General features: G+C 42.4%; 9 protein-coding genes and 1 long non-coding RNA gene across 21 annotated transcripts; 6 read left to right on the forward strand and 4 right to left on the reverse strand.

Annotated features, from left to right (window-relative positions):
• Positions 1-73,287: 73,287 nt before the first annotated feature.
• Positions 73,288-76,234, reverse strand: LOC131108099 (uncharacterized). Its single transcript, XR_009120405.1, has 3 exons — positions 76,142-76,234; positions 75,625-76,056; positions 73,288-73,968 (listed from the first exon to the last, which is right to left on the reverse strand). It is a non-coding gene; the product is annotated as an uncharacterized LOC131108099 (long non-coding RNA).
• A 994-nt stretch (positions 76,235-77,228) lies between these two features.
• LOC131108098 (zinc finger CCCH domain-containing protein 6) lies at positions 77,229-84,884 on the reverse strand. Of its 3 annotated transcripts, none has more exons than XM_058058868.1 (12): positions 84,584-84,884; positions 82,647-82,872; positions 82,476-82,571; positions 82,149-82,398; positions 81,935-82,083; positions 81,736-81,861; positions 81,176-81,292; positions 80,989-81,096; positions 80,683-80,912; positions 80,258-80,619; positions 79,566-79,748; positions 77,229-79,499 (listed from the first exon to the last, which is right to left on the reverse strand). In XM_058058868.1, the coding sequence occupies exons 1-12, from the start codon at positions 84,631-84,633 to the stop codon at positions 78,073-78,075; spliced, it is 3,324 nt and encodes a 1,107-aa protein (XP_057914851.1). In that variant the 5' UTR covers positions 84,634-84,884; the 3' UTR covers positions 77,229-78,072. The 3 variants fall into 3 exon arrangements, with proteins under 3 accessions (XP_057914851.1, XP_057914850.1, XP_057914849.1); XM_058058867.1 differs by having other exon boundaries at positions 79,566-79,745; positions 84,376-84,884; XM_058058866.1 differs by having other exon boundaries at positions 84,376-84,884.
• A 1,223-nt stretch (positions 84,885-86,107) lies between these two features.
• LOC131108052 (fibulin-7) lies at positions 86,108-98,720 on the forward strand. The gene is made up of 8 exons (XM_058058793.1): positions 86,108-86,392; positions 86,936-87,098; positions 88,705-88,881; positions 90,986-91,111; positions 91,191-91,328; positions 92,643-92,780; positions 93,488-93,626; positions 96,710-98,720. The coding sequence occupies exons 1-8, from the start codon at positions 86,216-86,218 to the stop codon at positions 97,080-97,082; spliced, it is 1,431 nt and encodes a 476-aa protein (XP_057914776.1). The 5' UTR covers positions 86,108-86,215; the 3' UTR covers positions 97,083-98,720.
• Positions 98,721-103,015: 4,295 nt separating this feature from the next.
• tmem87b (transmembrane protein 87B) lies at positions 103,016-114,088 on the reverse strand. The gene is made up of 19 exons (XM_058058792.1): positions 113,891-114,088; positions 110,114-110,174; positions 109,930-110,021; positions 109,717-109,851; positions 109,578-109,631; positions 109,336-109,504; positions 108,836-108,897; positions 108,141-108,324; positions 107,966-108,065; positions 107,800-107,893; positions 107,564-107,631; positions 105,216-105,328; positions 105,081-105,139; positions 104,897-105,000; positions 104,758-104,831; positions 103,979-104,049; positions 103,813-103,865; positions 103,687-103,717; positions 103,016-103,570 (listed from the first exon to the last, which is right to left on the reverse strand). Exons 1-19 carry the CDS (start codon positions 114,035-114,037, stop codon positions 103,529-103,531), a joined length of 1,713 nt encoding a protein of 570 aa, XP_057914775.1. The 5' UTR covers positions 114,038-114,088; the 3' UTR covers positions 103,016-103,528.
• Positions 114,089-114,486: 398 nt separating this feature from the next.
• mertka (c-mer proto-oncogene tyrosine kinase a) lies at positions 114,487-131,336 on the reverse strand. 3 transcript variants are annotated; one of them, XM_058058459.1, is made up of 20 exons: positions 130,832-131,336; positions 130,676-130,763; positions 128,985-129,297; positions 128,643-128,743; positions 128,401-128,571; positions 123,516-123,602; positions 122,883-122,998; positions 122,619-122,808; positions 121,862-122,007; positions 119,925-120,060; positions 118,542-118,698; positions 117,960-118,048; positions 117,522-117,617; positions 117,340-117,420; positions 117,175-117,267; positions 116,983-117,101; positions 116,800-116,909; positions 116,559-116,718; positions 115,528-115,664; positions 114,487-115,434 (listed from the first exon to the last, which is right to left on the reverse strand). In XM_058058459.1, the coding sequence occupies exons 2-20, from the start codon at positions 130,755-130,757 to the stop codon at positions 114,990-114,992; spliced, it is 2,829 nt and encodes a 942-aa protein (XP_057914442.1). In that variant the 5' UTR covers positions 130,758-130,763; positions 130,832-131,336; the 3' UTR covers positions 114,487-114,989. The 3 variants fall into 3 exon arrangements, with proteins under 3 accessions (XP_057914442.1, XP_057914441.1, XP_057914443.1); XM_058058458.1 differs by having other exon boundaries at positions 130,676-130,776; XM_058058460.1 differs by having other exon boundaries at positions 130,828-131,336.
• sft2d1 (SFT2 domain containing 1) lies at positions 130,998-146,757 on the forward strand. Its single transcript, XM_058058461.1, has 8 exons — positions 130,998-131,653; positions 132,408-132,494; positions 137,431-137,513; positions 139,156-139,237; positions 139,902-139,937; positions 140,019-140,077; positions 143,248-143,277; positions 145,094-146,757. The coding sequence occupies exons 1-8, from the start codon at positions 131,588-131,590 to the stop codon at positions 145,131-145,133; spliced, it is 483 nt and encodes a 160-aa protein (XP_057914444.1). The 5' UTR covers positions 130,998-131,587; the 3' UTR covers positions 145,134-146,757.
• Positions 146,758-147,335: 578 nt separating this feature from the next.
• On the forward strand, positions 147,336-152,528 carry prr18 (proline rich 18). The gene is made up of 2 exons (XM_058058527.1): positions 147,336-152,137; positions 152,285-152,528. Exon 1 carries the CDS (start codon positions 147,803-147,805, stop codon positions 148,541-148,543), a length of 741 nt encoding a protein of 246 aa, XP_057914510.1. The 5' UTR covers positions 147,336-147,802; the 3' UTR covers positions 148,544-152,137; positions 152,285-152,528.
• A 9,027-nt stretch (positions 152,529-161,555) lies between these two features.
• Positions 161,556-166,279, forward strand: tbxtb (T-box transcription factor Tb). 3 transcript variants are annotated; one of them, XM_058058378.1, is made up of 8 exons: positions 161,556-162,347; positions 162,412-162,676; positions 162,735-162,869; positions 163,200-163,261; positions 163,993-164,054; positions 164,137-164,328; positions 164,572-164,704; positions 165,526-166,279. In XM_058058378.1, the coding sequence occupies exons 1-8, from the start codon at positions 162,139-162,141 to the stop codon at positions 165,800-165,802; spliced, it is 1,335 nt and encodes a 444-aa protein (XP_057914361.1). In that variant the 5' UTR covers positions 161,556-162,138; the 3' UTR covers positions 165,803-166,279. The 3 variants fall into 3 exon arrangements, with proteins under 3 accessions (XP_057914361.1, XP_057914362.1, XP_057914363.1); XM_058058379.1 differs by having other exon boundaries at positions 164,575-164,704; XM_058058380.1 differs by having other exon boundaries at positions 165,530-165,704.
• A 5,531-nt stretch (positions 166,280-171,810) lies between these two features.
• On the forward strand, positions 171,811-232,438 carry pde10a (phosphodiesterase 10A). 5 transcript variants are annotated; one of them, XM_058058377.1, is made up of 23 exons: positions 171,811-171,976; positions 172,544-172,706; positions 206,121-206,252; positions 213,338-213,366; positions 214,219-214,342; positions 215,444-215,493; positions 215,600-215,740; positions 215,964-216,119; positions 217,201-217,251; positions 217,805-217,863; positions 218,017-218,068; positions 219,891-220,033; positions 220,188-220,280; positions 220,353-220,539; positions 221,481-221,623; positions 223,519-223,602; positions 223,671-223,821; positions 223,918-224,073; positions 226,011-226,183; positions 227,007-227,118; positions 227,192-227,272; positions 227,708-227,796; positions 231,686-232,438. In XM_058058377.1, the coding sequence occupies exons 2-23, from the start codon at positions 172,634-172,636 to the stop codon at positions 231,765-231,767; spliced, it is 2,361 nt and encodes a 786-aa protein (XP_057914360.1). In that variant the 5' UTR covers positions 171,811-171,976; positions 172,544-172,633; the 3' UTR covers positions 231,768-232,438. The 5 variants fall into 5 exon arrangements, with proteins under 5 accessions (XP_057914360.1, XP_057914356.1, XP_057914357.1 ...); XM_058058373.1 differs by having other exon boundaries at positions 171,812-171,976; positions 230,624-232,438; XM_058058374.1 differs by having other exon boundaries at positions 171,812-171,976; positions 214,222-214,342; positions 230,624-232,438.
• Positions 232,439-238,547: 6,109 nt separating this feature from the next.
• Positions 238,548-240,709, forward strand: pla2g12b (phospholipase A2, group XIIB). Of its 2 annotated transcripts, none has more exons than XM_058058173.1 (4): positions 238,548-239,074; positions 239,618-239,694; positions 239,792-239,957; positions 240,040-240,709. In XM_058058173.1, exons 1-4 carry the CDS (start codon positions 238,603-238,605, stop codon positions 240,156-240,158), a joined length of 834 nt encoding a protein of 277 aa, XP_057914156.1. In that variant the 5' UTR covers positions 238,548-238,602; the 3' UTR covers positions 240,159-240,709. The 2 variants fall into 2 exon arrangements, with proteins under 2 accessions (XP_057914156.1, XP_057914157.1); XM_058058174.1 differs by having other exon boundaries at positions 239,618-239,682.
• Positions 240,710-243,918: the final 3,209 nt, after the last annotated feature.

The raw sequence follows: 243,918 nt of genomic DNA on the forward strand, positions 1-243,918 counted from the left end.
GGACGTGGCACACATGTGCCATATATGGAGAAAATTTTTACCACAAAGCCTAAGGTTGCTTGAAATACATTATCACAGCGAGAGAAACACATTTTCTCAATTTAGCTGTAACTCCACAGCAGTGCTTCTCAGCCACCTGAAACTTGCAGATAGAACGGGATGCGAAGTTGCGTCAGGCACGCTTAGAATGAGCCTCCTGGCACCTTCCGCTGGTTCACAATGACGCGCCGTATCATCCTTTCCTCACAATGTATTTGAGTGCGAATAAAGTGCTTTTTTGAACAATGGTTGTGTGAGCCAAGCAATAAAGCACATCACACGAAATGTGTTCCATAAGTGCCAAAACGCTCTTCTCTGAACGAGTGGAGTGCTTTTTTGGACGTGGCACTAATGTGCCATATATGGAGAAAATTTTTCCCACAAAGCCTATAGGTTGCTTGAAATACATTATCACAGCGAGAGAAACACATTTTCTCATTTTAGCTGTAACTCCACAGCAGTGCTTCTCAGCCACCTGAAACGGTTGCAGATAGAACGGGATGCGAAGCTGCGTCATGCACGCTTGAAATGAGCCTCCTGGCACCTTCCGCTGGTTCACAATGACGCGCCGTGTCATCCTTTTCTCACAATGTATTTGAGAGCGAATAAAGTGCTTTTTTGAACAATGGTTGTATGAGCCAAGCAATAACGCACATCACACCAAATGTGTTCCATAAGTTCCAAAACGCTCTTCGAAGGCCTTCTTTGAGCGAGTGGAGTGCTTTTTTGGACGTGGCACACATGTGCCATATATGGAGAATATTTTTACCACAAAGCCTACAGGTTACTTGAAATACATTATCACAGCGAGAGAAACACATTTTCTCATTTTAGCTGTAACTCCACAGCAGTGCTTCTCAGCCACCTGAAACTGTTGCAGATAGAACGGGATGCGAAGCTGCGTCATGCACGCTTGAAATGAGCCTCCTGGCACCTTCCGCTGGTTCACAATGACGCGCCGTATCATCCTTTGCGCACAATGTATTTGAGAGCGAATAAAGTGCTTTTTTGAACAATGGTTGTGTGAGCCAAGCAATAAAGCACATCACACTAAATGTGTTCCATAAGTGCCAAAACGCTCTTCTCTGAACGAGTGGAGTGCTTTTTTGGACGTGGCACACATGTGCCATATATGCAGAAAATTTTTCCCACAAAGCCTATAGGTTGCTTGAAATACATTTTCACAGCGAGAGAAACACATTTTCTCATTTTAGCTGTAACTCAACAGCAGTGCTTCTCAGCCACCTGAAACGGTTGCAGATAGAACGGGATGCGAAGCTGCGTCAGGCACGCTTGAAATGAGCCTCCTGGCACCTTCCGCTGGTTCACAATGACGCGCCGTATCATCCTTTGCTCACAATGTATTTGAGAGCGAATAAAGTGCTTTTTTGAACAATGGTTGTATGAGCCAAGCAATAACGCACATCACACTAAATGTGTTCCATAAGTTCCAAAACGCTCTTCGGAGGCCTTCTTTGAGCGAGTGGAGTGCTTTTTTGGACGTGGCACACATGTGCCATATATGGAGAAAATTTTTACCACAAAGCCTATAGGTTACTTGAAATACATTATCACAGCGAGAGAAACACATTTTCTCATTTTAGCTGTAACTCCACAGCAGTGCTTCTCAGCCACCTGAAACGGTTGCAGATAGAACGGGATGCGAAGCTGCGTCAAGCACACTTGGAATGAGCCTCCTGGCACCTTCCGCTGGTTCACAATGACGCGCCGTATCATCCTTTGCTCACAATGTATTTGAGAGCGAATAAAGTGCTTTTTTGAACAATGGTTGTATGAGCCAAGCAATAACGCACATCATACTAAATGTGTTCCATAAGTTCCAAAACGCTCTTCTCTGAGCGAGTGGAGTGCTTTTTTGGACGTGGCACACATGTGCCATATATGGAGAAAATTTTTACCACAAAGCCTAAGGTTGCTTGAAATACATTATCACAGCGAGAGAAACACATTTTCTCATTTTAGCTGTAACTCCACAGCAGTGCTTCTCAGCCACCTGAAACGGTTGCAGATTGAACGGGATGCGAAGCTGCGTCAAGCACACTTGGAATGAGCCTCCTGGCACCTTCCGCTGGTTCACAATGACGCGCCGTATCATCCTTTGCTCACAATGTATTTGAGAGCGAATAAAGTGCTTTTTTGAACAATGGTTGTGTGAGCCAAGCAATAAAGCACATCACACTAAATGTGTTCCATAAATGCCAAAACGCTCTTCTCTGAGCGAGTGGAGTGCTTTTTTGGACGTGGCACACATGTGCCATATATGGAGAAAATTTTTACCACAAAGCCTATAGGTTGCTTGAAATACATTATCACAGCGAGAGAAACACATTTTCTCATTTTAGCTGTAACTCCACAGCAGTGCTTCTCAGCCACCTGAAACTGTTGCAGATAGAACGGGATGCAAAGTTGCGTCAGGCACGCTTAGAATGAGCCTCCTGACACCTTCCGCTGGTTCACAATGACGCGCCGTATCATCCTTTCCTCACAATGTATTTGAGAGCGAATAAAGTGCTTTTTTGAACAATGGTTGTGTGAGCCAAGCAATAAAGCACATCACACTAAATGTGTTCCATAAGTGCCAAAACGCTCTTCTCTGAACGAGTGGAGTGCTTTTTTGGACGTGGCACACATGTGCCATATATGCAGAAAATTTTTCCCACAAAGCCTATAGGTTGCTTGAAATACATTTTCACAGCGAGAGAAACACATTTTCTCATTTTAGCTGTAACTCAACAGCAGTGCTTCTCAGCCACCTGAAACGGTTGCAGATAGAACGGGATGCGAAGCTGCGTCAGGCACGCTTGAATTGAGCCTCCTGGCACCTTCCGCTGGTTCACAATGACGCGCCGTATCATCCTTTGCTCACAATTTATTTGAGTGCGAATAAAGTGCTTTTTTGAAAAATGGTTGTGTGAGCCAAGCAATAAAGCACATCACACGAAATGTGTTCCATAAGTGCCAAAACGCTCTTCTCTGAACGAGTGGAGTGCTTTTTTGGACGTGGCACTAATGTGCTATATATGGAGAAAATTTTTCCCACAAAGCCTATAGGTTGCTTGAAATACATTTTCACAGCGAGAGTAACACATTTTCTCATTTTATCTGTAACTCCACAGCAGTGCTTCTCAGCCACCTGAAACGGTTGCAGATAGAACGGGATGCGAAGCTGCGTCATGCACGCTTGAAATGAGCCTCCTGGCACCTTCCGCTGGTTCACAATGACGCGCCGTATCATCCTTTGCTCACAATGTATTTGAGAGCGAATAAAGTGCTTTTTTGAACAATGGTTGTATGAGCCAAGCAATAACGCACATCACACTAAATGTGTTCCATAAGTTCCAAAACGCTCTTCGGAGGCCTTCTTTGAGCGAGTGGAGTGCTTTTTTGGACGTGGCACACATGTGCCATATATGGAGAAAATTTTTACCACAAAGCCTATAGGTTACTTGAAATACATTATCACAGCGAGAGAAACACATTTTCTCATTTTAGCTGTAACTCCACAGCAGTGCTTCTCAGCCACCTGAAACGGTTGCAGATAGAACGGGATGCGAAGCTGCGTCAAGCACACTTGGAATGAGCCTCCTGGCACCTTCCGCTGGTTCACAATGACGCGCCGTATCATCCTTTGCTCACAATGTATTTGAGAGCGAATAAAGTGCTTTTTTGAACAATGGTTGTATGAGCCAAGCAATAACGCACATCATACTAAATGTGTTCCATAAGTTCCAAAACGCTCTTCTCTGAGCGAGTGGAGTGCTTTTTTGGACGTGGCACACATGTGCCATATATGGAGAAAATTTTTACCACAAAGCCTAAGGTTGCTTGAAATACATTATCACAGCGAGAGAAACACATTTTCTCATTTTAGCTGTAACTCCACAGCAGTGCTTCTCAGCCACCTGAAACGGTTGCAGATTGAACGGGATGCGAAGCTGCGTCAAGCACACTTGGAATGAGCCTCCTGGCACCTTCCGCTGGTTCACAATGACGCGCCGTATCATCCTTTGCTCACAATGTATTTGAGAGCGAATAAAGTGCTTTTTTGAACAATGGTTGTGTGAGCCAAGCAATAAAGCACATCACACTAAATGTGTTCCATAAATGCCAAAACGCTCTTCTCTGAGCGAGTGGAGTGCTTTTTTGGACGTGGCACACATGTGCCATATATGGAGAAAATTTTTACCACAAAGCCTATAGGTTGCTTGAAATACATTATCACAGCGAGAGAAACACATTTTCTCATTTTAGCTGTAACTCCACAGCAGTGCTTCTCAGCCACCTGAAACTGTTGCAGATAGAACGGGATGCAAAGTTGCGTCAGGCACGCTTAGAATGAGCCTCCTGACACCTTCCGCTGGTTCACAATGACGCGCCGTATCATCCTTTCCTCACAATGTATTTGAGAGCGAATAAAGTGCTTTTTTGAACAATGGTTGTGTGAGCCAAGCAATAAAGCACATCACACTAAATGTGTTCCATAAGTGCCAAAACGCTCTTCTCTGAACGAGTGGAGTGCTTTTTTGGACGTGGCACACATGTGCCATATATGCAGAAAATTTTTCCCACAAAGCCTATAGGTTGCTTGAAATACATTTTCACAGCGAGAGAAACACATTTTCTCATTTTAGCTGTAACTCAACAGCAGTGCTTCTCAGCCACCTGAAACGGTTGCAGATAGAACGGGATGCGAAGCTGCGTCAGGCACGCTTGAATTGAGCCTCCTGGCACCTTCCGCTGGTTCACAATGACGCGCCGTATCATCCTTTGCTCACAATTTATTTGAGTGCGAATAAAGTGCTTTTTTGAACAATGGTTGTGTGAGCCAAGCAATAAAGCACATCACACGAAATGTGTTCCATAAGTGCCAAAACGCTCTTCTCTGAACGAGTGGAGTGCTTTTTTGGACGTGGCACTAATGTGCCATATATGGAGAAAATTTTTACCACAAAGCCTAAGGTTGCTTGAAATACATTATCACAGCGAGAGAAACACATTTTCTCATTTTAGCTGTAACTCCACAGCAGTGCTTCTCAGCCACCTGAAACGGTTGCAGATAGAACGGGATGCGAAGCTGCGTCAGGCACGCTTGAAATGAGCCTCCTGGCACCTTCCGCTGGTTCACAATGACGCGCCGTATCATCCTTTGCTCACAATGTATTTGAGAGCGAATAAAGTGCTTTTTTGAACAATGGTTGTATGAGCCAAGCAATAACGCACATCACACTAAATGTGTTCCATAAGTTCCAAAACGCTCTTCGGAGGCCTTCTTTGAGCGAGTGGAGTGCTTTTTTGGACGTGGCACACATGTGCCATATATGGAGAAAATTTTTCCCACAAAGCCTATAGGTTGCTTGAAATACATTTTCACAGCGAGAGAAACACAATTTCTCATTTTAGCTGTAACTCCACAGCAGTGCTTCTCAGCCACCTGAAACTGTTGCAGATAGAACGGGGTGCGAAGCTGCGTCAGGCACGCTTAGAATGAGCCTCCTGGCACCTTCCGCTGGTTCACAATGACGCGCCGTATCATCCTTTGCTCACAATGTATTTGAGTGCGCATAAAGTGCTTTTTTGAACAATGGTTGTGTGAGCCAAGCAATAAAGCACATCACACTAAATGTGTTCCATAAGTGCCAAAACGCTCTTCTCTGAACGAGTGGAGTGCTTTTTTGGACGTGGCACACATGTGCCATATATGGAGAAAATTTTTCCCACAAAGCCTATAGTTTGCTTGAAATACATTTTCACAGCGAGAGAAACACATTCTCTCATTTTAGCTGTAACTCAACAGCAGTGCTTCTCAGCCACCTGAAACGGTTGCAGATAGAACGGGATGCGAAGCTGCGTCATGCACGCTTGAAATGAGCCTCCTGGCACCTTCCGCTGGTTCACAATGACGCGCCGTATCATCCTTTGCTCACAATGTATTTGAGAGCGAATAAAGTGCTTTTTTGAACAATGGTTGTATGAGCCAAGCAATAACGCACATCACACTAAATGTGTTCCATAAGTTCCAAAACGCTCTTCGGAGGCCTTCTTTGAGCGAGTGGAGTGCTTTTTTGGACGTGGCACACATGTGCCATATATGGAGAAAATTTTTCCCACAAAGCCTATAGGTTGCTTGAAATACATTTTCACAGCGAGAGAAACACAATTTCTCATTTTAGCTGTAACTCCACAGCAGTGCTTCTCAGCCACCTGAAACTGTTGCAGATAGAACGGGGTGCGAAGCTGCGTCAGGCACGCTTAGAATGAGCCTCCTGGCACCTTCCGCTGGTTCACAATGACGCGCCGTATCATCCTTTCCTCACAATGTATTTGAGTGCGAATAAAGTGCTTTTTTGAACAATGGTTGTGTGAGCCAAGCAATAAAGCACATCACACTAAATGTGTTCCATAAGTGCCAAAACGCTCTTCTCTGAACGAGTGGAGTGCTTTTTTGGACGTGGCACACATGTGCCATATATGCAGAAAATTTTTCCCACAAAGCCTATAGGTTGCTTGAAATACATTTTCACAGCGAGAGAAACACATTCTCTCATTTTAGCTGTAACTCAACAGCAGTGCTTCTCAGCCACCTGAAACGGTTGCAGATAGAACGGGATGCGAAGCTGCGTCAGGCACGCTTGAATTGAGCCTCCTGGCACCTTCCGCTGGTTCACAATGACGCGCCGTATCATCCTTTGCTCACAATTTATTTGAGAGCGAATAAAGTGCTTTTTTGAACAATGGTTGTATGAGCCAAGCAATAACGCACATCACATCTAAATGTGTTCCATAAGTTCCAAAACGCTCTTCGGAGGCCTTCTTTGAGCGTGTGGAGTGCTTTTTTGGACGTGGCACACATGTGCCATATATGGAGAAAATTTTTACCACAAAGCCTAAGGTTGCTTGAAATACATTATCACAGCGAGAGAAACACATTTTCTCAATTTAGCTGTAACTCCACAGCAGTGCTTCTCAGCCACCTGAAACTTGCAGATAGAACGGGATGCGAAGTTGCGTCAGGCACGCTTAGAATGAGCCTCCTGGCACCTTCCGCTGGTTCACAATGACGCGCCGTATCATCCTTTCCTCACAATGTATTTGAGTGCGAATAAAGTGCTTTTTTGAACAATGGTTGTGTGAGCCAAGCAATAAAGCACATCACACGAAATGTGTTCCATAAGTGCCAAAACGCTCTTCTCTGAACGAGTGGAGTGCTTTTTTGGACGTGGCACTAATGTGCCATATATGGAGAAAAATTTTCCCACAAAGCCTATAGGTTGCTTGAAATACATTATCACAGCGAGAGAAACACATTTTCTCATTTTAGCTGTAATTCCACAGCAGTGCTTCTCAGCCACCTGAAACGGTTGCAGATAGAACGGGATGCGAAGCTGCGTCATGCACGCTTGAAATGAGCCTCCTGGCACCTTCCGCTGGTTCACAATGACGCGCCGTGTCATCCTTTTCTCACAATGTATTTGAGAGCGAATAAAGTGCTTTTTTGAACAATGGTTGTATGAGCCAAGCAATAACGCACATCACACCAAATGTGTTCCATAAGTTCCAAAACGCTCTTCGAAGGCCTTCTTTGAGCGAGTGGAGTGCTTTTTTGGACGTGGCACACATGTGCCATATATGGAGAATATTTTTACCACAAAGCCTACAGGTTACTTGAAATACATTATCACAGCGAGAGAAACACATTTTCTCATTTTAGCTGTAACTCCACAGCAGTGCTTCTCAGCCACCTGAAACTGTTGCAGATAGAACGGGATGCGAAGCTGCGTCAAGCACGCTTGAAATGAGCCTCCTGGCACCTTCCGCTGGTTCACAATGACGCGCCGTATCATCCTTTGCGCACAATGTATTTGAGAGCGAATAAAGTGCTTTTTTGAACAATGGTTGTGTGAGCCAAGCAATAAAGCACATCACACTAAATGTGTTCCATAAGTGCCAAAACGCTCTTCTCTGAACGAGTGGAGTGCTTTTTTGGACGTGGCACACATGTGCCATATATGCAGAAAATTTTTCCCACAAAGCCTATAGGTTGCTTGAAATACATTTTCACAGCGAGAGAAACACATTTTCTCATTTTAGCTGTAACTCAACAGCAGTGCTTCTCAGCCACCTGAAACGGTTGCAGATAGAACGGGATGCGAAGCTGCGTCAGGCACGCTTGAATTGAGCCTCCTGGCACCTTCCGCTGGTTCACAATGACGCGCCGTATCATCCTTTGCTCACAATTTATTTGAGTGCGAATAAAGTGCTTTTTTGAACAATGGTTGTGTGAGCCAAGCAATAAAGCACATCACACGAAATGTGTTCCATAAGTGCCAAAACGCTCTTCTCTGAACGAGTGGAGTGCTTTTTTGGACGTGGCACTAATGTGCTATATATGGAGAAAATTTTTCCCACAAAGCCTATAGGTTGCTTGAAATACATTTTCACAGCGAGAGTAACACATTTTCTCATTTTATCTGTAACTCCACAGCAGTGCTTCTCAGCCACCTGAAACGGTTGCAGATAGAACGGGATGCGAAGCTGCGTCATGCACGCTTGAAATGAGCCTCCTGGCACCTTCCGCTGGTTCACAATGACGCGCCGTATCATCCTTTGCTCACAATGTATTTGAGAGCGAATAAAGTGCTTTTTTGAACAATGGTTGTATGAGCCAAGCAATAACGCACATCACACTAAATGTGTTCCATAAGTTCCAAAACGCTCTTCGGAGGCCTTCTTTGAGCGAGTGGAGTGCTTTTTTGGACGTGGCACACATGTGCCATATATGGAGAAAATTTTTACCACAAAGCCTATAGGTTACTTGAAATACATTATCACAGCGAGAGAAACACATTTTCTCATTTTAGCTGTAACTCCACAGCAGTGCTTCTCAGCCACCTGAAACGGTTGCAGATAGAACGGGATGCGAAGCTGCGTCAAGCACACTTGGAATGAGCCTCCTGGCACCTTCCGCTGGTTCACAATGACGCGCCGTATCATCCTTTGCTCACAATGTATTTGAGAGCGAATAAAGTGCTTTTTTGAACAATGGTTGTATGAGCCAAGCAATAACGCACATCATACTAAATGTGTTCCATAAGTTCCAAAACGCTCTTCTCTGAGCGAGTGGAGTGCTTTTTTGGACGTGGCACACATGTGCCATATATGGAGAAAATTTTTACCACAAAGCCTAAGGTTGCTTGAAATACATTATCACAGCGAGAGAAACACATTTTCTCATTTTAGCTGTAACTCCACAGCAGTGCTTCTCAGCCACCTGAAACGGTTGCAGATTGAACGGGATGCGAAGCTGCGTCAAGCACACTTGGAATGAGCCTCCTGGCACCTTCCGCTGGTTCACAATGACGCGCCGTATCATCCTTTGCTCACAATGTATTTGAGAGCGAATAAAGTGCTTTTTTGAACAATGGTTGTGTGAGCCAAGCAATAAAGCACATCACACTAAATGTGTTCCATAAATGCCAAAACGCTCTTCTCTGAGCGAGTGGAGTGCTTTTTTGGACGTGGCACACATGTGCCATATATGGAGAAAATTTTTACCACAAAGCCTATAGGTTGCTTGAAATACATTATCACAGCGAGAGAAACACATTTTCTCATTTTAGCTGTAACTCCACAGCAGTGCTTCTCAGCCACCTGAAACTGTTGCAGATAGAACGGGATGCAAAGTTGCGTCAGGCACGCTTAGAATGAGCCTCCTGACACCTTCCGCTGGTTCACAATGACGCGCCGTATCATCCTTTCCTCACAATGTATTTGAGAGCGAATAAAGTGCTTTTTTGAACAATGGTTGTGTGAGCCAAGCAATAAAGCACATCACACTAAATGTGTTCCATAAGTGCCAAAACGCTCTTCTCTGAACGAGTGGAGTGCTTTTTTGGACGTGGCACACATGTGCTATATATGGAGAAAATTTTTCCCACAAAGCCTATAGGTTGCTTGAAATACATTTTCACAGCGAGAGTAACACATTTTCTCATTTTATCTGTAACTCCACAGCAGTGCTTCTCAGCCACCTGAAACGGTTGCAGATAGAACGGGATGCGAAGCTGCGTCATGCACGCTTGAAATGAGCCTCCTGGCACCTTCCGCTGGTTCACAATGACGCGCCGTATCATCCTTTGCTCACAATGTATTTGAGAGCGAATAAAGTGCTTTTTTGAACAATGGTTGTATGAGCCAAGCAATAACGCACATCACACTAAATGTGTTCCATAAGTTCCAAAACGCTCTTCGGAGGCCTTCTTTGAGCGAGTGGAGTGCTTTTTTGGACGTGGCACACATGTGCCATATATGGAGAAAATTTTTACCACAAAGCCTATAGGTTACTTGAAATACATTATCACAGCGAGAGAAACACATTTTCTCATTTTAGCTGTAACTCCACAGCAGTGCTTCTCAGCCACCTGAAACTGTTGCAGATAGAACGGGATGCGAAGCTGCGTCAAGCACACTTGGAATGAGCCTCCTGGCACCTTCCGCTGGTTCACAATGACGCGCCGTATCATCCTTTGCTCACAATGTATTTGAGAGCGAATAAAGTGCTTTTTTGAACAATGGTTGTGTGAGCCAAGCAATAACGCACATCACACTAAATGTGTTCCATAAGTTCCAAAACGCTCTTCTCTGAGCGAGTGGAGTGGTTTTTTGGACGTGGCACACATGTGCCATATATGGAGAAAATTTTTACCACAAAGCCTAAGGTTGCTTGAAATACATTATCACAGCGAGAGAAACACATTTTCTCATTTTAGCTGTAAGTCCACAGCAGTGCTCCTCAGCCACCTGAAACTTGCAGATAGAACGGGATGCGAAGTTGCGTCAGGCACGCTTGAAATGAGCCTCCTGGCACCTTCCGCTGGTTCACAATGACGCGCCGTATCATCCTTTCCTCACAATGTATTTGAGTGCGAATAAAGTGCTTTTTTGAACAATGGTTGTGTGAGCCAAGCAATAAAGCACATCACACGAAATGTGTTCCATAAGTGCCAAAACGCTCTTCTCTGAACGAGTGGAGTGCTTTTTTGGACGTGGCACTAATATGCCATATATGGAGAAAATTTTTCCCACAAAGCCTATAGGTTGCTTGAAATACATTTTCACAGCGAGAGAAACACATTTTCTCATTTTAGCTGTAACTCCACAGCAGTGCTTCTCAGCCACCTGAAACGGTTGCAGATAGAACGGGATGCGAAGCTGCGTCAGGCACGCTTGAAATGAGCCTCCTGGCACCTTCCGCTGGTTCACAATGACGCGCCGTATCATCCTTTGCTCACAATGTATTTGAGAGCGAATAAAGTGCTTTTTGAACAATGGTTGTATGAGCCAAGCAATAACGCACATCACACTAAATGTGTTCCATAAGTTCCAAAACGCTCTTCGGAGGCCTTCTTTGAGCGAGTGGAGTGCTTTTTTGGACGTGGCACACATGTGCCATATATGGAGAAAATTTTTCCCACAAAGCCTATAGGTTGCTTGAAATACATTTTCACAGCGAGAGAAACACAATTTCTCATTTTAGCTGTAACTCCACAGCAGTGCTTCTCAGCCACCTGAAACTGTTGCAGATAGAACGGGGTGCGAAGCTGCGTCAGGCACGCTTAGAATGAGCCTCCTGGCACCTTCCGCTGGTTCACAATGACGCGCCGTATCATCCTTTCCTCACAATGTATTTGAGTGCGAATAAAGTGCTTTTTTGAACAATGGTTGTGTGAGCCAAGCAATAAAGCACATCACACTAAATGTGTTCCATAAGTGCCAAAATGCTCTTCTCTGAACGAGTGGAGTGCTTTTTTGGACGTGGCACACATGTGCCATATATGCAGAAAATTTTTCCCACAAAGCCTATAGGTTGCTTGAAATACATTTTCACAGCGAGAGAAACACATTCTCTCATTTTAGCTGTAACTCAACAGCAGTGCTTCTCAGCCACCTGAAACGGTTGCAGATAGAACGGGATGCGAAGCTGCGTCAGGCACGCTTGAATTGAGCCTCCTGGCACCTTCCGCTGGTTCACAATGACGCGCCGTATCATCCTTTGCTCACAATTTATTTGAGAGCGAATAAAGTGCTTTTTTGAACAATGGTTGTATGAGCCAAGCAATAACGCACATCACATCTAAATGTGTTCCATAAGTTCCAAAACGCTCTTCGGAGGCCTTCTTTGAGCGTGTGGAGTGCTTTTTTGGACGTGGCACACATGTGCCATATATGGAGAAAATTTTTACCACAAAGCCTAAGGTTGCTTGAAATACATTATCACAGCGAGAGAAACACATTTTCTCAATTTAGCTGTAACTCCACAGCAGTGCTTCTCAGCCAACTGAAACTTGCAGATAGAACGGGATGCGAAGTTGCGTCAGGCACGCTTAGAATGAGCCTCCTGGCACCTTCCGCTGGTTCACAATGACGCGCCGTATCATCCTTTCCTCACAATGTATTTGAGAGCGAATAAAGTGCTTTTTTGAACAATGGTTGTGTGAGCCAAGCAATAAAGCACATCACACTAAATGTGTTCCATAAGTGCCAAAACGCTCTTCTCTGAACGAGTGGAGTGCTTTTTTGGACGTGGCACACATGTGCCATATATGCAGAAAATTTTTCCCACAAAGCCTATAGGTTGCTTGAAATACATTTTCACAGCGAGAGAAACACATTTTCTCATTTTAGCTGTAACTCAACAGCAGTGCTTCTCAGCCACCTGAAACGGTTGCAGATAGAACGGGATGCGAAGCTGCGTCAGGCACGCTTGAATTGAGCCTCCTGGCACCTTCCGCTGGTTCACAATGACGCGCCGTATCATCCTTTGCTCACAATTTATTTGAGTGCGAATAAAGTGCTTTTTTGAACAATGGTTGTGTGAGCCAAGCAATAAAGCACATCACACGAAATGTGTTCCATAAGTGCCAAAACGCTCTTCTCTGAACGAGTGGAGTGCTTTTTTGGACGTGGCACTAATGTGCCATATATGGAGAAAATTTTTCCCACAAAGCCTATAGGTTGCTTGAAATACATTATCACAGCGAGAGAAACACATTTTCTCATTTTAGCTGTAACTCCACAGCAGTGCTTCTCAGCCACCTGAAACTGTTGCAGATAGAACGGGATGCGAAGTTGCGTCAGGCACGCTTAGAATGAGCCTCCTGGCACCTTCCGCTGGTTCACAATGACGCGCCGTATCATCCTTTCCTCACAATGTATTTGAGAGCGAATAAAGTGCTTTTTTGAACAATGGTTGTGTGAGCCAAGCAATAAAGCACATCACACTAAATGTGTTCCATAAGTGCCAAAACGCTCTTCTCTGAACGAGTGGAGTGCTTTTTTGGACGTGGCACACATGTGCTATATATGGAGAAAATTTTTCCCACAAAGCCTATAGGTTGCTTGAAATACATTTTCACAGCGAGAGTAACACATTTTCTCATTTTATCTGTAACTCCACAGCAGTGCTTCTCAGCCACCTGAAACGGTTGCAGATAGAACGGGATGCGAAGCTGCGTCATGCACGCTTGAAATGAGCCTCCTGGCACCTTCCGCTGGTTCACAATGACGCGCCGTATCATCCTTTGCTCACAATGTATTTGAGAGCGAATAAAGTGCTTTTTCGAACAATGGTTGTATGAGCCAAGCAATAACGCACATCACACTAAATGTGTTCCATAAGTTCCAAAACGCTCTTCGGAGGCCTTCTTTGAGCGAGTGGAGTGCTTTTTTGGACGTGGCACACATGTGCCATATATGGAGAAAATTTTTACCACAAAGCCTATAGGTTACTTGAAATACATTATCACAGCGAGAGAAACACATTTTCTCATTTTAGCTGTAACTCCACAGCAGTGCTTCTCAGCCACCTGAAACTGTTGCAGATAGAACGGGATGCGAAGCTGCGTCAAGCACACTTGGAATGAGCCTCCTGGCACCTTCCGCTGGTTCACAATGACGCGCCGTATCATCCTTTGCTCACAATGTATTTGAGAGCGAATAAAGTGCTTTTTTGAACAATGGTTGTGTGAGCCAAGCAATAACGCACATCACACTAAATGTGTTCCATAAGTTCCAAAACGCTCTTCTCTGAGCGAGTGGAGTGGTTTTTTGGACGTGGCACACATGTGCCATATATGGAGAAAATTTTTACCACAAAGCCTAAGGTTGCTTGAAATACATTATCACAGCGAGAGAAACACATTTTCTCATTTTAGCTGTAAGTCCACAGCAGTGCTCCTCAGCCACCTGAAACTTGCAGATAGAACGGGATGCGAAGTTGCGTCAGGCACGCTTGAAATGAGCCTCCTGGCACCTTCCGCTGGTTCACAATGACGCGCCGTATCATCCTTTCCTCACAATGTATTTGAGTGCGAATAAAGTGCTTTTTTGAACAATGGTTGTGTGAGCCAAGCAATAAAGCACATCACACGAAATGTGTTCCATAAGTGCCAAAACGCTCTTCTCTGAACGAGTGGAGTGCTTTTTTGGACGTGGCACTAATATGCCATATATGGAGAAAATTTTTCCCACAAAGCCTATAGGTTGCTTGAAATACATTTTCACAGCGAGAGAAACACATTTTCTCATTTTAGCTGTAACTCAACAGCAGTGCTTCTCAGCCACCTGAAACGGTTGCAGATAGAACGGGATGCGAAGCTGCGTCAGGCACGCTTGAATTGAGCCTCCTGGCACCTTCCGCTGGTTCACAATGACGCGCCGTATCATCCTTTGCTCACAATTTATTTGAGAGCGAATAAAGTGCTTTTTTGAACAATGGTTGTATGAGCCAAGCAATAACGCACATCACATCTAAATGTGTTCCATAAGTTCCAAAACGCTCTTCGGAGGCCTTCTTTGAGCGTGTGGAGTGCTTTTTTGGACGTGGCACACATGTGCCATATATGGAGAAAATTTTTACCACAAAGCCTAAGGTTGCTTGAAATACATTATCACAGCGAGAGAAACACATTTTCTCAATTTAGCTGTAACTCCACAGCAGTGCTTCTCAGCCAACTGAAACTTGCAGATAGAACGGGATGCGAAGTTGCGTCAGGCACGCTTAGAATGAGCCTCCTGGCACCTTCCGCTGGTTCACAATGACGCGCCGTATCATCCTTTCCTCACAATGTATTTGAGTGCGAATAAAGTGCTTTTTTGAACAATGGTTGTGTGAGCCAAGCAATAAAGCACATCACACGAAATGTGTTCCATAAGTGCCAAAACGCTCTTCTCTGAACGAGTGGAGTGCTTTTTTGGACGTGGCACTAATGTGCCATATATGGAGAAAATTTTTCCCACAAAGCCTATAGGTTGCTTGAAATACATTATCACAGCGAGAGAAACACATTTTCTCATTTTAGCTGTAACTCCACAGCAGTGCTTCTCAGCCACCTGAAACGGTTGCAGATAGAACGGGATGCGAAGCTGCGTCATGCACGCTTGAAATGAGCCTCCTGGCACCTTCCGCTGGTTCACAATGACGCGCCGTATCATCCTTTTCTCACAATGTATTTGAGAGCGAATAAAGTGCTTTTTTGAACAATGGTTGTATGAGCCAAGCAATAACGCACATCACACCAAATGTGTTCCATAAGTTCCAAAACGCTCTTCGGAGGCCTTCTTTGAGCGAGTGGAGTGCTTTTTTGGACGTGGCACACATGTGCCATATATGGAGAAAATTTTTACCACAAAGCCTAAGGTTGCTTGAAATACATTATCACAGCGAGAGAAACACATTTTCTCATTTTAGCTGTAAGTCCACAGCAGTGCTCCTCAGCCACCTGAAACGGTTGCAGATAGAACGGGGTGCGAAGCTGCGTCAGGCACGCTTAGAATGAGCCTCCTGGCACCTTCCGCTGGTTCACAATGACGCGCCGTATCATCCTTTCCTCACAATGTATTTGAGTGCGAATAAAGTGCTTTTTTGAACAATGGTTGTGTGAGCCAAGCAATAAAGCACATCACACTAAATGTGTTCCATAAGTGCCAAAACGCTCTTCTCTGAACGAGTGGAGTGCTTTTTTGGACGTGGCACACATGTGCCATATATGCAGAAAATTTTTCCCACAAAGCCTATAGGTTGCTTGAAATACATTTTCACAGCGAGAGAAACACATTCTCTCATTTTAGCTGTAACTAAACAGCAGTGCTTCTCAGCCACCTGAAACGGTTGCAGATAGAACGGGATGCGAAGCTGCGTCAGGCACGCTTGAATTGAGCCTCCTGGCACCTTCCGCTGGTTCACAATGACGCGCCGTATCATCCTTTGCTCACAATTTATTTGAGAGCGAATAAAGTGCTTTTTTGAACAATGGTTGTATGAGCCAAGCAATAACGCACATCACATCTAAATGTGTTCCATAAGTTCCAAAACGCTCTTCGGAGGCCTTCTTTGAGCGTGTGGAGTGCTTTTTTGGACGTGGCACACATGTGCCATATATGGAGAAAATTTTTACCACAAAGCCTAAGGTTGCTTGAAATACATTATCACAGCGAGAGAAACACATTTTCTCAATTTAGCTGTAACTCCACAGCAGTGCTTCTCAGCCAACTGAAACTTGCAGATAGAACGGGATGCGAAGTTGCGTCAGGCACGCTTAGAATGAGCCTCCTGGCACCTTCCGCTGGTTCACAATGACGCGCCGTATCATCCTTTCCTCACAATGTATTTGAGTGCGAATAAAGTGCTTTTTTGAACAATGGTTGTGTGAGCCAAGCAATAAAGCACATCACACGAAATGTGTTCCATAAGTGCCAAAACGCTCTTCTCTGAACGAGTGGAGTGCTTTTTTGGACGTGGCACTAATGTGCCATATATGGAGAAAATTTTTCCCACAAAGCCTATAGGTTGCTTGAAATACATTATCACAGCGAGAGAAACACATTTTCTCATTTTAGCTGTAACTCCACAGCAGTGCTTCTCAGCCACCTGAAACGGTTGCAGATAGAACGGGATGCGAAGCTGCGTCATGCACGCTTGAAATGAGCCTCCTGGCACCTTCCGCTGGTTCACAATGACGCGCCGTATCATCCTTTTCTCACAATGTATTTGAGAGCGAATAAAGTGCTTTTTTGAACAATGGTTGTATGAGCCAAGCAATAACGCACATCACACGAAATGTGTTCCATAAGTGCCAAAACGCTCTTCTCTGAACGAGTGGAGTGCTTTTTTGGACGTGGCACTAATATGCCATATATGGAGAAAATTTTTCCCACAAAGCCTATAGGTTGCTTGAAATACATTTTCACAGCGAGAGAAACACATTTTCTCATTTTAGCTGTAACTCCACAGCAGTGCTTCTCAGCCACCTGAAACGGTTGCAGATAGAACGGGATGCGAAGCTGCGTCAGGCACGCTTGAAATGAGCCTCCTGGCACCTTCCGCTGGTTCACAATGACGCGCCGTATCATCCTTTGCTCACAATGTATTTGAGAGCGAATAAAGTGCTTTTTTGAACAATGGTTGTATGAGCCAAGCAATAACGCACATCACACTAAATGTGTTCCATAAGTTCCAAAACGCTCTTCGGAGGCCTTCTTTGAGCGAGTGGAGTGCTTTTTTGGACGTGGCACACATGTGCCATATATGGAGAAAATTTTTCCCACAAAGCCTATAGGTTGCTTGAAATACATTTTCACAGCGAGAGAAACACAATTTCTCATTTTAGCTGTAACTCCACAGCAGTGCTTCTCAGCCACCTGAAACTGTTGCAGATAGAACGGGGTGCGAAGCTGCGTCAGGCACGCTTAGAATGAGCCTCCTGGCACCTTCCGCTGGTTCACAATGACGCGCCGTATCATCCTTTCCTCACAATGTATTTGAGTGCGAATAAAGTGCTTTTTTGAACAATGGTTGTGTGAGCCAAGCAATAAAGCACATCACACTAAATGTGTTCCATAAGTGCCAAAACGCTCTTCTCTGAACGAGTGGAGTGCTTTTTTGGACGTGGCACACATGTGCCATATATGCAGAAAATTTTTCCCACAAAGCCTATAGGTTGCTTGAAATACATTTTCACAGCGAGAGAAACACATTCTCTCATTTTAGCTGTAACTCAACAGCAGTGCTTCTCAGCCACCTGAAACGGTTGCAGATAGAACGGGATGCGAAGCTGCGTCAGGCACGCTTGAATTGAGCCTCCTGGCACCTTCCGCTGGTTCACAATGACGCGCCGTATCATCCTTTGCTCACAATTTATTTGAGAGCGAATAAAGTGCTTTTTTGAACAATGGTTGTATGAGCCAAGCAATAACGCACATCACATCTAAATGTGTTCCATAAGTTCCAAAACGCTCTTCGGAGGCCTTCTTTGAGCGTGTGGAGTGCTTTTTTGGACGTGGCACACATGTGCCATATATGGAGAAAATTTTTACCACAAAGCCTAAGGTTGCTTGAAATACATTATCACAGCGAGAGAAACACATTTTCTCAATTTAGCTGTAACTCCACAGCAGTGCTTCTCAGCCAACTGAAACTTGCAGATAGAACGGGATGCGAAGTTGCGTCAGGCACGCTTAGAATGAGCCTCCTGGCACCTTCCGCTGGTTCACAATGACGCGCCGTATCATCCTTTCCTCACAATGTATTTGAGTGCGAATAAAGTGCTTTTTTGAACAATGGTTGTGTGAGCCAAGCAATAAAGCACATCACACGAAATGTGTTCCATAAGTGCCAAAACGCTCTTCTCTGAACGAGTGGAGTGCTTTTTTGGACGTGGCACTAATATGCCATATATGGAGAAAATTTTTCCCACAAAGCCTATAGGTTGCTTGAAATACATTTTCACAGCGAGAGAAACACATTTTCTCATTTTAGCTGTAACTCCACAGCAGTGCTTCTCAGCCACCTGAAACGGTTGCAGATAGAACGGGATGCGAAGCTGCGTCATGCACGCTTGAAATGAGCCTCCTGGCACCTTCCGCTGGTTCACAATGACGCGCCGTATCATCCTTTTCTCACAATGTATTTGAGAGCGAATAAAGTGCTTTTTTGAACAATGGTTGTATGAGCCAAGCAATAACGCACATCACACGAAATGTGTTCCATAAGTGCCAAAACGCTCTTCTCTGAACGAGTGGAGTGCTTTTTTGGACGTGGCACTAATATGCCATATATGGAGAAAATTTTTCCCACAAAGCCTATAGGTTGCTTGAAATACATTTTCACAGCGAGAGAAACACATTTTCTCATTTTAGCTGTAACTCCACAGCAGTGCTTCTCAGCCACCTGAAACGGTTGCAGATAGAACGGGATGCGAAGCTGCGTCAGGCACGCTTGAAATGAGCCTCCTGGCACCTTCCGCTGGTTCACAATGACGCGCCGTATCATCCTTTGCTCACAATGTATTTGAGAGCGAATAAAGTGCTTTTTTGAACAATGGTTGTATGAGCCAAGCAATAACGCACATCACACTAAATGTGTTCCATAAGTTCCAAAACGCTCTTCGGAGGCCTTCTTTGAGCGAGTGGAGTGCTTTTTTGGACGTGGCACACATGTGCCATATATGGAGAAAATTTTTCCCACAAAGCCTATAGGTTGCTTGAAATACATTTTCACAGCGAGAGAAACACAATTTCTCATTTTAGCTGTAACTCCACAGCAGTGCTTCTCAGCCACCTGAAACTGTTGCAGATAGAACGGGGTGCGAAGCTGCGTCAGGCACGCTTAGAATGAGCCTCCTGGCACCTTCCGCTGGTTCACAATGACGCGCCGTATCATCCTTTCCTCACAATGTATTTGAGTGCGAATAAAGTGCTTTTTTGAACAATGGTTGTGTGAGCCAAGCAATAAAGCACATCACACTAAATGTGTTCCATAAGTGCCAAAACGCTCTTCTCTGAACGAGTGGAGTGCTTTTTTGGACGTGGCACACATGTGCCATATATGCAGAAAATTTTTCCCACAAAGCCTATAGGTTGCTTGAAATACATTTTCACAGCGAGAGAAACACATTCTCTCATTTTAGCTGTAACTCAACAGCAGTGCTTCTCAGCCACCTGAAACGGTTGCAGATAGAACGGGATGCGAAGCTGCGTCAGGCACGCTTGAATTGAGCCTCCTGGCACCTTCCGCTGGTTCACAATGACGCGCCGTATCATCCTTTGCTCACAATTTATTTGAGAGCGAATAAAGTGCTTTTTTGAACAATGGTTGTATGAGCCAAGCAATAACGCACATCACATCTAAATGTGTTCCATAAGTTCCAAAACGCTCTTCGGAGGCCTTCTTTGAGCGTGTGGAGTGCTTTTTTGGACGTGGCACACATGTGCCATATATGGAGAAAATTTTTACCACAAAGCCTAAGGTTGCTTGAAATACATTATCACAGCGAGAGAAACACATTTTCTCAATTTAGCTGTAACTCCACAGCAGTGCTTCTCAGCCAACTGAAACTTGCAGATAGAACGGGATGCGAAGTTGCGTCAGGCACGCTTAGAATGAGCCTCCTGGCACCTTCCGCTGGTTCACAATGACGCGCCGTATCATCCTTTCCTCACAATGTATTTGAGTGCGAATAAAGTGCTTTTTTGAACAATGGTTGTGTGAGCCAAGCAATAAAGCACATCACACGAAATGTGTTCCATAAGTGCCAAAAACGCTCTTCTCTGAACGAGTGGAGTGCTTTTTTGGACGTGGCACTAATGTGCCATATATGGAGAAAATTTTTCCCACAAAGCCTATAGGTTGCTTGAAATACATTATCACAGCGAGAGAAACACATTTTCTCATTTTAGCTGTAACTCCACAGCAGTGCTTCTCAGCCACCTGAAACGGTTGCAGATAGAACGGGATGCGAAGCTGCGTCATGCACGCTTGAAATGAGCCTCCTGGCACCTTCCGCTGGTTCACAATGACGCGCCGTATCATCCTTTTCTCACAATGTATTTGAGAGCGAATAAAGTGCTTTTTTGAACAATGGTTGTATGAGCCAAGCAATAACGCACATCACATCTAAATGTGTTCCATAAGTTCCAAAACGCTCTTCGGAGGCCTTCTTTGAGCGTGTGGAGTGCTTTTTTGGACGTGGCACACATGTGCCATATATGGAGAAAATTTTTACCACAAAGCCTAAGGTTGCTTGAAATACATTATCACAGCGAGAGAAACACATTTTCTCAATTTAGCTGTAACTCCACAGCAGTGCTTCTCAGCCACCTGAAACTGTTGCAGATAGAACGGGGTGCGAAGCTGCGTCAGGCACGCTTAGAATGAGCCTCCTGGCACCTTCCGCTGGTTCACAATGACGCGCCGTATCATCCTTTCCTCACAATGTATTTGAGTGCGAATAAAGTGCTTTTTTGAACAATGGTTGTGTGAGCCAAGCAATAAAGCACATCACACTAAATGTGTTCCATAAGTGCCAAAACGCTCTTCTCTGAACGAGTGGAGTGCTTTTTTGGACGTGGCACACATGTGCCATATATGCAGAAAATTTTTCCCACAAAGCCTATAGGTTGCTTGAAATACATTTTCACAGCGAGAGAAACACATTCTCTCATTTTAGCTGTAACTCAACAGCAGTGCTTCTCAGCCACCTGAAACGGTTGCAGATAGAACGGGATGCGAAGCTGCGTCAGGCACGCTTGAATTGAGCCTCCTGGCACCTTCCGCTGGTTCACAATGACGCGCCGTATCATCCTTTGCTCACAATTTATTTGAGAGCGAATAAAGTGCTTTTTTGAACAATGGTTGTATGAGCCAAGCAATAACGCACATCACATCTAAATGTGTTCCATAAGTTCCAAAACGCTCTTCGGAGGCCTTCTTTGAGCGTGTGGAGTGCTTTTTTGGACGTGGCACACATGTGCCATATATGGAGAAAATTTTTACCACAAAGCCTAAGGTTGCTTGAAATACATTATCACAGCGAGAGAAACACATTTTCTCAATTTAGCTGTAACTCCACAGCAGTGCTTCTCAGCCACCTGAAACTTGCAGATAGAACGGGATGCGAAGTTGCGTCAGGCACGCTTAGAATGAGCCTCCTGGCACCTTCCGCTGGTTCACAATGACGCGCCGTATCATCCTTTCCTCACAATGTATTTGAGTGCGAATAAAGTGCTTTTTTGAACAATGGTTGTGTGAGCCAAGCAATAAAGCACATCACACGAAATGTGTTCCATAAGTGCCAAAACGCTCTTCTCTGAACGAGTGGAGTGCTTTTTTGGACGTGGCACTAATGTGCCATATATGGAGAAAATTTTTCCCACAAAGCCTATAGGTTGCTTGAAATACATTATCACAGCGAGAGAAACACATTTTCTCATTTTAGCTGTAACTCCACAGCAGTGCTTCTCAGCCACCTGAAACTGTTGCAGATAGAACGGGATGCGAAGCTGCGTCATGCACGCTTGAAATGAGCCTCCTGGCACCTTCCGCTGGTTCACAATGACGCGCCGTATCATCCTTTGCTCACAATGTATTTGAGAGCGAATAAAGTGCTTTTTTGAACAATGGTTGTATGAGCCGAGCAATAACGCACATCACACTAAATGTGTTCCATAAGTTCCAAAACGCTCTCCGGAGGCCTTCTTTGAGCGAGTGGAGTGCTTTTTTGGACGTGGCACACATGTGCCATATATGGAGAAACTTTTTACCACAAAGCCTATAGGTTACTTGAAATACATTATCACAGCGAGAGAAACACATTTTCTCATTTTAGCTGTAACTCCACAGCAGTGCTTCTCAGCCACCTGAAACGGTTGCAGATAGAACGGGATGCGAAGCTGCGTCATGCACGCTTGAAATGAGCCTCCTGACACCTTCCGCTGGTTCACAATGACGCGCCGTATCATCCTTTGCTCACAATGTATTTGAGATCGAATAAAGTGCTTTTTTGAACAATGGTTGTATGAGCCAAGCAATAACGCACATCATACTAAATGTGTTCCATAAGTTCCAAAACGCTCTTCTCTGAGCGAGTGGAGTGCTTTTTTGGACGTGGCACACATGTGCCATATATGGAGAAAATTTTTACCACAAAGCCTAAGGTTGCTTGAAATACATTTTCACAGCGAGAGAAACACATTCTCTCATTTTAGCTGTAACTCAACAGCAGTGCTTCTCAGCCACCTGAAACGGTTGCAGATAGAACGGGATGCGAAGCTGCGTCAGGCACGCTTGAATTGAGCCTCCTGGCACCTTCCGCTGGTTCACAATGACGCGCCGTATCATCCTTTGCTCACAATTTATTTGAGAGCGAATAAAGTGCTTTTTTGAACAATGGTTGTATGAGCCAAGCAATAACGCACATCACATCTAAATGTGTTCCATAAGTTCCAAAACGCTCTTCGGAGGCCTTCTTTGAGCGTGTGGAGTGCTTTTTTGGACGTGGCACACATGTGCCATATATGGAGAAAATTTTTACCACAAAGCCTAAGGTTGCTTGAAATACATTATCACAGCGAGAGAAACACATTTTCTCAATTTAGCTGTAACTCCACAGCAGTGCTTCTCAGCCAACTGAAACTTGCAGATAGAACGGGATGCGAAGTTGCGTCAGGCACGCTTAGAATGAGCCTCCTGGCACCTTCCGCTGGTTCACAATGACGCGCCGTATCATCCTTTCCTCACAATGTATTTGAGTGCGAATAAAGTGCTTTTTTGAACAATGGTTGTGTGAGCCAAGCAATAAAGCACATCACACGAAATGTGTTCCATAAGTGCCAAAACGCTCTTCTCTGAACGAGTGGAGTGCTTTTTTGGACGTGGCACTAATGTGCCATATATGGAGAAAATTTTTCCCACAAAGCCTATAGGTTGCTTGAAATACATTATCACAGCGAGAGAAACACATTTTCTCATTTTAGCTGTAACTCCACAGCAGTGCTTCTCAGCCACCTGAAACGGTTGCAGATAGAACGGGATGCGAAGCTGCGTCATGCACGCTTGAAATGAGCCTCCTGGCACCTTCCGCTGGTTCACAATGACGCGCCGTATCATCCTTTTCTCACAATGTATTTGAGAGCGAATAAAGTGCTTTTTTGAACAATGGTTGTATGAGCCAAGCAATAACGCACATCACATCTAAATGTGTTCCATAAGTTCCAAAACGCTCTTCGGAGGCCTTCTTTGAGCGTGTGGAGTGCTTTTTTGGACGTGGCACACATGTGCCATATATGGAGAAAATTTTTACCACAAAGCCTAAGGTTGCTTGAAATACATTATCACAGCGAGAGAAACACATTTTCTCAATTTAGCTGTAACTCCACAGCAGTGCTTCTCAGCCACCTGAAACTGTTGCAGATAGAACGGGGTGCGAAGCTGCGTCAGGCACGCTTAGAATGAGCCTCCTGGCACCTTCCGCTGGTTCACAATGACGCGCCGTATCATCCTTTCCTCACAATGTATTTGAGTGCGAATAAAGTGCTTTTTTGAACAATGGTTGTGTGAGCCAAGCAATAAAGCACATCACACTAAATGTGTTCCATAAGTGCCAAAACGCTCTTCTCTGAACGAGTGGAGTGCTTTTTTGGACGTGGCACACATGTGCCATATATGCAGAAAATTTTTCCCACAAAGCCTATAGGTTGCTTGAAATACATTTTCACAGCGAGAGAAACACATTCTCTCATTTTAGCTGTAACTCAACAGCAGTGCTTCTCAGCCACCTGAAACGGTTGCAGATAGAACGGGATGCGAAGCTGCGTCAGGCACGCTTGAATTGAGCCTCCTGGCACCTTCCGCTGGTTCACAATGACGCGCCGTATCATCCTTTGCTCACAATTTATTTGAGAGCGAATAAAGTGCTTTTTTGAACAATGGTTGTATGAGCCAAGCAATAACGCACATCACATCTAAATGTGTTCCATAAGTTCCAAAACGCTCTTCGGAGGCCTTCTTTGAGCGTGTGGAGTGCTTTTTTGGACGTGGCACACATGTGCCATATATGGAGAAAATTTTTACCACAAAGCCTAAGGTTGCTTGAAATACATTATCACAGCGAGAGAAACACATTTTCTCAATTTAGCTGTAACTCCACAGCAGTGCTTCTCAGCCACCTGAAACTTGCAGATAGAACGGGATGCGAAGTTGCGTCAGGCACGCTTAGAATGAGCCTCCTGGCACCTTCCGCTGGTTCACAATGACGCGCCGTATCATCCTTTCCTCACAATGTATTTGAGTGCGAATAAAGTGCTTTTTTGAACAATGGTTGTGTGAGCCAAGCAATAAAGCACATCACACGAAATGTGTTCCATAAGTGCCAAAACGCTCTTCTCTGAACGAGTGGAGTGCTTTTTTGGACGTGGCACTAATGTGCCATATATGGAGAAAATTTTTCCCACAAAGCCTATAGGTTGCTTGAAATACATTATCACAGCGAGAGAAACACATTTTCTCATTTTAGCTGTAACTCCACAGCAGTGCTTCTCAGCCACCTGAAACTGTTGCAGATAGAACGGGATGCGAAGCTGCGTCATGCACGCTTGAAATGAGCCTCCTGGCACCTTCCGCTGGTTCACAATGACGCGCCGTATCATCCTTTGCTCACAATGTATTTGAGAGCGAATAAAGTGCTTTTTTGAACAATGGTTGTATGAGCCGAGCAATAACGCACATCACACTAAATGTGTTCCATAAGTTCCAAAACGCTCTCCGGAGGCCTTCTTTGAGCGAGTGGAGTGCTTTTTTGGACGTGGCACACATGTGCCATATATGGAGAAACTTTTTACCACAAAGCCTATAGGTTACTTGAAATACATTATCACAGCGAGAGAAACACATTTTCTCATTTTAGCTGTAACTCCACAGCAGTGCTTCTCAGCCACCTGAAACGGTTGCAGATAGAACGGGATGCGAAGCTGCGTCATGCACGCTTGAAATGAGCCTCCTGACACCTTCCGCTGGTTCACAATGACGCGCCGTATCATCCTTTGCTCACAATGTATTTGAGATCGAATAAAGTGCTTTTTTGAACAATGGTTGTATGAGCCAAGCAATAACGCACATCATACTAAATGTGTTCCATAAGTTCCAAAACGCTCTTCTCTGAGCGAGTGGAGTGCTTTTTTGGACGTGGCACACATGTGCCATATATGGAGAAAATTTTTACCACAAAGCCTAAGGTTGCTTGAAATACATTTTCACAGCGAGAGAAACACATTCTCTCATTTTAGCTGTAACTCAACAGCAGTGCTTCTCAGCCACCTGAAACGGTTGCAGATAGAACGGGATGCGAAGCTGCGTCAGGCACGCTTGAATTGAGCCTCCTGGCACCTTCCGCTGGTTCACAATGACGCGCCGTATCATCCTTTGCTCACAATTTATTTGAGAGCGAATAAAGTGCTTTTTTGAACAATGGTTGTATGAGCCAAGCAATAACGCACATCACATCTAAATGTGTTCCATAAGTTCCAAAACGCTCTTCGGAGGCCTTCTTTGAGCGTGTGGAGTGCTTTTTTGGACGTGGCACACATGTGCCATATATGGAGAAAATTTTTACCACAAAGCCTAAGGTTGCTTGAAATACATTATCACAGCGAGAGAAACACATTTTCTCAATTTAGCTGTAACTCCACAGCAGTGCTTCTCAGCCAACTGAAACTTGCAGATAGAACGGGATGCGAAGTTGCGTCAGGCACGCTTAGAATGAGCCTCCTGGCACCTTCCGCTGGTTCACAATGACGCGCCGTATCATCCTTTCCTCACAATGTATTTGAGTGCGAATAAAGTGCTTTTTTGAACAATGGTTGTGTGAGCCAAGCAATAAAGCACATCACACGAAATGTGTTCCATAAGTGCCAAAACGCTCTTCTCTGAACGAGTGGAGTGCTTTTTTGGACGTGGCACTAATGTGCCATATATGGAGAAAATTTTTCCCACAAAGCCTATAGGTTGCTTGAAATACATTATCACAGCGAGAGAAACACATTTTCTCATTTTAGCTGTAACTCCACAGCAGTGCTTCTCAGCCACCTGAAACGGTTGCAGATAGAACGGGATGCGAAGCTGCGTCATGCACGCTTGAAATGAGCCTCCTGGCACCTTCCGCTGGTTCACAATGACGCGCCGTATCATCCTTTTCTCACAATGTATTTGAGAGCGAATAAAGTGCTTTTTTGAACAATGGTTGTATGAGCCAAGCAATAACGCACATCACATCTAAATGTGTTCCATAAGTTCCAAAACGCTCTTCGGAGGCCTTCTTTGAGCGTGTGGAGTGCTTTTTTGGACGTGGCACACATGTGCCATATATGGAGAAAATTTTTACCACAAAGCCTAAGGTTGCTTGAAATACATTATCACAGCGAGAGAAACACATTTTCTCAATTTAGCTGTAACTCCACAGCAGTGCTTCTCAGCCACCTGAAACTGTTGCAGATAGAACGGGGTGCGAAGCTGCGTCAGGCACGCTTAGAATGAGCCTCCTGGCACCTTCCGCTGGTTCACAATGACGCGCCGTATCATCCTTTCCTCACAATGTATTTGAGTGCGAATAAAGTGCTTTTTTGAACAATGGTTGTGTGAGCCAAGCAATAAAGCACATCACACTAAATGTGTTCCATAAGTGCCAAAACGCTCTTCTCTGAACGAGTGGAGTGCTTTTTTGGACGTGGCACACATGTGCCATATATGCAGAAAATTTTTCCCACAAAGCCTATAGGTTGCTTGAAATACATTTTCACAGCGAGAGAAACACATTCTCTCATTTTAGCTGTAACTCAACAGCAGTGCTTCTCAGCCACCTGAAACGGTTGCAGATAGAACGGGATGCGAAGCTGCGTCAGGCACGCTTGAATTGAGCCTCCTGGCACCTTCCGCTGGTTCACAATGACGCGCCGTATCATCCTTTGCTCACAATTTATTTGAGAGCGAATAAAGTGCTTTTTTGAACAATGGTTGTATGAGCCAAGCAATAACGCACATCACATCTAAATGTGTTCCATAAGTTCCAAAACGCTCTTCGGAGGCCTTCTTTGAGCGTGTGGAGTGCTTTTTTGGACGTGGCACACATGTGCCATATATGGAGAAAATTTTTACCACAAAGCCTAAGGTTGCTTGAAATACATTATCACAGCGAGAGAAACACATTTTCTCAATTTAGCTGTAACTCCACAGCAGTGCTTCTCAGCCACCTGAAACTTGCAGATAGAACGGGATGCGAAGTTGCGTCAGGCACGCTTAGAATGAGCCTCCTGGCACCTTCCGCTGGTTCACAATGACGCGCCGTATCATCCTTTCCTCACAATGTATTTGAGTGCGAATAAAGTGCTTTTTTGAACAATGGTTGTGTGAGCCAAGCAATAAAGCACATCACACGAAATGTGTTCCATAAGTGCCAAAACGCTCTTCTCTGAACGAGTGGAGTGCTTTTTTGGACGTGGCACTAATGTGCCATATATGGAGAAAATTTTTCCCACAAAGCCTATAGGTTGCTTGAAATACATTATCACAGCGAGAGAAACACATTTTCTCATTTTAGCTGTAACTCCACAGCAGTGCTTCTCAGCCACCTGAAACGGTTGCAGATAGAACGGGATGCGAAGCTGCGTCATGCACGCTTGAAATGAGCCTCCTGGCACCTTCCGCTGGTTCACAATGACGCGCCGTATCATCCTTTTCTCACAATGTATTTGAGAGCGAATAAAGTGCTTTTTTGAACAATGGTTGTATGAGCCAAGCAATAACGCACATCACACCAAATGTGTTCCATAAGTTCCAAAACGCTCTTCGGAGGCCTTCTTTGAGCGAGTGGAGTGCTTTTTTGGACGTGGCACACATGTGCCATATATGGAGAATATTTTTACCACAAAGCCTACAGGTTACTTGAAATACATTATCACAGCGAGAGAAACACATTTTCTCATTTTAGCTGTAACTCCACAGCAGTGCTTCTCAGCCACCTGAAACTGTTGCAGATAGAACGGGATGCGAAGCTGCGTCATGCACGCTTGAAATGAGCCTCCTGGCACCTTCCGCTGGTTCACAATGACGCGCCGTATCATCCTTTGCTCACAATGTATTTGAGAGCGAATAAAGTGCTTTTTTGAACAATGGTTGTATGAGCCGAGCAATAACGCACATCACACTAAATGTGTTCCATAAGTTCCAAAACGCTCTCCGGAGGCCTTCTTTGAGCGAGTGGAGTGCTTTTTTGGACGTGGCACACATGTGCCATATATGGAGAAACTTTTTACCACAAAGCCTATAGGTTACTTGAAATACATTATCACAGCGAGAGAAACACATTTTCTCATTTTAGCTGTAACTCCACAGCAGTGCTTCTCAGCCACCTGAAACGGTTGCAGATAGAACGGGATGCGAAGCTGCGTCATGCACGCTTGAAATGAGCCTCCTGACACCTTCCGCTGGTTCACAATGACGCGCCGTATCATCCTTTGCTCACAATGTATTTGAGATCGAATAAAGTGCTTTTTTGAACAATGGTTGTATGAGCCAAGCAATAACGCACATCATACTAAATGTGTTCCATAAGTTCCAAAACGCTCTTCTCTGAGCGAGTGGAGTGCTTTTTTGGACGTGGCACACATGTGCCATATATGGAGAAAATTTTTACCACAAAGCCTAAGGTTGCTTGAAATACATTATCACAGCGAGAGAAACACATTTTCTCATTTTAGCTGTAACTCCACAGCAGTGCTTCTCAGCCACCTGAAACGGTTGCAGATTGAACGGGATGCGAAGCTGCGTCAAGCACACTTGGAATGAGCCTCCTGGCACCTTCCGCTGGTTCACAATGACGCGCCGTATCATCCTTTGCTCACAATGTATTTGAGAGCGAATAAAGTGCTTTTTTGAACAATGGTTGTGTGAGCCAAGCAATAAAGCACATCACACTAAATGTGTTCCATAAATGCCAAAACGCTCTTCTCTGAGCGAGTGGAGTGCTTTTTTGGACGTGGCACACATGTGCCATATATGGAGAAAATTTTTACCACAAAGCCTATAGGTTGCTTGAAATACATTATCACAGCGAGAGAAACACATTTTCTCATTTTAGCTGTAACTCCACAGCAGTGCTTCTCAGCCACCTGAAACTGTTGCAGATAGAACGGGATGCAAAGTTGCGTCAGGCACGCTTAGAATGAGCCTCCTGACACCTTCCGCTGGTTCACAATGACGCGCCGTATCATCCTTTCCTCACAATGTATTTGAGAGCGAATAAAGTGCTTTTTTGAACAATGGTTGTGTGAGCCAAGCAATAAAGCACATCACACTAAATGTGTTCCATAAGTGCCAAAACGCTCTTCTCTGAACGAGTGGAGTGCTTTTTTGGACGTGGCACACATGTGCCATATATGCAGAAAATTTTTCCCACAAAGCCTATAGGTTGCTTGAAATACATTTTCACAGCGAGAGAAACACATTTTCTCATTTTAGCTGTAACTCAACAGCAGTGCTTCTCAGCCACCTGAAACGGTTGCAGATAGAACGGGATGCGAAGCTGCGTCAGGCACGCTTGAATTGAGCCTCCTGGCACCTTCCGCTGGTTCACAATGACGCGCCGTATCATCCTTTGCTCACAATTTATTTGAGTGCGAATAAAGTGCTTTTTTGAACAATGGTTGTGTGAGCCAAGCAATAAAGCACATCACACGAAATGTGTTCCATAAGTGCCAAAACGCTCTTCTCTGAACGAGTGGAGTGCTTTTTTGGACGTGGCACTAATGTGCCATATATGGAGAAAATTTTTCCCACAAAGCCTATAGGTTGCTTGAAATACATTATCACAGCGAGAGAAACACATTTTCTCATTTTAGCTGTAACTCCACAGCAGTGCTTCTCAGCCACCTGAAACTGTTGCAGATAGAACGGGATGCGAAGTTGCGTCAGGCACGCTTAGAATGAGCCTCCTGGCACCTTCCGCTGGTTCACAATGACGCGCCGTATCATCCTTTCCTCACAATGTATTTGAGAGCGAATAAAGTGCTTTTTTGAACAATGGTTGTGTGAGCCAAGCAATAAAGCACATCACACTAAATGTGTTCCATAAGTGCCAAAACGCTCTTCTCTGAACGAGTGGAGTGCTTTTTTGGACGTGGCACACATGTGCTATATATGGAGAAAATTTTTCCCACAAAGCCTATAGGTTGCTTGAAATACATTTTCACAGCGAGAGTAACACATTTTCTCATTTTATCTGTAACTCCACAGCAGTGCTTCTCAGCCACCTGAAACGGTTGCAGATAGAACGGGATGCGAAGCTGCGTCATGCACGCTTGAAATGAGCCTCCTGGCACCTTCCGCTGGTTCACAATGACGCGCCGTATCATCCTTTGCTCACAATGTATTTGAGAGCGAATAAAGTGCTTTTTTGAACAATGGTTGTATGAGCCAAGCAATAACGCACATCACACTAAATGTGTTCCATAAGTTCCAAAACGCTCTTCGGAGGCCTTCTTTGAGCGAGTGGAGTGCTTTTTTGGACGTGGCACACATGTGCCATATATGGAGAAAATTTTTACCACAAAGCCTATAGGTTACTTGAAATACATTATCACAGCGAGAGAAACACATTTTCTCATTTTAGCTGTAACTCCACAGCAGTGCTTCTCAGCCACCTGAAACTGTTGCAGATAGAACGGGATGCGAAGCTGCGTCAAGCACACTTGGAATGAGCCTCCTGGCACCTTCCGCTGGTTCACAATGACGCGCCGTATCATCCTTTGCTCACAATGTATTTGAGAGCGAATAAAGTGCTTTTTTGAACAATGGTTGTGTGAGCCAAGCAATAACGCACATCACACTAAATGTGTTCCATAAGTTCCAAAACGCTCTTCTCTGAGCGAGTGGAGTGGTTTTTTGGACGTGGCACACATGTGCCATATATGGAGAAAATTTTTACCACAAAGCCTAAGGTTGCTTGAAATACATTATCACAGCGAGAGAAACACATTTTCTCATTTTAGCTGTAAGTCCACAGCAGTGCTCCTCAGCCACCTGAAACTTGCAGATAGAACGGGATGCGAAGTTGCGTCAGGCACGCTTGAAATGAGCCTCCTGGCACCTTCCGCTGGTTCACAATGACGCGCCGTATCATCCTTTCCTCACAATGTATTTGAGTGCGAATAAAGTGCTTTTTTGAACAATGGTTGTGTGAGCCAAGCAATAAAGCACATCACACGAAATGTGTTCCATAAGTGCCAAAACGCTCTTCTCTGAACGAGTGGAGTGCTTTTTTGGACGTGGCACTAATATGCCATATATGGAGAAAATTTTTCCCACAAAGCCTATAGGTTGCTTGAAATACATTTTCACAGCGAGAGAAACACATTTTCTCATTTTAGCTGTAACTCCACAGCAGTGCTTCTCAGCCACCTGAAACTGTTGCAGATAGAACGGGATGCGAAGCTGCGTCATGCACGCTTGAAATGAGCCTCCTGGCACCTTCCGCTGGTTCACAATGACGCGCCGTATCATCCTTTGCTCACAATGTATTTGAGAGCGAATAAAGTGCTTTTTTGAACAATGGTTGTATGAGCCGAGCAATAACGCACATCACACTAAATGTGTTCCATAAGTTCCAAAACGCTCTCCGGAGGCCTTCTTTGAGCGAGTGGAGTGCTTTTTTGGACGTGGCACACATGTGCCATATATGGAGAAACTTTTTACCACAAAGCCTATAGGTTACTTGAAATACATTATCACAGCGAGAGAAACACATTTTCTCATTTTAGCTGTAACTCCACAGCAGTGCTTCTCAGCCACCTGAAACGGTTGCAGATAGAACGGGATGCGAAGCTGCGTCATGCACGCTTGAAATGAGCCTCCTGACACCTTCCGCTGGTTCACAATGACGCGCCGTATCATCCTTTGCTCACAATGTATTTGAGATCGAATAAAGTGCTTTTTTGAACAATGGTTGTATGAGCCAAGCAATAACGCACATCATACTAAATGTGTTCCATAAGTTCCAAAACGCTCTTCTCTGAGCGAGTGGAGTGCTTTTTTGGACGTGGCACACATGTGCCATATATGGAGAAAATTTTTACCACAAAGCCTAAGGTTGCTTGAAATACATTATCACAGCGAGAGAAACACATTTTCTCATTTTAGCTGTAACTCCACAGCAGTGCTTCTCAGCCACCTGAAACGGTTGCAGATTGAACGGGATGCGAAGCTGCGTCAAGCACACTTGGAATGAGCCTCCTGGCACCTTCCGCTGGTTCACAATGACGCGCCGTATCATCCTTTGCTCACAATGTATTTGAGAGCGAATAAAGTGCTTTTTTGAACAATGGTTGTGTGAGCCAAGCAATAAAGCACATCACACTAAATGTGTTCCATAAATGCCAAAACGCTCTTCTCTGAGCGAGTGGAGTGCTTTTTTGGACGTGGCACACATGTGCCATATATGGAGAAAATTTTTACCACAAAGCCTATAGGTTGCTTGAAATACATTATCACAGCGAGAGAAACACATTTTCTCATTTTAGCTGTAACTCCACAGCAGTGCTTCTCAGCCACCTGAAACTGTTGCAGATAGAACGGGATGCAAAGTTGCGTTTGGCACGCTTAGAATGAGCCTCCTGACACCTTCCGCTGGTTCACAATGACGCGCCGTATCATCCTTTCCTCACAATGTATTTGAGAGCGAATAAAGTGCTTTTTTGAACAATGGTTGTGTGAGCCAAGCAATAAAGCACATCACACTAAATGTGTTCCATAAGTGCCAAAACGCTCTTCTCTGAACGAGTGGAGTGCTTTTTTGGACGTGGCACACATGTGCCATATATGCAGAAAATTTTTCCCACAAAGCCTATAGGTTGCTTGAAATACATTTTCACAGCGAGAGAAACACATTTTCTCATTTTAGCTGTAACTCAACAGCAGTGCTTCTCAGCCACCTGAAACGGTTGCAGATAGAACGGGATGCGAAGCTGCGTCAGGCACGCTTGAATTGAGCCTCCTGGCACCTTCCGCTGGTTCACAATGACGCGCCGTATCATCCTTTGCTCACAATTTATTTGAGTGCGAATAAAGTGCTTTTTTGAACAATGGTTGTGTGAGCCAAGCAATAAAGCACATCACACGAAATGTGTTCCATAAGTGCCAAAACGCTCTTCTCTGAACGAGTGGAGTGCTTTTTTGGACGTGGCACTAATGTGCCATATATGGAGAAAATTTTTCCCACAAAGCCTATAGGTTGCTTGAAATACATTATCACAGCGAGAGAAACACATTTTCTCATTTTAGCTGTAACTCCACAGCAGTGCTTCTCAGCCACCTGAAACTGTTGCAGATAGAACGGGATGCGAAGTTGCGTCAGGCACGCTTAGAATGAGCCTCCTGGCACCTTCCGCTGGTTCACAATGACGCGCCGTATCATCCTTTCCTCACAATGTATTTGAGAGCGAATAAAGTGCTTTTTTGAACAATGGTTGTGTGAGCCAAGCAATAAAGCACATCACACTAAATGTGTTCCATAAGTGCCAAAACGCTCTTCTCTGAACGAGTGGAGTGCTTTTTTGGACGTGGCACACATGTGCTATATATGGAGAAAATTTTTCCCACAAAGCCTATAGGTTGCTTGAAATACATTTTCACAGCGAGAGTAACACATTTTCTCATTTTATCTGTAACTCCACAGCAGTGCTTCTCAGCCACCTGAAACGGTTGCAGATAGAACGGGATGCGAAGCTGCGTCATGCACGCTTGAAATGAGCCTCCTGGCACCTTCCGCTGGTTCACAATGACGCGCCGTATCATCCTTTGCTCACAATGTATTTGAGAGCGAATAAAGTGCTTTTTTGAACAATGGTTGTATGAGCCAAGCAATAACGCACATCACACTAAATGTGTTCCATAAGTTCCAAAACGCTCTTCGGAGGCCTTCTTTGAGCGAGTGGAGTGCTTTTTTGGACGTGGCACACATGTGCCATATATGGAGAAAATTTTTACCACAAAGCCTATAGGTTACTTGAAATACATTATCACAGCGAGAGAAACACATTTTCTCATTTTAGCTGTAACTCCACAGCAGTGCTTCTCAGCCACCTGAAACGGTTGCAGATAGAACGGGATGCGAAGCTGCGTCAAGCACACTTGGAATGAGCCTCCTGGCACCTTCCGCTGGTTCACAATGACGCGCCGTATCATCCTTTGCTCACAATGTATTTGAGAGCGAATAAAGTGCTTTTTTGAACAATGGTTGTATGAGCCAAGCAATAACGCACATCATACTAAATGTGTTCCATAAGTTCCAAAACGCTCTTCTCTGAGCGAGTGGAGTGCTTTTTTGGACGTGGCACACATGTGCCATATATGGAGAAAATTTTTACCACAAAGCCTAAGGTTGCTTGAAATACATTATCACAGCGAGAGAAACACATTTTCTCATTTTAGCTGTAACTCCACAGCAGTGCTTCTCAGCCACCTGAAACGGTTGCAGATTGAACGGGATGCGAAGCTGCGTCAAGCACACTTGGAATGAGCCTCCTGGCACCTTCCGCTGGTTCACAATGACGCGCCGTATCATCCTTTGCTCACAATGTATTTGAGAGCGAATAAAGTGCTTTTTTGAACAATGGTTGTGTGAGCCAAGCAATAAAGCACATCACACTAAATGTGTTCCATAAATGCCAAAACGCTCTTCTCTGAGCGAGTGGAGTGCTTTTTTGGACGTGGCACACATGTGCCATATATGGAGAAAATTTTTACCACAAAGCCTATAGGTTGCTTGAAATACATTATCACAGCGAGAGAAACACATTTTCTCATTTTAGCTGTAACTCCACAGCAGTGCTTCTCAGCCACCTGAAACTGTTGCAGATAGAACGGGATGCAAAGTTGCGTCAGGCACGCTTAGAATGAGCCTCCTGACACCTTCCGCTGGTTCACAATGACGCGCCGTATCATCCTTTCCTCACAATGTATTTGAGAGCGAATAAAGTGCTTTTTTGAACAATGGTTGTGTGAGCCAAGCAATAAAGCACATCACACTAAATGTGTTCCATAAGTGCCAAAACGCTCTTCTCTGAACGAGTGGAGTGCTTTTTTGGACGTGGCACACATGTGCCATATATGCAGAAAATTTTTCCCACAAAGCCTATAGGTTGCTTGAAATACATTTTCACAGCGAGAGAAACACATTTTCTCATTTTAGCTGTAACTCAACAGCAGTGCTTCTCAGCCACCTGAAACGGTTGCAGATAGAACGGGATGCGAAGCTGCGTCAGGCACGCTTGAATTGAGCCTCCTGGCACCTTCCGCTGGTTCACAATGACGCGCCGTATCATCCTTTGCTCACAATTTATTTGAGTGCGAATAAAGTGCTTTTTTGAACAATGGTTGTGTGAGCCAAGCAATAAAGCACATCACACGAAATGTGTTCCATAAGTGCCAAAACGCTCTTCTCTGAACGAGTGGAGTGCTTTTTTGGACGTGGCACTAATGTGCCATATATGGAGAAAATTTTTCCCACAAAGCCTATAGGTTGCTTGAAATACATTATCACAGCGAGAGAAACACATTTTCTCATTTTAGCTGTAACTCCACAGCAGTGCTTCTCAGCCACCTGAAACTGTTGCAGATAGAACGGGATGCGAAGTTGCGTCAGGCACGCTTAGAATGAGCCTCCTGGCACCTTCCGCTGGTTCACAATGACGCGCCGTATCATCCTTTCCTCACAATGTATTTGAGAGCGAATAAAGTGCTTTTTTGAACAATGGTTGTGTGAGCCAAGCAATAAAGCACATCACACTAAATGTGTTCCATAAGTGCCAAAACGCTCTTCTCTGAACGAGTGGAGTGCTTTTTTGGACGTGGCACACATGTGCTATATATGGAGAAAATTTTTCCCACAAAGCCTATAGGTTGCTTGAAATACATTTTCACAGCGAGAGTAACACATTTTCTCATTTTATCTGTAACTCCACAGCAGTGCTTCTCAGCCACCTGAAACGGTTGCAGATAGAACGGGATGCGAAGCTGCGTCATGCACGCTTGAAATGAGCCTCCTGGCACCTTCCGCTGGTTCACAATGACGCGCCGTATCATCCTTTGCTCACAATGTATTTGAGAGCGAATAAAGTGCTTTTTTGAAAAATGGTTGTATGAGCCAAGCAATAACGCACATCACACTAAATGTGTTCCATAAGTTCCAAAACGCTCTTCGGAGGCCTTCTTTGAGCGAGTGGAGTGCTTTTTTGGACGTGGCACACATGTGCCATATATGGAGAAAATTTTTACCACAAAGCCTATAGGTTACTTGAAATACATTATCACAGCGAGAGAAACACATTTTCTCATTTTAGCTGTAACTCCACAGCAGTGCTTCTCAGCCACCTGAAACGGTTGCAGATAGAACGGGATGCGAAGCTGCGTCAAGCACACTTGGAATGAGCCTCCTGGCACCTTCCGCTGGTTCACAATGACGCGCCGTATCATCCTTTGCTCACAATGTATTTGAGAGCGAATAAAGTGCTTTTTTGAACAATGGTTGTATGAGCCAAGCAATAACGCACATCATACTAAATGTGTTCCATAAGTTCCAAAACGCTCTTCTCTGAGCGAGTGGAGTGCTTTTTTGGACGTGGCACACATGTGCCATATATGGAGAAAATTTTTACCACAAAGCCTAAGGTTGCTTGAAATACATTATCACAGCGAGAGAAACACATTTTCTCATTTTAGCTGTAACTCCACAGCAGTGCTTCTCAGCCACCTGAAACGGTTGCAGATTGAACGGGATGCGAAGCTGCGTCAAGCACACTTGGAATGAGCCTCCTGGCACCTTCCGCTGGTTCACAATGACGCGCCGTATCATCCTTTGCTCACAATGTATTTGAGAGCGAATAAAGTGCTTTTTTGAACAATGGTTGTGTGAGCCAAGCAATAAAGCACATCACACTAAATGTGTTCCATAAATGCCAAAACGCTCTTCTCTGAGCGAGTGGAGTGCTTTTTTGGACGTGGCACACATGTGCCATATATGGAGAAAATTTTTACCACAAAGCCTATAGGTTGCTTGAAATACATTATCACAGCGAGAGAAACACATTTTCTCATTTTAGCTGTAACTCCACAGCAGTGCTTCTCAGCCACCTGAAACTGTTGCAGATAGAACGGGATGCAAAGTTGCGTCAGGCACGCTTAGAATGAGCCTCCTGACACCTTCCGCTGGTTCACAATGACGCGCCGTATCATCCTTTCCTCACAATGTATTTGAGAGCGAATAAAGTGCTTTTTTGAACAATGGTTGTGTGAGCCAAGCAATAAAGCACATCACACTAAATGTGTTCCATAAGTGCCAAAACGCTCTTCTCTGAACGAGTGGAGTGCTTTTTTGGACGTGGCACACATGTGCCATATATGCAGAAAATTTTTCCCACAAAGCCTATAGGTTGCTTGAAATACATTTTCACAGCGAGAGAAACACATTTTCTCATTTTAGCTGTAACTCAACAGCAGTGCTTCTCAGCCACCTGAAACGGTTGCAGATAGAACGGGATGCGAAGCTGCGTCAGGCACGCTTGAATTGAGCCTCCTGGCACCTTCCGCTGGTTCACAATGACGCGCCGTATCATCCTTTGCTCACAATTTATTTGAGTGCGAATAAAGTGCTTTTTTGAACAATGGTTGTGTGAGCCAAGCAATAAAGCACATCACACGAAATGTGTTCCATAAGTGCCAAAACGCTCTTCTCTGAACGAGTGGAGTGCTTTTTTGGACGTGGCACTAATGTGCCATATATGGAGAAAATTTTTCCCACAAAGCCTATAGGTTGCTTGAAATACATTATCACAGCGAGAGAAACACATTTTCTCATTTTAGCTGTAACTCCACAGCAGTGCTTCTCAGCCACCTGAAACTGTTGCAGATAGAACGGGATGCGAAGTTGCGTCAGGCACGCTTAGAATGAGCCTCCTGGCACCTTCCGCTGGTTCACAATGACGCGCCGTATCATCCTTTCCTCACAATGTATTTGAGAGCGAATAAAGTGCTTTTTTGAACAATGGTTGTGTGAGCCAAGCAATAAAGCACATCACACTAAATGTGTTCCATAAGTTCCAAAACGCTCTTCGGAGGCCTTCTTTGAGCGAGTGGAGTGCTTTTTTGGACGTGGCACACATGTGCCATATATGGAGAAAATTTTTACCACAAAGCCTATAGGTTACTTGAAATACATTATCACAGCGAGAGAAACACATTTTCTCATTTTAGCTGTAACTCCACAGCAGTGCTTCTCAGCCACCTGAAACTGTTGCAGATAGAACGGGATGCGAAGCTGCGTCAAGCACACTTGGAATGAGCCTCCTGGCACCTTCCGCTGGTTCACAATGACGCGCCGTATCATCCTTTGCTCACAATGTATTTGAGAGCGAATAAAGTGCTTTTTTGAACAATGGTTGTGTGAGCCAAGCAATAACGCACATCACACTAAATGTGTTCCATAAGTTCCAAAACGCTCTTCTCTGAGCGAGTGGAGTGGTTTTTTGGACGTGGCACACATGTGCCATATATGGAGAAAATTTTTACCACAAAGCCTAAGGTTGCTTGAAATACATTATCACAGCGAGAGAAACACATTTTCTCATTTTAGCTGTAAGTCCACAGCAGTGCTCCTCAGCCACCTGAAACTTGCAGATAGAACGGGATGCGAAGTTGCGTCAGGCACGCTTGAAATGAGCCTCCTGGCACCTTCCGCTGGTTCACAATGACGCGCCGTATCATCCTTTCCTCACAATGTATTTGAGTGCGAATAAAGTGCTTTTTTGAACAATGGTTGTGTGAGCCAAGCAATAAAGCACATCACACGAAATGTGTTCCATAAGTGCCAAAACGCTCTTCTCTGAACGAGTGGAGTGCTTTTTTGGACGTGGCACTAATATGCCATATATGGAGAAAATTTTTCCCACAAAGCCTATAGGTTGCTTGAAATACATTTTCACAGCGAGAGAAACACATTTTCTCATTTTAGCTGTAACTCCACAGCAGTGCTTCTCAGCCACCTGAAACGGTTGCAGATAGAACGGGATGCGAAGCTGCGTCAGGCACGCTTGAAATGAGCCTCCTGGCACCTTCCGCTGGTTCACAATGACGCGCCGTATCATCCTTTGCTCACAATGTATTTGAGAGCGAATAAAGTGCTTTTTTGAACAATGGTTGTATGAGCCAAGCAATAACGCACATCACACTAAATGTGTTCCATAAGTTCCAAAACGCTCTTCGGAGGCCTTCTTTGAGCGAGTGGAGTGCTTTTTTGGACGTGGCACACATGTGCCATATATGGAGAAAATTTTTCCCACAAAGCCTATAGGTTGCTTGAAATACATTTTCACAGCGAGAGAAACACAATTTCTCATTTTAGCTGTAACTCCACAGCAGTGCTTCTCAGCCACCTGAAACGGTTGCAGATAGAACGGGATGCGAAGCTGCGTCAGGCACATTTAGAATGAGCCTCCTGGCACCTTCCGCTGGTTCACAATGACGCGCCGTATCATCCTTTGCTCACAATGTGTTTGAGAGCGAATAAAGTGCATTTTCGAACACTTGTTATGTGTGCCAAGCAATAAAGCACATCACACTAAATGTGTTCCATAAGTGCCAAATCGCTCTTCTCTGAGCAGGTGGAGTGCTTTTTGGACGTGGCACACATGTGCCATATATGGAGAAAAATTTTACCACAAAGCCTATAGGTTGCTTGAAATACATTATCACAGCGAGAGAAATACATTTTTCTCATTTTAGCTGTAACGCCACAGCAGTGCTTCTCAGCCACCCGAAACTGTTGCAGATAGAACGGGATGCGAAGTTGCGTCAGGCACGCTTAGAATGAGCCTCCTGGCACCTTCCGCTGGTTCACAATGACGCGCCGTATCATCCTTTCCTCACAATGTATTTGAGAGCGAATACAGTGCTTTTTTGAACAATGGTTGTGTGAGCCAAGCAATAAAGCACATCACACTAAATGTGTTCCATAAATGCCAAAACGCTCTTCTCTGAGCGAGTGGAGTGCTTTTTTGGACGTGGCACACATGTGCCATATATGGAGAAAATTTTTCCCACAAAGCCTATAGGTTGCTTGAAATACATTTTCACAGCGAGAGAAACACATTTTCTCATTTTAGCTGTAACTCCACAGCAGTGCTTCTCAGCCACCTGAAAAGGTTGCAGATAGAACGGGATGCGAAGCTGCGTCAGTCACACTTGGAATGAGCCTCCTGGCACCTTCCTGGCTATATGTTCCATAAGTGCCAAAACGCTCTTCTCTGAGTGAGTCGAGTGCTTTTTTGGACGTGGCACACATGTGCCATATATGGAGAATTTTTTTACCACAAAGCCTATAGGTTGCTTGGAATACATTACCACAGCGAGAGAAACAAATTTTCTCATTTTAGCTGTAACTCCACAGCAGTGCTTCTCAGCCACATGAAACTGTTGCAGATAGAACGGAATGCGAAGCTGCGTTAGTCACACTTGGAATGAGCCTCCTGGCACCTTCCTGGCAATATGTTCCATAAGTGCCAAAACGCTCTTCTCTGAGTGAGTGGAGTGCTTTTTTGGACGTGGTACACATGTGCCATATATGGAGAAAATTTTCATCACAAAGCCTATAGGTTGCTTGAAATAAATTATCACAGCGAGAGAAACACATTTTCTCATTTTAGCTGTAACTCCACAGCAGTGCATCTCAGCCACATGAAACTGCTGCAGATAGAACGGGATGCGAAGCTGCGTCAGGCACATTTGGAATGAGCCTCATAGCACCTTCCGCTGGTTCACAATGACGCGCCGTATCATCCTTTGCTCACAATGTGTTTGAGTGCGAATAAAGTGCATTTTCGAACAATGGTTGTGCGTGCCAAGCAATAAGCATATCACACTAATTATATTCCATAAGTGCCAAAACGCTCTTCTCTGAGTGAGTGGAGTGCTTTTTTGGACGTGGCACCCATGTGCCATATATGGAGAAAATTTTTACCACAAAGCCTATAGGTTGCTTGAAATACATTATCACAGCGAGAGAAACACATTTTCTCATTTTAGCTGTAACTCCACAGCAGTGTTAGCCACATGAAACTGCTGCAGATAGAACGGGATGCGAAGCTTCGTCAGGCACATTTGGAATGAGCCTCCTGGCACCTTCCGCTGGTTCACAATGATGCGCCGTATCATCCTTTGCTCACAATATGTTTGAGAGCGAATAAAGTGCATTTTCGAACAATTGTTGTGTGTTTCACTCCACTCGCTCAAAGAACAGTTAGGGTTAGGGTTAGGGTTAGGGTTAGGGTTAGGGTTAGGGTTAGGGTTAGGGTTAGGGTTAGGGTTAGGGTTAGGGTTAGGGCTAGGGTTAGGGTTAGGGTTAGGGTTAGGGCTAGGGTTAGGGTTAGGGTTAGCGGTTTGGCACTTATGGAACACATTTAGTGTGATGTGCTTTATTGCTTGGCACACACAACCATTGTTCAAAAATGTACTTCATACACTCTCAAAGAAATGGTGAGCAAAGGATGATACGGCAGGTCATTGTGAGCCAGCGGAAGGTGCCAGGCGGCTCATTCCAAGTGTGCCTGGCACAGCTTCGCATCTCGTTCTATCTGCAACAGTTCCATGGGGCTGAGCAGCACTGCTGTGGAGTTAGAGCGAAAACGAGAAAAAGTGTTTCACCCGCTGTTATAATGTATTTCAAGCAACCTATAGGCTTTGTGGTAAAAATCTTCTCCATATATGGCACATGTGTGCCATGTCCAAAAAAGCACTCCACTCGCTCAGAGAAGAAGGGTTAGGGTTAGGGTTAGGGTTAGGGTTAGGGTTAGGGTTAGGGTTAGGGTTAGGGTTAGGATTAGTGTTAGGGTTAAGGGTTAGGGTTAGGGTCAGGGTTAGGGGTTTGGCACTTATGGAACACATTTAGTGTGATGTGCTTTATTGCTTTGCACACACAACGATTGTTCAAAAATGCACTTTATTCACTCTCAAACACATGGTGAGCAAAGGATGATACGGCAGGTCATTGTGAGCCAGCGGAAGGTGCCAGGAGGCTCATTCCAAGTGTGCCTGGCGCAGCTTCGCTTCCCATTCTATCTGCAACAGTTTCATGGGGCTGAGAAGCACTGCTGTGGCGTTCGAGCGAAAATGAGAAAAAGTGTTTCACTCCCTGTGATAATGTATTTCAAGCAACCTATAGTGCCATAAGCCTTATTCCATGTGTGCCTGGCGCAGCTTCGCATCTCGTTCTATCTGCAACAGTTCCATGGGGCTGAGAAGCACTGCTGTGGAGTTAGAGCGAAAACGAGAAAAAGTTTTTCACTCGCTGTGATAATGTATTTCAAGCAACCTATAGGCTTTGTGGTAAAAATCTTCTCCATATATGGCACATCTGTGCCACGTCCAAAAAAGCACTCCACTCGCTCAGAGAAGAAAGGTTAGGGTTAGGGTTAGGGTTAGGGGTTTGGCACTTCTGGAACACATTTAGTGTGATGTGCTTTATTGCTTGGCACACACAACGATTGTTCAAAAATGCACTTTATTCACTCTCAAACACATGGTGAGCAATGGATGATACGGCAGGTCATTGTGAGCCAGCGGAAGCTGCCAGGAGGCTCATTCCAAGTGTGCCTGGCGCAGCTTCGCTTCCCATTCTATCTGCGTTAGAGCGAAAATGAGAAAAAGTGTTTCACTCACTGTGATAATGTATTTCAAGCAACCTATAGTGCCAGAAGCCTTATTCCAAGTGTGTCTGGCGCAGCTTCGCATCCCGTTCTATCTGCAACAGTTTCATGGGGCTGAGAAGCACTGCTGTGGCGTTAGAGCGAAAATGAGAAAGAGTGTTTCACTCACTGTGATAATGTATTTCAAGCAACCTATAGTGCCAGAAGCCTTATTCCAAGTGTGTCTGGCGCAGCTTCGCATCCCGTTCTATCTGCAACAGTTTCATGGGGCTGAGAAGCACTGCTTTAGAGTTAGAGCGAAAATGAGAAAAAGTGTTTCACTCACTGTGATAATGTATTTCAAGCAACCTATAGTGCCAGAAGCCTTATTCCAAGTGTGCCTGGCGCAACTTCGCATCCCGTTCTATCTGCAACAGTTTCATGGAGCTGTGGAGTTAGAGCACTGCTGTGGAGTTAGAGCGAAAATGAGAAAAAGTGTTTCACTCGCTGTGATTAATGTATTTCAAGCAACCTATAGGCTTTGTGGTAAAAATCTTCTCCATATATGGCACATGTGTGCCACGTCCAAAAAAGCACTCCACTCGCTCAGAGACGAAGGGTTAGGGTTAGGGTTAGGGTTAGGGTTAGGGTTAGGGTTAATGGTTAGGGTTAAGGGTTAGGGTTAGGGGTTTGGCACTTATGGAACACATTTAGTGTGATGTGCTTTATTGCTTGGCACACACTCGATTGTTCAAAAATGCACTTTATTCACTCTCAAACACATGGTGAGCAAAGGATGATACGGTAGGTCATTGTGAGCCAGCGGAAGGTGCCAGGAGGCTCATTCCAAGTGTGCCTGGCGCAGCTTCGCTTCCCATTCTATCTGCAACAGTTTCATGGGGCTGAGAAGCACTGCTGTGGCGTTAGAGCGAAAATGAGAAAAAGTGTTTCACTCGCTGTGATAATGTATTTCAAGCAACCAATAGGCTTTGTGGTTAAAGTCTTCTCCATATATGGCACATGTGTGCCACGTCCAAAAAAGCACTCCATTCGCTCAGAGAAGAAGGGTTTAGGGTTAGGGTTAGGGGTTTGGCACTTATGGAACACATCTAGTGTGATGTGCTTATTGCTTGGCACACACAACCATTGTTCAAGAATGCACTTTATTCACTCTCAAACACATGGTGAGCAAAGGATGATACGGCGGGTCATTGTGAGCCAGCGGAAGGTGCCAGGAGGCTCAGTGTGCCTGGCGCAGCTTCGCATCCTCTTCTATCTGCTTCGCATCCCGTTCTATCTGCAACAGTTTCATGGGGCTGAGAAGCACTGCTGTGGAGTTAGAGCGACAATGAGAAAAAGTGTTTTGCTCCCTGTGATAATGTATTTCAAGCAACCTATAGGCTTTGTGGTAAAAATCTTCTCCATATATGGCACATGTGTGCCACGTCCAAAAAAGCACTCCACTCGCTCAGAGAGAAGAGCGTTTTGGCACTTATGGAACACATTTAGTGTGATTTGCTTGGCACACACAACCATTGTTCGAAAATGCACTTTATTAACTCTGAAACACATTTCGAGCAAAGGCTGTTCAGGTGGCTCATTGTGAGCCAGCGAAAGGTGCCAGGAGGCTCAGTCCAAGTGTGCCTAGAACAGCTTCGCAGAAGCACTGAGAAGCACTGCTGTGGAGTTAGAGCGAAAATGAGACAAAGTGTTTCACTCGCTGTGATAATGTATATTTCAAGCAAGCTATAGACTTTGTGGTAAAAATTTTCTCCATATATGGCACGTGTGCCACGTCCAAAAAAGCACTCCACTCACTCAGAGAAGGCCTCCGAAGAGCGTTTTGGCACTTATGGAACACATTTAGTGTGATGTGCTTTTTTGCTTGCACACACAACCATTGTTCGAAAATGCACTTTATTCAATCTCAAACACATTGTGAGCAAAGGATGATACACACAAAAGAACATACTCAAGCCCTTCTTAGAGGTAACACATTATTATATTGTTAGTCCAGTGAAAATGTATTACCGCAAATAAAACTCAATAAAAATTAAGAAGTGTGACTGAAGAGAATCTCATTTGGACCTGTAACACCATAATATTGTGTCGGGGCAAGACCACGCCCCTAAACACCTTGGCCATTCTCTCCCTACTTGTGAGAGCACCCGCGTCCGCCATTTTGGGACTCAGCAATTTTACAAAGTCAGCATCGTTGGATCATGGAAAACAACATTGTGTTTTGGGTAAGTATATTTTAGTATTGTGAAATGTTATCCTCAATTTGACATAAATATAGAGGTTAGTTGTTGAGCAGGACAGTAAGTTAGAGTTGCCACCGCCATTGTTCTGACTATACTGTATGCGTGCTTGCTTCTTTTGGTTCGCTTTGCGTATTCAACCATTATTTAATTTCGAAGCGAAGTTCGTTGTCCAATAATTTTAATAAAAGGCAGTTATCCCTTCATTTTAACACTAGCATTGCTACTTTGCTGCAAGTACGCCTCTCGCTTTCACGCCACGGCGACAAGCTACGGCAGGGCCTGTGGGCGCGCTTATAAGCTGACGTATTGTGTATATTCAAACAACACGGCGTTGCAGTTTCGTTTACGGTGGACATGTTTTTATTATTAGCGGATCTAGTCCGCTAAGAAGACTATGTGCATTCTTGCATGTCGTGTGCATGTCATTGTTTACAGGCTTGCTGTGAACTTGCCCAGGCATATTTAGCCTGAGCTGACAAGTGTGTAGCGATGCTAAAATCTGACAATGCAAGCACGCGAGTCCGTCCAGGGGACATCGGTAAAAATGCATTTCTTTCACAGGAAAAGATATATAGATGTTCGTTTGGTAGAGCTTCAATTTAAAATATACTGTGTGTTGGACCACATAATCTGAAAAGAATACTTTGAATATTAAGTCCATTACATTAAGCCTTTCAAACTAATGAATCAGAGCTTCAGGACAAGATAAAAAAGTGATAAAAATACACATTTTCTCAAATATGGGGTGCATGGTGGATTGTATACATTCCTGTTATAGATGCTAGCTATAGGTATTTCTTGTGGTTATTGTGGGGTAAAAGTGAAAATGCAGTGTGCTGCTGCACTGCAGTGTGAGGCAGGAAAAATATGGCTTATGTTTCTTTGTACACTTTAAATGTTCATTTAGTATTTTTTAATTTGAAAGCTGTAAAGCTCATTGTGGTATGTTGTTTTTTCAGTGGTTCCTGCGCTGCTAAACACCACTAACAAGAACATTGTGGTTTGCACATAGATCATCAGGTAAACAGTTTTTCAAATGGATCATTCATTGGAAAACATAGCTTCTCAACCTACGCCACTAATGTATCCATTTAATTTTTTGCAGTTGTGGCAGTGGTAGGGAGCGGAAGAATACTGGCTTACACCAGAGATTTTCGAGGACCAGACAACGCCACCCTGGGAATTTCACTACTGGCCCGATTGTGTACACTGAACCCCCTTGGCCTGGTGCCCTCAACACTTGATACTTTACCGAACTCCACCTATCACGGGTTTTATGAGGCCCCCTAGCGCTAAAGTCCCGCAAAAACACCAACTGACCCTCACCTAACGGTAGATGTCTCACATGCTGGTCATGGGCTCGTCGTCTGCGATCAGCGGCCTGTTGCAAGCGCTCCTTTGCACCTTCAAATGCCACCTGCAGTCGAGCTTGGTGCTCCTGAACCCACTCGTGAACCGAGCCACCAACAGGACTCTCAACTCGACCCAACAGGAAATCTATCGGCAGTCGAGGGTCTTGGCCGAACATCAGGAAAAAGGGCGACTCACCCGTGGCCTGATGGGGAGTAGTGTTGTAACAGTAGAGACCTGGGGCAAACAGGCATTCCAATCCCTCTTCCTGGAGACTGGCAGGGTGCGCAACAGATTGTGGAGTGTACGGTTGAACCGCTCACACTGACCATTTCCTTGCGGATGGTAGGGAGTGGTACGAGATTTCACAATGCCGTACAAGTTACACAACTGCTGGATGAGGGAGCTTTCAAAATTACGACCCTGGTCAGAATGCAACCGAGAAGGAAAACCAAATTTGTAGAACCACTCGGACACCAGAACCTTGGCCACCGTGGCAGCACGCTGATCATGGGTCGGGATAGCTACGGTGTACTTACTAAACACATCTGTCATCACCAAGATGTTCTCTACACCATTCTGGGCAGGCTCCAGAATGGCAATCAATGGCAAGGATTTCATTGGGGCGTGACGCCAACAAATGCCCCATAAAGCCGCTAGCTTTGGGGTGTACATCCTTGGCAACCTGACATCTCTCACATGTCTGACACCATCGGGTCACGTCTGCAGACATGCTGGGCCAGTAGCATCGGGACCGTAGGAGCGCCAACGTTCACTCCACTCCCTGGTGCCCGGGCTCCTGATGGACTTTGGTCAGGACTTCTTTACACAGCGCACTCGGCAGCAACAACTGAAGCATAGCTTCAGCACCATCGGGGCGGAACACCTGGTGATACAGCACCCCATCCTTTTCAACCAGTCTGTCCCACTGACGAAGTAAGGCCAGTGCAGACTGAGACAGCTGTGCCCGCTCCTCCCGAGTGGGACGCTGCTTTCTTTGCCAGAATTCTAGCAGTTCCTGGATGACAGGATCAGCCTGTTGAAGGGCATGAAGTTCAGGGGCAGAGCGCTGTGGCATGACAGCGACAGAAGCTTGAGTTACCTCCACCTTTCTCAACCTCAGGGCTTGTTCCAAGGGCTGAGGCATGGCGGTGCCGGGAAGCATCGTTTCCACATCTTGAGGGCCAGGCGGGTGCTGACGGGAGAGTGCGTCTGCATTCCTGTTGCTTCTGCCAGAACGATACTTGAGCTCAAAGGTCTTACCTGCCTGCTCCTGAGAGAGCACCGCGCCCAAGCCGCCATGGCTTGCATCCACCTCGAGGACAAAAGGAAGGGAGAAATCAGCATAAGCCAAGTGGTGAGCCTAGCTTTCAATGCCTCAAAGCTCTGTTGGCACTGGTCAGTCCAGCACCTGATAACACCACGGTCAGACCTCCTACCAGCCCTAGTATTGCTACACTCAGCTACAACTTTGTGCAGAGGGGCAGCTTGGCAAAACCCTCCACAAACCGCCTGTAATAACGGCGAACCCGAGAAAAGAGCGTAACTCCGAGACAGTAGTGGGAATTGGCCAGCTGGCGACCACACCATTTTACTCGGATCGGTGGAGACACCCTCACCAGAAATCACATGGCCTAAGTAACTCACTTCTCTCTGGAAGAAGGAGCACTTACTGAGCTTTGCCTTGAGGCCCTCCTGCTGTAATCGGCCTAGGACCAACTTCAGCCTCTCCAGGTGTTGTTCTATAGTGGAGGAGAACACAACGATATCATCCAGATACAACAATAATGACTGACACTGCTGATCACCAAAGATACGCTGCATTAACCTCTGAAAGGTACTGGGGGCGTTACAGAGCCCAAAGGGCATTCTGTTCCACTCAAACAGGCCGAAGGGTGTGCAAAAGGCAGTCTTGGCCCGATCTGCCTCAGTAACTGGGACTTGGTTGTAACCACTGGCCAAGTCCAGGGTCGAGAACCAGCGAGTACCACACAGAGCATCCAGGGACTCCTCTATGCGTGGTAGAGGGAAGGCATCCTTATGGGTTTTACTGTTGAGCTGCCTGTAGTCAACACACATGCGAATTGAACCATCTTTCTTCCTCACTAACACGATAGGAGATGCATAGGGGCTACTGCTCTCCCGAATGACAACAGCTGGTTAATGTGCTCCTTTACGACCTCGTACTCAGAAGGTGGAATACGCCTGTAGCGCTGTCGGACCGGGACATTATCAACCAGAGGAATGTCGTGGGAGATGAGGTTGGTACACCCAAGGTCTCCCTCGTGGGCTGAAAATACAGGGGTGTACTGCTGAAGCACAGACCTCACCCTGCCTTGCTCCTCAGCAGACAATGAGGACAGGTCCATGTCTCCCAGCTGCTGTTGCACACTGGGAACAGCTGTCTGGGAGGACAGAGTGGCCACACCTGATGGCACCTCGGTGACCCCTGCAGGCAGACTGACCACATTCACAAAGTCCAGCGTGCCAACAGCTGTACGGGGATGCAACAACGCCTCGGTGGTGCCCACATTAACAACAGGTATGTAGGCTGTACCTCTGACTACTCGGACCAGGGCAGGGGACGCAAGCAACCCAGCAGGCAAACCAGAATCAGAGGGCTCAAAGAGGACAGTGGAACCAGCATACTGCGCTGAACATGTGGCAGTCACAACTTTCATGGCTCCGCCAGGGATCCGCCAGGTTCTCTTACCTCTGATCTTTACTTGTCCTGGAACGTCACGAGGGGTCCGAGTGCTGTCAACGCGGCACTGCTGTAGGGCCTGCATAACAGGCCTGGGGGCCTCCAAAACACAAGGCTGCGAAAACAAAGTAGCGCCATGTTGCACAAAAAGCTCGTGGTAACACTTGCGCATCACATTCATCCCTAAAACACCAGGCACCCGGGCAGGTGCACCATCACCACCAACACTCCACAGTAGGGCATCAACTTACCACAAAGCTCCACCTCAAGCTCTAGGTAGCCAAGATAGGGGATAGCCAAACCATTAGCAGCCTTGAGCTCCAACCAGTGACACGACCGCAGGCGCTCCTGACCCCAAGGCTCAAAATACTGCCGGAAAAAGCCCTCAGAAATCGTGGTGACCATGGAACCCGTGTCTACCAAACAGGGAACCTTAACTCCACCCATGTCCACATCTAGATGGGGACAAGATGAAATCAGCTTAGAAGACTCAAAGCTACCTGAAACCTCCTGTGAGCCAGTGGCGGCCCCACCCAAACTGTGGCTCTGCAGTTCGGTGGGCACTAGTTTTCCGACACCGGAGCGTTGTGGGACTGCCTACCAGGGGTAGGAGGGGGTCGGGAGGGGACCTGTGAGCGGGAAGAAACACGCGCTCCATCACAATGTCGGGCAATATGACCAGGCTGATTACAGCGCAAGCACACTATGGGGCCAGTACGAGGTGGGCGGTTATACTGCTGGGGATTCTGCAGCCGAGCAAGGCTCTCAGTGAGCTGATTGAGCTGCTCTTGCTGACGTTTTAGCATTTCTTTCATCTCACTCATCTCTGATACAGAAGACGAGGGGACAGACACCTGAGGACCACCATGAACCCCATACTGAACACCAAACATTAGGGGGACGGAGTGACTCCGGCCTCTTGCGCCACCAGGTAACCCTTCGCGCTCCCACTGGATCGCCTCTGCCCTAACATCAAGCAAAGTGGAATTAGGCTGTCTACGCACCAACTGCTTCAGCTCACGACGCAGGGAACTGTCGAACACCTGCTCAACAAACTGGTCCCTCAGGAGGACTTCAGAGTTCAACATACACGCACGCTGCTTCACCCTCTCCATGAGACCCATCAAAGCGAGGGAAAACTCTTGAGGAGTCTCCCCCTCTGTCTGCTTCCTAGAGAAGAAAGCCTCCTGCAGTGCAACATAAGAATCTGAACACCCGTACAGCTCCTGTAAAATGGCAAGTATGCGATCAGGATCCTCTCTCTCTGCGCTAGAGCGATACTTGATCTCATCTGTAGCCTCACCCTCTAAGTGATCAAACAGGAAGAATGCCTGGTCAGACCGGGATAGATGCCGGGCTCTCATACACCTCCTCTTTCCACTCACTCAAACCTATACCTACCTTTCCCCTAAAGACTGGACACTTCCTATCTCTAGCCACAAAAATGAGTCTCTCTGGTACAGAGACACTAGACGTGGAGGGGACAGTAGGTGGCGCAGAAGTAGAAGGAGGAGCACTAGGCCCAGCCTGTTCCTGTCGCAACCGCTCATTGTCAGCTTTTAACTGTGCAATTACATTTCTGAGTTCCTGAATCTCTTCCTCCATAACAGGACTGTCACAAGGATCCGCTGTGAATTACCGCTGCTTTGTCTCCAAGCTCTCCAATCTGTCAGGACCAAAAACAAACAAAATCAATACACAAGACAATCAGAAAGAAAAAAAAAAAACAAAAACAAAAATAAAAGGAACACACGTCTCAGCCTTTCAATTGAGTAAATCCTGCCGACAACGCCAAGTTTGTGGCAGTGGTAGGGAGCGGAAGAAAATCTTGGCTTACACCAGAGATTTTCGAGGACCAGACAACGCCACCCTGGGAATTTCACCCAGAGAGTCAATTTCTTTTTCTTTCCCTCTTAAAGCATACACAGGTTCATTATACTCATGAGGCTGGAGACATGGTTCACATTATAAAAAAAAATAATAGATTTTATTAACAAATTTTAACATCTTTTTAAAATACCACACACACAAGAAGGGGAAGAGGGGAAACCTAATCAGGTGCTGAGGCTTACCAGGTGGACAATGGGCTAGTGAAGGGGGGAGGGATCCACCCAAAACAACCCAAAAAGCACCCAGTCACACGTGACACACACAGGGTTGTGCAAAGAAAACCAAATCCCAGAGGAGCACCGCACACAGAAGGAGGGGATACCGCCACCCAGACCACCAGCACCACCACCGATCCTCAGCAACTGAAAAGGGAATAAAACAATTAGTGGGGTCAAAAACAAAATAATAAAGCAATTAAACAAAAATAACAAAATTATACTAACTAAATTGAAGGTTGAGCCACTAAACACACAAATTAAACAAGCAAAACAACATATGATAAACAAAAGAAGGAACTACTCAAGGAAAGCCCACCCGATTCCCAAAATCAAATAAAGCAACTAGGCTAGAAAATATAACTGAGTCAAAATAATCCTAAAACAAAAAGGTAAACCTATAGAAATAATCTAAACAAAAGCAAAAGGAAAACCAAAGGCAAAGGTATCCAAGAGCGGCAGGCAGAAGGAGAGGTCGAAAGGCAGGCGAGGGTCGAGAACCAGGCGAGGCGATGACAAGGAATGCTAGAACGAGACATGGGAGTACAACGAACTTGCACCAGACAGGAGGGATCAGAGGCAATATATAGCCAGCAGGAAATGAGGTGATGAGGAACACCTGAGCACAATCAGGCAGGAGGCGTGGTCTCCAAGGCGAAGGCGGGGTAGGCAATGGCAGGCATGACAGAACCCCTCCCTCAATGGCCGGCTCCTGACGGCCCAGGAACCTCAGGGTGAGCTACATGAAAGTCTTTGATGAGGGAGGGATCCAAAATGAACCGCGAGGGTACCCATTGGCGTTCCTCACGTCCATACCCCTCCCAGTCGACGAGATACTGCCAACCTCGACCCCGCCGCCGAGCAGCCAGCAGTTTCCTGACTGTGTAAACCGGACCTCCATCGATGATTCGGGCGGGCGGTGGGTGGCTGGCTGGCGGGACCAGGGGGCTGGTTTTCGCAGGCTTGATCTGGCTCACATGAAAGGATGGGTGGGTTCGCATGGACCTAGGTAGTTTCAGACGGACTGAGACAGGATTAATAACTTTGGAAATTGGAAATGGGCCGACGAACCTAGGCGCAAGCTTCTTAGACTCCACTCTCAGGGGAAGGGTCTTGGAGGACAGCCAAACTCTTTGGCCCACCGTATAGGCAGGAGCAGGAATTCTTTTACGGTCCGCCGCCACCTTGTAAATATCAGACTGCCTTTGAAGGTTCTTGCGGGCCCTCTGCCAAACTCTCTTGATGCGGCCCACCAAGGCCAAGGCGGAGGGAACAACGGAATCCTTGCTGAGAGAGGGGAACAAGGAGGGTTGGTGACCAAATACCACATGATGCGGAGACATACCGGTGGATGCACTAGGCAAGGTATTGTGGGCCAATTCCACCCACAAGAGTTGTTTAGCCCAAGAGGAGGGGTTTTGAGAGGCAAGGCACCTCAACTTTGTCTCAAGCACCTGGTTGATCCTTTCTGCCTGTCCATTCGACTGGGGGTGAAATCCGGATGAGAGACTGACTGTGGATCCCAGCAAGCCACAAAATTCCTTCCAAAACAAGGAGACAAATTGAGGACCACGATCGGACACTATGTCCTGAGGGAAACCAAAAATGCAAAATATATTGTTCATCAGTGCCTCGGCCGTTTCTTTGGCCGAGGGAATCTTAACAAAAGGAATGAATCTTGACATTTTGGAAAATCTGTCCACAACTGTGAGTACCACTGTCTTCTCCTCTGACGGGGGCAATCCACAAACAAAATCCAACGAGATATGGGTCCAGGGCCAGTGGGGAATAGACAAGGGCCGGAGTTCTCACACGGGTTTCTGTGATGAAGATTTGTTAGCAGCACAAACAGGACAGGCAGAAACATACTCTGAAACATCCTTTGCCATGTTGGGCCACCAAAAGCGTTGCTGGGTTACGAATATGGTCTTTTTAACCCCAGGGTGACAGGAGGTCTTATTGGTGTGAGCCCAATGAATGACCGGACCCCTCATGGCTTCCACAACAAATAATTTATCTGCAGGGCAGTTCGGGGGCCGAGGCACTTCGAGTCCTGCCTCCCTAACCTTGTCTTCTATTGCCCACTGCAAGGCCGAGACAAAACATGAGTTAGGCAGGATGGTTGCGACTTCCTCAGGTTCCTTTTCCGAAGGAAAAAAAATACGGGACAAAGCATCCGGCTTGGTGTTCTTGGAACCCGGACAGTATGGCAAGGTAAAATTGAAACGGCTGAAGAACAATGACCACCTAGCCTGTCGAGAATTTAATCTCTTGGCGGTCCCCTCGCGATCCCCAATGTCATAATTGCACTCTGCTGAAGACAATTTTTTAGACAGAAAGGCACATGGATGCAGTTTACCGTCTTTTGTACCGATCTGGGACAGGACGGCTCCGACTCCAATATCTAATGCATCTACTTCAACCACGAACTGCAGATGGGGATCAGGGATGGCAAGCACCAGGGCTGTGGTGAAACTATCCTTAAGCTTCACAAAAGCTTTCTCACACTCAGAAGTCCAGTCAAATGGTTTGTGCGGAGAGGTGAGGGCATGGAGAGGAGAGGCTACCGAGCTAAAATTTCTGATATATTTACGATAAAAATTAGCAAATCCCAGAAATCTTTGAACATCTTTACGAGACTTTGGCGTGGGCCACTCTGCAACCGCCAAGACTTTTCCCGGGTCCATCCTCACCTCCCCCTCAGATAGGATAAACCCTAAAAATGATACAGAGGACTGGTGAAAGTCACATTTTTCTGCCTTCACAAATAGGTGGTTGTCAAGGAGCCTTTGCAGCACCTTCCTGACATGCTGCACATGGGTAGATTCATCACGAGAAAAAATAAGAATGTCATCAAGATACACAAACACAAAAATATTCAACATGTCCCTCAAAACGTCGTTGACAAGGCCCTGAAACACTGCTGGGGCATTAGTCAGTCCAAAGGGCATCACCAAGTACTCATAATGTCCGGTTGGGGTGCTGAAGGCTGTTTTCCATTCGTCCCCCTCTCGTATCCTGACCAGATGATAGGCATTACGCAAATCCAGCTTGGTGAAAATCTTAGCTCCCTCCAGGAGCTCAGTGGCGGTGGCAATGAGGGGCAGGGGATACCGGTTCTTGATGGAGATGTCGTTAAGGCCTCTGTAGTCTATGCATGGCCGAAGGGATTTGTCTTTTTTCTCGACAAAGAAGAAACCCGCCCCAGCAGGAGATGAGGAAGGCCTGATAATTCCTGCTGCAAGTGACTCCTGAATGTATTCCTCCATTGAACGACGTTCGGGAGGGGACAAGGAGAAGAGTCTTCCCCGTGGGGGTGTGGTTCCTGGCAACAGGTCAATCACACAGTCGTGGACCCGGTGGGGGGGCAGTGACTTGGCCTTGACTTTACTGAACACCGCTGCTAAATCATGGTAACACTCTGGAACAGATGCTAGATTCACCTCCCCTTGAGGTTCCAGCACTGTTTTGGCACTCCCCAAACAGTTGCCTTGACAGCCAGACCCCCAAGAGACGATCTGACCAGAAGCCCAATCGAAGTGGGGGTTATGTTGCTTTAACCAAGGATGCCCTAAGATAACTTCATGATCAGAGCTAGAAAATGCATGGAGACTTAGTTTTTCTGTGTGACTGTCTGGAAATGAAATCTTGACGGGATGAGTCCTGTGACTAATTTTGCCCAGAGAGCTTCCGTCCACCGCCTTCACTGTTAGAGGGTGTCGTAGAGGGCACAGGCGAAGCTTTAGTTTCCTGGTGAGAGAAGTGCTAATGAGATTGGCATCAGACCCAGAGTCCACAAATACTGGTACCATGATGGATGTGTGCTGAGAGCAAAATTGGACCAAAGGTTTATAGAGAGCCGGATTGCTGATAATAACATTAAGACTCACCGAGCCATGTCCCAGGTTGCTTGTTTTGCCCATCTTGACCCCACAATTAGCCACTAGATGTCCCCCTTGACCACAATAAAAGCACCTGCCCTCACTTCGGCGGCGGGTTCTTTCCTCTGGAGACAGTCGGGTTAGTCCCAGTTGCATGGGTTCATCAGCAGAGGGCGCAGCAAGTGGCACAGCGACAGGGGTGGGCCAGACATTATTGACGTGCCCGAGGTTGCCACCCCAGTGTGTGATGGAATCTCGCCCACGCGCCCACGCGTTGGAACACTTGCTCCAGTGCCTTGGAGAATGCTGCGTAGGACTCGTACACCGCGGACCGACGGCTCCATTCCATGGTGGCCCACGCTCCTGCCCTGCCCGTGAGATGGGAGATCACAAAAGCCACCCGGGCACGCTCCGACATGAATGCGGGGGCTTGAAGTTCGAAATGGAGTTCACACTTGGTCAAAAAGGGACGTACATCGCCCGACTCGCCAGTGAACCACTCCGGCCGTGACAACTGTGGACACGTGGCGGCCGGCAAGGCGGAAGTCGGGACCGGTGGAGGAAGCGAAGTCGCTGCTGGATCCACTGGAGCCGCGGGTTGAGCAGCGGGCTGAAGAGCCAATAGCAGGGAGTTAAGCTGGGAGCCTAGATTCCCAGCCATGGCGTCTTGTCGCTCCGACAGGGATTGCAACGCCGAGCCTAGAGCGGCAAGCTGTTCCTCTTGCTGGCTCTGGCGCTGTACTTGCCTGTCGAACAGACTCCAACTCCGCTGGGTCCATGATGGCAAGTTCGTTCTGTCAGGGGCAGGACGTGGGAAGGAAGACCCAAAGGCAGAATTGGCCGGCACTGCACGAGGTAAGGTTCTACCCGCTGGTGAGGGTCGGTACACGGGAAGTCAGTCCAATAAGGCAAAGGTATCCAAGAGCGGCAGGCAGAAGGAGAGGTCGAAAGGCAGGCGAGGGTCGAGAACCAGGCGAGGCGATGACAAGGAATGCTAGAACGAGACATGGGAGTACAACAAACTTGCACCAGACAGGAGGGATCAGAGGCAATGTATAGCCAGCAGGAAATGAGGTGATGAGGAACACCTGAGCACAATCAGGCAGGAGGCGTGGTCTCCAAGGCGAAGGCGGGGTAGGCAATGGCAGGCATGACAACATTCAACACACATAAAAACAGGAAACACAAGAAGCATTCACTGACAGATTTTAAAGATCACATTCTCACCACTCCGGTGGAGTGAACGCTGGCGCGACTGGCTGCCGCTACTCCCCCGTAACTTTCAAGTGTTTTTTTTTTTGGATTTTGTTGCGTCAATGTGGACTAAATGGACTATTGTGCTAGCACTGAAGTGTTTTCCTGCGTAAGTTTACCGATCCAGCCACAGCGCCTGCGTTTTTATGTGCCTGCTTGCCAACTTCTGCCTACCTGCTGGAAGTTAGCACCTGGCCACAGACACGTTGTGGACCAACAAGCTTCTCTCCTGGTCTGCTCTTTTCTGGTCTTCCTCTCGTTCTGCCACCACCCAATGGCTGAACCGATCCGGTACACAGCTGCTGAGCTTCGCTGGATACGCTGGCATCTGCCCGTGCCCTCACCGCCACCGCCGGTACTCTACCAGCACCCGGACATCGCTATCCTCCCTCGTTGGAAATACATCCATCGTGGGTCTCGCAGGAATTTCAATCATGGCAACTCCGCCACAGCAATAAAATCCATCTGGTCTACCACTCGTCGTCATCTCAGAAACTCCGACAGGGTAGCGGATAGCAGCGTATTAGCTCGCCCGGTTAGGACGGCTAATGCTAACGCTACCGCTAAGCACGACAACGCCACTGTTCGCTTCGGTCTGCTCAACATCCGCTCTCTCACGAGCAAGGGTCATCTCCTACAGGATCTCCTCACTGACCGTAAGCTTGATTTTTTGTGTTTAACGGAAACATGGCAACAGCCAAATGACTTTTCCACCCTCAACGAATCCACACCGGCTGGCTTTGTTTACATCTGTCATCCCCGTGGCAACGGTCGCGGCGGAGGTCTCGCGGTAATTCATCGCGAGAAGTGGAAAGTCCTGCCGGTGACGGTCTCTGCATTCAGTTCATTTGAATGCACTGTTTTTATGCTCCCTGGACGCTCTCCCACTGTCGTCGCCACCATTTATCGTCCCCCTAAGCCCCACACTGACTTCTTAACTGACTTTGCCACCCTCCTTACACATCTCTCCACTCTGTCACATAACTTAATACTGCTGGGAGATTTCAACATACACATTGACAATAAAACTCTCCCACTCACCAGAGACTTTCTATTATGCCTTGACAGTTTTGGACTCCATCAATACATCGACTTCCCGACACATACCAAAGGACACACACTGGATCTACTCTGCTGCTCTGGCCTCACCCCCTCCAACTGCACCGCCGACGAACTTCCAATAACGGACCACCTCCTCCTCTCATTCAGCACTACACTCTGCCTCTCCTCAATCAAACCTCCACGTCTCATCTCCTTCAGGAACCTTAAGGACATTAATGTTGACACACTCTGCTCCGAAATATCCTGTATCCCAATCCCGGATTTTCCTTCCAACCCCGATGCTCTCACAGCTCTCTACAACACTGGTCTAAACAACATCCTCAACTCTATTGCCCCTCTGAAAACTCGGACTGTTTCTTTCTCATCATCTGCACCTTGGTTCACCCCTGAACTCCGGACAATGAAATCTAAAGGACGACAACTGGAACGGCTCTACAAAAAAACTGGACTCACAATACACAAAAACATATTCAATACCCACATTCTCCATTACAAAGACGCCATTGCACACCGTAAATCTGCTTTTTACTCTGGACTCATCACATCCAACAAAGGAAACACAAAAACACTTTTCTCATTACTCAACAAGATCCTCCAGCCTCCCCACTCTTTACCCCCCCACTTTTACTCAACTGACACCTGTAACTCACTGATGGTATTCTTCAATGACAAAATTAACTTCATTCACCAGCACCTCTGTTCACAACCGCCTCCTCTCCCCACACCTGAACCCTTTCTGTACAGTCAGCCTTTTTCCTCTTTTCAACTCCCCACTGCCTCTGAAATATCTGACATCATCCACAAATCAAAGCCCTCCACATGCCAGTTGGACCCCATCCCCACAATCCTGGTCAAATCCTGCCTCTCCTCTCTGCTTCCTCTCATCTCTGCCATTATCCACTCTTCACTGTCTACCGGTACTGTCCCCCCAGCCTTCAAAACCGCTGCCGTCACCCCAATCCTGAAAAAACCTGGTTCAGATCCCAACAACTTCAATAACCTCCGCCCTATCTCCAACCTGCCTTTCATTTCCAAAATTCTTGAAAAAATAGTCTCCTCTCAACTTCATGCACATCTCACCCTTAACAATCTTTATGAACCCTTCCAGTCCGGCTTCCGTCCCCGTCACAGCACCGAAACTGCACTCATTAAAATCACCAACGATCTCCTCACTGCAGCTGACACCGGTTCACTTTCCATTCTCATCCTCCTTGACCTGAGTGCGGCCTTTGACACCATCTCACACTCCATCCTCCTCAGTAGACTCTCAGAAATTGGCATCACCCACACCCCCCTCCACTGGTTCCATTCTTATCTCACAGACCGCACTCAGTTCATTCAGCTTAAATCTTTCTCCTCCGACCCCTCCCCAGTCACCACAGGTGTGCCCCAGGGCTCTGTCCTGGGGCCCCTTCTTTTCATAACCTACCTTCTCCCCCTCGGCCATATCTTCCGTAAATTTAACATTCATTTTCACTGCTTCGCGGATGACACCCAGCTCTACCTCTCTTCCAAACCCAACTCTACACTCCCACCCCCCTCCCTCACCTCCTGTCTCTCTGAAATAAAATCATGGTTCACCTCCAACTTTCTGAAACTTAATAGCAATAAAACTGAATTCCTACTCATTGGCACCAAATCCACCCTATCTAAAGTTGACTCCTTTTCTCTCTCCATTGACAGCTCCTTAGTCTCCCCCTCCCCTCAGGTCAAGAGTCTGGGTGTCATCCTCGACAGCACTCTATCTTTTCAATCTCACATCAATAACGTCACCAGGTCTGCTTACTTTCATCTGCGCTCCATTAATCGTCTACGCCCCTCCCTCACCCCCCACACCACCGCCATCCTCGTCCATAGCCTTGTCACTTCCCGCATTGACTATTGTAACGCTCTCCTCTTCGGCCTCCCTCACAAATCCCTCCATAAACTTCAACTGGTTCAGAACTCTGCTGCCCGGATCATCACCAGGACCCCCTCATTCCACCACATCACCCCCATCCTGCAGCAACTCCACTGGCTCCCCGTGACACAAAGAATCACCTACAAAATCCTCCTGTACACCTTCAAGTCCATCCACAACCTTGCCCCCCCTTACCTCTCTGACCTCATCCACACTCTTAAGCCATCCCGTTCCCTCAGATCTTCCTCCTCCATCCATCTCACTGTTCCCTCTGCACGCCTTAGCACTATGGGGAGCAGAGCTTTCAGCCGCTCTGCTCCCCAACTCTGGAACTCATTGCCACCTGACCTCCGTAACTCTGCCACCCTTCCCATTTTCAAATCTCAACTCAAAACCCATCTGTTCAAACTTGCCTATTCCCTCTAACAGTTTCACATGGTCCCCCCTATCCCGATTTCTTGTATGCTTTTATTTATTGTTTGTTGTCTTTTATCTTGTATTTTATATTGGTGTTCTTATCTTCTGTACAGCGACCTTGGGTGTCCTGAAAGGCGCTTTTAAATAAAATGTATTATTATTATTATTATTACATGCACTCATTTAGAAGAGTCAGTCCATTCAGTTGTATCATTAGTGTCCTCAGATATCGAGCATGAAAATCTGAGTTCCATTGGGGCTGCAGACGTATACCTGCCAGAAGATATTGACAAAAAAATTGCTTGCATTCTGTTGAAGTTGGAAAATATTATTCACGTTCCAAAGGCTGTTATAGATGAGATCCTTTCCGAGCTTAATTTCATATTAAGTTCAACAACTTTACCTGACACAAAAATTACGATTTCCAGTGTGTTTCAAAAGTATGACATAGACGTTGATGTCACTGATGAACTCGCCACTGTTCTATGTAAGTCTCATCCGTTGGCACTAGCAGTTGCAAAAGATGGTCCTCTGGCTACAGCATATAAACGTACCCAATACTACACAACTAATTTTGGTGTTACACAGCCAGTGGAGTACATATTAGATGTTGGAAAAAAGCGAACATTCCAATACATCCCTCTTTTAACATCTTTGCAGCATTTGTTGGCACGAGAGGATGTTCTCGCACATATTGAGAGCCCAAGAGTGGCCGACCACTACAGTGTCCACAAGTCTACAGAACCATAAGAGATGGTGTTTACTATAAGCAAAACCAGTTTCTGTCTTCTGAAAGGCTGAAAGTAGCAGTTCATCTTTATGTTGACGATTTTGAAGTTTGCAACCCACTTGGTACATCTCGGAAGAAGCACAAAGTTTGCGGTGTGTATTGGGTCTTGGGTAATTTGCCACCAGGTTCAACTTCAAAACTCACTTCAATCCATTTAGCTCTTCTTTGTAAATCTGTTGACTTGAAAGTCTATGGTTATGGAAAGGTTTTTGAGCCTCTCTTGCAAGACTTGAAGATATTGGAACAGCATGGCATCTTTATTTCTCAGCTTGGTCAGTTTGTCAAAGGTTCTGTTCAGTGTATAATAGCTGATAATCTTGCCGCTCATGGGATAGGCGGATTTGTTGAAAGTTTCTCATATGGGTCCGTATGCAGATTTTGTATGGGAGATAAGTCAGATTTTCAGACTAAAGATGTCATGTCCGGTTCATACCAGCTTAGAACAAGGGAGCTCCATAATGTTCATGTTCAGACAGCTGAGGAGAATGAAGCAGTCTTCTGTGGTGTCAAAAGACAATGTATTTTGACTAAGCACCTCTCATATTTTCATGTTTCCTCAGGGTATCCTCCAGATATTTTGCATGATCTGTTTGAAGGTGTTGTACCAGTTGAACTTGCATACGGTTTTGGTATGTTGATATCCAAAAAATACTTGACTTTCAGTCAACTCAACACACTGATCCAGTCATTTCCATACAAATGGGGGGACAAAACTAATCGGCCACATGTTGTACCTCAGTCTTTCACATCAAAGAAAACGAAAGGAGGCAATGCACATGAAAACTGGAATTTGATAAGACTGCTTCCCTTGATTATTGGTCAAATTGTGCCAGAACATGAACCAGCATGGCAAGTTATTCTAGATTTGAAAGAGATAGTTGAGCTGGTTGTGGCCCCTGTTCACACAGACGAGACTATTGCTTATCTGGAGGCTCAAATTTTTGATCACAGACAGCGCTATGTGGAACTCTTTCCAAATGTCAAGCTCATTCCCAAACATCATTACATTGAGCACTATCCACATCTTATTCGTTGCTTTGGACCACTAGTTTCAGTGTGGACAATGAGATTCGAAGCAAAACATCGTTTTTTTAAACAAGTGGCACAGTATTCAAACTGCTTTAAGAACATACTCCAGTCATTGGCTACTAAACACCAGTTTATGCTTTCTTATCACAATAATTCCTCCATTCTTCAAAGGAGCTCCTTAGAGGTCACTGATGTTTCAGTTGTGCCTGCTGAGGTCCTTAATGAGAGAGTAGTGACTGTATTGAGAGAGAGATACCCGGATGTAACAAATATTCATATGGCAAAGCATGTGACATGCAGGGGTATACGATATACTGAGGGAATGCACATTGTACATGGATCTGCAGATGGTCTGCCTAAATTTCACAAGATCTTTCAGCTATGTATTGTTAAGGAGCAGTTGTGTTTTCTTGTGAAAGATGAGTGTGCTTGGTATAGAGAACATTTTGGTGGCTTTGAGCTTTCTTCATCAAGCACTGGAGAGGCTGACCTAATTGAGCTTGGTAACTTGGAAGATCCATATCCCCTTGTTGAGTATATGGTTGGGGGTTTGCGGATGTTGATATTGAAAAGACTCATCATTGTCAGAGGTTAGTACCATTTTTTAGTAATCAGCCACTGATCAACTTATAATGCTGCTTTTTTCATCCTCATTTAGTATTATAGTCTAGGAGTAGCCCTAATGTTGACTGTAGGAGGCAACATGGCTCAGGAGGTAGAGTGGTTGTCTCTCAACCTGAAGGTTTTGGGTTTGATCCTCCAACCTCCCATGTCTAAATATCCTTTGGGCAAGATATTAAACCCCCGTTTGCTCCTGATGCATCAGTCGGTAAATGTGCTAACAGTATCAAAGAGCCTTGGAGGTGGAAAAGCACTATACAAGTGAAAGGAAGTAGTCGTAGCTTATTTGCAGTGATAGATGTGCTAAAATTACAACATATATTTTTTATCTAAAACACATTTGTTTTTTTTCACAGATTAAGAAGTGTTTGAAAATGACATGTCCTGCTGTTCTGCGAATCATCTACCCCTGGTGTCTGGACTTCCAGCAACTGTGGAAGAGCTCCAAACAACGATAAAGACATTTTTTCAGCTGGCAGAAGATTTCTGCCTCCAATATATGGATTCTGACTTTGCTGACAATGCTTTCATGAACAGATATGTCAGATGTTCAAGACAAAGGCACAGTGAAGGTAATATGCACGACAACCATGCTGCCTGAAGAACCTACCATTATGCTGTACCCAGTGGACCCAGGGCAGTTGAATCCACACCCAACCTCACCTCCTGAAACATCTCCCGACTCCCTCCTACCCCAAACCACTTCATCATTGGCTTCATCCAGCAGTGATGATACAGTCCACACATCAACACCACATTCATCACCTCAAGTACAGCTCTCCAAGTGCTCCTGCTGGCCTAAGATTTTTGTGGTCCCAAAGTTTTCATATGAGGCTGAGTTGGAGTTGCTGGTGAAAAATGATGAGTTTGAGAGAGATGGCGCATATTTCAACGCAGGACCAAAACTTAAAGGACAAATTATTGATGGACTGGCTCAAGAAATAATGAAATACACAAAGTATCCCAAACATTATCAGTGTGAAGAGGTGGCTGAAGCCTTAACTAGAGCCCATTCTTGCCTGGGGCAGTTGGGGAACAGGACAGGATTTTGGGGTTGGAAACAGTCACTGAAATACAAGCTGCAGAACTATCGGACAAAACTGGGGCGGCTAGGTGATCCTGAAATTCTTGTGAACTCCTTAAAACACAAGAGGAAGGGACAAGGAAAAGCAGCAGCCAGTATAAAGAAGCCAAGGAAGGCAGAAGTTCACTACATTCCTTTGCACCCAAAAGGCGAGACTGCAGAAAGTCTGGAGGAGGAGCAAATCAGTATACTATCAGAAATGAAGAAACGCTTCAATGAGGTGGTGATAAAGACAAAATTGGAAAAAACTTTTTCCCACAGACGACTGGAAATCGTGGATGAGAGACCAAGGATCGAAGACTTCAAAGACCGATGGCCAGCCTTGTTTCAGGAGAGTGGTGTAAGTATACACCACGGTGGACTATTGCATTTTGATATGGTTTAGAACTGGGTTGTTGACAGCTGTTCAGCTGTTGTTGTTATTTCTCCTAGCTTTAGGTCCGGTCGTCTGGTCCTGGTTCCACACACTTGCTGTATGTGATTGTATTTACATTTAATTTGCTTTTTTTTTTTTTTTTTTTTACAGGTGAATGATGAGTTCATGAGAATCACCACAAAACCACTACTGTCAAAGTTTTTTGCCCAGCTTGACCACTTTACTCCAAAGCTCAACTCCCTTTTCAAGTCCAAAGGAGGACGAAGGGACAGAAGATGAAGAATATCCTGGCAGTCTATGATGAGGTGAGTTTTAATTACATTGATGTTATCAAATTCATTCATTTTCTACATCCCTTACCCTCACAAGGGTCGCGGGCATGCTGGAGCCTATCCCAGCTGTTCCGGTATGAAATTTTATTTTTAATGGCAAGTGGCAAATTATCATACAGGAATTGATTTGAAGTGAATTCACTACTCTGTGCATTATTTTTTGTCAAAGTCAAAACATGTTTTTCAATTGTAAAATTTTTGGCTTTTTCATCATTTTGGTGTAATTATGGTTGATCGCCAGCACACGATAATTATTAACTTGAACTTTTTATCTCGGCATGCAGAAGTATTTCCATTTCTCGTAAATTGAAATGAGCTTTCAAAAGTGGAAGATGACTGATGTATTCATAGTTGAGATAGCTGTATCCCAATGACAGCATTGTAAGCTAGCTCATACTAACTTGTTTTCTCGTGTTATAATGCACAGAAAAGGGAAAAAAATATGTTAATTTTTCACATAAAGATTGGGAATGATGGGCAAAATTCCAAAAACTGCAGTTACCCTTTAAAAACTGCAATGTTCTATGTAATTGATAAAAACAAGAAAAAGTCATTATCTCCACAACTGGCTTTTTATGTTGTTTACCATGTCCCCCTTATTAAAACCAAATACATGTACGTACATGTGTTTCAGTGTGATGAAATAGATGCAAAGAGGGAGTGTGTGCTGAAGAGCCTGATTATCTACCTCAACGAGGATCCAGCTTCCCTCGTCAAGGAGTACCTGGTAAATTTCACTTTTAACAAAAGAGCATGTCTTAGCACTGGTATGTTCCAGTGTTTAATTTTTGTTTTCTTTAATTAATAGCAGGTTAATAATTGGTTATCATACAATGGTCATGGTTTAATTAATTTAAACGTGCATCACCTTACTTATTGTATCCTACCCTTCCATCTATTTGTTTTACAGTCTATTACATTTGTTCACTTCCTTGACATACAGTACATTGTTGTATTGTTAATGCATTGTTGCCCATCTTTGTTCTTAATGTATGTTTATCAGAAAACATCAATTTTATTAGCATCCTATTAGCTAACTAAACAAAATGGCTAGCAAACTGAACTACATTACATTGACCATCTATGGTTGACTCTCAAAAATGTTCACCCCATGTTAACATTATGTTACATGTGTAAAACAATTGTAAATGCGTAATATAAAGTACAATGAAAGGAATAAATTAATAATGTAAGGTTGTTTTTGCCTTAATTGAAGACGTGACTGTTGTCGAAGACTCAATGTGGGATCAAATATCACCACCTTCAGTTTTACAGTGAAGGTAAAAGTAACGTCAAATGTTCATTTATGCCTTCCATTCATCATTCATAAACATTTCCAATTGTTTTCCACATGTAAAACTATAAAAAAAAAAAACAGATTAATTGGATTTACATTATGAGAAATGTATTTAGGTTAGGAAGAAATTCATCCATCAACATGAAATATTCAAAACTAGCATTTTCCTGAGCTCATTCTTTCTGTATATCTGTTTCTGTTTTTCAGGCAACTGCTATTGAGGATGCAGAAAATGATCTTGCAACAACTGTTATGTGCATTTTCATTGTCAGAGGTGGTGAGTGTGACTTTCCTGATAACATATGGTTTGTCATTGAAGGAGTTATAAAGTCCTCTCCAATGTCAGAAGTGTCATTGTGGCTTTTGCCTTGCTCTTTGGGCTTATCTATGCCTTGGATCTCAGCTATCCAGACAACCTAAAATACACATTTGAGTTTGTCCATAAGATTCTAATGAATATGGATGGACACAAACTCAATGTGAAAATACAGCAGTTCAAAATGAAGATGTTCATCTAAATGGAGGTATGAACTTTGGCCTATTGTTTGTTCTGTTGCCTGTCTAACATGTTTAAACATTTGAAATTGCACTACTTTTCTAAACCTGTTTACCTCAAGAAACCAAGTGTGGAGGACCAAATGGGACAGAATGAAATAGATAAATGCATTTTTAAATAATTACATGTCAGTAGTTAAATTTTTACAAATCTTTAAATTACTTAAATTAGTCATTACATAATACACCATTAAGTAATCAAATGTGTCAATAATTGTCTTTAAGTCAAATATCAGCTCATTTACTGTTGAAATGTAAGTATTTCAAATTATTTCACTATTTAATTATTATTTGTTATTTTAATAATTTAGTTCATTTTTTCACTATAATTGTTTCGTGGAGTTGTGGTTGCATGTTTATGAATTGTGCGGAAATAACTCCCAACACAAAAAATTCCTCTGACTTATGTGATCTCTAGATCAGCAGATCCTGCTTCCACATACTCTGTAAGGTTTAAAATACTTTTCACCAACTCCCGAGAAAGTTAGGAGTTTGTATACCTCTGGACCAGATTGACGTTAGTCACTCCCACAGATTTTGATGGGTGTTTGTGATACATAATTCATGACGCTGCACCCCAATGAATAATTAAATTAGTAAATAATTAATCAAATAAATAAATTGTGTCATAATTATATATTGTTTTACATTAAATGAACTTGTATTTTAACTATTTGACACATTTAGTTCTTTAGAGATTGATTTATTTAATTTTGTCCCATTTGGTCCACCGCACATAAGTAGAAATGTAAGGTCTGCTAAAATGGCTATTGATGTCAATCCAAGCTAAGAAACCATATTAGTAGTGACGCCAATATCAACAATATACCTCAGCCCATCATGAGCAGACAATGTGGCATTTGACATATTAGCACTTTGTAACTCACAAATGATAAAGGTTGCACTTTCAGTGGTTGATCTGGTTAAATTATATTTTAGGATTGTTATTTCTAATAATGACAATTTTGGAAGGAAAGCCATATCAGTGCATCTCTAACATGTTTATTGTAAAAAGCTGAAGTTTTGGCGATGTTGTACAGAAATGTGGATTTATCCCTTGTTTTAAATAAATCCTTGTCAGGTGTAGTTCCTTGTACTGTATATTCTTTGGGAGTTTGGGATTAATTTGACTAATTGTATTAATCATACATTTTTAGTTAAAATTAAGTAAAAACAATTCATTAGTTGAATGAAATTACTGTGTTAACTGTACTTTGTAGAAATTGATAGAACTGTCTCAATTACATTTTGTTACCTCAATTGCTGTAATTTGAGTTGGATGAACAGGAAAAAAAGATCAACTAACACAAATATATTACAATGTGCAAACATAGTTTTTTTGAGTTGGGTCTAAACATATTTATTGGATGGAAATTATGCCTACTATTTAATTGAGTTAGTCCAACTAGTTATTTTTTGGAGGGTTTAATGAAATTAATTTGTGTTACCTGGAGAGTTGGATAGACCCATCTCAATTTTTTTTTTTTTACCTCATTTAGATTAATTTGAGTTGGATTAACAGGAAAAGAACAAGATCAACTAACACAAATATATTACAATGTATAAACATTGTGAATTGGATGGAAATTCTGCCAACAATTTAATTTTGTTAGTCCAATGAGTTATTTTTTTCAGTGTACTGACAGCAAAGTCACGCTGCCTCACGTCAGCAGGAATGTCAACAGTGTTCAACGGGGCAGAGTCACAAGTCACAGACGGACACGTCATACGGTCAACCGTTGAGGCTGAGCATGCTTGGGCGTCAGAGGTCACGCTCTTCAGGTCATCATCTGCCTCAGATGGACTAAGGGTTGATATTTGAGTTATCCACTCGATGGTTCTCCTCTCAGTGTCCACTGGCTCCGGGTCAGTCGTAGGATTCAGTTCCTCCTCTCCGGGTGCGGGGGCACCTCCATCATGTCCATCAGCAGGGAGTGAAGTGGTTGCACCAGGAACATCATCCTCTTCCTCAGCGGCCTCTCCATCCTTATCCATATCATTGGAGCTTGGGGTCACTGTAGCAGGAGTGGATGTGGTAACATCAGACGGTGCACACGCATCTTCCACAGGAAGGAAGTTTGCCAGCATCAGCAAGTTCCTATGGACCACTGTGTCTTGACCAGAGATTTTGTTCCGGATCTTGTACACGTGCGTAACTGGGTTCCTGTCCACCACAGTGTATACAACTGACTCCCACCGATCAGCAAGTTTCTTCTTGCCCCTTTCTTTCCTGTTGGCCAGGAGCACCCTGTCACCAAAATCAATGTGGACTCCCTTTACATTCCTGTTGTACAACACTGCATGTCTCCTCTGTTCTTTGACAGCATGGTCCTGAGCAATCAACATTGCTTCCTTAAGATCGGTGGCAAGTTGTGCCACATATCTGTCATAGCTGTTCACAGCACAGTCATGAAGGACGGAATGGAAGAGCACATCAACAGGTAAGCGAGGAACACGGCCAAACATGAGGTAAACTCTTGCTACTTGTTTAGCTGTCTGGTCTTTACATGGGAATGCTTGAGCCATCCTAGTAAAATGGTCCGTTATCACCAAGACATCAACAGACCTGTTCTTGGAGTCTTCAGCTGACCAGAAGTCAATGCAGACCAGCTCAAGCGGCCTTGTCAATGTTTTGGACTCCAGAGAGGCCCTTCCCTCAGGTTCAACGGTCTTGCTGACAATGCATCGCTGACAACGACGGACATAGTCTCTCACATCCCGGTCGAGGTTCAGCCAGAAAAATTTCTGTCTTGTCAAGCTGAGGCTCCTGAACTGAGCTTGATGTCCTGCTCCATCATGGACTCCTTGTAAGACCTCATCCTTGAGAGATTCAGGGACAACATATTGGAAGCGCTTCGCCTTGGTCTTCTGGTCCCTTGAAATCCTATATAGCACGCCATTGCTGACAGTCAGCTTGTCCCAATGCTTCACATACTTGATGACAGACGCAGGTTCCTTAAATCTCTCCTTTCTAGAAGGTGTCCTGTGCCTCTCAACATAATGCAGAACACGGGACAGAGTTCTGTCCTGCAGCTGCTTATCACGGAGATCTTTTTCTGTGTAGGTAGGTAAGGTGTCCTGACCAGGCGGAACTAGCTGTGGTAGGTACTGCAACACTTCAACAGCACGGGCTCTTGGACCTGCGTCCCATTCCATGATCGAGTGCAACACAGCAGATACCGCCTCCGATCTGCACATGCATATGCAGCGGACTGGGCACAGATTGGGCAGTGACACTCGCAGGGGAAGGTCTCTCATGACCACTTGACATCCGGAAGGCATTTTGGACAAAGGAATGTGATACGTCTTTGACTTCAGTAAGGAGGTTGGCATAAGGCTCAGATAGCAGCCTATGACCAACAGTCTCCCTGACAAAAGGCACACGGCTCAAGGCATCGGCCACGGTGTTAAGCTGGCCAGGGACATACTTGATGTCAAAATCATAACTTGCCAACTTCGCCACCCAGCGTTGTTCACAACAGTCAAGTTTCGGCTTCGTCAGGATATGCGTCAACGGATTGTTATCAGTCCAGACAGTGAATTTATGGCCTTTCAGCAAGTGGCTGAACTTATCACATACTGACCATTTCAGGGCCAGAAACTCCAAGCGGTGGGCTGGGTAGTTCTTTTGGGACTGAGACAACGACTTGCTGGCAAAAGCAATGGGCCTGGCATGTGCTTCGCCCTCCTGTACCTGAGACAACACAGCACCAATGCCATCAAGGGATGCATCGGTCGACAGCATGAAGGGGCGGTTGAAATCAGGATGAGCCAAAACAACACTGCCAATCAGCGAGGCCTTCAAGTCACAAAAGGCTTGCTTCTGCTCTGGACCCCAATCGGATCTACACAACTTTCTATTCGACCGGTTATTTTCGAGCTTGCCTTTCTTCCTGTCACCTTTAAGGAGAGCAAAGAGAGGCTTAGCAATGGCAGAGTACTTCGGCACAAAGTGTTGATAGTAATTCACCATTCCCAAAAAGGACCTTATCCGCTTCAGAAATGGGGTAACACCATCAGGCTCCATGAGGTCAAAAGTTGTCATGTTCGTGATATTCTCAATCTTAACAGGGTCTGTTGAAACACCATTCTCATCAATAATGTGGCCAAGAAATTTAACAGACTTCCTAAGGAAGAAGCACTTTTTGGGAGCCAGCTTCAAGTTTTGGCCACGAAGCCTCACAAAGACCATCTCTAGCCGCTGTAAAGCAGTCTCTTCGTCAGGCGCGAACACCAACATATCATCCGGGTAGCACAGAAGACTTAGATAGTTTTGGTCTCCGAAAATGCTGGTCATCATGCGCATGAAGCTTCCCGGACTGTTGCAGAGACCCTGTGGCAGGCGGTTGTATTCATACAAGCCCATGGGAGTCGTGAAGGCCGAATACTTCCTGTCATCCTCATGAAGTGGCATGTTGTAGAACCCGGAGGTTAAATCCATAGTGCTAAACAGGCAGTCCCCACCCAGTGCTGCCAAACAATCCGCTTGGTGAGGGAGGGGATGAGCATCCTTCAGAGTTCTTTTGTTCAGCCAGCGAAAGTCTGTACAGATGCGTAAATCGAAATTCTTCTTCCATACGAGCACCAAAGGCGATGCATATTCACTGGTTGATTTTCTAATGATCTTCTTCTCCTCCATCTCACTCAACACTTGCCGTAGTTTCTGGTACTGGCCAGGGGGAACCCGTCTGTATGGGAGTCTGAACGGTCTGTTGTCTGACAGGTGTATACAGTGCACAAACCCCTATGCTTCTCCACAGTCAAGATGGTGGCGTGAGAAGACATCCTCATACTGCAAAACAAGGTCGGACAATTTCCTCTTACAGTTCTCAGACACTTCACACGACTCTATGTCAAGACCACTAAGCCCAACTGAGCCAAGCTTGTCTAGGCTGCACCTATAGCAGACGGGGTGGCTAGCTGACTGCAGCTTTTCAGGGAGACCCCCGAGCGTTCAGCAACATCCATATCCTCCACTGCCACAACAGGGTAAACATCAGCCAACTTTGCATTGCATCACTTGAAACATGTCGACCATACGAGTGAGAAGGTCCTCTTCTGACTGTTGAAGGTTCTGTGCCACAGCTGGTACAGAGGCCTGACACTGAGCATGCTGTGGAATACTCAGAGTAGAGACAGATGTTGCAGGAGGGTAAAGAGGCTGGCACACAAGTTGGTTATGGGAAGGTAAAGGTGAGAGTGGCACAGCTCGTGAGGAGGGGCGGACAAGGGACCCTGAGTGTGAAATTGCTCAGACTTAGCACAGTTTAATGACGGCGGACCGCACTGCCCAGGGGTGATGATGGCGATATGGCTCTTCAGCTGTGAGGCATCGGCAGTCCTGCCACTTGCTCTCAACTCTCTCTGATAATCATCCACCCTCACCTGGACATCACGAGAGGTCCACACATGAATTGGCTTACACTTCAAGGTGCTGGACAACACTGGGTCCAGGCAGTGTTTGACGAACATGAGCGCCACCTCATCAGCCATGTTCTCCGTCCGCAAGCCTTCAAGCGCAAGGTCTGCTGCCTTGTTCAGCCTTATCCAGTAGTCGACTGGGTTCTCCTTTGGCTTAGGCAGAGTGGCATAAAAGTCAGCCAGGGGGAGACATGAGGGAGCATCACTGAAATAATGGAGAAGAACATCAAATATCAGAGCAGACTTTCGTGAATCGTCAAGTGTAGGATCACTACGCAAGGCAATCTTCACAACATCTCTGGCCTTGCCAACTAAATGGCCCATGATTTCTTCTGTATGTTCACACACAGGAATTTCTTCTTTTCTGAGGTGAGTCTTAGTCAAGTCAATCCAGTCCTGGACTGAGTATTTGTCACTGTTGTCACCCCTAAATGTCGGTAGCACTTTGTCAGACTTAACATGTACTGTCACATGTGGGGGTTCATGTCGGGTAGCATCACATTGAGTCGCCTGAGAAGGTGAGAATGTGTGGTGGTCACCATTCAAGTTTACAACACCAGCTGACATCAGCTTTGAAACAATGGACTCACCTATCTGGGCACCTAACTGACCCACCATGTCTGTGAGTTGATGTATGGTACCAACATCACTGCGGGGAGTGGAAGTTTGGGGACCCCCTGCAAACATCCCACCCACAGGAGTACAGCTTGACCCTTGATGTAACCCAGAGTCTGTACAACCGTCAGGCATGAACATCGAATGTCCCACAATCCCACCGTCAACATTATTGGGGAACCAAACACCCCTACCTTTAGGTAAAGTGGGAGTAGCAAACCTATCCATAGTCAGATTACTGGTGGCCACAAGCCCTCAAATGTACCTACGTTGTGGATTCACGTAATAGCAAAGTGATTAAAGAAGTAAGGTGGCTTGCAACATTTACAATATCAATATACCGAAGAGGAATCCCACTTCTTGAGCGCGTGTGTGGACGAGGTTCTCAGTCCTTCAAAAACCTGACCAGAAAACTTGTAATGAGGCTCAGGACGGCAACACAGCATCCACGGCGATGAGCATCAAGCTGATCTGGCAATCCAAAGGGTCACGGCACCAGTGTAACGGCCTTTGTTAGGTTTCTGATGGACAAAAGAATGAAAATAAAGTTCTTTTTCCTCCACTTCTGCACCCCTCATCAATGCCAACCACGTTGTGTGGCAAAGAGAGGAAGTACTTGTTTTATTGGTAAACAACACACAGATTTTATATTGACAAAGTTTCACAACACTGCCGACTAGTGGTCAACATAAGTAACGGAGTGGGGGAGAGAAGGGGAATGTAACACAAATCCCGCCAGAAATGTAAATGAAAAGAAGCCCTTTTAACTAAAACCAACAATCGAAATAACATAAAACCACTTGAAATGACAAGTACATCGACATAAAAACAATATACACAACACAGATGACCAAATCTTAAACTAAACAACACATTTTGTCTGCAGCTGTTTAACTGAACTTTCCCTCGTCAATGCAACCACGTTGTGTGGCAAAGAGAGGAAGTGCTACCAGAGCTGAGGCCAACTACGGAAGCCCGGGAGGAGCAGAAGTGAAAGGATAAAATAAAGCACACACAAAGAAAGCAATGGAAATAGAGTAAACAAGATAACAAAAATAAATAACACATTGAGATAAAATTCACACAATAACTAAATAATAATAAATTCACGCATTTAGAAAATAAATAATAAAGTGCATTTTTAACTCAGTTACACTTGCACACACAACCATTGTTCGAAAATGCACTTATTAACTCTGAAACACATTTCGAGCAAAGGATGTTCAGGCGGCTCATTCCAAGTGTGCCTGGCGCAGCTTCGCATCCAGTCCTATATGCAACAGTTTCACGTGGCTGAGAAGCACTGCTGTGGAGTTAGAACGAAAATGAGACAAAGTGTTTCACTCGCTGTGATAATGTATTTCAAGCAAGCTATAGGCTTTGTGTTAAAAATTTTCCCCAATATATTGCACATGTGTGCCACGTCCAAAAAAGCACTCCACTCGCTCAGAGAAGGCCTCCGAAGAGCGTTTTGGCACTTATGGAACACATTTAGTGTGATTTGCTTTATTGCTTGGCCCACACAATCATTGTTCGAAAATGCACTTTATTAACTCTGAAACACATTTCGAGCAAAGGATGTTCAGTGGCTCATTGTGAGCCAGCGAAAGGTGCCAGGAGGCTCATTCCAAGTGTGCCTGGCGCAGCTTCGCATCCAGACCTATATGCAACAATTTCACGTGGCTGAGAAGCACTGCTGTGGAGTTAGAGCGAAAATGAGAATAAGTGTTTCACTCGCTGTGATAATGTATTTCAAGCAAGCTATAGGCTTTGTGGTAAAGAGTTTCTCCATATATGGCACATGTGTGCCACGTCCAAAAAAGCACTCCACTCGCTCAGAGAAGGCCTCCGAAAAGCGTTTTGGCACTTATGGAACACATTTAGTGTGATGTGCTTTATTGCTTGCACACACAACCATTGTTTGCAAATGCACTTTATTCACTCTGATAAAAATTGTGAGCAAAGGATGTTACGGCGGCCCACTGCGAGCCAGTGGAAGGTGCCAGGAGGCTCATTCCAAGTGTGCCTGACGCAACTTTGCATCCCCTCATAGGTGCAGCAGTTTCACGTGGCTGAGAAGCACCGCTGTGCATTTAGAGCGAAAATGAGACAAAGTGTTTCCCTCGCTGTGATAATGTATTTCAAACAAGCTATAGGCATTGTGGTCAAAATTTTCTCCATATATATCCACATGTGTGCCATGTCCAAAAACGCACTCCACTCGCTCAGAGAAGGCATCCGAAGAGCATTTGGCACTTATGGAACACATTTAGTGTGATGTGCTTTAATGCTTGGCACATTGCTAGGCTTTGTGGACAAAATTTTCTCCATATATGGCTCATGTGTGCCGTCAGCAGTTTCACATGGCTGAGAAGCTGATCAGAGAGCTCACTGAGATTACAGGAGGCCGTGAAAATTGACGGGGGGAGGGGCATCATTTATTTGATGTAAAGTGCATTATAAAATTATTATTATTATTACGACCAGTCCAGGTGTACCCCGCCTCTCGCCCCAAGAACCTGGGATAGGCTCAGCACCCCCGCAACCCTCGGAGGATAAATGGTAGAAAATTAATTATTATTATTATTATTATCATTATTATTATTATTATTATTACGACCAGTCCAGGGTGTACCCCGCCTCTCGCCCCAAGACAGCTGGGATAGGCTCCAGCACCCCCACGACCCTCATGAGGGTAAGCGGTAGAAAATGAATGTATTATTATTATTATTATTATTATTATTATTACGAAATTGATGAAACAGCTACTTCAACCATCAAAAGGTTGGCTCAAGCCATGATGCCAGGTTGTATGTTGAGTTTAAATGAAATATTTTGGAAAGAACAGCGGGCCATATTCAAATACTTGGCGGGCCGGATGTGGCCCCCGCGCCGTAGTTTGCCCACCCCTGGTCTAACCTGTAAATGTGTTTTTTAAGTCCAAAGAGTTACTCTGACTGACCTTCAAGCTGCGGAGGACCTCTGTGTGATCCCAAGTGTCATGCAACTTGCTCAGCCAGAGCTCCTTCAGAGAAATGTTATCATTATGAAAAGAGCTCTCTGGGCGTCTGAGCAAAGAAAATAACAGTTATGACACCGTGCTCCACAACATGCTCAAAATGGCTTATGTGGCGGAAGAAGCACAGCAAAGATTCGAACAATCAGCTAGTTTGCTTTTTGAAAATGTAAAAGCCGCCACCAAAAAAGTGGAAGAGAGCTTCAGCTACATGCAGGACATCTGTACAAGTTCCAACCTGTGGTCCATCAATGACCATCTCTGTTTTCTGATGTCTGATATCATCAGTGAGATGCGCCTTGTTGTCCAGACTGGCTCTTTCTGCGACACATTTAACCTGGAGGTTAAGATTCAGTGCTGGTCAGCCAAAGCCTAACCCTATTCACCAAGAGGCAAAGGAGAAGATCAGAGCAGGTCTACAAGGCATGTTGCCTGTATGTCGTAAATATTTTTGTGTTCTCACACAATATTTGTCCATATTTCTTTGTAGGTTGCTTCTCATTCCAAAGATGCTTTTTCACTGACCTCCACCTCCTTTTTTTCTGAAGCAAGAAAGTTACAGCTGGGATCCCAAACATAACAGAATCGTCCAGCATACCAGAAAGATGGCGGAAACGTACCACATGACTCAGTTTCTGAGGAACAGAGGTCCATTACTGGTAATGACCAGTAAGAGTTGAGTCTTTCGGCTTTGTACCTTGTCTTTGTGCTTTAGTGTTTATTTTTTTCTTCAGAACAAAGAGGCATTTGTCTGTGCAGCTGTGATGTCAAACTGCCAATCAGTGACTGACTTCATTCAAGTCATAGCCAATCACTGCCTGGATGAACAGTGTGCACAGGAACTATCCCTTATCGTGGAGCAGATTCTCACCATCACAAACCAGCTCAGCATCCTCTCCAGGTTAGAAGCAAAACACAAGCCGGACCAACACAAACGGTAACTTCATATATTGTAGTGTCAATGCTGTAACACCTGGCTGCAAATCATCTGATGAGATCCTGGTGAAGAACACGCAGAACTTTCTCCAGACAGTCCTGCGAGGGGTTCACGCTGCAGAAACAGTCTGCATCACAGTAATTTAACAAACATACTCGGCTCTTTTTAGTATGACACTACTTTAAAGGTTGAGGTAATGTTTCTGTTTTAGGGTTTAAAGCAGCCCGACCCAAACTCAGCTGAAGCTGAGGCCATGGCCTTGTGTTTCCAATGGAAGAGAAACCTGGCGATCCATTGAGCCCAGGAGACGTCCAACCCACAAACTGACGAGCTGGGTTTGAGGAAGATCTCATCGCACTCTCTCGAACCGAGTCTGGTGTCTCCGGTGCAAGATGGCTTCAAGTTATTGCTTCAAGGGAAAGGTGTCTCTAAAAACTACTAATAAGTACACAATATACTCACAGCTAGTGTAGTTGCAGCAATTTGATTGACAATATCATAAGAGATAGGAATACTACTGTATATGGCTATTATTGTGGTTATAGTTTTCAATAGTGTAGTGGTTCACATAGCTAATTGTAATGCAGCTGGTGTAATATCAATACCAACACATTGCTTACTTAGGTAGGATTGTGGTATAACATTTATTAACTATTGTGATATGTACAGTATATTGTTTTAAAAAATGTTGAAATGCAGAGAAATATCATGATTATCCATGAACGCACTTAAAAACAATGTACTATATGTACTTTTAAAAAATGCATTTTGATTTAAAAGTCATGAAAACAAAACATCCACCCAAAAGTACGAATGGCTTAAATATCTATTACTCACACATTACTCTTGCAATCTCTCAGAATTATTTCCAGGGCTAAAATATGAAAGTGAAAACATGTAAAACATTTTTTTTTCATTGGATGCACGTGTCATTTATATTTATAGTGCTACTTACAAGCTATAAAATATCCCCCAGCTTCATGTCGACCCTATTCAATAGAAGAATCAATACTATACACATTTTAAAATGAGACACTACATGTAAAAGGATGTTCCCACATTGTAAACACAAGTTCAGAAAAAGCAACTATTTTGCACAATCAGATGAAATCATCTTTCTCTGTCATGTGGCAGAACAGGGGATTAAAATCACAAAAATAGAAGAAATCCATCCAAGTGAACAGAAGTATTAGCACTTTGTAGTAAAGAATTTGATAAAGCATGAAAGTAAAAAAAAAATAAATCTACTCTACCTGATAAAGGCTGAGTGAACCCTATTTAAAATGTGGCTTTTTCCAAGTAGTTTTCATGTTTAAGATAAACATGCTCACTCCCAAACCATCCGTTTAACATGACCACTTTGAAATTGCTTCTCAATCTACGTGAATGTACACAAATAGATTAGTTATAAAGCTTAATCATGACTGACCTCTCGTCGATTAAAAAATCAGCTGAGTTTACTGACAGAAAGGAGAAGCTGTGGGGTCAAAGGTCTTGAAGACATCTTTGAGAGTCCTGTCTTCAACCTCCTCATACTTGTGTTCCTCTGTAAGTACTTCTTTCTCTGCCTTCTCTGACGCCTCCTCTTGTGCCCCCGCAGAGCCCAGTCCCGCTAATTTGGCCTGCCTAGGGTCACTGTACTGGGGTCGGATCAACCCCGCCAGGGCCTGGACGGGCAAGTTATGCACTGCAGGGGGTGTAACAGCTGAGTCCAATGAAACTGGGGGTGGACTGACATGTGGGGACTGATCAGATGCTGAGTCTGTGTTTTTTGTCTCTTCCAAAGAGCCACGGCATTGACTTGAGGAGGTAGGTTGCAGCGGAGGAGTGTCATTCTTAACTGGATTTTTCAAAATACCCACTTTCTTAGGAGGCTCTACCTGATCCTTCCGGACAGGCTCAGTTTGACTACGGGGGTCGTACAGACTAATGCCACCCAGGATTGTTGTGGGGCTTTCCAGGACGCCCCCAGAGGAAGCCAGTCGAGGTGCATATGGTGGCAGCCTCTCAGGCAGGGAGGAGCCTGCACTGGCCTTCTGCAACCTGGGATCCACAACCCCTCCCCCTGTCGAGGCCTCTTTCTGACCCATCAGCTTGCTGTCCAGACTTCCTGTACGCTTGAGTCTGGGGTCTAGATTCTTTTGTTGTCGGGGATCTACTGGTCTCTCCGTGGAACCCCCAGATTGCAGTCGACCTAGACGCTCCTTCAAACGAGCGGCTGCCAGTCTGGGGTCAGTGGGCGGCGGGCTGGAGGCGGGAGGATGCTCTGGCAGACTTGTTCTGTTCATCTGAGCATCAGCGATCAGGGGCGGCAGGGGTAGATTGATGGAGTGCTCCTGTTTGGGTATCAAACATGGGATTAGGTCCTCAGGGGCCCACACTACAGTTTGAGCGTAGGCAGGGCGCTGAAGGAGAATGTCCACCCGAATGTGGCTGAACTGCTTCAGCTGGCACCGTGGATCACACAGCACCACACCCGGAGTGGCCTCCAATGGTATGAGGGCTACTCTGTCTCGGAGTTCCCTCTCCCCTTCCTCGTATTCATCTCCAGCGTGCTGCTTTTGGGCAACAGGGTGGTTCTGCTGGCGGTAGGAGCTTGACTCCATGGGTCTCACTTTCCTTGGGTCCCTGGAAAGTCGTGGATCCAAAGCAGCATCACACTGATTTTTCATATCGCTGGGTCGCTGCCGTGGGTCTGTTTTCACCCGAGGGTCACTTGGTTGAGTTTTCTCCTTAACAAGCCGAGGGTCCCCCAAGGGTGCCGCTGGGGCAGACGTTGTGGTCTTCGACTGCTGGCTCTCACTGTGCCTCTTCAGACATTTCAGGATGGAGGAAACACTGCTCCCATCCTCATCATCGCTCGAGTACCAGTTTGTTGTGTCATCTGGAGTTAAAAAATAAATAAGACCTCAATACTTCTTGGATATCTGGACCCAGAGAGGATGCTCACCTCTGTTCTTATCTTCTTGACTCTCAGCTCGCTGTGGATCATTCCCATGTGGCTTTGACTCTTGTTGCTGCTGTGTCAAGTGTAGAATGATGGCTTTCTGCACTGCTGGAGGCAAAGACTGCAGCTGAACGTCTGCACCTATTTGCTGTTGGATGTTCTGGATCATGGTCATGCCAGGATCTGCTACAACATACAAAAATAAGTTAGGCCCTTGAAATTTTGGGCTCACTGTGACATATGTCACTTTGCATTGAGTTTCTCTGCCAATGACTTGGAAGAACCCTGAGACATTATCTGCCATTATCCACTTTCATGCCATAACCAAAAGCAAAGAAGAGCTGCAGTGTTTGGCAGATTAGATCACAGATCACAGATCAGTGGATTAATTCTCATTTTCAAGGTGTGACCACACACTAAGCTGCTTTCACTCTCCCTACTGGTCCCTCCCTGACTCACTTGCTCGACCCTTAAAGGGCCAGCACAGGAGCTGGTGATCCGAGACTGGACAGGTTTAAAAACGTCTACTCTGAAAAGGGCTGTTTAGAGGGGATTTTGACTGTGCTCAAATTTTTGATCCATGGGGTATTTCGAATAAAACATGTCATAAATATTATCTAGACATCTATGGAAACAAAAGTTACACAAAATGCCTCCTTACAGTAACAGTGATCATCCAAATCCAGGACACAAACCTTGATGGCCTGAGGGCTGGTTTTGAAGCAAGTTACTGAGCAATTCTAGAGGGTTCTGACCCAACGATGGAAAAGCCAAAAGGCTTTGCAGGATTTGTAGATCTGGTCCTGTAGAGAAAGGAGGCCTTTGCATGTTCATCTGAGGGTTGATGTTTCCATGAAATACTGGTGGCTGCATTGGGTATCCATGGGGTGGCTGCTGTCCAGGAGGGCTCTGGGCACTCATGGGTGGTCCTGCTGGGTACCCCATGCAACCAGGTGACCCAGAAGGAGCATCGGATCCAGACGAAACCACCACACCACTTTGTGTTTCCTCTGATGCACCATTGCCTTCACTTGGATCCTGGGAGTAGTTGGACTCACTGAAAATACAAAATTATTTTGAGGTGGGCTTGCTAGACATATCTGCCACAGATATGACTTACTTCAAACCGATCTTCTGCACCAAGTCAACTGTAGGTTGAACCTTGATTTCGAAGAGGGAGGGGATCTTCTTCCCTGCCTGACAAGAGGATCCATCTGGACTATTTTGACCAGGCGTGGGGAGCAAGCCCACACCTGGGGGAGGCTTGGGAAGTGGGGAAATGCCTTGTTTCCTCAGGTCCTCCAGCTCCAACTCATCCTCACGGGCATTTTCATCTTCAGTATTAATGATCTGCTCAGAATATATATCCGGTATATTAGATGTGGTTTTGTTAGATTTAGTAGAGTACGTTTTGACTATGTCTCACCTTATCAAGCAACTCTTTGGTCACATCAGTCAGAGCATCATGGGAAAATTTACAGTTGTCGCCTTGATAGCATTTGGCTCCAGTGTGGAAGAACTTGCAAGGATATTCATGTTCAGTCAGAAATTAAGGAGCCTGATTGAACGGTTGTCTTTACAAAGTCATGCAAATGTGATCATCATTTACGGATATTGTGCATGTAAATGCAATGGTCTCCTTTACTGCAGTATCCCTGGAGGTAGAACTTACAAAGTTCCTTCTTCTTATCTGGTATGACGAGCTCGTGCTCAAACTTACACTGCTCCCCCTAGAGGAAGATGTTATCATTTATGTAAGAAAAGGCATGCAAATATCATATGACATTTGTAGCTAATGCACATTTTATTACCTGCACCAAGTCCAAATGTGATTATTTGGTTGTTCATTGTTTAGCATCGAAACTATATTAGACAAATTTACAGAAATCTGCAGCGCAAAACCCACTGTATTTTGGTGAGGATCCAAAAATGACCAACCAAATCCAGCAGATTGAGTGAAACAATAAATGAGACAATTTTGGCCTTGGTGACGTTGTAAACTCTCAGTAGTTGAAATAAAGAAGCACCTTGTAAAATGCTTGCACTAAAGTGAAATAACTATAATGGGGTTCCTCCTTGCTGCATGCACCTCCCCATCACAAAGGAAGATATGTTTCAAGCAGTGAAAACTCCTGGTTGGGTTGAATTAAAATATTATTTAAGGGTATTGTACCTTGATGCAGCGACCCTCCAGAAAATACTTGCAAATGTATCTTCCATTGTGTTCCACTGTGTGCTGACTGATAAACTCCTTGCTCATAATCAGACGCTTCTTCTGAAAACCAGAATTTTTGACATCCTGTCAAATAAAAGGAAACAAGTTAGTGTCTCACAATACTTACGTTTTTTAAAATCCTTTTGGACGAACATACTGTAGCCATGTCTTCCATGTCGTGGTCTCCTCCTCGGGCTCGTCCTCCACGACCCACCCAGGGTTTTCCTCCCTTCAGCTTCTTGTTCTTGTTGAGCATCCCTCGTCCTCTCCCAGGTGCGCTCCCTCTGCCTCTTCCTCTCTGCCCAACTGAAGACAAAAAGAATCTATTGCTAAATGTATTTTACATAATTATTTTAAAAGTGCATGCTCACATTGTGGTTGTTTCATGCCCCTCATGCCGCCTTTCTTCCCCATCTGCTCTTTTCCATGGCGTCCTCTTCCCAGGCTGGATGGTGAATCTTTAGACTGCGGGTACTCGGACATGTCATCGTCGTAATGATCGTCTTCATCTTCATAGTCATAGTTGTCGTCGCTGTAATCGCTGTATTTGTCAAAATCACTGCTCTTGTGAGGTGGAGATTTGTGTGAGTTGCCACGTGATCCTTTCGGATCCCGTGCATGCTAGAAAACCAACCAAAAGTGAGACTCACTTCCTGTCAGCATCAATTTAAGAAGTCAATTTGGAAATGTGAACTCACCAGATCAGGTCCATGACTTTGCCTGTTTTTGGGCCTCTCTGGTCGGTCATAGTCTGAATCATAGCTGTCACTGGAGCTGCTTGAAGATGAATGACGCTAAGGAGAGGGCAGAAGGAAATAAAGGTTCATTCAAAATCTAATCTTAATGTGTGCCCAATTTGCAAAGCTTACTTTCTGTCTGTCCCGTCTCCTCCTCTTGGACCTCCTCTTCTCTTTGGTCTTCTTATATCTTTTCCTTGAGTGTCTGTATGACTTTTCATCTTTTTCTTTTGCCTTGTCTCGTTCTTTCTCTTTTTCCTTCTCTTTGTCTTCATTCACCTTGGTCACCTCTTTGTTTTCCTCCTCAATCCCGATCCCCTCATCATCTATTTCTCCGTCTTCCAACTCTCCATCCTCCCTGAGGGGCCATTATAAAAAGAGTTTAACAATGTATGTTCATATAATGTTCATCTACAAATATATGGGAGAATCTCAATGTTTTGAACTCCTGTTTCAATACATATTTAGCAGAGAGATGCTGCCTGAAGGAGTGTCCAGAGATCTGTTCGCATGAATTATCTGTTTCCCTTTAGACAATCTAGTTGAGACTGTGCACCTCTGCTGGCTGTAGTCAATTACTGCACTCCATTTTGCCTCAATCACTTAAGACAAATAATCAAGGTCACATAATTGACCAAATACTGTACCTAACAATAAATCAATCATATAAAAGTTATTATTCCCACCCCTGACAGCAATTATTACATTTTACTAAATATATTGTTATGCTTTTATTTATTTTTATGTTTATCTAAATATATTTGGGCTCCTAGTCCAACCTACAGTAATTATGCAGACTTGAGTAATGGGCCATTTGTTAAGGGGCAGTGTAGTGGGGCCTTCCAGCTGCCTAGATGGCACCAATATCATAAATCATATCATATAAAATGTGGGTTTGTTGTCACCTAATAATAGCAATTTGGCAAAGTTTAGCTCTTCACTTTAGATATCATTGAATATCAGCCGCTTCTCTGAGACAGCTTTTGCATATGTGCTTGAATACCACCAGTGCTGATTGCCAGCTATGAATGGTAGTTATTTTATTTGGGCCAAACAAGCAATTTTACAAACTGTTTAGTTTGTAATTGTGGATTTTTTTTGTACATCTGTTCTTTCAAATCACTGATAGTAATTACAGTAGCCGGTAGTGGTGGTCTTATATTTTTCACTTTAAAAACAATGTAATTTAAAGTGAGTTGCATACAGTGCCTTTAAATGACACAAGTTAAAGTTGAACCGAATATACAGTACATACGTGGTTAATAAATGAACGTAATAAATCATTAATACTAATGACTGATGTCATTTTTTTCGGTCTAGATTTGCATTAAAATAGGATGAGTTTTTTTGATAACGGGAAATTCTAGGAAAACAAATCACAAACATTTTATGAATGGTTCAGGTCTGGACTCTATAATATAATATAAAACTATTAATGTAAAAAATTACAATGTAGCACGGCATTATTATCCTCATGCAGCTCAGCCCCGAGTGAACTCTACCTCTGCTGTACTGACTACTGACCAGCAGGGGGAGGGTGCTGCAATGACAACAATGGGCGTGGCAGTTACGTCATCATTTGCATCGTTCACTGCAGATGGCAACAATGCAACCATGGATTCATCCTACAACCACCACACAAATGACGATGACGTATCGTGAATTAGTCAATTTGACAGACGGGGAAAAGGAAAGCCAAAGGCTAGACTAATATGCACCAAAAAGCATGCAAGGATTATATAGAGTTGGGGTCATCATGGAAAATGTATAAAATGATGAAAAAACAAAACAAGCACGTCGATGCACAGCACTGAAAGGCACAGATTATGGTGTTAAAAAATGCATAAGATTGTTACTCGACCTTGCGTCCCCTGCCAGCTCAGAGTCTGTCATGTTTTTGTCAAGAACGGGGGCTGGGGGACTGGAAACAAGGCTCACAGAGGCCATTGGAAAGCGAATCTGCTTGACTTCTCAGTCCGGTACAAGAGTGCATTAACTCAACCAGTCAATGAGGCGCGGTGTTGTGACAGATGCTGGAAGATGTTCAGACTGGAGCAAAAAAAACTCACGGTGTTTCATGTCTCCACAGAGACAGTGTACAGACACCCTCCTCTTTCATATCAATGTCGTTTTAACTCTGAGCACAGCTCGGTACCCCGCTTTGCTAATGTCCCGTCGGTTGACAGCTGCCATGTTGCAAGAAGAGAGGAGACGGAGGGAGAAACAATCAGTGTTGTAACCATGTTCGTTGATTTCAGCATCTTCACGGGATTTCTCAACAGCGACATCACCACAAAATGGCCACTGAGCTCTGCCGTACACAGTCCCAGATTGTGTATTCCTCCGCGTATCTATCCTCCAGTGCGGCTCTATCTAACCGGATGCTACAAAATCAGTCTGTGATTGGTGGAATTTCAGCTGTGTCATACATAGGCGTTTCTTATTGGCTATAATTTAGGTCAGTTATTACACATCTGCAAGCGATTACGACGTTTAAATTTCACACTTTGTCAAAAGAAAATTAGTGAAAACATGTAGCTGTCCGTCCTTTATTTGATTTAAAATAAACAATTTATGTATTTAATTAACACTTGGGAGGATTGTGAAAGTGAGAGCCGTAAAGAAGCCGTGTTCTTTGTAGTGTTTTATTCAAGACTTGACCGCTAGGTGTCACTTTTACACTGCAAAAAGTGTAAACACAGTAAAGCAAAATTCAGATAAATTTAGTTACAATAAAACTTACTTATCTCAACTGGTATTTTATGTATTCTTTATAACCAAAAATAATTACAGAGCGTATCATACTGTTCACTAAGCGGTTAAGGTGACAACCAAGAAGAAATGAATCACCATTTCAAAAGAAAAGATGCAATTACAGATGATTACAAATGTCTGCATCTTTTTTTTACACTTAATTCGGCACTCGCCGCTATTTCCACGCCGTGAAAATGTCGAAAACTACAGACTGTACATTGGTGGGAGGGATCCTTGTACAGTCGGCTCTATCTAACCGGATGCTACAAAATCAGTCTGTGATTGGTGGAATTTCAGCTGTGTCACTACATCGGCGTTTCTTATTGGCTATAATTTAGGTCAGTTATTACACATCTGCAAGCGATTACGACGTTTAAATTTCACACTTTGTCAAAAGAAAATTAGTGAAAACATGTAGCTGTCCGTCCTTTATTTGATTTAAAATAAACAATTTATGTATTTAATTAACACTTGGGAGGATTGTGAAAGTGAGAGCCGTAAAGAAGCCGTGTTCTTTGTAGTGTTTTATTCAAGACTTGACCGCTAGGTGTCACTTTTACCCTGCAAAAAAGTGTAAACACAGTAAAGCAAAATTCAGATAAATGTAGTCACAATAAAACTTACTTATCTCAACTGGTATTTTATGTATTCTTTATAACCAAACATAATTACAGAGCGTATCATACTGTTTACTAAGCGGTTAAGGTGACAACCAGGAAGAAATGAATCACCATTTCAAAAGAAAAGATGCAATTACAGATGATTACAAATGTCTGCATCTTTTTTTTACACTTAATTCGGCACTCGCCGCTGTTTCCACGCCGTGAAAATGTCGAAAACTACAGACTGTACATTGGTGGGAGGGATCCTTGCATCGACAGGAGGCGGTGTGCACAGTTCCGAGAGCACACTTTCCAACAGCACCAATCCATCTTTACAGACACCTGATGAGCATCCCATTGAAACTTCCCAAGCCACACTATAATTCTTATTCACTTTGTGTGTTGGAAGTGCCACAAGAAAAACACTTGACTTGTGACTGGACTTGTGGAGAGATGTCTTTTTGGTGCAGGTGTTTGCTTTTGCTGTGTTTGTCTGCTGCCCCTAGCCATGCTTCAGTTCAGGTAAGATCATTTGTGTGACATATCTATTTTCTATTTGTGAAATCATATTTTTTGTGCAAAATGATGGGGGGGGGGGGTTGCTGTAGCATTGGATATGAGTTCTGCTGGAGACATTTCCCCACAGTCTTGGGCATGAAAGCATTTTAGCACAGGTCACAAGTATGTGAATGATGATTTTGAACGTCCCGAAGCGAGTTGTTGTTGTACCAAGCCCCCCCCCCCCCCCCCCAAATATGAGTACAGGAATTCAAGGTATGCCGCCTCTAAGAAAGTACTCCATTGACCATGTGATTAATAAACCTCACAGGAAGGATTATATGCAGCTTGACAACTACTCACATGAAGTGCTATAGTGGCACCCATGCAATTTTCATTTTTGTCAATTCGTGTCATCAGATGGACTTTGACTTGTCATGCTGCCTTTTGACTTGCCAAATACTTTGGACATATGTCTTCCAGACATCAGCCACAACATTTGCCTTGCTGGGCTTGCATTGCACGTAAAAAAAAAAGAAAAAGAAGTATTTGTTACCTGTTTCGTAGACCTGCATGGATAAGCACCAGGTGGTTGGGGTGCTGCGACAGATGGATAAGTTTCTGAAAGTCCAGGAGCTTCGGTTTACAGAAGGCCTCCGGATCATGAAGTCAAAACTGGCGACATTACAGAACTCTGTCTCCAAGCTGCCTCAAGCTGACCAGTCAGCTGGTAAGAGAGAAACTCACCTTTGTTTTCTGACTGTATGTCCGACAAATGTAACCAAATGCACAAATTAAAAAGACAATAATCCTGGTCAATGTCAAAAAGTTATTTAACAATATGTTTATTATGGTTGTAGTTTGCAGTGCTCTACACTGAATCAAAATGAAATGAAATAGAATATAACTCGTGAAAATATGTAGTATAACTCTTTTATTAATGGTTTAAATTCAATAATTAATCATTTATTAGTTAATTCTCCCACATAAACATAAACATGCTGGGTTAATTGGTGTCTCCAAATTGTCCATATGTCCACATTCATACCTATAGGTATGTATGTGAGTGTGAATAGTTGTTTGTCTATATGTGCCCTGTGATTGGCTGGACACCAGTCCAGGGTGTACCCCGCCTCTCGCCCAAAGACAGCTGGGATAGGCTCCACCACTCCCGCGATCCTCGTGAGGATAAGCGGTACAGGAAATTGATAGATGGATAGTTAATTATGTCCATAAAACCTATTAATAAGCAACATTGTTCATAGTGTAGGAATGCTCTGATTGATCGGCCAACGATCTGTATAGATTTCCATTTTTATTTCCATAAAAAAATCATGTGATGGGTACAGTATATGCCTATCACCGCTGATCACAAAATCCCTGTGGCTTGTACTATTGAAGCCTGTAGCCTTCCCTTTGTTCAGCGTAGTGTCTTGTATAAAAATATTGTTATTATTATCAATAATAATAGCACCCAAAGTGCTTCACAATGAAGTGACCCCATTATTCATTCACTCCTCAGTCACACACACACACTAACCGGTGGTGGTCATCTACATCTGTAGCCACAGCTGCCCAGGGGTAGTCTTAACGGTAATGTGGCTGCCACATTACTACTATTATTACTTATGGCGACCACCACCAAACATTCATTCATATTCATACACCTAGTGAGGACAAGTGGTGTAGAACAGAGATGGATGAATGAGCACAAAAAAAACAAATATATTGAATATATTTAATACCCTCCTTCAAATAGTAAGTCTTCTCTCAGCCTTGACAGCAGACGTTTTCTATTGAAGAAATCCAAGGTCATCTCTGACTGTGTTAGCCACTGGGAAGAGGAAGTGGAATCGTGTTATTTGGCTGCTTTGTCAGTGAAAGGCCATGTTTAATAATAAAAAAAAGGCAAATTGGTCAATTAAGATGTTGTTATGGTTCAGTCATTCATGATTTCATCATAAAAAAAAGTCTTTCTCTTGTTTCCATGCACGCATTTTTCTCATGTGGTGTAATTCTGACATGAAGCTTATCCTGTTCATCTGGAAAACATTGAACAGCAAAAATGGTCTCAAGGCACATAAGAACAAGACCCGATGAGTCATTATTAAATGCTTTTTCCCAATCTCCATAGGTATAGGAAGCATAAGTGCCATGAAAGACCAAATGGAAGTCACTTTAGAATGTTATGTAATATACAGAGTGTGTATTATGCATTTTCCAGATCAATGGATGCATTTTAGACGGCCCAGTGACACGTGCATATCCCCGGGCGGGGAATGCCAGAGGATGTTACTGTTCTCCACATGTGATCAGCCCTCTTCTCTACCCCACAGCCCCCACCACCTGCCCCCCACTGGAAGAACCGAATCACGGAATCAAGTTTGGCTCCAAGCATCTGGTCGGACATGAGGTGCATTTCACTTGCTCACAGGGCTACCACCTCGTGGGCTCAGCCACACGTGTCTGCCAGGACAACGGCACGTGGAATGGAGAGGGGGCCTTCTGTAAAGGTGAGGCCTATTGACCTGCACTTAACCTGTCATGAACAACTGATTTGGGAGAATGTTCACTTGATTTTCTACACTTCAATTCACTTAAATTGTATTCATTTCCAATTAAGTTCCATTTCTTTTATTTTTCCATTTGTAGTCTGAATTCTGATTCTAATTTAATTCAGTTTCGGTTCAAATTCAAAATATTGTCAATCGTCCAGATCCAATTGAAGCCCTCAGCAGGGATAAAACATACTTTGACATATTGATAGAAGATCTTGTTAAAAGTGGTATTAGGTATCTGAGCACACATAAAAAAAAACACCTGTATTGCATTTCATACCACAGTGGAATACGTTCCCTGCCAGGTTTTTGTCTTTTGCCCCCACATGCTCCCTCATCTTCCTTTCACTCTCTCGCTCAAGTTTCTTGCATAGCACTGTCCCACCAAACAAGATATAGACTTGAAATGATACTCAAACTATGGTCTGATAATGCTAAAGTATGCTAAGTATGCTATTGATAGCCCAATCAGCCTGCAGCCGGAGCACATTTCGTCCCAGAAAATGCAGAGGGGTGCACTTATTTAAACACGTATTTATTGACACTCATGCTTACAGCAACCTGAGAAGGTATGACTGCAACAGTATTGTCTCTGTTCCTGTTTTTTTTACCTGGCCTCAGCTGTCTAATTTTAGCCATGTTTAAAAGACAATAGTGTGATAGAGTGTGGAAAAGAAAACTGCAGTTTCAATGAGTTTAAAAATATCCGTCAGTTGAAGTTGGCTTTTTAATGTTTTGGACATATGGAGTCCCCCAGAGAGGCCAATCAAAATGTTGTCATCCATTATACTGCGGCTTCATTGCGTGGAGGTTTGAAGAGATTGGATTATTAATACATCTATTAAAATAATTTGTTCCAGACCCAGCAATGATAAGTGAATTTCTGTATAGTAGGACTCAATATTAATGAATTGTAAATACTTTCATAGAAAACCTATTTATGACTTTATGCATGCAATTTATTTACCATTATTTGAGCCCTCTAGACATGAAACAACACCAGAGTCACCTTTATACTTTTATACTACTACTACTGTTCGTTAAGCCTCACATGCTAGCGAGCTAACTAGTTAGTCTCCAATTTATTTACTTCACTCAGGTAAAGTGAGAAAGAAAGACTAAGAAGCCAAAAATATACCACTCCCATACAGACTGGGAGAACCTTTTTTCACTCTTAACATGTCGTATATGCCATGGGCGACTACATGCAGTGTAAAGGTAATCTAATGTAATAAGATAAGATAAGATAAGATATGCCATGCCATGGCTCATCAATGTCTTGTCTTATTACTGATGCCTACTGACCAGAATACTACATACACATTGTCTTTCAATATTTTGACTAATAATAGGACATAGTTAACCACGAAACAGCAATCATTTATTAATTTTTGAAAAAACGCAATGAAGCAAGGGATGACTGTACATATATCTTTATGGGCGTCTCAATTATTCACAATTTACGGCATTTGCTGGGGGTGCTGGAATGTAAGTCCCCCCACAATGCAGTGGTGATTTGTATTTTTAATGGCTGTCTGATCAGATTTGCACTATGTAAATACCTGTGTTTGATTACAATTTGACCCTTTTTGTAGCTTTATTAATGTAGCATTGTCATGTGCCAGAGCTCACTGCTACTGACTCTTGTGCAACAGTATCACTATTTTTCATTCCATTGCATACAAATGTTTTGTTTTGTATTTAATCCGGATACGACAGTTATTCCATAATTTCTACCAAAAAAACGCATTAGATCATTTGAGGACATGGCAGAGGGGCAGACACATGGGTGGAAAAAACATGAAAACTATTTTTATGAGACAAACTGTTCTTCAGTTTCACACAAATAATTCAGAATGATTTTGCCCTTCTTTGGCAGTAGAATCATAGACCCTGAGAAATAAAATTGTGCTGTAAAAATAATTAAGTATGTGTTTGCCTTTCATCATAAATAACTATGGATGTATTTTAAAATCACATATTACAAGATTTATTTTTTCATGTCAAAAAGGACAGAAAAGGCTTTTTTATTCTGAGTCGTCTTGTCTCCTGTGGTCAGACATTAGCGAGTGTGCAAGTAACCCCTGCCAAAATGGAGGAACATGCGTGGAAGGTGTCAATCAGTACAAATGCACCTGCTCCCAGAACTGGAGTGGCTCCCATTGCCAGCACCAAACTCAGACAGGTAACATCCACTCAATAAATCATGCAGGTTCATTTAGCTGCTGACATCAAACCTTGTACTTTAAAAAAAAAAAATGCAGCTCCTCCTGAGTGGAGTGTCATGAACGATCCAGCGTTTAGCCGAAAACCTCGCTGTGCCCAAGTGAACCGAGCCCAACACTGCAGTTGTGATGCAGGCTTCCATATGAGTGGCACTTCTGACAATAGTATCTGCCAAGGTGAGATACTCGTTACTACTGGATTACTTTCAACTCTATACTGACCTGTGGTGTGACACCGTAACTCCGCACAAGAAACAGGTGCTTTTCGGGTGTGAGCATTCACATTGCAATGGACAACAAACAATGCAATGACTTCTTCTTCTTTCTCTTTGGGCTTTTCCCTTCAGGGGTTGCCTCACCCTTAGATATAAGGTGAGAGACTTTTAAGTAGAAACCTCCCCAACCTGCATAAGATGATTTAAACATTGTGTTGTTAATATGTTTATATATATATATGTATGTATGTATGTATGTATATATATATATATATATATATATGTTGCCATGGGAGCGGGGACAGTCTGGGTTGACACACTGAAAGCCTCCCCCCGTGTTGATACATGTTGTTCCTCGGCTACAGTTGTGCTGTTGGTTTAAACACTCGTCCACATCTGGAAGACAAAACAGCAGCGGCATGTAAGAGGAGCGAGGGGCCGGGAGCCAGACCATCCGCAGTCTGAGCGGTGCTGAGCTCCAATTGTTTATTTGGTTTATTGTTTATATATATATATATATATATATATATATATATATATATATATATATATATATATATATATATATATATATATATATATAACATATTAACAACACAATGTTTAAATCATCTTATGCAGGTTGGGGAGGTTTCTACTTAAAAGTCTCTCACATTCTACAGGAAATGCCTGTATATAAAATTTCCATTTATAAGGCATATTATGTATTTCTTGTTTATAATATATAATATAATACCAGAGCAACATTCATTCATTCATTCATTTTCTACCGCTTTTTCCTCACGAGGGTCGCGGGGGGTGCTGGAGCCTATCCCAGCTGTCTTCCGGCAAGAGGCGGGGTACACCCTGGACTGGTCGCCAGCCAATCACAGGGCACATATAGACAAACAACCATTCACACTCACATTCACATTCATACCTATGGACAATTTGGAGTCGCCAATTAACCTAGCATGTTTTTGGAATGTGGGAGGAAACCGGAGTACCCGGAGAAAACCCACGCATGCACGGGGAGAACATGCAAACTCCACACAGAGATGTGCCGAGGGTGGGAATTGAACCCTGGTCTCCTAGCTGAGGTCTGCGCGCTAACCACTCGACCGCCGTGCCGCCCACCAGAGCAAAATGTTAGACAGAAACAGTCTCCACATATGTTTGTTCCAGTATGTGTTTTAATATGGTGAATTTCCTCCATCCCAAACATTCCTGCCATCCTGTGTATAGCAGCCCCTGCATGGTCGGTCCTGAGATGTCTGCCTTTTCCTGTTTTTAACAGATGTCAATGAGTGTGAAGTCTACCGTCTGGACCAGGGAGGGACGTTATGCGTTCATGAATGTGTCAACGTCCCCGGCTCATACCACTGCTCCTGCCCCAGTGGCTACAAGTTGCTCCCAGATGGGCGGAGCTGTGAGGGTGAGTGACAAGAGGGTACAGCGGGACAAAGGCTCATTCACTAGCGAGGAGCGTCACACCTGACTAGCTGGGTGGCAGCACCAAAAGGGGGGCTACTCTGTGACTTACAGGGACAAAAAGCTTCAACAATGTATCAACAATGTTAGGACTAACATAGTAAACGATTGTGTACTTAACAGGCAACGTCACGCGAGGTACCAGGATTTGAAGCCTTTTTTTGTTTGTTTACAACGCTGTCCTCTGTGAAGTGGTACACATGGTGGCTCATCAGCTGGGTCAAATTGGGGGTGGGATGTCCACGAGGAAGTTTTTTTTTCTTCATGATGTCATTGCAACCCGTAACTTTGCATGTCTCTTCTCTACACAACTAAGGGAGATTCTCATCTCATTCTCATTCTCGTTCTCATGTTTAGTGCTTGTAAACATGTTCCCGGGCCACATATTACTGTTGGAACATGATTACAAAGTCAATTTAGCAGAATAGGAGACCTTTGAGATTCTGAGACTTTTTTGAACACAATGTTTGGCCCTGGAATGAATGACCTCACCATTTCCCAGCAGAAAGGATCTTTAGGACACGAAGCGTTTCTGTGAGACTGAACCGAAAAACCAAATAAACAATTGGAGCTCAGCACCGCTCAGACTGCGGATGGTCTGGCTCCCGGCCCCTCGCTCCTCTTACATGCCGCTGCTGTTTTGTCTTCCAGATGTGGACGAGTGTTTAAACCAACAGCACAACTGTAGCCGAGGAACAACATGTATCAACACGGGGGGAGGCTTTCAGTGTGTCAACCCAGACTGTCCGCGCTCCCATGGCAACATCACCTACGTCAAAACATCTCCCTTGTATGTGCTTTTAACTTATTTGCATGTGTTTCATCGTCCAAAGATCCAGTAACTTTATGCTAAATGTAGAAGAAAGGCTCCTGGGGGACATTTTGACTAATAGCAGGAAAGAGGAGTACAAATGTATTGTAGAATTGATTTGTTTATAATCCTCAAACCATGTCCAAATCCCCTTTGTAAGTCAGGTCTACATTTGGGGATGACCTCTAGCGAAATATGAAAGAAAAATATTGATTTCATAGATGTTGGCTCATATTATCTTAGGTATGGTCAACACAAGTGTTGTGTGTTGTGCTGTGGGATGGACCTGAAGGTGTGCAGTGCATGCCTGGATGAGTAGGGTATGTCGTTATTAATAATAAGATGCTCACATGTACTGCATATGTTTGGATGTGTTTTCTACTTGATGACATGACAACTTACGGCAGGGGTGCTCATTAAGTCGATCGCGAGCTACCGGTCGATCGCGGAGGTGGTACTGGTCGATCGCGGCGTGACATTAAAAAAATATCATCCCAGCATCAATGCCGTCACTTGATTGATATACAGGGCAGCCATTCAGATGACAACTGAATGTTGCCCTTCGGGTGACCAATCAAATCAAACAACGTCCTAAGTGCAGCAGAACTTACGATGTCAGCCTATCATCCATTGCCGTTACTTGATTGACATACAGGACAACCAGTCAGATGACAACTGAATTTTGACCTTTAGGTCACCGCTCATGCGTAAACAACGATGCAAAGTGCTAAGCTAGTCGGCGAATTGCGAGATTTTAAGCCCTCGCTAAAGTTTATGGTCACTAAAATGAGTGAAGGAGCTGGACCAAGTAAAAAGGCAAAAACTGGACCAAGTAAAAAGGCAAAAAACATATCACTTCCATACGGATATGGAATATTATACGGATATTGTGATACGGATATTATCCATGACTGATAAACATTTGGAAGTGTGCTTGAGGCTGGCTATCAGCAGCTACTGTCTGGACTATGCATCCCTGGCTGGTTCAATTCAGTGCAAGTCATCAAAGTAAACTCAGGTAATTACAAAAAATTTTAATAGTTAATTATGTGTGTTTTGCAATATTGGCTCATTTGGTTATGTAAGGTACATCACCATACATTGTACGTACAAATAATCCTTAATACATTTGAAAATAAATAGATGTTTTGCATTTTTGTAGTGGGTAGATCATTTTGACTCGGTCATTTTAAAAGTAGCTTGCATGCTGAAAAAGTGTGAGCACCCCTGGCTTACGGCCTCTGCGAACTGAAAATTACTGTAAACCAAAATCAGCCATGAAAATGACTGGAACACATAGCATGTTGGCCCTCCTCTGGAGTCAGGGTTAAATGAGGTAAATCACCAGAAGTAGAAAGAGTATTAGAGTACTGAAGCAAAAGTAGACATTTCCCAATACTAAATAAAGGCATTCAAGGACATTGTGATGTATATAGTATTATCCACTGGTCAGTGATGTTACTGTAATGTCCGGCGAGATACACAAGCACCAAGTCTGATTGATGGAAGAACAGGTTGCCGGTTTGAATGACTGTTGCGGCAGTAACCTAAGCCAAGCTAAACCTCAACGCCCAATTATCACTTCTTGTGCGCCCCTCATTCTCTTCACTATAGCACCGGAACACAGTTACTGCAACACACACAAGCATGAGTCTTATTTATGTCTTCACTGGTTTTCTGTTATTATGTCTACTGTATTGGATAATACCGGTCTAAGGGTGACTGGGGTGCTACTTCATGTCTAGAGGGCTCTAATAATGTTGAAAGCCATGTTTAGAAGGTCGTAAACAGGTTTTCAACCCTCTAACTGCAAAAATATTCCATTTATAAAGGAATTCTAATTGCCGGAAATTCATTTATCACATAATCGAACCATGATAAACAAGGGATTGCTGTATTTTCTATTCAGTAACAGATTAGAGTACAATACTACAATACTTAAAGGACCTATTATGCTCATTTTTCGACCCTCTGTATTGAGTTGTGGTCAGAATCTGCAATTATTCCAGCTGTAATTTATTCCACCCATGGCCTGCTTCCGGGCACGCCCATATAAGGAAGTCCGCCCCTCTTTGACATCCCAAAGGGACAGTTTTACCACGCCTTTTGAAACAAAGCGTTTTGAGCCATCCCAAACTTCTTTTAGGGCTCACAGGGCCCAAATGCGCAAACAAATGCGGAAACCTCATTATCTGATACTTTGGTATGGTTTAACACGACAATACAACATTCTAACTACATTTATAGGTCAGAAAAGTGGAAGAAGTATAATAGGCCCCCTTTAAGTACACCATTTGTAAACATACGCACAGTAACGTAAGTGCATTTAATTTCTGGTAAACACAATTTCAGAAAAGCAATGACTGCAAACTACAACCCCAATAATGTTTTTAACAAAACTGAGCATCATTTTTATTAATGCACCCAGTGTTATGCCTGGTGGGGGTTTATCATCATTAACAACCATGGAGAGGGCAGCTCAAAGGAGGAGATGATTGCACACACGCACACAGAAGCCACATGAGAAGTCCTTTGTGGTAAAAACTGTGTAATAGTGACGCAAACCAGATGTGACAAGAGCATGCATGCTCAGCAGAACCTCACTGGCGAACATTCTTTTTTTTCTCTTTAATGTTGTCCCAATTGCTGAGAAACATTACAACCTCATTTGTCAAGCCAAGTTGCCTGCTCTAAAGCGCTGAAACATCGTACTGTGCTCTGACTTACTTACTTTTGCTAGCAGCAGTGTGCCAGCAAAAGGAGCAAGCAAAGGTTTGGAGTGAAGCAAAGCATTGCTTAGATCTGTCATTTGCAGTTTGCAGTGGTGTAGAACTGGATCTGCAGGGAAATCGTCAGTATGATGCTGATTTTAATGACAAAAACACATAATGAAACTAATCACAACTATGATGAAAGTCTAGATTGGTCTTGTAAGTGCTTCCTGTATATGTACAGTAGGTGTTACCTCTCCTGAAGGCTCTAAATGAGTTGTATACAGTACTACTGTCCTACAGGGTTTATACTGTATTACCTCTAACAGGATGTGTTTCTGTATTGTGTAGTCAGTGCGAGAGGAACCCCTGCCCCATGGACAGCCGCTCCTGCAACCTTGCCCCTAAGACCGTCTCCTTCCACTACCTCTCCCTCCCTTCCAACCTGCAGACACCTGCAACCCTTTTCCGAATGGCCACTGCGGGGGGCCCTGGGCGGGCGGGACCTGACAGCCTGCGCTTTGGCATCGTAGGAGGAAACACCCGAGGCATCTTTGTCATGCAGCGCTCGGACAGACAAACCGGCGAGCTGATACTGGTCCAGCAGCTACACGGGCCGCAGGAGATCAGCGTGGACGTGGACATGTCAGAATACACCGACCGCACCTTTCAAGCAAAGCATGTGGCCAGAGTCCACATTTTGGTGTCACCTTATAACTTCTGAGGAAGGTGAGGAACTGACTGTGCTGATCACCTCCATCACCTCACAGGCCAAGCCTTGCTTCATTTTAAAGTTTTCAAAACAATACTATTATACAATTAGCATTAACAGCAAAAACAGCAGCGCTATTTGGAAGAGCATCAAATACCACACCACATACCGTCATGGAAAAATTGGATTTGAGTTTATTTGTTGTTCTTTAATGCCTGGCACAGCTAAAGGTACTGGTGCTCATAAGAGTTTAATTGCAGAGCTTATATCTAGCCATTTCTGTTGTTTTCAAGATAATAACAAAAAACAAAAGTTCTTACATTAACAGCTATGGCATTGACAGTTGATGTTGTGTTCATTGTATTCCTCATGTAGCATACCTGTAGTCGTACCAGACATAATAATATTTTTCCATGACTGTATTGGATATGCCTGTTATTTATCATTAAGATGCATGCTTTATTGCTCTAAAAAAATAAGAATTAGGAATTTGAATGCAGTTGTTAGATAGATAAAAAGTTGATGACGAAAAGTTATGAGAATTGTCTGGAAACCTTCCATAGGAAGTTACAGTACAGTAGTACAGTACACTCGTCTTATGTCCGCAACCATTTCAATACAGTATATCCTCCCAAAAGAAAATACTTTAGAAATGTAACAATGTACTTTAGTAGCTTGTATAGCAATATAGATTTACTTTCCACTGACAATGACACAACACACAGCAATTAATTATCAAATTCGCCAACAACTCAAGCGAGTGTCAAGGTGATTGTGTCATGCATACATTTAAATGTAATGGCCAGGGGACGCACGAGTGCTACTGGTACTGGGATGCTCCGGTTCACCCTCTCCCTTGGGAAACTGGGCCACATGACACTTCCAACATAACAAGCCCTTCAAAGTGCTTGCTGAGGAAGCCAAAGGTGATGGAGTGGCCAAGTATGCCTCCAGTCTAACATCCGCCAGCGATGTCACCTGAGATGTCATCACGGAAAAGTTGATGAAAAATTCAGTAACAACCTTTGCAGCTCTGGTGGATTCCTTGCCCAAGAAATTAAAGCATTGCTAAATAAATATGGTGCTGACACTAAATAATGACACTTTGGACACAATTTTGTCATGTTCATTGTGTAAGCTGTATATTATATTATACTCCCACGACTACTACTACTTCTACTTTCAAGTTTCATTTCTACAGTACAACAGATAACGGTTTTTACAAGGGTTACACCCCAGACCACTTGCAAACACCAAAAACTGAGTAATGCAAGTAATTGATATGCCCATTAAAAAAATGCCTGTTTTGATGCGCTCGCCCCTCCCTCGCTCATTGTACAACCAAAAATAACAGCAAGTAAGAATGGTTTCAGAAAAAATGCATACACACTCATATAGTGCACATGCAAAACAATAATTAGACTAATTTTAACTTTCCAACCTGCTGTGCTGTGGGTTTCCAGCATGTCTTGCACAAGAAAAACCATTGTTTTGCAAATCCATGTGTTTCGCATAGTCTGTGAGGAACAGTTACATAGTGTATTCCACATGTTACATGTTTGTGTTATTTTTGGTTGAGTGAGGAAAGCATCTGGGTTGTTGCTCCTGTTGGTTTATGGTGTGTGAGTAAGACTGTACATTTCAAACTGATTCAGTGCATATAAAGAACACTTCATCAAGCAAGTTGAAGTTAGCCTCTGACTATTTACTGTGCAACTCAAGCTTTACCTATACATTCCATTTTGGGATGATTTTGTCCAAATTAATGGACTAATAATGAAAACGGTAAGCACAAAATGGTTGTTTTTTTTTCCAGCGGCAGGTTCAATTTTAGCATGTTTTTTCAGGTATGCGGCAGTCACAAAACTGGAAAACTATTCAAAAATTAAGCTTAAAAATATTAAACACAACGCAAATAGAAGTACAACATTTCCCAGCCCCCATTTTCCCCACCTCAACAAACTTCTACTACTGAAAGGAGCTTATTTCATAAGGTCAAGCTCCTCTTAAATTGTATTTGACTTAAATCCACATTTACACAATTAAAATGCACATTCAACAGAAAAGACATGAACAGCAGTTAGTCTATAGCCGCCAAGTAACGTTAGCTTATTTGATCATATACATCACATAATGTGGTGTACATTAGGTTATGCTATAGCTCCATACTTTTATATTTGGCCTATTCTTTTATTTGTAAATGGTGCACCTGATTGACTTTGTCTTTTCCATGTTTTGTTGACACAAACTAACAACACTTATCATCATCTCCTACCATCACCCAACTAGCAGTCAAGGCTAAACCAACTTATATTGCCTCAAAATTCCATCCTTTTTAGTTCACATTTTCAAAGTGAAATAGCATGTTTCAGGCTCTTGTTCTGCAATATAATGAATATGATATAACAGTTAAACGTGTCTTATTGTGGGGCAATTACTGTTATAAGTTCGATTTTTGTTTACCTTATAATTAAGCTTAAGGCTGAGATCCCCTAGCAAAATATCTTTGGTTTCATCCACATCACGTGGTAGACGTTTATCACGTTTGGAGGCGCGAGTATCCCGCCTCTAGAGGGCACCCGTTGCCATGAGGATTTGGTGAGCGCTGAGCATTTTTTAAGCTTAATCTTTTTAAGCGCGCGATTCCATCCATTCTATGCTGCTTATCCTCACTAGGGTCGAGGGGGTATGCTGGAGCCTTTCCAGCTGACTTCTGGCAAGCAGCGGGTTACACCATGGAGGAGTCGCCAGCCAATCACAGGGCAGATATAGACAATTCACACTCACATTCATACCTATGGACAATTTTGAATTACCAATTAACCCAACATGCATGTGGGAATAAGCCAGAGTACCCGGAGAAAAACGCAAAGAACGCAAGCGGAGATTCTAACCTTATAGGTCAGCCAGGTTTCCTGGCTGTGTGGCCAACATGCTAACCACCCAGTCACCGTGTGGCCTTTGTAATGAAGGAATATTGGGTGTTGCGTCTGTTCCAACGGGTGATGAACACTGGCGGAGTACAGGTGTGTAATGGGAGGCTCGCTGGCCTGATTCAAAGTTAATTGGTTCACACATCAGGGTGGAAATAAACGAGCACGAGCTATATGCAGGGGTGGGCACGAGTTGGCAGGTCGACTTGTCGGGAGGAGACACGACCGGTAAGCTAAAATTTATATCCATTTATGGTGCCGCTGCTGTCTGTGTACGCCATTTGTGTGCAGCCTTGTATATTTAATGATGTTGGGTAAATGGAATCCAGGTGGCGTTGAATTGTAGCGCTTTTGCTGAGACAAGGATACTTCCTGTTTGTGGTGCTGGTTGTAGCTTCTGATTGGTTGCGTTCCTGTTCGCATTGTATGCTGGGTAATGTGGTCGTTTATTTGTCACCGTTAGTGGGTTTATCTGTGCGGTGTTACTATATAAAACTACGGTTCACGACAATAGTTCACGCTAATATTTGATGAGCTTCTCTGGACTACCTAGACCAGGGGTGCTCACACTTTTTCAGCATGCGAGCTACTTTTAAAATGACCGAGTCAAAATGATCTACCCACTACAAAAATGCAAAACATCTATTTATTTTCAAATGTATTGAGGATTATTTGTACGTACAATGTATGTTGATGTACCTTACATAACCAAATGAGCCAATATTGCAAAACACACATAATTAACTATTAACATTTTTTGTAATTACTTGAGTTTACTTTGATGACTTGCACTGAATTGAATCAGCCAGGGATGCATAGTCCGGACAGTAGCTGCTGATAGCCAGCCTCAAGCACACTTCCAAATGTTTATCAGTCATGGATAATATCCGTATCACAATATCCGTATAATATTCCATATCCGTATGGAAGTGATATGTTTTTTTGCCTTTTTACTTGGTCCAGCTTCTTCACTCATTTTAGTGACCATAAACTTTAGCGAGGGCTTAAAATCTCGCAATTCGCCGACTAGCTTAGCACTTTGCATCGTTGTTTACGCATGAGCGGTGACCTAAAGGTCAAAATTCAGTTGTCTTCTGATTGGTTGTCCTGTATGTCAATCAAGTAACGGGGACGGATGATAGGCTGACATCGTAAGTTCTGCTGCACTTAGAGACGTTGTTTGATTTGATTGGTCACCCGAAGGGCAACATTCAGTTGTCATCTGAATGGCTGCCCTGTATATCAATCAAGTGACGGCATTGATGCTGGGATGATATTTTTGTAATGTCACGCCGCGATCGACCAGCGATCGACCAGTACCACCTCCGCGATCGACCGGTAGCTCGCGATCGACTTAATGAGCACCCCTGACCTAGACTAACTCTTAACGCGTATCTTACTTATAACTACTTATATAATTTATAATAAAGACATCCAGGCATGTGTGGTTTATGGATGTAGTGAAGGAGGACATGAGGGTAGTTTGTGTGAGAGACAGATGCGGAAGACGGGGTTGGATGGAGGCGCCATTTGCTGTGGCGACCCCTGAAGGGAAAAACCGAAAGAGAAAGGTTTATACCCTATTATCGTGGACAAATCTGTTTGAGAAAATAAATACTAAATACAAATCTACATTGCGTTATAACAACGCGTCCTCCTGGCGATTCCTTTCGGTAGGAAGAAAATAAAAAACCGAACATTGAGACTCTCTTAATTACAGCTGTTTTTTTCCTATCTATGAATGTTTTTATTTTCCAACTATTTCAATTCAATTTCAAACAATGTAAAAACTGTAAAATATAAATTAAAAAAAGTAAAATATACAAGATTATGGGATAATTCAACATCACACTCTTTATAAAATAATCTTTTATTACAGCCCAGGAAACAAACATACTCCTGCATATAATCTTAATTTAATTACTTCTAATCACGTGGGAAAGAATAATTAGCATGAAAAACAGCCCATTGTGTGTACCCCTACATAACAAAATTATGACATGAAACAAGTCAGGCAAACCCATCTATACAACAGCTGAAGGTGCGGGTGTCTGTCTGGCCACTTCACTTGTCATTTGCATCCTAGCACATATTGTATCCCATGTTTCCTTCAACCATTGGCATGGAAACAATCATTTAACAGTGACATTATTATAAACCTCTTAAGGTGATGTGCTTGTGCTAACCACAGAAATAATCACACACAGCAACAGCGCTCCAACTCCAAACTACAATAACGGCACCTTCCAAGACACTGTCAGACATAACAGGAAAACAAGGTGAACGCAAGCTTATAAAGAAAGAACAATTTGCCGTTTTCCTATATTGGTCCAGTTCTGAAGATGACATTGTAAAACACAACAAAAGTAAACATGACTTTTAAGTACACTTGAAAATAAATAGGGCGGCACGGCAGTCTAGTGGTTAGCGTTCAATTCAATTAGGGTTCAATTCCACCCTCGGCCATCTCTGTGTGGAGTTTGCATGTTCTCCCCGTGCATGTGTGGGTTTTCTCCAGGTACTCCGGTTTCCTCCCACATTCCAAAAACATGCTAGGTTAATTGGCCACTCCAAATTGTCCATAGGTATGAATGTGAGTGTGAATGGTTGTTTGTCTACATGTGCCCTGTGATTGGCTGGCGACCAGTCCAGGGTGTACCCCGCCTCTCGCCCGAAGACAGCTGGGATAGGCTCCAGCACCCTTGTGAGGAAAAAGCGGTAGAAAATGAATGAATGAATGAAAATAAATACAAATTCTTACTGACATACAGTATAACTGCTCCTTATTTCCAAGGACACACACATACACAAGTACTCATCCCCAACACTAAACTACTTAGCGCGTTAGTTTAAAATGTACAAGTGACAGCTGATCATGTACGCTCATCAGTGACACGTCAGTATTGAGACTATTGGAATATCACGTCAGGTCTCCCACAAGAAGGACATATAGGCACGGGTTTGATGCTAAGGTGCATAGAAACAAAATTGTGTTTTCCAAAGTTCATCTCAACATCTTCACACTTGTATAATATTTACTAAATCCCACTTTCAGTCTTGTAAATCAATGCCGTAATTACATGAATCATTTCTGGTGTTTACCCTGGTTTGTAAAATGTAAAAGCTTTTACATTTGTTAAATAAACAGGCATCTTATTTGAAAACCCCAAAGTCAGTGTAGAGTATGTTCATGCAAAAGGCTCTCTGTTATTACTTGTAAAAAAAAAAAAAAAAAAAAAACATTATCAATATAATGCAAATAAATACAGCATACAGCTCTAATAATATATAAATGAATTTATCTCTTTGGAAAGAAAGGCTCAAAGTGATTTTTCTTCAGTTTTGAAGGTGGAAGCTGAAGGAAATGGGCAAAAGGTGCCCTAAAGCAGAAGAGCTCCACCATAGCCCGCCATCGCCAATAAGACGTCATTCTGCACATCGGAATTCGACAGCAGGATCATGAGCAGCCGCTTTTTTTTGTTGTTGTTCTCCACAACCTTTGCTGAGAGCTCTAAAGGTTTGCCCTCACTCCAACTTGGACATCTCATACTTGGTCGTCATGATTTCCTGCACAGTAAAAGTGCATTTGTAAATAATAGCAGTGCAGTAGTAAACTTTATAAATATATATATATTTGCATTATGGCATTAATTTCTGCCTAAAGAAAGCACAAAAAGTGATACCTCATCAGAGTCAAGCAGGACTGGAAGAGCTCTGCAATGATAAATGAGACACAGTTCAAATATTTTATGTCTTGTATGAAAACACTTTGCTAAACTGAATAAATAGAAATGCTGGATGACACTCACACATCAGCGAGAGAAGTGGGTACGTTATCCTCAACCCACTTCAAGTCTTCTTCCTGCATGGTGACAAAGCAAGTAAATACTGCCCCCTGCTGGCTAACTTTTGCATATAAGTTGCATGTCAAGAGGCCAACCTAAGAGTTGAATTAATTGCATGAGTGTTACTCACTGCGTTTGTTTCTGGAGATTTCACAGCACCATTTGTGTCACTTTTGGCAGCTCTCTGTTTAATACCATCCCCTGAGGGAAAAAAAACAGAAGTAAACATAGAAGAATAACAGGTGTGCAATGTTGTGGCCAAAACTCTATTTTGTCAAATTCCTATTTCAGTGATGTTCTAACTGTAATGTGTCCCAAGAATCTCCTTCACTTTTAAGCTTCAAATATTATTGTATGTGATATATGGCATTTAATACCTTAGACAGGTGCATATTAACTGACGGTTATTGTTATTAACATTGTTACTACATCAAACTGTTACTGGCGCACTTATTGGCAAGCTTCACCACAAACTCGCCTGCAGCGCATTAGCGTCACACTCACAGTGCCTCAGACCACTACCAAAAGGGTAAGGCTATATACATTCACGAACTTGAGTTTGGAGTAGTTCTTGCTAGGTGTCGGCGTTCATGTTAAATCAATGCGCTTAGAAAGAATGTTTGAGTAATGCTTAAAAAGTCCAAAATACGTAAAAATACTGTAAGTATTATATATCATCAAATGTACCTGCTACTACATGGTCACAGAATGGATATAAAGCCATAAAACATTGTCTGAAGTTTTTGGTTTTATTACCAGCCTTTGAAGGCAACATAGGTGTGTCCCATTATGTCATGTCGCCGAACTTTAAATGTTCATGGCCAACACTTTGGAGACACTACTGTTGAACTATGAAGACTATGGCATTAAAATAGGTGAAAAGTAGTGTTTAGTGTGATGATATCTTACCAATGTGTGCAGAAGCGATAAATTCCTCAATTTCCTCATCATCTGAGTCGTCCATGAGAGGCGTGAAGGCGTACCTGAGGGTGTTGACATTCAGTGAGAAAAGGAGAAGACAAAAAAGCGGTGCTCAGGATAAACTTGCCTTTGGTTGTTTGCAGATGGTCTCCATAGGAACATTATGACAAGCAGAATAAGGGAAAACAAAAACCTCCAAAAAGCATCTTCCACCCATAGCTCAATCCAATCCTGTGCACAAATATTAGGCATAATTTAAGAACTTCCTAATATCATATATTTTTAAAACAAGGCAACAGAAAAGTACTCACCGACTGGCAATCTGATAGACGGAATTTCTTTGCAGTCCATCCCATGAAAATAATGGAAGCTTGTGGAAAGCAGAGCATGGGTGAGACTTGGCATATGTGAATGTGATTCCACATGTTTTATTGTAGTAGACTCACCAATGACAGCAAATATGAGTGTGTTTGTGAAGTGCCTGTAGAGGGACAACTTAACTGGGTTTCGTCTCAGTTTCAGAGTCTTGATGGTTTGAGCCAGGCTGACAAATATGTAGCTTGTAGTCAAGGGAAACACAAAACTCACCTTAAATGTACCAAGATGCACTGTATTAATTAATATGGCGATTTAGATTAATTAGTCAGCTAACTAGTGCTGTCCTGGAGGAGAGACATTGTTCTTGGAGTGATGTGGATGGTGTGATAATACTACAATAGCTCTGCCTAATGATGATAATTCACAGAATACTGATAGACTGCAATTAAATTAGAAACAGAGACACTGGTTAGCACAGCTACAGTCCTCAGAAAGCATGCAAATATTCCCTCTAGGAGTTGTGAGCACTAATAACAAAGCATGGCGATGTGATTGGAGGCATTGAGGCAGTGTCAATGTATGGTTGCATTTCTATCCATGGATTTAAAAAAAAAATAAAACAATAATCAGAAAATGCTATTGCCTCAGCATTCAAATTATGACAATCAGCCTTAGTTGCACAGTATGATGTAGCAGAGTTCTACCACTACTACAACCACAGAAATGAACATATTGTCACATGAACATTAGTTATATAGAACATACATTAAAACACAAAAAAACTGTAAAAAGAACGTGCGGTGGTAGGCAGACACATTTGTAGAAGGCAAAGGAGAAGGCATGCTAATCTTTGAGACCAAGAGTGGTAACATTATGACAGATTTAATCATAATCTATATTGTTTGTAGGGGTGCTCCGATCAGTATCGTCTGAGATCAGTGGAAAAAGCATGGTATCAATATCGGCCGAGATTAAAGTTTTGCACCCTGCAAAACATGCCTTCAAAAAATGTCTCACCGTTAACGCTTTGTAAAGCTTTAGATTGGTGCGGCATGTGGGGGCGCGCACTTGGCAGGGTGTGGTGAATTTGAGTGTGAGCATCGGTCAGGCAGCACCTAAGCCCCGGTCCCAACTTACTGTACTGCTGACAAATGTGGGCAAAATTTGTACAGATTTGCAGACACTATGTTGCACTTTTAGTGCAGTAGGAACTTTTGTTGTCTGTGGGGCTTCCCCATGCTATGGATGACGTGTGACGCGTGTGCCCTCTGCAACCACTTCTGACTCTGTGGTGGGCGCACGTCATTCTCAGCACATCCCCAGTTCGGCTGTCCAATTAGGACCGTGACGAGTGAGCGTTTGCGCCGCGCTTGAAACGCACGTTCTGCACACCGATATTAGCAGTGGTGCCAAGTTGATGGACCAGTGTCAGCATTTTGTTGTCACTCAGAAGAGGGAGTCAGCTGCATCTGCGGTTCAGAAGGCAGCGGATGCTGCTGGAGAGGCCCAGCAGAGGCAGGCATACCTGCCTTTCATTCAGGTTTTCAATTAATAATGTAAGAAGACTAGAAATAAACGCATTATGAAATACAAAAGTTGTGGATACCAGCATGTTGTTAATGTTCTGGTAAAATTAGCATAGCATAGGCTTTGTTTTGAAATAAGCCATGAAAATAAATTTTGCAAAAATTGGTAGCCATTTTCATTTCTCACAAGACAAAACCTTGGTGATCCATAATATAGCTAGTAGTGATCGGTATTGGTATCGTATCGGCCGAATTTACTTATGGATTATCAGTATGGGAAGCATAAAACCCCTCATTGTTTGTTTGTAATGTTATTTGAATGGTATCTTCATCAGCAATGGCTGCACGGTGGAGCGCGGTTAGAGCGCAGGCCCCACACTGAGGAGACCCAAGTTCAATTCTACCCTCGGCCATCTCTGTGTGGAGTTTGCATGTTCTCCATGTGCATGCGTGGGTTTTCTCCGGGTACTCCGGCTTCCTCCCACATTCCAAAAACATGCTAGGTTAATTGGTGACTCCAAATTGTACATAGGTATGAATGTGAGTGTGAATGGTTGTTTGTCTATATGTGCCCTGTGATTGGCTGGCGACCAGTCCAGGGTGTACCCCGCCTCTCGCCCGAAGACAGCTGGGATAGGCTCCAGCACAAATACGCCTCTCTTGGTCTCTGTGTTTGGAAGCAAGGGAAGCCACAGGGAAAGGTTGTGTGTACATGGAAGGATATCCACCAGCATAGAGAGGAATCAAGCAGTGCCAGTGGTATGTTGGCCAGTAGGGCCAAGTCAGAGTCTTTTGCCTGGAAATATATAGGGACACACACGGGACACAGGGAGGTGGAGAAAACAAGAACCCTTCACAGAAGTATATCGACCAAAACAGCTAACCTGATCAGAAACAATAAAACAGTGACAAATTAGCTGAGATTAGTTTACTTCTGAAAGGATATGAACCAGATGATGATGGAGTCAAACACAGCCAGAACAATTGCTGTAATGAGAGCTGGGCCATTGTCCCGACCCTTAAATACATCAGCAAAACAACAAGAGATTCTGATTCTAACCGCAAACCAGGTCCATGCTTGATATGTAGTATCAAGTCAGAAAACCTGATATTACCTTAGGTGATAGGATTCTTACTCATCTGTATAATATCAAAGAAAACATTTACTTTACAGGCAGAAACTCACCCCAGTTATCCTCAGCACGCCTTCAATGGCAGCAAAGATAAAGTAAAGGATTCCAAGACCAACCACTCGGTGCATTACTGTCCCCAGTCGAGGCCTTAAAGGATGGAGATGCAAAATAAGTATTGTTCATTGTAAATATGCCATGTGCAGATATGTGTTGACATACTTTACAATCCCATAGCCAAGGCTGACTATGATGACAAGCAATCGGGCTAAAGTTCTCTTGAAAGCGGAGACCAGCTCAGCAAAGATCAGCAGGCCTGGAGCTGAAAACAAGTCAAGCAGCAGTAGTATTGCCTATAAAGATGCAAAGTAGGTGGGAAATGTCAGTGGACACTCACAAGCAGAACCAACACTGTTGGTGTTTTCATATTCAGCGCAGAAGACCGCCTTCTCCACCATTCCCAGGAATATGACCCCAGCGATCCAGAACTGAATCCTCAGTAGATCTTTCCAGTAGCAAGCGGCCCACATAAACCATAGCAGGGCAAACAGGATGTAGACCACACACATAACCATGTAGAACTGTGAACCAAGAATGGTAGTAAGTATACCACAGAGGATTTTGAGGGATGGTCTTTACAAAAGGCAGATAGATTCTTCTTGAAATCCATCCATCATTTCCCATCATTTTCTATGACGCTTATCCTTATTGGAGTGGCAGGTGAACTGGAGCCTATGGAAGCTCACCTTGGGTGAGATGTGAGGTACATCCTGTACTGGTCGCCAGTCACTGGGCATGGGCATCGTTTGAATTAGAATGAGTTTGGTTCCTAATGATTCTTGATCCTGATGCTTTTAAAAGGGGAGCTGCACTTTTTGGGGGAATTTTTCATTCACAATCCTTATGTGAAACTCAACCTTTCACACTCACATTCACACCTGTGGACAACTTGCACGTACTGTTAATCTTCAGTTAACCTAAAAGTTCATGTTTTTGGACTGTGACAGGAAGCCATGAGTACCCAGAGAAAACACACGCAATCCAAACAGGGATATCTTGTTCAATTATATTAAAAAAATGTTGTCTACTCACAATCATCAGAGGGTATTCTGTGACAGATATGTAGCCATGGCTGCCTTTCATCACCACATTCACTGAAAAGACAAAAAGCCACTACAAAAATAAGTAACACCAATGATGTCATCTAAACCATTTGATCCCACTTAACTTTCATAACCAATATGAGAATAATAATCTGACAAGAACAATAAAACCTCCATATTGTAGAGAGCAGCCAGGACATAGCTGTGTGCAGCACTTTCAATTCTACGTTCCTGCAAGTAACGCACGGAGGTCATGTGTGTAACGTGCGTGCAGCTGCTTTTTGAGGTGTCGACTGGCCACAATTACAAAAAAGTACACACAGATTTGGGGAATGCCAAATATCACACTGACAAAAAAAAACTTTTGGCTAAACAGATTGCATAAAATAATTTAAGCCTTATTTCTCTACTGTTACTACTGGTTACATGTATGTTCATTATTACGACTGGAAGATTATCATCCAAAGCGGTGGGGAAGAAAAATCTCACCACTTAAATTCCAGTTAACATCTTGTTTACTGGGCACAATCTTCACCACCAGTAGGTAAGGCCCATCTTTCCAAGTGGAGGCGATGACATTGTCTTTAACCTTTGCACTTTTGTCCTTTGTTGTGTTGGTGTCATACTCCTCAGTCATCCATCTGATTTCACTCTCATCCTGCAATTACTCAAAAACCGCAGGAATCAACAAATGTGACACTTGCGTATCAAACATTTCACAGAATACTGACCAATTTTTGTCCCTCGACAGGAGTACTGACAGGAAGTGGTCCCGCCTTAGTTTTCTGCAGTAAGTGATGGAGGTGACATAATAAATGCCACAATCACAATTGCATGAGAAAGTGCAAGGGAACAGCAGCAAAAACCTACTTTAAGCACTGGAAAGGAGCGCAGCTCACTGTTGCATGCTATCGGCTTGTGTTTGTGCTCGATGTACTCTCCTTGCACAAGGGGATTTGGATCGAGGCTCTGCCCACGACTAAGCGGGGTTCGCTCATACATTTCCTGCAGATGAAGTCAGCAATTCATGTTGTCATCAAGCAAAGAAAAACTTGATGAGTGTTAAAATCCATTTATACTTACATCAATATTATTGAAGTCATTGTGACAGGGATAGTATTTCAAATACCAATGAATGATGAAGGTTACCTCATCATGACAGCCAAATGACACAACTGAAAGTTAACACACGCAAGGGTAAACACAAAAATAATGTGTTTTATTTGTCAATACGTCAAAGTGTCTCAATCAACCACATTAATCTTACCTTTCAACTCAATATCGGTGTCTTTGAACATGGACTTCCTTAACAGTAGTGGCCTTGAAGTCTATGGAGGAGAAAATTATTATTATTATTGCCTGAGACAACAGTCATGAATTGTTAGCATTGCCAAAAGAGCAGTTATGTGACATTAGCTTAGCAAGCTGACTAATCACTGTTAAGGCAAGCTGGTGATTTCAACTTTAACCTTATGTATAGTGCAGGGGGGGACCACAACGTCGATCAGGAGCAAGCGGTTGTTGGTAGTTCGGGTCGATTGTATTCAGGTCACTTTGTAGATGACATATGACATCAGTCAGCTGACATTAAGCTCCCCTCCTGATTCACTTTTGCGCCGCCACAGCATTGGTGAACAGATGTGTCAAACTACACATGAGAACTTTCATCTTTATTATTGTGATTATGGATAAACTAACTCTGTGGTAAGATGCCTATATTCTTCAACTCTCACCTCCAGCATAGCTTTGCATTGCATCCTGGGGGCGGATGGCGATATCGAGACTGAATCGGCTATATACCATGCCTCCTTTGCTGAGGCAGCCGATCGGAACTGCGGCCGCAAGGTGGTCTGTGCTTGTCATGGCGGCAAGCCCCTAACCTGATGGTGGACACCAGAGGTCAGGGCTGCCGTCAAGCTGAAGAAGGAGTCCTACTGAGCATGGATGGCTTGTGGGACTCCTGACAGGTACCGTCAGGCGAAAAGGCACTTCGGTGTCGTCGCGTTAAAAACTCGGCTGTGGGAGTAGTTCAACAAGGCCAAGGAACATGACTTTTGGTCAGCCTCTCAGAGGTTCTGGCAAACCAGACGCCTCAGAAAAGTGCCAGGTCCAGACTGTTTACAGTGGGTACGGGAGCCTGCTGACCTTGCTGAGGTTATAGTTGGACAATAGAAGGAATACTTTTGAGTTCCTTCTCAATCCCACTGACATACCTTCCATAGAGGAAGCAGAGTCATAGGATACGTACACAGACAGTTCCATCACAGTGGCTGAGGTATCTGGGGTCGTCCAAATGCTCCTCAGCGGTAAAGCTCTGGGGGTGACCAGTTTTGCCCTCAATTCCTCAAGGCTCTGGATATTGAGGGACTGTCTTGGCTGACACATCTCTTCACACTGAGAGGGGCCAGTTGAGGTAGCTCGGTCATCTAGTCCAGATGCCTCCTGGAGCCCTCCCTGATGAGTTGTTCCGGGCATGCCCAGCTGGGAGAAGGCCCGGGGCAGACCGAGGACACGCTGGAGGTATTACAGTGCATCCGGAAAGTATTCACAGCGCTTCACTTTTTCCACATTTTGTCATGTTACAGCCTCATTCCAAATTGTATTAATTTAATCTCTTACCTCAAAGTCCTACACAAAATACTCCATTATGACAATGTGAAAAAGTTTTTTTTTGACTTTTTTTGAATTTATTAAAAATAGAAAACTAAGAAATCACATTTACATAAGTATTCACAGCCTTTGCCATGAAGCTCAAAATTGAGCTCTGGTGCATCTTTTTTCCACTGATCATCCTTGAGATCTTTCTACAGCTTAATTGGAGTCCACCTACAGTAAATTCAGTTGATTGGACATGATTTGGAAAGGCACACACCTGTCTATATAAGGTCCCACAGTTGACTGTGCATGTCAGAGCACAAACACCAAGCATGAAGTCAAAAGAACTGTCTGTAGACCTGCAAGACAGCATTGTCTTGAGGCACAAATCTGGGGAAGGATACAGAAAAATTTCTGCTGCTTTGAAGGTCCCAATGAGCACAGTGGCCTCCATTATTCGTAAATGGAAGACGTTTGGAACCACCAGGACTCTTCCTAGAGCTGACCGGCCTTCTAAACTGAGCGATCGGGGAAGAAGGGCCTTAGTCAGGGAGGTGACCAAGGCCCCGATGGTCACTCTGTCAGAGCTCCAGCGTTCCTCTGTGGAGAGAGGAGAGCCTTCCAGAAGGACAACCATCTCTGCAGCAATCCACCAATCAGGCCTGTATGGTAGAGTGGCCAGACGAAAGCCTCTCCTTAGTAAAAGGAACATGGCAGCCCGTCTGGAATTTGCCAAAAAGCACCTGAATGACTCTCAGACCATAAGAAACAAAATTTTCTGGTCTGATGAGACAAAGATTGAACTCTTTGGTGTGAATGCTCATCACCAGGCCAATACCATCCCTACAGTGAAGCATGGTGGTGGCAGCATCATGCTGTGGGGATGTTTTTCAGCAGCAGGAACTGGCAGACGAGTCAGGACAGAAGGAAAAATGAATGCAGCAATATATAGAGATATCCTGGATGAAAACCTGCTCCAGAGCGCTCTTGTCCTGCTGAAAAATGAACCTTCGCCCCAGCCTGAGGTCAACGACCCGAAGCACACAGCCAAGATCTCAAAAGATTGGCTTCAGAACCACTCCGTGAATGTCCTGAAGTGGCCCAGCCAGAGTCCAGACTTGAATCCGATCGAACATCTCTGGAGAGATCTGAAAATGGCTGTGCACAGACGTCTCCCATCCAACCTGATGGAGCTTGAGACTTATTGCAAAGAAGAATGGGCAAAACTGCCTAAAGATAGGTGTGCTAAACTTGTGGGATCATATTCAAAAAGACTTGAGGCTGTAATTGCTGCCAAAGGTGGATCAACAAAGTAATAAGCAAGGGCTGTGAATACTTATGTAAATGTGATTTTTTTGTTTTCTATTTTTAATAAATTCAAAACATGTCAAAAAAACCTTTTTTCACATTGTCATAATGGAGTATTTTGTGTAGAATTTTGAGGTAAGAGATTAATTTAATACAGTTTGGAATGAGGCTGTAACATGACAAAATGTAGAAAAAGTGAAGCTCTGTGAATACTTTCCGGATGCACTGTATGTCTTACAGCTGGCCTAGGAACAGCTTGGTGTCCTCACGGTGGATCTGGGCGAGGTGGCTGGGGGCCGGAAAGTCTGGGCTTTCCTACTTAGACTGGTGCCCCCGCGACCCAGACCAGCAGAAGAAAATGGAACAGAATGTGAACGATATCAAGTACTTTACTTGTAACCTTTGAAACTGTGAATGTGAAATACTAACCATTAGCATTTAGTATAGTATTTTCAAAGTTTACCGGTTAGATTTTAGATATATGTTGTATGTTTATATATGAGATACATCATTTTGACTTGTAACTTGCATACTGAAAAAGTGTGTGCATTTATAGTAGTAGGTAGATCTTTGGGACTTGAAATAGCTCGCAGGCTGAAAAAGTGTGAGCAGCCCTGGTATGCTGTTTGTTGTTTTATCTTTTTTTTTTAATTTGTGATTGACAGATGACCTCTCCTGGGTAACAAATGCAGTCATCCTGTAACAAGAGACAACCAAAACGGCCGCGCATTTTCATTATTTATCACGTCAGCGTTCTTAGAAAAATATAATGTGTATAAATATAGTGTTGATGCTCCTAAAGAAGTAGATGGAGTAAATATGAAGACTGTCAAATTAGAACGAAAGGGGGTTTGTCACGTAAACCCAATATATTTATGATTACACTCAATTGAATTGCAGAGCAGATAGCTAGCCATATGCTAAAATAGCACTAATCTACAATGAAAGCGAATAAATGTTCACCGATATTCACTGGTACATTTCTATTCACCGGCACAATGTAAGGATATAAAGCTTAGAGTTTAAAAGAAGTTACTGTGACGTGTACATGGCGTGCAGATAAAACCATACTCTCCCGGATGACAGAAAGCTAGCATAACACAGCTAGCTAGTAGCCGGTAACTTCCGATTCTATACTTACGTTTAAAGAGATGTTTTTCCAAAAACCTGCCTCTGGCGCTGCCGTCGCCGATTCTGTATTAACGAATATAAGTAAACAAAGAAGTGTCCAGGTATAGAAACGATTCTTTGTCGAAGAGCCCCACGTACTAATTCTAACAGCTGCCATATTGTCTAAACGTGTGAACTCTTCTGCAATCTCTCCTTTACGAGGTGCCCTGAATGCACCAAAAGGCCGCTCTCCAGTAGGTCTTTCTTTACGAGTATCAAACTGCACTATAAATCATATATAATAAATGATCCACAATAGGGTAGAATCATACAATAAATACAGAATTGATGTTATCGTTTAGCTTTTCCTTTTCACGTGTCAATATAATAACTTGAATAAATTAATGCATGTATAAATTATATCAGTTCTCACATTGAGCATTCTCTATGTACCTTACAAAAACCATGTGGTTGTATTGTTAAACTGGCTCACATGAAAACATAGCTTGAGTTCAGTCCGTTGCATAGTTGTACTTTACATATTATGTTTTTATTTTTGTGCGCATGGGCATACAGATGTACTGGCATACTTGGCATACTTCCCTCTTGTTGGAAATCTTTTTGTATATTATTGGGGAGGAGGAGATTGTTTTAGCTACCAGATTGGCGAATTTCAAAAACTGTAATTGAATGCATAAAAAATTATTATATTTGCAGTTTTGAATCTGCTGTATACAAATTTCTCTCATAGTAAAACATTTTCGACCACTATTGTCAAGGCTTTACGATAATGGAAAAAAAAATGTCTATAAGCCTATAAATTGTTTATTCTTACAGTATACAATATACATTTATGTATGTTATTTACATTTCATATTTACATCAACAGCAACCAAATAATTCACTACAGGATATTTCACAGTCCAGTGAATCCTAAGCCTATGAGACATGTGCAAAAACATGTTTTAAAGTTGAAATACACTTTCATCACTGACCAATACTGTCATCATTTCCTTGAGGAACTGATTAACATCAAGACTGTTCCCAGTGCAACATGGCCAAAAATGTTTAGTACTCAACCACTGCATGCCGTTTTTTAAATACAGTTTTAAACATCTGGGTACCAAACTTTACAGCAGAAGAGAAGTATCACTTGAGATGTGATCTGTCCCTGTACCATCAGGAGCCATGTTTCTGTTTGAGTGACTTGAAGAGCCACTCGATAATAGAGGAGTGTCCAGTGTTGGCAATCGCAGTGAAGGATCTGGAGAGATAACCACAACATAACGATCATCATCGTCATCGTCATCCTCCATGCTGCCGTGAATATCTGCAGTAGTTGTTGGGTTTTCTGCTTGAGGGCAGCTGCAAGAAGGCGAGGAGCTAAGCACTGGATATTCTGTAGCATCTCGATCCCTGTCCTCATCCTGGAAGCTGGTGTTAATATAGATGATATCCTCTTTGCTCGAAGACTCTGGAAGCCTTTCTGTGAGTTTTTCCAACATTTCTCGCAATCGGGGAAAGAGGGGTCGGTCCAACGGATCAGCCCTCCAGCAACTATACATGATCTCGTACCTAGTCACAACGATAAAACACAGATAACACGCATATAAAACAGCACCTCTAAATTATAGAGTCAAATCCGTGAATCAGGTAGAAAACACTCACAGTTCGTCCAAACAGTCTGCTGGCTGCTTCAACCTGTGTCCTTCAAGGAGGTAGTCATAAATCTCATGGTTCTGGATGCCAGGATATGGCGTCATCCCCCGTGTAGCAATCTCCCACATGGTTATACCGAATGCCCACTGCAGAACGACACAATAATTTATTTCATCTATTAATGCACAATGCTGATAACAATGCTGAGTCACACAAGTACTGGGACAATTGGCAATGCCACGTTAAGGAAGCAGAACAGCTTCCTTTCTTCTGGGAAGACTTTCTACAACATTGTTATGATAATCATTGTTTAATTTCGTAGTTCATGCCAATAGCATTTAATGGAATTGGGGTCACACAAAAGTCACCTAAGCCAGCTGTTTGGGTGCTGGAGCAAAGCCATGCTGTAAAAGGACCCTCACACAAATTTGGCAGCATAAAATTATGCAAATGTCTTGCTGTATATGCTGGAAGAGAGTACAATGTCGGTGCTCATTCAAATTAGTACTGTACAAACAGTTATTCCAGTAAATTACTGGATTGACCCAGAAAAACAAGGCTACCTTTAATACAAAACAACCCCCCCCCTTTTCTCAATCCATTTTTGAAAAAAAAAGAATGTATGTTTATGTTTAAAATCAAGTAAAACAACTCGCAAATTACAATAAAAAAATCTCATCTAGTCAGTTGTTGATAACTCTGATTACCATTGTCGTAAAAGTACAGGCATCATAATGCCTCCTTTCTCGCTTTCAAAGCTGGTGTTTGTGAGTGACAGGAAGAAAAGCTCTGACTCGCTCTAATAAAAGTCATTTGGTGCCAGCTGCTGTGTAAATCTCTATAACCAGAAAAATACTGTCTTATATTCAGCTCAATACAGGTAATTGAATACTGTGTATGGTGTCCAAAGACTTTTGCTCACATAGCAAAGGTCAAAACACACATTGTATTTTTAAAGATGTATGCATCAATTATGAACAAAATGCTACACAAACAGAGAAGCAGTTAAAAGACAAGGAAATATTATGGAATGTGCTTACCACATCGCTTTTTACAGTAAAAACTCTGTCTGCCAGACTCTCTACTGCTATCCATTTGACAGGCATTTTGGCTATTCTGCCCTGCCTGTAATAATCTCCACTGTAGATCTTCTTGGATAATCCAAAGTCTGCCACACATACTGTCATATCATCACGTAGCCTACAGACAAAAACACAAAAGAACACTTGAAAGGTAGGAAAATACAACACAAACTGCGTCAGTGCAGCTACAAAAACTCACATGCAGTTGCGAGCAGCCAGGTCTCGATGTAGAAAGTTTCGACTGCTGAGATACTCCATGCCCGAAGCAATGTCCACCATGAACTTTAAGAGCGTCTGTGTTGGCAAGAACTGAGGAATAACAACAATGCATCGGTCAAATATTGAAAAGTGTTCAAAATGTATAATTCCACGGATTCTTTACAATTGGATTCTCTCCTAAGCGCGAACGCAGCAGGAAGGTGTGTACATCTCCATATTTCATGAAGGGCAGAATAACCATTGGCTTAGGGAAGTGTCCGGAGCCCATTTCCAGGCACACACCTATGAAAAATCACATTTTCTGCGTTATCAGAAAGCAAACTGCTGCAAATGCTGAGTAATGTGTTTGTCCTACCAAGCAGTCTGATGACATTTGGATGGTGGAAATCTTTCATGCAGGCCGCCTCATTTAGGAACTCCTCTATTTCTCTCTGGTAAAAGCTATCCACTGTAGGACAAATGAAATAATGACCACTTCTTTTAAATTATGATATGATTCTTATAGTAGTAAAATGCTTACATTTCATTGTCTTCACAGCTACTTTTTCTGAAGTCCCGTCTGGTTGTCTTAAATGTCCTTCCACCACTGAACCAAATTCACCTGACAGTGAAGGCCAAAAAAACCCACTCAATTTAAATTCACTCCATAACTAAATCATATTTGTTTTACTTTACTTTACCAAAATTCAGCTGCTCACTCACCTTCTCCGAGGACCTTTCCAATGGACAGCACGTTCCTCATGATCATTACATCCTGAAGTTTGGCTTGGAGCTCATCGCTAACTCCAAGGTTTCCAACTGCAGACAAAAGTAATTTTTTTTCCCACATGAATGTAATCTACATTTGTTGTAACCCTTATGGGCTGTGGTCAAAATGCTTTGGAAGACATGCTAACATACAGCATATATGTAATACAGATATGAATGACTTATGCGTGATTGCCAAGTTGTGGTGTAGTGGTTAGCGTTCTGAACTTCGGAGGAACGCCCCGGGTTCAAATCTCCACTAGTAAGCATCATTGGTATTTGTCAGGGAGGGCATCCGGAATATAAAATCAGTATGCGGATCAATAAATCTGCTGTGGCGACTAAGTGATCAGGAAAAAGCCGAAAGAAATAAATATATATATCTGTACATACATGTTATCCCAACAGCAGCACGATTGTAGGACCTCTGAGGTCTGTACTGGATGACCGGCTGGGGCTTCTGTCCACTTCCCAACACCTGCCTGCAGGGGGAGCCATGGAAAAAGAAAAGACAGTGATTAATAATCAATCTATCTTCATGTCTTATGTCTATAAACACAGGCTGGCATTGAGTACAGGAGCTAGGTCAAGTGGGGAATCTCTCTGAGCTTCCAAGGGTCTGTTGTTTTCTTTCACGTGTGATGACACATTTCTATCTGCATCCTGACAGGCAGGAATGAGTCATTGACTTTTTGAATCTACAATGACAACCTTTTCACACCAGCAGCTGCACGATTACACTTGCTTCAGCTGCAAAGAGTAGTGATTAAGAGGAAGCAAAGACAGAAGAGTCATGTTTTTTTCCAGGTCTACTGAGGTTCACAGTTGTAAAAAGATGACTCAGCTCACCTTGTGAACAACTAAGCAACATCACATTACAGACTGAAGGGAAAGCAATTTCACAGATAAGGTCATTACATTTACAGATAGAGTTGATGATTACATCAACTTCAGAGTCTAAGGGTTTAAGCATACCCAAGCCAGGAGTCAGATGTCCTGTTGTGTACACAGATAGCCCCCCAGACGACAAGCATCAAAAGACAGACTCCACACACCACACCCAGGACTATACTGACAGAGTCTGGTATCTTCGTACCAGGACTGGAGGATGGTGATGGGCCAGATCCTGAGACTGAGAAATTTTGGGGAAAAAAAAACATATTACTTTATTTACATTTGACTGGAACAGCTGATACAAAAGCACAATGAATGATAGCTATCCCAAACATACATAACGTCTGAGGTTTAACACAATCCATAAAGTGTATTTGTCTGTGTCCCTGTTAAATAACAATAGTCCTAAATCTAGGCAATATATAATAACATTTAGCTTAACTCTAGTTTCATAAAAACATATTATTGATCTCAACTGGTGAATCTTATAAGAGCATTTGGCTTAAATCTTGCCTTGTAACAGTAACATTTTACTTAAATCTAGCTTTTGTCCTGAGAGCTTGCTTTAAACGTGGACCTGATTTCTCATTTTAGGACTCATTACATTCACAAAACATATTCCAGTTATAAGAAATCTAGCCAAGCAAATTTTGCTTACCCTGCTGATAGAAGGTTTGCTTGAGGTAAGAAGGAAAGATAATTTGGCCTTGTGTCAAGTATGGCTGTTTTTGCAGTGCACTATAATATAATTTTTGCATAGGTTTTGTATAGAAAAATAATGTTAATATCATCAACACAGGGTCAAACTATCACCATAATAAAACCAACTTTCTCCAAATTACCTTTTTTAAAAACATAAAATGTAAGAACACCATAATATGTTACCTGTGTGTGCTATGTGTTATGTACGCAAAACAGGAAAAGGTGGGAAATAATGCTTGCAGTGCTTTTGAATGTTTGTGTCCTCAAGGCAGCTGGAGGAATCCACTGTATTCAGTCTCTAGAGCTGTACTGGCAACTTTGTCATACAAGCGTAAAAATAAGGTCCGCCCCTAAATTATCTGCTTGCGCTCCTAAAATTTTAAGTTAGTGGCCTCTGTGCTCCTAGGAAAAGAAGTGAAGGTTCTCTTCAGAGTAAACATAGCTGCCTTTTTTCCCTGCTGCCACAGAGAACTGTCAGGGGGCGTGCAAGAGGCTTTCATTTTAATATAGCCCTGCTATATTGTACAATTGTATTCAACATGTACTCAACATGCAATTTGACTCTTGAGTATGCTTGTATGCTCTTCAGGTTTTGCATGACTTTTGAGGTATATTGCTCCAGAAATATTTTGTAGAAATTTTGTACTGTGCAACTACAGCAGCATTCAAATTCAGGATGTCGCACTCTACGTATTTAACAAACAAAACCAGGTCCGCTTTATCAAGTAGCAGGAACTACGTAAAATCACAAGAGTAACTTACTGTCCTCTGGCACAAACAACAAGACTTGTGGGCTGATCATGCCGCTCCCTGCACGTGTGCATGCTGCCACCTCCACACTGTAACTGGTGTTGAAATCCTGCACTGCTACCAAGGCCATGTTGGTGGAGCTGTGGACCTGAGCGACACACAGAACATGAGTCACAGTGCAAAAATCACATTCATTTGTCCAGTGCTTATCTTTTCAAGGTTAATCATTACACATTTGGAGCTAACAATCGGGAAAAATAAGGTCACTGGCTTGGTTTTAATAGTTTAATAAATATGAAAGTGAAACTCAAATCTGCATGCTCAGGAAAATCTCACGAGACATCTCAAAGCTTGAACCGCTAAAGCACTTGCCATGACCTTGTTGTCAGAATGGCCGCATCCTATTTTTCTCCATATAGTACCTGTACATTATAATGCTCAAAGCTACAACTTAAAAAAGTTGAAGCAAACACTCGTTAACGGGAATAAACCTTTCCACTCCCAAAATTCTATGGAACCGTGTGCATTGGCGACCAATGATAATGCCCAGAAAAAAGGAAATGTTATTGACCTCCTGCAATGGGAGTGACCATGTGACAGACATAGCCTTGTATTTCACAACAGTCCACGGTAGCATCTGTGGTTCCTCTGTGTTCTCAATGTGCTGACAGTCTGACGGTCCATGCTGAACCCATGATTAACACAATACGTTGTGTCTGTGGCACCAAACTGAGCATGTGCTTACAATGCAAAATAGTTACACACTGTGATTCAGTAAGATCTTAAATTGTGCTATACAGTGGACCCTCGGTGTTCGAATGCCCCAGTATGATTTTGTATGATTCAGTATTCACTTTTCTTACCATTCGGTTTTAAGCATTGGAACGGATTAAAAATAAAGCCAGAGGTTCCACTGCACACTTATACAGCCTATACACACACTTCCAGTCAGTGCTGATATTTAGACTCTTTTGTGGACGCTGTTGTGATGTCAGCAACCGAGTGGACTACAAAGGGGATGTAAGCCTACGATACACATCCTGTTGTATTCATATACTGTACCAAAGACTCTGGTGACTCACGGCCACATGCCAAATGACGAAAAACACAGACAATTTTTTCACACATCAGCTTCCTTAACTTCCCCGCCGACAGGAAGACCGGGAAATATACCATTGTATTAGAAAGCACTAAAGCCACAAACAAAAAAAAGCCATAGTGTAAAAACATATAATTGATAAATATGCAAGTGAGTATACAGAATTGCTCTTGCTCTTTCCCATGTTTGTTGACACTTGGGCAGATATAAAGTACTGTAGCTGACATCCAACTGAGACACATTGTTCTTATATTATTAGTCATTCTTTTGTCATTGTTCTCTTGTTCTCTTTTAATTTTTGTAAAAAGTATGTTGACACATCCACCCTATTTTATGCAATGACTGTAATTACTAGAAATTTTTAATTCTGGCCAATCATTTCAGTAGTGAGCCCACATGTAAACATTTTGTGTTGATTTCATTCATGCAGGAACACATTAATAAAGTGAATGAATGGCTAATCAATTAACTAAATTTCCTTAATTAACCAATTGGGTTTATTTTTTGAAATATTATCGTTGATGGGATAGAATAATCGCACTGTGAATGTTCTGAAATCTGTTTCAATGCCAGTGTTGTATCAAGCATTTCATGAAAATCAATTGACTACTACGCCTATCCCTAATTATCAACAAGCAAATACATCTTGCGCGTTTATTGTGAGTACAACCGTATACATCTCTCATGATAAGTGTTTATCAAAACCTATGACTATATCCTTATATTACTTCTACTTAATTTATTGTTCCATATATTGTATAAGAGCTCATAGAAATGCTGTAGGAACAAACCCAGTCCTTAAACTAAGACAGAAAAGCAACATAATCACCAGATCCATGAAGTAGCTCACCTTGTTTACATGTGCCCCATGTCTCACGATAATGTCGTAACCTTGCAAGATTCCATTAATCTTATCATCCGGTGGGGGCCTCCACCTGACCACCAGCCATGACCCATTCAGCTGCACAGTCACATCTCGAGGATAAACTGATGGCACTGTGAATATGGCCAGAATTGCATTACAGAGTTATGCCACTATCATCACTATTATATTAAAACATGGCAGCATCAGCAGCAACTTTAATGGGAAACGACCGATTAAAGAAAGAATGTCCTGTTTAAACTCTGATAGAAGTTTGGTATGTGGTTCTTTCCTGGTTAAAATATCCCCTACAGTGGCTCCAGAAAGGAAACTCCACCCTGTTAGGTCTTTTTAGTGAGGCCACTCCTATTTCCTATACATACTCTTTGGGAAAATTGGAGGAACCTGCCAAAGACAGGGCAGGTAGTACAGTCCCATTACCACACGGGATCTTATATATTGTAACTACCGATGTATAATGTTGTAACATTTATGTTCTGCTATCTGTTTGTGAACGCATCTTGTTGTGACTGTTATTGATGGATAGTGTTGTTGTGGTTGTAATGAGTCGGTGTTAAGGTTGGCACATTCTGTGTGACTCTATAAGGATGCTACAGTATCTTAAAAGTGAAAGTATATATACATTATTGTATATGTTTCAGTACTTAAAGTGATGGCGGAATAAACATAAAATCTTGTTCTGAGCCAAAGTACTATTTGCATAGTTCCTGAAGGAGTAACACACCTCCCTCTGTTGTGATACTCTGGATCCAAGGAGAAATTGGAGAAGCCCCCACATCATTGCTGCAGGAAATGCTCATGTTGTAAGGAGTCATGGCTTGCAGGCCAGAGACTTCCCACTGGAACGGAGGCACTGTGACATTGATGAACCTGGTGATTGTTACCTCCCCTAACCTCCGGCTCACTTCTTTCACCTTCAATGGCAGAGGGAATGTGAAATGATCCATCTGTGGCCATTAATATGTTATCTACCAGATGGGACACTTACCCTGATGTGGCACTTGGTTAATGGCGAGAAGCCGTCATGTCCAGGCACCCATTTTAGCGTCAACTTACCGGACTCCCTCGCAATCACAGTGATGTTTGACACAGGACTGGGAAGCGCTACAAAACACAATAAACATTTATCATCAGCGTACTCGCAAAATATCTCAAAACTGTGTGTGAATGCAACAATGATCATTACATCATAACATAAAGCAATTCCCTGGGAGTCACATATTATAATTAGTGTAATGTATTGCTTTTAGCAGTATTTTTGACTTGCTGTATTTGTACTATCAATGGATTTAGGTTTTCGTGTGATTTTAGTCCCAATGTGTTCATCCTAGGGCTGTCAATCAATCGCAAATAGACTGTTCAGGTGATCTAAGAAGACGTTTCGGCTCTCATCCGAGCAGGCTTAGTTCATTGGTCCATGCTCAAAGACTAGGTGAGACACACAGCAGTTAGACGAGATAGGACAGCTAGATCTAATCTACATATCTTCTACAGAAATGGTTTGGCTCTTCAGTGGTGTCAAATGACCATCGGTAGGATACAATCTATGTATGTCATTGCATTGACAGTGCTGACATTCTGAGCTTCCATTTTCCCTCATACAGCATACACCATATTTTACCTTTAATGTTGATGTTTGCCTCTCTCGATGTACTGACCCCCTTGGAGTTGTAGGCTTCACAGCTGAACTGAGTGTGCCTGTTCACCCCTAGAATGGACACATTGATTAGGATACGTGAATACCAGTTCCAAGTTTAGCAGCATCTGAAAAATTTAGGAAACACCAATTTGACAAGCTGCAAATTCTCGTCTGTCTTTTTAGAGGTAACAGATTCATATTAGCTCTAAGTGAGAAATGTGAATATGTTTTAGCTGAAAAAAATGGCACACTAATGGTGAGTTCCTTCTTTATTTTACTAAGATGTTTTGGTCTTCAAATGTCTATTGTCCTGGCTGTTTGTCTTCCCAAAGCCACAAGTGCTGCCCAGTTACAAAAGGGCTGGAACAAATGTCCCTTTTGTGCTCCATTTCTTTCCACAATGCAAGCCACAACACAGCCAAAGAGAAAGTACTGAAAGAGACATGGGATGTTTTGTTTGTATTTTGTATCTTGACGCTTTTCTGGAACACCAGTGTATAAACACTTTACACAAATACTGACCACGCCACATTTTTCTGCTGTTAACTTTCAACTGTCAAAGTGTGACGTGCAATTAACTTTGACAGTTCAGTGAAGACTTTGAGAGTACCCTGCGAATACCTCAGCACATTTGTGGGCAAGCTGTACAAATGCCAGACTGCATGCCTCACCGTTAAAATGCACAGCAAACAGATGTTGGAAGCTTAGCAAAGTGGAAGTGAGCAGGTTTGACTCAAGTCACTACTGGAACCAGATCCAGTCATGGGACATGTGTAAAACAAAAAAGAAACTTCAATAATGACAGGTTTTCAGGGAAAGGAAGTGTGACACCAAAATCTGCGCCTTACATAAGTATATTTGTAAAATTGGCTACTTACAAAATATTTTCAGGGTTTAAAGTACCACATTTGTGACCAAATAGCACACAATGCTGCAGCGGTTATTTAATAAACTGATACTCCACCTGACATAAAGATGTATAATGCCCAAAAAGTTGTACAATTAAAACATTTTTTTGTATTACAGTGGTTATAGTTGTATGTGTGACAGTTGGTAATGTTAAACTGTCACTTTAAAAATTGCCAATATAGTTAAAGGGGACCTATTATGTATTTTCACTTTTCAATCATTCATTCATTCATTTTCTACCGCTTGAGGGTTGCGGGGCGTGCTGGAGCCTATCCCAGCTGTCTTCGGGCGACAGGCGGGGTACACCCTGGACTGGTCGCCAGCCAATCACAGGGCACATATAGACAAACAACCATTCACACTCACATTCACACCTATGGACAATTTGGAGTCGCCAATTAACCTAGCGTGTTTTTGGAATGTGGGAGGAAACCGGAGTACCTGAAGAAAACCCACACATGCACGGGGAGAACATGCAAACTCCACACAGAGATGGCCGAGGGTTGAATTGAACCCTGGTCGCCTAGCTGTGAGATTTTCACTTTTGTGACCTATAAATGTAGTTAGAATGTTGTATTGTCATATTAAACTTTGTGATGTCACAGAGGAACGGACTTCCTTATACGGTTCATAGTTAGGGCGTGTGACCAATCACAGTGGAGTGGCCATGCTCGGAGGCGGGCCATGTGTGGAATAAATTTGTTCCACTCAATCTGCAAATGCGCAATAGCATGGAATAGTCCATTGCATGAAATGGGGAAACAGTCTAAACAATCATAAAAGATTATGCATTTTGATGTAGTTTTAAGCACAGTGATTAAGATTAAAACAGCACTAAGTACTTTAAATTGAAGAAAAAAAATTGTTTTTTATTAATGTTCGGGGGGGGGGGGGGGCAGGCAATTTCCATTGTTTGCATAATGGTATGACTGGCACTGCTGCCAACTTCTGGTTATTGGGCTCAGAGAGCTAGCTCGGCTCCAGATACTCCCCTCAAGCCTTGTGAGCAGGCTAAAAGTCTTAACGTTTTATTTGACTGTGAGCCTGACTTTTAAGCACACATCAGGTCCATGACTATGGTTTTTACCATGTAAGGAATTTTGATAGAGTGAGACCTGTTCCTGTCCGGAGCCAATGCTCTTGTAATGAAAAGACCTTTCTGGTCTTCCAAAGACAAATATTAACCAGCTCCGATTACCTCAGCTGCTCACAGGAACCAGAATGAGAGAGCACACCGATTCTGAAATGTCTGCACTGGCACCCTGTGAGTTTTAGAGTTGATTTATAAAATACTTTCACTGTTTTTTTAAAGCTCTTAAATGATATTAGCACCCTTTTACATATCAGTTTTGCTTTCAACATATGAACATTCCCAAAACTAATCTTCTAATAATCCCAGTAGTCAGAACTAAAACTCACAACTCCATAGAGCCCCGTTTTTTAAAATATATGTAATTGTTTGTATCTTTTATGGGGCGGCACGGTGGTCTAGGGGTTAGCGCGCCTCACAGCTAGGAGACCAGGGTTCAATCCCACCCTCGGGCATCTCTGTGTGGAGTTTGCATGTTCTCCCCGTGCATGCGTGGGTTTTCTCCGGGTACTCCGGTTTCCTCCCACATTCCAAAAACATGCTAGGTTAATTGGCGACTCCAAATTGTCCATAGGTATGAATGTGAGTGTGAATGGTTGTTTGTCTACATGTGCCCTGTGATTGGCTGGCGACCAGTCCAGGGTGTACCCCGCCTTACGCCCGAAGACAGCTGGGATAGGCTCCAGCACCCCCCGCGACCCTCGTGAGGAAAAGCGGTAGAAAATGAATGAATGAATCTTTTATCTGTCGCATTTTAATAGTTTTCTCTTATTTGATTATATTTTTGTGGGTGGGAGGGGAAGAGGTCAAGGTCATTTCTGTTGTAGAACCGTGAATTGTATGAAAAGCACTTTGTGTTATAGGTTTCTTTGGATGTAGAGTGCCATGCAAATAACATCTGAGTGAATGGCTGTTAAGTTGATTGTAGAGATAGAAACATTAAAAAATGGAGCAAATCCAGAGTAGTGGTTGGCTGGGAGTACAGAAGGAGGAAGTTTAGCAGCATAGATTTAGCAGCCTATAATCATGAGGTTTTTGGAAAGCTGTTTGTAACACCAAGTTTCCATTTATACAGTCAAGTACTGGCAAATAAAGACACTACTTTTCTCTGCTGTATACCACTTTTCAGTGAACCCAACTGGATCTTGTTTTAGGAGAAGTACACTCAATTATCCTATTATGATGCAGACTTGTTTGTTCTGAAGCTGAAGCTGCCAGTTCAGTAAAGCAGTTCATGTTGAATGTTAAGACACTGGACAAAAATGGAATCGTGTTACCTTGAAAGGTCATACAATTGAACCAAAGTCTTTCAATAACCAAATAAGTAAATTACTAAGTAACAAATGTTGCATAGAAACATTGTAAACATGTACAATATATGCAATCAGCATCCCTCACTGGAGCTCAATTATTTCATAGAATATTGAACACTTGTCTGAACAGGTCATAAAGGTTTGATGATGGTGAAAGGCAAACGAAAATTGTTTTAGAATTTGAACCTTCAGGGAGATTAATCAACTCCGATATGAACATTTAAAGACACCTTCATTGGAAATGGGTGTACATGTTGCATGAGAGAAGTGTGCAGTACAGTGAGTTTTGTATTGCGCTCTGGTCGCCTGCAGCCTCCAGCCCCTCCTTGCTGAGGTAGTGGGCAGGCCGGTGAATGAGGTCTTTGTCCCTGGAGTCAACCCCCGAACAGAGTGCCTGTAAATGTCCCCCCCACACCCCATCCCCATCCCCATCCAGCGCAGGACCCTTGCACACACTGGACCAAAGCACAGCTCGGATCCTTTAACCCATTCCACGACTGGACGTGTCTGTGTAGCCTGCGGCCAGCTCAAAATGAAGGCTAGACAAGAGCCAAGCGATTCAACTTCCAATAACAAATGTTTGTTTTGCAGAGAGGCACCATTTCATCCCCAAAATTAGATTCCCCCACATTCAGTATAAACTGCATCATGTACTGAACAATTATTTTTAACTACAAAATATGAACAAATACATCCTTCATCATTTATATAAAAGTTTTGGAAAAAATTAAATATTTGAACTAATTCAGATTTTTAGATATATTTTTTGTTTTGTTTTGCATCTAACAATGAATATATCAAGAAAATAAGGTCCCATTTTAATAACTATGACTTTGTATGAATGGCAGGCAGCTGTTAAACACTCAACATTTACGATGGCCTCAGTGTCACCAAGCACGGCGATAAATCTCTTTGTATAAGCACAGCGGAGGTGCTGAGACAACGGAGATAAAGCAGAATAGAAACCTCCAGCAGACGATACCAAGCCTACTTTGCTTATATTATAAAAAGATATATTTTTTGACTGACGTGACAAGACAGTACAGTTTTGAGTTACGGTACTTCAGTTTTCATATTATATATGCAATTTACAGACTCAGTGTTTGACAGTGAAACCTCACAAATCATAAAGGAAGCTTTATAAGTGCCCGATTCAACTCACACCCATAAAACCAATTAAATGACCAATTAAATGACCAATATAAATATAGTTTGGCTGCACGATTCTGCTAAAAATATGGATCATCATTTTCTTGGATAGATTGGGCATTGCGATTCTCTTGGCCAATTTTTTTACACACACACATGATCAGGCCCATGTGCAGACATTTTAAAGAAATCACATTTTCAAAAATATTATTAGCATCATTAGACTCCACATTGGCTTGTCCTGCTTTTAAAGAATTTTTCAAACTCCACTGCCGTTATGGAATTCATAACTGTTGACGAGGGACTTTCTTGAAAGAAATTAATAGAAATACAAACAATCGATTGCAGACTAATAAGGCTAACCTTTACATTATATACAAAGCTGATTAAAGGAATATGGGCTCACCTTCCACAGAGTAAGTGCTGGGAGATGTATGGTAGTCACTATCGGGTATTCCATCACGCAGCCAGCGAATGTTAACAGGATCTGGAGGTCCGACCGCCTCACATGACAAAGTAAAAGGTGTGTCCTTTGTTATGTTTTTGTCCTCCGGTTGTTGGAGAAATGTTGGAAGACCTGCAAAGACAACCTATTACGGTATATCATGCGGACATCTAAAGAAGATCCAAAAGTTGTTTTAAACTTACCTTCTACCTTGATAGTGATTGGCTGAGAATCCATCATCATGTTGCCGATGCTGAGCCTGCAGCGATATTCTCCAGCATCCACCCTCTGTACTTGAGTAATACTGTATGACATTATACAGAGGTTATAAACTAGACTGCCACTGCCACTTCCAAGTGTCAGTATATATTAAAAATAATAAAACCATTATATTATTACACAATTGGAAATTCATTTGATTATTAAATTATCACAAGTGAAGTGAGAATGTCAAGGTCTCAAAAATAATAGCTCTCACTCCAACAAGCTCCCCTTTTTTACCTTTTTTATTTTTTAAAAAGAATAGAAGAATCATTTTCCCATACCTGACAGTGGAGAGGAGAGTCGTAACGCTGTCTGTGATGGTCTGCAGTTCATTGATCATCACCTGCATATTTCCAGCCAGGTCCTGGCCGTTCTTCATCCACAAGATGGTGGGCTCCAGTCTGGTATCGGGGATATCAATGGAGCAGCTGAACTTGGCCTCGTGTCCTTCCGATAGCTCCAGGGAATCTGTAGTGGTCCTGAAATTAAGGCGCTTGAGCTCATCAGGACTCAGGTACGCCTTTGAAGCATGGTCCTGCACGACCAGAGGCTCAGAGCTTCTGACGGGGTGAAGATGCTTCCTGGATTCCTGAGCTGTTCACATAGTGGAGTAATTTGTTAATAAATAGAAATAGTTTTAGACAAGCAGTCCAAGTTAAATGTTCCAAATGTTGTACAGTTTGGAGTTTAGCCAGTTTTCTGGAAATATGTGGTATGCTTCAAAGGGTTAAACCATCTTCAGATCAGTCAGCAGGTGTGTTTAGCTTTTTCTTTTGATTTATTTTGTGTTTTTGTGAGGCCACCACTGATGGGTACAAGTAATGGCAACAATGGAAACTGACTGCAACATAGGTTCTGGCTGCTCAGTCCAATATGAACAGTACAATTGATGCATGTTTTTGGAATGCCGGAGTACCCGGACAAAATGCACACATGAGGATATATGCAGGTGATGTATGCAGTCTCCACCAAAAATGCCCAAATGGAGATTCAAACCCTCAGTCTCCTCTATGTGAGGATACCACTCGTCCCAGTACAAAATATTAAATTGTGATTAAATACACAAATGTAATTTTGCTAAGCACAAACTTACAAGAATAGCATGCAGTTTTACTTTAGTCTTACTTTAGTTTTATTTAGTCTTATGAGACACTTTACAGGGACAGTACATATTAATAGAAATTTGTCAATTTCTGTCATTTCATTTACATTATTAGCAACATGTTTTCTTTTAAATTGGAATGAAGTTGAAGTTCAACTTTCTGAAGAAAGTTATTATGTAGTACCTTTGTCAAAACATATTCATATTACAACATATGCTAAATGTGTATTATAATACAATTTGCAAAAATACCCCTTTTTCCTCCAAATCCTTTGTCATCCAAATTGAGACTAAAAAAACACATGCCTCATTGCAAAACAAAAGTAATATTTCTTTATACTTATTGTCACTATACTTATAGTCACTAATAACGGTACACAGGTAAAATTTGACAGTTATCATCCAATAACATTCAATTTTATGTAGTTCCACGAATTTCTATACAGAGCAAAAGTTATGTTTGCAGGTTATTATTGCTGAAACTGATGTTGGAATTAGGACAATATATTTCAGCTAACAAAATAAACAACCTAATCTTTCACTTTGAGCATATACTTAATAAGTTAAAGTTTAACTCCATGGCTCAGCAAAAAAATAAATAAATAACACAGATCTAATGGATTGAATAAGTGGTCATTATTCACCTGATTTGATGATATGAAAATGAAGCACAGATAAGACTATCATTGAGGAATGTACTGTAGGTCTTTAAAGTGGTACTTATGTTGCCCCTTGGAAAGGAATTTCAATATGTTCTGGCTGCATTCTTGTCACGCACACTTTGCTGGATCCACTGTTGTTGGATCGTGTAAAACCTGCTTAGAGGCGTGAAATGAATCAAAGACACCCTGAATTTCACAAACACGTTACCGTTGCTGGAAATCCACACAGTCAGTGCCATGGTTGCAGTGGAGAGAAAAATTCCAAACCATCCAGAGACGATCTTTGCCATTTTTCTCTGCAGTGGGAAACTAAAAACTTGATAATTATTCCAATATAGCCTTGAATGCACGGTCACTGACCTACATCACACTAGAGGACCGTCGACGCAGCTTGCTTATCCAGAATCATGTTGGAATCACTGCTGGAAGAAAAAAAAGTTTACTTGTGGCGACGTCACAGCAGGGCTCCCATGGAGGTGGTGCGCAGGATAGGAACGATGTATCTATCAACCCTGCCACCATGTGGTCATCTTCAGCAATCAGGCCTATTAATTCAGTCAATTCACAAAAACCTTATTTGGCCCGGGGTCAATTGCGTGCACAATTTTGTCTTCCCGGTCAAAAATGACCGGAACTTTGACAAGCGTAAAACGGTTTGCACTGAAAATAGTTTCAGTTGGCTTTAAACTGTAGTAACGCTAGAGAGATAGCTACATAGTATTGTAAAATATAAGCAAGAAAATGTAACTGTAGTAGTCACATTCCGATCTTATTTGATATAAACCCATGGATGTGAAAGTGACTTGATCGTTTTTTTTAGAGAAGCCACCAGTACTTAACTATCAACAATTCAGTGTTTCACAGGAAGTGGAAGAGCGAAAGGCGGAAGACTGAGCTCCACTGTCCTGGAATCGGTTTACCATTTGTACCTCAGTCACTTTCAACACAAATGGCTGCGTCATGACTGACTTCCAGTCAGTTTGCACAGATCGAAATACGGTTAGACAGGAAGTTCCGAGTGGTCAAACTCCTGAGACGGAACTATAAATGTGAATAAGTAAATACTGTATATAAATTGGGGCACACCGACATTTAATCAACTTTACATATTTGGGAGACGATGGACAAGCTTCGTCGAGTGCTAAACGGACGAGAGGAAAATGAAGAGTTGGGTCTTACGTCCCAGGTAAAGAGTCACAAGTTACAATGCTAATGCTAACATGTCAATGGCCCATGTATCTTAACAGTGCTATGCTAACTTTTCAGTGCGAAATACGTAGTCGTCTGGCGGTAATTACAGTATTTGTTTCCAATGGTATAAAATTTAGTTGTCAGACTTTTTTTTAGGTAGAATGTTGACATCTAGCCTTTAGCGATTGTCAATGCAAGCATGGCGTCTTGTCTTGTTTTACATGTTTTTATATTGTGTATTGTCTTTTTAATGTCAATATTGCATTTGGATTTAATTGTGTATTGGTGCTTGTTACACGCTTTTCCAAGGAGGATGAATTAAGGTAAGGTTCTCACATTACGCTTTATTATTTTGTCTTGTTGGCACTTTTGATAAGAATCCATTACAGATTGATTGCTTCCTAATTCAGCAGTCAAATTGTTCAGTTGATGCTAAAACAAGTGCAACTGCAAACATTCTCATTTCTTTTCCTCTGATAAGCAGTTATTACATAGTCCAACGTGTCTTTGAATGACTCAGCTCCTGAACTGGGACACACACCATGTTGCCTTCACAGTCCTCCTAGTTTTGCAAGCGTTTGTAGGTTATTCATAATGTGTGTTCCTTGACTTCAAGTCAGACGAGCATTGTGGGTTTTTGTCTTACATGATTGTGGCAGCGTGTGTTAAAACATAATCTGGAAAGCTGTATGCCTCTTTGTAGGTCACTTGAGCTTGTCTTGTGACATCCTCTCATTTGTTCTTGCTAGGTCCTCGATGCCACCTCGCTCAGCTACAGCACCAGAGTGAAATGGTTCGTCATATGCTTCGCCGTAGGCATCCTGTGCTCAATACTTGTGAGTACTGCTTTCATATTTAATCAACTGTCTGGTGTGTATTTATGCACGTACCCCGGGGATGCAATGCTGACTGCAAATGGTATGGTGAGACAGATATGTTTGTCTTAGTCTTAGATTTGGTCATCAGCCATCATTTTCAAATAAAACTACAATGTGTGTCAACATAATGCACTCTCACAAAAACATGTCGATCTCCCTATGTACATTCACAAATGTGTGGTAATGTGTTTCTAGTTTCTATCAATAATGCAGTGCTTTTGGCCATAGAACTAATTGTTCCCTACTTGTTCTTCTACCGACATTTTTATGATAGACTCACTGGCCTGAATCGGGAGTAATTAACCTGTGATAGCTGTTTGAGGCACTATATACACTTGGCACTTTGATTAACTCATTCGCTGCCAAAGACATAGTATATGTTTTTTTCCCCAAGGATGCATTCATGTGTCTTTTTTGCATGAGAGGCACAAAGAGGTGATGATGCGAGTGAGCCCATTTGGTGCAGTTTTAAGTCGACAAAATGACCACAAGGTGGCAGAAGTTCATTTTATAAAAGCACGGCCTGCAACTTTTCCATTGAAATACTTGCTTCACAGCAACCAGGAAGTGAAAAGGCATCTTGCCATGGGAGGAGGTTATCCATTTAAGGGAAATTTTAATGCGTGCAAACGCAAGCACCCACACAGTTCATTTGCAAATGTGAGACTTGTAAATAGCTCATGGTGTAAATAATTTTTTTTTTCATGTAAACCAACCATTTTTTGTTGAAACCTACTTATGTTTTACTGCTCAATACTAAAGAACAAAAAAGGTACAAACGTGTATATGTGTGTGTGTATGTGTATATATATATATATATATATATATATATATATATATATATTAGGTCGGCCCTCTGTAAGGGGGTGAAATTTCAAACGAATAATAATGTATATATATATATATATATATATATATATATATATATATATATATATATATATATTAGGTCGGCCCTCTGTAAGGGGGTGAAATTTCAAACGAATAATGTCTATGCTCCAAACCCGGATTCTTGTTCCTTTTGACCCAGAAACGTGCTGTGCAAAGTTTCGTTGAAATCGGAATATATTTAACCGGTGCTCAACGACTCTGAAATTTTACTCAGCGAACGCTAGTCACAAGCACTCCGGGTCCCCCTCCCACGTTGCTCTCGTGGGAGTATTAGCCGCTTTCCTCTCCTGGCGGGGGTTATGTGGCTGCTAGCCACTCATTGTCGCCCGGTCCGTGCAAGCGTTCCCTTCCTGGTGTCCGGGAACTGGCGCCGATGGTCCGCGACGACCTGGACGAGGAACTGCAGTTGTTCTTCGTCCTTCGTCAGGAGCCGGTTATATTCCTGAATCAGGGCGACGCCTCGTTCCGCGTGGTCATTGGTGACCGACAGCTTCCCCAGCGCTTTGCACGCCTTGCCGTACGCCTCATCCTTCTTCCAGTCTGCCGGTTCCAACTCCAGGAATCCCTTGTCGATGGACATCTTGTCGAAGAACGAGGACGTATTGGAGGTCACAAAGTCCTCAAGGCTGCAGCCGCTGATCGCTGAAGCGGGAATGGTCACTCGCTTCTGGGCTGTGTCGTTGCCATCCTTCTCCTCAATCGCCGCTACCATGTTCTTCTTTGTTTCTGATGAAACCCGGTCGTCAAAGAACGCCAGGGCTACCAGCTCTTCCGAGAGGTACCAGAGGTGGCCGAGGAGCTTGTTTGTCGCGGCCTTGGAGACCTCCGCGTCTTCGTACCCGTCCAGTGCCTGAAGCAGCTGAAGATCCTTGAGCGGAGCCGCGACAGCAAGTGGGGCTTGCGTCCAGGCTTTGCTGTAGAGGCGGGCGGAGAACATGGCCACCCTCAACAGTCCGCGCTCCTCCTTCGGCGTCACTTTGAACTGTCCCCTGAACAGCCACACCTTGAGCGAGTACAGCACCTTGCTCATCCACCGAGCGTGGTGCATGGGGCCAGGGGCACGGAAGCGGATTCCGCGGGGAGGTACGCCGCCGAGAAAGATGACGGTTAGTTCCAGAAGTTCCCGGTAGTCGTCCCGAAGGTCTGTCCGCTCTTTCAGGGCCTGAAGGAACCACTCGATGTCGACCTCTCCTGCTCCATCCTCGATCGGCTGGAACTCGCCTTGGTTGATGAAGGGCCACCTCTCCTGGAAACGCTTGAACAGCAGGACAGCAGGCCCTGTAGTTGGCCCCATCACCGACGTGAAGACCGCCTCGATCACGAGCTCGAGAATGTGATGCCGGCAGGCGAGGTAGAGGAGGTCGCTCTTCAGTTGTCGCTCAATCATGGTACACGCCCCGGTGTGGCGACCCATGTTGGCGGCGGTGGTGTCAAAGGACATCCCCACGACCCGGTCAGCGACGCTCCACTTCTCCAACGCCTCCACGACGGCCTTCGCTGCATTCGCCCGCATGCGTATCACGAGTGTTTTCACGAGTTTATTGACTGAGTATGCGCACATAAAGTATGTGTGGTATTTACATGATTAATAAGGGCAATGGAGGGAAGAGTTTCAATAAATTAAAAGAGGAATTCCTTCTCAATCAGAACGCACTCCAGAAACATGCAAACACGTTGAAAAAGTACTGCCAAGCACTAGACAAATCCTAGACAGAGGAAAAGGAGCACTAGACGAGAGTTGCCACACACAGTCCTTGGTCCATAGTCCACCAACGAGAGCACCTGAGAACAGAGCCGCTGCATTTGTCACCGACAAAGCCCCTGTATCGTTGAATGTGAAAATGATCTTATATAGTAAAACTTTAAGGTCGTTGAGCACCGGGTAAATATTATTCGATTTAAAAAAAAAATTACTCGCGTGGTTTTCGCATGGAGTGGAACAAGAATCCGGGTTTGGAGACTGAATTTTCAAACTTTTGAAAATAAGGGCCACCCTAATATATATATATATATATATATATATATATATATATATATATATATATATATATATATATATATTGTAAGTGCTGTTACAGAAATGCACTAAGCATAATTATTAAATCAGTTCATGAATTTAGTTAATAATTTATTTCATTGAAGCTTAAAACGGGTTAAAATATTGTACATTATTGTAATTAAATGACAAATAAGTTAATGAATTTATTGTGTATGTTTTCGCTGTTCCCATGGCGGAACTAAATATTCTTGTTTGTGCTGCTAAGTGGCAGCATTAAGTGAAGGACAAAAGGGGAAGTTATAAACGCACAGCACGTCTTTTGCACGTACTGTCTAAGTGGGAAGCTAACAGTCATCCGGACTTCCAAGACTTTAAGGACCTCTTTCACGACCAGCAGCCAACGAGGTATATATTTTAAGTTGTTAAATAGTTTTATGATATTAAGTTTCATTTGAATATGTTTGATATGACGGGATCATTTTTGTGACATGTACCGTTTGTATCCGGTTGAATGCAGTTCTCACGGCGTGAAGGCATGGATGTATGAGAAACAAGCTCATATATTAAACGCCCGTTTCAAAGAACCGACCTGTGTCTGTTGTCGTGGAGAGAGCTACATATATATAATATAATATATATATAATATATAATATATATATATATATATATATATATATATATATATATACATATACACACACACACATATATATATATATATATATATATATACATATACACACACACACATACACACACATATATATATATATATATATACACACACACACACACACACACACACATATATATATATATAAATTGTATAAAAGACCACAATTTTCTGTGTGCCTTGAAAAATCAGTCAAAATCTTGAAAAATGGCCGGTACTGCGAGAGAGGGCTTTTGAAAAATGACTGTAATAGGCCCTATGAGTTCCACGTCCACCGAATTGTGTACAGAATTACGGAATTGGCCTATAAAAATGAAATGTATTGTTTGATGCGGAATCTCGCATACATTATGTGAATGAATGTTGTTGTGACGAGAAGGGAGAAGGAATGTTCATGTGGGGGAGTATTTCCCCGGTGGACACAAACAGTAAACAGCCCCCTCCCCGACCCAAACAGTTTGAAATGGTGATTAAAAACTGGCAAAAGATTGAAAAAAAGAGTGTGAATGGAAGCTAGCGGGGGTTAGTTTAGTTTAGCATGGTCGTGTGGTTGTGTGTGTGTAAGACTCCGACTCATGTGAACGAATGTCGTCGTCGTGAGGAGAAGGAAAGTTCATGTGGGGGTGTATTTCCCTGACAGATGGCTCGATCGTGGTGGATACAAACACTACACAGCCCACTCCCAAACTCGACATGGAGCCTGACTGGAAGGGTATTAGCTCAGTTTAGCATGCTCATGTGGTTCTGTGTATGTGACTCGGGGTTGATTAATATATTTTCACCACGTCATGCTTTACATCTTTCCATTCCAGATGATGACGTGCAGAAAAAAAATACGAAAGCACGTTTATTTTTGAAAGTTTATTTTTGAAAGTTTATTTTTGAACGCAGCTTGTCTTAGGCGTTAACAAAGAAAGAAAGCAGGGTATCAAACCAGACCAAACTGTGCTGCCGTGTGTTAACGTGGTTATAGTAACGGTAATTACAAAAGTCTAATGGCCCCACCAATTCATTTTTTTACAGAGTAGACAAATTACAAGTCTATTTGGGCGATGGTGCTTATTTGTTCAAGTAGACTGAATTTATGATTAATTGTGGCATGTACTCTATTAGAGTGGAGGCCACAATTTGAGGATATGTGGCTTGTATGCTGTTTTCAGCCCAGGAGCAAGTACCAAACAACTATCAAATTGTGAATATGGTAATGACAATACAGCTCCAATCTTTTACCTCTCCATCGGCTTTCATTTACCCCTTCTCGTAAATTGTGGACATTTCTATTATTTTCTGTAGCTGACAGAATTTCTGAATCAGATTTATTTTCCATCTAGGGTTCAGCATTATTGTTCCTCCCAAATGGCAGCAAACTCTTCGCTGTCTTCTACACACTGGGAAATGTTGCTGCTCTTTCCAGGTAAGCGATATCCACCCATCGTTTTGTCTATATGTTGTACAGACATTACACACAATAAGAAGCATTCACAATGTAAAAACATCCAACTTTGAAAACAAAATTACGTGGTGAATAAGTGGTGAAATATTTCTAGCTGCAAAATAATGCAGACTAGCTAGTAAATTTACACCAGTAATGCATGTTTTTAGGGATTGCCCTGAGCTGTTTTACTAAACATAAATACACACAAATTTGCATAGTGATGATAACAGCTACAAATGTGTGTTTCATTTGATTTGCATTACTAGGTAGTGTAATGCTACAGCACAGTAGTAGATTGCTGCCACAAAGTTTGGAATAACATTAACATTTCTATTCAGTTATTAAATTGTCATATTCCACTCACTCTTTTATTTCCCAGTCATTGTTTTTATACGCTTCCTCACTTTATTTAATGAGAAAGTGTCCAAACATTAGACAGGTAGTGGATGTTAATGTCATGTTTGAGTTCCATTCATTTCATACTAGGTAATCAAAACCTAACAATGGCTGCTAAAGACAGCATTTCATGCTGTCACGGTTTTCCGTATCGTATGTCCACAAGGTTCAGATATCTCAAGAAAAAAACAAGGTCTAACTCTGCTGTCACCGCCCAGCTGGTAATCCTTTAAAAAAAAAACAGGTCCTAATAAAGGAATTTGGAAATTTTTATTGTCACGTGGAATTTAACTACTTTCAGGAGACTCAAAATTGATGATTGTGTAATTTTGTCATGGTAGGCATTGTTCTTGTGCTGGAGCAAATGATGCATCATCTCCATAACCTCACAACTGAGGTTTACCAACAGATGTGAATTGAGTGGTGTCCTTATTGTATTGTATTGTAATACAATACAATGTATGTGTGTGTGTGTCTTATAAACATAGTGGTAAAAGCAGTCTGCGTCAACTCTGCTTCTGTTGGGTCTCATCTAACAGACGTGACGCTCCACAGGCTCCATCTTCCCACTTACAGCTCAGCTGAGCACAGAGCTGGTGCGTCGTCAGAGGGGAAAACTTCCGTCAGGTTACATTCCCTGATGTCATCTAAGCATCAGGAAGGAAGCGTTTAATGTGTTGTTGAGGTCCTGGGCATCAAATATTAACTAGAGTCCCGTGCTTTCCACAGGACTGCAATCTATTTGTGGCACGGCTATGTGTGGAGGTGTTGAAATGACTTAATCATCAAATTTGAATAATTTATACATGGCATCGCTGCCTGTGAGTGCTTTTAGTTAGGGGAGCGGAGCGACTCACAGCACCACTCACTGCTCGTTGAGAAGAGTAGTACATACTTTCATGCCAGGCGAAATATAGCCACAAAGTCCCCAAGTTGTCAAGTTGATCCCTCCTGCTTCATCTTAATCTCTAGTGGACCAGGTGCATTACAATTTGCTTCTCAGCGAGGACGTCATGGCGTCAAATCCATGACTGTATTGGGAAACAATACGGTCTGTAGTATACATATTCTCATAGTGACCACATTTAAAAGCATGACTACATAAACACATGAATGCCATATTCTTCAGTTGGCATTTTATACCTCATATAGTATGTCCTGCTTGGGTAAAAAAAAGTTTGATTTTTCAAGATATTTCATTACCAGCATGTTTTGTCTTCTAAAGCACCTGCTTCCTAATGGGACCGTTAAAGCAACTGAAGCGCATGTTTGAGCCAACAAGACTTATAGCTACCATCGTTATGTTGGTAAGAATATTATCACTGATTGAATTAACTTTTATTTTATGTTTTTTGTCTGTTTGTTGTTTTTAGTTTGTTTCTTACCACCGTATTTTCCGGACTGTAAGTCACACTTTTTTTCATAGGTTGGCTGTTCCTGCGACTTAGACTCCAGAGCGACTTATAAATGAAAAAACTGTTTATGTTACATAAACACTGGACACCTTTTCTTTTCATGTTTATTTTTTGTGTAGCTGAATAACCATTGTCTTAGCATATCTTATACCTATTCAACCTGTTCTCTATTCTTTTATTGTTAGAACTTGCCTTCCAAGAGGACTTAATGTCTGTTTTGGTCAAGTGGTTTGAAAAATAAATTACCCGCAAAAAATGTGACTTACGTATATGCCAGTGCGACTTATGTATTTTTTTGTCTACCCAATTATGCATTTTGGCCTTGTGCAACTTATACTCCGGAGTGACTTATAGTCCAGAAAATACAGTAAATGCTGTAGAGACATGCATCCTTACAGGGTTAGACTTTAGTTCAGATACGTTTTTACTTAACCAATAGACTGTTCTGTCGCTAAAACAAACATTTTCTAAGAACCACTATAGATGTTGTCATGTTAACACTATTGCTGCTTACTTTGCAAACATATGAAAAGATAACATCTTCCCTTCCTCACAGCTCTGCCTCATTTTAACACTGTGTGCAGTGTTTTGGGTAAGCTGATAAGATAAACATTCTGGATGTTTGTTTTTTTATTTTGAGTCTTAACAATGATTAAAATATTTTTTTTTACAGTGGAAACGAAATGGACTGGCCATCATTTTTTGTATTCTTCAGTTTCTGGCAATGACATGGTAAGTGTGGCTGCACTGAAAGTAAGTCGAATATCATGAAGCCATTTATCTGAGAAGGAACTCTGATCTTTGGCTCTTGTAAAGAGAAATGTGAGTTAATTTATTGCTATGTTGTGCTTTTTACACTGATGTTGTGGATAGATTTTTACATTGTCAGTATACTTAAAAATCTGCTCCAATTTGATCTTAACCCAAAATAGTGTGCAACACGGCAGTGACAATAAAACTTTTACTTGGATGTCAATGCTGGAGTTATTGTTTAACATCTTGCCTGGTCAGTTGCCAGGTAGGTCAGTGTGTCACACATTTCACATCAACAGTCAGTTGGGGTCTGTATAGCTTCAATTGCTTCATTTACTTTTTACACTCAAGAAATGTTTTTTTATGTTACCTTTCGTATACCTATAGCCAGGGCTCCAGACTACTTCTTTATGAGCTATATACGTATATGGAAACGCTTTCGGGTCAAAATGGTATTTTATCACTTCAACCTCTCATTCACATGGGAACTGCATTCTGGGTGCCCTGAAACGGTATTAAAAAAAGGCTTCCATAGTGGGGAAAATATGAAAAGGCATTTCCATGTAGACAAGCAATTCGCTGCTGTTTTAAAACGACAACAGCAACCCGTCATGTGAAGAGAAGTGAGCTTTGATGACAAGCCAATATAATATCCGAATATTTCGAGTGTCATGACTAACCACAGTCAGCATTCTTGTATTTTCTTGTCTTATACTCCCAAAATAATGAACATATAATTCCACTGGTCACATTTCCCCTCATTTTATGAATAGTGTGATAGAGTGATTTGAGCTGTGAAGCAGTAAAAGACATTACAAAACATTACATAAAGAAATAAATGCTTGAGGTTTTCTCATACCTACTCTTGTTCTCTGTAATATCACTTGATCAAGTGTTTTCTAACGTTCCTAACGTAATTTTTTAATGTAATTTTTCTATGTAATTTTTCTAACGTAATGTACGATTTGTGTTGCTGTCTAATCAATAACATTATTGGACAATATTCCAGGCTGCGATGTATTAGAAGTGAAAAGGTATAGGATTATACATCGGATTGGGACACCCTTACACAAAAGGGTAACGGTGGCTAGAAATCCCTTTTTGAAATTTTAACTCGGCATACAGAGTTATGTATAAGGGTCATCCTTTGACTACCAGGGGGTCACGGAGGTTAAGGTCCAGCATAGCAGTCCACAAAAAAGCCTGAGTGATGTGAATGTGAGCATATCTTTGCATACTCATTAATCAGCATATTTGCACAGTGTGTGACAAAGGATGTAAGACCCCAGGAAACTCGAGGGTATGAAAGAAAGGAGAGTTTCGTCAGCATGACTGTCAGCCTCGTTGCTACCCATGATTGCACCTACGTAAAGAACATTCACTTCCGCTCTTCCCTGCGTTACCCAGCCATCACCACAGCAACCACTAGTCACACATCCCCTGCTCGTTCCGAACAGATATGGGGGTGGCGCACACTCCCACAAGGGAGCCCAGCTGTCTGGTTGAAGGCGTTTTTGCAAAAACACGTCTGCACTGACCCACACATGAGAGTGGGCAAAGTTCAGGCTGAAACCCAAGACTGAACCACATGACACTAAACACAGTGTGCGTTTGAGTGTTTCTGCTGGCGAAAAAGCGAAACTGGAAAGAGTTCATACTTTCATACCCCATTTTCTTCCTTTGCTTTATTATGTTAATTTGGATGCTGCCTATAGCATAGGTTCTTTTGTGAGCTTTGTGAATTCTAATACACTCCTGATCAAGTTGAAAATTAGCAAAGTTTTTTTTAGCAAGTTTTCAACTCAACAATGGTGATCAGGAGTGTATCTTACATGACAGGTTTCCTGTTAACTGATGGTGCATGATAATGCGGCTCTATTGTCAATCATTCAACTGCTGCAGATGCCTCTCCTCATATTTCAACTCTATGAGCTCTTTAATCGGGGAGCTATTTAACATGGTCATCAATTACTTTCTTCACTCCCAGCTATCAGGGCTTAATGTGTTTAGTCTGTGTTTTGAAATCTGTTTTTAATCATCAGCACAAAGATTAGTGTGCAGTTAATTCACAATTATGTTGCTCTTATCCCTCGTTACATCACAGACTCTGATTCAGTTGGAACTACCTAATGCTTTTCTTTTTTTAATGTTTTGCTTTTGTATCTTGTTTAACATCTGAAACATTACAAGCCTGACATGTTGCTATGTAAAAAAAATAGTTAACACTAATTTGTGTCCTGTGATGTTCAAGACATATATACTTTTGTTACTGATTTTGCAGTATGAATTTATGAAAAACTTGATCAAGTAGTAGTAGTGTTTTAACCACAATGAAGTGGCAGATAATATAACGAGGCGTGAGGTGCTCAATGAAGCATTTACACCTGACATTACTCACCAGAAACGGGTTGGCTCTGTTATCTTTTCGCTAATGTCTTTTTGCTCTCCTGTGGTAGTTTCCGTGTGACACCACTTCATACACGCAATGAGGTTTGTCGTATTAAACTTCCCCATATCCACTCAGCTGCAATGTCAGTTGACATCACTCCTGCTTCTTGCTGCTTTGTTAGCACCCAAGCAAACACTGATTTTGTCATTACACGGGCTCTATCTCGTCGCTGAGGCTGAGTCAGGAGGCAACTGCTTGTATCAGAGTGCCAAAATCTGATATATGAGATGCAGGCTGATATAAACCGATATTGGGACATCCATAAAGTGTATGTAGGTTGTTGCGCTCCCTGTTATTTGCAGTGGGTGTTTTACCCGTTTTACTATGGGTGTGTTGTTTGTGTAGATGTGCATGCATTTGTCATTGATCGTTGTATTTTGGTGACATCAGGTCCACACTGACAGACTATAGTTCTATTCGCTTCTATTTTTAAGCACCTGGGAGGCATGATCCGGATCTGTGGACATACAATTCAATGTGTTTTTGTTTGTCTTTGCTCTGCCATAAGCCATTTCAGATTGTGCCAATTTGGAGCAAAATAATATCAGTCATGTCGTGAACGGTGCACCCTAAATGTATCCTAATGCAGTTACTTGTGGCATATTATATTGTATAATATATATATGATATACGTATACTATATTATAATATACTGTATAGTCAACATCATTACTTAAACGTGCTGTCCTTTGTCTTTCAGGTACAGCATCTCCTACATTCCTTTTGCCAGGTAAGACCCCACGTTTTTATCTTGAAGCTCTGAGCAAAAGAACTCTAAGTGATACTGGTGGAAAAAACATGTTTTTATTTATTTCTAAAATGTCCCTGCACCCTTTTCGTTCCCCATTTGACAGTAATCCTCCTCCCTCCTCTGGCACTTAAAGTCCAACAAATGGCCGCTTGTTGTTTCACACACTGTGATGACGTTTGCTTTATCCCTACTAGCAACATTATTTTTTCATTTAGTAAAGCTCTGTGGCCCAGATTTGCACCTTCCGCTGTGATACTGTCACATCACTGTAATTAGTTCATCTGTAGTAAGGGAGAGCCTCCAACGAACATTTTTGATTATATCTAGACACATGCTCAAAATGATTATTCATGGTAGTCTTAATGACATAAATCTGTCTAATTCACGGTAGTCACACAGTCGATCAACCTTGCTCTTGATAACATCCTGACATTACCACTGTGTGTTGTGTTGTGACTGTTATAAAAGCAAGATAATATTACTCGGTTCATTTGTCACATTTCTCCATATGACCAACCTCCAAGGCAAGCATGAGGTGCAATGTTGTTTTTCCAATCCAGATGAGGGCAGGATTATGTCTCGTTTTGGACAGAGACCTCCCCAACAAAGCCTAACTGTGTGTGTTTTGGTGACCCTATAATCCATCCTAACAGCTGAGAAACCTGCTATAACCTCCCTTGTTTCCCCATCCCCCATCCCAAATGCTGACAACAAAACAAAGACCATCTAGCGTATACAGCCCCTTCCAGAAACCAAATTCCTGAGGACAAATGTTTGATGGCTTATTATGGGCTTGCTGTTGATATATTCATTAATTTGACTACTTTACTACTGCAGATTCAAATGAGCTTGTTTCCTGCTTTCAACCATTAGTCATTATTTGGGAGGTTATTGTTAGATATATCTATCGCTGTATATTTTTGTTAATTAAATGTTCAAATTGTGTATTGAGGTCACACACACAAACACCACATGGCAAGTGGATTTGATCCTTTAATGTATTTTACCCTGCTGCCTGCTCATAAGCTCCCTCACCTAAAGACTGAGGTAGTGAAATGTGCACTTCGCAACGTGCTTTGAGGCTTTGAGGTTGTAGTTGCTCTACATTTTCATAAGCATTGGGGGAGGTCTCCTAGGTGCATTATTTATTCATGGAGCTATGAGGTGATGCAAAAAATAGCATCAAGAGAAAATAAAAACTAACCTGAGGCAGTTAGGATGCTGGTATGCACAACCAAAGGTACAGAAGGAGCTTGTCTCCTTTCTTGCATATTGACCTCCCCTCCCCCAGCCAGGCGATGATTCACCCCCCTTTTCTCCTTTTAACCTTGACGGGCTTCACACCTCCTCCACTGAAATGTAACTGTGGCTGCAGGCAAAGTCTGCATAGCAACACACAGTTCATGGCTAGAACGAGGGAAATGGAGATGGCAATGGTCTGTGGTTGCCATGGTGATGACTCTTCTTGCATCATCACTCAACACAGTCACCTGGCGAAGGGGAGCCGGACATCATTCCGAGCATGTGGAGCTTCCCCGCCACAACACACTCTCTTATTCATGAGGGGCCCCCCACACAAATGATGGCAGCAAAGGGTGAAAGTGCTTTTTTGTCATTTTTCATTTAATACGCATGACAGCATTTTGTCCTCTGGGGTGTACTGTATGCCCATTCATTCCTGTGTCATTCTGACTTGTGTTCAGTCATGGCCGCTGTTTGTGTCTCTGTATGATTGTAAAGTATAACTATTTATTTAGAGATAGATTTACCATTTTCTCTTGCCCTCTCCCAACAGGGATGCTGTGATGAAATGCTTCACAACCTGTCTGAGCTAGGATTCTGGAGTCCACAAAGTGACGTGAAGCCTGGTCCTAATATGCAAATGCCAGAACAGTAACTCTGTAAAATATTTCTTTGCATTTTTTGTTGCCCCTTAAACAATCTATAGTGATATTGCTTTATGACAGTCTACCTTAAATAGATTATACTGAATGGTTTTATATACAGGATGAGTGCCTTTAATGCTTAATATATTTAAATATTGATTTGATATCTCAGAGTGGTTGATAATTCTGAAGTGGTAAATATTACTTTGCAGTGCATTGGAAAATATAACAATAATGAATTTATGTCTTACACCACTATCTAACATCATACATTTTCTGTTCAATTTTATTCCGATCAGCACACACAAATGCTGACAAAGTTCATTTTCATTGTCTTTAAATGAGCAGTTTATGTATAACGATGCTGTCGGCTATTTTTTATATAATATAATTACAGGATTTCCCCTTGGGTATTTGAGGCTCTGCTTTAGTGATTCTACACTTGCATCTTTAATGTCCACAGCTCTTGAGCTTTTCCAGTTAAACGGAGTAGGGGAAAAAACGCACCATATGTGTAGTCTATGTGTATGTGAGCATATTGTACATTAGCCCCTTCCCCCAACGCAGCAAATTACATTAAAATAGAGTATTTTAAAATTTGATTTCCTGCCAGATGCCACAATGGCCTAGTTAATTACGCTTTCCTGAATAATGTGGTTTTGGCGTGACCCAATAACCCAACATAGCTTCCAACGGGATCCCTGCACTGCTTCAGCATGATAGCCTTTGAGGATAGAGTTGTCATGACAACCTCTTCTGGAGGATTCATTACTTCAGTCTACCCCCATCTGAGGTGCAGATGTTCATAGTGACGAGAATGCACATGCATTTTTATAAATCACATCCATGAATATATGTTTGTCTTATACCTACATGGTTTTAAAGATGTTATATACATTACAGAAAGCCACAGTGTCTCAATTTCCATCTTTCTTGGTACCAACCAAACCGCTTTACTGTGCTTCCTGTTTTGCAAGTCCTCATGTCGTTTCATCAGGCGCTTGCAAAGTAGGATTATAGACAAAGTATCCCTTTAGTACAACTCGTTCAAGTAACTTGTTAAATAACAAGCAAATCCCTCTGCACCATACCCTCTTCATGTAATCTGCAAGATCAAATAATGCTCTAGAATGAAGGAACGCCTGTTGTTTTTTGTGATCAGTTTTTTTGGGGATTAAAAGTTTGAGGATATATCCTGACCTCTGCAATCTGCCAGTGTCTCAACTGTTTCCTGCAGCATTGTTTAATCCAGAGGTCAGAGTGAAGCAATCCTACACACACACACTATACCAGCCTTTAAAATTAAACTTTAATAAAATAAATAAAGTGGGAAAACAATGAAATACAACCCAAACTTTTTTTGGACATCAAAATCATACAAAAGTATTTTTTGTAGTCATTTATGTTCACGTGTGCTTCTTGCTACTTATTCCTGTTCATGAAGTGGTCATCTGTACAATGAGGTATTGCAATTGTCATTTATAATAAATTACATGTTGCTTCAATATGAAATGCCTTGCAAATTGTGAAAGAAAATGCGTTTTTTAATAAATGTGTACATTCATATGCAATGTTCATTTCCTCAAGCTCTCTTTGACTCAGTCATGGGATTGTCTGGGTATTGAAAACACAAGTGAGTAACAGAATATTGCAGGCCGTTTATATATTACTGTTTGTTTTTCATTGGCTTGCAGGGTCGGTAGAATCACAACGGGCAATCGACACGCATCAGTAAATTGACATTTCAGCCAATCTTAAATGACTGAAATGATCAAATCACTTGTGCGTGTCATTTTGTGGCTGACATGGTTTGTTACATTAGGTGCACCTCATGCGAGCATCTAGCTTTAGCCACATTTTTTTTAAATTTACGAAAGACAATTGGTACAAATTGAGCTTTTTGTTTTAACATTTTGGATTTTGCAGTGGGAGCAGTACAGTGTAATGCCTAACATGTCTTCCTTGCAGTCAGGACATCTGGGTTCCAATATACTATACTTTGGCTTCACCCAAAAGCTAAAAAAAAAGTTAGGCTAATTGGAGATTTTAAATATATGTGTCCTGTGGTTGACATGCCAATGCATTGACATATTGTAATGACCCTAATTAGGACGAGGGAAAATGGAGGGGCGGATATTTTGGGTAGAACTGTACTGGGGGCTGTTTTTAATATTTTTCATGCATCCAGACTTGACGTGAAAAATATTTGAGGCCAAAACTACCTCGTCTTTAAAATTGCATAATTTTCTATGAAGCCCTTGTATCGGATCAGTACTTATATTTTGCAACGTGACAGCAGCAGAAAGCAAGCAGATCCCACTCATAGTGCTTTTGCGCATGTATGATTCATACTTTGTTGCGTGTGTGAGGTATCTCTCAACGGAAGTTAATAGTTTGTGACATCACCGCCTCCTCCCCGTGTCTTTGTCTGGCGTTTCTCCTGACCACGCCCCCTCACCAGCGCCAACATAAAGGCGTGGACTGTGCGTGTCCTCAGCATAATTCCCAGTTTATGCACTGTGGACAACAGGTGCACTCCTGTGGATGATGCTACTCGCGTCCACTCTGAAGCAGCACTTTTTGCACATTCTTTTGTTACATTTTACATACTGAAGAAAATGCCTTTCCCGCCGATCAGCCTCCATCAGAAGATCTCCTCTCCTGGAAGGGAGTTTTTCGGGAAAAAGAAAGCCAGTGGAGTGCCCCCCGTCAGTGGGGACAAGAGAGAAACTGTGAAGGAAAAGCAGACCTCATCTTGGACCTCAGCGAATTTAAGGAATTTGGGGCGCAGGGCACAGCAGGATAAGACTAAGTCCCCCTCACAGAGTGGTGGCCAGGAGGTGCAAGAAAAATGCTCCTGGCAGCCCACCACCAAAGCTCAAGTCTCAACAGCGGGAATAAGGCGCTCATCCTCCGTGGACTCCGGCAGACTCCTTGCAGGCAATGATGACGGGAAGAAGGAGATTCGGTTCACGCTCAGCCTCACTCCGGAAGCCATCCTGGTCATCCAGAAGCGAAACCTGGAGAAACAGATGCTGGCGAAGCAGCAGAAATGCTGCGCATCTGCAGACTTTCGGCACAGGCGCGTCTTTCCTTCAAAAAAAACGCACGGTAGTTCCAAGGGCGCGCAGGTGTCTAAAGTGGAAGAGGCGGAGCATCAGGACATCACAGCCATCGTTAAAATCTCTCTTTTGAACGACCAGTATAAGTATGACGATGTGGAGTACGAGGAGGAGGACGGAGACGTGGACGAGACTGTAGTGAGGAAGTGTAAAGAGTGGCTCAAGGGCGTCGAAAGTGCCGCAGCTTTGGGGAAAGTCGACAAACTTAGTTCACTACCGCACCTTAAAGGCTGCTGACAGCTGGACTCAAGCCATCAGTGACTCATCCTCATAAATGTGCACTGACCTGCTGCAGTGCAATGCTCAAGTCATTGATTTCCTGGAATGAAACCAGAGGAATGTTTGTAGCCTACTTGTGGTGGAATACTTTCCTGGATGATTTGAAAGACTTTAATCTCTGTGCCTTTTGAATCATTTATTGGAAGTTTCAATTCAGTGACTTTTGCACATGACATGTTTTTATTTTCAGTCAGGTGACTTTACGTAAAATAACCCCAACAATTGGGTTTTATGCTGCTGAAACAAAAATGTTTTCCTCCCTTCTATCCTGTACAGTATTTAATACTAAATATTTGTACTGGCCACTGTCATTTTGATGCCATTTGAAGTAAAACATTTTCTACTGTCCACACACAGCTTTTTACCAACTTGATTGTGCCTCTGGATGTCCCATGGTGCTGTATTTTACGGCTTTCCAGTGAAATGTCACATCAGCCTAAAGTGCACTACGACCTTTACAGGTGAACTGACTTTGACCTTCGCTAAACTTGAATGCACAGCCGACTGTTCACTGTTTCAGAACGTTTTGCATAGATTGCTACTCACTACCAAGGAGCTGAACAAAACAAAATTGGTATTTAAACAATCCTCAAATGGGATGTTCTCATGTGAAAATGGTCACTGAGCTAAGAGTTTTATCGGGAGGTTGCAACAGAGACTGGAAGAGCTCAGCAATCAGTTCAGAAAGTACAGAAACATTAAACACTTGAACATGTACATATGTTCACAGAAGGCCAGGTTAAGTTCACCAGGACTTCGTCCGTCCTGAAATTTGTGAGTGTGAGTAGTGTTTGTTACACTTTGGTAGCATATCAAAGGCACTTTGTTGCCAATGTAGCTGCTACCTTGGGCCATGTGGGCATTAGTTTACAAACTAAGCCTCTTAGATTTCCTGTTAAGCAGTGTTGACCAGTGTACTGTCTGGGCCAGGTGCCTGATCGCCATCAGAAAATTGCCTCCAGACTTTTTGTATTAAGGAAATGCTGCACCTCACTTCCAGAGAGCATCTGCAACATTTCAATTTTCTTTACAGTGTGTACAATAATCAATAGGTATGCAAAAGTACTCCTTGTTCAAACCTAAGATAAACAAATTCATGCAACTTTGACATATTTGAACTGACAACAAAGATTGTTATGTGCAGAAGCCTCTTTGGTAAGAAAATTATGTCTAATCTTAAGACATATTCACTTTGAAGTGTCAAAAACGTGTATTTTAACCTTCATGTATTTGTCCGCGTCACCAAGTAACCCGGGGTATATAACTTGAATGTACCACAATGAGTCACAATATGTGTGTGTTTGTGTGCAACCAATGGTAGGCGTCATTATTGTGGTTATATTTGTGACTGAAATGTTCAGCTTTCCAAAAAATGTTTGTTGTTGTTCTAGCAGTACATGAGTATTTAATGACTGAAATGTTGTCAGGACAAAACAGCATTATCTTTTCAGCCTCCCACTCACACAGAAACGGTGTTCTGGCTGCCCTGAAATTGTATTTTTTGAAAATGGCCTGCAGAGTGGGAACATCTGCAAATGATAGCTCTTTGTTTCCATATAGACCAGCAATCTGCTGTGGTTTTAAAACGATGACATCAGTGTCATGTGACCAGAAGGGAGCTTTGATGACAAACCAAAATAATATCTTAATATTGTGTATTATATTTAAGTCTAGACTTGGAAATCGGCTTCTGATTCTATAGTATGGTGTACTAGACACATAGGTGTGGCTTGGGTATTACAATGTTTTCATTCTAATGTTTTCACTAATCTGGGACAGTGTGGACACATACACTATTGTCAAAAGAACCTTCAGTTGAGTTGATTAATAGTAAACCGGAATGTTGGGTTTATTTATCTAATAGGTAGATGGTAACATGCATGTCAGTGACTCAGTGGATGAAACCTCACCAAAATGTAATGGGATCCAACTTGGTCAATACAAGTATAATGGAAATTGGTTATTTTTTGTAGGACTGCAACTGTCCTGGGCTGCATGGCGATCGAGTTGTTAGCGCGCAGGCCTCACAGCTAGGAGACCTGAGTTCAATTTCACCCTCGGTCATCTCTGTGTGGAGTTTGCATGTTCTCCCCGTGCATTCGTGGGTTTTCTCCGGGGACTCCGTCTTCCTCCCACATTCCAAAAACATGCTAGGTTAATTGCCGACTCCAAATTGTCCATAGGTATGAATGTGAGTGTGAATGATTGTTTGTCTATACGTATGTGCCCTGTGATTGGCTGGCGACCAGTCCAGGGTGGACCCCGCCTCTCGCCCGAAGACAGCTGGAATAGGCTCCAACACCCCCGTGACCCTCGTGAGGATAAGCGGTAGAGAATGAATGAAAATTTACTGTTTCATTATGTCAGAAACAGTAAGGACTGTGTGTAAGGTAGCTCTTCCAGTAGTGCTGAACAAACAGGCTGTTAGATTTAATGTCATGTGTTGAAATGACATCACAGACACACAAAGTGGATTTATTGTAGCATGCATGCAGACTGACATCATGGCATCACAGTTGTACCAAGAACTTGGGCCCCCTATGGGTCTACTGATATTATCATCTGACTGCAGAAGTTGTGTAACCCTTCTCTATTGTGCTGATGTTTATAGGCCTTTCCTCACAACACTGGTATTCATTGCTGTCCGCTGGGGGTTTGACGCTGTGCTATTCACTGTGCTATAGAGGGTTGACAAAGGCATCATAACACTCATATACATTGAATCAATACATTAGCATCTTAGTTCTTTGTTTTACCAAGGCATTGGGTTCATAAAGGCATGAGAGAACCATGACCTCAAGCCCATCAAACACATTTGGGATGAATTGGGAACACCCAGACATATTGTAGAAAGTCTTACTTTTATAGAAGTATGGATGCTGTTATAGCTCCAATTCTTTCATTTTCACTTCTAGTAGGTGCAATACCAATACTTACCATTGCTGAATTCCCTCACATTTCTTTTCCGGGTGCACTTTTTGGGTCAGGAATTGCATGCATTGTCAAGATCTATCAGTCTGCTGCAGTACTCCATAGGACAGCCGTATTGTTCCTCAACTGATGGATAGTGTCAGTGTAAGCGTAGATAGATATCGCCTCCGGCACCTCGCTGACACACAGCAGACAGTGCGCTACTATTACTGTGGCAACGGTACTGATAAATCCTGGGCCTGAAACAGCTCCTGTGGGTAGAACAAAACAGAACCCTCCTCAATGGGGACAAGCTGTAAAACTCGAACTAACCTGTTGAGGGACTCCACGAGTTCAAAAAGAAGAGATTAAAATACATTTTTAAAGTCTTGTGCATTCTTTATTTGAGAGACACTGAATGCTAAATGTGTTGGACATGGCAAGAACACAATGTCAGGTTGGCACGTGGGTGTGTGATTGGTAGATGAATATTACAAAGCTGGGAATCATGTCTTTAATTTTTGGACAGGCTGATTGTTTCCCCAGACATTGTCGACAGGCAGATTTCAGAAGAGCGGAATCCTGGAGGAGGAAGGCACATCAATCCATGATCAGGCATTGCATCAAGCTCAGCTGGAGAAGGTGATAGATACTAGTGTACACATAAAACTTATAATGTCACTATTTGCACAATATTTTGTGACTACTCCGTGACCAGGTGTCACAATGATGGACATATTCTAGACACCAGTGATGAAACAATTCATTGTATCTTTATTTCTCCTGCAGCACCATCTTGAGGCCTACCGGAGCATGCACCATCTCAGGGATGCTGATTTCCTCGCACAAGAGGTCCATTCACAGATATTGGCTCGGCAGCCATCAGAAAAGCACACAATGCCACAAGAAAGTTACAAAAGAAGTATCTTTATAATTTGTGACACATATAGCAGCTATAATAGTTGTCGACAAAATGTATGAAATGCTGCCTTTAATTTGAGTTTATATGATTTGAATGGGGCGGCACGGCGGTCTAGTGCGCAGACCTCACAGCTAGGAGACCAGGGTTCAATTCCACCCTCGGCCATCTCTGTGTGGAGTTTGCATGTTCTCCCTGTGCATGCGTGGGTTTTCTCCGGGTACCTCCCACATTCCAAAAACATGCTAGGTTAATTGGTGACTCCAAATTGTCCATAGGTATGAATTTGAGTGTGAATGGTTGTTTGTCTATATATGTACAGTGCATCCGGAAAGTATTCACAGCGCTTCACTTTTTCTACATTTTGTCATGTTACAGCCTCATTCCAAATTGTATTAATTTAATCTCTTACCTCAAAATTCTACACAAAATACTCCATTATGACAATGTGAAAAAAAATTTTTGACATGTTTTGAATTTATTAAAAATAGAAAACAAAAAAATCACATTTACATAAGTATTCACAGCCTTTGCTTAATACTTTGTTGATCCACCTTTGGCAGCAATTACAGCCTCAAGTCTTTTTGAATATGATCCCACAAGTTTAGCACACCTATCTTTAGGCAGTTTTGCCCATTCTTCTTTGCAATAAGTCTCAAGCTCCATCAGGTTGGATGGGGGACGTCTGTGCACAGTCATTTTCAGATCTCTCCAGAGATGTTCGATCGGATTCAAGTCTGGACTCTGGCTGGGCCACTCCAGGACATTCACGGAGTGGTTCTGAAGCCAATCTTATGAGATCTTGGCTGTGTGCTTCGGGTCGTTGACCTCAGGCTGGGGCGAAGGTTCATTTTTCAGCAGGACAAGAGCACTCTGGAGCAGGTTTTCATCCAGGATATCTCTATATATTGCTGCATTCATTTTTCCTTCTATCCTGACTAGTCTGCCAGTTCCTGCTGCTGAAAAACATCCCCACAGCATGATGCTGCCACCACCATGCTTCACTGTAGGGATGGTACTGGCCTGGTGATGAGCAGTGCCTGGTTTCCTCCAAACATGGCGCCTGGCATTCACACCAAAGTGTTCAATCTTTGTCTCATCAGACCAGAGAATTTTGTTTCTCATGGTCTGAGAGTCATTCAGGTGCTTTTTGGCAAATTCCAGACAGGCTGCCATGTTCCTTTTACTAAGGAGTGGCTTTCGTCTGGCCACTCTACCATACAGGCCTGATTGGTGGATTGCTGCAGAGATGGTTGTCCTTCTGGAAGGCTCTCCTCTCTCCACAGAGGAACGCTGGAGCTCTGACAGAGTGACCATCGGGGCCTTGGTCACCTCCCTGACTAAGGCCCTTCTTCCCCGATCGCTCAGTTTAGAAGGCCGGTCAGCTCTAGGAAGAGTCCTGGTGGTTCCAAACGTCTTCCATTTACGAATAATGGAGGCCACTGTGCTCATTGGGACCTTCAAAGCAGCAGAAATTTTTCTGTATCCTTCCCCAGATTTGTGCCTCAAGACAATCCTGTCTCGCAGGTCTACAGACAGTTCTTTTGACTTCATGCTTGGTGTTGGTGCTCTGACATGCACAGTGGGACCTTATATAGACAGGTGTGTGCCTTTCCAAATCATGTCCAATCAACTGAATTTACTGCAGGTGGACTCCAATTAAGCTGTAGAAAGATCTCAAGGATGATCAGTGGAAAAAAGATGCACCTGAGCTCAATTTTGAGCTTCATGGCAAAGGCTGTGAATACTTATGTAAATGTGATTTCTTAGTTTTCTATTTTTAATAAATTCAAAAAAAGTAAAAAAAAAAAAACTTTTTCACATTGTCATAATGGAGTATTTTGTGTAGAATTTTGAGGTAAGAGATTAAATTAATACAATTTGGAATGAGGCTGTAACATGACAAAATATGGAAAAAGTGAAGCGCTGTGAATACTTTCCGGATGCACTGTATATGTATGTGCCCTGTGATTGGCTGGCGACCAGTCCAGGGTGTACCCCGCTTCTCGCCCAAAGACAGCTGGGATAGGCTCCAGCACACCCGCGACCCTCGTGAGGAAAAAGCGGTAGAAAATGAATGAATGAATGAATGATTTGAATGCCACTGTTGTTTTTGTCAATAACCTTATATATAAGTGTAAGTATACAGTATCATTCAAAATTGCTATTTCATTTTACTTCTTACCATACTGTAATTTGTTGTGATCGTTCACATGCCCACACCCTTTTTTGTTTGTATATATGCAGGGGCGTATTTAGTCATTTGAGTGCCCAAAGCAGCCCAGTCATTGGGGCCCTCCACATCCTTACAAAATGCGTAATATGTAATTTACTTTTACTGTAATTTCCTTTTATTGAACTCTGTTACGGTTATGGGTCAGCTTAAATTGCTTGTCACATAGCCATGTCAACGGGAGCGGGGTGATTATTATGACCTAACAAGGTAATCATCTCAACACTTATTAAAAGACATTTAACATAGATTGTCACTTTCAGCTTCAGCTCTAAAACTCCATTCTCCTCGACTGTAGTGCTGACGGTAGCTGCCCTGCTGAATTTGTTTCTACGTGTTGTTGTGACTAAATCTATTTAACGTTTTTGCTCATTGGACAAATGGTCAATGACTTATGACCAGTTTGTTGCTAAGTCCGGTCCATGCCCCTGCAAAGACATTTGATGATGGTTTTGGGAAAAAGTGGAAAGGGGCAACTATTACAGTACATCAACTTGCTTTGGTCCGATGTTTACTTTATTTGGGTGACTGTGGGACAGGATGGATGAGGATGAGGACTTGATTGTGATTGACTTTGATTTTGACTCTCCTTTTTCAGTTCTAAAAGGGTGCAAACAGAGCAATAAAGCTTCAGAGAGCTTCGGGGGGGTTGAACATGAGAGAGATCCTGTCTTATCTAGACACCCCCTCCCCTTGTAAAAGCAGAGCTTCTATACAGGAGGATGTAATTGTCCTTTCTAATGACTTGCACTTGGGGGGAGGAGACAAAGGGAATGCCATAAACAACTTTAGAGGCCTTTCAGTACGAAACCTTTGCCTCAAACTGCTGAGCAACTGAAACTAGCCTCGGCTCAGATGGACAGGCTCCGTCACACAGACAGACACTGAAGTCAAGCAGGACCAAACAAGACGAAGACAAGGACACCTGCAGAGATCTAATTTGTCCTCCCTGCCATTAATGGCTTCCTGTGGCTGCTTGTTTACTTCTCATTTGTTCTATGTGTGGTGTTTCCCAGAGAATGATACAAGGGACACTTATTTGAAATCTCCATTTCCCACCAACTTCCATCTGTCTGTCTGTCTCGTACTTGTCTCTTGTCTTTTATTTTTGCTTAGACACAAAAAAAATTGCATACCTTGCTTTAAGGATTGTAATCTGTAATCAATCCCCAGACGTAGATATAATCGAATTTTTTCAGTATAGTTTTCAAATGCACAAAGGCTGGAACCTTTGCGGTGGACCACATTCTATCCCATTTCCCATAGGAAATTTTAAAAATTCCATTCCAGGGTCTAAACGTCAACATTGAAAACCCTTTTTTGACTGTACAAGGAATACTTTAAGCAACACAATAAAAGCCTATAGACTTTAATAATGAATAACAAAGGTGTGATGTGAGCCATACCTCTCACATTTGAATTAACTGTCACAAGCATGAAAATGAGTTAACCGCTGTGTGCATGACAAAGCTTCAAACTGAATGTGAAAGTTTTGTGCACAAATTTCCACCTAAATCTTGGAGGAATGACATAAACCTAGCTCTTTTTGACTTACTATAGCATTAAAATGACCTATAGTGTAATTGGCCGTCAGTGTTGTATTCATCACACTGTTGTGTCTTCTCATATTTGAGAGAGATCTTTGTGCTCCAGAACCAGTTAACCCAGCAAGAACATTTGAAAACCCATCATGATGTGCAGATGTAGTTGTGGGTGCAGGTATGGGCTGCAGACTTTCTGTCAGCTGGATGGCTTATGATTTGTGTTTGCATACTGTCAATAACGCAGAAGGGTATGCCCCTGCTTGTTGACTGTGTGTAAAAGGCATGCATGATATTAGGATGAGGTCTCTGCAGCGGACACCACATGGGCTCTGAGATGTTAGTATAGCTTGCGCAGAAGGCGAATACGCTCATGACGCTGACAAGTATCTATCAACTGTGTGAAATCCCACCACTCCACGGACAAACATGGCGAGACAGCATCTCCCTGGGCTCCACCTCAACTGTCCCATAAGTACATTCCACACATGCATGAGAACTACCCAAAATAAAAGCAAGTACAGCTGAAGCCAAAACATGGTGATGATTGACATCATGGGTAAGTTTTTCATTCAATTCCCGTGGCATTAGGGCTATTTATAGACATGTATTACATCAATTATTTACTTTATTTACGATGGCGTAATTTTCTGTGTTTGTGGCCATCTGGTCATCATCTCTTCAGCATGTTGAATTTCACAAGTATGCGTCAGTGTTTGCAAAATTACATTGAGCAGAACATACATACAGTAGATAACTATGCTTACCCATATGAGTGCATTAAGTATACTGTACATGTGGCTTTATGGGGATCTGACCAGATGCTTAGCAAAAGCTTAACATTTTGTATGTAAAATGTAACATTTATCATGTATTATTTCTGATTTATTGATATACTGCTATGAAGTGATGACACAGGCATAATGAGGCAGATTGATACAAGTCTTGTATTGGATTCAGGTCCAGTAGAGTAGGATTTGTATAAAACTGTGAGCTGCTGCGTGCTCCTGTGAGTAAACGGTATCTTGCTGCAGGACTCCTCTAAGGAGCCAGTTTGTACCCATCAGACAAGATGGGTATGTGCTGTCACCTGAGTGTGCAGTGTTATCGGGTGTGAGTTACACCGCACTAAAAGACTTCTCTTGAGAAGTCGCACACCATTAGAAATATATTAACAAGTTGACATTTTGTGTACAGGTCACACATCACAGCAACCAATAGTCAAGCAGACAAAAAGGATCTTTTTACATGTTTTTAAATGTTTTACAGCTTTCATATTCAATCTCTGACTTTTGGAGACGACTTCAGCACAGCATATCTTCAGTGACACCCAAGAAAAGGCTGAATTTGAGCAAATATTTTGTCAGGTTAGTGTCAAAACCACATTGGCAGTGACCCAAAACCGACAGCTTGGTCAGCACACCCCACATTTAGCAGCCTAAAAACTTAGAAACATTTAAAAATGTAAAAATATTGAATTAACACTGTGATTGGCTGGCGACCAGTCCAGGGTGTACCCTGCCTCTCGCCCGAAGGCAGCTGGGATGGGCTCCAGCGCCCCTAGCAACCCTTGTGAGGAAAAAGCGGTGGAAAATGAATGAATGAATGAATTAACAATAAATCAGACTCTTCTATAGAATTGCAGTCCCTGCAGCTCCGGGTGGCCAAATCTCTTTCCTTGTCCTCCAGCGCTCCTTATGAAGTGAAAGAGATCCATCCCTTCCTTCTGCTTAAGTAGTAGTTTTACCAGACTGATTGCCAGTGTCTCCAAAGATAACTCTTTTCATCAGTAAACATCAGTAAAGTATTTTTATATCCGACACTGACTACAAAAGGGCCAAGGGGTTATCGCACAGGCCACACAGCTAGGAGACCTGAGTTCGATTCCACCCTCAGCCATCTCTGTGTTGAGTTTGCATGTTCTCCCCATGCATGCAAGGTTAACTGGTGACTCCAAATTGTCCATAGGTATGAATGTGAATGTGAATGGTTGTTTGTCTATATGTGCCCTGCGATTGGCTGGCGACCAGTCCAGGGTGTACCCCATCTCTTGCCTGAAGACAGTTGGGGATAGGCCCCAGCACACCCACGACCCTAGTGAGGATAAGCAGTCGAAAATGAATGAATGAATGAATGACTACAAAAAGATTATCATGTTGTGATTAATGAGTTCTCAATGTAAGGACGTCAACAATGCTTCTCAGGCAAAATATACAGTGATTTGTACATATGCAGTTACCTCTAGAAGTATTGAAACAGTGATGTCTATTTCTTTAAGCTTGGTGCAGACTGAAAACATTTGGATTTGACATTAAAAGATGACACAGCAATGTTCCTATATTTTACAAGGCCATTGTTGTTAATTATACCCTAAAGCTTGGGATTGAGCCCAAAAAGTGAATCCAAACATCTTACTAGTTTGACATAAAAGGCAGCATGCCTTGAGAACATGGACTCAGGTGGATTTATTTGACATTTTCATATAATCCCAGGAGCATAGAGAGAGTGAGGAAATGTAAACAAACACTGGAGTTGACGTGGAACTCGGGTGCTGAGAGAAACACACACACACAGAGGCATGCAGGACTCATCTTCCTCTCACCTCGGTGGGAAAATGGGCCTCCAGAGGACAAGCCCGTCTACAGGAAAAGAGTGCAAACATTGGTCAGACGAGCAGTGACATAGCTCAGCTCTGTGGTGACATGTCAGATCCACCGTGGCCCAATAAATCTGTCACCCTCTTCAATCCTTTCTTGAAAAAGAAATCATATGTTTAGGATGCACCTTCACTTTTCTGCAGGAAGATGCTTTGATAAGATATGTAATGTGTAGCGGCACGTTTTGCATGTACAATTCTATACACTGTATGCCTGTAAATGTTTCTTAATACGTAAAACTGTGGGATGTATGTTACAGAGTTTAGACAAACAATTATGAAATATAATTCATTCATTCATTTTCTACTGCTTATCCTCACAAGGGTTGCAGGGGTGCTGGAGTCTATCCCAGCTGTCTTCGGGTGAGAGGCAGGGTACACCCTGGACTGGTCGCCAGCCAATCACAGGGCACATATAGACAAACAACCATTCACACTCACATTCATACCTATGGACAATTTGGAGTCTGCAATTAACCTAGCATGTTTTTGGAATGTGGGAGGAAACCGGAGTGCCCGGAGAAAACCCGGGGAGAACATGCAAACTCCACACAGAGATGCTTGAGGGTGGACTCGAACTCGGGTTGAAACCTGGAGTATTTGTACCCAAATTGCATACTACTTCATTAAGATGTAAACACAAAGAAGGCTGACCTATTGCAGACATAAAAGGTGATATTAAAAAAAAAGTTGCACTTGCATTGTCCTGCCTGTGTGAGGCCATAACACATATAGACCAATAACGTTAATTCACAGTGCTGGAGCCCCACACAGGAAGTGGCCTAGTGTGACACTTAGAACTGGCTGGGGTGTTGGAGGAGGAGAGCCAGGCGCCAAATGGAACACCGGGCCTGTGTGAAACAACACTTCTGACGTTTACACCACTTTTACCTCCTGTAAAAAAAAGGAAGATGTGGGGGGCGTGCTTTTGTTCTTTTGTTCCAAATCCCCCAATAATTTCTGGCACAACATTAAATTAAAATCCTGATTTGAAATACTAGAGAAACTGATAATATGAACTTGAGAGCATACAAGCATATTCCAGAGTCAAATTGTATAGTGAGCACTATAAATTTGAAATTTGAAATGAAAGCCTCTCACGCCCCCCATAACAGTTCCCCATGCTCCCCCCAGGGGATCCCGCCCTACTATTTGAGACGCACCGGGTTAAAAGGACACTCTAAATTGTCCATAGGTATGAATGTGAGTGTGAATGGTTGTTTGTCTATATGTGCCCTGTGATTGGCTGGTGACCAGTCCAGGGTGTACACCGCCTCTCGCCCGAAGACAGCTGGCATAGGCTCCAGCATACCCCCTGTGACTCTAGAGAAGATAAGCACATAGAAAATGGATGGATGGCTACAAAGACGCTAATGTTGGTTATGTCTATTATGCACTGTGTTATGTCGAAGTTGTCTCTCTGCATGCATGCAGGATACATTGAGAGGCTTTCTCCTAAACTTGATTGTTCCTGAAGCGCCAAAGAAAAGCAAGACAGAAATGTTTTACCTGAAACGCTTGACAGAAATATGTCTGAGCAACATGGCCTTCTCGCAAAGGTGAGAGTGACCGGCACCAAATCCACAGACATGACTCATTTGACCCATATCAACTGAATCTTGTGTAACAAATGAGGAGACTCCTTAAACTGATGCAGGTTTGTTTTTCTCTGTTTGCTGTGAATTCAGGTGCAGACTTTTGGACAGGGAGACGGGCTCACAGTGCTGGCTGCACCAACAACGAGGCGTCCAAGATTTGGCTAGTAACACAAACCAGCCACAACACAATATAGCACAGCATAGCTACGGAAGTTTGCATGTTGCTGTTACACACTATCGGCCCTTTAATGTTTGTTTTGTTAAGCAACTCTGGAAACAAGGTTACAAAAAACTAAATCTGTCCATGCTATATTTAAATTATATTTATACATGCTATTCAGTACTTCAGTATAGGCAAATAAAATATGCAACTTCAACCACAATAATAAACATAATGTTAGATCAATACCTTTTTAATCAAAACATTAGCATTTTTATCTTTGTAAAAGTTGAGTGGGTAGCATGTTGTACAGTCAGGAGATTGTGGGTTTGATTCTTTTCGATTCTTTGCATGTTTCCCCCTGTGTGTTCGTGGGTTTTCTCCGGGTACTCCGGTGTCCTCCCACATTCCAAAAACATGCTAGGTTAATTGGCGACTCCAAATTGGCCAACACAGGCCACCAGTCCAGGGGTGTACCTGATGTCTCTCGCCCGAAGACAGCTGGGATAGGCTCCAGCATACCCACAACCCAAGTGAGTATAAGCGGTATAGAAAATGGATGGATGGATCTTTGTAAAAGCAGCATGTTTGATACATCTTACATATTGGATTTTGTTGTTTTGTTATATTATGCTTTTGTTTTACTTTTTAACCGTGTTCCATGCAATTCAGAAAAATATTAGTTCACTGCTTTATTCTCCACCATTATTAAACAAAATAGCCATAATGTGGCTATTTTGTATAATCAAACATGCGGAGCATAAAATCTCTCATTAGATCAATTATTTTAGGTAATATAATTTCATATATATTTGTATAATATAAAAATATATTATTAATAATATATATTATAACAATAGTGATAATATATTAATAATATAATAATAATAAGTCATATTTTTAATGATTCTTCATCATTTTGCACAGCTTGTCCCCATTTGGGTCACTGGTGAGCTGGAGCCAATCCCAGCTGACTTTGGGGTGAGTGGTGGGGTGGATTGCCTACCAGTCAATCCCAGGGCAAATATAGTAATAATACATGTAACAAAACAGTCTTTTAATGTGTAATTGTGCACTCCAGTTATTGTTAGTAATAATTGAAGGTGTGAAGTTTGATCTGAGGTTTTCTTTTAGTATAACTTGTCATATTGGGAATTCCTCCACGGACAGAGAGGGAAGCACAGTGTAATAAAATGTAAATGCAATCTTTAAGCTTGTCTCCAGTGGTTTGGGCTTGTGCAGGTGAGGCTTTGAAGTAAGTGTCAATATTTACTGGTTGTTGTAATCAACTAAGCCAGGCTACTTCATTCATCTTCATTCATTCAGGACTTCCTGAACTTGGGTTCCTGTGGATTCAAATGACTTCCTCTCTGCCAATCACATCCAAGCCTGCAAATATCAAAGAGAGGATGAGCCAACCACCTTTGCTCCATGGACCCTCTCCTCTGTCTATATATTTGGGAATTTGAGTTCTCTCCCGAGAGAGCGAGAGCTGTGTAAATAAGTGGTGCTTGTTTAGCATTCATTCCATACAAGATGTCTATGGTAGGGCTTAGCGAGTGCCCCGGGAAGGCCGGCCAGTACCGGGTGGATCACCTCCTCAGCGCCGTGCAGAGCGAGCTCCAAGCCGGGAGTGAGAAGGGCGACCCCACGGAGAGAGAATTGAACCTCTCCTTGGACGAGAGCGATCTTTGGGGCAAATTTAAGGATCTAACTAACGAGATGATTGTTACGAAAAACGGCAGGTGAGCATTTGCACATTTACCATCAGCGAAGTCATGCGGAATCTTTCTGTTTCTCCCCACGAAGGCGCATGTTCCCCGTGTTGAAAGTCAACGTGTCCGGATTGGATCCGAACGCCATGTATTCTTTTTTGCTGGACTTGGCATCCGCAGACAAACACAGGTGGAAGTACGTGAGTGGGGAGTGGGTCCCAGGAGGGAAGCCCGAACCTCAAAGCCCAAGCTGCGTGTACATCCACCCGGACTCTCCAAACTTCGGCGCACATTGGATGAAAGCTCCTGTCTCTTTTAGTAAAGTCAAACTCACCAATAAATTTAACGGAGGAGGACAGGTAAGAACGCCATATCCGTTTTCCGTGCGTTCAATAATTTACTACGTTATTCTTTTAGATCATGTTAAACTCCCTGCACAAGTACGAGCCACGCATCCATATAGTGCGTGTCGGAGGCCCACGGAGGATGGTCACCAGCCATTCTTTCCCGGAGACACAGTTCATTGCTGTGACAGCTTACCAAAATGAAGAGGTTGGCACAAATCATTTCATTACATAAAATACAGTCAGTACGGTTGTTGTTATGATTAGAGGGACTTGTATGTAGTAGTGATTTTCAAAAACTGTGCCGTGACACGTACCTTGGTTCAAAACAAGATTTTTAATGTACTACAAATAAAGTATCTTTGTTCATCTAGCGACTGTAATAGTGGCAAAACAATGCAAGTCTCTTCCACTAGATGGCAGAATATACAAAAATAACCTATCACATTCTATTTTGCTGTGACGTGATATGTTTGTAGTGTCAAATATGTTGGGGAAACGTTGGACTCACTCTGAATTTTGTATTTCTGGATTGTAGATAACTGCTTTGAAAATAAAGTACAACCCTTTTGCCAAGGCCTTCCTGGATGCAAAGGAAAGGTAAGGACATATTTATTTGTTGTTCTTTTTAAATGGTAATGGTTTAATTTAATTTTAACATGCATCAAGTTATATATTCAATTCACAGTTTCACATGCCCCCCCCCCCAAAAAAAAATACATGAAAATATTTTTTTGTTGTTACATTAGGAGACTATTTCATACTGTCTCATGGTTGAATACAATAAAAAAAAAGCATAAAATTGGCTAAATGAAGTAAAATGCAAATATAAGACATTAAGAAGATGCATTCAAAGACACAATGATATGTGGTAGTCCATACCGGTCACCTGGTGTGAGTAATGTTACTGTAATGTTTGTTGAGACACACAAACACCAGACTCGACTCTGTCCACCCCTCAGTTGTCTCCCCAAGCATTGGAACACAGCAGGTCTTATTTGTATTAAATGGATTATTTTCTGTTGTTATGGCTACTGTATTAGGTCATGAACGTGTAAAGTAGGGTGTTAATTCATGTCTAGGGGGCTCTATTAATGTTAAAACATTATATTATCATTACAGTATGATAAATAGAATTACTTGCAGTCTTATAAGCAGTAAGTATTATTATTGTTATTCTTGCTATACCAACGTGATTGGGTGGGATGGTTAATGTTTTCTGCTGCCTTATGAGTGTGAGGCATGCGCCATTGTGATATAATTTTTTGCCTTACAAGAGTCCTCTTTTCAAACATGTTCTGTTTAAGTCAGTAGTTCTATTGTTCTTGCAGATGTGATGACAAAGATATCAAAAATGAAATCGAAGACAACCAGCAGTCACCCTACTCCCCATGCAAGTCTCTTACTACTTATAAGTAGATGTTTACAGTATGCACCATCATGTCTAATGTGTATGTATGTACATGTGGAACCAGTAGGTGGCTGGTTTCTACCAGGATCAGGCTCCATTTGTCCCCCTGCTGCTGCAGATTCAAGTCCTCACAGCCAGTTTGGAAGCCCCGTCCCCCTATCGCCCTCCCGAGGATGTGAGCGCTACTCCACGTTGAGGACCCACCGCTCCGCACCCTACAGCACCTCTTCTTACAGGCATGGGACTAGCTCCCCCAGTGAGTGTACGCCCTCACCTTCACACAAAACACCATTAAGAGACGCTCTGCATTCCTATTGCTTTTGTCCAAGCAAAGCCCCACAACTCTTAACCGTGGGCTTTCACACAACTTTATATATACTAAATATATATACTGTATATAGTCAAACATAAGCAAACAAACAGACTTCTCTCGTCATGTGCTTGTCTATTTATTATTATTTGTTGTGTATAAGCTCACTGCTTGTGTCTGTGTTTGCAGCAGGTTACACCAACCAAGCCTCAGCATGTGTGCCAGTGCTTTCGAGCCAAGACAACTGGTGTAGTCTGCAGATGCCAACACACTCCAGCATGATGTCCATGACGCATAACCCCACCTCCTCTGCCAACTCCAGGTATAGTCTTCTCCCCTTCTCTCATAATATTATTCAGCAGCGATGTAGTTTCATCGCCACATTTACAAAGACTTGATTTTTTACACCCACAGGGCATTTTATTAGGTACACTGGCACAATACATACAATGAGTTCCAACACAAAAGATTGACGTGATCAGACGTGTGTTAGTTGGTATGGTCTGGTCCATTTGTTTCATACATGACCAAGAAGGAGTTGGAAGAAGCAGATCTTATTTAATCCTATACCCTTATGTCTATGACTGAGAATTCATACATCTCACATGTTGACACTTACAATATTTTGTGTGCTTACAATTTGTTATAAAAGTTTGTTCCATTTTTTTCAGTTTTAAAGTTTCAGAATTTTGTAATTAATGAGAAATATAAATATACAAACATAACAAATATGAGTACAAATTAAAAAGTACATTAAAGTACTATTAACACTTGACATGTATCTGCTTATGACATAACAAAATGACCATTACAATGTTTGTACATGCTACATTTAATGTAAAATTACCTTATATTCCAGTTCATTCTTTTCCCACTTCCTCAGCTAAACAGGGTAACATATATATTTAGTTATACACCACTGCACATTAAAATCATGATATTAAACTTGTGAAAAATTGTGATTATTGCACATTAGAATTTGCATTGGATCTTTTTATTGTGCATGTGTACTGAATATCATGCAAAACACGTGTGTTATTTTAGTTGCTCTTTGCAAAAGACAATTATTTTGTACTAGTTATGTAAATCATTTTGCACACAGGAACCAAAGATAAAATAATGTGTGTCCATGTCTTTGTAAAGTCAGTTCACCAGCCTGTGGCCTATGAGCAATGTACCCCTGGCCCCAGCGACCCCAGTGCCCCACCATTCTACGGGAATAAACAACAATCTGAGCTCCCACTTCCTGCGAGGCTCCAGCAGTCCTTATCCGAGTTTATCTTACTCGGTCACAGCGCCCTCTTCTGGCTCACTCATGTATGACAGCAGCAGTACAGAGGGGGTCGATACAGCTCAGTATGAGACCTCTCTACAGCGACCTTCTCCAAACTGGACTCCCGTCACCCTCCCTTCTTTGTGATGACACAAAATTCTCAACAGAGGAAGAACGCACTCATGAAAAATTCAATTTCACAGGCAGTTGGCTCAATTTTGGGAAACATTATCACTTCAACATCTTCCCGTTCTAAAATATCCCTTGATTTCCTACAATTATTATATTTATGCTCATTTGATGCTTCATTCAGCATAGCAGAATATGTATATTCTACCTTTGATCTGCTTATATTAAGCTCAAGTTCATGAGTGTTGATTGTTAAAATTGTTGTTGTATTTCAAAAAATGTTTATTGTGTAAATGAGAAAGGAAGTCTACCGTACCTCATATACAGTTTATGATGTAAATAAATTAAATTTTTAATGCAGGGAAATTCTTCAAGCTTATTTTCACCTTTTGGTGAAAGTAAAATCCACTGTTATCAAACACATATGGAATATCACATCAATTTTTCAGCATGCTGAAGCATGCCCACAATCCTCGTGAGGATAAGCAGTATAGAAAATGGATGGATGGATGATTATTACAGTAAACCTCGGATATATCGGACTCGGATATATCGGAAATTCGCTCACAACGGACAGATAAAAAAGAACCAAGTCCCGTTCCAATGCATTTCCATTAAATTTCCCTCGCATATATCGGATGGCCGCATTGTGGCGCTCCGATTCGCCGAATCGTGACAGGCCAGGCTATACGACGTCATTTGCAGCGTTTGCAGCGTTGCCTGCGCGTCCAGGTACATTGGAAACATAGTCAAGGAAGTGCCTTTTTATAACGGATAAAATCCGATTTACGCATATACCGGATATAAATCCGATATATGCGTAAAACTGACATTTTCCGGTATACGCATATAACGGATTTTGCTTATATTGGACAAAACCAGTGGGAACAATTGAATCCGATATATCCGAGGTTTACTGTATATTGTTTAATTCAACTAAGTTTTGTTGCCCCAATTCACAACAGAAGTATAATTTCGAGGCACGTTTTCATTTATGTGAATAATGTAGACGCCCCTAATGAGGATAAGCGGTATGTATGAGCAAGTATACCACTATCTCTATTTGTATCAATATCTGTTCACCCATCAAAATTATCCGTATCTGTACTCAGAATGGGCGGGGCATAAACCAAAAGTGGGTGTAATTTTCTTAAAAATGGGAGTGAACCAGAACTGGGCGTGGGTTAATCACAAATAGGCGTGGTTTAAATGTTTACATTATTTGAAGTCTGAAATAAACATAGATGGATGAGAATATGCTATTTACTACTATTCAGCTATATGTGTACTGTGTATGTGTGTAAGTGATCTGTCAGACTCATTAGTTTTTAGTATCAACTCTTCTATGACTTTCTCTCACTTTTTCTACAATGTGCCATTCACAGGCCCATAAAAAATGCGATCTAATGCGATCTTTGACTATCCCTGGTTTACACGGTGCATGCACACCAGGTTGAGTTGCGCTTCGGCAGCAATTTTGTAATTAGTTTGATGATCTGAAACATTTACGTGTGACAAACAAATAGGAGCTCAGCATTGTTTATGTCTGCAGTGTATGCACATACACAAAATCAGTCTCAAAGAAGCGACTGATAAATTGGAGTCATTGTGTGGTAATATCTCGGTTAATTGGTTCCATGCCCAACCGAGATAAGTAAATTTCTGCAAAGTAAGATTCCTTTCATATAAATTGAATATTTTCATAGTTATGATTTTCTAAATAGTTTTAACATTATTAGAGCTCTCTTGACATGAAATAACCCCCCTGTAGTCACCTCTTTCATTCATATTCCCCAATATAGTAATATGAGCAAATATATAATTGAAATATCTAAATAAATAATATATATGTATATAAATATATACATTTATAAAAAATCATAACTTAATAAGAGAAAATAAGCCATTTAGGACATAACACTCACGTGTGTGTTGCAATAAATGTTCCTGTCATGTGGATAAGAAGTGATGTTGAGTTGGGTTCGCAGCTAGCAGCACAGCAAGTCCTTCAAAGCACTCGGGAGTGTGACCAATCACAGCGGAGTGAGTGTGCCTGGTGGCGGGTCGTAGGTGGAATACATTAAAACAGACCGTTTTCACAGGAAGCATGAAATCCAAAGAAATGCATCTGGAATAGGTGCAGATTCTGGAAGAACTAGAAAGGTTTCTGTGCTGGTTATTGTGTATAGTTGAAAGGGCTGAAAAATGAGCATGGGTATGTACCATCTGCTTCAATATGCATATTTTTGGACTAATAATAGACCGTATTCAACCACTAAACAGCATGATTTTTAATTAATATATGTTTGAAAAACCATCATAGAAGGAAGCTGCTAAATTCAAACTGCAATGTGGCAACAGGTGACAGTACATTCAGTGATAGTTAACGTCAGTAGCTAAACTTTGCCAGATTGTTGTCATTAGCTGACAACAAACATAACTAGCGTCCAATTGTCACAATGTGGGCGTCACCCTCTCGTGACAGCTCCTTTAGTTCCCTTCCTTGCCTCTGTTCCAGTTTTCATGCCCTTATTTTGGTAACTACTTCCTTTCTTGTTCCCGTTTTCTCTCTTACTCTTTTCACACACCTGTCTCTAATTTCCACACTCCCTATTTAGTTCAGGTGTGTGCTCTTGCGTTTGTCTTTGTGTTTGGTTTGCCTGTAGTTGCTGTCTATATTGCTTAAGCGCCATTAAATTTCTTTTACCTACATTTTTGGTCCTGCTCTCTGCATCCTGGGGTCGCATCGCTAAGCTCACAAGCCCGCTCGTGACAGAATGAAGCCACCACATGACGACCTCGCGGAGAGCGATTTCTGGACCTGGCAGATCCTCAAGGCCATGGAGAATGAATCAGCCAGGTTTACCCCGGAGGAGCTGGAGGATATGGTTTGGGGGCCGGACGGCACGCTCATCCCCATGGCGTGGGTGTATCCGGGACCCGCAACGGACAAGCCTACTCGACCACGACGCTGGAATTAACCCCCCACGCTGTCGCTGAGTGCCGGCCCATCACGCCGCGATTGATGGTTCCCCTGTCACGACAGCCCGCTGAGCCCCAGCCGCCCACCTTTTTGGAATCCCCGTTGTCCCTCACGCAACACGAAGAGGACCGTGGCACATGTTCCCCTCCTGTGCCCAAACCATGCAGCCCCAAGGGTTCCCAAACCCCGGCTCCCGTGCCAAGCTGCGTGACGCCACAGATTCCTCCAGTGCCCAAGCCACGCAGCTCCAAGGTTTTTCAAGACCCGGCTCTCGTGCCAAGCTGCGTGACACTACAGATTCCTCCAGTGCCCAAGCCACGCAGCCTCAAGGGTGCCCAAACCTCGGCTCCCATGCCAAGCTGCGTGACACCCCAGATTCCTCCTGTGCCCAAACCACGCAGCCCCAGGGGATCTCAAGACCCGGCTCCCGTGCCAAGCTGTGTGGGGCCCCGGATTCCTCCGGTGCCCAAGCCGCGCTCAGGGGTTCCAAAGACCAGGCTCCCGTGCCCAGCGGCTTAATGCTCCAGACCCCTCCTGAGCCCAAACCCCGCCTGATGCCCTCTGGAGCTCAGGTCGGGGAGGCAAAGAAACCGGAAATCAAGACCCTCCTCCACGTCCCCCCCCTCCCTTCCCTGGTTCCACGTCCAGCGGCTTACGGTGTCTGGAATCCGCCTTCGGAAGGGGGGGCTAGTATGACCAGTCGTGCGTCGGAGGACGCGCTTCTCATCCTGTCCGAGGAGTGTGGGGATGATGCCCTCTGCTGGTCGCCTGAGGAGGAACAGCCCGCCGGACCGCCAGTGCAACCGGTTCTTCCAGCTGACCGGGATGTGCTGTCTCGTCCAAGGCTCACTTTGCTGTTCCTCTGCTCCACAGTCCAGCCAAGACCGAGGGCCCGTTCCTCGTGTTCCGGCGCCACCTCTTCCACGGCGGGACGCCACGCCGCCTCCTCCGGCGCCACCTCTTCCACGGCGGGACGCCACGCCGCCTCCTCCGGCGCCACCTCTTCCACGGCGGGACGCCACGCCGCCTCCTCCGGCGCCACCTCTTCCACGGCGGGACGCCACGCCGCCTCCTCCGGCGCCACCTCTTCCACGGCGGGACGCCACGCCGCCGCCGCCTCCTCCGGCGCCACCTCTTCCACGCCGGGATGCCCCACCGCCGCCTCCTCCGGCGCCACCTCTTCCACGCCGGGATGCCACACCGCCGCCGCCTCCTCCGGCGCCACCTATGCCACGCGGCCTCCTCCGGCACAACCTCTTCCATGGCGGGCGGGCCTCCCCTGCCAGGCCCACCACCCTGGCCGCCCCCCAGAGGGGTCCACCCATGGCTTCTGCTGGGCCTGCCGTCATGGGCGTCCTCCAGAGGAGCCCGGTTCCCTTCAGGCTGCTCACCCTTCAGGCTGCCCTCCTGCGTGGCCCTGCCACCCTGGCCGACCTCCGGAGAGGTCCGGACAGCAACCCACCTCCGGTCCCCCCGCCTCCCATCCCTCGTGGTCTGTGGACTTTTTGGACGTCTGGGATCCGTCCTTGAGGGGGGGGGGTACTGTCACGATGTGGGCGTCACCCTCTCGTGACAGCTCCTTTTTAGTTCCCTTCCTTGCCTCTGTTCCAGTTTTCATGCCCTTATTTTGGTAACTACATCCTTTCTTGTTCCCTTCCGTTTTCTCTCTTTTCACACACCTGTCTCTAATTTCCACACTCCCTATTTAGTTCAGGTGTGTGCTCTTGCGTTTGTCTTTGTGTTTGGTTTGCCTGTAGTTGCTGTCTACATTGCTTAAGCGCCATTAAATTCCTTTTACCTACATTTTTGGTCCTGCTCTCTGCATCCTGGGGTCGCATCGCTAAGCTCACAAGCCCGCTCGTGACACCAATAATGTTACATTGGCATAGCCTATGTGCTTAAAGCAGGATATAATGCTAGTCATGCATTCAAATGTTGGTGCCCTCTTGGCATATGATTAATTTGAACATATAGACAGAAAAAGTGCATGGAAAGTTAAGATGAGAGGCTGTAGGAAAGATATGTGGAGTAAATCAAGGTTGACGTACAGGAAGTAGTCCATTCATTGCAGAAGGTCAGTGTATAAGGACATCATAACATCCTCCTGCCTCTCACACACACACTGACATGAGTAGACACACTCACACAGGAGATTCAGTTGTGAGCATCTCAACGCACAACCTACATTGTGTGAATTGCAATCACGAAAACCAAGATAAATGAAAGTATCATGCATATATTTGAATGCACAATGCTAAAGCAGACAATTTTGATAATAATCATATTTAGTGCAAAAAGGAAGAGAAAAATTATCTGTGGTGTAAAAAAATGAAAAAAAAAAAAACATGAAGGCAGGGTATTTCTCTAAACCTAATAATCCCATTATGATCACAATGAAAAAGCCTCCCTGCCAAAGCAGGCAGCATTGACGCAAGCATGTGTTGACGTCAGCAGCTGCAGTGGAAGGGGGGGAGGGAGTAAGAGAGATGGGGGGTGTTTGCCTTTAGAAAATACCACCAAATACCAGCGTCAGCGAATGCAGCCCTTCACAATTAAACACTATATGTGTGTGTGTGTGTGTGTGTGTGTGTGTGTAAAGAAGCATGGATAAATGCAATGAAATCAGTATGTTGCCATGAAATGTGCAGATATACTGTAGGCGTTGCACTGTAAATGTAAAGCAGATGTGCTGAAAGCAATATGATCCAGTGACCCTCATGGTGCGTTCATGAATAAATCAGCATGTGGGAGAAGTGCCAGAGAGAAATAAGAGAGAGAGAGAGTGCGTGTGTGTGCTCAACTGGTGGTACCCATCTGTGACTTTTTTTGGAAAGTGAGAGACAATGTGTGATATTTGGTGATCACTGCGTGTTTTTTCTTTTTAACCAATGGGAGCACAGATTCACATGCACGCAATTCCTTTGTTGTTTTTTAAACAGTTGGTCCTTCTTCCATTTTTAATTCATTATCCTTTCAAATTTGAGCGTTTTTGTCTTTTTTGTGTAATTTTCACGTTTAATTTATTTACTGTATTGGTTATTTATGCTGTTGCTGTGTGACCAGGAAGTGGGGTAAAAAGGAGCTGCTCCCATGGTCCTCATGACACAATGCGTGTTGGGTCCATTTATGTCATTCTCACGCGTGGATTAGGAGGTTCTGCACCCAGCACAAAGCTTCGTGGGATTTATTATGTAGCCGTGAAAAAGAAGGTATTGTCACACAGAGCGCACTCTACACCACTTCACAAATTATACGCACAAGTCGAATCCATCTCTTCCTTTTTAGACGAGTACACGTTTCTCAATGCTGCTTCTGCACGTTCGTCCACAGTAGAAAAAAATCCTTTATCGGGATGTCCAAGAGTTCCCCTTTAGTTGACCGCATGCGCTGTGCGTCATCCACGCCTGATTATGTCGTCTGACGTCGCATTGAAGCATTCACAATGCAGGTTGCATTGATCGTTTCAAAGCATGAGTGCGCGCCTGTGACGACAATTAACTTTTCACGCACACGAGACGTGGAGCAACAAGTTTGCAACGTCGTGCGTAAATTCCCATCCGATCAGATCCCTGCGCGTGAGTGCTTCATATTTTATCATTTGTGGAGAGGAACACCACCCAGGAGGTTGCTGGTCCTCGGGAAAGTGAGCACTTTGAAATATTACACACACTGGACTCCGGGAAGGACACTGTAACACACACACACACACACACACACAGGATATCTGAATGAGCTCCACTCATAGTTCTTGTCACCTCTATTGTCACCCCACGCAGACTGTTCCCCGGGTTGTGTATCCTGCCGGTTGAAGAAGGTGCCCCCCCCCCCCACGTTGTCAATCTGCTGGATTATTTCACATCCGGCAAATGTCGAAGAAACGGAAAAGTCTGGACAACTTGAGCTTGGAGGATTCTCTCTTGGAAGGTTGCAGCGATCAAGGTAGGAAATGTGCTCTCTCAGTTTTAAAGCAATGCAATGTAATCATCCTCCTTGCAACAATCTGTTATAATCTCTTATCTGTCCCGTCACATTGGAAGTGTCTTCATGTTTCATCTCCTGTCACTATTACTCCAGCTGCATAACAGCACTATTAAATGACTCAAAGTCTATAAGAAGTTGTGTCAAGTTCCATCCCACACATCCTCATTCCGGCTACAGGTGAACCTATCCCAGCTGACCAGTACCAGCCAATCACAGTACACATATAGACAAACAGCCATTCACACTCACATTCATAGTATGGATAATTTTGAATTGGCCTAACAAGCATGTTTTTGAATGTGGGAGTACATGTAAACACCACGCAGCGGCTCCCAGAGAAATTGAAAGATTTCTTGATTGTGAGACACGTGCTAACCAATACGCCACTGTACTGCCTGTGTTAAGATATTAAGGAAACCTATTTCACATGATCCTTTTCTTCATTTTAAGTCAAGAGAGAGTTAAAGAGAGAGGTCAGATTTTTTGACATGAAGTTGTATGACATTCTCATCAGCAGTGTAGTGCATCAACAGTGACTTATCCTACACTCGATCCTGTGATCCCAATTCTGGTTGAAACTTTGTTCCGGTTAGCTGCTGGGGCCACTTAAGTGTAGAGTTTGGCTTCGTAAAACATCCATCCATCCATTTTCTGTATTGCTTATCCTCACTAGGGTCACAGGGGTATGCTGGAGCCTATCCCAGCTGTCTTTGGGCGAGAGGCGATGTACACCCTGGACTGGTCGCCAGCCAATCACAGGGCACATATAGACAAACAACCATTCACACTCACATTCATATGGACAACTGGACAATTTGGAGTCACCAATTATCCTATATTCCTTTTTTGGGAATGTGGGAGGAAACCGGAGTACCCGGAGAAAACCCAAGCATGCACAGGGAGAACATGCAAACTCCACACAGAAATGCCCAAGCGGGGAATCGCAGGATGGAGGCTTCGCAAAACAATATGCATTCAAAAGTGTCACACGTTTGTGTGTGTCTGTGTCTGTGCTGTAAGAAAGTAAGAAAAGTATCATATATATCAGCATTCATTATATTCTATTCATAATATCTTATCAGGGGACAGTACTTGGATACATATTTGAGCTTGTAGAACAATATAGATTTGCTGTCCCCTCAAAATGACTCAGCACACAACAATTATTGTCTACATAGCTGGTGAGTACACTTCACAGTGAACATGTCCACAAAGTGTGAATGTTTAGTGTGAGCACCGTTATTATGTCGCACTGCCTTAATCCTCTTGGGCATGGAATTCACCGGAGCTGCACAGGTTATTAATGGAATCCTCTTTCACTCCTCCATGATGATATCACTGCTGGATCTTAAACTGGAGGCATACTTGGCCACTCCATCACCTTCATCTTTGGAATCGTCATTATGTTGGTGTAAAGCCCAACATGTCTCAGGACATTCATGTTTCCGTCAATGACCTGCAGCTCCCCAGTGCTCGTATTTGGTTGTTTGGCCACCACCACCATGACTGACTCTACTTGGTACTTGCCAGCATTTTCAGTGGGTAGTAAATCTACACTGCTTGTACACTGATTATAAAGTGTACCAAGCTTTCATTTATATGATACTGTCTCTCCTGAAAAGATGTATTGTAATAAAAATGGCTGCTGAAATGTGATGAATGTACTTTTTCATTCAATATTGTAATAGGAATGTAGTTTCTAAACAATATATATTCCATAACATACAAATATGAAGTACCGGTAATGCTAAAATAATCTGTACAAATACCACAAATAGTTTTTACTTCACATGTCTGACGTTAGGGTGCGAGCGGTTCCCTGATACACAATAACATCCATTCGTAGTGTGATTGTACGCTGGGGGCATGTCATTTACTCACAATACTAGTGTACTATACTGAATGGGGCAAGGGGGGTTGGTGACAAGTCATGTCCGTACAGGCCAGACAGAACGTTTACATCAGTAAGTATGAAACCACAAACCACATAGTGATGATCAACACTGGAGGATATTGACAGAATATTATTAGGAAACAATCATGACACTTCATTAGGTATCTGCATGATGTCCAACTGGATTGTAGAAAAAAACACTTTCACCAAGAAAAGTCCAATGTGACACTATACCAGGGTGTATATAATCTGTCCCCCCAGCCTGCCTCAGGTTGAGTTGTGATGTCTTGGATGTAGACATAGACATAGACTTTCTTTATTGTCATTGCACAATAACACAGCAGTGAAATTGCCAACGAAATGTCGTTGCCTGGCTTCCGTGTAATAATAAATAATAATGTGGAGAATAAATAGGTGACATCAAATACAGGAACAGTAATTTGTACAAATAATTTAAATAATTTAGACACAAAAATGTACATGCTAGTTCAGACGCTTACATTAAATAGAGCAGGGGTCGGCAACCTTTATTATGAAAAGAGCCATTTCACCCCCTTGCTCACTAAAGAAAAATAGCCTGGAGCCGCAAAACATAGTATGTTTAAAACAAAATTGGAGGGAATTTGGGGCTATCAAAGTAGTTCAGATAAGAAAAAAAACAAGTTGGAGTACTCTTGCTAGTATTATATTAAATATAAACTTACATAAATATATGTGTAAATTACTGTAAACTTACCTGATACCTGAAGTTCCAATGTCGCTGTTTTATATGATCTCTAATTTATTTTTTAGAATTGTCAAATAGCTTTGGGAAAGTATGAAAAGTATTTTCCTTAATGTTTACCTGTGAGAGAGAACTGAATAGCATCCTGTCTGCTCATCCTTGTACTCATCCAATCACCAGTCAGAACTCAGTCAGGATGCATTCATGGACTCACACAAAGTTGGATTTTTTTAAACTCATTACAAAGACATGCTTTTTCCCCACTGTGGTGTTAAAAAATATTCAAGCATTGCAAAGGGAGCCACAACAAAGAGGCTGAAGAGCCACATGCGGCTCTGGAGCCGCGGGTTGCTGACCCCTGAAATAGAGGTTGCTGACATTGTTTTTTCCACGGAAATGTGCGTGACACTCTTAAAAATCTGCCTGTGAGGTTTTGATGACGTGTCTGCAATTTACCACTATGCAAGCTGCGCTTCGCCTGCGCCAATAAAAGACCAGGTCGGAGCTGGCGAGCTTTCTCCGCACCTTTGGCACGCTGTTTTGTCACGAAATTGATTGAGTTCATTTTCATTCATGATGTGATTAATTAATTTCTTATTATCACAAGACAGTTTTTTTTATAAACGAGAAAAAAACTTTTTGATTCTACAGGTTTAGTAACTGTTAGGACATGCAGCTAACTTTAACTCTGTGATTCGCAATTTGTTCTGAGCAGCCAGGACGCTTATATGTGTATCGCTTTCCTGGTGTATTTATCTTCTTTGCCATCGTTGGTACTTGTTTGTGGAGGCATCATGTTACGTTAACACTGTTTGACCTGTGTTTCGTGACCTGCAGTCAAGGGGGCATTGAAACGATCAATGCTTTCTCCGCACCTTTGGCACGCTGTTTTGTCACGAAATTGTCCCCGCGCCAAGCTGAAAATGTGGACATCTGGTGCTCTGCCATGGCCATCTTGGCACAGTCCAGTCTACCAAATTACCAAATTGGTTGCGTACAATGATGCACTGGACCAAATTGCCACTGCGTGAGCTGCGCCACGCTCCGCCACAAAATTAGAGCCTAATATCTCATTTTCTTCTATGCGATTTCGACCAGCAAGTTGGCACTAGCTCTTTCAAGCCTTTGATATCCTCTTGGATGAATATGAATTTTGTATGGCTAACCTTCGAACAGGAAGTTACCAGGGTCGCCTTGCGGACTGACTTGGTTTAACCGTCGGGTGTTGGGACTGATGTACTCCACGCAGTCTTCTTGGCTTTGTATCCTTGCGTCAATGGGTCTTTTATTTGCAAGATTGGCTGCCATACAAAGGAATGTTTGGAATTCTCCCTGTGTTAAGACCCCATTTCCATCTTTTACTAATTTCACAACCACCTCTGTTGCTCCATTTCTGGGGGGCGGGTTTGCTGGGTGAATTTTGTCATTTTGTCCCATTCTTTGCAGCTTCATCTTCCAATGTTGGATGTTTGAGGATTGTCTGAAACTTATAGAGTTCCTCAAGAGCAGGTTTTGTCCCAACAAAATTTGATCGAGGGTCAGACTACAGTTTTTGTGAGAGTCTTCTCAGTGATGTGAATCTTTGTATGCTAGAAGAAAAACTTTGGAAGCTTGACCCTTGCGTCAACCCTTGAGTTCTGCCTCCACATACCATGATACTAGTACTTTGGTCCTTAAAAACTACTAGTCTATAAAGAGTATAGATTAGAATTTCTCCCATCCTTCTACTGATGATGTATCTTTTTAGAATTTCCCCTTTGTGTGAACAGCCTCTCTTTGAGCAACTTGCCATACTAATGCTATTACTTTCACCAACTTCGAAAGGCTGCTCAATCTTTCGAAAAGTCGAAAAGGGCTTTGACTGATTTGTCATGTTGAAAATGTCTTTTCAGTTCCTTGAGGCAATTGTGTGAGGTAAGGATGTCATCGACGTAACTGTCTTTTTCAAGAACTCTGTGTTCCTACTCCATGTGAAATGAAATGCTTAATTTTGTGGACACCTTCATAGCTACCTTCATAGGTGATGCAACCGTCTGGTGTATCTCCAATGATAACTCTTGTGATGGCATATTCACTAATGTCTTCATCTTGGTTTTCTCTCCAGAGGAACCAATGAAGATGCAAGTCTCGGTTTTCCAACCACACTGAGTTGTACATTTTCTTGATATGTACCACAGCTGCACATAATCCTGTTCTAAACCTCAATAGAACGCCTCTGATCTGGTTATCGGGTCCCTTCAGAAGGATATACTTATTCCTTCAAATTTTTGACTGCTGTTCCATAGCAGTTGTATAGTGTTTGTCACCATGGTGGAGACTGTATGGTGACTTTTTGTATGGCACCCCCCCCCCCCCCCACACACACACACACATGGATGTATCTACCTGGGGATGAGCAGATTGTGCTAATGTACCTAATGTTGAGGCCGCTGAGGAAGTATAAGGCACAGTTCTGGAGTGAACGTGTTCTAAACATGTGATGTGTTGACGTCACAGGCTATGAGTCTTTATGGACCTGGGCCCAAATGAGAGTTTCCCCTTGGCTAACACAGAAGGAGAAGACGGGCGCTTCCTTGCCATGACTGTGCCTGACATCTGTGACCACTCAGGGGGGGCACGCCCACTCAAGATGTTACCATCTTGCATCTTGTGACGATAAAATGTAGATAGACAAGTGAGTTATCTGCACATTGCCATGCATTCAATTCATCTTAGTGTACAGAAAGTGTTGCTTGTGAAAGATAATAATTAATAATTTTCCATAATGGCTTTTGAGTCACTAAGACTAGTAGTTGTAGTTGCTGACTTCAGGGTGTACCCCACCTCTCGCCCCTCTCTGGTGTAGGCTCCAGCTCACTTGTTATCCTGGGCTGTTTCGTTTGTGTTTGCTTTGCTGATCAAACGTTTCAGCGAGTGTCGACTCTTGGTGTGTCGTTTTTTTTCTCAGATGTGAAAACCCGGCCAGGTGGGCATGTCCATTTTGTTTGCATTGCCACCACTTTGGAATAATTATGGCATTTTGGCTCATTCGTATAGATGGGCTCACCTGGCTCATTATTAACATTTCTAAACAGGGGCTTTGGCATTCGGCTTTGCATGCACCTTTCTACTACACTACCTCACATTGCTCACGAGGCTCCACTGTTTTGCTGTTTATGCTAGTGGCCCCACCTCCCCCACAGAGACAAAGCCACTGTATGAACCAATGCACAGAGTGGACTCTGTTCCTGGCTATTTGGAGGCAAGAGAGGAGCACCACAGACACAGGGCAATATATGGAGGCCAGCAAAATGATTGAGTTCATTTTCATTCATGATGTGATTCATTATTTTTTTATTATCACAAGACATTTTTTTTATAAACGAGAAAAAAACGTTTTGATTCCACAGGCTTAGTAACTGTTTGGACATGCAGCAAACTTTAACTCTGTGATTCGCAATTTGTTCTGAGCAGCCAGGACGCTTATATGTGTATCGCTTTCCTGGTGTATTTATCTTCTTTGCCATCGTTGGTACTTGTTTGTGGAGGCATCATGTTACGTTAACACTGTTTGACCTGTGTTTCGTGACCTGCAGTCAAGGGGGGGGGGGGGCATTGTCACGTGTCATGACGAAAAATAAATGAATGATAAATGAATAATAAAATAAAATGGCGACTCCAAATTGTCTATAGGTGAATGGTTGTTTGTTCATATGTGCCCTGTGATTGGCTGGTGACCAGTCCAGGGTGTAGCCCGCTTCTCGCCCAAAGACAGCTGGGATAGGCTACAGCATGCCCACGACCCTCATGAGGATAAGCGGTATAGAAAATGGATGGATGGATGGAAATATTAATGTTTTTCGATTGAACTGCATTCTAAATGTTTTTTTTCTGCATGATTCCAATAGTTTAATAGTTTAACATTTTCCTGAGTAAAAATTGCTGAATACCTGATAAAATACGGGCGAAGAAACTGAAGGTGAGGCTGCCTCAAGCATCTCTTCTCAGCTTAGTACACAAGCCCAGCCTAGTGTATGAGTGCACACTGAGTGCACACATAAGTCATATGGTAGGCGTTGGAGGGTCTTCACTGCAGAAGTAACCCCTTTTGTTTTATATGAATCAGGATGTATGAATCATATGGCGAGAACAAATGTCATCATCTGTGGCTGTCACAGTGAGAGACCTCATGGAAACACACCCAAATGTCCACACATGCTTGTGTACACACCCATGTCTTATAGTGTGGTTGTTTAGCCCAACATTGGCCACTAGTGGTATTGGTGTGAATTGCAGACATACATCTTACGTCTTCCTTCTATCATATTTTTTTCCCACTTTTGTATTCATTGAAAACTGCTGACATTTCATGACCTCTCTGTAATGACGTAATGGTGGCTAGATGACTATCACAGCTCAAACTACATCAATAACAGACGCTAGGTGGCGCTGAGGTATAAAGTTGGTATTTAAGGAGCACCATGATGAAATATAAGCTAGTGCTGACGGAAAGAAGGAATTTTTTTTTAAAGTGAAATGGCTATAAATTATTTTAAAATATCAGAACCACTTCATTACTTTACAAGTCATATAAAAATATTGTCAGCATGTACCTCCAAATTGTTTCAATATTTTTATTTCAAAGAAATGTTGTTTTTCTTGTAGAAAAATTAAAATATATGTGCTTTTCACTGGCCAAATAATGCAGCACGAGTGAAGTGTGTTCGTGTGAGTAGTGTGTCAGCTAGACCTTATCCATGTGTTATCAGTAAACAAGCAGAGCTGACGCCTGGCTGCTCATCTTATTTGGCAGCCAGGCTGACAAGCCTGGACGTCAGCGCCCATATTTCTCACCTATGATTCATATTCACCTTATTTGGCTTGTGATCAGGGCTGCTATGCAGGCAGCCGGCTTCCGCTGCCACTTTTCTTGGCACTCGATATATATGCTCTATATGCTGCCCCCCCATTGAGCTACTCAAACATTTAGGAGGCTGCAATGTCGTATGGCCTTGAAATAAATACATTATGAAAATGAGGTGACATGCAGCCTAAAGTACTCTTGCAGTTTAACACTACTAATACTACTACTACTACCGCTAAAATGAATTATAATAATATTCACCATGATAACTGGGGCTGACTTGCCACCAATCCAGGATGTACCCCACCTCTCGCCTCAAGTCAGCTGGGATAGGCTCCTGCATACCCCTGACAACCTAGTGAGGGTAAGGGCAGAAACAATGGATGGATCATCAATATAATTTAAAAACACTATAATAATATTTAAAAATGCATGAATACTTGATGAATTTGCACTTTTATGAATATGTTATAGGTTTATATTACAGGTTGAGGTAATTTCCTGATGAAATTACAGTATAATTCATCATCAACAACACTGAGGTTGATTTGAGGATAATCATAAAGTCCAGGAAGAAAAGTAATTTTAAAAAGGACATTAATTCATGTTGTAATTTGTATTAATTAATTGTAATTCATTAATTAGTTTTGTATTATTAAGAGAATGTGGAGTTTAAACAGCGTATAAAAGTAATAGAAAAGTTCACAACAATAAATATTGGTAAGCAATTAATATGACAAGCAATAGTAAAAGTTGGAGGGAGTTAAATAAAATCTGTTTGGTTACTTATATGTTGTATTTATATTTCGTATGTTTGTGCAAGTGTGCACTACAGTTTATGATAAATATTTTATCATCTGGTAGCATCTATACAAACACAATAGTTTTGTTATTTACATATAGTAGTAATATATAGTAATATAGTACATATAGCACCAGTCAAAAGTATGGACACATGCTGAATGAGATATTTTGTCCGTTCAAAGGTGTGTGTGTGTGTGGTTAGTGTGGAGCTGCCACGTGTCTTGTGTTTGCGTCATCATCTATTAAAAAAAAAGAGAAAGTATTTCAACCCACAGGCCACTTGAAGTTATGACGTGCGCAAATCTAAATGTATGTAAATGTGCCCTTAAGCCCACTCATGTGTACTTTTGTTAAAGACACACACACACACACGTGCACACTTTGCACTGCATTTTTACTAGATTCGACAGTGATGCGTTTCCCGTGGTCAAGTGATGTCCGCAAAGCAAATTAGTGTTGCAAATCTTCTTCTTCAATTACACATACAATAATCAAGGTCATCGGTAATGGTCATCGTAATGGACAATGCATGATTTTGGAAATTGTTCGGCTATTTTGCAATGTAGTAATTTTGGGGTTATTTTAATGAAATGGGAAAATTGCTCTGAATGTTCTGCACTCCTGCTTCTATGTCTGTGTATCTAGAGACGAATACAGTAATGCTGCCTGGCTGGAAAAGTTGTAAGATAAGATAAGATATTATTAGTCCCACAAGGGGAAATTTACAGTAAGTACAGTAGCACACAAGGGCGGATAAAGAGCAAAAATGGGGTAATACAAATCAGAAATTTTACACATTATATGCAATTAGTGCTAAATGGTGATCAGGTCACATGTGTCTTGCACAGTTATTGCAACGTTTATTGCATGGTTATTGAACAGCGCAGTTTTTATTGTATAGTCCGACAGCGGCAGAAAGGAAAATCTTGCGATATTTCTTTGGATGTCATCCTGTCACTAATAGAATGAGACAAAAACGCAACCGTATTTGTGCTTTCATAGTAATTCCTACAGTGCAAATTTACTTCCAGTGGAATAAAAAAAAGTGAGGTAATTTAAAAGTCATTAAAAGGCAGCATGTGTTCGTAATACACTAAAATGACATTTCAACCTTGCGCGTGTCTATGTGAGAAAAACAAACATTGCGGCAGGCATAATTACTGCCAGCTCTGTGACGTAGACGACGTGAGGCCCAAACGGCTGTTGCGAGTGGCAGTAACAGCATCTCCTCCTCGAGCCCGCCTGCCCCCGTCTCTGACTTCATTTCCTCCAGCTCTGACGCAGATACACCATCCCCCACCATCACTAACACACACACACCTCCCTTAAATCCAGCAACCTTCTCTCATCAGGTTTTTTTCGCACTCATTTGTCGTTCTTTTTTCAGTCATTCATTCATTCATTCAGATGCTAAGCTTGCACTGCAGTGCTCCACATACGTAGTTGATGTCCTCTTTTTACTACATGGTCTCATGCTTTGAAATTGCAACCACATTCGCTTTCATTTATCACTAGGTAGGTAGAATACTGTAAGTTAAATAAGACACTAAATATTTCACCCACATGTCAGCGTTTCTGAACTGGAGTGGCACTGGAAAAAAAAAATCTGGAGTGACATTTACTTAAAAAAAATGCTCAATAAATTTCCCCCACACAGTTAATCTAAAATTTTAAAACACATCTTAACTTACATTTATTAGCATATTGATTTAGCTCATGAAACTTCACTCAAAAATGTGTGCTGGCAAATTTCTAATTTTTTCAAGTAATCCCTACTTCCTTATTGGCACTGGTCATAAGTATTTTGGTATACACTTTCAAATACAATCATTTAATTGAAAATACAAAACAGCTAATACTTTTGATACAACATATTTATTCTGTATCATTGCAAAATCAAATGCTAGGTGTATACATGACCGCACGGGATTTAAATGTGAAAACAAAGCATTACTACTGAGAGTAGTACCACCGTAGAACCTTGGTTAGCGTCATTAATCCATTCCAGATGATCCGACTGTAACCAAATCAGACTCTAAACCAAATTTTCCCATGAATAATAATGTAAATACAATTAAGTCTGTTCCATAAAGCCAAAGAAGTTAACACAAAAGGTTTTACAGTTTGACATGCCGGAAACAAGTGGAAATACATATAAAGATATGTTAATGAAAGTGATCAATGAACATTTAAGCTTATGTTTACCTTCGATGAAGCCACTTGATGTGGTTCAACACTCAATATAAATCTGATACGAAATTGAGGCTGAAGACGTAATCTACCAAACCAACATGCATACGAATGAAATCATTGTTCAAATGTACAGAGCAAAAACAATATACAAAATGTACTAAGTGAGCACATTGATTTCTCATATGGAACACATGTTTAACCATGACAACAAATATTGTTTTTACAGTGAGTCATGTTTGCACTTCCATCACATCGAGTTCAGTTTTGCATTTTTTGAATTGTAATAATTAGAATTATACCATATTTTCCGGACTATAAGTCACACTTTTTTCATAGGTTGGCTGTTCCTGCGACTTATCCTCCAGAGCGACTTATAAATGAAAAAAAAAATTATGTTCCATAAACACTGGACACCTTTTCTTTTCATGTTTATATTTTGTGTAGCTGAATAGCCATTGTGTTAGCATATCTTACACCTATTCAACCTGTTCCTATTCTTTTATTGTTAGAACTTGCCTTCCAAGAGGACTTTATGTCTGTTTTGGTCAAGTAGTTTGGAAAATAAATTACACGCAAAAAATGCAACTTATACTCCAGTGCGACTTATGTATGTTTTTTTCTACCTAATTATGCATTTTTGGCCTAGTGCGACTTATACTCCGGAGCGACTTATAGTCCAGAAAATACAGTAATTAAAGCTACTCTGTAGTGTACCATGATACAAAGAATAAAGAGGATGTTATGACCGTTATCCAGCTCAGGTTGCCATAAAAGGCAACCTTCACTTGATCGCCTTGTTTTCTGTTGATGAGCCAGCACTGCCAGCACCTCTTCAGCAGGACCATGCAGCCAGATGTAAGTCAAATTAGTAGACGTAACATGTCATCACTGTTGTGTAATGTACACTGCAGTCATTTCGACAGCTCCACCCTTATTGCCATCATTGCCAATGAGGCAAGGGCCCATTCTATAATGGGAACTTTAGTGGTTCTCAGCCCCCAATTACAATGTTAGAGAATTATTATTTTGTGTTGGAAGTGTTGGTTTGAACAATAATAAAAGAAATAGCGACTCCAAATTGTCCATAGGTATGAATGTGAGTGTGAATGGTTGTTTGTCGATATGTGCCCTGTGATTGGCTGGTGACCAATCCAGGGTGTACCCCGCCTCTCGCCCGAACACAGCTGGAATAGGCTCCAGCGTACCCGCGACCCTTGTGAGGATAAGCAGTATAAAAATTGATAAAAAGAAATAAAAGAATCTCATTTTTCATCTTATTTCATTTGTTAGCGTGTACGTACATGAACAACACAAGCAGCTATTGCAATGCATTCCGGGACTTGTAGTATTAGCAATGTATATATGCTCGATGTGTTATAAGCTCACTGGCCAGGTTGGACAAGTTAAAAGCCACATTGTTGTTGGAATTTTGCTGACTGTAATATTTGGTGAGGCACACAAGGTACACACAATACTGTCATGATCTCTTGATGGCAAAGGCAAAAAAGCTTTCTCTCTTTGAATGCGGTTGGATTGTTAAGCTGCATAAGCAAGGCCTATGACAGTGTGCTGAAAATACAATAATGATAAATAAACAAATAAATGTGGAATAGATCGCATCAAATTTTTAGTGCAATAGTACATAATAAATAATAACAATAATACATCATAACAATACATAATAAGGTAAAAAGTCCAGTCCTCTGTGTTTTTATCAGTCTGTTGTTTTGAAAAGAAGCATAGCGTGAATCTACAAGGCTTGCTTTATTTGGTTATAAAGCAAAAACCTTAGTAGCAAATGTGCCACAAAACAGTGATGGTTACATAATGTCCGAAATGGACGACGACAGCAGAGAGAAGTATATGATGAACGCCTCTAATGTCTTAATGGTGACTTCCAAGTTGAATCCAAACATTGAGATGTAGAGAACATTGAGTTATAAACAAAGATGTCATCTTTTTTCCGGGGCCTGCGTATCTCCTCGGGGCGTGTTTAATATACTTCAGTCTGACAGGCACCCTTACCAGTCAGGTACTTTAATGATGAGCTCTGATTTGTATTTCCATTAACCTAAATGATGTACTTATCTCACATTTGTCCTAATGGATCGCGGTGCATGGTGACGTCCATTGGCGTCACACATCGAGATGAGCCGCAATGCAGTCGCATGCTAATGTGACCATGTTGGGCTTTGTGTAAATGTAGCTTCTCTTTTCCCTTTAATGATTGCATTTTGAGACAAATAAAGAGCAAAGAGTACGAGTGATCTGCCGCTCGCTTGTCGAACTAGTTACGAGCCAAGCTGTGAAGATGTGCATAGCTCCCTCAGCCCCCCAGGGACCCTGTATTTTCATGGGCCTGCCTCTGACGTCAATGCGCCGGCTGTCCTGTGGATTGTCAGAACAGACTATTCAGTTGGGGGGGAGGGGACTGTAAGTCTCTGGTGTGTGTGTGTGTTTCATGTGATGGGTGAGAGCGTGCCTGTGTGCCTTTGTGAATGTGACCATGCACCTCTGCATGTGTGTGTGTGTTCGCCTGCATGTGATCTGTAAATGTTTTACTCACATCTGGGGTCTGTGTGTTCGTGCAGTGCACACACACACACAAGCATGCACATTTGCCTTGAATTGGAAATGCGCTTAAGAGGATAAGGTCAGTAATAACGGGATAGGGGGCAAATGTGAGTGTGTTAACAAGTGCAAATGTCTGGGGATGCTGGAAGACAGAGGTTGTAGTCATCAGGAGGATGTTTGTTCAAAAACAGCCAAGAGGGGAGAATGTTTTCATCATGGCTGCCAAACACTTTGAGTCAGATGGTGATCCCACTGTGAACACGAGTGGAAGAACTACATGTGACCGCACAAACTTCCTATAGAAGACCATGCGATAGATGGGTGCATAGATGGACATACTGTATGTGGTACACTGGTACACATGCAACCAGTAAGAAATGGAATCAATCCATCCATTTTCTATGCCGCTTATCCTCGCTGGGGTCGCGGGGGGTGCTGGAGCCTATCCCAGCTGGCTTTGGGTGAGAGGTGAGGTAATCGCAGGACACATATAGACAAACAATCTTTCAATGAACCTGACATGCATGTTTTTGGAATGTGGGAGGAAATCGGAGTACCTGGAGAAGAGCTCGCACTGAGAGAACATGCAAACTCCACACAGAGATGGAATCAAACCCAGGTTTCCTAGCTGTGTGGCCTGCCCGCTAACCAGGGTTAATTGAAATTCATCCTGAGACATTACAGTAAAAGAACTTTAATATGCCTTATTGTGTAATTGGCAAACCTGTTGCAAATTTTCTCAAAGCTTATGATTGGCTACTGTCAAACAAAGAGCTATACAATTGGTGGGTGCCGCTTAAGCACCATGTACTACAAATTGTGTATATGATTCTATTGATAAGTCAAAATATGTGAAGCTTATTAAAGCTAATAAATACAATTTGGGGTGGACTGCTCTACTGTCCTGCATAGATCACATTTTACATTTCATTTCTTGAGCTGCTGAGTGGTTAGCATGTTAGCCACACAGTCACGATATCGGGAAGACCTGGGTTCGATTTTTGATTGCGTGGGTTTTCTCCGGTTACTCCGGTTTCCTCCGGTTACTCCGCATTCCAAAAACACGCTAGGTTAATTGGGGACTCCAAATTGTCCATAGTTATGAATGTGAGTGTGAATGGTTGTTTGTCTATATGTGCCCTATGATTGGCTGGCGACAAGTGCAGGGTGTCGTCCGGCTTTGGCCTGAAGACAGCTGGGATAGGCTCTAGCATACCTGCGATAAGGGGTTAGGGTTACCATATGTCCCGATTTGTGTGGGACTGGCCCGCATTTTAATGATTTTTAATGCATCCTGCAAATTGACTCACTGTCCTGCATTTCTGATCGACATGCACCAATTTTCAAACCTAAACTCTTGTTTTTTTATCAAAGCCTGTACGAGGAGAGCAGACAACACACAGTGGAGGCGATCATGGGGGCGGGTCGCGGGCTGTGTGTGTGGGTGGGTGTGACTGTGTGCACGACTGTGACAGGCAGGGGTTGCTGTCAATTCAACACACGGCGACAGCCTTTTAAGGACACGTTACATTGAAAAGAAATTTGTGATGAAGTAATGAAAATGGAGGAATCTGACCATCATTGTCCCGCACAAGCATACTCCTTGTTCCGCATCTGGTGAGTTTGGATCTGGTCACCCTATAAGCAGTATAGAAAATGGATGTATGTATGTAGTTATACAAGACCACGTATGTCAGATTACAAATATTCCCCCTTATGTAACTAGCACTTTCATTGCCAATTATATATACAATCTGAAAGTGAAACCATGGACATACATCCTGTAGCTAGCAAGCTTGTTGCTGTGTGGAGTGCATCATCACTTATGCACTGTAGACCAGTTCTGATATCAACCGATATCTTGTTTTGTGTTTTATAATATTGGTTGGCCGATATTATCTTATAGTATCCGTAAGAGCATATGGCATTAGCATTTCATTTCCATTCGCCAAAAAATGCACTATTCACTAAATGAGAAAAAAAACGTAGTGCAAGTTATTTTTACCTGTTCATATTACTTTCCCTGGTGGGAAGAGCAAAGTGACAAAATGCGTCAGAGAATTCATTATGTTCTACAGTACGTGACCCCTGAATGGACCAGCTGCTGGAGAGTGTAGGAATGCCGGTGATTGATAGCGCACATGCTGACGTAACCCGCCGCCGCTCCCACACCTTCCTCTCTGGTTCTCGATATGATCAGAATGTAGCGCTGCGGCACAGAGGGTTTATGCTGGATCATGTTGCCTGACCACTCTGGTGAGCTACTGAGGTGCGCCCTGATAACTCAAGTGCACATCTCTGAATGCCGGGCAGATAGTGAGCTCTTTTCATTTTGGAACACGAGAAACTGTTCACTGATTGGAAACAGGAGCCATCTCCATTTGACAAGATATATATTATTGCCTTTACTGTAGGATTTATAAAAAATCATGAATTAAAAGACAACAGACAGTAGTTGATGTCATGTTCTACAGACGAGTATAGAATCAACAGCACCTCTGCTGGTTGCAGCCTAGTAGTGCACTCCATTTCCATGCCATTGATAGTGTAGTGGTAGCTGACATTTATGTGATCAATTCCCTGTCAATGACCCCTTAGAGCACGGGTGTCCAAACTTATTCAACCGAGGGCCACATACTGAAAAATGAAAGTTAAAAAATGAGCAAGCACCAGACTTGATTGCAGGAACAACAAGCCTTTATTGCAGGTTTGAAATTTCTCACAACAGGCACAACAATCCTAAATATTATATAAAATATAGCAATCCCTAGTAACAACATGGAATACTTCTGCTGCCTTTTTTCCCACACACAAGTTTTATTTATGTCTTAAATAGCTTATTTGCTCTTATTTTCTTGACTATATCGAGCAATATGAGCGTAAAGATGACAATAGGGGGCTGTTATTTAATGTCTAGAGAGCTCTGGTAATGTTAAAAACTGTATTTAGAAGGCCATGAACAGGTTTTCTATGCTTTAACAATGAAAAAAAATCCATGTATAAATAAGGCATCCTACTTCGTAGAAATTCACTTATCACAGTCAGGTCTGAAACCAATTTGAAACCTGAAACCAAAGTGTGTGTGATGATGATTGTACTTTCTGCTGAAGTTTGCAATAAACCAGTTTAGTGGTTTGTAATATTAGTGGGTTACTGTCATACTGTTAGTTTGCTGAAGATATGACATTACAATGCAGATGAAATTTGATTTTGAACAGTGAAGGGGGGAAAAAAGTAAGCATTTCAGACCAGTAGATAATGGTGAGGCTGCTTGGATCGATGGCTATACTGTTAAATACTTGGCCTGACTTGAGACATGCAGTCAAGCCTTTAGGATTTCACTGTGCTGATTCATTTGATGGCTCCAATACAATATTGTAATGTACTGTATGTGAATGTACAACTGAGTCTTGTGAGTTTAATGAGTCCTTTGGTAAATCTTTAGAAGCCCTGCAGGGCACATACAGTATTTCAAGCTTCAAAATCAGCATGTGATCCATGACAAGGCCCAAAGACTTCATATTCACTTCACACATAAGAACGTGACGTGGAATCGCCAACGAGATAAGAGACAAAATAGACCTTGGCTTGTGGTATATTTAGACTAACTCTAGTCTGCACACAAGCACACCATTGACAGAATGTCACCATCCATTTTCTATGCCATTTATCTTCACTGGGGTCGTGGGGGTATGCTGGAGCCTATCCCAGCTGAGGGGGGTGTTGTAAAACAGAAAAGGATGGCTGATGGAGTGTTAGTGCTTATAACGCTGTACATTTACTACACTGCTACTGTAGTAAAATGGTGGTTCACACAGCTGACTTACATATAACCCATATAAGATAAAACCCTACTCAATGTACTTTTTACAATAACCTATGATTGCCTGGCCACCATTCCATGATCCAGCCATAACCAATCAAACATGTTCAACGAGGGATGACTGCATGTCTCGTTTTTCCTCGTTTCTCGCCTCCAAACAGGCAGAAAGGGGGTGCTTTGGTTTCAGCACCTTGCAGTGTTTCTTCCAAAGAACAATGCCATGAACGGAGTGAGCCCTTATGTCAGTCATAGAATCTCTTTATGGGGTGGGTGGAGGCGGGGCCGGTAGCATACACACAGAGTGTAGAACAGTATAACGTAGTATAATTTTAAGTAATAGATTGCAATATATTCTCGTCTTGTCGCGTCTCCTTCTTGGAGAGCAAATCTTGTCTATGGTCTCATCTTGGGAACTGATCGTCTTGTGACACTCCTACTTAAAAATATAGCATATGTAGTGTAGAATGAAACAATAATTGAAACAATAATTGAGTGAAAACAATGTAATTCACAAAACACACCATGTGTGGCGCTGTGAACGGATACAATAGTAATAGTCACGTTTACATGAGGAGTTTTTCCTCTTTCCGAATGACCTTTCCGAAAGCAATGGTATACATGGAAAGGAATATTCCAATCGCGTGTCTACATGCACCGCTATAATCAACCAGAATAGTCAATGGGGCATGCGCAGTAAAGCGTAAACACCAACATCACGTGATACCGTTTTCTTCGAGTTTTTCTTTCACTTGTTGGAATAACTCAGTTAATAACTGTCAAACATCACCATCCACCACCCGGGAACAGGAAATGATAAAGTTCAATCTTGCTAATATTTTATAATGAAGCTCGGCACATGTTTTATATAGATATGTATTTTCTTTTTTAATAAAACTGGACTTGTGAATGGCGTATAGAAGGGTTTAGATTCTGTTCCACCGATGGCGGTAATGCACACGAAAGCTGCTTGCCAACCGCCGATAAAAAACAGAAGAAGAAAAACACCACGAAGACGAACGCAGTCTGACAACTTTCCGTTTGAGCGGGTACAAGATACCTCAATCAGATTGGGGAAAGGAATATTCCACCCCTGTGAATCTGATTTAATATTGATTCGGATTGGCTCTTTTCTTTTGGAATGAGGTGTATACAAAGGTTAGATTCTTTCCGTTTGAGCAAATAACCCGAATGGGATTGGAATATTTGGGTCCATGTAAACGTGGCTAATGTCTGTATATGACAAAAAAAGCTGGCAGAAACCCAGTCTTGATTTTAAGATATGTAGTGAAGCCTTTCAAAAACAAAAAACAAAGCTGACCTCCATGAAGGCCTCATCTAACTCGGGGAGGGTAAGAGTCACTAGCATGTCCATTTTTGTTTATGATGTCATTTAAACCCAGAAGTGGAGCAAACCTGTGTGTGTGTGTGTTGTGGGGGTTTGATGTTCACAAACAGACTGTGACATACATAGTTTTCCACGCTTGAACATCTCTCCACTGTTTCGAACCTCATCCACCTCATCGAGAAGGAAGAAAAGTGCAAATGTCCTTTTATTTTGAAACCCCCAAAAAAAATCGAAAAATTTTTGCGTGTGGCTAACTTGACAGTGCTCGCTTTCTCTCTTCCTCGTTAACGCCTCCGCTCATGAGCGTATATGCGTGTGCGCGTATCTGACTGCGCTCCCTGCGCGGTCGCTTGTGCTCGCCCAGCCAGTCTGCTGCTGCACATCCACCGCCGAGCTACACGCCGAGGAGGCGGACCGACTGGAGCTACACCTCGGCCAGCGGTGCTGGGTCATAGCGCTGGTGGAGGTGCGGCGGTGGCGGGGGCAGCACACTTCCCCCAGTCCCTTCCTAACTTGAAGACCCGGGAGTAGTTTGTTTTTTTGTATTACTATATTTTTATTGGGCTTTGCTCCTCAGAGGCGCACTTTTCTCCGCGGCTCCTCTCTCAGTTTTGCGCTCACGGTCCGACATGGAAGATGGTCCGTCTTCGACAAGCTGTTTCAGAAGGTTAACGGACTGCTTCCTGGGTGCAAGTAGGTACACTTTGGCACTCTTTCGTGTTTCAACATGGCACATTAGAATGATGATGCTGCAGTGTGTGTGTGCGCGCTGCAACAGTTCATTGCAACCGCATGGGCATTTTTGACGTCTTGTCTCCTCATGTGAGCCCAATTGGACCACTTAACTTTATGAATGACACGTTGATGCTTCCTCAATGGGTGGGGACCTGGCAGCAGGCGTATTTGCTCATTGTGTACTTTTATAAAACATGGGGCATGGTCCTCAATCCCTATAATATTTACATTACCTTCTATTTGGAAATGTATTATTTACCCCCTCCAGAATAAAACACTGAAAATTAAAATTAGTAGCAGTTGTTTTGCTTGTGTAACTGTTAAACATCACTGAAAAGTCACCAATTTTCCTCCCTCATATTTTCTACTCTTCTGGAGTGTTTCCCGGGATTAAATCCATTGGGTTTGATCTTGCATGTGCAGCCACAGTATAAAATATACTTTTCCACAGGGCTCCATATTAGAATATCCGTGAGGAGCGCGTACAGCACTACACACACTGTCACACCACTCCAGATATTCCATCACTGAGTCCAAGCGACCTTTCAGTGGTAATACGTCTCACAATGAAGCTGTTTGGGGATGTGCTCTTCTTGGAATATTAGTGACGGGCGAAGCATACATGCAGTATGAGTTTTATTTTTAAATGAGCAAATCATCTATTCTCATATTCCTATAAAGCTGTTTGTCATGTCTGTCATTTTATTATTTCCACAAGCATTTTTTAAAATTAGTATGTATTTTTGCAAAAGCAAAAAGTGCATTTTTGGTGTATCCATGAAGAATCCATAGCAAGAACCCATTCAATGTATTGCACATCAAAATCAAAATTAGAATATAGAAATGTTTTTCTCTGAATTGAACCATGTTTTTAGCAATCTCCCAATTTGCCCCCACCCCAAAGTTGGCACAGTCTCTTCTAGACCTTATGAAGCACTCAATGAAGCTCCGTCTTACTTTGTCCATAACCCCCCTTGAGACGTTTGTGTCTTAATCACCATAAATGCTCCAATTAACACCACCAAGTTTCCTCATCGTTGGACGGTGGTAGTTTGACGTGTTGTCTACAAAAGAGATTTCTAATTAGCACTTGGTTATAGCTGCAGCTGTAGGCGACTTCCTGATGTAGTTTTTGTGAACTCCACAAGATGGCAGTAGTTGTATTTGAAGTGTCATGAGTGTCTATGAGGGTCTCGCGACTATCTAACTCTACATGCGCTACTCAGGTGTTGGTGTTGTCGCACTTGCCATTAATGGTGCAATTACAACATTGGTTGTTTTGCTGTTGTGTTGTACAATGCTGCATACAGTATCATTAATATTTTATAGAGTATATTATACATTTGACACCTTTTGGAAATAACAGCCTCTCGCCAATTATTGCTACTTCCAGTTTCTATGACATTAAATTTCCTTTTAGGTATGCATAAAGAAGTCAGTCATTACACTAAATAACATAAAATATGAGGGGTGTCACCCTCTCGCCCAAAGACAACTGGGATAGGCTCCAGCACCCTCGCGACCCTCGTGAGGAAAAGCGGTAGAAAATGAATGAATGAATGAATGAGGGGTGTCACCCTCTCGCCCAAAGACAACTGGGATAGGCTCCAGCACCCTTGTGACCCTCGTGAGGAAAAGCGGTAGAAAATGAATGAATGAGAGGTATCACCCTCTCGCCCAAAGACAGCTGGGATAGGCTCCAGCACCCTCGCGACCCCCGTGAGGAAAAGCGGTAGAAAATGAATGAATGAATGAATGAGGGGTGTCACCCTCTCGCCCAAAGACAACTGGGATAGGCTCCAGCACCCTCGCGACCCTCGTGAGGAAAAGCGGTAGAAAATTAATGAATGAATGAGGGGTGTCACAAGATCTTGTCGATTAAAACGTGAGGAGATTTCTTGTTTGGATAAAAACTGTCACCCAAGAACTGGGTGGCTAGATCTGTGTCGACAATTTGGTTGCTACATTTAGCGAGTAGGTGTGCGTATTGCCTCTGATGGTGTAGCAGTCCATTGAAGGTCTGAAACCTCAAACATCCACAATGGAACGTGGCTCATTGCAGAAAGAAAATACAACCCAGCGAATGTGGACAAATAGAGGAAAATGGCATAGTGTAACTACATACGTACATACATTCTACTAAAGAGACAGAGACATTGCTATACAGTATGTGGTGATTATAGCATTGTCCTAAGGCATACGCAGCACTGTATATATAATATAGTATGCTATAGTACACAAAGCAATGGCATTGAGCAGTCCATGTGACGTACCAGTGAGCAGAAGTGGACTGTGCTTTCTGTGGTTTGTTTTGCAGCAACTGATGACATGTTTATCGTTGTTTGTCCTCTCTGAAACGGGCCTGGGTGCACACGCGTTCAGTTAATGCAAGTCAAGTGTTGTCGTCCCTGTTTGCGTATCTCATTGTAAACCTCACAAGGTTAACAAGGTTTCAGTTCCAGCTGTTTGTAGTCTCATGTTGTGTGCGTCCCTGGGTGCACTGTTGCGTTGTGTTGGTTATTTAAGGTCCGCACTAATGTGACAATTGATTGACAATTTGATGAAGAAAGCTGAATATTGTTGGGCAGGAAGTGTTCATGCTGGACATTTCCGTCCTGACCACATGCCTTCTCCTGGTTCTTGACATACTTACTGAATATATAAACATACAGTCTGCTCGGTATGCTTAAGGAATGAAAATTAAAGCTGTAGTGAAATATGAATGCCGAAAGATTCCTAGGCGGGATTCAGCACTCAATGATTTATCACTGTATTTTATCATTTAGTGTCAGTTTTATTTGAAATGAATATGCAGTAGTTGTATCTCATCAAAATATTTTGCATGGTATGGTATTTAGCATGACCATGGTGACCCCAGATCACCGTCTTTAGTGGTCTTAAATATTGATGGATTAGCGTCACTGATAAAATAAGTTGTAGTGTTTGTGTTTATTTTAAGACATGATGCTGTAACATCAGTTTTGTCATCCTTTACAGTACAGTAATCTCAGAATTTTGCGGCTTCATTGTCATGATTATTAAAAAAAATTATAAATCAAATGCAGTTTTGTGGTTGAATTTTTATATGAATTTGAATATAAGAAAATATATTTAATTATATTAATTAATTATATTATTTAATTATATTCAATCATAAAAATGGGTAAATGAACTAAAATACAAATATAAGGCATCCAGAAAACACATTCAAAACATTTGTAATAATCTACACTGATCACTAGGTGTCACTAATGTTACAAAGACAAAGACTTGATTGACTTTTATTGTAGTTTTGCCATATCTTACAACAGACACAATAATCCCTAGCACTAGCTACTGTAGCGACCATAACCCACGGCAAGCTAAAACTCAACTATGAACCCCCAATGTTCTGTCCGTCCCCCACTTAGTTCCCCTAATTCTGGAACACATTTATAGCAACACATACAAGCACAAGAGTCTTATTTATGCCTTGAATGGTTTAGTTTCTCTTATTATGTATTATCTATACTGAATGTGAGTGTGAATGGTTGTTTGTCTATATGTGCCCTGTGATTGACTGGCGACCAGTCCAGGCTGTAACCCGCCTCTCGCCAGAAGACAGCTTGGATATGCTCCAGCATACCCGCGACCCTCATTAGGATAAGTGGTACAGAAAATAGATGGATGGATGGGTAATACAAGAGTAAAGTTGACTATGGGGGTGTTATTTTCTGTGTTTACAACTTCTAAACCCTATTTAGAAGTTCTAAACAAGTTTTTGATGCTCTAACTATGAAAATATTCAATTTCTAAATAAAGAATCATACTCACGATACTCACGATAAGTAAAGGATTATTGTATATTGACCTGACTTTTTTTTTTAGCTTATGTGAACAAGTCTTTGTTGGTGAAACATTGCTGTTCCATGAAAAACATATACATGAACCCCAAAAGGGCTTCAGTAGTGAGTACTGAGTAATTTTACTTTATTTTAGTTTATTACATCTTCTCAGCATGCTTGTATGAAATTTTGCAATTTTAAAATCTTAATTGAAAATAACTTATTTCCTTAAGTCCTTCCTTATTCCTTCTGGACTTTGGAGCAGCCACCCCGGGTTCGACTCTTCACTAGTATACATCATCGGTATTTGTCAGGAAAGGTATCCGGAATTTAAAGGGCTCAAACAAATCAGAATGTGGATCAAAAAGATCCGCAGTGGTGACTCCATAACCTGGAAAAAGCCGAAAGAAATACAAGACAGCATTTTCCCTAAAAAAAAGTCTGGCGCTTTATACATGCACGTTCGTCCGACATCTTCTTCCAAAGCAAATCAGAGCTTTTTTTCGAGTCACTCACACACACCAGTGACCTAGGCCAGTGTTTTTCAACCTTTTTTGAGCCACTGCACGTTTTTTTCATTGGAAAAATCTTGCGGCACACCACTAACCACCTCACGGGCATCACTAAGTCTACTGGAGGAACGAGGCAATCAGCTACATGTTGCCACACGGACGAATATTACATTGCTCTGCCAGTTTTTACACCATGGACACTGGACATAAGATTTGGAGAAAATGATTAATAAATGTTAATTTAAAAAATGATATTAGATAATTCCCCACAGCACACCAGACGATTTCTCACGGCACACTAGTGTGCTGCGGCACAGTGGTTGAAAATCACAGGCCTAGACAATGCCGCCGTGACACAGAGATCCGCTAGAAAACGGTGCCTAAAGGTTGAACAAATTAGCAAACAACAAAGGAGGCGTTGTGATGCTAATTGGAAGATAATGGTGATGAATGAAGCAGAGTCACGATACACTTCTACAAATTGTTGATTCACTGATTTTGAGTTTAAAAAAAGATTAATTTTGTTTTTTTTGTTTAATCATTTTTATTCAGAACATAATGGAGACAACATTTGGAGGGCGATGCTTTTGATTGGACAGCGACAAAATTCTTGCTTTTGCCATATCACTGCAGTGGTTTAGATTTCAAAGGTTTAGGTGGATAACCCCGACTGTTGCTTTAAACTCATAAAGTTCAAGCCAAAGAAAATAAGCTTAATAAGTCCTTTCGTGTCAAAATCAGTTCAGGACTGAATCAGCGCCGGGACACAGTGAGTGATATTAGTGGCAAAACAGATGACATTCTCCTAAAGGCATCCTCTATCAATTGACCCCTGTCGGCTCAGCTTGTCGGGGGGGGGATCAGAGGGGATGGGAAAACGCCACAGACGCGTAGATTCTCTTCCAACTTGTCCTCATATTGGAGCTCACAGAAGAATCCGACACAAGATCTGACTGCTGTGGTTTTCATTAGCAGCTTCCCATCGTTTAAGCATCAGTCCAGATGTGCAGTGACAAACACGACCCCGATCGTTAATGAGGCTCTGGGGGATGGTGGAGTATCAACCACTGTCCCAAACCACTGGTTGGGACACGGGATGCTGACTCCGAGGCATTATGATCGGTGCCATTCTCTGAATTCTCCTCCAAATAAATCACAGCGTGTGACTGGTGACCAGTCCAGTCTGTAGCCTGCCTTTTGTCCAGAGTCCTCTGGGGGATAGACTCTCTATGACCTATAGGAAATGTATGAATGTCAGTGAAATGACAGCTAATAACTTTAGGAAGGGGATGTTGGACCTGATGTCTGTGAACCCACACCGAGGCATATGTCTTATCTCCATCTCAGTTTATCATTTATAGCTCCCTGCCGTGACGTCTAATGACCTCGGCCAAAGAAGTGGAAATAATGCAAATTGCATTTCCATGGAGATGATTCTCTTTTTTCTCAGGAGTGTAAGGTGCATTGGGCTGACATCGGTGTAGGATCGATAGTATGACTATATAGCAATAATCAATACACTCAACAAAACCACCATACACCATACATGGTGCTATCTTCACGATCCTTGAGTAGGATCGTGTGTATCATCAGTCCATTTACTTCATTCATTCATTCATTTTCCGCTTTTTCCTCAGGAGGGTCGCGGGGGTGCTGGAGCCTATCCCAGCTGTCTTCGGGCGTGAGGCGGGGTACACCCTGGACTGGTCGCCAGCCAATCACAGGGCACATATAGACAAACAACCATTCACACTCACATTCATACCTATGGACAATTTGGAGTCGCCAATTAACCTAGCATGTTTTTGGAATATGAGAGGAAACCGGAGTACCTGACGCACACACAGGAAGAACATGCAAACTCCATGCCAGAGCGGGGAATCGAACCTAACAAGTTATATTTAAAATAAATAGTTCATCTTAGTACATTTTTTGAGTTCCTAATCACGCCATAATTTGATTCCGTGTACCACAATAAATGATTTCAAAGTATATTAAATTTAATTAAATGGTATGGATACACACACACATGTGTAGCTCATTCCATCTCCAAGACCCATGCAGTAGAAACCAAAGATGCAGTGTCATTATTTTTGAGCATTTGCATATATAGCAATAATATTAATATTTGTCTGTAGTGTAACAATAATTTATCACCTACTCTAGCAACATAACATGTGCTGTACTGACACAGTCCCATCTTTAGTCTCTAGGGCGGGATCGGGAACCTTTTTGGCTAAGAGAGCCATGAAGGCCAGATATTTTAAAATGTGTATCTGTGAGAGCCATATACATTTTGAATGCAATAAAATGTGTGCATTTTTATGTAAAACCAACAGTTTTAGATATAATGGGCTCTAATTATGTAGACCAGGCACACTACCCATGCAAATGGGGTGTGGCCAACATTCTTTCGTGAGCAGCGCAGTGTCTAATAATAAATCAAATACTTGCTGCCATTAATGCAACTTCTGCTGCTGCATAGTTTTGAACCGTATTCAGTACACGTATTTCATTCTTTTGGCCATCTTCACCAGAAGGCTTGGTTCTGCAGCTTTAGCTATTTGACTAAAGGAGGAAAGTTTACATTTACATGTTTTTTTGACATCTCAATGACCGAGGTAGACTACAGCATTACCCAGTAATAATCAAGTTTTGGTGTTTGACCTGGAAAATATCATCAGGAAAGATAGATATGGTTGGCCGTATTGCAGCAGAATATAGATGGACGAATTAAAATGCATAAGAAAGTTGTTGATTTTGAATATTATTTTTAACAGTCATTTCTGTGGTGGTTTACTTTAAAATGTTAGCAAAAATGCATTTTTATTGTGGTAAGAAATGCTTGAGAGCCAGATACAGTCATCAAAAGAGCCCTACCTGGCTCCCGAGCCATAGGTTCCCTACCTCTGCTCTAGGGGATGTGTTGTTGTGCAATACTTGGGTCTTTTTAATGAGACACTTGAAATGACTTTAAGTGATTTAGCAACGCTGGTCAGCACATCTATCACACATAGTAAGCTGCAGAGGAGTACATGTATGTGTGTGTGTGTGCACTCACCTGTATTGACCCACACATACACACACTCCCCCCCTCTAGGTCCATGAAAGTGTAGACAAATCAAAGCCGGTTCATCGTCACTGTCACTGCCTACTAAATGTCAGTGTTGGCCACTGTGCTTTGGACCTCTCACAGATAAGCTAAGAATCACATGGTCTCCCACCTTTTGGCAAGGGAGTCCCAGGCGGAGCTGCTGACGCACGCACCTTACATCCCTCCACCGCCGCCACTCCTCACCCATCCTCTCACCATGCCTCTTGTCATGAAAAGTGAAAAGTAGTACGCTGGCATCTTGCCCTGGACTCTGTGCCAGGCTGTGTGAGCTTCAATGGAAGTGTGGGTTTTTTTTCCATTTTCTGTCATTTTTTGGAGTGCGTAGCAGAGGAAGAAAATGATGCCCACTGAACATCAGCTGGCCTTGTGACATTGCCTCTTGAATGCAGTCACTTGATCTGCTCCTGCACAGTTCACTCTGGCCATGTCCTCAACACTAGTATTTACAGTTTAAGTTTACCTTTTGTCCAGCCTAAACTATATTTCAGATCACCTAAAAATGATCGCCTAAAGTTTTAAATGTTTACCTTTTTAAATTTCCGAAACAACGTGCAAAAGCAATGTTTATATGTATTTTATTTTAAAAAAGGTCTCATGTAAACAGTCCCTGATCCACAATGGAACCGTTCCACCCACCATATGGAAATGGTAAAGCCCTGCCTATTTGTTACGTCTTACGTCACTGCATACTTTTTCCTCATTTGCCAATTCAGTCTGACTGTAACAGACTTAATATTTTAAAACATGTCATGATTGCATTGTCTTACATCATTTTGCATGAACCAGGAAGTGGTACTAACATACCCATAACACACCCTGTTTATATATAGTTTTCACTTGTTTAGACTTATGTACAGTATATGTTTAAAATGCTGTACTTGTGTTCTTAAGTTATCTCTGCTTTAATTTTCTTGCTATTACTAAATCTTGTGAATCATTTCCATGCTACTCCTAAATCTTATGAATGGTCCAGTGCGAGAACATGAGATGTCCACAACTTTAACTGGAAAACTGGTAAAATAAAAATCTTCAACAATAATAATAATTCCCTGATAACATGTACATGTTGACACTTACAGTACTCACTTACTTACATTTTGTTAACTTTCTGTGTGAAAGGACAGAAGATTCTTCAATATTTGTCCAGTTCCTAGATGTCTATGAAAGTATGTACTTTGGCATGTACATGCACCTGGAGAACACGAGGGGAACATGCAAAAAAAATGCCGAAGTGGAGATTCAAACCCAGGTCTTCCCGATTTCCTGACTGTGTGGCCATCATGCTCACCACTTGTCCACCATGCGGCCTCCATTTAACTTGATGATTTGATTTACGATGATGACAGGCATGTTGTTATTTCCGCCTGACTTCCGACAAGTTGGCCGCCTGTTGCTCTGCTGAAGCAACATCATTTTGATCTCGTCTGTTAACATGTAATGTGGAGCCCAGTCACGATCATATTTTTCCAAATCATACATTCAGAACAACATTTGCAATATAATGCCATCCAACCCATTAAATTGTTTACGAAGTGATGCATTTTGTGAAGTTCAGACAGTTTGTGACATTTAGCTTGTCCGGTTAGCGTTTATCGATTTGAGTTAGTTCATCATGCTACAAGGTTTTTAATCAGTGGTGCTGAAGAGATCTGTAATTCGGGTTGATATTTGTGGTGGGGAAAAGTACAAAAATAATCAAAAACTTAGATTGGTGCAGCCTGTCCTTACAGGAAGTGACATCACACACACAAAAACACTGTGCTCGCACTTGACCAAACAAACCGTATTTGCAGAGCTAATGGATTGTAGCCTGTTGAACCTGGACCAAAAATGAAATAGTGTGAATGTACCATAAGTACACAGAAAGTCAAATATATTGTGCAAGAGTAGAGAACATTCCTATACAGTCACAGTCTTTGTTCCCCACAAAGACTGCAGAGAGAGAAATGAGGCCTTGCTTCACAGCAGTTTCTTTTTTTTGTTCTCCAATTCTCCAAAGGAGCCTCCTATAAAAGAAATGTGGCGTCAAATAGACTCTTGGGCTTTTACCCTTGTGTGCCTTCGGCAAATGCTGACCTGGAAAGAATAACAGGTCAAATGTCATCAAGCAGTTCACCATTTTCCGGGCCTGATTGAGAAAATGGGTGAAAATAAAACAAGATGACGTTGGATGTATTGGTAGATTACAGCCAAGTAGGCTTGATGTCTCTTGTTGGTTTCAGTGCTTTTGAATGTAAATGTTGCATATTAGGTATACAAAGTTTTACAATGTGATGGAGGTCATTACTTGTACAGCTCTTCTCCAAGTCCTTCATAAAAACATCATAGATTTGAACTGCAGCCATAAAGAACAAACTCTTTTGATGCTTTTTCATGCCGGCTGTTCCATATTACACACAATATAGCAAATTGCCATGCTTAATTTTAATTTTGAAATGATCGTCGACAAGATCCAGACAGACTGACTGGTGTGGCCTTCCCTTCCCAGTGTCAGGGTGTAGCGAGTTGTCGTCCAGATAAGTATTACGTAACAATACCTCACTGCATGAACTCAAGCTTCAGCGTTTATACAGGAAGCCCAAGTCTGAGTCAGGCACCGTATCGCTGCCAAATGGGCCTGAGCCACCTCTGAGCATGCAGTGCAACAAGCTGCTGACCACCAATAGATTGGTCAAAGTGTACTGCTTATCACTTTGTAGCTCTAGTATGGTATAATAATGGTAATATTTTACAGTCTATAGTGGTAACAGCATGCATCCAGTCAGTCGTCGTTCTTGGGTTAATGGCCACAACACTTGAATGCTACAACGATAATGTGACAAGGGTGGCACCATCTGTTGTTCATAAAAACCACAAGCTTACTGCGTTCTTCCTTTATTTCTTTCCAGCCTTTAGTCCTTTCTTTCTGGAAGGTCTGAATGCTGTTGATTGTATCAATCAGGTCCAATTTTGGGAAAAAAACAGACGTGCCACTCAAAAAAGTTGATTTTGTGGCACTCTATCATTCTTAAAAACAACTGAAGAAAGATCAACGGATGATTTAGACTAATTCACTAATTAACCTAACATGCATGTTTTTGGAATGTGGGATGGAGCCCACACACACAGGGAGAACATGCAAACTCCACACAGAGATGCCCAAGAGGGGATTCAAACCCAGGTCTTTCCAACATGCTAACCACTCGACTACCATGTCCACCCCCACCATGTAAATCCAATGAATCCAATTCCAGTCGAGCAAAAACATGAACAAAACATTTTGTATAGAATAATAACATGTAGAAAACAATGCAAAATAATTATGAATGATGACTGAACACTTTTACCCCTTTTGCAACACATGCCTTCTTGGATTCTTCTTTATTTGTCAGGATGGAACTTATTGTTATGCAGACTTCCCTTACATCCTGATGAGCCACATGGACACCATTTCTTGATCAAATTGCTGGAACTTGCAACTTTTTTGTGCCCCACGACGTGTTATTTAAGCATTTATTTATTTATTAGTCAAACCCAATAAAAATTGCACGGACAGTGAGTCGGCAAAGTGTAGGCTACTTTGTTTGGGCACTCCATTCCGTGGAATGATACAATCAGGGCAAATGAATGTGCCTTATAAGATACTGTAGTATTGTTTAACCTAGTAGGTGTGCTTTCAGTCTGACTCTTTGTATTTATTCTGTTATGCAAGGTGGAGTGCAGTATGTAACTTTAACCTTTGACCTATTTTCGTCTGCTTTACTGATTGTTAGAGGAATATAATGTATTGTCATGCCACATTGTTTAAAAACATTGTTTCCTGTCATTAGAACCTAAGCCAAAAAGTAAATGCTTAATGAATATTTTAGATCAAATCAATTTCTTTAAATGCCAATGCCTTGACTAAATCAATATGTTTGCATCTTCATCATGTGGTCTTCCGGGGCAGGATTCCGGCATTTCATCAATCAGAAACAAGTGGACCTTTAAGGAGGCCTTAAAAGGGACAGGCAGGGAAATACACCTTCGTGCTGAAGTAAACACTTCCGTGGCTGAACGTCCTCCAACAGAAACATCCCGTTCTTATTCTGTTAACATTTGCTAAAAGCAGAAGAGCCTTGCTGTCCTCTACTTGTGGCCTTTTTTAACGATCCTCCACAGGGACCAATGTGCTCAAGTCAGACAAGAAAAATATATAGAATTTTGCTATGTTTTTCCACCAGAAACCTAGCATCTTAAAATAATAATATCAACTTAATGGCATGTTAGAGCAAAGTTTATGCAATGTTTTGGTCAAAGGTTTGTGATGAGAATGAAGAGGATCCATGCTTTATGTTTCCATTAAGGCGTGCTAGGGGAGGCCAGTGATTAACAATGGTGAAATTTAGCTATCAGTTTTAAATATATATTTATGGCATCTCCATGAATGTTCTAAAATCCTTTTTCGGTGCCAATGATGTATTGCTGTGTATAATTCTGCCCGAGGGAGTTGTGCAATATCGTATGATTGACCTCAACTTCCCATAGCTGATGTCACGTCTTCTTTAGACGTCAAACCATTTAGTTGAGGCCCAATCAACAGCTCCTCTCTGAGTTGCAGCCAATAAGTGGACTCCATTTTGTGCACTCCACAAGCAATTCCACATCATTTACAGCAGTCAGTTAAATCCATCCCTAATGCGCACACGTAAATGAATTTGCTAAATGATTTGTGTAGCTACAAGTGGGAAAAAGTCAGTGATTTGCAAGTCTCAAGTGTTTAATTCCAAGTCTAGAGTCAAGTCTCAATTAATGTCGTGCAAGTTTCTCAAGACAGTCAATTCAAAGTCATAGACTTGACATTTTTACCAAATAAAAATTCAATTTTTAATTTTGCAGTGTCACTCTCCTGCGGTTTTTCATAAATATATTCATTAATAAATCATGCTTATTCGTGGTGGAATATGGCCTATTATTAGCCAAAATATATGTGTATTAGGGGTGTCACTCGACACCCAACCCACAAGATGAGACGATGCAAGTGAGGGTCCATGAGACGAGATGATAACATTAACATTAATTTTAAAAGGGATTTATTATGATTTTTCGACCCTTTGTATTGAGTTGTGGTCTCCTATAGAGCAGCTACACACAATAACCCGCACAGAAAAACTTTTAGATATTGCAGAATCTGCACCTATTCTGCCAACCATGGCCCGCCTCCAGGCCATATAAGGAAGTCCCTCTGTGACATCACAAAGGGGCAGTTTTACCACGCCCAACCGACCATTTTGAGCCATCCCAAACTTCTTTCAGGGCTCACTTCCAAATGCGCAAACCTCATTATCTGAAAATTTTACCACGAGAATACAACATACGAAGTACATTTATAAGTCAGAAAAGTGGAAAAAAGCAGGTCCCCTTTAAGGAAAGTTCAATGAAAAAATAACTGGACATAACAAATTTTTTGCTATTTAACTGAGTCACAAAACAATGCAGATGCGTCTTCAAACACCCGCTTCCTCCTCCTCTTCCTCCTCTGCATGGGTGACGTACGCGTGTTGGTGATCGAATTTTTGTAATCGAGGTACTTGAATTATTCCAATAATCGCAGCCCAACTCCAGTCCACACCTCTGACCTACAAAACGTTGATTTATTCATACATTGTTTTCTGGTTGTATTTTAACAGCTACTGATGACAGTACTTCCTTTGTGTTCCAAATTGCGTAAAGTTACAAAAGCGATGTTGTGCTCTCATTTCTGTCGACAGCAGCTCTCTTCACCTACCCTTCCCCAACCCTTCCCCTTAAATTGCTTTGATTTATTAAGCCATATTCTGCCGATTTGCGTCAGAGCCGGCCTAGAGTCTCATGAGGCGTTGCGCTCCCAAAGAGCTGTGTCTCATGTCTGGACAGTGTCAGACTGCAGAGCAGCCTCCTCCAGCCTCTCAAGCCTCCTAGGCTACACCTTTCATTGCCTTATTTGCCTGCAAATGCACGTCACCACAAAAGTTGGGTGCTCTTTTACAACATTATGATGAAGAAACACATTGAATTTTTAATTCAGATTGAAATGACACTCACTAAGGCCTTGTTTTGCATAAATATATTTGATCATGATGTTAAATATAATACATAAAATTATATTTGATTGCAATATAGCATACTGGTTTCATTTCATTTGAACGTACATCAGATTACAATTGAGTGCATCACATAATCAGTTCACAGTTCCATAATAATTAAATCAATCAGCATAATCATTAAATTATAAATAGTTATTATAAATAATTACATTAGTTTAAAAAATAATGTTTTTATTTATTTAATAATAAGTAATAAATATAGTAGTACATCAAATATATGAGGGGAGGACAATTTTTGTATTAAAGTAGAGTTACTGTACCATACTTTAAAAATATTATTATATTATTATGCAGTGCTGTCAAACACACTTTTTGGTGTGAGTGTGACTAAATTTCACCAGCATTAACTTCAGTGAACATTGAGGACTTGAAAATGCCGGTGTCGATTGTACACGAAGGGGGGGGGGGGGGGGGGGGGGGGGGGGCAGCTGCCAGTGCCTGCATTAAAAACAAATTCCCCTCAACAATAATCTGGCAAAAGGCTTTTTCCCTGACAACAAAGACAGTAAACAGCAGCACTTAGCTACCTCTCAAGAACCTAATTGCCTATTAGGCGCAATCGAGTCTTCCTTCATCCTGTTGCCTCTGTTGAGGGCTCCTGTCCCTTGAGACACACATTGACTGTAAACATAAGACGAGCATTTCAGCAGCCATGCTTACTGTACCTAACTTTTGAAGAAGTGTTTTTGTTGAGCTCTTTAAGCTCTTTGTTGAGGTCTTTAACATGCATGTCATGTAGTGAGAATTCTTGTCATGATCTCACTCCCCCAAACTTCCGTAAAATCTTTGTCCGTGATTATGTTGCAAATTGCCTGGCGTTATTTATCCATGAACAAGTGGTGAGAGAGCTCAAAAACAGTGTTTTCCTTCTGTGCTTCTCAGGCTTGACAGATGAGAAAGTGAAGGCCTACCTCTCTCTGCACCCGCAGATGCTGGATGAGTTTGTGTTGGAGAGTGTTAGCGCTGAGACGTTGGACAGATGGCTGAAGAGGAAGACCAGCAGCAGGACTGCAGGTAGACCTACTCCCACACACACATACACACACACTGGTGCGAACACTCTGACATAATGGCTGAATTAGCGTAGTTCAATATACATTCATTCATTTATTTTCTATGCCGCATAATCCTTACTATGATGGCGTGGGTATGCTGTAGCCTATCCCAGCTGACTTTGGGCGAGAAGTGGGGTACAGCCTGGACTGGTCGCCAGCCAATCACAGGGCACATATAGACAAACAACCATTCACACTCACATTCATACCTACGGACAATTTGGAGTCGCCAATCAACCTAACGTGCATTGTGACATGTGGGAGGAAATGGCAGTACCTAGAGAAAATCCACGCATGCAAGGGGTGAACGTGCAAACTCCACAGAGATACCCCATGGAGATATGAACTTGGCAGCCCGATTTGAGCACATTGACACAAAATTGTACTTTTCGTCATATTTTTGTATTTTGTTGAATGTTTGTACATTTTAGCCCAGATAGTTCTAGACAAGTCAGCCACAACTACAAATATCACATCAATCTTTTGCTTTTATCCCAACAATAGTCACAATTTCGACTGAGGACAGATGCTGTCTGTTTTTTTTGATAGCATTTACACAGCAGTATTATATTGTGAAAATAATTTGGAGTAATTCCCTCATTGTGTGATTTCCTGTTCCTGTACTCCCTTTGTCCACTCAGACAACTAGCGGGTGTGGCTAGTCATTTTTTTCTTCATTGGGCAAGGGGCAGAAATGCCTGTGCTCAGTGAATTCTGCCTAGCAATAACTACTAAATGAACGTTGAATGTGACCAGGGAAAATATTCCATCCATCCTTTTTGTATGCCGCTCATCCTCACTGGGGTCGCGAGTATGCTGGTGCCTATCCCAGCTGTCTTCGGGCGAGAGGCGGGGTACACCTTAGACTGGTCGCCAGCCAATCATAGGGCACATATACACAAACAACCATTCACACACATTCATACCAATGGACAATTTAACCTAACTGGGAACCCAACTCTCATCCTTATGTCACAGCTGCACTAGACTAATGTAGCTGCACTACTAAACTAATGTAACCCCTTTAGCTTCCATAAGAGAAGCGTCTCAGTAAATTCCGTTTTTATTGGCCAATTCCGTGATTCTGTCCAGGATTCCTTTAACACGGGAATCACAGGTGTCCTAAATGGGCTAGGTTTAAATAAGCTCTGCTTTTGCCTGCTTTGTTTCAGAGGTGTTGAATTGTGCAAATGTGATGTTCATACATGTTACTTATGAGGAATATCTTAAATCCCATGAAACCTTCTATCCCTTTGCATAGCGGCGATGTAAGTGATTGTTGCCCCAACATATTTCTTCATATAAAAATAAAATTTATTTAGAGCTGAGACTGCCTTTGTTGCATTTATGTATAATTTTGGTCACCCTCACCTTTTTTTTATATTAATCACCAGTATGCGCTATAGACAAAGAAAAAAGGCAGAGCGAACAGGCGTTTATGGGTCGTTGGATGTGTTGGAGCGGGCTGAGTCGAGTGTGTACCGTGCGCTCCACACATAGTGAGCTGTTTCCCAGACCAACGGCATCCATCAAGGGCCCAGAGTGTTGGCGCACAGCCCAGTCGAGCTGCTGACGTCAGAGGCGTCCTCCGGAGACATGCAGCCAGGCTGAAGGGGGCCCAGGGGAGGGGAGGGAGGTGGTGGTGGGTTACATTTGTCGGCGACAGTGGCTAGGGCGCTGGCTGTGGGTGTGTTCTAGTTAAGTGGCAGTGGATAGATTTGTCATGTTTCGAAGCGGCCCTCTTCAGACGGACATGCGGACGTGTCTCAAGGCCCTGGTGGTAATCAAGTTGTCTGGCGCCAAGTAGGAATAACTAACTGGAGTCATTTAGTTTGGGTCAGTGCAGAGGAATCAGAGCAGAACTTTACACAGAGCAAACACACAGTGTGTGTGTGTGTGTGTGGGGGGGGTACAATCATTTTACGTTGTTTTTACTCAGTTTAGCCTGTTAAGGTGAACAGATATTTTAGCAGGCCTTGACCCAAAGACCTGAGGGCACGTAAGGTGAACGCAGATTACAAAGATATAAGAACTCAGACTGTTCAAAGCTTTAAAAAACAATGAAAGACATGAGAAGAATTGGATTTACATAGCATGGCTTCGCCTTATCTACGAGCACAGATCATCAGAACATAGGGATCAATCTGGATTAGGATCTTAAGAGACAGGCAGAGTTGACATGGGGTGAATGGAACCAAAGCAGCATGACATGTACATCTACCTGAATTCAATGCAGAACTTGTCTTGCTTCTCAAAATAAAGTTATGTTCGGTGGCCACACGGTGGACGAGTGGTTAGCATGTAGGACAGCAGATCTCCACAGGAGATCAGGAAGACCTGTGTTTGAATCTCTGTGTGGAGTTTGTATGTTCTCTCCGGTTTCCTCCCACATTCAAAAAACATCTTAGGTTAATTGGTGACTCCAAATTGTCCATAGGTATGAATGTGAGTGTGAATGGTTGTTTGTCTATATGTGCCCTGTGATTGGCTGGCGACCAGTCCAGGGTGTACCGCGCCTCTCGCCCGAGACAGCTGGGACTCCGGCTTCATCCCACATTCCAAATTGCCGACTCCAAATTGTCCATAGGTATGAATGTGAGTGTGAATGGTTGTTTGTCTATATGTGCCCTGTGATTGGCTTGCGACCAGTCCAAGGTGTACCCTGCCTCTCGCCCGTTGACAGCTGGGATAGGCTCCAGCACCCCCGCGACCCTCGTGAGAATAAGCGGTAGAAAATGATTGAATGAATAATATATACAAGGTCATCTAATATAATACTATACAGCAGGGGTGGGCAAACTACGGCCCGGGGGCCACATGCGGCCCACTAAGCGTTTGAATCCGGCCCGCCAGTTGCTTTCTAACTTTTAACATACATGCTGGCAACATGACTTGCAAGTTGGATGTCTTATTCAGTCAAAAAAATAAATAATAATAAAAATAATATATATATTTTTCTTTTATATAAAATTCTAGTTTGTTGTTTGATGTGGTCTGGTGTTTAAAGCGTTTGAATCCGGCCCGCCAGTTGCTTTCTAACTTTTAACATACGTACATGCTGGCAACATGACTTGCAAGTCGGATGTCTTATTCAGTAAAAAAAAAAAAATAATAAAAAAAAAATAAAAAAAAAATAATAAAAATGTAAAATTAAAGTTTGTAGTTTGATGTGGTCTGATGTTTAAAATGCTCTGGAAAAAAGGGATATATGGAACATATTTAAAACATATAGCTAATAATCTGACACGTTTACAGATAAAATTATACAAATAAGTAAATAAATAAAATAAATAATAAATATATAAAAATATAATATAATTGATATATAATGTAATTAATAATATAATTATATATATAATAAATTATATATATATATATATAATATGTAGATTAAATATAATAAAAATAAATAAATAAATAAAATAAATTAATAATAAATATATAAAATATAATATATTAAATATAATATATTTAATAATAAAATTAATATATATAATATAATTAATCATTATAATATATAATAAATAAATACAATTAGACAAATAATTAAAGGTGGACTGTTATAATTATAAGCGTAAAATAGTGTGTGTGTTATAAAAAATATATTCTGGCCCCCCGCACAGTTTTAACTCAATGCGGCCCACGAGTCCAAAAGTTTGCCCACCAATGCTATACAGTATATTTATTTTGTACAATGTTGTCACTGTCATTAGAATAGCAATCACATGAATTCAATGACACATCTTTGTTATGCACACAAATGCAGGTGAGTCTTCGTAGCTTACTTCTATTTTCAATTGTGTCCGTCATCATTCTGAATCCACTTGATGCAGTCTCATTACAGTCCCACACTACATTGCATGTGCGCATGTGCGCATGTGCGTTAGCATGGAGTTGTGTTGAAGCCTAGGCTACCTCTTGAGGGGCTACCTCACCTGGGCCCTATTAAGTGCACTCACCGTAGCCAAACTTAAGTTGTCCGAGGTGCGGTACAATTGGCCTCGTGAGAGTACGGCCTACTTTGATGTTTTTGATATTTAGCCGTTCTTACGTTGCTACCATTTTCGTGTAATATCAAATTAATTAGTTTGGTAAAGTTGGTATAGGTCAGTTTTAGTCCAAATGGCATTCTGTTGCACTTTTCTTAGTCGGAGGTCTGACAGTTTGCTCGAATGCAGCAGAAGACCTCTATCATAGCCAGCATGTCCTCCATAAAGGAGGTCAATGCAGGACCACAACTAGGCCAACGTGTATCGAGCGCTGAGTCACTGCACGCTCAGCATCCTGTGGGGGCTTGTGTAACTATGGCGGCAGATCAATAAAGCTCCTGTCAAGGATCCTGCAAGTTAGATGCAGCCTATAGATGGATTCTGCAAAGGTGAATGGTCTTAATCCAGAGTCGTGTCCAAACACCCTTTGGGTGCTTTATGTTTAAAACCCATCAAATGAAAAAGTTAACAGCCTCATTATTGATTTTATATAAGACTAGAATAGAAATAGAACGAATAACGGTCAATCGATTTTCCTTCTAGTTTTCATACATCGCTACTGAAGAGTTGGCGGACAGATAGTTTCTAAGAACACGCCTGCCCTCTCCTACTGTGTTTACTGAAAGCACAACAGGTCCCTGAAAATATGGGATGCCATTATAATACTAGTCTTTATCACTGGGACCTACGGACGCTAGCTCTTGGCTCTAGAGATAGCTGAAATGTCAACACTAGCATGGCGGAACATTACATTACTTTCGAGTATTGCATTTCTGTCTGTTTCTTCATTTATTGCATTACGGCCCATGTTTAGACAGTCTTGACGAGGACGTCAAGAATCTTGCATGGTTTCACATCCCATGTAACGCAACATGTCGAGTTGAATGCAATATTACATCATAGTGCACCCATACTCTATTAGGATGCCTGGTAGCACTTGGTAAAATCCCATTGTTTATTCAAATGCTTTCTACAGTCACATTTTAGTTGTGTTCTGTTGGGTGATGTTATGCACCATTTTAGTTGTATATTAGATTCTTCCTGTTTTGCAACAGGAAGTGTGTGTATAATTGGTTCAAGTTGGTCCCTGGCATCAATAAGTCATTATGAAAACAAACTGCCTGAAAAAAGAGGTGTATTTTTTTGCCTTTTTTTTCTCCAAGGGTTAACATTCTTTAAGTGCAGCTCCCCTGTCCTCGGTTTGACGTCACACCCGACCAGGGGTTCACTCCAAAATAGCTCTCACGGCTAAGTTAGGAAACTCAGGGAGGCATGTTTAAAACAGCAAACAATGTGTCCGCCTGTAATTCTTTCTTCACATGCACAGAGGGTTGTTTCAAAGCTCACACCAGCTTGAGTCAGCACTTCACTAGATCTTTTTTTTTCCTCCAATGCACCCGAGGCTTTTCATGGTTGGATCACATGAAATGTTATCAAAGAGATCGGAGCTGTTTCTGTTCTTGTGCTCTGTTGACTCGTGCGCTGAAGACTGCTCAAACTGTGTGAATGATTTTTTTCATCCCAAGTAGCACTCCCAGAATGTAAATCCAGTAACTGTTATCATTGGCTATCATCACATGTTGTCTACATCCAAAGTCAATATCCATATTGTTTGCTGTCTTCCCAACGGTCTCAAATCCCACCAGGAATTTGCTCCAGAGGTCTTGGAATTGTGCACTTGTCAAGTGAAATGATTTATTTCTGGATTTTGTTTTTAATACCATTGTAATTGAAACAAATGACTCCCTGAGTAAAAGTGGAGGAAGTATAAATCCACAATTTGAGTCCTATGCATCGTCATTCTTTTAATTTATTCATTTCCTCGTTCCCTTGAAGTCATGGGACACTGAAAAATGTAGTCCCAAATGTGGCCAAGTAGTGTTTTATACATATACTTCAATTGGTTTATTCTTTTACAAAGGAAGAGATTGACTTTTTGTAGGACTTCAAAATGTATGAAATCCAAGGTAATTTTTCATATAGGACATAATGTAAATCCAATTAATCAGTCCCAGACACCCAAAATATTTTTTACCCTTTTTTCAACATTTGCATCCTTGATTTCTTCTCTTTTCCTGGATTGATCTTACTGTTGAGGCAGACTTCCTGTGCATTCTGGCAAGCTCGGCTAACCCGACACCATCTTCATTCTTAATAATGAGTTCTGTCTCGAATCGCATCGAGTTTCTCACCTTTCTCGTACTGCAGCCAGTCATAGCTTTATTTGGCCCCATGGCAGGTTATTTAGCAGTCGCACTCAATGAAACAAATGCACGGACAATGAGTCAGCAGCACATGGCCTAAAACTCACAATTACGAGTGCGCCTGAATGCCTTACGGTGCAGAGAGCACAGAGCAAAAAGAATGGAGACAGAGCATAAATGCGCTACACAAACAATACTTGCATATAGAATAATTAAAGACAATATGTTGAGGAAATATGAAATATAGATAATTCATTGTCATACCATGGTCATTTTTGTTATATTCATTTTTGCGCGTGTCTGGATAAGAGCGAGGAGAGAGGCTTTTTTGATGTTTGTTTTGTATTTTGTACTTTGGATACTGCTATATAATGATTCTTAAACTTTCCTTTCGATTTGGTATCAAATTAATATGCTGACTTAAATCATAGCGATCACGAGTGGACAAATGTAAAGCTCAAGCGGAAGGATTCCAACATCAGGCTGAAATAGAAGATATGTAGGATGACCAGTTATCTTATTTATCAGTGCTTATATCAAAATAAATACAATTTATGGATGAATGAATTAGCAAATGAATCATGTTCAGTATTTCAAGTTAATGAAAACATAGTATAGTGTGTGGTATCAACGTATCAAAGGCTACGTGAGCGATGTTATAGAATAACCCAGGCTGCATACGAGAAGCCTCAGTAAGAATTAGCGGAATAGAAGATGGATGGATGGAGTATACGAGAACCAAGGCAAAGGTTTGGTGAAAATTTTAGTTTTAACTGATTTAAATGTGCAGTACATGTTTTTCTCTGTGTTGCTAGTCCTATCATATTGTGTAATTTGTTTTCTCTTCACAGATGACACAACGTCGAAAGAAGTCACCAGGGTATGTTTTGCCTCCGTGAACATACTGTATGTACCATGACAGATTTCACATGGGATTTCTTAATACATGCTTTCATTTATTTGTGTACACACAACTACTTATCACTTGTCTAGCACCGTGCCACATCTCCACCTTCTGTTTTGGGACGGTAATGGTATACATATCTTAATAATAGTCTAATAGTGAGATGTATGTGTGACTCGCGATTTTGTAGCTCACACCTTATTCTGACGCCTCAATGCCCAAAGGAAGCAGCATCTCGATCCACTCAGTTGGTTCTATGACCTCAATGAAAGGGACTTACAAACCCATATACACAGAAAAACGAGGGTCACTCAGCCCTTTAGTGCGTCATCCATACGTCTGTCGAAAGAGGATGTGGGAGGGCGGAATGGATCCTGAGGGAGAGGGTTTCTAGTGCGCTTCTCTCCATGACGCCTCCTCACCCTCCCTGTAGACACAGACATGACAGGTCTTTGGCCCCTCACAAGGCAGGGTATTCTGCCGCTTACATAAGCTCACTTTTAAGATGAATGTGGAGCATCAAAGCTCGCCAGTGCTTTAATCAGAGCTGTCAGACGTCTACAGCCCTCCTCTCAGGATGCAGTGGGGATGATCCCACAGCTAGAATGCAGCAATGAGCTGGGAGTGTAACATGGTGGGTGAATGTGATGAAAAGTTCTGTCTTTCTGAACCAGGAGCCGTAAACCAGAAAAGAACCCTAGTCCATTCATTAAACAAAGTTTACCGTTGTGTTGTTTATATTTCATTGCTGTTACAGGAGGGACAGTCTTGTAGAGACAACGCATTGTGGTGAGATTATGCAATGTAATTTCTGTGTGTTGTGTCCAGCAGTACCAGGATGCAAACATGCAGGGCGTGGTGTATGAACTCAACAGCTACATGGAGCAGCGCCTGGACACTGGAGGAGACAACAAGCTATTGCTCTATGAGCTCTGCAACATCATTAAAACGGGTAAAAAAAAACTGCATTATGGACATTTTTGGATTAAAAATCTTAAAAATCAAATTTCAACTCTAGGCTAATAAAATGACATTTTTTTCATGATATTCTGAGTTTATTGTCATAAAATTGCAACTTTTCTTTTCGTTACAATACGGCTTTTTTCTTTTAATATTTTTTACTTTATTTTCATAAAATTACAACTGGATTTTTGTCATTTTTTGTTCCCCCCCCCCACATATTTCATCTTTGTTCTTTTTCTTTGTTCTTTCTTTAATTTTTTTTACATTTTGACTTTATTCAAAATTTAGACTAAATTTTCCGCATTCCAATTTTTTTTATTCCAATTTTATTTTTGTTTTGTTTTCTCATAATATTGCAACTTTTTTATTATTTCAACTTCATACAACTAATATGAGATTAGTTTTCCTCATATTATTATGACCTTACACTTGATCCCCTACCGATCAGAAACCAATCTAACCCCAAGAGACCAGTTCAGACCAGTGTATGAAGCACCTAAATTAGGCTTTTCTCCTAATCTCAACTCGTGTGGATTAAGGACACCTGTCACAGAATCAACCTCTCCCCTTCAAACCTCTCCACGTCCATAGGCAAGACCAAAGAGCTTTCAAAAAACCTCTGGGACAATATTGCAGACCTGCACAAGGCTGGAATGAGATCAAATACCACCAGCAAGAAGCTTGCTGACAGGGTTCTTACGCAAGTATGGAAAGACAAGGTTTGGGAGAATGTGATGTGGTGAGATGAGATCAAATTTTTGTTTTTGGCATTTCTTTTGGAGACTGAGAAATGCTTAAATATGAGCCCAAGAACACAATCCCTTCTGTCAAACATGGAGGTGGAAACAATTTGCCTTGGAGCTTTTTCTCTGTTCACAATCCCTCCCTCAACACTAGTGACCAACTGCAAGAAACGTCTGTCCTCTGTGCTTGCCAACAAGCTAGTCCTGAGCCATGCTTTGCATTGGGATCAAATACTTATTTCCCTCAATCAAAAACAAATTAATGTGTGTTCTGTAAATTCTGTTCACCGTTGAAAGGGTGTAACATTTCCGCTTTCCTAACCTCATCTCTTGTCTTTTCCCTGCAGCAACAAAAGCTGATGGATTTGCACTTTACTTTTTGGGAGAATGCAACACTGTAAGTCTTTTAATTTGACACGTTTTCTGAACAACCCAAATTTAGTGTTTTCCCTTTTTCTGTCTCCTTTATCTTTTTTTTTCCCCTCATGCTTGCATGCACACAGAGTTTATGTTTGTTCACCCCAACGAGGGCCAAGGATGGTCCCCCAAGCCTCGTTCCCTCGGGCCCCATCACATTCGGAACAACCATTGCAGCGCATGTTGCCAAGACTCGCAAAACACTTTTAGTAGAAGACATCATGGGGGTAAGGTTTTTATCCGTCAATCCACATTGAACAAGTCATGGCAGGGACCAGTGTCAATTTAGTAATACTGGAATGGACATCATTTTTCTGAAACACTGTTTCACAAATTCAAGCATGAAATTGTGAAAAATTCATAAAAGCAAAAAAAAAAAGAAATCATTAGTTAATTTTTGTATTATAAATGTCACTGGGTAACTGTCTTATATTGGAATACATGTTCCAGGACGAGCGCTTCCCAGACGGCACAGGGCAGGACTCAGGGATCCGCGTTCATTCTGTCTTGTGCCTCCCCATCCTCACTGCCATCGGGGACCTCATTGCCATCCTGGAGCTACATCGACACTGGGGCAAAGAGCCCTTCAACCTCAGCCACCAGGAGGTCAGTTCCACCCATACGAAGTACACAAGATGAGAACTTTCATTTTAAACTGACCAAAGCAATTAGCACACATTACAACATAGTCAAAAATATCTACATTAATCTACGCATAATTTGAAGTATTTTACCATGTCAAGCGTACATTATATCTGCTATGAACGCTATGCTCCCGTAGGGAAATTTGCTTTGGAGAACTGCCCTTTTTGACTGCAATCACAATGTCACCCAGTCGTACAAACAGATACCATGACCGATTTTGACCGCAATGTGGATTACTGCATTAACAAAACATGTTATAAAACTTTGTTTAAATCAAAAGAATAATAGAAAATACCCATTGCATTCTCTACAGCAGGGGTCTCCAAACACCAGGCTACAGATGTTTCCTATGAGAAATGGATATCAATTTTGGAAATATGTAATTAATTATAAAAAACTTTTTTAAAATGTTGCAACTGATCTTAAAGGGGACCTATTGTGCTTTTTCCACTTTTCTGACCCATAAATGTAGTTAGAATGTTTTATACTTGTGTTAAACAATGCCAAAGTTTCAGATAATGAGGTTTGCGCATTTGGAAGTGAGCCCTGAAAGATGTTTGGGATGGCTCAAAATGCTCGGTTGGGTGGAATAAATTTAAACGTTTTTCCGTTTTGGAGGGGAGCTCAAATCAAAGGACATACAGCCGGAATAGGTGCAGATTCTGGAAAATCTAAAAAGCTTTCTGTGCAGGTTATTGTGTCTACCTGCTCTATGGGAGACCACAACTCTATACAAAGGGTCGAAAAATCAGCATAATAGGTTCCCTTTAAAATTTTCGTCTGGAGTGTATATTATATTTTATCTGCCATATTATAACTTCATGTACACAAACTAAGGGCAAAAGTTGTTAATTACATAATGAATGAAACCTTAATTTTTGAATACTAAAAACATGCAATTGCATGTTTGCAAACACATTATAATCAATCCAGTTACAATTGAAAAAAATCAGTCAAAATCATCAACCGAGAGGGACGGCTTTTGAAAAATGGCTGGGATTGAATTAGTTAATTGGAAGGTAAGCTTTGCTTTTCATTACAGGTTGCAACAGCTAACCTAGCATGGGCGTCAGTTGCCATTCATCAAGTACAGGTGAGCAAGCGTCCAAAAAGACCCATGCACACTGAATACCTGTTTGGGAGCAGGGTAAATCCTGAATGCCCCACTTATTATGATATCGGTGCCTTTGTTTGTTCTGGTTCTGCCCTGCTGTTTTTAATGGGGAAATCCACTGTGTACAAGAACGGGGTTGCGACCGGGCCCTGTCCAATCAACTAAGCCATAGATTCAACAAACAGGTCTCCGAGGACGTCATTATGGCCAAGCACTGTTTTATATGAACCCATAGCATAACACCTCAGAGAAGCAGTGTCCCACTGCAGGAGAGGCCACTGTGGACCTCTGCATAGCACTGCAGCACACTGCACTCCTGGGCTGGCTGGCTGGCTGGCTGGCTGGCTGGCTGCTGGCTGGCTGGCTGGCTGCTGGCTGGCTGGCTGGCTGCTGGCTGGCTGCTTGCTGCAAAACACTGTCACTGTAGACAGACCACTCGGTGTGTTTACAGTACAAGCAGGAGGCTGCATGTGCTCTGTGGGAAAAGTGTGATTTCACATGTGACCTGACCTACTTCTTCTTCTCATTCTAGGTGTGCAGAGGCCTCGCGAAGCAGACCGAGCTAAATGACTTCCTACTAGATGTGTCAAAGTAAGAGCCTTGTTGCTGTTGGAATGCTCAATCATGCTGCATTATCAAACTCGTGAGAGTCAGTATTGATATTGAATGTGCCTTTAATGTTTACATCGTCAGAGCTTCCCTTTTGACAAACATCTCAAGGCATCATTTCTTCTTTTCTCACAGAACGTACTTTGATAACATTGTGGCAATAGATTCTCTACTTGAACATATTATGGTAAGCGCACTTCTCAAAGGTTTCTGGTCATTCTGTCTAGTCCAGGAGTGGGCAAATACTTTGACTCGTGGGCCGCATTAGTTAACAAAATTGTCCGGGGGGCCAGAACATATATTTAAGACACACACACTATTTTATGCTTGGAATTTTCCTTGAATTATTTGTCTAATTTTATCTGTAAAAGTGTTATACTATCAGCTGTATGTTCTCATGTTCTCATGTACGTATGTTCTCCCTTATGTCAGGAGCACTTTAAGCATCAGACCACATCAAACTATGTCATTTCATTATACAGTTTTGTTTTGTTTTTTTAATGAATAAGACATCCGACTTGCCAGTCATGTTGCCAGTTTATATGTTTAAAAGTTGAAATACTTAGAAAGCAACTGGCGGGGCGGATGTGGTGCCCGGGCCGTAGTCACATAATCACAGTTATTACCTGCTCATGCAATGTTTTAAGTAACATTTATTAAAACAAATAGTGTGTAACAATTGATAGATGGCTTGGTCTATGTAAAAGAACAAATACAATGAAAAATACAAAAAGAATTACACAAATAAATAGAACAATTACATTTAGAGCCACAAAGGATTATAGATAGCTTAATAAATAATACAGGCATTAAAAAACTGACAAATATTGTATAATGTACAGTTAATGCAGTATATAGACTAAAGCAGGGGTGCTCATTAAGTCGATCGCGATCTACCGGTCGATCGCGGAGGTGGTACTATCATCCTCGCATCAATGCCGTCACTTGATTGATATACAGGGCAGCCATTCAGATGACAACTGAATGTTGCCCTTCGGGCGACCAATCAAATCAAACAACGTCTCTAAGTGCAGCAGAACTTACGATGTCAGCCTATCATCCATCCCCGTTACTTGATTGACATACAGGACAACCAGTCAGATGACAACTGAATTTTGACCTTTAGGTCACCGCTCATGCGTAAACAGCGATGCAAAGTGCTAAGCTAGTCGGCGAATTGCGTTAGATTTTAAGCCCTCGCTAAAGTTTATGGTCACTAAAATGAGTGAAGGAGCTGGACCAAGTAAAAAGGCAAAAACATATCACTTCCATACGGAATGGGAGGTGGACTTTTTTTTCACAATGTCTTTTTCGAAGTGCGTTTGCCTCATATGCCATTCTACCATCGCAGTACCAAAGAAGGGAAATGGGGAGTAATGTGGAGGTAATTACAAAAAATGTTAACTGTTAATTATGTGTGTTTTGCAATATTGGCTCATTTGGTTATGTAAGGTACATCAACATACATTGTACGTACAAATAATCCTCAATACATTTGAAAATAAATAGATGTTTTGCATTTTTGTAGTGGGTAGATCATTTTGACTCGGTTTTAAAAGTAGCTCGCATGCTGAAAAAGTGTGAGCACCCCTGGACTAAAGGATGAATTGGATGGTACGGTTCTTAGCCTTCTTCTTCCTTGTGAACACCACATGTGTGTACTGTTTCTCAAGTTCTGACCTATTGTCTCCAAAATGATCCTTATTCTCGTCTTATGTTCAATTCACTATGTTCTGTTATTCTATTTGTTCTATTGTGTTCACAACTGGTTCAAGTTGTTCTTTCATTTGGAATAAATATCACAAAAATCACAAACGTCCACGCTCATGCTTAAATATCTATACTATGTACAGTGCGTACTTAGTAGCGACGTAATCACTCAAAATACCAAATGGAATTGTGCAGTTTGGAGCACAGCCCTCAAAGTTCCAACTCCGAATTCTGAATTGTGATGTGATGTAATCACTTGCATGATTTCCTCATCATTTTTAACTATGCTGTCTTTGCAGATATATGCAAAAAACCTGGTGAATGCCGACAGGTGTGCGCTCTTCCAGGTAGATCAAAACAACAAAGAACTGTATTCCGACCTCTTCGATATTGGTGAGGAGAAAGAAGGCAAGCCGGTCTTTAGGAAAACCAAAGAAATTAGGTATGGTATAAATTAGGTATTAGGTATATCCCTTCGTCCCCTCAACTCCTAAAAGTTCTCAACTTCCTTTTCCAATGATTGATGATGTTGAAATATTAATATGAGAATGGATTGGCAAGTAAAGTGACCGTTCCCGTCTCATGTGGCCCTGCAGGTTTTCTATAGAGAAAGGAATAGCTGGCCAAGTGGCTCGGACAGGGGAAGTCTTAAACATCCCAGATGCCTATGCAGATCCACGGTTCAACCGGTAAACACAATTTTTAATAATGATATTACGGCATAAACTCAAGCACTTAACTGATTTGATCTGATTTGGCAGAGAGGTGGACCTCAAAACCGGCTACACCACGCGAAACATCCTGTGCATGCCCATTGTGAGCAGGGGGACTGTTATTGGTGTGGTGCAGATGGTCAACAAGTTAAGCGGAAGTGCCTTCACTAAAACAGATGAGAACAACTTTAAGATGTTTGCTGTCTTTTGTGCCCTGGCCTTACACTGTGCAAATGTGAGTCCATCAACAATTACGCTCAAATACTGGTTTCTAACTAAGACATGAGAATGTAAAAGTATTCATTGCTATTTTAACAAAGTGCAATGAATCTAGAACAGGGGTGTCTAAACCTTTTCGACCCAAAAATGAAAGGATCCAAGGTTCACTTTGATATTTTGGAAACCAGCATGTGTACAAGTGGTTATGCTAAGAATTTCAAAGAAAAAATGCAAAGGCATATCATTATCATTTTTGCTGTTGTATTTTTTAAATATGCCAAATATTTCAACATTCTTCTGAAATAATCTTTACAAAATAAATATTTACATGACTTTATTCCCATAGTATTAAAAAATTTCCCCAACCCAATTTTCGAAGAATGACACCTTAATTGTGTTTTGTTTGTTTATGACTTAATACATTTTTTTAATATTTAAACTCTATGCTACTGAAATGACATTATTTTTACTGATAAATATGTGTTTAGTCTTGTAAAATTCTGATTTGTTTTCATTAGAATGTGTTTTGAATACTTGTTCTGTTACTTTAATTTCTGCTGTTTTTTCTGCAACTATTTTTTTCTTCATGTTAGTTTTCTTCATGTTAATTGTGACTTTATTCCCATAATACTCTGGTAATATTGTTACTTTTTTCCGCAAGCTAATTTTCCCAAAATGTTGTTTTATTTGTTTTAATATTCCGACTTAAAAAATTTGAGAATGTGCTGTGGGCCAATAAAAAATCTCCCCAGGCCTCACTTTGGACACCCCTGCTCTACACTACAAGCTCTCACTTCAGAATTTAGGCAAAAGTATTGGGACACCTTTCCGCGCCACTTAAGCAGGTGGAAAATAGTTTTCACTGAAGTGCAAAGCCTTTCTTTGATTGTCATTGTCAGAAATTATGGTCATGCTTTCATGTTTACCCAAGCCTTTCCTGTGTGTGTCTATGTATAGATGTACCATCGAATTCGACACTCTGAATGCATTTACAGAGTGACAATGGAAAAACTGTCTTACCACAGCATCTGCACCTCAGAAGAATGGAAAACGCTCACTCAGCTCAACCTTCCCACTCCCATTTATAAAGAGATCGAAATGTGAGTGACCGTCCTCGAATGCTTAATGGGTTCCACCTAATGAGGCATGCGGGTTTGGCATAGCCCGGTGGTGAACAGTCCTCTCAGAAAATAGTCTGACCCTCTTTTCACATGTTGCTGCCCTAAATATACGGCTCTGGAAAACTCTTGAGGTCGCCTCAGCATGAAAGCTGTTTTTCACCAAATATTATTTCTGAACTATTAAGGTGAATTAACATTTCTATTAGGTTGTTTACAATTTGGGAGTAATGTTGTCAGTACTTTATGGAATAAGAAACATTTTTATTGTCTGACAAAATGATTACTTGGGCTGCACGGCGGTCGAGTGGTTAGTGCGCAGACCTCACAGCAAGCAGACCAGGGTTCAATTCCTTCTTCGGTCATCTCTGTGTGGAGTTTGCATGTTCTCCCCATGCATGCGTGGGTTTTCTCCGGGTACTCCGGTTTCCTCCCACATTCCAAAAACATGCTAGGTTAATTGGCCACTCCAAATTGCCCATAGGTATGAATGTGAGTGTGAATGGTTGTTTGTCTATATGTGCCCTGTGATTGGCTGGCCACCAGTCCAGGGTGTACCCCGCCTCTCGCTCAAAGACAGCTGGACAAAGACACCCCCCGCAACCCTCGTGAGGATAAGCGGTAGAAAATGAATGAATGAATGAAAATTATTACTTAGATATTTTTTCCACATCTACATTCTGTATTGTTCGATTATTGCTCCCTTTGTTTTATTGCAAAAAAATTAAAATTAACTTGCCTTAGTCAAAACTAGGGCTGTCAATCAATTAAAATATTTAATTCAGATTAATCCCATGTTGTCCATAGTTAACTTATAATTAATTGTACTTCACCGCTGATATAATTTTTTAATCTATAATAAGCAGGGCTGTAAATATCTTAGTGGTAAACTACATCACATTTTCTACATCAAATTTGGGCCTTTACTTTATTCAAAAAAATTATATACCTTTAGAAATTCCTCAGTTTTTGCATGTTTAATTAAAAAAATAAAACTGCACATTGTCCCAAGTATACTTTTCTGTGTTTGAAGTATATGAGTAAACCATGATTAAACCCCTGTGCTAAAATGATAAGGACTCACAACTGATGAAAAGTGGACAGAACCAAGTTACACTGCAAAGCAATAAGTTGTTACTACTAGAATTATGTGAGTACTCGTAATACGTTGAACAAAGTGAGCTAAACTTGTGCCTTTTCATTCGATTTAAAGAGACATGTTTGATTTAATGGTACTCAAAGAATACTCTCCGAATGATTTATTTAGCTTTAGTAATTCTAACTTTATTAAATTGAGTTTTTAGAGCTTATACAATAATGGTTGCTTTGACTTGACTGAAAAAAATGTTCTACTTATGTTTGAGATAATAAACTTAAATGATTTAAGGCAATCGGTTTCCTCAAACTGTTTGAGTTCAACTAACTTGTCAGGTTTTACAGTGTATCAGGTCAACGGATGCAACCTATGCAGGGTTTCTCGTGATCTTTGAGTGTCTTCTGTCTTATTCAGCATTATTTTATCTACAGTCTAAGTGACAGTCTATGATATATTTTAGGTTTTTATATTTTTGGGCCCTGAGCTGAAAAAGTTTGGAAAACTTAACGGAGCGTATCTTAATGTTCCCAGGAGAAAAGTGGCCTCTGTAATTCTTAAATATGAAACACTAGTGACAACCAGATTTGTGGAGCTGGCCACAAAGAACCACAGAAAACAGTCTTGGTCAGATGGGTGACCAAGACCTTTTTTAAGACTTAGAATTGATGCCAGAGTTAAATCTTGTTCATTATAGAATCTTTGTTTGCAATCCTCAGGGAATGTTTTGTAATTTTTTCTTTTTTATTCTCAGTAAAGCTGAGTACAGTTCTGTCTTCTACAGGTTTCACTTTGACATAAGTCCATTTGAGGAGATCTGGCCTGCAGTCTTCATCTACATGGTTCACAATTCCTGTGGAAAGACCAGGTAAGGTGCTGTACTCTATCTTTAAATGTCAGTTCATGTCATGTTTATCCTTTTCTCGCTCTGCGTAGCTTTGAGCTGGAGAAACTGTGTCGATTCACCATGTCTGTACGCAAGAACTACCGGCGTGTGCCCTACCACAACTGGAAGCACGCAGTGACCGTGGCCCACTGTATGTACGCCATTCTACAGAAGACTTCTGGGATCTTCACAGAGCTAGAGGTCTGCTGCTCATGGAGAATAAGATGGGGATGTTTTAGTTGAACTATTTTGGGTATCTATGGTGTGTGATCATAAGAATTCCCTCTTGTTTTACAGAAGAAGGGACTGTTAATAGCATGCCTGTGCCATGATCTTGATCATCGGGGGTACAGCAACACTTATCTGCAGAAGTTTGACCACCCACTGGCTGCTTTGTACTCCACCTCCACCATGGAGCAGCACCACTTCTCTCAGACTGTCTCCATCCTGCAGGTAGAGATCCACTATCTGGGTTTGGACATTGCCAGAAAAACGGAACTTGTCTGACTCCAATGTGCCAAGTGTAATTTTTTGGGTGGAAGGGGGATTGTGGTGTGAGGTTATTTTTTTCAGGAGCTGGGCTTGGCGCCTTAGGTCTTGTGCAAGGAACTCTGAAAGTTTTTGGTCAATGTCATGCTCCCAACTTTGTGGGAACAATAAAGGCAGGTGAGGCAATACTTTGTCCTCCTAACCGACTTGAGTGGGCAAATTCTCAAAATTCAAGTCCAGCATCCTGAGGCTGTACACACAGAGAGTGAACGTTACAGGCACTATCCAGGAGGAAACAACAAGGATACACCAAGTTGATGGCCCCTTCGGATGACCTGCTAAGTGAAAGCCTCAGGCACCAGAAACATGCACCACCACCAAATGGAAGAAGTGGGTGACATGGGGAAAACATACCAGTGGCTGGAAAAGGCTGGAGCGAAAGACAACACCTAGGCACTAATTATGGCAGTAGAGGAACAGGCCCTAAACACAAGATCAATGGAAGCCAGGTTCTATCACATCAGACAGGACTCCAGATGCAGGAAGTGCAAAGAAGCTCCAGAGAGTGTAAGATGCAGCATGAATAGCGTACCGGAACGTCTGTACCAAATATGGAGTGGAGATCTCAGAATCAAGATGGAAGACAACACTGAAAGTTGTTGAGAACAACCAGGCCAAGATCCTGTACGACTTCCAGATCCAGACGGACAACTGTTGATGGCCAACCAGCCTGACATATTCGTGGTGGATAAACAGCAGAAGACAGCAGTGGTGATAGATGTAGCAATCCCGTGTATTAGCAGAAGGAGCACAACAAGCTTCCTTCATCCCTTCACCAAGGGATGAAGGAAGCGCTAGAGAAATGGGAGGGGGGGGGGGTGAAGGCAACAGTTGTGACGTCTCAGAAGAGCACAATACTGGGAACAGCTAAGATCCTACCCAGAACTCTCACGCTCCCAGGCGCCTGGTAGAGGACCCCCGAGCTGCAGTTGTTTGGTGCTGAATGAGCTTAAAATATGTTGTCTAAATTTGGCACTGAAAAAAAATCGGAATTCGAGAAAGAATTCAGAATATCAAGTAAAATAATTGGAAAGTAAATTGCAACTGGAACACGCACACGACAAAACTGATGTCTACAGAAAAAGTCAGGATAAACAAAGATAAATATGATCTCAGGGAAGAACTAAATTTGAAACACTTATATGCTAGGACAATGTTAGAAAGCCATAGCATTTAAGTATGTGGAATCAAACTGTGGAATTGATTGAGTAAAGAACTCAAACAATGCACAACGATGAGCCAATTCAAGAAACAATACAAACAGTTGATGTTTGCTAAATACAAGGATGAAGAGTCTTGATGTGCTATACATATCACTATATTGACACTTACTATGGTACCCATTATGTCATTGGATGGTCATATCACCTCCTACTTCAGTACATGACAATCAATCAATAAATAAATAAATAAACTATATTAGGAAAGCAGGAAGTGAACAAATGTAACAGTTACTGATTGTAAAAGTACCAGATGGAGGGGTAGGATTTAATAAGCTTTGCTTCTTCCCACTCCTTTTGAACATGTGGAACTGTGAACTGATTATGTGATACACTCAATTGTAATCTGATGCATGTTCAAATGAAATAAAACCATTACCATTACCATTACAATTGCTGGCGGCCACACAGCTACACATATCAAACACGGAGCTGATGTAGCAGGTCAAGACTAGACTATTCTTAAGGTACCTTGACCTTCTCTGCCTTCAAGTAAATCACTGAGGATGGTCATTGGTCATTGGGATGGCTGCGGGCTTGTCAATCTCTTGTAGCAAAGCTGAGCTGAACGCCTCATAAGTGGAGCATTTGCTTTTTTATTGATCTCTTTGTTTCTCATAGCTGGAAGGGCACAATATTTTCTCCAACCTGACTTCCAGCGAGTACGAGCAGGTGCTGGAGATCATCCGGAAGGCCATCATTGCCACAGACCTGGCCCTTTACTTCAACAACCACCAGCAGCTGTCAGAGCTTCTGAACTCAGGTGTGCTGGACTTCAACAACCACTCACACAGGTAAGACCAGAGCACCATTATAAATATTGTTATATAAGTTGCTATGATGTTGTAGCACATTCATTTTTACTTGTAAAAATTTCTATCACTATATTTAATATTTTGATGTGATGTAAGTTCCCATATTCCCACATTGTACGCGTTTCAAGTAGGGACAGTCTGCCTTAAATCGGACAAACAGGCAAGGCATTCAGGGACAAAGTATAAATCAGAGCGTGCGGCCTTGCCCCATCCGTTGCACGGCGGTGACTGTAACCTGAAAGCAATTTGGAACCATTGAATCCCCACAGCGAGGTGCGGCGCACCTGTTTTTTTTAACACTTCATTTCCGTAAACAGCCAAAGATAATTGCATTAGCTGAAAGTAGCGTGTTGCCATTGTTCAGTTGAGATCAGAACGTTGCTTCAGTTAAGTAATTCCTCTAAAAATAATCACCTGTAATACAAACCTTTGTAGCTTATGGTACAATATGCTGTACGGACCACATGGAATTGTTTTAGCATCTTTACTGTAAAGTGGCCCCCATATCCTTACATTTTTCTGTCGGCTATATCAATATTTACATTCTGGGGGGAAGAATTTTATTTATTGGAGAATTACCTGCCAGTAGATCATGCAAGTAGGTCATTTAAAAAATATTTCCTAATAATAATAGAAAATTTTGCACACAAAAATGTACCAAAGCCGGACAGAATCCGTAGGACAAATACTGCTATACGGACATTGCACCCCAACAAACCAGGTTTCCTGACATTATACATCTGGATACAAGTAAACAGTACATAACCACTCACGGAGCTAACGTAGCTTTACTCGCCTCCAGGGACCGTGTGATTGGTCTAATGATGACAGCATGTGACCTGTGCTCTGTAACCAAGCAATGGCAGATCACGCGACTCACAGCCAACGACATCTATGCTGAGTTCTGGGCCGAGGTAAACTGTCACCTGAGGAAGAACATTTTGCAAGAATTTTAATCGATTTTCTGTGTTTTTTACTTTACCAAAGGGAGATGAGATGAAGAAGATTGGAATGCAGCCCATCTCGATGATGGACCGAGACAAGAAAGCGGAGGTTCCTCAAGGCCAGGTAAGACCACTACCACTTATTTTACATTTTTACATTTTTAGTCACTACCTAATACTAGATGTGCAGTAAATGTACCACATCAAATCTCTTAACTGCAATTTGTGTGTGAATGAACTTTTCCAACTTTCTACCACAAATGAGTAGATACAACTTATACAACTTGTCTACTGGAATGCATGAGAAATCATGATGTCCTGTGGGATACATTGCAGTCATCAATGACTGCATTTGTAGTTATAGTTGTGATCACTCGAATCACACAAAAATCACTTTATTATTAGAATACAACATTTATTTGTCGCTAAATACAGTGTATGCTGTTTGATGAACCTTGGCGTACAGGATGTCAGCACACAACACATGCATTTACTCTACATGTGTACAGTATAGACTCTGATTCTGTGTAATATGATATATATATTCGTCTTAAATTAGGTGGGATTCTACAATGCAGTAGCGATTCCATGTTATACGACGCTAGCAGAGCTGTTCCCCCCGTCCAGTCCACTTCTGAAGGCATGCAAGTATGTACCTATACTATATAGTCTTACCTTATATGAAAGCATTGGTTGTCTTATTTTGCTGTTAATACAGTACAAAACCTAACAGCATAATCGTGTTAAAAGAAATGTTTTCTGATCAAATGAAATGTGCTGCATGAGAATATGCCTTAAAAATAACAATAATGCTCAGTTTTGACTGACACTGTTTTACTGCGCATTGCTAAGATAACTAAATTCATCATTATTGTAGTTGTAAGGACACCATTTTTGGACAACATAATAAAATTGTTGTTGAACTGGAGAAAGTCAGTAAGCTGTTGGTACAAGACTTTACCCAAGAATGGGTTGCTGTAGTAAGATGTTAATTAGATGAGCGAGTTGTGGTGGCTAGTGGGTAACTTAGGCCCTGTCCACACAGGAACGTTCTTGGGATTTTTTTGGGGGCAGGTTGAAAAAAAGTCTCATCCAGACGGGAGCGGGTAACTGAGTGAAAACGATGTAATACCCAAGGCCTACCTATGTGTGGCGCTGTTAACTGACATGAGTCATATCCTTCGAAATATTCAGATGTTCGAAATGTTCAGTCTTCCCTGAACAATTGCAGACCCAAATGCTGGTTTGGCCTCTCTGTGAATCACCACCTTATCGTGGTGGAGGGGTTTGAGTGCCCGAGTGATCCGAGGAGCTATGTTGTCTGGGTGCCTCTGTGTTGGAGTCAGCCCCGGTGAACGAGAGGGTCATTTCCCTATGCCTTCGGACTGTCATTTGTGCTTAAGCGCCAAACGGCAGTTCGGAATACCCGGCCTTCTTGGAGTCCATCAGGGGGGTGCTGGAAGCACCCCAGCTGGTGACTCCGTCATTCTACTGGGAGACTTCAACGCCCAGTGTGACCCGGAGGGGCGTGATTGGGAGGAACGGCCTCCCTGATCTGAACCCGTGCGGTGTGTAATCTTTTAACACGATTATGCTGTTAGACTTCAGTGCGAACCACAGTTTGTCCATAACTAACACCATGTTCGAACATAGGGATGTCCATAAGTGCACTTGGCACCAGGACACCCTAGGCCGCAGGTCTATGATCGACTTTGTAGTCGTATCATCAGACCTGCGTCCGCATGTTCTGGACACACGGGTGAAGAGAGGGGCTGAGCTGTCAACTGATCACCACCTGGTGATGAGTTGGATTAGATGGTGGGGGAGGATGCTGGACAGACCTGGTAGACCCAAACGAGTAGTGAGGGTGTGCTGGGAACGTCTGACAGAGTCTCTCGTTCGTCGAGTCTTCAACTCTCACCTCCGGCAGAGCTTCACCTGCATCCCGGGGGAGGACCGGGATATTAAGTCCGAATGGGCCATATTCCGTGCCTCCATTGCTGAGGCGGCTGACCGGAGCTGCGTCCGCAAGGCGGTCGATGCCAGTCGTGGCGGCAGGCCCCGAACCCAATGGTGGAGACCAGAGGTCAAGCTGAAGAAGGAGTCCTATCGAGCATTGATGGCTTGTGGGACTCCGGAAGCAGCTGACAGGTACTGGCAGGCCAAATGGTTTGCGGCTTTGGCGGTTGATGAGGCAAAAACTCGGGTGTGGGAGGAATTCGGTGAGGCCATGGAGCACGACTTTCGGTCAGCCTCGAAGCGGTTCTGGCAAACCGTCCGGCGCCTCAAAAGGGAAGCAGTGCCCGGTCAAAACTGTTTACAGTGGTGACGGGGGCCTGCTGACCTCGACTGGGGATGTAGTCGGACGGTGGAAGGAATACTTTGAGGCCCTTCTCTATCCCACTGACATACCTTCCATAGAGGAAGCAGAGTCTGAGGACACCGTGGCTGAGGTATCTGGAGTGGTTAAAACGCTCCTCAGTGGCAAAGCTCCGGGGGTGGACGAGTTCCGCCCAGAATTCCTCAATGCTCTGGATGTTGAGGGACTGTCTTGGCTGGCATGTTTTGTCAACATTGCGTGGAAGTCGGGAACAGTACCTTTGGATTGGCAGACTGGGGTGGTGGTCCCCCTTTTCGGAGGGCGTGTTCCAACTATAGGGGGATCACACTCCTCAACCTCCCTGGGAAAGTCTATTCCAGGGTGCTGGAGAGAAGGGTACGACCGTTGGTCGAACCTCTGTTACAAGAGGTCCAATGCGGTTTTCATCCTGGTCGTGGAAGACTGGACCAGCTCTACACCCTCACGAGAGTGCTTAGGGTGCATGGGAGTTTGCCCAACCAGTCTACGTGCTTTGTGGAAAAGGCATTCGACCGTGTCCCTCGTGGCGTCCTTTGGGGGGGTGCTCCGGCAGTACGGGATTGGTGGCGCGCTACTACGTGCTATCCGGTCCTTGTACAAACAAAGCAGGAGTCTGGTTCGCATTGCCAGTAGTAAGTCAAGCCTGTTTCCAGTAAACGTTGGCCTCCGCCAAGGCTGCCCTTTGTCACCGATTCTGTTCACAATTTTCATGGACAGAATTTCTAGGCGCAGCCAAGGTGTTGAGGGAGTCCGGTTCGGGGGACTTAGAATCTCATCTCTGCTATTTGCAGAGGTGGTTCTTATGGCCTCTTCGGGCTGTGACCTTCAGCGTTTACTGGGACGGTTTGCATCTGAGTGTGAAGCGTCTGGGATGAGACTCAGTACCTCCAAATCAGAGGCCATGGTTCTCAGTCGGAAAAGGGAGTGCTACCTCCGGGTTGGGAATGAGGTCCTGCCCCAGGTGGAGGAGTTTAAGTATCTCGGGGTCTGGGCTTCCCTACTAAGACTGCTGCCCCTGCGACCCGGACCCGGATAAGCGGAGGAAAATGGATGGATGCTGGTTTGGCTGTATTTATTTCCTATGACTACGACTCTAAAGGTGTGTGTGTGTTGCAGGGAGAACCTGGGCCAATGGGAGAAGATAGCGCAGGGCGAAGTGGAGGATGTAGTTCCGAGTCGGCCTTCTGATTCAGGTCCTGTCAAGGTGGACAACTGACTACCAAAGGTTACCTGCCCACTATTATGAGTACAACCTGAATCGTGCCACAGATATGGAGGACCTGTTTTCGTTAGCAGCAGCTGGATCAGCAAAAGGCGCGTTGACTTTAAAACAAAACAAAAGTTACACAAAACACAAGTTACCTCAATGGGTGACGGAGGTGTCAATGCTGATGGTTTAACCGATTCCAGACACGGACTAACAGCTGACGGGAAGAGACTAAAGCTCATCACCCTACATCCATTCGGTTTGGGAGTTTATTTGTTAGAATGACTTGTACCATTTTATCATTTATTTGGCTTTTTTATTATTATTTGAGCTGATTATTTGTGGTCTTGCATTTGAGAGGCCTTACACTGAACCTTTCACAGGCAGGTGATGTGCAACCTTGTTGTGTGGGTTCAGATCCTTTTGAAATGGTACCGTTTGCCTTTTGTGGTAAACAAGTCTTGACTATTTCAGCAAGGTATTCAGAGACAGAAGGAATGTGTCGTACATGCATGGTGTGATAATGCCACCTTATGGAGAAGTGTGAGGAGGGGGACGTCGGAATGTTTTTCTTTCTTTTGAGCAAAAACCTTTTGCAGTACTTGAATAAAGACACACAGCCTGGTCACAGAAAACCCCCACGTCATGTATTTCACGGATGAACTGTGACCGCAAGATGACTTGGACGCTGTCACAAGAGCCTCACGATGTGTGTCCCGGATGGTGACCCCTCCATGTGCAGCACTGCCCCCCCAGGCCACCACTAGCACTCGGGACCTGCCGCATAGTACACCAAACACGCTTGTAAGACAGCTTGTAACCATTTTACATTTCCATGTGTAGAAGATAAAACAGATTCCTGAAAATGAGATGGGTGTTCAGGCACCAAGCACGACTCTGATGTCCTGATGAGCTGCATGTAAACGGGAGGGATTGTGCCACAAACAACATTGTTGCTTGACTTTTTGCAGGTGTGTACCAGTTCCCTATCCACACCTGTCCTGCAAACTATTTTCCAAGATCTTCCTAAAGAAATGTTTGTTTTTTGCCTGAAATTGTCATTCCAGTGGACATAGTCCCTCTATATACGTTGTTTGCAAGGGTGGCGCCAACTGTGTGAATGTACATGTTGATGAATGTTCTGTTGATCCCCTGAATGTGGCATGTGCATTAATGCAACACCGGTTTCCACACTATGTTCTGTCTTACAGAGTTGCTTCCAGTAAGCTTCAACCAAGAGCAACAATTAGCATGCACTTAAACTGTTAAAGGTTTCTATATCATTTGCATATAAATAGGTGTGTACTGTGTACAATCTAGGGTAGATATTTGCTCTAATGGTGCTAAACTGAATGGCAGTTTGTGTGTGTGTGTGTGTGTGTGTATGAGACACCCCCACTTTGCTGCCCCCCTCCCCCATTGTTAAGATGTTAAGAACACGGTGAACACTGCACTGGCCCTACTTTTTTAGCACCAGTTATATTATCTGCACTATGTTTAGCATATGATCTTTATCATTATTATTCCTGGTGATGATTATTATTGCTATTATTACTATTGTTATTTTCTTAGAGTTCAATTTAAATTAACTTATATTTTTTATACAAAGAAAAATGTTGGACTTTTTTGTTTGAGACAAACAAATTGTCCATACATGTTACTGTTACCCAGAATAAGTGAGGAATGTTTCAAATGTAAATGTAAGAGCAGTAGCCCAAATGACTTTTATTAAATACATTTTAAAAAGACAACACTGTTGGATATTATTTTTGTGTTACAAGAATGTCAAATTTTATTTTAATGTCTGCGTCTTGGTTACTGCATGTTCCAAACAAATAACATACCTGTCAACATTTAACAAGGGAAATTTTGGTATTTCCAAACCATGTGGCCTCGGGTTTTACTTTGGGAGGCATACATTCAGTTGCCACAGTGATGCACAGTTGTCAGTGGTTTCTAAAGGTTTAAAGGTGGATCCCTACGCCTAAGTAGAAAGTTATGTCAGAAGAGTTAAACAATTTTCCCAACATCACCAAACGATCAAGTGGACCACACTTCCTTCCACACTGGCTGCAAATTCATGATCTAAAAAAGTATGGAGGCTCATTATTTATTTTGTATATTTTCTTTTCTAATATTTTGCTGTGACCTACAATTTGTGTATGTTTGTTTTTCAAGTGTTTAAATGTTGTAGATGGCTTTTATCACACTGGAAGGGGCGTTGCAAAGAAGGGGGAGAAAGGTTTATTGGGAGGAGAGGCTTTTTACCACATTCCATTTCATAGGGAGTAGATCCTTTCACATGTTCAAAGATACCATCTTTGGACCTTGATGTATGTAATGTTTAAGCCACATGGCACAGGCATTTTACGGTGTCTAATTTAACTAATCTTTTTCTGTAATAATAATTTAGGTAAGAGCGTTCATAACCAAAGCTCATCTTATGATGTACCCAACCTTGGAAAAGCAGAATAAGATTTCGTAGGACCATTTGTGTTATGGGCAGTCAGGTGAAGATCCCAAATGCGGATCCAAACACAGTCCTAGTCTTGAATGACGTTTGCAACAGGAACCAGGCCGCAACAGACTACACAAGTCCACTGACATTTCCATGCATAGAAAGTAGACAGTGTAGCTGAGGTTGCAATAAGGTGATGTACGGTAGTGTTGTGATTAGTATGGAATTGTACGAGGAAGCAATGATCAGTAATCCAACAAGAAATGTACATAAATGTTGTGTTCACAGCCATTTCAAAGCCTCGGTGCTTTGAGAGTGACGTCATGACACATCTGCTTGTTGCTCAAGCCGCTCACAGGAATAACATCGGGATGTACTCATCTGACACTCCAGCAGAGACGTGCAAAGGTTCTTCAAGACGACGACATTAAGGCTAAAGTCGGGGTCAGATGACATGCCCTCAGGAAAGGTCCACCTTCAGAGACGTCAGAGAGAAGCATGTCATGGTCCATCCATCACCTTAAAATGACATCAAAGAACTCATCAGCTTAACAGTATACACACAATTGTAATGCATATTAAATCATACTGTGTATAAGTGTGTGTCATTGGCAGGAAGTGAAGAAGGTGTCGCAGCAGAGCGGGCCCAACAGAGACTGCCTGCCAGTGTTCAGTGACGTCTTTGATGATGTGTGCGAAGGCTCATCTGTATTTGGATGCATCCTGAGGGAAATTAAGGTTGTTCCATTTCCACTGTACCCACTGGCTGATTTTTTTGAGCATGTGCCGTTACATGTGTCGGAGGGACAGCGAGTCCCTGGCGTGGTGGGCGGATGGGTGGAAGTGGAGCAAACAGCGGTCATGGTGTGTCACACAGCAGAATCATCAGAGGACAACGCCTCCATCATTATTCACAATAGACGTGTAAAAGACGTATGGAAAGCTCTAATACAGCCATTCCTTGTTTATCACCATTAATTGGTTCCAGACACAGAAAATGTTTTCTAGTTAGAGCATTGAAAATCTCTTTATGACTTTCACAATACAATCTTCACCTTTATTAGAGCCCTGTAGACATGAAATAACACCCCTATAGTCACATTTACACTTCTATTCTTTGTTTACGCCATGTCAGACGTGGGTTTAATCATTAGTAAACTAGCAAGCTAGCCTATTTATTTTATTGTATTCTAAACTTAGGAAAGGGTTTAAAATTGAGTGGGGAAGAATCCAAAACGTACCACTTCCACATGTTTCATGTCAGACATGCCATGGAACAATAATGGAACATTACTGACACCTAGTGGCCAGAATAGGCTAATCAGTTTTGAAAAAGCATGTGAGTGAACCATATTTGAACCGCAATATTGCGAGAGGTGACTATATATACATATGTCCTGGGTGTGCTCACACTCTGTAAAATGTACTATTTGTGTCATAATTTTGTATTATATTATTTAATACAGTCGTCCCTTGTAGAGGTTAATTGGTTCCAGACCTGACCAAGGTACATGAATTTCCATGATTGATCATTCAATGTTGATAAATTTAATATTTTTGTAGTTACAGTATAGACAACTAATATATGACTATGACTTTAAATACAATTTTATCATTGTTAGAGCATTATTAGACATGAAATAACACCCATAGTCATCTTCTGACTTCATGGCTTCAGGTAGTGTTAAGGTCATGTAATGGAAGGAAGTGTCTCCAATGTTTTGTGTCATTACTTACCTATTATGCATATTTTGGGCCCTTTGTACTGTAGTGGTGGACTCCTATAGAACAGCTACACACAATAACCAGCATACAAAGCTTTCTAGATCTTCCAGAATCTGTAGCTATTCCCGCTGAATTTCCTTGGATTTCCACAGCTCACTACGCTGTGATTGGTCACACTCCTGAGACAAAACAGTACAGCAGAGCGGGGAGGAGGGCAGGCCCAGCAGTTGTACCGTTGTACATGTAAGGAAGTCCGGCTCATTGTGATGTCACAGTGAGCTGGTGTTAGAAACACTCTCTGAAACCAAGCGTTCAGAGCCATCCCAAACTTCTTTCAGGTCTCACTTCCAAATGCGCAAATCTCATTATCTGAAACTTTCGTATCGTTCAACACAAGAATACAACATTCTAACTACATTTATAGGTCAGAATAGTGGAAAAAGCATTATAGGTCCTCTTTAATAAATGAGCGTGAATGCTTACACAACAAGTGATCCTCCATGAAGGATTTGCACCAATACTTTAGTCACCGGGCTTCATCTCTATCGTGACACCTTGTAGCCATAACACACCCAAAGGTGCAAGACATCAAGTGTTCGTCTCAAGACACTACACCACATTATATGTAAAACCACATGTGCATTACCCTTCGGCTGCAATAGCCCGTGCTATATTTAAATCATATGGCTGCTCCAGTGTGAACAAATAATCATTTTGTCATAGAGACAGACTCATAAAAAGGAGGCTTGTAGTGGTGGCAACATCAGTTTGTAAAGCCTATATGCCACAGAGTATGGAGTGTCATCTTGTACACTGTAACAAATTTTCCTGTTAAATTACAGTACACTACTGGCAGCTAGAGTTGCCAGCTTCAAACTATTATTCTACAGTGTGCTACTGTTATCGACAACAACTGTTTATTACTGTAAAAGTATTATAGTACTGTGCTCTTTGGTCACCATTATACTGTTATTTTACAGTTCCTATATTATTCTCATCAGTTAACAACGTATTACTATAAAGTTATGTTAAATACTGCAGAATGTGATCTTCACAGTGACCTAAATATTTTACATTTTAAAAAACCCAGAAATAATAATACTAATAATAATATATGAAATAATACATGAAAATAGCTACCACGGAAATGGCTCAGACATGAGATGCCATTACAACATTAGGCATTTATTAAAGTTGAACATTTTCAGTATCCATAAAATCCATACAAAACTACATACAAAAATTAGTAACACTGTAACTATGCCAAGAGATGGCTAAAAAAAACTATGTACACGTAACTTCACGTAACTGTTGTGTAACTTCATTACACAACAAACAATAACAACAAAACATACACACACAACAGGTTCTCACCGAGAGATGGACTGAGCTATACTTATTAAATAAAGCCCCACTCAAAGTCCATCACATTTTTTAGGAGCGTGGCCACATGACAATTGACTGTTGTTGCCTTTTTGTGGACCAGCTTCCCTGTCTTCTTGGACAGCACCTTCCCCTGGCCGGTCTTGCTTCCCCTCTCGGGATTGATACCAATGAGGCGCCTAAAATGAAATAATAGATAGCACATAAGATATTAGGTGTGATAAGTAAAGATCATTTGACTTAACTGTAAATGTTTTTGTCACAATGTCTAAAAGGGCATGAGACAGTCTTGCCATCAGTTATATGACTTGTCAGGTGCAAGAGAAGACCCCGGATATCATCACACTTTATACTACATAAGTCCACATGACAGGTTAAATCTCCTGCATTATCCAGTTTAGTTACGTTCTTTACATATTTATGGCGATGAGAGTGAGAGCGAAAGGCTGAAAACTTTGAAAAAGTTCTTGTGCATTCAGGGAAACCACACTTGAAAGACGCATTGGGCAGACAACTATGAGTCTGCATGTGCCTGACATATGCAAATGTGTTCCTGCAAGTTTTACCATATATATTGCAAGTTATCATGTTTTCACAACAAAATGATCTAAACTACACACAATCTTTAAAATACACTCAAGAAAAAAAGTAAACTTGTTAACTGTTAGCTACATATATTACACCTGCCTCAAACAAGCGTCTCCCTAAACTGTTTTCTTTAAAAGAGAGAACTGGTCAAATAGAGCATTGTAGCCAGCAAATCAAATGTAAGTAATGGTTAAGTTAAGTAACTGTTTTAAGTAACCCCCCCAAAAAAGCTAAACCTTTGTCCACACAGCTTTGCTAAATTAGCTAGTAGCGTTATGCTAGCTTGCGGCGCTAATGTTGATTAAACGTTTTAGGCACACACCAAAAAAAAGCTTCCCTTAATAAAATGTTAATCCAACACAAAATCACATAATAGCATTATTCTGACTTCAGCAAGATATATTTACCTTCTGGGGTGCAGGATGGATAATGATGATGCGCCGCGCAGTTGAGCGAGAAGGGGAGAAAGCTGTTGGTGGCGCCTCCTCAAGTGCTCCGTCCAGTTTGGTGCTTTCAGTTTAAGAGTCCGTGTGAAAACTAATTCTTCGTTTTCTAGTTATTATTCCCTCGATCTCAAAATAAAACCACAGGGTTTTTAAATTGTATTTAATTTGTAATTTTGCTCAGATGAATAGGATTGAACAGACCCTAGACCAAGTCTTTATTTAAAGTTAACTGAAAAAGAAAATACTGTATTGTACCGTAAGATTATGGTAGCTTGCTGTAAAAAAACAAAATTAATTCGGCTTTGTACCGTAAGATTTTACAGAAGCTTGCTGCTAATATTTTCTTGCTCAAAGGCGTTTGAATTTACAGTATTCAACTGTATTAATGGAGAACGGTACACTACTGTTCAAAATACCCTGTATTTTTTACAGCAATTTGTTACAGTGTATGGAAACCATCTTTGTTCATGTGTTTGAGCAAGGGTGAACAGTGAGCCAAATCTTAATTTAAAAAAAAAAGGTAGAAAATGTCCGTTTGGACCGTCTATGGCGGTCCAAATTTATATGTGGTAGCCATAGTCCCAAAATAATTTTTGTCACCTATAAATCAAAGCTAAGATTGAATTGGTTTTAGCATTTTAGTGCACACTCTTCATTTTTTCTGTAGTCGTCACTCGGTGGAAAACGTATGGACACCCCTGATAGACTAGAATAACACATATTACACATATTACATATTATTAGACTTAAAGAAACTCGGTTAAGCCTTTACAATACTAGTACTGTAAATGTGATGAAACTAATGTACTCATTTTTGAACGCTAGAGGGCAGCAGTGACTTGAGAGAAAAGCGCTGTGTTTATGTCACTGCAGTATCTGATATTTCGGCCAATTTTACTCAGCATAATTTTATTCACATTTAATTCCTGAAAATAAATTGTTCTTTAAGAAAATACATTGTATTTTTAGATTATGTTGTTTATTTTAGTTCCCCCCAAAGTTGTAGCGTGTCCTCTTAAGCCAGAATGGTAAACATGCATTAGTTGACTGAGTTGAAGTTTGACATGAGTCAAATTATTTATGTTTTTAAGGTGATGACATCAGCTATTTAGGAGGAAATATAGATAGATTGGATTTGACCTTTGCCCCATACAGACTTGATTGCCCTGCTGTCTGCTGCATCCTAATCACAGGTCAAAGTCTGCTTCTAGTCAGAGCTCAGCATGTTGTCACACACTCACAGTACTCCTCTCACCCTGTTGACAACTCGTCTGACATTCCTCCGACAATGCTGCGAACTGTTGCTCTTCTCCTCTTATGTGTGTCCGCTGGTGTGTGCGCCACTTTGGGCAACTACCAGTCCACAGCACAGGAAAAGGAGGAAGCTACTGCAGTGGATCCACAAGACACCCTCGTAGAAGACATCGTACACAACCAACAACTCCATGAAGTGTTTCACAAAACAGCTGACAAACTTGAGGGTGCCAGCGCTCCAGTTGGAAGCACACAAAGGCCTCCTGAAGATGCGGAGCTTAATGGTGAAGCCCAGCAGCAGCCTTCTGAGGAGGTGGAAGAGAGTAATGAGATAAAGGCTGTCCAGGTTAAACAGTCCTTGAACATTTCCTCACCTGGTGACGACAATAACGGATGGAGCCTCAACTCAATTAGGAGCAGCTTTCAAACGATGCATGGCTACTTTGACTCCCTGGTGGAGCTGGTGGGGGGGCACAATGGAGTGTGTCAGTACCGCTGCAGATATGGTGAGACTGTCGTCTTTACACGCACGTGAAACCCTTACTTAATTTTATCATACACTATCAAATAATACTTTTCTTATGCATGTCTTATCTGTGAAAAGGCTTTTACCTCACCCAAGAACCACTTGGACTTTATGTGAAGGACTGATGACATCACACAGACCCTGACTAAGATAATACTCTGGTTAAAGCCAAAATATTACAATAATAATACTACTACTAAACTACACGACGCTTTTCATTTTAGTTCCTAATATTCCGTCCATCCATATTTTATGTCGCTTATCCTATGCTGGAGCCAATCCCAGCTGTCTTAGGGCGAGGTATACTCTGGACTGGTCACCAGCCAATCACCGGGCACACACAGACAAACAACCATTCACACCCACATTCATACTTAACAATGACAATTTGGAGTCGCCAATTAACCTAGCATGTTTTTGGAATGTGGGAGTAAACCGGAGTACCCGGAGAAAACCCACGCATGCATGGGGAGAATATGCAAACTCCACACAGAGATTCATGTTTTGCCCCCCTCCCCCAAAGGGGAGCATCCTCAGCCCCGCCCTGGCTACAAGCACCAAGAACCTAACGGCTGCAGCTCCTCTATGGTGGGATTCCAGGTGAATGTTGCTGTTCACAGCAGCAAACAGTCCAGACACACATTTAGCTCCACTCTAAGCAACACATCAATCAATTGTTGTATTTCTCCTCTGACAGCTCGATCTGGGCATCCCTGCCATGACGGAGTGCTGTAACCAACTTGATGTGTGCTACGACAACTGCGGCGTGAATAAGTATGACTGTGACACCAACTTTCGCTCTTGTCTTCACAACATTTGCTCTGACCTGAAGAGAAGTCTTGGATTTGTATCCAAAGTACAAGGTAAGGTGAAACATGATTTTGTGTGGATTTAATTGGATAAAGTGACTATGTACTAAAAATCCATTGCTTTTCCTCCTGTTAGCCTGTGAGTCAATGGCAGATGCCCTGTACAACACAGTGTGGACTCTTGGATGCCGGCCTTACATGAACAGCCAGAGGGCAGCATGTGTGTGTGAGGGAGAGGAGCGGGATGAACTGTGACACTGAACACTTTGGACAAATCACTATCATGAGAACATTTCATTTCATGGAATTACAACAAATAAGAGTGGAAGATTCCATAATGAGCTACTTGTATACTCTCCACTATGCATCAGGACAGTTGTTAGGCCTGTATGACTCCATCAGCATCCATTTAATAACTTCAAACAATGTTTTTTTAATGGGCATAACATAAGAGTAGAATGCTTAAGATAATAAACAATATTAAGTTATTTATTTATGAATGCATGTAACCACAGACTACTAACTAATACTGTATATGTCTTGACAACATGTTGTAGATGTTACATATGACCTTAATAACCTTCATATCAGTGTCACTTACTAGCATGTCTGTATATGGTGCTGAGATGACCTCTGACCTCTCTGTGTGGGCTCTCTGGATGGGGGGGGGGTCCAAACTTTTTCCAGCAATGGCCACATACTGAGAAATTAAAGGCAAAGTTGATGTTTTGTAAAGCAAGACATGTCGATATGCTAAGAAGTTATATATATTTAAAGAAAAAACTGCATCCCAGCTTTGTGAAATAAAAGTGTATTATTAGTAGAGCTTTCTTTTCATATCATGACTTTATTCCCATACTATAAAATGTTTTACTCTATTTGGTTTTGTTTGTCCCTCATAATATTACAACTAATATGGCAAAACAATAACATTTTTCTTCAATATTTCAACTCTATGCCACTAAAATGTCATTTTCCTCATATTATTATTTTAGAGTTTATTCTTATAAAAGCTCAGCTTTTCTTGTTAGCATGCAACTTTTTTCTCTTAATATTTTGCATTTATTCTCTCTTTTTTTCGAATAGAAATCAATTCCAGTTGTGAAATTCTAGTCAAAGTAGAAAAGGGAAGTTGCATCATATTCATGCAACAATGCCCTGACTAAAGAGACTTCACACCTAAAACAAACAGAACAGAGGAAGCCCTTCGGATTAAAGGTGAAAGGTCTTCATTAAACAAGAGTCCAGTTGCCTCAATTCACACACTCTGTGTGGGTTTATTCCAGGTATTCTGGTTTCCTCCCACAGTTCAAAATGATGGATGATTAGTTAAATATGCTACATTTTCCATATTGAATGTGAGTGTGAATGATTGTTCATGATCTGCTGGGATAGGCTGACCTGTGACCGTGAACACCATAAAGGAAAAAAAACAGTACATAAGCAATGTGTCCTGCTCTGTGCTTCTACCTTTTTTTCAAATAAACGTCTGCAATTGAAACTCGTCTCTCAAGTTTGAATCTGCCTTGCAACCGGGGGCCTCGGGTCTGGGGGTGCTGCTCCTGCGATCGGACACCATGGACATGGAACTGTCCCAGCGCCAGCCAAGCAATCAACTGAGGGGAGAGAAAGCGAGGAGCAAGACCAGCACACGGCACAAGCAGGTGATCGTCATAATATTCTCACAAATGACAAAAAATTGCTTTTTAAATTGGGCGGCAGTGGCTCGGGAGGTAGAGCAGGTCATCCAGAAATCAAAACGTTGGCGGTTCGATTCTTGCCCCCACACCCCAGTCACTGTCGCTGTGTCGAAGCGCTTAGGGTACCTTAAGTAGTGCTATAAAATGTAATCCATGATTATCATTTGGATTTTTTTAAACTAAACTAATACAATATTTAATGATGGTATTTCAAGTTTCACAACAGTACTGTCCTTGAGTTATAATGTTTTTATATTTGTCCATGAGCTGGACAAATAGACAGTGTTCCTCCGTGGTTCATTCAGGCTGTTGGAGACACCAGAGCCGCAGGGGCAAAGATTATCGGTAATATAAAGATAATAGAGAAATCATCACTTGGATTTACAGGGCACCTTTCTTCAAATCCAAGGACGCTTTAAAAATTATGCCTGTGCAATTAAGATGATCATTTTATGGGCTTGGATTGTAATTTTTAAACACTTAAGACAAGGTCATTGATAATGTAGTGGTTTGTGAAGCCATTGTTGGTTCAGTTCCTACTTAGTGAATGTCTGTCTATTTATACCCTGTGATTGACTGCTGACTGGTGCAGCATGTACCCTGCCTTTTGCTGAAATCAGCGACTGAGTATAACCGTACGGTGGATTTGTGGTTACTGTTGGCCACCCAGTCATGTGATCTGGGTTCTGGTCTATATCTATAGCGGGTGGTGTGGGTTATAGGCATGCACACGAGCAGTTTGTTAGTTTTATATTGTCCTCCCCCATGACAATTTAAAAAATTTGTTCAGGCTGCAGGTCACAAAATCATCATTTTTATTAAACATCATGTTCAATTTCTATAGCCACTGGGCTTTACTAAAAGTCCATTCCTTATTTATAGAGTTCTAAATGACACCAGAAGTTATCTCAAAGTCTTCTTCCTAACAAGAAGAAAGACTCTATGGGGGGGCAGCCATCTGCCTCAAACAGTTGGGTTTAGAGACAGACAGCGGCATCAAGGGTTGAGAAAACGCGTATGCATATTACAACATGATTATAATCTATGAAAACAGTAACAGGACTAGCAATAGTATTCCTACTAATGACAACAATGATGATACACAGTGTGTGTGTGGAATGCAGCCCTGGAGGCACATCCATTAAAACATTAGTAGACATTTGTGGAGAATCAAGACATAATGAACATAATGAGCAACTGATGGCCAATCTCTTCTTCTGCAGTGTAATTAAGAGGCAATAGCAAAAGTTGTAGTTGTGTTGGGATGATGGCAGCATGTGTGGAAGTAAAAACCAGCATGCAACATTTTTATCACTGCTGCTGGCTTTCCATTTAGTTGAATGGATACACACAATAAATGTTTATGGCGACAATAGCAGGAAACCACACCAATACATAGAGTACAAATACCTTCTGGAAGACAAAAATGGATTTTAAACAACATGGCAGCGCTTTTGTCTTACTATTCATACACTCACTGTAGGTAACATTAGGCATGGAATTTATTACATGACCCGAATAAATAAAATAAAATAAAAAATAATATTGTTGCATTGCTGGGGACATAAAGGCAAGAAAAAGTGCTCCACTTGCTGTGAAATGGCGTTTAAAACACGCTTTAGGCTGTTTACCGCACATGTGGTTCATTTTTTCCCCACATCACTATTAAATGATAAAAGTACAATAATAATAATAATAAGAAGAAGAAGAAGAAAAAGAATCATGCAAACTGATAAAACAAATAAAAAAATGCATTTTAATACTGCAAAGTAAAACCACAATAATTCCAAATATGACGATAACAATAAATAATTAAAATTAACACATCTTTATAATGGTGAAAACAAAACTAAAAGCATAACAATTCTAAAGGTGATAATAATAAGCATATAATGGCCACAATAAAAACTATAGAATAACACTAATGAAGTAGATCAAATAAAAATGTGCCCTCTTAATCACTAAATAATATACTCATTCAAGTGTGTAGGCAAAGCATATACAGTAGAGTACATTCTGCCAAAATTGAGCACTTTAAGCACAAAACAGCTAAATGAACTAAAAAGGCATTCAGAAGACCCATTCAAAGAGGCTGTGAATGATTATAGTAATCCCAAAAAAATATATTGAGAAAATGATATTGCAATATCATAGTAGGTCAGAGTGTAGTGGTGCATCTTGTTTATTATTTGGGGAAGTCTTACTTTTAATAGACATCTTGTATCTATATACATGGCAGCGTCATGTCTTTACTTGACCTCCTGTTTAATTCACTCCTTCAGTTCTGCACTGTACATCCCGCCCTCTAAATCCTT

This window comes from Doryrhamphus excisus, chromosome 20, assembly GCF_030265055.1.
Source record: "Doryrhamphus excisus isolate RoL2022-K1 chromosome 20, RoL_Dexc_1.0, whole genome shotgun sequence".
NCBI classification, from domain to species: Eukaryota; Metazoa; Chordata; class Actinopteri; order Syngnathiformes; family Syngnathidae; genus Doryrhamphus; species Doryrhamphus excisus.

Coding starts and splice junctions, on each gene's coding strand:
- LOC131108098 (XM_058058866.1), bottom strand. CDS start 84,461: ATGGCCTCTGTGAGCCTTGTTTCCAGTCCCCCAGCCCCCGTTCTTGAC. Junction 81,862..81,934: donor ACATGGAAGACATGGCTACA/GTATGTTCGTCC, acceptor TTTATTTGACAG/GATGTCAAAAATTCTGGTTT. Junction 81,293..81,735: donor TGGAGGGTCGCTGCATCAAG/GTACAATACCCT, acceptor ATCTTCCTCTAG/GGGGAGCAGTGTAAGTTTGA.
- LOC131108052 (XM_058058793.1), top strand. CDS start 86,216: ATGAGCATCCCATTGAAACTTCCCAAGCCACACTATAATTCTTATTCA. Junction 86,393..86,935: donor CTAGCCATGCTTCAGTTCAG/GTAAGATCATTT, acceptor CCTGTTTCGTAG/ACCTGCATGGATAAGCACCA. Junction 91,112..91,190: donor CCAGCACCAAACTCAGACAG/GTAACATCCACT, acceptor AAAAAAATGCAG/CTCCTCCTGAGTGGAGTGTC.
- tmem87b (XM_058058792.1), bottom strand. CDS start 114,037: ATGGCAGCTGTTAGAATTAGTACGTGGGGCTCTTCGACAAAGAATCGT. Junction 108,325..108,835: donor CAGAATACCCTCTGATGATT/GTGAGTAGACAA, acceptor CTTGGTTCACAG/TTCTACATGGTTATGTGTGT. Junction 107,632..107,799: donor GCGTGCTGAGGATAACTGGG/GTGAGTTTCTGC, acceptor GATGTATTTAAG/GGTCGGGACAATGGCCCAGC.
- mertka (XM_058058459.1), bottom strand. CDS start 130,757: ATGGCAAAGATCGTCTCTGGATGGTTTGGAATTTTTCTCTCCACTGCA. Junction 117,618..117,959: donor TGCTGCTGTTGGGATAACAT/GTATGTACAGAT, acceptor TTTTGTCTGCAG/TTGGAAACCTTGGAGTTAGC. Junction 116,719..116,799: donor CTGGCTGCTCGCAACTGCAT/GTGAGTTTTTGT, acceptor TTTTGTCTGTAG/GCTACGTGATGATATGACAG.
- sft2d1 (XM_058058461.1), top strand. CDS start 131,588: ATGGACAAGCTTCGTCGAGTGCTAAACGGACGAGAGGAAAATGAAGAG. Junction 132,495..137,430: donor GCATCCTGTGCTCAATACTT/GTGAGTACTGCT, acceptor TTTTCCATCTAG/GGTTCAGCATTATTGTTCCT. Junction 139,238..139,901: donor TAGCTACCATCGTTATGTTG/GTAAGAATATTA, acceptor CCTTCCTCACAG/CTCTGCCTCATTTTAACACT.
- prr18 (XM_058058527.1), top strand. CDS start 147,803: ATGCCTTTCCCGCCGATCAGCCTCCATCAGAAGATCTCCTCTCCTGGA.
- tbxtb (XM_058058378.1), top strand. CDS start 162,139: ATGTCTATGGTAGGGCTTAGCGAGTGCCCCGGGAAGGCCGGCCAGTAC. Junction 162,348..162,411: donor ATTGTTACGAAAAACGGCAG/GTGAGCATTTGC, acceptor CTCCCCACGAAG/GCGCATGTTCCCCGTGTTGA. Junction 164,055..164,136: donor GCAGTCACCCTACTCCCCAT/GCAAGTCTCTTA, acceptor ATGTGGAACCAG/TAGGTGGCTGGTTTCTACCA.
- pde10a (XM_058058373.1), top strand. CDS start 172,634: ATGTCGAAGAAACGGAAAAGTCTGGACAACTTGAGCTTGGAGGATTCT. Junction 206,253..213,337: donor GACCAGCAGCAGGACTGCAG/GTAGACCTACTC, acceptor TTCTCTTCACAG/ATGACACAACGTCGAAAGAA. Junction 218,069..219,890: donor CTCTACTTGAACATATTATG/GTAAGCGCACTT, acceptor CTGTCTTTGCAG/ATATATGCAAAAAACCTGGT.
- pla2g12b (XM_058058173.1), top strand. CDS start 238,603: ATGCTGCGAACTGTTGCTCTTCTCCTCTTATGTGTGTCCGCTGGTGTG. Junction 239,075..239,617: donor TCAGTACCGCTGCAGATATG/GTGAGACTGTCG, acceptor CCTCCCCCAAAG/GGGAGCATCCTCAGCCCCGC. Junction 239,958..240,039: donor ATTTGTATCCAAAGTACAAG/GTAAGGTGAAAC, acceptor TCCTCCTGTTAG/CCTGTGAGTCAATGGCAGAT.